General features: G+C 41.2%; 15 protein-coding genes across 23 annotated transcripts in view; 11 read left to right on the top strand and 4 right to left on the bottom strand.

Annotated features, from left to right (window-relative positions):
• LOC139629042 (phospholipid hydroperoxide glutathione peroxidase-like) overlaps positions 1 to 4,448 on the bottom strand; it is a 4,596-nt gene extending 148 nt beyond the window's left edge. Inside the window, exons 1-7 of the mRNA XM_071491378.1 lie at positions 4,290 to 4,448; positions 3,286 to 3,380; positions 2,961 to 3,105; positions 2,565 to 2,716; positions 965 to 989; positions 772 to 831; positions 1 to 392 (exon numbers count right to left, since the gene is read on the bottom strand). The exon at positions 1 to 392 is cut by the window's left edge and continues 148 nt beyond it. Of these exons, the coding sequence (XP_071347479.1) occupies positions 360 to 392; positions 772 to 831; positions 965 to 989; positions 2,565 to 2,716; positions 2,961 to 3,105; positions 3,286 to 3,380; positions 4,290 to 4,382 (603 nt within the window). The 5' untranslated portion in view covers positions 4,383 to 4,448 and the 3' untranslated portion in view covers positions 1 to 359. The remainder of the gene's footprint in view (positions 393 to 771; positions 832 to 964; positions 990 to 2,564; positions 2,717 to 2,960; positions 3,106 to 3,285; positions 3,381 to 4,289) is intronic.
• Positions 4,449 to 28,830: 24,382 nt separating this feature from the next.
• LOC139629745 (C2 calcium-dependent domain-containing protein 4C-like) lies at positions 28,831 to 32,282 on the top strand. The gene is made up of 3 exons (XM_071492544.1): positions 28,831 to 29,602; positions 30,170 to 30,929; positions 31,091 to 32,282. Exons 2-3 carry the CDS (start codon positions 30,201 to 30,203, stop codon positions 31,640 to 31,642), a joined length of 1,281 nt encoding a protein of 426 aa, XP_071348645.1. The 5' UTR covers positions 28,831 to 29,602; positions 30,170 to 30,200; the 3' UTR covers positions 31,643 to 32,282.
• A 3,008-nt stretch (positions 32,283 to 35,290) lies between these two features.
• On the top strand, positions 35,291 to 38,983 carry fem1a (fem-1 homolog a). The gene has a single exon (XM_071491618.1). The coding sequence runs from the start codon at positions 35,484 to 35,486 to the stop codon at positions 37,335 to 37,337; it is 1,854 nt and encodes a 617-aa protein (XP_071347719.1). The 5' UTR covers positions 35,291 to 35,483; the 3' UTR covers positions 37,338 to 38,983.
• Positions 38,984 to 41,760: 2,777 nt separating this feature from the next.
• On the top strand, positions 41,761 to 108,815 carry LOC139629877 (receptor-type tyrosine-protein phosphatase S-like). The gene is made up of 36 exons (XM_071492808.1): positions 41,761 to 42,112; positions 56,417 to 56,634; positions 62,045 to 62,193; positions 63,412 to 63,553; positions 70,383 to 70,571; positions 78,187 to 78,297; positions 82,590 to 82,604; positions 83,972 to 84,241; positions 84,449 to 84,828; positions 86,543 to 86,744; positions 88,105 to 88,241; positions 88,479 to 88,623; positions 90,691 to 91,008; positions 91,130 to 91,323; positions 91,477 to 91,503; positions 91,769 to 91,886; positions 92,098 to 92,754; positions 93,519 to 93,613; positions 94,546 to 94,799; positions 95,037 to 95,124; positions 95,389 to 95,607; positions 96,509 to 96,666; positions 97,745 to 97,759; positions 97,976 to 98,088; positions 99,813 to 99,910; positions 100,181 to 100,304; positions 100,793 to 100,968; positions 101,107 to 101,226; positions 101,978 to 102,132; positions 102,639 to 102,924; positions 103,358 to 103,536; positions 103,916 to 104,042; positions 104,136 to 104,261; positions 104,999 to 105,153; positions 105,310 to 105,445; positions 106,154 to 108,815. Exons 2-36 carry the CDS (start codon positions 56,490 to 56,492, stop codon positions 106,220 to 106,222), a joined length of 5,892 nt encoding a protein of 1,963 aa, XP_071348909.1. The 5' UTR covers positions 41,761 to 42,112; positions 56,417 to 56,489; the 3' UTR covers positions 106,223 to 108,815.
• LOC139629875 (alpha/beta hydrolase domain-containing protein 17A-like) lies at positions 63,574 to 130,415 on the bottom strand. Of its 2 annotated transcripts, XR_011693066.1 has the most exons (7): positions 130,215 to 130,415; positions 129,326 to 129,410; positions 128,425 to 128,954; positions 127,987 to 128,181; positions 126,974 to 127,153; positions 124,996 to 125,298; positions 63,574 to 63,598 (listed from the first exon to the last, which is right to left on the bottom strand). XR_011693066.1 is itself a non-coding variant. In XM_071492805.1 (6 exons), the coding sequence occupies exons 3-6, from the start codon at positions 128,949 to 128,951 to the stop codon at positions 125,073 to 125,075; spliced, it is 1,128 nt and encodes a 375-aa protein (XP_071348906.1). In that variant the 5' UTR covers positions 128,952 to 128,954; positions 129,326 to 129,410; positions 130,215 to 130,415; the 3' UTR covers positions 124,201 to 125,072. The 2 variants fall into 2 exon arrangements, 1 of the variants encoding a protein (XP_071348906.1); XM_071492805.1 differs by lacking the exon at positions 63,574 to 63,598 and having other exon boundaries at positions 124,201 to 125,298.
• On the top strand, positions 112,223 to 121,485 carry LOC139629876 (GRAM domain-containing protein 2B-like). Its single transcript, XM_071492806.1, has 13 exons — positions 112,223 to 112,399; positions 113,159 to 113,293; positions 113,403 to 113,466; positions 113,821 to 113,893; positions 114,204 to 114,307; positions 115,051 to 115,140; positions 116,024 to 116,095; positions 116,218 to 116,280; positions 116,374 to 116,473; positions 116,714 to 116,770; positions 116,891 to 116,990; positions 118,127 to 118,237; positions 120,106 to 121,485. Exons 1-13 carry the CDS (start codon positions 112,329 to 112,331, stop codon positions 120,119 to 120,121), a joined length of 1,056 nt encoding a protein of 351 aa, XP_071348907.1. The 5' UTR covers positions 112,223 to 112,328; the 3' UTR covers positions 120,122 to 121,485.
• A 1,589-nt stretch (positions 130,416 to 132,004) lies between the features above and the next one.
• LOC139629691 (semaphorin-6B-like) lies at positions 132,005 to 161,209 on the top strand. The gene is made up of 17 exons (XM_071492465.1): positions 132,005 to 132,619; positions 146,369 to 146,492; positions 147,361 to 147,472; positions 148,344 to 148,404; positions 148,510 to 148,572; positions 150,287 to 150,385; positions 150,475 to 150,565; positions 150,825 to 150,944; positions 151,569 to 151,657; positions 151,741 to 151,958; positions 152,045 to 152,176; positions 152,461 to 152,610; positions 152,754 to 152,930; positions 153,631 to 153,771; positions 154,547 to 154,624; positions 155,683 to 155,744; positions 157,184 to 161,209. Exons 2-17 carry the CDS (start codon positions 146,372 to 146,374, stop codon positions 158,167 to 158,169), a joined length of 2,700 nt encoding a protein of 899 aa, XP_071348566.1. The 5' UTR covers positions 132,005 to 132,619; positions 146,369 to 146,371; the 3' UTR covers positions 158,170 to 161,209.
• A 122-nt stretch (positions 161,210 to 161,331) lies between these two features.
• On the bottom strand, positions 161,332 to 182,207 carry LOC139629693 (G-protein coupled receptor 35-like). Of its 4 annotated transcripts, XM_071492468.1 has the most exons (4): positions 182,072 to 182,207; positions 181,213 to 181,323; positions 163,268 to 163,321; positions 161,376 to 163,148 (listed from the first exon to the last, which is right to left on the bottom strand). In XM_071492468.1, exon 4 carries the CDS (start codon positions 163,131 to 163,133, stop codon positions 162,285 to 162,287), a length of 849 nt encoding a protein of 282 aa, XP_071348569.1. In that variant the 5' UTR covers positions 163,134 to 163,148; positions 163,268 to 163,321; positions 181,213 to 181,323; positions 182,072 to 182,207; the 3' UTR covers positions 161,376 to 162,284. The 4 variants fall into 4 exon arrangements, with proteins under 4 accessions (XP_071348568.1, XP_071348569.1, XP_071348571.1 ...); XM_071492470.1 differs by lacking the exon at positions 163,268 to 163,321; XM_071492471.1 differs by lacking the exons at positions 181,213 to 181,323; positions 182,072 to 182,207 and adding an exon at positions 163,964 to 164,057.
• Positions 173,673 to 189,345, top strand: LOC139629692 (nuclear receptor ROR-beta-like). Its single transcript, XM_071492466.1, has 10 exons — positions 173,673 to 174,404; positions 181,245 to 181,330; positions 181,448 to 181,589; positions 181,949 to 182,485; positions 183,739 to 183,860; positions 184,227 to 184,359; positions 184,912 to 185,019; positions 185,792 to 185,902; positions 186,554 to 186,666; positions 186,759 to 189,345. The coding sequence occupies exons 1-10, from the start codon at positions 174,398 to 174,400 to the stop codon at positions 186,918 to 186,920; spliced, it is 1,521 nt and encodes a 506-aa protein (XP_071348567.1). The 5' UTR covers positions 173,673 to 174,397; the 3' UTR covers positions 186,921 to 189,345.
• A 903-nt stretch (positions 189,346 to 190,248) lies between these two features.
• Positions 190,249 to 200,734, top strand: LOC139629696 (endophilin-A2-like). Of its 2 annotated transcripts, XM_071492474.1 has the most exons (9): positions 190,249 to 190,440; positions 193,718 to 193,786; positions 193,944 to 194,160; positions 194,406 to 194,539; positions 194,834 to 194,992; positions 196,316 to 196,419; positions 196,824 to 196,957; positions 197,109 to 197,165; positions 198,007 to 200,734. In XM_071492474.1, the coding sequence occupies exons 1-9, from the start codon at positions 190,396 to 190,398 to the stop codon at positions 198,192 to 198,194; spliced, it is 1,107 nt and encodes a 368-aa protein (XP_071348575.1). In that variant the 5' UTR covers positions 190,249 to 190,395; the 3' UTR covers positions 198,195 to 200,734. The 2 variants fall into 2 exon arrangements, with proteins under 2 accessions (XP_071348575.1, XP_071348576.1); XM_071492475.1 differs by lacking the exon at positions 197,109 to 197,165.
• Positions 200,735 to 200,809: 75 nt separating this feature from the next.
• Positions 200,810 to 206,181, top strand: stap2a (signal transducing adaptor family member 2a). 2 transcript variants are annotated; one of them, XM_071492473.1, is made up of 12 exons: positions 200,810 to 201,219; positions 202,106 to 202,177; positions 202,274 to 202,393; positions 202,482 to 202,538; positions 202,645 to 202,796; positions 202,907 to 203,038; positions 203,130 to 203,199; positions 203,827 to 203,929; positions 204,025 to 204,120; positions 204,197 to 204,325; positions 204,410 to 204,473; positions 204,563 to 204,681. In XM_071492473.1, exons 1-11 carry the CDS (start codon positions 200,956 to 200,958, stop codon positions 204,463 to 204,465), a joined length of 1,251 nt encoding a protein of 416 aa, XP_071348574.1. In that variant the 5' UTR covers positions 200,810 to 200,955; the 3' UTR covers positions 204,466 to 204,473; positions 204,563 to 204,681. The 2 variants fall into 2 exon arrangements, with proteins under 2 accessions (XP_071348574.1, XP_071348573.1); XM_071492472.1 differs by having other exon boundaries at positions 204,410 to 206,181.
• A 781-nt stretch (positions 206,182 to 206,962) lies between these two features.
• Positions 206,963 to 213,991, top strand: sema4e (semaphorin 4e). Its single transcript, XM_071490844.1, has 16 exons — positions 206,963 to 207,503; positions 208,559 to 208,871; positions 209,023 to 209,168; positions 209,725 to 209,787; positions 209,870 to 209,968; positions 210,081 to 210,180; positions 210,282 to 210,392; positions 210,546 to 210,697; positions 211,076 to 211,254; positions 211,381 to 211,537; positions 211,767 to 211,989; positions 212,104 to 212,219; positions 212,364 to 212,521; positions 212,610 to 212,662; positions 212,856 to 213,552; positions 213,632 to 213,991. Exons 2-15 carry the CDS (start codon positions 208,763 to 208,765, stop codon positions 213,527 to 213,529), a joined length of 2,340 nt encoding a protein of 779 aa, XP_071346945.1. The 5' UTR covers positions 206,963 to 207,503; positions 208,559 to 208,762; the 3' UTR covers positions 213,530 to 213,552; positions 213,632 to 213,991.
• A 163-nt stretch (positions 213,992 to 214,154) lies between these two features.
• On the bottom strand, positions 214,155 to 219,369 carry cactin. Of its 2 annotated transcripts, none has more exons than XM_071490843.1 (10): positions 219,019 to 219,369; positions 217,830 to 218,451; positions 217,596 to 217,691; positions 217,351 to 217,496; positions 216,991 to 217,153; positions 216,301 to 216,415; positions 215,945 to 216,137; positions 215,654 to 215,776; positions 215,053 to 215,432; positions 214,155 to 214,842 (listed from the first exon to the last, which is right to left on the bottom strand). In XM_071490843.1, exons 1-10 carry the CDS (start codon positions 219,321 to 219,323, stop codon positions 214,352 to 214,354), a joined length of 2,634 nt encoding a protein of 877 aa, XP_071346944.1. In that variant the 5' UTR covers positions 219,324 to 219,369; the 3' UTR covers positions 214,155 to 214,351. The 2 variants fall into 2 exon arrangements, with proteins under 2 accessions (XP_071346944.1, XP_071346943.1); XM_071490842.1 differs by having other exon boundaries at positions 215,053 to 215,435.
• Positions 219,370 to 219,883: 514 nt separating this feature from the next.
• Positions 219,884 to 225,183, top strand: cdc34b (cell division cycle 34 homolog (S. cerevisiae) b). 2 transcript variants are annotated; one of them, XR_011692860.1, is made up of 6 exons: positions 219,884 to 220,756; positions 221,317 to 221,403; positions 221,558 to 221,655; positions 223,072 to 223,206; positions 223,312 to 223,575; positions 223,633 to 225,183. XR_011692860.1 is itself a non-coding variant. In XM_071490845.1 (5 exons), exons 1-5 carry the CDS (start codon positions 220,571 to 220,573, stop codon positions 223,520 to 223,522), a joined length of 717 nt encoding a protein of 238 aa, XP_071346946.1. In that variant the 5' UTR covers positions 219,887 to 220,570; the 3' UTR covers positions 223,523 to 225,183. The 2 variants fall into 2 exon arrangements, 1 of the variants encoding a protein (XP_071346946.1); XM_071490845.1 differs by having other exon boundaries at positions 219,887 to 220,756; positions 223,312 to 225,183.
• Positions 225,184 to 225,911: 728 nt separating this feature from the next.
• On the top strand, positions 225,912 to 233,872 carry sirt6 (sirtuin 6). The gene is made up of 8 exons (XM_071491959.1): positions 225,912 to 226,099; positions 227,390 to 227,517; positions 229,084 to 229,266; positions 230,661 to 230,720; positions 232,176 to 232,271; positions 232,350 to 232,430; positions 232,809 to 232,932; positions 233,106 to 233,872. The coding sequence occupies exons 1-8, from the start codon at positions 226,034 to 226,036 to the stop codon at positions 233,421 to 233,423; spliced, it is 1,056 nt and encodes a 351-aa protein (XP_071348060.1). The 5' UTR covers positions 225,912 to 226,033; the 3' UTR covers positions 233,424 to 233,872.
• The last annotated feature ends 9,231 nt before the right edge of the window (positions 233,873 to 243,103 follow it).

Below are 243,103 nucleotides of genomic sequence, written 5' to 3' on the forward strand. Positions count from 1 at the left end.
AAAACTGACACTGACACATGCAAAAACTTGTCACTTAACATTCAGAAAGGACTAAATGGTATTTGTATTAGAAAAGGGAATGGCTACAGTTTTATTGGCTGGAGTAAGTTTTATTGGCTGGAGTAAGATGTGAAGTGTCTCTACTTTGGAGAATTAGTGAATGTCCTCTCACACGGTCTTCTGGAGTTTTGTGTGCATGTGCTCTGGTGGTTAGTTGCACGCTGGGAATCATCAGGCTTGTCCTCCCCAGTGTTGGGTTTACAGACAGGCCGTCACTGGTCCAGAAACACACACACACAGATACTCTGAAGTCCATACGAGAGGTCAGGAGTCACACTGACACAAAGGAGACAGTTGTATTAGAGGTAAGTGGGCAGGTCCTTCTCCACCACCTGCAAAGAGAAAAAGCAGAAATTTTACTATGACAGAGATAGTGAATGGTGAATGACTCCATTGCAGCACCATGGACAGAGATGAATTGTTCAATCATACAACAGATACATTTTTTGATAAATAGATTATTGATTATCAGTTCATCTAACCTTTTAATCCTCCTTTTCTTACAGTTGTCTTTTATTATAAATAAACAATATACTATGACAAACCTAATGCAACAAATTGCATGAACGAACTCTTACAGGCTAAAATTAAAGTTTTAACTGAATCAAAATAGCAGGGAAACGTATTATATACACCAACATTACATGAAAGTTTTCCTAATTCACAGCATGCACAAAAATATTATTAAAAACTACAGTGAATGTCACTTACCCTGGGATCATCTGTTGGGCCGAATCGCTTCACCACTTGTCCTTCTCTATTTATAAGAAACTGTTGAGAAATTAGATATTAAAATATTACCACAAACAGGGATTTTCATGCAACTGTGGCAAGAAAAATACAGCTAAATTTGATCAAGGATGCTTCTTTAACAGGGATTGTGGCAACAATATAACCAAATTACCTTAGTGAAGTTCCATTTGATGTTACTGTGGAGAGACAGGGCGAGAAAAAAAAAAATATTTACAGCACAGCTTTCACCTTTAACACCAAGACTGTGGTTTCATCCCTCATGGAGCACAGAGTGTATAAGTGTACTTGAATTCAAGTAGGTTCCAACAACAGTGAGCAGTTTGTACTTTTCTCCCTTAAGTCCTCTTTCCTCATTTTGTAGGTCTCACTCACACTGCAAGAGTTCAGATCATAACAACCTCACACTGTTAAATCCACTTACAGGCAAGTATGAGTGAAGGCAAGACACACATTAAAATAGTTAGGTAAGGACATGTGACATCTAGGTTATATATGCCCCGCTGGACAAGACATCCTCATAAATTAGTGTGGCACTACTCTAATTCACATGCTGGCTTTGAACGGCCCATCTCCTTGATGCAAGTCTGCCTGAGGCTTCTGAACTCATGGTGATCCTCTTTTTCTTCAGCTCACAAGACTTCAAACACAGCACTGGAGAACTGGAGAACTTAAGCCTTAAGCCTAACCCCTCTCAACCCACTCCTGCAGCATAATCTACCTTTCACTATCCATTTGTATACAACACTCATTTTCACCAAAGTATCGCTATTATCAGGATATCAAATTATATATTGTGATATAAAACACTGATAATGATTAATATGATAAATACTATTCTGATCATAATTTTTGCAATATTGGCCAGCCCTAATTTTACGCCTTCACTAATCACTTAAAACCTAAGGATGATTTGTGTTACATGTATTCATGAAAACAAGTGTTGCTAAATGTTGAACAGTAATAAAATTAATAAAAATTATCAATATATTTTTAAAGAATCGTCATAAAGAATTTTCATAATTAATGTCTCCACTAGTTTTCACTTTCTTATAACAACATTTTGATTCTGTGTAATATTAATATGGTTCCATCACATCTAAAAGTTATTAGTCCTGCATAAAGAACAGAGCGCCACAGACCTTGCTAAAAAATAGCTTCAGAACTGTAAAACCCACTTTTGAAGATATTTTGACTGTATATTTTCCCAAGAGGGCCTCATAATCTCCTTGAACTTCATGGGGAAGTGCTAATATCCATTGCAAATACATAAAATATGTTATATTACACCATCATTTAATAATTTTTTTTCAAAACTTTTATGAACTAATTTCTGACTTTTCCAGTAGTGTGGTGTCTTGTGACAGTGGTCTTCTTCTTCTAGGCTTTTTCCAATAGACCAGAGCTCCATGAGTTCACCATCACTGCTTAATGAGGTTATGAATAATGACTGCACTCTTTTATATGCTTCTGGGTATGTTGCAATCCATTTTGCAATAATCTGCCCAAACCTGTTTCAGGTGTGATTAGCCCAGCCTTTGTTATGTTTATGCTGTCTTCTTATGCTACTTGTTGATGATGTCAGAAATTAGTTCAGAAAAGTTTAAATTTGAAATTGAAAAGTCATGAAATTCTGAAGTCTGTATGAGTTAGTACGAAATGACCCCAAAGAAAAATTGTTACTCATTTTGTGTATGTATTGTCGTCAAACTTTTTTTAAGTAAACAAAAAGTAAAGCTAGGACAAGAACTCACTTTCCCAGGGTTCCTTTGCCTTTGGGCTGTGCCTTCATCCACTTCCACAGAGGGTGAGCATTGTCTCCATTCACCTCAATCTTACTGAAGAGGTCAAACTCAGCATTGTAACCTTTAGCAAACTCTTTAATCTCTGCATCAGTCCCAGGCTCCTGGATAACAAGCAGACACACACACACACACACAAATATTAGTAATTTAAGATTTGCAACTGAGCCAATACAGCTGTACACGGTATAAATACACCTATATTGAATGTATCTAAAAATGAAAATTCTGAAAATCCATCTTACATGCTTGTTTGAACTGAATGGAAATGTAAAGATGAATAATCATTTCAATGAAAGAAATTAAAAACCAAAAGAAACTGTATTGTCATCAGGTTATGACTGTTACCTGTCCTCCAAACTGGTTGCATGGGAAGCCCATAATGCGTAAACCTTTCTCAGCGTAGGAGGCGTGCATTTCCGCTAGCTGAGTGTAGTTTACTTTGGTCTTTCCTCATTTAGAGGCTACATTTACAATGATGCAAACATAACCTCTGGCAGGAAAAACAGAAAAAACAAGAAGCTAAATTGAGAAAATAATTCTGCAAAGAACTGTCAAATGTAATATTTAATTCCACTGTAATATTCAACTTTATTCATGCAAGTTATGAATTCCTTAGCCTGTGATTGAGCATACAGATTCAAGATATTAGGTTTCTAAATATAAATATTACCTGTATTTGTCAAGAGACACCTCATTGCCATCAATATCCTTGGCAGAGAACTCGTAGATGGACTTGGCACTCTGCCAGTCTCCCACCTGAGCGCACTGCAGACAGGTGAGGACAGAAAACTGTATATAGATGACTGTGGCTGATTGAGGAACACAGCTAAAGGGTTTTTCGGGGCTAAAGTCCGTTAAGCAAACCAAAGGGCAAACTTGAGCTCAAGCCTAATAAATACGCAAGATGAATCACATATGGGAGGAAGAGCAAGGAAGTGAATCACTACTCTTTGCACTCAGTGCACTTTGGCCCACCTGTGTCATAATTCATATCCCTACTCTTGAATTTGGATACAGAATAGATTTAGGGTGGAAAGCCCAGTAATGTGGACTACATGTCTGTCTGTACAAGAGCTGGAAGTATCAATAAACAATAAAATAAAATAAAAAAAACCCAAAGATTTGACGGATCTAACAGCGTACACGTTAAATCACGAGTTAACAGCGGCATTGAGTAGAAATGAGGAAATACAGGGATTACACCGACAGTGGATCCCCCCTGGTTTGACGTTAGGTTACATCAGCTCTTGTAGATTATCATCAAGGATTATTAGCAACTTTAACGGCATCTTTAACCCTCATATCAACGTTAGCGTTACAGCACAACAAGCTAACAACACTACTCATCTTATCAGGAAATAGGATCAATTTGAGTTGAATTTGAGAGACTCGGCAGCTGAGTCTAGCTAAAGGGGTAAACTGTTAATTAAACTCCGTCGTTGGACCAAATGAATGACGGCCAAATGCTGACATTATGCTAAGAGCTAGCGGTGGCTGCTGCGTCAACACCGGACCTATTTGTCCGTTGCACCACATTTAAAAATAGATGCCCTAAAACTGCCTTAGCGTTACATATTTTCCAGCACGCAGTCAGCGGCCGACACATTAATGTTTAGACCACAGCAGACAGAAAAAAACCGGGGAAACGAGTACTGAAGTGTCCTGTGTGCTTACCATGGTCCTCTGTACTCCTCTGCTCCCCACCACTCCTAACAACACCGCTCGTCTCAGGAGCCGCATGGCGGCAATGATGACGCCCCTTGTCATGTGACCTGTGGCAACGCCCACTGAGGGATACTGCGTACCTGCCTACTTGACACTTGCTAAGTGGCAGCCCTCCCTCTTCAGTTTTCATAAATATGTCTGATGTTTTTTAATTTGGGGTTTCGCGATCGATCTTTTCATTTGGACACTTACATTTAAACCTGCAAAGGTAATTTCTGAAGAAAATGCTGTGGGACTGCTGCCTATTGCATAAGATCAATCTAAACTGCGTCGCTAGCTTTGATTTGTATGAAGAAGCAGATGAAGTAGTATTAAGAGATGGGAAAAAAAAAGTGAAAAGGGATGAAGAATGCTAATTGTAGTGGAAGCAGTGAAGTAAGTTTAGATGTGATTCATATTGTTTAAGTGAGTTGAAAAACAGGATTATAATACAATGTCCCATCGTCAAAGCATTTGGTGCAGAAAAATAACAGACTTATAAACGTCAAGGTCACTATAGAAGCCTACCATGGATTTTTTTCAAATGATCATGTGAACTTGAAAATGAAAGTGTAATTCCATGATAGCTCTGTAATTTTTCACACGTGTACAGTGCATCCGGAAAGTATTCACAGCGCTTCACTTTTCCCACCTTTGGTTAGGTTACAGCCTTATTCCAGATTAAATGGATTAAATTCATTTTTCACCTCAAAATTCTACACACAATACCCCATAATGACAAAGTGAAAACTATTTGCTTGAAATTTTTGCAAATATATTAAAAATAAAAAACAACAACAACAAAAAAAAACACATGTACATAAGTATTCACAGCCTTTGCCGTGACAGTCAAAGTTGAGCTCAGGTGCGTCCTGTTTCCACTGATCATCCTTCAGATGTTTCTACAACTTGACTGGAGTCCACCTGTGGTAAATTCAGTTGATTGGACATGATTTGGAGAGGCACACACCTGTCTATATAAGGTCCCATAGTTGACAGTGCATGTCAGAGCACAAAGCCATGAAGTCCAAGGAATTGTCTGTAGACCTCCAAGACAGGATTGTAACAAGGCACAGATCTGGGGAAGGGTACAGAAAAATTTCTGCGGCATTGAAGGTCCCAATGAGCACAGTGGCCTCCGTCATCCGTAAATGGAAGAAGTTTGGAACCACCAGGACTCTACCTAGAACTTGGCACCTGGCCAATGTGAGCGATTCGGGCAGAAGGGCCTTAGTCAGGGAGGTGACCAAGACCTGACAGTGCTCCAGCGTTGCTCTGTGGAGAGAGGAGAACCTTCCAGAAGGACAACCATGTCTGCAGCACTCCACCAATCAGGCCTGTATGGTAGAGTGGCCAGACGGAAGCCACTCCTCAGTAAAAGGCACATGACAGCCACCTGGAGTTTGTCAAAAGGCACCTGAAGGACTCTCAGACCATGAGAAACAAAATTCTTTGGTCTGATGGAACAAAGATTGAACTCTTTGGCCTGAATGCCAAGCGTCATGTCTGGAGGAAACCCGGCACCGCTCATCACCTGGCCAATACCATCCCTACAGTGAAGCATGGCGGCGGCAGCATCATGCTGTGGGGATGTTTTTCAGCAGCAGGAACTGGGAGACTAGTCAGGGTCGAGGGAAAGATGAATGCAGCAATGTACAGAGACATCCCTGATGATAACCTGCTCCAGAGAGCTCTGGACCTCGGACTGGGGCGAAGGTTCATCTTCCAACAGGACAACGACCCTAAGCACACAGCCAAGATAACAAAGGAGTGGCTTCGGGACAACTCTGTGAATGTCCCTGAGTGGCCCAGCCAGAGCCCAGACTGAACATCTCTGGAGAGATGTGAAAATGGCTGTGCACCGACGCTCCCCATCCAACCTGATGGAGCTGGAGAGGTTCTGCAAAGAAGAATGGGAGAAACTGGCCAAAAATAGGTGTTCCAAGCTTGTAGCATCATACTCAAAAAGACTTGAGGCTGTCATTGCTGCCAAAGGTGCTTCAACAAGAAGAGCGTTGTCCACTGGTCAGGATGAACTCAAGGCCAATTCTTTGAGGCAATTTTCCTCATTCTTGGATAAGATATGGAATGTTCTATACAAAGAGGCTAACACACCTCTGTATTCTTCAAAATAAAGAACAGTACAGGAGGGTTAACAGTCGGTGCAAAAAGGATGAAACTCTGAACTAGCAGCAGAAAAGGAGAGAGTATAGGTACCAACATGTATGAGAGGAATAAGCTATCACACTGCTACTAAAAGCCCTGTGCCTATGACAGAGACAGACTTTCTTCCTTTTACAGCAGACTGGTGAGGTGAGGTGAGGTTTCTGCTCACCTGCTCACTAGACGATTAGAAAGATTACTTTGGGGAATATGACGTTTGACTTCTTGTCTAAACATGTTCCTGCAATGGAAAAGTGTTTGCTACCTTGGAGACACAGGACAGCAACATAGAGCAGGTGTTATACATACACTCATATTTAGGTGTAAGTGAGTTTTGCCCTGCACTATATCTAAAAATGGAAATGAAACAGAAATGGTCAGTAAAGTACTAAAATACAGACGGTGAGAAACTATAATTTACTTTGGCATGTATGAAACAAATCAAACTATCTGCTGGAACTGAGTTATCAAAGTTGTAGTGTCATTGTTTTTCCAACAGAGGGCACTATCTAACTGTAATAAAGATTCCTGTGTATCGTTCACAACTGTCATTGTTTTGCATGATGAGATTGAGATTACAGAAAGATGCTTCTGAGATTCTGTAAAGACTGAAGGTAGATTTATTGATGCTATTCACTCATTGTTATAATTCTTCCTTAATGTTTATATATGTGTGTGTGTAACACATGTGTTATGGTTAAGTTTTCATAGAGAGCTGATTTGAAGAGATGACAGTACAGATGTCTGAGGATTTAGACATGCTTTCCTATTGAACACAAGTTCATTCAAAACCATAGCATCTCTTTCCTTTAACTGTACTCAAATTAGGCCAAGGACTTACTCTGTTTCACGTCCTTCTTCTGGGACATTACTTTGAAATAGACTCAAGTGGTCTGACATCAGACTGGTGCCACAGTTAAAGTCCCCATGAAACAGCATTTTGCTTCTTTAATTGGATGTATTCCCTGTTGAAACTGGATATTGGAGTGGGACATAACACACAAAGGAGTCACTGAGGTGTGTAAACCAACAGGTTATCAGTTAGAGAAAGAGGCTGATGTTCATTTATTGGTTTGGAGTTTTCCTTTGTAATACTGGTGCGTTCTCAGTTCAGGTAAGGTTGGGTGTTAGTGGAACAAACTGGTATTCACAGAATGTCACATTTCATTTCATTTCATCAGTCTTAAATTTATCATTCAGTGTTTATCATAGTTTTTCTGATGGTTGTGTCGTTATTGCTGATTTTACGACAAATTGCCCCTTAGGTATGATCCTTCAAAGCTAAGCGCACATTTCTGTTTTGCTGACAACATTATTACATTTCGTAGATAGATTTTATCAGGGATAGAACTATAAAATCCTAAACTTACTCCCATTGTTGTCCCTACATTTTCACTATTAAAGAAACTTTTTCATGACTGAGACAGGATTTAATCGTATATGAAGAAACAGTAGAATATAGGAACTAAAAAGAAGCAGAGGGTTAACAGCCGGTACCAAAAGGCTGAAACTCTGAACTAGCATCAAAAAAAGAGAAAGTACAGGTACCGACATAAATGCTATCACACTGCTACTAAAAGCCCTGTGCCTGTGACAGTGACAGACTTCCGGCCTTTTATAGCAGTCTGGTGAGGTGAGGTTTGCGGTCACACGCTCATTAGGGAGAAACCATGTGATAAGATTACTCTGGGGAATATGACATTTGACTTCTTGTCTAAACATGTTTCTGCTATGGAAAGGTCTTCTTGTAAAAAGAAAAAAACTAAAAATGAATCTGAATCGTATGAACAATGTACAATGGTAGAAATTATCCTAGACACCAAAAAAAAGAGAGAACAATTTTATTTATTGTTTATTTATTATATTAATTATTAGTGTCTAAACTGCCACATCCCAGTCTGACACGTCATCTATTGCTATTACACTGAGGACACATGAGTGGATGTACGTCCACCTACATTTTCTATCTAAAGATTTTTTTCCTTTTTTTATAAATTACGAAATGACGCTAGCCTTGTGATTCACATGGGTTTGTTCCGTACCATCTTACATGTCATTAGACACCCTCATCACTGGCTCAGGTTAATAAAAAGTGTTTTGACCAAACTGGCATGTGCTGTGCTGCGCTGCACTGTTGGGATCATGAGGGCAAAGGCTGCCTGGGATAATTGAAGGGATGCTGCATGTGAACTCACTGTTAGTGGTACCAGTGGGTTGTCAGACCTCTGACACACACACATGCTTAGTGACATGCACAGTAAGTGTATTTGGGTGACGTGGGGGGTTATGTCTTCTGTGGAAGAGGCTTTTAATTAGGGTTTGACAAAACACAGGATCTTCCACAGGTTTCCACCTGAAACATCCAGTTCAAAGCTGCTAATTAAGCACCTCACAGATAGCCAATTAAAACTCACATCAAAGAGGTTCTACTGTACAAGACATCAGTACAATCAGTGCAGTGTGTGTATGTGTGGAGGAGTAGGGGGTAGATGGTAGATGGTAATTAGTTGTTGCTCTGCCTGTACTGTCAGAGTCTGTGTCTCTGAAATCATACAGTAGGTTTGCTGCGCATTGCTGTATTTTTTTCTACGTAGCTGTATTAAAATTAATTATTGTGCGATAACCTCACATGAACTGTACAGAACGACTCCTCACTTATTACTCATACATTGTGTTACTAAGAACATTTATGTAAAATGCATCATGTGAGGAAGGACGTTAAAATGTATCAGCACCTGCTGCACACACACACACACAGATGCACACACAGATGCACACACAGACACTGCGTGTACAGACTCACAAATGAAGCTTCAATTAAAATGATGACGCTAATAAGGTCACAAGATGGCATTTCAAACTGCTGCATGACACATGTATGTCATCCCAACAACTGCACAACAGGCTCAGTGTCACTTGAAAACTTGATTAAAAAAAATAAAAAAGATTATCTGTTGTCTGTTCATCAAAGCTTACAGGCAGCAATCAAGCGAAGTGCTCCCATCTGATCCAGAGCTGGGCAGCATGCCAACAGCTACCATAGGTCAAATATTCAAACACCACTTCATGCAAGCTGCAGGCATGTGTATGGAAAAGGTGGATGTGGGTGAACAAAATCAGGACATTTTGAAATAATTATCACACACTTTCAGCATAAGCTTATGACAAAAATATGAGAAGGCAGAACACAAGACAACATATTTTTCCCTATGTTGACTAAGTAGGCACATTAACACAAACAGCAATGTAAAAATCTGGGGTTGAGCGACTGCATATTTTTATTTCATCCTTCAGAGGACATGGTTATCTCTGATCTATATAACTGAAAAATAACTGCACGTATATCATGCTTTAATGAATGTTTGGGATCTTTTCCAAACAGCACAAAGCAGTGTGGTTGCTGTCATTTGTTTTTCATTGTAAATTATGCTGGGTCATACGCTAGAGAGGCAGTTAACCCTGCCTAAATGATCAGATAGTCTATTTGCGGAAAAGCAGGCCATAATGAATTGGGAGAGACGGAGAACACAGAAAAACAAACAAGTTTCATATGAAAAGAAAAAAAACAGTTGCCTAGAAACAACCTCTGCTAAACCTGACTCCCCTAATCACCACCCCCACCCCCCATCACACACACACACACACACACACACACACACACACACACACGTACAGAGCTATGCGCACCATGGGAAATAAGATCAGATGCCTCAAGAAAAGTTAGGGTTATTTCTCACTGTTCCTAAGCAACAACTTTGCTGTTTTCTTGCCTTTGCCATATCTCTGTCGGCTCCACTGGAGATTAATAGTCAGAGACAGAAATTAAGTTGACCGCAAAACTTTAGCAGTTTCTCAGAAGTTTCAGAGTTAAAATTGGCATCAAGCGAGCTGGACAGCAGTAAGTTAGTAAAAAAAAAAAAAAAAAAAAAAAAAAAAATAGTGACATGATATTGTTTTGTTTCATTTCAAGATTACTATGCTTTTTAATACACATGATTTGAATTGTTCATTACTTGTATACAGATAATTCATTTTATATTAAATGTTTAGGTATTTACTGTAGAGTCGTTGAAAGTGCAACAATAATGAGTGCAAGCTAATGTTGCTACATCGACATTAAACACATTTAATAAACTGTCAACACATGTTTTATCATACCTGCTGTGATGTCAGTAAAAGATGTGCTACATGAGGAGCCTACACATGCTTGCTACCATATCCCTGCACCTTGAGAGGCATATGGATTGTCTTGTGATTAACTGCCCAGGTATGTGTATTGCGCTCACATCAAAAATCAAATGAAGATCATGCTGAAAAGGACCACTGATCTGAACACCTACACCTACACAATGCCACATTCTTGCATATTTTAAAATATGTAACAAAAGGAGTGTAATGAAAACAGATGGCAACCTATATTTGCATTGGCAGAGAATCTTTTACATTTAACCCTCACACTCCAAGGGGCTTGGTTGGCAAGGCAACAGATTCTGCAGTCTGTTTCCCATGACTGCATCTCAATAGTCCAGATCAGCCGCCTTATCCCTCCATCTTCCTTGGAAGAACACAAGTAAGACCAGGCAGGCGTGCCGCGCGTCAAAACCTTCAGTGTTATGCTGACAGGCAATTGGCAGCTCACTACAGCCTATAACCATACCTCTCAAATCCATCTACAGGCTCAATTTAATACCTACAGCTTTAGCTGCCACTGCTGAACCTGCTTGTAACCATCAGAGCCTTAAATAAATCAAATATTTTGTTTGAGATTAGTTAGAAATCACACCTGACCATCCAAGTATCCAATTATATTTCCAAAGATGTTGTTTTCTAAACCCTTACTTGAAATAATCAGTGGGATGAAAATATATTTATTGCAAGGCTCCCTTACACATGAAATGTTTAAAAAAAAAAAAAACAGTCATATATCATAGGTGATTATGAATTTTTTAAATCGAAAATAAATCAAATTATCAAGTACTTCTTTATGGGTTTGTAAAACTTCTCTGTTTACTGAGCTAAATAACAATTTAAAAACCCATTGGACCATCTGAAAAATGCATTGCTATAAAGCTGAGAACTGGACTGGTTATTCATTCTGAAGATATATGTGATTCAATCTATGTAATGTATGAGACATAATGTATTTATATCAGGGGAAGAAATACCAAATAGAAGTTACCAGAATGCAATATACAAACAGAGTTAAGAATATACAGCACGTTATGTAATGTCTCTTGATCATCTTTGAGATGTTCCTACACCTTGGCTGTGTCTGAAATCACTAATTACTCCCTCCATGCTCCACTATATAGTCCACTTGAGTGTAGATTCATTGAGGAAATAATGAATTTAAACAATTTTAGCATAAGGATGCAACATGTGAAAAAAGTCAACAAGTCTGTTTGTTTTCTGAATGAACTGAATGACTTTTATACTCTTGAGTTGTTATCTGGCAACAGGTGAGATGGTGTTGTACATAACACATTACCATCAAATTTGTAAAACAAACAGGATAAAAAATGCAACAAGTATAAAACTGCTAGGACATCTAGAAATAATCATTAGACCAAACAGGTCAGAAATGCCAAAAAGCTAAAAACTATTGAACAGTCACTTGGTTGTGATGGCAGATTTTTGTGAAAGAACAAAGGTTGGTGAATAACTTTGTAGATCTGTGCTGGATGGCAGAATGGCAATAACAAAAGACACTCAGCAACAGCATGCCTGGAGTTGGTGCAAAGACAGTAAAAAACTCTTAAGTGACAGAAAAAAGATTCTGTGGCCCGATGAAAGAAGAACTGAACTCTCAGCTGTAATTGAAAGTGCCGTGTCTGGAAGAAAGCAAGCACAGCTCATTAACCATTTTACATGATCCCTGCTGCGAGGCAATGAGGTGGCAGCATCATGCTGGGAAAGAGCTGGTGTTGAGCGGCAGGGATTGGGACACTTGAATAAGAGGTAAAAAACAAAAGAAATATAAGAAAAATCTTAAGGAGAATCTAAATCAGAGCACAAAAGACTTGACTGGTTCAGCACTTTGCTGTCCGTCAGGACTTGATCCTGAGAACAGCTAACTCTATGTCACATTAATACGTTTCAAAGTTGCATTGTTACTGTGTAATAATGCAGTTGTTGCTTATTGTACCAAAATGGTAAATCAGCAGTATAGTCCAATGGGGCCCTGAACAGGAGCAGTTCAACAATTTCGAAAACATGTTGTTTGTTTTTCTTTTTGTCTAGACAGAATTGATCCAAAACTCATGTCCCCCCCCCAAAAAAAAAAAAATTGGGGGTTTGGATGTTTGGATTTTACAGTTAGTTACCTTCTGAAACTTCTTCTTGGCCACCAGCAGCCAGGTGCAGTGACGTCCTGCAGTGACTTCCTGCTGGTTGCCTGGCATCTTCACAGGGACAACAAGGCATGAGGAATTCATTATGTCCAACCCAGGAATAGTTCCAGGTTCGTACACGGATTAATCAGATGAGATACAGCATGTTGATCAGAAAGTTTCAGAGGTGTTGGTAGGCATTTTGTTGTCCTCTCATCTAACTCTCAGCAAGAAAAGTGTATTTTTCAAAATGTTGAACAATTTCTGTGAATCCTTTGAAAATACAGGAATTGAGTGAAAACTCAGTATCAGTAATGGGGAGGTGTAGATTTTGACATGGGTGTAAAAGTGTGGGGATATAAAAGAGAGATACAAAGAACAGGATAAAACCACCCAAATGGAAAACACAGGAATGTATTTGGAAAAAGTCAAACTAACAATGACAGATGTGACACTTTGATATTTTATCATTAGTTCATTTGCAGATATTTTGCAATACATTCTTTTCAGCGTGGGTTTTAATTTCTGGAAATGCTGATGACAAGTAGCAAAGTTAAGATGCTTGAGGAGTCACTCTACTTGTACCTGAGTGACAGGTATGGCATTTCTAGAAGGCCATGGTGAAACAGATAACATTTCACCAGGCCCATGGCCACTTTTTAACTGTTATGTAATGACACGGAGCCATGTGACAGGACAGTAATGTCAAAGTGTTTTCCTTTTCTTTACAAACATAAAAGGTTCCTTTTTGTCAGCCTGATGAGGTTTTTGACAAAATGTCGAGCAGGGACCAACTGTACTGTTTTGGAAAAAGACAAATGAGTGAGGTTCCATTATGGAAAAAAAACTCTTTCCATTGATTCTCATTATTATCTTTGCCAAAGGTGAAGGCAGGCTTGACACTAATTTTGAATCCCATTTGTTTGGCAGATCAGTCTGCAGGCTCTGCTCCTCACATTTACACAATGACACCAATACGGCTGGAACAAACTCCGGCAGAACTGTAGCTCTGCTACAGCTTGTTATAGAAAATTGACTTCAAGGAGCAAAGGCTGCATCTATTTCCAAAAAGTAAGTGAACAGATAAATATAGCTACTCAACAAAGGTTTTATAGTCTGAAGAGATGCAGTATTACTGGTTCAAAAAGAGGACATGAGTCATGTCAGATAAACAATGTGCCTCAGTTGGAAATGCACTTCTTTGGATTCATGTCATTTTAGACTATTAAGACATGTGATGTGCTGCTGGCTATCGCAGCACCGCACCTCTGCTCTAAATGTGCTTTCAAAAGAGGGATAAGTGCATCAGCAATATCACAAAGGGGAGGGTAATAGACTTGTGTTCACCTGCTGCCTCACAGCAAGACTGACCTCCACCGCTGCTTTTAAAAGAGGTCTTTCTCTTTCCTGTACATTTATTATTTTACTTTTGCTTTCCTTATTATTGCCCCTTGTCTTTTTTTTAATCTCCCCCCCTGCATCTGTCTTTTCTTCTCCCTGCTCCTTCCCGCTTTCTGTCTTTGCAGTCCACACCCTGCAGTGTTTCCCTCAACCTCTCGTACAAGTGCAAAAACACATGTACAGAGAAATGCTTAATTAGCCTTTGTGCAAGGTACTGTCGCCACAACCCTGGTGTGTGTGTGTGTGTGTGTGTGTGTGTGTGTGTGTGTGTGTGTGTGTTTATCTCACCCTGTAAGGCTGTGATATAACACTGTGAGATCCTCTTATGTCTTCATCTCTTTAATGTATTCAGAAAAACTTGGATGTTTGGTTTGGATATTTATAAGAAGCATATAAGACATTTGTGCTTCCTGTTTGTTTTGTTTTGTTGCTCTCTTCCACCGAGCCAGCAGACATAACAAAGCATGAATATGGTTTTCAGACGATTGAGCTGATGAAAGTTAGAACAGAAGATCCCCATAGTCTAACTAGATAGGCAGATACTGACACATTAGGATAGAGGGAGAAAATAATCGCAGTAAATCTCACCTTTGCTCATCCACTCTGCAATCTTCCAAGACCTTTCTAGATATTTCTACAGGAATTAATTCAGTAAATGTCAAAAAGCCATTAAAGCCCTTTCAGCACATAGGAAACTGCGACTTTTATCATTTTGTGGCTTATAGCTCCTCAACCTCCTTTAAGCCAATAAGTCTTCCAACCTGACAGTCTCCTCTATGCAGAACAGACTTCTCCACTGTGTTGGCAAGGCAGAAAACAAGCTAGAAACTTGATAGCAACAGTGTCATATAATATCACCATGTATTGTACTGAAGTGGTGGACTGTATAATTATGAAGGTATCTAATTACAAAATCTATTTGCTGTGCATTAACAAAAATGTTCGCTAGTTTTGTGCTTAAAATTAAAAGCTTTTTAAATCTTCTCATTGTGTGTTAATCTAAACTACACAAGGTATCACTCTATGGGTCAAATGTGGACTAAATATTAACAGTTCTTACTGATGCCTGTGATACTCTTATATGGGACATTATTTTTTTTTATTCAAAGATAAAATAACTGCAGTACGTCTAGTTGAGTAGCGCAAGCTTTTTTTTAAAAAATTTTGTTAGTTTTAAGTGGTGTTGTTAAGTGACCAAAATCCAACATCTTCCAAATGTCTCATGTCAAGGTGATCTTGACACAAAAATATCGACATTCTAGTCGTGAGCAAAACTTAACCTCTACTAAACGTCAGCTAAACATCAGTCCGTGAATGTTGGGTTTTGACGTCAACACGATTTTCATTTCCAACCAAAATTTGACGTCGGTCAGATGTGAGAGTGGTTTGAATCAAACATCTTTCTGACGTTATATTGACATCCAGTGCCAGGATGGATACCACCATGACCACATGTGTAAATACACACTCCTGTGTTTATGAAGCATAATCAAGTAAAGAAGGCATATATTTGCCATGTTATAAAAAAAAAATGATCATGGGGTAATTGTTTGGCAGAGAGTGAACAAATATAAAGTTAAGTGCAATTAAATAGGCCTTCCACTGCATTTTCAAACAAAATGTTAAGAGAAGAGTGATTTAATAATCAAATCAATTTTAAGTTTGCATCCTTTTTCCCTTTCTGTAACTGTCCACGGCTGACATGGTATAAAAGACTTGTGAGTACAGGCGTGGCTCTTTGACAGGCGGAGCTGTCTGATTTGAACAGACACAAGATATGGCTGAAGGTAATGTGATCTTCTTCTCTTTTTCCCTCAGTTTCAGTTCAGTAGGCTGCATGTGGGCATGACATTTCCTTGTTGCTTTAGCAACAGAGAAAGAAAGCATCTCCTACCTCTCTACTCTGGGTTAAATACCCCTACTTTTCCCTTTTTGGTTATTCTCCATGTACTCAAAGGCATGTGAAAAAAATAGCATGCACTATATACAGTATATACTAACATGTATATTTGATTGAGTATCTTTTTGTGGTTAGTACTGAGGAAGCTATGTGGGTGGTTGACACCAGTTAAGTCCATTCTTTATTGGCTCATACCACTAATCGTTTGTATAACAACAAGAGTGAAACAGTAACAGGTCCTTTGAATCACACTTTTGAATTTCTCTGCTTTCTTACCTACTTTCAATACGTAACAAAGAGTTCATTGTATTTTTTATTGATACTAAAGAGCGTATAGAAAGGCACACAATGTGCAGTTTTCTCTGCTGGTAAATGATTCTGGCTGAACATTACGTACAATGTAATCCATTAAAATCATAACAATGGCTTCCTAATGACATCCAAGTGTGCTGGCACCTGTATCCAGCTAACTGGAGGCTGATAAGTCTCCAACTGTAGTTTGTGGGAGTGTTAACAGTATAAATAAACACTCAGGCTCTGGGGTGTTAAGTGTGGCCTGTTATTGTCTCACCACCTTGGGTCCTCCTCCATTTCGAACACCATCACCACTGGGTTGCCATTGTAAGCCACTTTGGGATGGGCCAAGAAATATAATTGGCAAAGACAACAGGGACGCTGAACTTTTATATGAAACAGGATTAACAGAATAGCAGGGGCCATGCTGGTCATGTTTACCAAGTGTGTGGGCTTGTTTTAAGTAGCAAATAATGGTTTTCTGATGGTGAGTCATGTACAACTAAGAAAACTAACAAATTTAATATGAATGAGTCAGTGCATATAACAAGCCAGAGAGCCAATCAAACAATCGAAGCCCAGACCTTTGGTTAAGATTTGTCAAGTATGTGTAGGTTTTTCTTTGTTCTACAGAGCTTTTCATCTCAGTGCGTATCTTATAATAAGACAGGTGTCACATTTCTCTTAGTTACATCACATACCTGTAACAAGACGACCACTTGTGTTTTGACATGACCTGTCAAGTGAAATGGTTCAGAGCGTTTTCACATTTGGGCTTTTCCACATCAAACAAAATGTAACTTTCTGTGCAACGATTCCCGATGGGAAGACGATGAAATGATGTTTCAACTTCAGTACTTGGAAAGTAAACCAGCTAACAAAAAATGAAATGACCAAACTTTTGCTTGATGCAGAAATACAAAGTATGTGTGGCTTTTTTAGGCAAGGCAGGACAAATGTATTTGTATAGCACATACACATACATATCATACACAGATGTCATTCAGTGTAATTAACAGAAATAAGAGAAGCATAAAAAATAAATAATTCAATGTGCTTAACATGAATAAAAGAATCATAAAAATAGAAGCAAAAAGCATAATTAGAAAACTATTTTAAAAAAAACTGTAGAAAGCAGATTATAAAACAGTTAATATCTAATTAAAGAGCAAGATTAAAAGATTAAATGAAGACAGAGCAGAACAGAACAGTTCTTAGCTTCTTTTTAAAGGCACTTAGCAGCAGTGGGCAGCATAGTGGCTGCTATGTCACCCTGCTTAGTTTTATTTCTAGGTGCCACTAACTGAGCAGCTCCTGCAGATCTTGAAAACCTATTAGGCTCATACACATCAAACATTTCAGAAATGGGTTCCAGATCATTTAGTGACTTGTAGACAACAAGTAAAACTTTGAATTTAATTCTGTATCTGACTGGAAGCCAGTGGAAAGACCTGAGAACTGGAGTATTATGATCTCTTTTCTTAGTTTTAGTCAGATCCCTAGCAGCAGCATTCTGAATAAGCTGTAGCTGTCTTATGGTCTTGTTAGGTGAACCAGTTTTAAAAGGCAAACATGACAGGTGTGACATGACAAGTCAACTGACTCTTCAGTAAGCCTTGGTCCCCTTACTTGCTGTTACTACACCTCTCCTTCCCTGCTCTTCACATACGTTCGCAGTTTTGCTGGTAAAAGATTTACTTCTCCAAATTTATAGTCATTTTTGAATCAATGGGTCATTGATTTTAGATGGAGGTAGTCAAAGTGGCTTCTTTTCTCTAGCTGGCAACTATCACCTAAATAGCTGTGGCTACCTTGCTAATTAAGCCAATGTTAACCCTCAGTGAACGTTTGAAACACTGTCTCTAGATGATGCTTTGATGTTTCAAGCCGACTTACTTTTAAATGAGAATCCTGTAAAGTGCTGTTATAATTCTTTGGAAAATTATGACATGATAATTTCCATCCACAGCCATCAGTTTGCTCCTCCATCAGCTGTCAGCGAGTCCCAAACTGAGACTCTAAATACATTTCAAACACCGAGCCTCGGCAATATTTGTGTAACAGCCTTAAACACACAGCAACAGTGTGAGCTGTCTGTCTGACCTTAAAAGTGGCATTCATTGCTGCAGTTTCAGCTATAACTGGGATCTATTCCTGCATTGTTTATGTAAAACCAGAGACTTCATAAAATCCAGAGCTCTGGCCAGATCACTGTAACTAGGTTTCTGTCTTGAATCATGAACTGTTTCCACTCATTATTTTTGAAATTCTATGCAGTTTTATGCATAAGAACAACTTTTCATGTTGATGATAAGCTCTCAGTCATTTTGGGTCCTTCTCTGGCTCTTGCCTGCGCAAGCATCTCACTGATGATGTTACTCTGAAACCCTTCCACAGAAAAAGAAGTGTTCCTGAGTTGCAAGAGCAGAGAAGAGAAGAGAATTAATCAATGGATTATGAATAATAATCAGAAGTAATAAGTAGGATGAGACTGTTAATTCATTTATAACCCTGTTTGGCTGCTTAGTTTACAAAATTGACAAGCAAGACACAATTTCAATTTCTGCTTTATTTCTAAACAGAATCTTTCACTAATGCTATGAGGGAGAAAAGCCTTTAGGATTAGGACTAACCAATATGTTGGGCAATCTTAATACTGTTTTGGGTAATGGTGGCCAGAGTTGCCAGAGTGTAAACTTCACTAACTCCAACAGCAGGTCCGAGCTGTGATAGCGTCCAGGACCATCCTGCTCACAGTGAGAAAATAATACACAGTGGAGATGGTAGCTGTGAAGTTTTTGTTTTTTTATATAGCTAATGATGTGCTTCTTGGCCTGGTAAAAACATGTCATTACGACTGTAGGTAGTGAGCCAGTTAGCCAGGTATGCTAATGAATGCAGCTGGTGTTAGAGCAGATAAACAAACTTGTTTTTTTTACATCTTTGTTTGTTTTTTGGGTTTTGAGGCTTAATGAAAAGCAGTGGTGGAAAGCACATTCACCCAGTTACTGCTATAAATACACTAGTGAGGCTCTTGTACTTAAGGTATTTTCTTTTTCTGCAAGTACTGCACTGTATATCAGTATTTCACAGTTTGAATTACTCCTCATTTTACATACAAAAACATTGTGTTAGGGATCATACTAGTGGCTTATTTCACAAACGAAACATGTGAGGCCCCTTATTACATAAGACAGGGGGCACTTATGGTTACCAAGCTGTTCAGGGAAGGTTTGATGAATGGTCAGTTGGGAAATACAATATTCCACCACACAGGTGTTTAAAGTAATGATATTCTCCTATGAACTGGACCAATAGAATCATAACGGGGGGGTTATTGCTGTATATGCACGAAAAAGTAACTTGTACGTAACTAGTAAAAATATGAAATGGCTGAAAATAAAACTCAGACTATGAATAACAGCATGTCATTACAGTGTCATCTTAACCAAACAGCAGCCATGGTCATGACTCTTTTCTCCAACCTCCAATTATGGATTTTAAGTGTTCTAGAGGGCAGCACTGTGTGTCTCCAGCCCGGCTCTTACCTTTTACCTTTCACTTATTTCTGTGCCGTACAATAAATACCAGCAATCATTCACAATTACGTGGTGAAGCAGGGCAATGAGTCATCCACATGTTGCCCTTATAAAAGGAGACTATATAAGGAACCCTAAAGGGTCCTCGTTTCATTTAATTTCTCCTGTTAGCTGAGTACTTTGCTCCCACCATTTCCTCCTTCTCCCCTCGGGCTTTGTGTTGACACTGAGATACCAATACAGAGACAGCAGGATGTTTTTCTTCTGCTGCAGAGAGAGAATTAAAAATAGGCTATATAAACAGCAAAATATTTTCCAGTGAAAAACAACAGGAAAGAAAACTGTGCAGAGCCATAGAGGGCCTGCTGTTCAAAGGTAGTGTGTTACCAGAGGTGTCAAAATCAAGTCACAGTCCTACAGTACCACTGTTTTTCTTTTCCTTTGATGTCCTGACTTAACTCTGTTATGACTCACATGTGTTTTACTCAGTAGAGAGACAAGCCAAACTTTCTTTGTGTTTTTCGCTGCTTACAGGAGATGGTATGACACCAGGAAGAAAGAACAGGGCAGTTTCAACAAGTATCGACATCTGTTGATTGTGGAACCAATCAAGCTTCTCGTGTCCCTGAGCCAATCAGCATCCCTCATGATTCATTCATCGATTTATTTGTATTGGTGATGAACCCATGCCGTCGTGTTTATCTTCTTGTCAAAAAAAATATACTGTGTACCATTTGGTTGTCCCTTCTTCTTTTTTTTTCTCTGTCTGTTTGAGAGACACTGTTCATTGCCAGCATATTGTGTAAGGATGCATCATGTTGCCGTTGTTGACAGATTTGACTGCCACACACTTGTCAAAATGCCAAGCTGTCACAAGGGAGGGTGAGAACACACTTGCAAACGCACTCACAAGCATAAATGCAGGGGGAGGAGATCTGAAGTAGCCAAGTAACTGAAGGATTTCATCTTGTCTGTCAAATAGAAGTTCTTGAAGGAAAGCAGCAAACATCGAATAAAAATCCTTTTTGACATTTAAAAACATACATGCACCTTTCACTGTGATTTTACAGATTTCCCTCCAGTGTGACTCAATTATATTATAGAAGTTTTTTCTGTAAAATAGTCAACTTCGAATGACTGCATTAATCGGATATGCACTGTAATGAACTGTTTACAAGAATGTCATATTAATAACATAAGTTATGTTGGTGCTACTGGTCATTTGATAGACTAATATACATTCATTTTATCCCGAATTATGCGTCTAGTTTTGGTCGATGCTTACACTTTTACTTTAATTCACATTTGACCTGCAATATACAACAATAAATTCAGATTTCATCCACATTTTAAAAGGTTCTTAGAATTTAAAAACTATAGTTGAATGTTATGTTTAACATTCATTGTATCTTGTACTTCATATGAGTGATCTGATGTAGGGTCTGGGCATACAGTGGTGGTTAAATCAGTATAAATAGAGTTGTAGAGGTGTAATATATTTGCTGGAGAGTTAAGTAATTCCCTGCACATTGGCTGAGTAGAGTTCTCTGTTCTCTGTTTGTCAGCAGGTGCACTGCTGTGTGATTGAATGGTTATCATAAGAATAAATGAAAAGGAAGCAAATGCATCTTAGCTATGCATACTTTATGTTCATTGTGATTGACTGGGCGCAGTCAAAACTGTGGTTGAAGGGAAGCTGTATGTATGAAGTTGTCCCACACACAGGATGTACACTCAGGCTATGTTATTTCACTATTATTTTCATTGACTAGTACAACTAATACAACTACTATACCACTATCTGCTGTTCAGGCCTACTGTATAAAATATTTTTTCTGAGGTGCAAGAAGCCGTTCACACATGTATCTTAGATACAAGAGACCTGTTTGCACACTACATTTATTATTTACTCCTTTTCCAAATTTAGGTAAAATATGTATGGAACAAATCACTCGAAGAGGTAAAAGGAAACTGAATATGATCCTTAAAAAAATAAAGATGTTTTTCAGTCAGTTCCAACACTAATGATTAAGATCTTTAACAAATAACTTTAAAGTTTATTTAAGAAGCCTGTCCCCTCATCTGGAAAATTAAATGTATTTTTTAAACCATTTCTACAATTTTGAACCTTTTTAGTATTTCATGTTTGTCTGTTAGAGATGTAGACTTGGCATTTTTTCTTTCCATAAATTCATCTGTATTTCTGCTTTATCGTGCGGATTGAAGGTCTGCAGTCATGCCAGGTAAATGTGTTTAAGATTTTAAAAGCACTGTTCCAGTTATCTTTTGTGTATAGTCTTGCGCACTCCTTTAAAAGGTCAGAGAAGGTGCACTTGCAGCAGTTGTTCTTTCTACATTTTATGAGCAATTTCATTGAAATTAGGGGAATAAGATGTTGCTGGAAGCTGTGTCTGAAGATGATGTTAATGACTTTAAACAGAGATGAGATGTTTTTTTTATTCATTGCTCCATAGAGTACAGAGAACATCTGCGTTATGTCTTCACTGTGCTCAAGTAATACATAAAATTAAATGGCTTAGACCTTTTTGTGACTTTTCCTTGTTTCCCTCTCTGCTAAAGGCTATTCTCCCAACTGTTTTACAGATGGTACAGGTCCACTCTTCACTTTGTACATACTTCATCTTGGACTGTCTTCACCCCCTCTCCATCTGTCTCCTTTTTTTCTGTTTGTCATGTTTACTTCTATGTACACTCATGGCTTCTGGTCCATTGGTCTGTATATGTGATAATCATCAAACAAATATCTCAAAATAACTAAGATCAATGCTGAGCAACACAGAAAACACTCTGTCTTTAACTGTGTGTGTTTGGTGTTTGTTTACCTTGGTGCCTGGCGGCCCCTGACCAGATGGGTCGGTTGTCTCAGAGCCATAAAGAGGATATCAGTACAGCAGCAGAATGAGCCAAACCACAGTTATCGACAGTGGGTATTCTCTGCTCACTGAAATACTTACAAATAGGTCTACAAGCGAGATCCTCTGCATGTGCAGCACAAAGTAATTTTACATTACCAGAGGCAGAAAGTAAACAAAAGCATGTTACATATTAATATTCATTTCACAACATAACATTAATTTTTTTAATATACTAGGTTCATCATATTGATGCTGTAATGCTGCCGCAGTAAAACAAAGCTGTTGATCTCTGTGGTTTTACAGACGCTGATGCAGACACATCTGTAGCCAACAGAGCATACGCATTCACTTGAAACAGCTTATAGTCTAAACATAATTCATTTCCTCTGTGAAGTGCAGTTTGGGTATATATAGTGTAAAATAAAATCCATAACGATATTCTTCATTTCTACATACATGTACTGAATATTGTTCTGCAGAAAAGGGAAGTGCTTGGATTCTTTCCAGACTCAATCTGATCCTCCTGTATCAACATGACTCAACTCACTACCATCCTCTCATTACAGCCCTAGTGGGGGCCATGACTCACACTGAAAGCTTTTGACTTTATTATGGGCTATTATCTGTTCTTATATATAATACATTATATATCATAGACCATGATTACTGTACTGCAGCAATGTAATGATCCTAGTTTCCACCTGGTCGAGAAGTAAAATGTGGTAGGTTTTAGTTGAAACATCTACAATACAGGTACAGACTACAAATACATCAAAATACATTGAATAACAATTGCTGAATATGATAATAAAGACTCAGCAACTATACAGTGTCAGACAAAAGATTTATTGACAAAGAAAAAGAAAATGTGAAAAAATGACCACAGAAATTAGCGGAGTAACTAGCTACAGCTGAGAACAACAAATCGCTCTAATGTTGAAAGAGTGCTGCACTGATTTAGCATTGCACTCCTGGAGCCAGTGTTGGGAAAGCTACTTTGTAAACATATCTTTGAAAGCTACCAGTTACTTCACACTGGAAGAAGCTGAACTAAAGCCAATCTTATATAAGGAGAAATCTTGTTTGATTAACTACAGTTACTACTACTACTACAAAAAAAAAAAAGATCAAATTGACAATGCACATGTGACACAAAACTTTTGTATCAAGGTGTAGCCCTCCGTAGCTGCCATAGACCGCGAAGGCCAATATCTCGGACGAGCAAAATATTGAAAGTGTCTTTAATTGGCTCATAACAATCTGAAGTGTTCTAAAATACCTGACAGGCGAATAGCGGTGTTGTGGCAGGAACCCTTGTGACATTTCATCTGACAATTACTTTAAGTTTTCAGTGCTGTTTCTCAGAGAAGAATACCAACATTAACTATAACGAGTTCTGAAATCGATAGCTTCTTTGTACTCTGTGATGTGGAATCTATTTTTGACAATAGGGCCATAACAATGACAGCCAAAGAACATCCAGTGGTGAATACACTCTAATGAAGGCACTGCTACTGAAATGCGTGGGTGGACCTCACTTTTCTGTCCAGTGTCTTGTTTTTAGGCTCCTTTTGTTCTAATGTGACAAAACAGCAAAAAAACAAAAAAAACGCAGTTTGACTTCATAGATCACGTGAAGAGTTCCTAGAATTTTCTCTCTCGGTTTTCATATTTCCATCAGTAATGTAAGAGGACAGGTAATACAGCCACAGTGCTGTTTTTTGAGGTAAAGAGTTTTTTTAGATGTAGAATGGAACAGAGATCATAGCAATACTATTCGGCCGTTTATGTAAGTCATATGTAATAAAACTAAAATGCATGGAGACAGAGAGTTTTATCTGAATCTCCCAGGTGGAGGAAATATAGTAATACAGTAACTATATATATATATATATATATATATATATATATATATATATATATATTCTTCTCAGATTACAATAAATGTTTTGAATGTTAATTATAGGACACTAGACCATTTCTTCAAGAAGAAACGCACTCTCTTTGCTTCAACCAGCTTATACAGTATCATGGCCAATGCTTTGACTTCTCTGGATCAATTTGCTCAATCACAGAACCTTTTAAAGCAAAAGGAGCGAGAGGCTGCAAGAGCAGGAGCTGCAGGGCAATCATGAACAAAACATTACAGATATGTAGATTTAAATTAGACCCTGTGTCGATCGCCATGCTAGCAGCTCTGTGAGGCTGTACTTTTCACTAAAGTAGAGCTGAGGATGATGAGAATATCATTAGTTTGGCAGGGATCTGGTCATAAACCAAAATATTGGAGAAAGTTACATTTGAAAAGAAACATTTCAATTAAAAACCACAAATGTTTAACTTCACGGTGGTGCAGGAGGAAAAGTCATTAGGATTCATCCTCTGTGCAACATGGATGTCTGCACCACATCTCATGGCAGTCTATCCAAAGGTTGTGGAGCTATTCCAATCTAGAGCAAAGCTGTTGCCTAAAAAAAAAAATCTTTCATCTAGATCAGTCATAAACATAAAACGGGCCAAACCCATGGATGAAACAGTCAGAAACAGGTTGCAGCAGGTAGAAGTGAAAAGCAAAGCCAGTCAACGAGGACGTTCAGCTGGTAGGAACGGCAGAGAAGAATGACACACTTGCAGCAGAAATAGCCCACACTTTTCCCACTGTCACACACGATTGGTGATCATTTGGATCAGCTGGTGATCAGCCGAAGTGACGTGCATGGTTATGTGTGTGGATACAGATAGTTACCGTAGGTCCTGAAAATAGCCTACAGCACACACTTAATTGGAGCAAGAAATGGTGTGTTTGATCCCGTAGGTTGGGTTTGGAGAGGTTGTGGGAAGAATCAATTGAGTGTGGAAGGCCTCGTTAAAACAGAAGCATGCCAGCCTTGGTCCAATTAAAACGGACAGAGTCACATTACCTTGCTGTCATGTGTGACACATCCACATGTTCATACACTACATATGGTAGGTTTATTCTGTTTATGCTCGTGTTAGAGAGAATATTACATGAGGGAAATCATGATATAGAAATTAATTTATTTATTATCAATTTCTCACACCATCACAGAATAAGGTGTGACTCATACTGTGTGGAATTTCCTATATGTGACGATTGGATGTGCAAACTATGAATAAAGTAACAAATAAACAGTGACTAGCGCTGAACTCTGCTGGCATAGTTTTTTCACTCACTCTGGAATCCATCACACTGACTGCACAAATGTGTGGTGATACTATCACTGGTATTGATTCAGTACACATAACTGGATTGTTGTATTTATTTAATTTATGAAGAAATGAACGTGGTTCATGTGAAGCCTTCAGTCAGGTCAGGTCTACAGTGACCACGTGATACTGGCGAGGTCAGAGTTTAAGTATACCACCATTAGGTGTTGAATCTGCTTTGTTAATTTCTATATAAATGTTATTAGTTGTGGCAATTTTTTTTAATGCTTTTAGTGAGACTGTAGATGTGTCAATACAATTAGCATATTGTGTGGACGTGTTAACTAGTTCTTATAAATTAATTCCCCCTTGTGCATTTTCTCCAGGTTTACAATAAAAATAATAAAAAAAAAAATAATAATAATAATAAAAAAAAAAAATATATATATATATATATATATATATATATATATATATATTACTGCCAACAGAACCTAGATGTAGCTGATGCTGGCAAAAATACATCTGAGGCTGAGGAGTTGAGTCTGACAAGCTGAGTCTGAAATGTCCCCTCATCATGCAAGGGATACGCTCTTTCAATTTAGAAACTAGAAACTCTTTTCCTCTCCTAATAGACTTTCAGTGTTGTTTTTAGTGTAGTGTATTTTTACCCAGTTGGTTTGGGGGCAACAGAAGTAAACATTTCTCTGTAGCAACAGCAGAGAGTTGACTGGTCGAATGTCTAAATGAGCAGCTAGACCAGTGGATGAATCATACCCCTGATGTTTTAATCTAATGGTTCATCACTAATCTATAATTCACCACAGTCTATTATCAGAAAAATAGCATGAATGGATACCATTTGCATACGTAACAACCTTTATTCTTTCTTGGCAGCACTTAGAGCTGAGATTCTTTCAGGCTCAAACACCTGTGTTTCAGCCACTCAAGCTCAATTAGGTTGGTGCGTCAGTGAAGTAGTATCTTCAGGTTTCTTCCCTCACATGTATATTTTTGGTCGCTATCTTGTATAGCAAATAGCAAATGTAAATTAAAAGGTGGATTATGAGGCAAGTGAGTGGAGTCTTGTCTTTGTTTGCTGTAAACACAGGATCTACTTCTATTTTTTTTTTTTTCAGCAACATCTTCCTCAGTTCTAAGGATACGCGTTTTCAATAGTTTTGCTGAACTAAGAACTGCTCTTTGACCAGTAACTCAGACGACAGGTGAACTGGTAGATGCCTGTGCTACTGAACTGAATCGAGAGAACCACCTTTTAACAAAAGGGAAAGAAAACGGGAACAACATTGTAAGATAGACAGATGACTTTTTCAAGACTAAGACACTGCACGGTGTAAAAATTGCTGCTGTTATAGGCAGAAGGATTGCACACATTCATAGAGAGCTTGTGTGCACCAAGCAAAGCAGTTCACACTCTAATCGCAAGGAGTAATAAGCATGAGAATTAATTATGAGCCAAACAAAAAGTAGCCAGCGCATGGGGAACAGCAGTGTGTGAAAATAAACAACGAGAGTTTTAATGATCCTGTCATATAATATAGGCTTACAATAACAAACAAAAATAAACTAGTAGGACATCTGCTTTTTGCAAATATGTGCTGGGTTTCATAAACATATACTATAGATGTCAAGGGAAAAAAATAAAAGCGTGGAGGGATCATGTTTCCAACTGGTCCAGTAAAATGGCCTCACATTTGTTGGCCGTTTTAAAAACCCTGCAGAACATTGACTGGTCCAAATGACTCCTACGAGATGGCTGCTCATACCATGACAGATCCACCTCCATGTTTAACACCTGGCAAAAGACACTGTGGGTTGAATGCATTTTTGGCTTTCTCCAAACAGAAACTGGTCCAGACAGAAAACAAAGATAATTCATCAGTGCATATTACTTTTACTTTGCTCAGGTTGTTCGTCCGCACACAACATTATGCATCATTTTAAGCAGGCCTTGTACAGAAATTAATGGAAAGAATGTTTTGATATAGTATCATGGATTTGTTGGGGTTTTCATTTTTTTTTAGACTTCATCCATTTTTTTGTGATCAGATCTGCTGTCCAGCCATGACAGATTTGGGCTGCCTTATGTTGTTTTGAAAAATCCCATAAATAGTGACTGTCAGGCCTTATTTCACACGAAAGATGCAGCTCAAAGTGATTAATAACAAGGACAACAACTTAAAATAACTAGTACCACTTTACTGTAAATCCAAAATTAAGTGTTTGTCAGTGTTCAATTAATCATTCAATTAATCGTTTGGTCTATAAAACATAAGAAATATAAAACTGACTTCTATTTTCTGGAGCTGATGTCTTCAGCTTGTTTATTTTGTCAAAGCAACAGTCTAAACTCCAAAGATACTCAGTTTGCTGTCATGTAAGATCAAGAAAAAAAAACGAAAAATCCTCACAGTTAAGAGGCTGGAACAAAGAAATGTTGGATTTTTTATCTGAGAAATGGGTTTAATGGATAATACATTATCAAAATAGTTCACTATTGATTTATCGTTAATCAACTGATCAATTAAGCAGTTTCTGTTTTAGTGTTTCAGCTCTAAACAACACATTAAAGATAAAAGTTTTCAGTGGGGTCTTAAAAAGCTCATTTGATGTTGCTGTTCTCAGATGAGCAGGAAAACTCCTCCAGAGTTTGAGTCCAAAACTGAAGCTGGTAGCTTCACCGTAGGTCTTTGTCAGAGCTTCTGGCACTGTGGGGGAAACATCCTGGCAGTACATCACAGTCAGAACCACGTCCATGAGAAGATTTATGGACACACACTGGGATTTGAAGAAACTATCCAAAGACAACTTATTTGGGAGAGCTGCCAACAACAGATGCATAATATTCGTTCAACCTAACATAGCCTAACTAACCGCAGCTTGATTTTAGATTGTAATGACAATTCATTTTGCAGTTTTATTTGTCATTGTGTTTATTCCAGTAAGTCCACTTTCTGTGCAGCCTAAAGACAAAAGCTTTGTCTTTCATTGTTAACTGGCAAACGAGTTCAGACGGTGGATGTGAACACAGCACATTCTCACCTCATATCTTCATCAGTTTGCCACCAGGAAGTCCAATTAAGGTGCCTGTTTGCAGCGTGTAAACAGGCAGAGATGCGCTTTCTGGCAACAGTGCGCAGGAGAACAGACCTCACGTTAGCGCCAAATGAAACCACAGCGATGCTCTCTTTAAAAATCAATGAGGCGTTAGATATGAAACCCACATAATTTGAAGCACACTGTGGGTGATGAAACAACAGCTTTTAAATGAGATCCCCCCCACCACCACCACCACCACCACCCCGCCCCCCACTCCCTCTCGTGCCTGCTCAGGGAATAGTTTTATGGTAAATATCATGGGAAGGTTTCATAACCTTCTCATTGGCTCAGAAGTCACAGATCCCATCATATAAAGCGAGAGTGCCCGATCTAGCAGCCTTTTTCCCCGCTGGCAAGCGTTTTGGATCACACTTGGACTTCGCCTAACGGGGAAACACCTTTTACGCACAGAGTGCTTGGAGAGGTTGCAGGCGAGCGCACGCCGGCGATCAGCTCCTCGGAGGGAAAGGAGAAAGAGTCACACAGCCAACAGGTAGGTATGTTTGGCGTTAGATCTGCTTCGCGACGGTAGTTTCTGTGGCTTTGTTCGAGGCAACAAAGTTATTTGGACTCACTTTTGTTAATGGTTTCATTGCGTAACTAAAATTCCAGCGAGTGAAAGTCGTTTTAATTTGAAAAAAAAAAACAAAACCAAAAAACAGTAGAAGTTTCATTTGCTAAAAACGCTGAATTTCAATAGCGGCTCGTTTAAATGGTTCAGAGGAGAATTGCCCGGTGATTTTAATCTCACTGTGGTTGCGCAATAATTTTTCATAGATTTGAAGTGCTCCTTGGAGGCACCATCAGTGTGTGAATTGTGAAAGAAATATGTGCTTCTTGTCTGCTTACTCTCCATTCCTTTACTTCACTGAACTGGTTCAAGAGGATGTTTTTGCTACTGAGGAGTAAAAGGCACATTTAGACTAAGGGTTATTTAAGTACATTAAAGGTTATTTCTTATGGGGAGAAATGTGAATCTCAACAAACAGACGTTGACTGTTTCTGTTTTTAATCATTGGATGTGATGTCTCCTCTTCATGCATCACTTTTCTGTTCGCAGAGGAACTGTGAGCTGAGGCTTCTGAGTGGGCATGTGGCTACTGGAGAAGCTCCGTAGCTCTGTGGAGAGCAGTGGGACCCACTCCCAGCCCCCGCAGACGACAGAGGCCATTCCTGTCTCTGTTTACGCCAATGTCCTCACTCCAGAGAAGATTCCCGATTTCTTCATCCCCCCTAAACTTATCTGTTGTCCACCAGAAGAGTCTCTTGCTTCAGAGCCTCAGCCCTGCGCCACCTTGCGACCCTCCTCCTCTGATCATGCCATCTGCAGCCAGAGCCCCAGAGCCCGGAGCAGCAAGAACCCCTGCAGCCCTCGCCTCTTTTCCCGCCTCCAGAAGTCAGCCAACCGTCACATCATCCAAATAGAGAGCGCTGATGAGCCAGGTGCTGGATCTGTGGACAGGGTCAGTGTTGACGTCAACACTAATGCAGACCCCCAGTCACAGACTGCAATGTCTCTGCCATATGTCCCCAAGGCTCAAACCTCCTACGGCTTTTCAACCTTGGTGGAGTCTCCTCACACTCGGCGCAAGGAGAGCCTGTTCCACAGCGACCCCAGCAGCCCCCTCACCTCCCCGAACTCACAGAGGCGCTCCCAGGGGGGAACTTTACTGGCCCCAGCTGACCCCAACCCATACCGCTACTTCAGTGGTGGGGAGAGTGACACCTGCTCCTCAGCAGAGTCATCCCCTTTTAACTCCCCGCTCCTGTCCCGCTCTGCCTCTCTCCTACGCTCCATTACCCAGGAGACACAGGCCAAGGTGAGGATTTGTGTTTCTACATGACCATATGGATTAGCTGTGAGAGAGTATCAGTAAATTATAAAGTATCAGTGCAGGTAATACAAACATGTTGTCCCTTTCGATTCACTGTGAGCCTTCTCTCTGTATGTTTACTGGTTGCTTTTTCTCTCTGCCTCCAGGTGTCTCGTGCCAAGCGCTCCCTGGCGCGCCACAGCTCTCTCTCCACTGATGAATGCAGCTCAGCAGACAACAGCCCCAACATGCAGCGCCGCCGCATGCGCTGCCCTCCCTCTCCTGCCTTCCGTGGATGTAAAAGCGGCGGCTCGAGGGGCGCTGCAACGCACCTCCTGCAGCGCGAGCACACTGTCAACCTCCACAAGGGGGGGACACTGAGGCTGAGCACCCACTACGACCCAGAGGCAGCTCGGCTGAGGGTGCGTGTGCTCGCTGCTGAGGCCCTTTATGACAGGCAGACAGATCTTAAAAGCATTAACTGCTGTGTAGCACTCTACCTGAACCCTGGCAAGCAGCAGAAACAGAGGAGCACCATCATCAAGAACAGCAGGAATCCGGTGTTCAACGAGGACTTCTTTTTTGACGCGCTGCCCCAGGCACAAATAAAGAGTCTGGCCATGAAGATAAAGGTCGTGAACAAAGGAACCAGTCTGAAGAGAGACGTGCTTCTAGGAGAAAGGGAGGTGCTGCTCAGTGAGCTGCTGGAAGGCCTCTAGGGAGCTCCTGTCAAGACTTCAGGGAAAACAAGCAGCTCCACATCTTGAGGGCCCTTTCTTCTCTGGCTACCTTTTTATCCCTCTCCACAGATCTGATAAATACTGGACAGGCGAGAGCATGCTGATGACAAGGGAATTATATCTTGCACACTGTGTTATGTGCATAAGTGGACACAAAACCCAGGACTGTAGAATTAAAAGTCCCACTTTATCAAGTTGCCATCACTAGCTTTTTTTTTGCAGAAGTCAGTCCAGGTCAAATAAACCACGGTTATTTACGTGCTTACCAGTAAATTAGCGATGTAAACAGTGGATCTGTGGTCCATGTCTGTGTATTTTTGTTTACGTATTGAGTTACAAAAGGTGTTGCCTTCTCTGATCAGCATTGTAATGTGGCACAATAACATATCAACTGTGACGCACTTATGATCCTGTTTAAGCTAGAGTTGTATTTTTGTAATGATGCCGTAAGATTACATGTGAGTTTTTGCACGTTCCTGTGGAAATTAATAATGCCTCTGTGTACTTGAAAGAATTTATATTTGGGAATTAGATTTTAATTGCTACTGGATGTAATGTTCATAAGACTGCCATTATGTGATATGCATTTGAATTCACAAATAAAAACTCTAAACTCACACTAGTGCTTTTTTTTTTTTTTTTTCTTTTTACTCTGCAGCTTTGTCTCAGTGATTTTGCCCTCTAATAATTCCTTGGGATCAAGAGCAAGCTCCAGGAAATGATTATAAACCCTCTTTGGCTCGCTTTGAGTGCTCCATTTTTGCAAACAAGTCTGAGGCAGGCTCCTCTGAGACAGGCACAGGCTGGGTGTCATTTGTGAGGCTTTTAATCCTGGTTCTCTGCACGCAATATTGTCTCTGTGTGCATTCAAACTCCCTGTTTAATTTTAAAAACACGTTTCCGATTCAGGCTGTCCTCCAGTGACTTTCAAATAGTTACCGAGGTTGGCAGGAGGTAGAATCATGGCTCAGTCTCTCCGGCTCTACATGCAATGAGGTTATATCTTGATTTACGTGTTCAGTCGTTGGCTTGATAAATGGATATTTGTACTGAGAGTATGGAAGTAGGGAGATGCACAAAAAATACAAAACCTACCTTGTAGTCAACACTTAATACATTTATCAGGCGTGCAGGCATGGCCCCTTTAATTAATACAGAGCAAGATCTAAGTGTGGATCTTATGCCTCCTCTACTGGTGAAACATCAGAATGACACTTCACTAAAGTAAAAAAAAAATAGCCACTCTACCTCTTTTTTTTTTTTTTTTGGCGTATTTTAATCGACTTGTGAGCTGCCCTGGGTGTCTCCATTCTTAGCTGTGCCCGTATACCCCAGGACATGTGCTCCCATGACCCTGAAAAATACATTTCATTAAAAAATGCAAACACTCTGAGAATACTCTCAGGCTTATAAGCCCTTGGCTGATCTGCAGCCAGCTCCATTTGCTTATAAAGTATTGAAATAAGTCACAACAAGCCCCCACATGGGACACATTCATCTGTGAGCTTAAAGAAGATTAATTTCCCACTGACTTGAGAGCAAAGAGATAAAACTGGTGAGGGAAAGTTAAGTAATTATTTTTGTCTCTGTAGACTTGGTGAGGCAAATTATTCAAGAAGTGACTGTCTAATAATCATTGAATTAAGCAAACCATTAACTAAAATATCAGCCTATAGTCATAATCAGCAGACTCAGTTGAAAGTGACTTTTCTTTTCTTGTATTCTTTGTCTTCTATAGATCCTTAAAGGGCCTGAAAACACACTTTTAAACTAAAATTTCTGCCAAACCTAGCGTGGTTTTGGTTACTTCACCACATGAGAGATTTCTGTCTGTGCTGTTTCATCTGTGTTGTTCTCAGGGATTTGTTATCGCGTATTTTTGGACACCAGTCAGGATCTAGCATTGATTATAATCAAAATCTAATGGCACCTGGTGGTTGTTTGTTTACGTCAATCAAATCTGATAAAACCACATCCTCACGGGTGCTTTTGAGCACAGAACGTTTTCTTTTTCTAAACTTGAACTTTGATTGTCGCAAATCTTGTCATGAATGTTTGATTATTATAGATACACTGCTGATCCTGAGGTGAGGCGTCCTGCAGATTACACCTGGAGATGCCATCCAGGGATTAACAAATTGCCCAATCATTATATGTAACAACTACATCATCTTTTATACAAAAATAAATAAATTAAAAAAAAAAAAAAAAGCAATATCCCAATTCTGACACAGTCGTTTGGCATGTCCTGAAATGATAGGAATATAATGTATATTCATACATAAGTGGACTTTATATAAAATGTAAATTCATTCCATGTTCATTTTTGTTTCCAGGCCATTCTTTATAGAGAGGAATGACCAATATCTCATTCTGTGATGACTTCCATCATGATCTTTGTGATTCTGTTGGCAAGGAGAGGTGTCATTTCATTACACCAGTATTCAAGAAATTAACTTATTCTATGAATTTATAAAATATTCTAATCCTTCACTGCTGCGCTCTCATCAACAGCTTCAATGCTGCATGACACACTGAATTTACAAAAGCAAGTAGATGACTTTTCACATTGTGGAAAGATGTAGAAAAGTAAAGTAATGTTCTACGTTTCAGTGAATGTAAGGTCTGGGTGTTCATGTACAGCATCGAGCATGACGATGTTCAAGTCAATATTCTGACTTCTGTCTTCATGTAGGAGGATAGAGTCATGTGATCCCCTCAAGACTCTTTGAGTTGTTCACATCAGTCATGTGTGTTTCCATCTTAATTCCTGGTTGCAAAAATATTCTGTAACAAACACATGATCACCTAAATGATGTTATCCTCCTAACATTTAAAGTTAATCTGCCAAAGAAAATGCTTGCAAAGAGCAGGACCACTACTGCTGCAATGGTTGTGTATGGTTTACCTTTGCCATTCATTTATTCATATTTGACTGTATTGTTTTAGCTTTCTGCAGCCTGTATATTATAATATAAAAGACTGACTGAAAATGATGATCTGAAATAAGACCTCACTGGGTTTGTGAGGAGTTTATAAAATATGGCTTTAAATATATTGCAAACATTCACTTCTTTGGTAATTTGTGAATAAATTGTACACTGTAAAATGAGCATACATCTAAATCTGGACTGGACAACTGGACATAGAAGACTTAAGCTGTTTATCTCTGTCTGAAGCTCTTTCTGACACATTCTCAGTGTGTCCACCAAAAGAATAAATAATGTGTTCACCATCATTGGGATAAAAAAAAAAAAAAAAAATTAAATGTAATAAAAAAAATAGGTTTGCTTTCATTTCTAAGTAACCATACATCATTGTGGGATTATATCATTATATATTTCTTATGGACAGTTTTACATATTCACAGTGATGAGAATCAACTTACAATTTAAACTGAGCACTCTTTGAAACGGTGTACTTGGTTTGTGAGCCGGGCACCAACCGGCTCTCTGTGTCTCCACTGCCTGTGGTCCGAACAACCATAACAAACGAACCCATCAGCTGGCATGCCAATTCAATTCACATGCATCTTGGGAAATGTAGTTTTTTAATCAAGTGAAACGCGGCCCGCTCTTCAAACTGGGAATTCCATCAAAACTACGTCACCCACAATGCCTCGCCGACATCGTAAACATAGACCTGTCAAACAACACACGCCATCTTGACAGCACCCTCAAAATGGCAGAAAGATGTGAGCCAGAAACCGGGTCCAGACTAAGACTCCTGCTCTCTGTCTTTTAAAACCAGACCAGCCAGTTTTTCCAGAAACGAGGGGTTATGGGGTTGGTGTCCAGCGCGGCAGAACAGAGCCTGTAAAATGGAAATTACGACGGCGGTTTTCAACGCGGCCAGAGATGGTAAGCTGAAACTTATCCAGAAGTTGCTGAGCAACAAAACTCCTGAGGAGCTGGAGGCTTTAGCCGAGGAGAAAACACAGGGAAGCACTCCTCTGTTGATAGCCTCCCGATACGGACATTTAGAGGTTGTAGATTACCTCCTCGAACACTGTAAAGCAAATGTTGAACTCGGGGGCTCAGTTAACTTTGACGGCGAGACCATCGAGGGGGCTCCGCCGCTGTGGGCGGCTTCGGCAGCCGGTCACCTCCCTGTGGTCAAGACGCTACTGAAACATGGTGCCTCAGTGAACAACGCAACACTAACTAACTCAACACCGCTGCGAGCCGCCTGCTTTGACGGCCACCTGGAGATCGTCCGGTACCTGGTGGAGCACAGTGCCGACATGGAGGTCGCCAACCGCCACGGCCACACCTGCCTCATGATCTCCTGCTACAAGGGCCACAAGGAGATAGCCAAGTTCCTTCTGGACCGCGGTGCTGATGTCAACCGCAAGAGTGTGAAAGGAAACACCGCCCTCCACGACTGTGCTGAGTCAGGTAGTCTGGACATCATGAAGATGCTGCTGAAGTGCAATGCCCGCATGGAGAGAGATGGATATGGAATGACCCCACTCCTTGCTGCCAGTGTAACAGGTCACACCAACATTGTGGAGTACCTCGCTCACCAGCCTCGCACCTCCAGAGAGGAACGCATTGATGCACTTGAACTTCTTGGGGCTACTTTTGTGGACAAAAAGCGAGACCTTTTGGGGGCAATGAGGTACTGGAGAAGGGCTATGGAGCTGAGGCAACCAGGGGACAAAGCTGGATCCCTGGCCAAGCCTCCACCTGGTCCACCAATCCCTGCCTATGGCTGTGCACAGGAGGTGAGCACAGCAGAGGAACTGGAAGCGCTGATCACAGACCCAGATGAAATGAGGATGCAGGCTCTGTTGGTTCGAGAGCGCATCCTGGGGCCATCCCACCCAGACACCTCTTATTACATCCGTTACAGGGGAGCTGTGTATGCTGACTCAGGCAACTTTGAGCGCTGCATCAGTCTGTGGAAATATGCCTTAGACATGCAGCAGAGCAACCTGGACCCTCTCAGTCCCATGACAGCCTCCAGTTTCCTGTCCTTTGCAGAGCTCTTCTCTTTTGTTCTTCAAGACCGGGCCAAAGGCACCTTGTCAACGCGCATCACCTTCCATGATCTGATGACCGTGCTGGGGAAAAGTGTGAGGGAGGTAGAGAGAGCTGTGGCGCAGAAGGACAACCCTCCCGAAGCCCCTCAGTTCACCAAGGCTCTTTCCATCATCCTACACCTAATCTTCCTGCTAGAGAAGCTTGAGTGCAACCCGGAGCAGGAGCACCAGAAGAAGCACACAGTTTACCGTCTGCTAAAGCTGAACCCACGAGGTCGGAGCAGCTTCACACCTCTCCACATGGCTGTAGATAAGGAAACCACATCTGTGGGCCGCTACCCGGTGGGCCGCTTCCCCTCCCAGGCGGTGGCAGCGCTGCTCCTAGAGTGCGGTGCAGACGTCGATTCACGTGACTGTGAAAACAACACGCCACTGCACATTGCTGCTAACAACGGTTGTCCAGAGATTATGGCACTACTTATGAAGGCTGGGGCTCACTTTGATGCTACAAATGCACAGAGGAAGACAGCCTACGAGCTGTTGGATGAGCAGAGCAGCGGGCACCCGGCCCTTTACCCACTGAACTACGTCACCCTTCAGTGCCTGGCGGCGCGTGCAATTGAAAAGCACAGACTGCCCTACAGGGGACTCATCTCTGAGGAGATGGAGGCTTTCATTGAGCTGCACTGACTTCCACTACTCTCCCCTGATGAGGAACCCCTGCACTACTCTTCCTGTTGTCTGTCACTTTGCCTGCCACAAAATTCATCCTCCATGTCTTTCTCTTCATCTTTGTCTCTTTTGACATTGACTGCTTTGCTCCTGGCCCCACCAGCCTTGTGTCAGACCAAACCATAGCAATAAACATCCAGCCTCTGGGCTTAAAACTCTGGCTGAGACCTGGTCAGTTATCGCTTTATTCCAACGTTAAGTCACATAGACTTTTAAAGTGATTGCTATTTAAATCTGGGTGAAACATCAACTTGATACAGGTTTGAATGCATTTTTTTCCAATGTTTCTCCCACTAAAAAGGAGAATTACAGTATGATGGTGCTTGTGCGTGTTTGATGGCGGCTGTACTGATTGAACGATGGGCTTTAGTGTTACTGAGAGGAAGCATCTGATCAAACTAGCCAGATAACATGCATGAAAATGAAGAGCTCAGGTGTTGTTTTTGCAAATTCATTCGGAAAAGGATGTGTTTGAACAAACTCACAACCCAAACTTGCTTGCAGAAATTTTTGCCTGGTTCTATGTGTTCACGTATACCATCTGCCATGCTTCTTTGGTATGAGAAGGTGTTGAATTTACTGTGCCAAATGTCAGCCATGGAGCTATGCTCTGTTACAGACTGTAAACGGATGGCAAAATGAAAAGCAACTAACTTATCTTCCAAATGATTAGTAGATGTAATAACCTGAAGAGGGGACATTCATGAAAAACCTCTCTCCAGAAGATCAGCAACTCGGGTTGTCTGATATTTCAGACTGTGACATGATTTGACAGAGCCATCACTTGAAAGACTTTGACTGAGGATGAGTGAATGAGTGATAAAATTGTTTTGCTAACACTCCCTGGTCTCCACACAGACGTTTATAACCTATGCAGTTCGTGAATCCTCCAATCAGAGGCAACATTTTTCAAGCAAAAATTCACTGCATAAACAGATTTTACATGTGATGATTATTCAGTTTTACATGCATATCTTAACATCATAATGAGCCAAATCTGGGGCTGCCTCACTGACAATGAAGTCGTATCTTCTGAATTTATGAACTAAGAATGTTTTCTTAAAATTTCTGCCTATGTCCAAATGAACAAGAAAGAGCCTAAACTGTGCCTACAGCCCTTTACTTCTGGGTAATGTCACCATTAACAAAGATATTCAATTCATTGTCAAAGAAGCAGCTTCAGAAGTTTTAGTGGCGGTAACAACAGAGCTCACACTCTGCTGTTTGTATCCACGGAGAAAGTTAAATGTCCAAAAATCATGTTTTAATTCTGTTTTGAAGTGGATTTTCCCTTTAACCTCGGATGCAGTTCGCAGAAATGGAACAGATGGCTCTCCAGCCATTCCTGCATCTTAGTCTTATTTTTAATAGTCTCTCTTTTGTTTATCTTGTGTTATCATGAATGTTTTATTTGTCTGTCTGTGCTAAGCACCACCAAGTTGAATGCACACTGAGAGGCTCTATAAATCCTAAATAGACAACTTACATTCAGGCTATGAATTGTTGCTGCCTTTATCTTTCTCAACTGATTCGTTTAACTGATGATAACTCAAGAACAAAAGTGTTTTGGAGATACTTGAATAAAATTCAGTATCACAACAGGATCTGTGTGTGTGGCTGATCTCAGTTCTGTTGGCATGTGCACATTCTTACTTGAAATTGATTTTTTTTAAAAAGCTTTAAAGAGCTTTAAAAATGAGTCTCTTTCTGTGCTCTGATTCGTCACTAGTTCTTTAGCTTGAGTACTGATGCTTACAAATGCAGCATTTGCATTAAGAGCTTCATTACACATATTTAGATGGATTGAAATGGTTGCAATAGTGGGACATAAAAACTCTGCAGGCTCATCAGGACAGCCAGGTCCATAAAATGGTTTTATTTAGAGAGTGGAAGACACATTATTTCCGTGTGTATACTAAGTGTTACGTTAACACATTATTAAAAATAATCAGCGCCCACTTAATTCAGCTCTTTACTCCCAACAGGCCTTCCACTGCTCCACTCACATAAACTTTAGGACACAGAAATAAAGCATAACAGAAACTTGATCTTTCTGAGTCCTGGACTCTTCAAGTATAAATAGAGTGCAATTAACGTCACTGCTGCAGGGCAGTGGTAGAGACAGGGCACTTACTCTGCTAATTTTAGGGGTCTTTTGCCCTAGCTTCAACTCTGAAAATGGGAATACTGTAATGCTATACAGTCAGGCAGGTCACAGGGTGACTGGCAGAGACGGTGCACCGACAACAGAGACTGCATTATTCAGACAGGAAACAGAAACAATCTGAGCTAATTATTTTTAAAGATGACAGTTGCTGGAACGTCATCCCAACCTCAAAAAAATATTTATCTGCTTTTGTTACTGTTCATTGTTTCTGTGAAAGTGACAGGAGTCATGTTGACAGTTAGTTGAGAAACTCCAGCTAGTAAATGCGGGTTGAAGTGCTCATGACATCATGTATCCAACCTTTTACGTGTCATTAGACAAAACAGCTGATGTGAGCTCTGACGTCTCTGGAGGAGGAGCCTAGTGGTTTGTTCAGACTTAAAATATTAATGCAAGAACTACAATTGTTGATGTTGGGACAAAAAGAGAATGGGTCTCATGTATTCCATATAGGCAAGAAGTGCATCCCTTCACCTTTGAAAATGTTCTTACTATTTTTAAATATAGTTCAAATGATTTATGGAGCATTTCCTCTGCCAACAAAAGGGACATACAACAGACATACTGGTATCGCTCACCCTGGATTCATGAACCTTTTGTGCTAATTCTCCCCACCTCAAATAAATGCAACGTCACATAATATTCACTTCCCACTAGATGTCACTAGCAACAAAGAAAATCAATCAGACTGCCTTTGTCTCTTGAGGAGCATGTGATAGACTCAAAAACTGTAGCTTCCAATTACCATCAGAAGTGATGGCAGTTGGTTAATTTTCCTCTCTCTTTCCCACACTCTGTCAAGCAGCCTTTGTGTCAGAGAGCAGTAGAGAAAGAGAGAATGAGCTGTTACGAATGACTTTTACCAAGCCATCAGGCAGGGCTGAATATGCATTTGTAATGTATCTGGATAAAAAAAGAAAAAAAAAAATATATTGCCAGTGTTGAATCTGTTTGCAGGGAGCTGCACGAGGGTCAGCAGAGAGGTCAGAATAAAGCCTCCTTCATACAGTCCTGAAGCATCACGCCAACCTCAAACACCTTAGCCTACTCCAACACCTCAGACTTTTCCCTGGTGGTGGCTGTTTTTGTCATGTTGTGTGACCTAAATATGACCAAATCCGTAAAAACAAAGGCCAGTGTTAGTCTATGTAGCATCTTTAAGGATCAAAGGCATGAGGCTGTGTTATCATTTTCACAGGTTTTTTTCCCCCAGTTTCATTATTATCGATATTTTTAAGGCAGAATTAGCCTGTTAACATCGGCAACACTATAACTGCACTGGAACACAATCTTTTACATATGCCCATATATATGGTTACACACTGTTCATATTGTAAGGGTATGCCTGAAGCTATTTCCATTTGATACTTTTCAAATTATTTAAAATAGATGCTCATCCTTTATCAGGGATTTAATGGATTAAAATTAAATGAAGCATTTTTTAAAAACACATTTTTGGAAAAAGGAAGAGCTTGGTACAAAGGTTCAGTTTATCTCATTGATATGAATGACTGATTTACAACATTGAGTTTAAAATAATTTACCAGTTTCAACAAAATCTGAGCATTATCACCTTCATTAAGGCAGCTTTAATTGCAGGGCTGCTGTGCATCAGCTTTGATAGGTGAATGATAAACTGAATGTAGGTTTCCAACAGAACAAATAAGACTTGCCTCCTGTGGTGTTATTAATATTTTCCCATAATACCCCACAGGGAGTTATGTTTAACCTTCCATACTTTAGAGTGTCCAGCTATAATTATTGAGGGAGTTCTGCTCTGTAGGACCTGATATGGGGTCGGACTCTGTATTCATGCCAGCAGCTATGATTAGACACTATATTATGGGCATCTACGGGGTTTCAAGGTGGTTATCTTCATTTTAGCCCCTGGGGAGTAGAGTGGAAAAATCAGTCACCAATACACAAGACCGACCTTCCTCAGCAGCCACCTCTTTTGCACCGCTCAGCGATCCAGCCAGAGGTGGAGGAAGTGGTGGTGGTGGTGGTGGTGGTGGGGTATGTGGGCTGGTAATGGGGGTAATAGAGGTGATGGGGGATACGGTTGCTATTGGAGATCTTGCCTGCATCACGTCATGTATGTGAGGGGGGAGGGACGGAGCACCGGTGGGTGTTTGAGAGAAAGAGAAAGAGAGAGAGAGAGAGAGAGAGAGAGAGAGAGAGAGATAAAGCGAGGAGGGGGAGGAGAGGAGAGAAGAGGGAGGGAAGGAAGGAGGAGGGCATTGAGGAAGAAGGCAGGGAGTATCAATGACATCAACCAGCAGTATCTGAGGCCGCCCGACCAGCAATGCTCTCCCGACAAAAGGGCTGAGGAGCAGCCGTGACCCGCTGCGCTCCCGAGAGGTCGGTCGACATCCAGGACATTGGAGGGGGGGGGGGCACCGGCGATGTGTGCATGCATCCTCCACAAAGACAGACCTTTCTCTGAGTGGAGCTCTGCTGCCACTGGATTACATTTATCCTTGCTGTTTCCGGGGAAGCTTCCAGCTGCAAATCCACCCACATGAATCTACCAGACAGAAAAGAAGACGGAGCACTTCCTACCAAGGTAACTAGCATCCTGCATCCCCGTACAGTTAGTGTTTGCAGCCGTGCACCCCACCCAGACGGCTTATTTTCACTTGTCGAATAGCCTTTCGGGAAACTAATGAGGTAAGAGTATATCCCGGCCCGGGTGAAATTTCACCGTTTATCCTTTCTCAAGGGCCGGGTGTCTTCTTTGCATTTTTCTCTTTCACCCCAGCATCACTTGAGAGTTTGTTTCTAACGCTGGGGTGAAAAGCAGACCGCGGGGCTGTGCAGATCAGGATGGTTGGCAACAGCGCTGTGAGTGCGCGTCCCCCCCCCTCCTCATTGTTGGCTGGGCAGCATGAGGGACCCGGGCAGACTGGCAAAGCCTTTGTTCCTCATCCACTCTCACGTAAAGTGGCTTCTTTCTGATGGCCCTTTAAAGCACTCTAAAGGTAAAACGAGTTGAGTCCGATTTTTTTTTTAAGTCTTTAAAAAAAAAAAAAAAAAAAAAAGAGGGAGAGGTAAAAATAGAGAGGATAACATTGTTGAATTAAATGAAAAAAAAAAAATAGAGCACACGAATCCAATAGATTTGTCAAGGATATTTGAAAAGAAGTCAGAGGACGCTCTAAGTCTGAGTGATATTTCAATGATGCCACAGAAAAGTAGAAATCCCTTTATGATAATGTCATCCTGATCACTTCTCTAGGAAGCTCTCACAGACATGGAATAAATAATCCATGTGAGCTATTATACTAATATTAGAGTTATTTTCTTTTGGTATGGAAGGCACCAGGTGTTAAGACAGATTGACTTATTTAGGAAGACTGTTTTCTAGACAATAGAGTGTCGACTGCATCTGCTACTCACAAGCATTACTTAAAACAAGCCCATCTGCACATATAGGCAGTGTTTTGTAGTCCATAGACCTCTCATATGACTATAATTATACGCAGCAGGATTTGCTGTTAATGCAGCCACTCACGCGTTCAGGCACAGTGTAATTTAATGATACATCGATTCATCCTGACACATTTTCCGAGGGCTATTGCTTGTTTGGGATTTAATCATGTACACTTCAAATGCCTGTTTAGGTTTTCTGTATTTCCGCTGTGTGGCCTGTGTAAACTGGAAAATTGCACTGTTGTGGTGAATCCGAGGGAGGTCTTCCTCCTCACACACAGATGGGAAATTTTCCCCGGGGCACCGTGCGTTTGCTGGTTATTGTTCCAGACCATTTCCACGTCCCTAATTATTTTAATCAGTCATTTTCACACATGGATTCCTCTCTTTAGTAGACCCCCAGATTTTTTTCTTTCCTGTCTTTTCGGCTCCACCCCCTGCCCAACAGAAGAATACACAAGGCACCTCAGTTGCATGAAAGGGACAGGGATCCAGATATTTGCATTATTTTGACAGGGAAAAGTCATTATGTGGAAGCAGAATAATTCAACGGACAAATTTTCTCTGTCTGTCTCTGGGAAACAGATCAAATATTCTCCTCCATGAACCGAGAGATGCTCGGCCCCACAGGTATTCATCTAGGCACTGTTCAGAGCAGCAGCTTATGAAATCAGTGATGGCATGTACTCCCTTAAATAGCATTTCACAGGGTTCAACCATGGGTCTCAATGGTTTCCTGCTCCCTTCCAAGTAGATACCACTGAAAGACTTGATCCAGACTTGAATATGCCAGATGACGTGTGCTCTCAGTGGTGCAGCTTTGGTTTCACGTCAAAGACCTCATTGAAGTCTTATTCCCACATTCTCACGGCAGCTTCACCCTACCTGCATCGCTCTCTGCTTTCCCTCTTTGTGTAACATGTTATGCCCATCCATGGATTTTGTCAGAATCTCTGTGAACACTCTGCATTAGCTTTGCTGCGCCTGTCAGCTGGAAGGAGGGAGAACATCAAGGCATGCAACTTTGATGCTGGGAGCGTAGCCACCTGTATTACAAGCAGACAGAAACTTTGTTGTTGTCTAGGCATTGATATTAATTGACCTTTTCAAAGCCTACCAAACAGAGAGCTTCTGCTTCTCTTCTTGTTTATTCAGAGGCTGCTGAAAACAGTGCATACAGCATGCAGAATGAAGCCATTAGGGCTGGGAATGGTTGAAATTATCAACAGTGTTAGGAGTAATACTTGCGCTTATTTCTCGACAACAATTAAAATATTTAAACTGACGTCAAGTAAGACAATATTAACTATATAGACCAAAATTAAAAAAAAATTCTTAAAGAGCTTTAGAATCTGTACAACATATGATACCAACAGTTGAAGTAAGGAAAACCCCCCCAGAAAGAAACCCTCTATAGGAAAACCTCAGGAAAATTTCTCTTCCTGGACTACATTTGCAGGATGCACAATAAAATTATATATTTTTATTTATTAATCTAACCCTTATTAACCAGAGAGTCTCTTTAGATATATTATCTTTAGTAGGGCTTTGTTTATGGGCTTTAGGTGGAATTGTATTATGATATATGATCACACTGTTTTATTGTTTTACAAAATTCTGGTGGCCAGTGTATAATTCTGAGCAGTTTTTAATTTATTAATTTTAAAAATGAGGAACTGAAAATTTTGTCATCATGCACTGTTGAGCACGATTCATTGCACGTGATTCCAACTATATCAGTCAGCCCTAAACTCAGATATTCGGCTGTATGGAATATTGTGCCACAAGTAAGAATGAATGTGTGCATCATCAAATATCAGTTGCATTAGATAAAGTTTTGCACACAACTGTGTAAAACAATAATTGTCCTTTCCATTTAAACAATGTGGACAACAGACTTTTAAGAACAGAGAACTATATGGTCATATCTCATGATCACTGAATGATTATCTAGTTCAATTCAATAAAACTTTTACCGTTATTGTCATTTCAATATCATGCAACTTACTAAAATAGATTTTAAAGTATATAATAAATAATTGTAAAAAGTCATGTTCAAAATTATTAAAGAGATCTGATCACTCAGATCTGGCACCGATGGTTATGGTTTGCCTTTAAGCCTTATTTCAACTCTTTCATACTGTATTGTAGTGTTGGATCATGGCTGTGCTACTTGGCTGTAGGTGAACTACTACAGTATATTACTTACATAGATAATTGACAGGTCATTTACATGCACATAAACAAGTACTGGACAAGTGCCTGTACCTGATAGAAACTCCACTACAGCCTGCTGGTGCAGACCCAGCTCAGTCTGTTGTTGAGGATCTCTATAGTGAGCCAGACCCATAATTATCCTTTTTTCAGCGAGGAGGTCATTCGCAATTATGTGTGTGTGTGTTCATCATGTGTCTGTGTCTCTGTGTGTGCATATGAGTGAAGGCTAAGAGATAGGTTGTGACTTGACTGATGCCCTTCTCCAGATGAATCAGAGATTCTGATGTGTCAGCAGGGATGAATAATGCACACTCCTCCACTACCTCTCTTCTCTTCCTCTCTTCTCCACCTCTTGTCTTCAGTCATTCGCTTCTCTTTTCATCACAACTGCCACATCTGAAGACATCTTCACCTTCCCTCTCACCCCTCCCCCTCTCCCACTCCTCCCTCACGCAAAAGAGGGCATCATTTCCCCGCCGCTGTCCTCTGGTCAACCCTCTCTGCTTCAACAACTCAACTCATTCTTCTCCTCGTGAATGAGGTTTTGCCATTGTCTTTTTTTTCAGACGAAGTTTTAAATAATCTCTCCTCTGCAGAGGACTCTGCATATTGCATGACGAGAAACATGTTTACGGAGGGTTTCCTTCTGCTGACATTTGCACTGAAAATGGTTAAATGTGTTGATGTACACAGCTCATTATCCAATCATGGGAGGAGGAAGTGCAGCTATTGACTGCGTTCGACAGTTACATCCCTGACTGACAGGAGTCATTAGGAGGGTATGGGCTGACTGACAAGATGGCTGACAAAGCAGAAGACAAACTACCTAATCAGAACGTGGAGGAAGTGTGGGCACCATCCACTTTGAAGTGTAAAGTTAGCTGCCAATAAATGTTCAAACACCAGAATATTCTGTGCACCTTCCTTTCAGCTCTTGACAATGTCTCAAGAGTATTTTCGATTCTTGGAGTGAAAAATTCCTCCTTGGTGCGTACATAGAGAGTTGGATGAATTCATTTGGGCTGGATCGGTGCCAAAATAGTATTGAGACCTTGCAAGACATGAAATGAAAAGATTTTTACTCTGCATTTCTTTTATTTGTGAGGTGAAATCATGTGAATGCTAATGTGGATAGTTGTATCTAGGTGCCTCTTTGTGAACCTTTTCTTACTAACTCTTATCATCAGTGCAGGGTCATTATATCACTGTGTTATACACTGTGTGTCAAAGAACAGCATATAATTAGCTTAACTTAGGTTTCCATCGCCCTGTGTGTGTACACGTCTTACTTTTTAGCCATGCTAGCGGCCTGGCTGCAGGGATGGCAGTGTCGGTCGGTCATTCCACCTCTTTGGTCCATATTGAAATGTCTCAACAGCTCTTAAACTGTTGAATCCCAGTGACTTCGGTGATTCTCTGACATTAATGTAGAACCATTATCACATCAACATTTCAATTTGTCCAGTACTCTGAAATATGGTGAAATACCTACAGAACTAGCAACATTTGCAGAAACTGTATTTGTGTTTCATGCTAATTAGTATATGTTAGCGTGCAAGCACACTAAAGTAAGGTGGTAAACTAAGATGGTAAGAACACGTCCTCCAACCGGAACAAACACGCCCCATGGCAGCAGGCATACAAGACCTTGGTTGTCATCGTTACAATTAAAAACGCACAGACTATAACGAGGTTTAGGCACTAAAAGGACTTGGTTAGGAAAAGATTGTGATTTGGGTTAAAATAAGTAGCCCTACTTTCTCAACATTAGACGACCTTTGTTGTCATGGTTACAGTAATAACAATTTGGTTAACTTTGGTGAATGATGAACGGAGAACAGACACAATATAAACTACTACTTACACATAGGAATTGAACACTGTTCTCCTGTATCAAGGCCCTGGGTTTTGTTTACCCATCCATCCACCGCAACAGATTTTTTGCTACGTCGCCTCACTTTTCCATAATTACTTTTAGCCGCTAGTTTCCTAACAACCAAACGCACAGAAAAGAATGACAAAAAAGAAACACAACTTCACAGATTCTTGGTCAGATTACAAACAGGTAAACTTAAGTACAATAACTCCAACTGCAAAGTCCTGTTTTACTCTTTATGTCATTTGTCAGGACAAGAGACATCTTAATTAGGCTCCAGATAGGCGTCCCAAACTGTCATTAGTAAATATTAAAATAGTATCGAAACAGTTTACAGAATGACTCATAATAAATAATGAGGATATAATATTAAACACTGCTAACGGAAACACTGAGCAAACAAACACCATTATTTCCATTTTTAATTGTCAATTTGCTTTTGCTGTGTAAACAGCAAAGCTTATAATGATAATAATGAATGCATTTTATGTTAAATTCCACGTGTCCTCTTTATTTTGCATTTTCACTTCACTGTATCTAACTTGGCGCGCTCTAAAAAACCATATGTGCGCATGGTCAAAAGAGTGAGTGAGGTGAGCACCGCACACTCTGTGTTTATAAAATCCAATTCATGCGCGAGAAATGGTGTATGCATGGTTTTTGTGTGTACACATCATTTATGAATCTGGCCCGTGGTGCCTTTAATTGCTACCTTTCAAAAACAGCTGTGCCCCGTTACAGTCAGCTCTGCGCACCCAAGAAAAGAAATGGTTTTGGCGCGCCTCTATATGCCAGTTAGTGAAAGAGCGTCTTTCTTGCATCAGTGAAACAGCTCTGCTCCACCAAAAGACCTTAACTGTGCAGGATGGAAAAATGACAACTTCCAGGAAACTTACAGCTCTGTTTCATCATCACAGCTCAACAGATAGAAAACTTTAAAGCTAGAACATTGGAGTCTCTGCGGGGTCAGCGGGAATATTGCGTACACACACAAACATGTGTATGTGAGTGTGTAGATGCAGGTACATAGCTCTCAAACACAGCCCCACGGTTTTTGTGGCAGTTCAGAATAACTCTGTCTCCAAAGCACACAGGATGCCAGGTTAGATGAAGTATTTGTTTGACGGAGGTGAGAGTAATGGCTAGTCACTGGTGGGAAGCATCCGTGCACAAGTCTGTTACCCCTGACAAGCATTTCATCTCTTCACTTACTGAGACACACACTCTCTGTCTGATTTCAGCAATGAGACGGAGGACAAATGCATTTTTTCTCCCCCATTACTCCTGTTTTCAATTCTATTCACAACTTTATCGTCCCTCAAGGAGAAATTCATTTGGCGTCACAAATCTCATCTCCATCAGGAAGTCATGCAATGGCTGGTTAGAGAGAGAGCTGCAAAGACTGGTCGCCTGTGTAGCACGTAAATAAGATTTGTTCACCAGCATACAGAGCCTCAGAGATCAGTCCTGCTATTGAATGGTGAATAACTTAGATCAAAGGCCATGCAAGTTGTCAGTGATCAGCATATTTGGCCATATTTTTGTGCTATAAATTTACCTTAACTAAATGCCAAACACTAAGATTGTGAAAGAGCGTGAAATGTGTGTTTCTATAGATGATCTCACAGTTGTTGCAGAACGATGTTGCATTTGTGAGATAATGAGCTCTCAGTGGACGACATGTCATGTGACCAAGGTAGACAGGTGATACCATAGCAGCGCAAATACACAGGAGAGAGTTGGATCCTTGGTAAACACAACAGTGTGTCTCCAGAAAATTCACAAGCACTTCCCAAAGGGACGGGAGATATTTTACATCAGCAAAGAATTAATAAAGTTTGGCTTCAAGATTACAGTGAATGAGCAGCACTGATCAGTGCTTGTAGAACTGTGTAGATTTGTGCCAGGTGTGTGTTTGTAATGTATGCTGAGTTCTCACAAAGGATAATATTCCCTCTATAAATCAATATAAAGATGAATCCATTTAAAGACGTCTATGGAGCTTACATTAATGACATCCCCATTGGATAATTGCATATGAATGATCTATCAATATGAGGTTATTAAAACAGCACTGTGTTTCTCTAGGCTACTGTTATCACTCTCATGATAAGCTTATCAACAAGCCCTCAAATCTGCTTTACACAACATGACTCTGTCTGCTGACTGGTGTGTAGGTTGTCCTAAACAGCTGAAACAGGGGGGGAAATGGCTGGCATGTTTCATTAATGAAGCACAATTGAAATATGATGATGGCCAGGCTGATGACAGTGACGTCCAGGAAGATGAAGGTGTTCTCTGTTGTCAGGGAGCCTTAGTCCTGCTGCAGGAGAAGCTCACTAATTGGCTGCGGTGTGTCTTGGCTGGCAATGTCTCTCTTCTGTGTGTGTGTGTGTGTGTGTGTGTGTGTGTGTATGTGTGCACACTTTTAATCATTCATTTTATTAAGAAATGATGGTATAGATGGATAGATAAAAACTGAGCCAGTGATAATTTATTCAGAATACATTTATTAACAGTGTTTTAGATTTATGAAAAGAGGCAACTGTATGTCTTAGACTGTGATTAGGGGTTGGCCCTATAATCGAATGATTTACATAATACTTCTCCTCTCATATGTCAGAGCTGTTTAACAATTAGGGATGTACATGTAAGTGCATAACTATGTGGACATCAGTATGTATATACAGTTCTCTCTCCTGCTAGGATAAGAGTCTGTGCCAGCCTTAGATATGCTAATTGGACAGTGAGTTGACAAGGACTCAACCATCAGCCTGCGTAATGAGCCGCTGCACAGAAGATCGGCTCCCTCTGAAGAGCAAGCAACAGAGAGCGAGGGAGAGGTCGCTGGAAGAAATTACGAAATATTTTTGGGTGTTTGGGAGCTCTGTGTTTTGTCGTTACAGTTGAGTGAGGACGGTGTAGGTGTGTGTGTGGACGTGCATGTCTCTTGTTCCTCTGCTGTTGTTAGGTGAAAACCTTCACCTGTCGGATGAGGCTCTATCTGTAAAATGTCAGTTTTGTTTGCAAGAAAAAAAAAACAGCAATGTTTTAGCTGGATGACAACGCATTTTTGGCATTACCCTAAGGGCTTTGAAAGAGGTTTATGAGCCTAAGGGGTTGAAAAATTGACTCAGCTCACGGAGGAGGAAGTAATCCTTCAACTTATTTGAAAGCATGAAAATTGTCGAAATTGAAGCTGCAAGGTTTTCACCCAACATTGTTACGCATAGATCCCTTTTTAAACTAAATTTGGGACACGTCAAAGCATCTAAATTGTGGGCACATTTCCAGTGGCTCTTATGCCATGACTCTATTAACCACTATATGTTAAAAAATGATAAAACGTACACAACATTCTGCTGTTATTGTGGCTGAAAAGCAGGTCTATTTGGCCCTGTGTTTTCAAAGTAATATATTAGAGATTTGTAATGCTTTTCTATCCTATCACAATTTATTCCACAAATCTTTCTTTTTTTTGTACAATTGGACCCTCGTCTAATCATTTGAAAAGAAACGTACCTCATTTTGTTAAAGTGAGCGTGGGTGAAAGTAGCACAGCAGAAAACAGGTGGCACTACATTAGCAACTGATTAATAGACCATTAGTTTTTGAAATAAAGGTTAAAGAATAATGTTCTGATATTTAATGTACTGTAAACTAATATTGAACAACATAGTTGTATTTAACAGATGTACGATATTATTCCTATTCATCTATTTAAAGGAAATGTTAGATGTACTGAGGCTGACTCTTAATTCCAGCAGCACTAACTCTTAACTTCCTGTTACCAAACCAGCTTAACTCAGCCTATAAACATATTTACTGTATTCCCTCTCTTCTGACTTCCTCCAATAATCTGCCCTATATATACTTTTGGTAATACATTTCCTGCTTAACGAGATCCAGTCCATCTGTTGTGGGGCTCCTCTGAAGCTGATGCATCCATTACTGGATGCCTCTTTCGAGTTGTGTTGGTTTGTCTGACCTTGGAGCCCCTTTAAAATGCGTGGGTGTACATTTGTGGCGCCATGGTTGGACTGCTGCAGCTTTGGTATGTCCTAGACATGCAGAGATTGAGGTCAAAGGGAAACTTAGTTTGGTTATTTTAGCATATTAGTATTGGAGCTGGAGAGAGTTTGAGTCACGCTTCTCTCTCCACGCCTCCCTTTGTTCCTCATCACGAATCCATGTGTTGTCCTGGATATGAAATGGATGTGATGAACAAAAACTGATGCACATCCAGAATTTTAAAATGGGGAAGGGTGATCTAACAGCTGAAGTAGTCATAAGTAAAAGTTATGCTGGTGTGTAAGTTTATTGACATGCAGATGTTGTGCAGTGTGAAAGGCTGATAGCCTCTTCACTTGAAGGAAAGTGTAGAGCTGTGAAAATCATGCACTCTTACATAACCAGGAGTTTGTCGTTCTAGTATCTTCGCCCCTGTTAGCTGCAGGTGATCAGTTAATTAAATTATGACCTCGAGCAAAACTCATGCTGCCTGCCTAGAGAAAACCATGCAGAGAGAAGATGTGGGTGGATAAAGTTTTTAAAATTCTGTTTTTTCACGATCCCAAGAAAGCTATTATTATGAGTCGGATATCATTATTTCATGATAATGAGAAAATCATGCTGGTTTTCTGAAGATCATTTGATAAATGAGTATAAAAGGAAACTTGCCACTGGAGATACGTAAAAGAGAGATTTGAAAGTGCTCATACAGAGAACACACTCTCCACGACTGAATACCTGCACACACTTCGATCAAAAGGAGAGACAGAAAATATGAAACATATGTCAAACATACATCTTTACAATATGGAAATTAAAAATCTTCAGATTGTCACGTACTGTAGCTTGTAACACAGAGGCTGACAGATGGAATAAATTGAAAAAAAATAAAAGATATTTTGTGAACTCTGCATGATTGATATTCATTTTAGTAACCTTTATTTAACCAGGTAAGTCCTGCTGAGGCTGGAAACCACTTTTGGTTGTAATGATTTATGATTTCACGAGAAAAGACTTTGTTCAAATAATTTCATTATCAATTAAGCTATTTTTTTAATGAATGATTTGAAATGCAATTAGTAATTTAAACCATAATTTAGTTTGGTTATAAATACTTTAATACTGAAAAATGCAAATCACAATCAACCAGAACTCAGAGTGCTGTTTTCAGATTGCCTTTTTTGTCTAACAAACAGACAACCCTACACAACATTATATTTAAAGTAACATGAACTGAAAAAATAAAAACAGTCTGGATAAATAATTGAATGGATGATTTAATATAATACTCTACTATTATTTATTTCTATGATTTTTATTACTCTCTAATAAAAATCTATGTCAGTGACTAAATTTTCAGATCAAATATTTGATGAATGAGTATTTATTTCAGCAGTACACTGCTTGAAAAAAAACCAAAACACATAATAAATTATTACATATATGGGTTTTCCCTCTGTGCCTACAGGTTTGGTGTGATTTTACTGCTCCGTGAGTCATATTTACTCGCAGCAGTGCGATTTGAGACTCCGCTGGAAACCTTGTGGCTTTATACCAGGAATGAAAATTGTAGCCTCTGGTTGGAAATGTTATTGGTATTTGTCAATATTTCCCATCATTTCCCACTGTTTGGATGTGTGTTGTATGGGGCATCCACAGTCAGCATCCTGCAGCATTAAGCGAGTCTCCTAGAGATTTAGTTGAGGCACCCAAGTCTCCGGATTCATTTATATTCAGGGCAAAGAATCGTTGTATTTGAGTGACAGGTGTGTTTTCTTGTTAGAGAGGAGCTTCAGATATTTTATTTCCACTGCTAAAAATGTAACCAGGGCGGTGCAGCTCATGCCTGCAGTAAGCCGTGCTTCATCCTGTGCCTCTGATCCTCAACGTGTGTGCGTATGTGTGTTCATGCATGTGTGTGTGTGTGTGTGTGCCTGTATGTTTGTGTGTCTGTGGGCTGTGTGTTTAAGAGAGAGAGAAGGGAAGTGTGAGAGAGTGAGTGCCAATCTCCCCCATGATGCTTTGCCATCTGTAATTTTTTTCTGTGTGTGTGTTTGTTTGTGTGTGTCTCTGTGCTTTTGTGTGTGCATGGCCCTGTGGGTGTGCAAGCATTTGTGAGTGTCATCTGCCTACAGGGTCCAGGGTCATAGGAAACATGAGGCAATATCAGCCCAATCCCCTCCTTGTATCTGACTAATACACAGTTCCTACTCCAAACTTTTCCACTCCAAGCTGGCACACAAAGCTATGCATTATTCAAGATAAGGTTATTTTTGTGCTGAAAAAAATCCTAAGTGTCAGAATCGCTGGTAAAAATATGAATGAGGACAAATGACAGTGGATACAATCTTATCATTCAACTCTAAAAAAGTTTTGTGGAGCATTGCACATCTGTATTTTTTATTTTTTTTTCCTCCCATCATGTTCCCCTAAAATATAACGAAAAAAGAAAGTTGAAGTGAATCCTCCACGCTAAAAGAAATAAATGAAGAAAAAGAACACTTCCCATCAGGTGCGCTATCTCACGGCTAGCACGCTGCTGCAGGAAACATATCTGGATTCCCTATGAGCGCTCCTGGCTCGTTGTCATGGAGACAGGCCTTGTGAGACCATCTCAACCCACTTGTCACAAAAGGCATCATGGGTAAAAGTGGGGGAGGGTAGGTGGAGGTAAGGGTGGTGGGGGGGTTAGAGGGTGGGAGACGAGGTGAGAAAAACAAAACATGTCATCTTCCGAGGGGCCCCAGCGGAGCGGGTGCAGGTTGGATGCCACCTAAACAATGTTATTTCATCAGCCTGATGGAGCACAATAACCGGTGTACATTTCACCACCTGAGCTGTGGTGTCATTATCTGCTTCCCTGCAATAAATAGCACATGTATCCCCATCAATCTATCTGTCTGGCTGACCATCTGTGTTGTCACGCTGAAAAGGTAATAAGACCATCCCCTGCTGTCTTCTCTCTGGATGCTGAGCCAGATGATTAGGAAGAGCAGGTTGTGATATCTGTGAGGGGGCTGCAGAGACTGTAGGTAAGCCTGAGTCATGAGAATATTCATGCTCACAGTGGTCACACCTTTTAATTCTGCTTCTCCCTCAAAAGCCAAGCGCATGGCTGGTCTCAGTCTTACATGTGAGGAGAGGAAGAGTGTCGTGTACCAATATCGCACAAGCACAAACATGCTCAGACTGGCGTGGTGTGCCGCTGCGTCTGCGTTACAGTTTTGGCTTACTCCCTCAACATCCACAGCTGTAGGATGCTCTAAGCTCTTTTGTTTGAATTGTGTCAATGGACCAGCAACAGCTGGAGCAGCCGGTGCAGGGCAGCTGGGGAGAGGAAGAGGATTTGGATACAAGCAGGGTTTAGAGTGTGTATAGAAGGGGAAGGAGATGAATGATTGGGTACCACGGAGGAGATGGCATCAAGAGAGGAGAGGTTAACAGGGGAGGCGAGGAGGAAAGTGGAGAGGAGATGGGAGGAAGGACATGAAAGGAGTTGGGAGAAGAGGAGATTTCAGGAATACAGAGACTCATACAGGAGTGAGATGAGGGTAAGATTAAGGATTAGGGAGAGGGACTATAATGGAGGTGGAGCAGAGGGAGCTCTGTCAGCAAGTGAAAACAACAGGTAGCGCTGGATAAGCTGAGAATGATAGATAGGGTTAGACTGAGGTCACAGACAGATGTAAAGGCCTCGGCAAATCCAGCTCACAGGACAGAGGAAGCAGACGCTGCAACATACGAGGAGTACCTAATGTTTCAGTGGCCATGTGGCTCCACGCAGAGCAGTAGCTCTAGTTAGATTAACGGTGGCAAATTGAGTTTCCGTAAGAGGAGAATTTACTTAACATGCTGCCAATGGTGCTTGAATGAGCTCTGATCTGATTTTTCTTATCACATTGTTCAATTGAAAAGGGGACGCTGAAAGCTTTTCTATTCAACGTCTATTACGCAGCGTTAGATAAGACGAGGGCAGAGCGGCGAGAAAAAGAGCCTGGATCAGATAGACAGCCATGTTTTCAGATGAGCTATTTTTAGTGTAGGGACTGGCAGACAGTAATGTGTTTGAGCAGGTCATTAGCTCAATAAGTGGTTGGAGGAGTCTTTGAATATGTAGCTCACCAGAAATGCCTCTTTCATTTAGTAAAAGCGAGTAAGGGTTGGCCTAATCTCTGCTACTCCATTTCTGCCAGTGTATAAGGCATGTCAGGGTGAAAGTGCGCTTATGGGTGTTTGCGCATATTTATGTGCCGATCACAACGTGGCCTGTCACCTGTGAATACATACCGTGTCTCCCTGAGAGCATATATGTTATCCCGTAATGGTACTTGAAGGGAGACGTGTGTGTGTGTGTGTGTGTGTGTGTGTGTGTGTGTGTGTGTGTGTGTGTGTGTGTGGGACAGGTTAACAAAGGCTCCCTTCTCATTTGGCCTCCCCACCTGCGTTCTGACACATCGGGCAGAGGGGTGGGGGTCGGGAGAGCTCGATAGGACTGAGGAGTTATTGACTCCCAGACAGGGAGCTTCTGCACAGCTTGTCTAAATCTCTGTAAGAAGACAGAGCTGAATTATGTTCAGACTTAAAGATGTGTGCGACTGCATGTGTTTACTTGAGGAAAGAGAGCAAAAACACCGATGGAGAGACACCCCCCCCCCAAGGTGAGGGATTAACTAGAGGGAAAAAAATATATATTAAAGCAGCAGTTTCTGATACATTTACTGTTATTGAATTTTGCTGCATTCTTACTGACCCCTCAATCCTCTTTGTTTCAGTGTATTTCATTACTGTGGCACACTCCAAATGTATTATTGCATTAACACTTTTATGTGCCACCAGAACAGTAAAATACTGAACGCTAAGAAGGAATTAGGCCAGAGCTGAAATGAAATTATTAGGATGTCTGAGGGAAAAAAAACCCTTAAAAATGTATCATTGCAGCTCATTTCACGGCTCACTAGAAAAGGGGACTTATTAATACAGAAGCAGTACGCTGAAAACTATTTTGGTCTGTTTCTTGTCTTAGTTGTTAAGCAGTGACTCTATTGTTCTGGTATTAGTTCAGTCAGAGCTGGCCTGCTTGCGCTGTTAATCCCAAATCAGAAGTGCTCTTGCTAGATCAAAAGACCTAATCCTGCATTAGCATGAATTTTTCTCTAACTTTTTACATGAGGACGTTTTCTCTACGTCTGTATGAATTATTGTATGTTTTCCATTTCCCCATCTGGTGCATTGACATTTCACTAAAAGCAGAACGATGAATCAGAGGTGGGGGAAATATGCCTTTCGTTTGTAACAGCTGACCTTCATATTCTTTTTTTCTTCATGTGTCTGCAGAGTGCCTATCCCTGTTGAGTGAAGCTCTACCCGTTTCTCTGTCGTCTCCAACCAGCCCACGGTGGTGCCTGCCATGCCTCTGCCCAGGACAGGTGGAGTTCTAGCCCGGTCCAGGAGGCCTTTCCTGGGGCTCAGCCTTAGCCCCTCTTCCCTTTGTATGCTGCTACCATTGATTATCCTGCTAACCAGCCCTTCGAGCAGTGTGTGTGGAGCGTTAGGTATGACTATCTACTGTATCTATCTACAATCTGTCTGTCTTTCTCTGTCTAGCTGTGTAACTAGCTACACACACAAAAAACATATTTTGTACATTCTGTGCAGTGATGATATATTTTTCAATATATTTGTACTGGCTATACATTTGTTTTCTTTCTTTGTGTCTCTTTCTCAGCTGGTTTATTGTCAGCAGTAAATCTGATATACAAAGGTGTGAATATATGTCAGTGTGTGAGCATGATGCACATCCTTGTGTGTGTGTGTGTGTGTGTGTTTGTGTGTGTGTTTATGTGTCTGTGTGTGTATGTGTGCCAGAGAAGTGAACCCAGGCTCATCACTACATCAGCTCTGGACTCTGGCATTGTGAATGTGTTTCGATAAGCCGGGAGGTCCCATCGGCATGTTTGTCATCATCTCTTTGATAACAACATTTCCACAGATTTCCTGCCTCGACGGTCCACACACATGCACGCAGACGCCCACACACACACATGCTCAGACACACTCAGCTGTCACTTCTGAAAATATTTTTGAAAGCTGATACAGGCTAAAGATGGAGATAGCACTTCTCCCGGTTAGGAATGGGAATTGTCTAATGTATTTTTCATTTTCCATTTATGTAACCAATTTGAGGCCACGAGCCTTCGAGAAGACTGACGTCATATTTAAAATATTTTTATATTCAGTGAAGAGGTAGAATTACACAACAACTTTCAGTTGAAATGTTGTGGGATTGACGATCTCTGCCTCTGGACCACCTACAGTGCATCTCTGCAGAACAGTTGGTACTTCTCTCCTGTGCCTCTCTAGCTCCTTTAGCAAAAAAAAAAAAATAAAGATAAACATCAAACTGAGTTGTTGCTTTTTCTTCCATTAACAAAATGCAGAACTTGTAAACTGTGGAGTGAGGACTTGTAGGAGAAAGTTTTCAGATCTAATCCAAAAACTACTAATTGGCAACAGGGAACTTTGTGCTTTACTCAAGAATCCACTGAAATGCGATGCTTGGAATCCAAATTTTCTTCCACTCAAGATGAATACATTATAGTAATTTTTGCCTTAATAGTAGATGTGTCATTTTGATGTTTTTTTTTTTTTTTTTTTTTTTTTCCTTAATGATTTTTGCATACAGCAAATGGACACCCTGGGTTGCAGGTGTGTGTAGACAGCTCTGTCTGGTTGTTGTGTAGAGATGAAGTTGACTGCAAAGTCACACAAAGATGGAATTCCTAATATGAGGGAAAAAACCTCTCTTCACTTATCTACGTTACCAAAGAAAAGAAGTCTTAGCCCATCAGGTGAAAGCTCTTTAATATCAGGTTTTATGTCACACACAAGCTCTCAAGTCAAATGTGCAAAGCGCTCCCCCTAATACAGGCCAGATCTCCTCTCTTATGTTCAGTCAACGCCTTTTGGCAAAGATGCTTAACACAAAACAGGCAGTTTCTCAATAGGACCAGCTGGACCCCTTTACTGGAACACTCTTATCCAAATACTTCCCGATAATGTTGTTTCAACACCATCAATGTTTTCGTCGCCCGTGACCCAACCAGGACCTTGTCCTTGATTGCACAAATATCAGATTGATGATACTCCAAGATGAACAACAAGTCAAGTCCAGTGAACTCCACACATGACAAAACCACATCTGCTCTCTCATGATTCTTATTTCCCCTCATACTCATTACATAAAGGTATCACAGCATTCTATATAATTATCTGCACATCAGAGGGGTCCCATTAGTGCCTAACAAGAAATACCAGCCATTGTTAAAAACTGCTGCATATTTGACTCAGTTGCCACTAAATTCTTAATGACTGACCTCTGTACTTCATGTCTTTTTGACAGATTTTAGACTTTTATTCATTTGCGCTGAATAAAGAATAAACTCACAGTGAGGATCCATTGCTAGACAATCAAGTGTTCTTTCTACAATAAATGCTTCGTGTCAGAGTCTGTTTTGGCAAATTGTTTTTAAATCACTTTTTAGTCAGGCAAAAAAGATGAATAATTTGGTTATACTGGGATGTTACAACAGACTGCAAATACTCCCTAAAGGTTAGCTCTACACTCAACGTTCAAACACAGACAATGGCAGAAGCATGCAAATGAAGTTATGTTGCTTATGTGTCCGGATTTCACAATCTTGTTTGGGAAGGGCCCACAACATCTTTACAATACCACTTCTCTTTGTGCAACTACACAGCACACCCCAACTGTCTCATTATCTTTGTATAACAGATTTTTTTGTTTTTTTTTGTTGCACATATTTGGCTTCAAGACGTAAACAGATTTGACAGCAGAGACACACAAACAGGAAGAGATGCATTATTAAAAGTGGCTTAAAGGCTTGTCAGACCACAGCTGGTTGCACTTAATACCTTTGCCCTAAGTAAAGTCTTTTAAGGCAGAATGTAATGCAGCTTTTTCACCAGCAGTTACACTAATTTCCCCAAAAGAACTTTTCTAAAATGACAAATTAAACTTGTGTTTCATTAGTCTGACCCGAGACAAACTCAGACTTCCAAATCTTTTTCTGTCACATGGCATGCTAACTACCTTATTATACTCTACCTGCTGGTTCTTGTCATATCTGAGCACAGCAGTGGTCAGTCAGTCAGTCAGTCAGTTGGAAGATTACAGGTTACAAAGGTGTTTCATTAAAAACAGACCAGTGGTGGATCAATGGTAGACCTGCCTGGTCCTGTGCGACAGAGTGAAACCTACTATTAAAGAGACAGAGCTCCTCATTAGTGCCTCGTTTTCCAGCAGCTTTCTAGAGTCCTTCAGTCATTACAAGTTTCTGTTCAGAGCGAATCCAGAGTCCAGAGTTAGTGCCTCGCAGGGCTTTCCCCTGGCTTTCAGAAGAGGCTTAAGTGGTAACAGTGCCAGTGGGGTCAGTTTTGCACGAGGATTGGTGCTGAAGTGCATTTAATATACCACAGAAAACATTTTAGACTCGACATAAAGCCACTGAAACCCATGTTCAAGCCCTAAGAAGCACATGAAATGCATTCATAATCCCATAGCCAGAAGAAGACAGTTTTCTGCCATGACATTTTTTTGGATTTGTGATAGTTCACTCCCTTATATTGTCGCTGGGGGGAAAGGGCTATTTGCTCAATAGTCTATATGCCTTTCTAAGAGTCCAGCTGGCAGGAAATATGCTGCTCTTGAACCTCGAATGGCGGCCATAAATTTGTTCTGATTGACTATACTGTACCAGCTTTTTGCTTCTTCTTGTTGAGGATTATGACAAGCATAAAATGAAACTACTTTTTTTCTGACTGTCTTTAAGAAATGCACCACAGCGCAGCAGGCACAGGAACAGTCGCGGTGACATGGTGTTATCCCAGGTACTGTTAAGGCATGGTAGAGAAATTGGAAAATGGTCTGTGTGGCTGTTCGCCAGTGAAGTGAGCAGTGATGGGAAGATGTGTAAGCAGGTTTTAAACAGGTTTTTATTTTCTTGGTTTTGGTCTTTTTTTTAGTTTCTGTTCTGTCTTCAGAGTAGAAGTGAATCAACACAGCAGGACCTCACTCACCCAGACATAGGGGAAGTGGGAGGAGGGATCCAGGTTGCCATGGTAAGGGTCATCCTGACTTCACCCTGATGGATAGCAGTGCTTCTGTAGCTGAGGAGGAGTTAAGATGGGCACCATGGCAACAGGCCACAGACAGATAGCAAGGGTGGGTGCATGAAGTTGTTTGATTGATCTGACTCAGCCACTGTGAAAAATATAGGTTCAGTGCTGTTGGCTCAATATCGGACTTGGAAATTGCTATTTTCTTACAGAGGGCAACTGCTGTACTTGTGCATCCTGCATCAGATGCTTCATAACACTCTGAACTGTTCTCCTCACATTGTCCCCTGAGGTAAACATGGAAATTAACACAATGTTGGCATAATAATCTTAAATAAAATATCTTCTTATCTTCTATGCAGCAGTGTGCTGGGGCAGCACGGTGAAGGCAGTTGATGCCAACAGACTTAACAAGCTCATTAAGAAGGCTGGTTCTGTTCTGGGAGAGACTCTGGTTAATGTGTCTAAGAGGAGGATGGTACAGAAAGCTCTCAGCATCATGGACAACCCCTCTCACCCGCCTCCCTAGAAAAACATCAGAGCACACGCAGCAGGAGACTTATTGTCCCTCGGTGCAGGACAGGATGTGCTGCTGGAGAGACTCTACAACTTCTCCCTTTGCAATGCGATCAACTAAAAACCCTTTCAGTGATGACAATAACATAACATTTCTTCATGTGTCATTCTAAGGGCTTGAGCCAGATATGAAATAATAATCTACTGCAATATCTGTAGAGGGTGCAGTATCTTCACTTCATCTCTTTTGCTTCTGCTATTAGTACTGTGGTCATCATTTCATTATTTCAATGTTAATTTTATCGTCACTTTCAACCCATCACTGACAATGTCTCTAACTGCACTGTGTAAATATTTTTATGCCTCAGGAGGCGTTATGTTTTCGGGTTGTCCATCAAACCGTCCGTCCCATTCTCATGAACACGATATTTCCATAACGCCTTTCTTCAGATTTGGTTCAAACATTCACTTGGACTCAAGGATGAACTGATTAGATTTTGGTGGTCAAAGGTCAAGGTCAGTGTGACCACACAAAACACTTTTTAGCCATAACTTAAGACTTGACACAGCAATTAAAAATTCCACATAAATGGTTAATATTTCACGTGAGTCTGGATAAACAGGGATGTAAACTGAAACTAGCCTTAGTGGCAGAGGCAAACAGAGCCAAGGCAGTAAGTCCATTTTTTTCTTATTTTCTTTCTCATCTTATTCTTGTCTTCTTACATGAGTTGTAGTCGATGCAAAGATCATCAGAATTTGCAAGTGCAAATCCCCCTATAGGTGTTAGAAAATGCAGGCAGAAAATAACACCTCTGATATTAATACATTTAAACCAATTATATGCTGTGAATTTGCAGCCAACACTTCTCCTACCTGTGAAACACTCATGTGTCATGACAGTCTGTGCTGTATGCAATAGCTGCAAGGGTAGCCTGCCCCAAAGGAAGCAGAGAGAGAAAGAGAAGGAGTGAGATGGACAGACAGAGAGAGAGAGAGAGGGAGAGAGATGTTCCTCTGAAGCCCAACCCCATCTTTTATTTATGACCCACAGGAAGTCCTTCAGCATGTCCTCTAGATGATACCCAGGAAGTAAGCACAACACGCAGCCATCAGAACACAAGTCAGCCTGACCAGTCACTGACAGTGAAATGGGGTGTGGTCAGCAGGGGGTCGTTGCTGGTTATGGAGTTCGTTTGATGTATTCTGGGTGTAAGGATATCCGTTTTCATGCTTCTGTTTTGATTTTTTTTGGCATTTTTTTCTCCATCCTTCTCCCTCTTCCTCTCCCTCTCTCTCTCTGTCTCTCAGCTCCCCCAAAGTTCACCAAGATTCCCACAGACCAGATCGGAGTGTCAGGGGGCGTGGCATCATTTGTGTGCCAGGCCACTGGAAATCCCAAGCCTGCCGTCTACTGGAACAAGAAGGGCAAGAAGGTCAACTCCCAGCGTATCGAGGTGGTTGTCACAGTGCACAATGGTCGACTCATACTGTAGCAGCATGACAAATACAGATATGTATAACCAGTAATACATATTTGTATTATAGTGATTATTATATCTATGCCTCTTGCAATATTTAATCTTGCTAGATTATATATATATATATATATATATATATATATATATATATATATAGATTCTCCTCTTTATTCTAGTTTATTCTAGATATGCTACAAACTTCTAATTAAACATTTGATTTTTTTTTTTTTTTGCAAAATACATGTGAAAATTGGCTAAGAAGATTGATACTCCTTTCATGTCTGTCAGTTAAAAATGAAGCTAAATCCATGAGCTTTGCTTAGAATAAAGAGTAACAACTAGATAAACAAAAAGCATCTGTCTTCCAACACATCTAAAGATCACTAATTAACACCATGCATTAGATAAATGGGGTAAAACGTGTTAATAATTTTAAAATTTAAAGTTTTAAAGTTTTAAAAATGCGTGGTGGATTTTCTTAAAACTCTGGACGAAGCTAGTTCTATAGTTTAAGTGGAGAGATGAAAGATATCAATCTTTTCAGTTCTTGGCAAGCAAGCGAATGAGTGTTATGTCCCACAAATTTCTGAAAGATATTGATTTGACAATACATTTCAAACATGGATTGTATAATGTATCAAATGTAATCACTCAAGATAAAAGAATTTTGCAGCATTTTTCAAAACTGACGTATCAAAACTATTATTACCTTGTACTTTATTTTCTATTAAATGTACATATCACTGTCCAAAAGCTAAATGCTATCAAGCAGGGTATTGCACAGAGTTGTTAACTCCTACAGCTCAGTAAAGCCTGACTCTATATTGATGCAGTAATGTGACCTAATGCTTAGAGATACTGCATTTCAACCAGAGGATCCAGATCCAGCCCCAGTGTAGGTAAGTTTCTACCCTGCTGAAGTGTCTTTGTGACAGACACTGACTTCCTGCCAGCTCCAGGATCGTGTGTACAGGTACATGTTCTGTATCTGTGCCTGACCTCTAACATTTCCGTAGAGGAGATCAAGTGAAACAGGCATTTTCTTAAAGAGGTCAATAAAGTATTTCACTGTAATTATTGTTATATAATCGCAGTAAAAGTGACATGCAGCACTTTAGTTTACTGTTCTCATAGTGATCCATGTGTTTACTCTGCTGTGACTGATGGGTATTTTCCTGCTGTTCTGTGGCTGTCCAGACCATAGAGTTTGATGAGGGTGCAGGTGCTGTGCTGAGGATCCAACCACTCAGAGCACCCCGAGATGAGAACATCTACGAGTGTGTGGCACGCAACAGTGAAGGAGAGGTGTCTGTCACTGCAAAACTAGCCATTATCAGAGGTGAGGCACAAAATCACACACACACACACACACCCCACCTCCATCCTTTTCCACTCTAGTGGTGCTTTCTTTTCACGTGCACGCTCACCTGGCTTCAGACGTCATCCCCGGTTCCCTGGGCTGTCAGTTGTAGATGTGACAATAGAGCCGCGCCACACCCTGCCGCCACAGCAGGCTGCAGCGAACTGTTCTTTTTATAGTCCCTCTGAGTGCAACAGAGCGTGATCTGGCCACAGAGAGGGCTAGCTCGCGTGCTAGCTATTGGGTATTTCAGCGACCAGGCTTGCTGTAATCACTGCGCTTCCTGGCCAGAGTGAGGGTGTTAATCTAATGTACACGGTCTCCACGAAGGGAAACGTATCTAATGTATTGCTACAACATGCTATCAGCTAAAGTTGCAGCGTGTGGCTGCAAGCCTGGGATCTGGGCGCTGGCCATTCGCCCAGCACAGCAGGAGAGGACGAAGAAATAGAGGGATGGCTGTTCGGGCTGTTACTACATGAAGAAAAATCAGGGGATTAGGCCGGCGTTTGGCAGACAACGCTTTTCTGCTAGGGAAAAGTGAGGAGGGGAAGGAGAGAGGGAGGAAAAGGTCGAGGAGAGGTGAGAAGGGGTATGATGGACGGTGAGGCGGTGGGGGTAAGTTGAGTAACACAACAGGATGGCGTGAAACAATAGAGATGAAATGGGATGTCGGAGGAGTGGTGGAGGGGGTGTAAAAGTGCAGGAGATGGATGAGGACTGTGGAGTTGGCAGAGCTGTGTGGTAAGCAGAAGGCTGGTAGCCCAGGGAATAGACTCCTGTCCATCTGTTACCCGGCCCATCATCTCTGCACACACAGCCCCAATCTAAAGCACATTACCACATAAACTACACCTCGAGGGCGAGCCTCTCAGTGTGTGTGGCTGTGCCTGCCTGTTCATGTTTGTGTAAACTTTTCTCCTACTGAGATCTGTGTACCGTGACGCCCCAGTCCCCTCGGTGACAATAGAATCAGCTGTGTCTGATTCTTCCTAATCAGCTGATGTAGTCTGTGCAGTAAACAGAGTACTGGGCTGCCATGAATGACAGCAATATCTGACCCAAAGAATCAGCCACATTCAGAGCATTACAAGCAGTAATAGTTTAATGTGTCAGACTCTGGATAAGGATGCCCAGGCAGGCTGCAGACAGCTGGCAGCAGAGGCAGATGTTTCTCCCACTGATGTGTAGGCTACTGGTTTCATGAGAGGAATTTGTCAACCATCACATTTTGCCATATGATGTTAACTTTCCCTTTAATCTCTCTGGGTTTATTATGCTGTTGTAGACAAGGTTGCAAAAAAAAAGGGGGCATGACTGTTGATTGTATGATTTTTACATCATTCTAATAAAATACCTTTCATGTTTACATGCCTATATTTTACAGTATTCCCCCTGCAGTCTTAGTGATATACAGTATGATACATCATACCATCCAAGACTCTTGTTACATGAACAAAAGTCTGCAAAAATGGTGTTCGGTCAGTCTTTTCAAAGCATGGTTCATCAGAGAAAAGGTCCACCGACCTCTGACGCAGAAAGCAGAAAGGAGGCTTTCCATTACTGACCAAACCCCTCCACTGAAAAGTCTTTTCATCCTCTGATGTGTTCCATCTCATCATTGTGTATAATGGTAGACCGACACTAATAGCAGTGTGAGGGGCTTGTGGTTGGCCACAGGATATGGGCTGCTGCTCTATAGGCAGCCTAATGGATGGAGCATTGGTAGGTTATGGTCAGGGAGATCTTTCTTTTTTTTGTGCCCTCACCATCATCATCACACATCACCTTTCCCATCCCATTACCTACTCCTACTTCCTCCTTCCTCTTTTCCTCACTATCTCTTTCTGTCGTTGACTCTGACAGCCCCCTCTTTGGCCCACAGCGATGTCCGTTTCTAATTTCTTCTCTCTTGTTTTATTCATTCTTTCATTTTCTCAGCCATCTATTTTCCCTGACCCTCGCTGTCTATCCGGACTCTCTCCTCTCCCCCTTTTGCATTTTCACAGGCTCTGGGCTGCTCCACCCCACCTCCAAACCCACCCCATCCCCCTGTCCACCCAAACTGCTCTTTTCTATGGACACTGCAGTTGTGTTGTTCCGCCTTCAGGAGACGTGAATATCTGCAGTTCTGCATGTTTGAAAACCTCTGGTGGGCGAGAGATTCTCATCACTGCAGTAGTGTGTATGTATGTGTGTGTGTGTGTGTCTGTGTTTGTGCGGAATAATCGTGTGCACGTGGATTTCTTCGTTTAAGGGTGTGTGCGCATTTGTGCATATCTGTATGTGTGTGTGTGTGTGGCTGGTTTGTGCGGAATAATCCTGATTATACTCACCTCCCAGTGTCCCATTTTAGGAGAAAGGGAGGCGATGGATGGGGGAGGAAGAGAGTGAGAGAGAGAAAGGGGAGGAGAGATGTTCTGCCACCATGGCAAACACCCTTCATATGAACAACAGAGTCAGATCAGTGATTCCCCCCAGGCGTCTGCTGCATTGGCAGACCGGCCAATATCAACTCAGCCTGCAAGAGGATTACACTCCTTGAGTGGAGAACCGGCTCTTTCATCACATATACCCCCTCATCTTCACTGTTTTTATTCCCTCCTTTCTTTTTTTTCCTTTTCCTTACAGCTCATTCTTCATGCATGTTTTAATGTAATAGAGTGTTTTATGTAGGATTATCATGTTTTGTGTGTTTGATCTCCAGCTGCTGGATTTGTGAGGAGAGGCAAAAATCGGGCTCAGGATGTTGGGGACTCGTGGGTTTCTGGTGGGATTGATCTACGATGCAAAGTCTGATTCTGCATTGTATTGTGATCTATTATCATAAAGGGCCATTAGCATTTAAAGTGCTCCCCCTCAGCCCTCCTGCAGTCTATAGGAGTCAAAGCATTACAGCCTCTGAAGAGTGCTGAGCGCCAGCAGATTAATCCTGAATCAGGCTCCCTGAGATCACCTTTTATTCAGGCTTCTTTCCTGCACATGGGCCATTCCCCGCTGAAATGAACTGAAAGATGAATAGGCAACCTGTTTCTTAACCAGGACAGATGACGGTTTTCTGTGTGGAAGGGAGCGTGTGAGTGCGTGTGAGTGCATCCGTGTGAGAGGGAAATACAAAGGACAGGGAGAGAAAACCTGGATTCATGTTTGTTTGTTTGCATCATATGCATTATGTGTTTGACTGTGTGTGTGCCTTTCTGTTTGTATTTGTGTGTGCACGCGGACGCATGAATTGTATATTTGCCCAGATCTGGTTGGCTCCACTGACTGGTTTTGGGCACCAGGCCTGATTGCCCTTCTGCAAACATAACCAGGCCAAAATGTACGAGCTCAACCTCTTGATACACACAAATACGCAGAAACACAAAGCTCCAGGGAACAATGCTGCTTGGTCTTTGCCAATGTTCCCCCAAACGCTGTTGACACACACAGTGTTTACACATACACATGGTGCATTTTTCCATAGGCTGTCTTATCAATTTAACCAGGAGATGAAAAATAAGCGATGCTCTTGCCCAGCAGTGTGTGTTTTTGATAAATGATTCATTTTGTGAAAAGTGTGATCAAGGCCATGCCCACAGTATCTATTTCAAGCAGCCGCTGACTCATCCTCAAGCCTGACTGAATACCTGTAGCCCCATATTCTCCCCTCCAGTGAACTGTACTTCACCGTCCAGTACCACGATCTGTCTGCAGGGCACATATCTATCTATCTATCTGTCTATCTATCTATCTATCTATCTATCTATCTATCTATCTATCTATCTATCTATCTGTCTATCTGTCTGTCTGTCTGTCTATCTGTATTTCTATCTATCTATCTATCTATCTATCTATCTATCTATCTATCTATCTATCTATCTATCTATCTATCTATCTATCTATCTATCTATCCTTGTTTCTCTTACCTCTCCCTAATGATTCAGTTCAAGGTCCACCTACACTCTATATTTGCGGCATTGATAAAGACCTGACTGGAATACAGAGCCAGACCCCCTACACGTACACACACACACACACAAACACACACACACACACACACCTATACACAGAGGCACATACACACATGCATGCACACGCCCGGAGCCCGCTGCAGTGCCGTGCTGTAATTAACAGCCAGGGAGTCCGTGTAGCGGTAGCCAGCGGTGTGATAAAAAGACCATCTGAACCCTCTCAGGAGAGGGGTGGGGTTGGGGGAGGGCAGAGGGGAGCAGATGTAGGCCTAGCATATTCTTCCCCCCAGGGGAGCTTGCCTCCTGACCTGCCTATCGATCTCCCCCCTCCTCCTTCCTTTCTCTTCGTCCTTGTTTCATCAATGGTCGTACCACTGGCCTCCATTCAAGCAGCTCATTAGCACTGATCAGTTGGGAATGGTGTGAGGGAGGAGGGAAGAGGCAGGAAGGATGGAGGAGGGGTCAAGGTGGTCCCCTCCCTCAACCTGGGTCTCCGTTGGCTGATGTCAGAAGATGGTATGAGGCCTGATCGCCACCTGAGCTCTAACCACACTCTCCTCTGAGCTTTGATTCCTCATTTTCCCGTCGTGGTATTTCTATCTCCTTCCTCCTCTTAGCCACGCCGTCAGGAGCAGCTTGACATTCCTATCTGACGGGGTCTCTCAGAAAGTTGATGACTGTGGAATGAGAGAAAGAGAGCAATAGATCCCATCTCCACTCAGCCTCTCATCCCCATCGCAGAGAGTGCGGAAACAGATGGTGCACGTCTGTCATGTGGTTAGGTAGCAGGGGGGCTCGGAGGAGGAGAGGAGCAGAGGAAAAACACACAGACAGTTGACGGGGCCGCATTCTGCATCTCGGACTGTGTTTGGCTCCAGATTTGTCAGTGATGCCGGACTCAAGCAAGCAAACTTTCAGCGGGTTCTGTTTTGCTTGACAATCAAGATGCTCCTGTGGGTTTGATTTATTAGCCAAGCAAATTGCCATCTTGGTAATTGCTTCGCTGCTGTAGGAAAGTGGAATATATAATTATAGTTCCAGGTATGGGGGAGGTGTCTGTGTGTATGCAGAGAGAGATAGAGTGGTTAAAAGGGTAAGGAGAGCAGGAAGCAGGAGGGCTGATGGATGCTTGATTACGTGTCTGGCCATCTGGACCGTTGTCACCGAGATGCTTAATCCCATTCACCAGAGAAAGTGCATGTGAATGTGTTTGTGTGTGTTTTTCCTGGATATGTGTGAAGGTGTCTCCGTACATTATTCCACACATTGCACAAAATCTGCAAAGATGCTAATAAGAGCCTAGATAGAGAGACAAGTATGTACACGCACAGGCAACACACACGCTCTCATCCACTGCCCCCCATCGTAATCAGACATATCCAGACGCATCCAGACACATCCCAGATCGGCCTCTCTAATCATTGGTACATTTTAACAATTACTGCTAACAAGTCCTTATTACCCCCAGTGCCCTGCCCCTCCTCTTGATCCCAGCTCCTAATTGCTGCTGCTGTTTCTGAGTAGCTCTCTGCATAGTTATTAGACAGGAATCATTACCAGCTCATAACACAGAGCCACACCATGGAGGAAAACTCACAGTTCACTGCCACTGTCACCAAACACCTGTGGTTCCAGGTTAAAAATGTACTGTGAGTGTGTGTGTGAGTGTGAATGACCTGGTTTTCTGCATTAATTGGTCATAAAGTGTGATCTGAGTCACAAGTGTAAACAAACACAGTGTCCCTTAGCTAATATCACACAAACAATTACAATCTTCTGTGTCTTTATTAAACACAGCCATTAAACATTCACAGTGCTGGTGGAAAAAGTAAGTGAACCCTCAGATTTAATAACTGGTCAAACATCCTTTGGCAGCAATAACCCCAAACAAGCTCTTCCAGTGGCTGCTCCCAGACCTGCACAATGTTTTGGACCATTCTTACTACAGGGCTGCTTCAGCAACAGATGTATAGATGTCTGCTGTGAGCTGCTCTCTTCAGGTCATTCCACTGCATCTCTGCTGGGTTAAGGTCTGAGTTTGACTAGGCCCCTCCAAAAGCTGGATCGTCTAAAGTCAGTCTGTAGTCGAAGATTTACTTTGATAGTTAGGGTCATTGTCCTGCTGCATCACCCAGCTTCTACAAGTCACAGTATCACCATTACTATTACCATACCATTAGTGGAGGGGTTCACGTACTTTTTCTAACCTACAGTGAATTTTTTTATGGTGTTTTCGATATGGACAGGAACAATGTGATGATTTGTGTGTTATGAGTTCACATATATGGTGTTTGTTCATAATTGTATCTTAGATGAAGACCATATTCAAAGACAAATTTATACACAAATGCAGGTGAATTCATCTGGTTTTCTTTTTTTTTCCCTCGCCACTTTAACTCCTGCTGATTGGGCGGTATGTTTATACTCCTCTAGAAACGGCTTGTCACACACACTCACACTAAAAGCTAACTGTGTTGCAGCCCGCCTACTAGATCACCTAATGACTAGCTGTAGGAAGGGCACGCTGCTTTGATGCAGAAGGATAAAGTGGCTCCAATGTCCTCGCCAGTATCTCCACTTCCCACGGGTCTGCAGATGTTAATGGGCGGGGGGCTCGTACATCACTGTGTTTGCCAGCGAGTCTTATGTTTCACCAGAGAAGAAGGAAAGGAAGGATTCGGCGCATGACAGGGCTGATCCTGGCACTGTGCACAAACATAAACTAGCCATTTGTGTTGAGACCAACTGTCCCAAAAATAAGGAGTAAAAACATTTATTCATGACTGTCATTGGCTCCAAAATAAAGTTTGAGCAATTCCTTTCATTCTCTATATATATTGTCTCTGTCTTTCCAGAGGACCTGCTGCCATTCGGCTTCCCCAGTATAGACATGGGTCCCCAGCTGAAGGTGGTGGAGCGGACGAAGACGGCCACTATGCTGTGCGCTGCCAGCGGCATCCCCGACCCAGAGATCTCCTGGTTCAAAGACTACCTGCCTGTTGACCCCAGCACCAGCCAGGGTCGCATCAAACAGCTCCGATCGGGTGAGATAGCTCAGGGTCAGATTATTTCATTTCCCAATAAGTAAGCAAATGGTGCGTATACGGTTTAGCATTGCTATCAGGTAAAATCTCTGTTGCTCTAAATTTGGTGATTAACATGTTTTAATTATGATTGAGGGATTACATGCTCCTCTCTGTGTTTATCTACATCCTTTGGGGGTGTAAAACCTTTTTAAAGCCAATTTCATAAAAGGATAATTGCGCCGTTCTTAAGCCAAGAAAAAAAATAAATGCTTTCTATTAACATTTGGGAGAAAAGATTATAAAAAGATGACACTTTAAAGGCACAAATCTATTTTTATTGTTGATCATAAATATCGAAAAACACGGCCGCATGTAATTAAAAAAGAAAATGTCAAGTCTCATATACATTTATTAAAAGTGATTTGAAAAAGTTTGCACATAGTTATGAAGTAAATCCATTTCTAAATAAATGTTTAATATAAAAATCAATCTACCTCAAAGGAACCATGATTCGCTTTTCGAAGATCTCAAAATCAATAGAAACAGAGACAGGAGTTTCTTCACATTAGGCATTTAACTGATGCTCCTCTTATCTTCTGACCCGCCCAGCCTGAAATTGTGTGAAATGAGCTCAGTGTCTTAGACTGTGAATGTAAAATCACATTGCCAGAGACAGTAAGAGGAGAGGAGGGAGGGAAGCTTTTGGCTGCTAGAGAGAGGAGGAAACGTGTGTCTGTGCAAACAGACAGATCGAGGGATGAATACAGAAGAATCACATCTTGCGCTTAAGACAGTTTGTTCAGCTTTGTTTATGCTCTTCTGTATAGATGATATAGTGTCTCCTGGAGTAGGCAGACACGTATTTTCTCAGCCATTCTCACTCAGCCCACCTCAGGGGGAATGAAAGTGATGGTGAGGCGAAACCATTTTCTTGTCGCTTCATCCATATTCTCTGTGCTCCTCTGTCCTGCCAGCTCTGATATCTCCCCGCTGTCAGCCAATATCCTTCACTGATCACTACTGCCCTCTGTCAACATTGTGTCTGTTTCTCCATATGCAGAGTTTGCCATTACGCTGTTTAAACACAATTATTCATATATTTGTACGCGTTCAAATTTTACCATCTTCGAGATCAGCCATTTCACTAAGGCTCGCCTCGTAGTTGCAGTTGTTACGCCTGTCAGGCTTCCCATTCTCGCACAGCACATGTGCGGTTTGCAGAGGTAACAGTGGCAGATTTATCATATCAAACGCTTGGTCATTTCTGGAAGAATGGGTCTCTGATTTCACACAGGGGTAGACAAAAGCAACTTCTCCTTTCTAGCCAGCCGCTGATTTTGCCAGCTGAAACGACAACTGCAGATTTCAGCAACTGCTGCTAGCTTGCTAATTAACACAAACACTGTCTTCAGCCAACTCACAACCAGAAAGAACTGAGACTGAGGGTGTTAAATCTGCAACTGATGGCTAAGTATCATATGTTATGCAAAGCTATGTGTCCCAGGCAAGAAGGAAAACACAGAGCTCATGAAAGTTTATCCAGGTTTGTTGTGGTGCTAAACCTTCCCAAACCTGGTGGGAGTTTTTTTTATGTAACCTGTAACCCTGACAAAATAATGTAATGTTAGCTAATGATGTGCTTTGTAGCTTTGGAAGTGACACTGCATGTGTGTTATTGTAGGTGGCAAGCTAGTTAGCCAGACATGCTAACATTTACAGCTTAGAGTTGATAACAGATAAACACACATTCCTTACATTTTTGCTATTGTATTTGGCTTTGGATAGGGGATTAAAAAAAAACACACACAAACCTATGGGCTCAAATTAGGGTCAAAAAGATTTTCACAGGTAATTCCGAAGTTTCAGTAGTTAGCAAACCAGCCTTTCTAAATCTGTAAAATAAATCTGCATGAGAAATTTGAGTTTGTGCATGTAGAAGAGATTTGTATATATTTAGATTTGTATATATAGATTTGTACATATAAAAATAAACTGTGTGAATAAAATCTGTAAACAAATGATATCAGTCATGAGGTTAGACAAAGACACTGTGAAAGAAGTGCTTTTGTGAACATGTGCACAGATACATAGCGGAAAACTGCGTGTCAGTCTGTGTGTGACGCTGACGTTACAACTGCAAAGTTTGGCCTTGCCTTTACGAAACTGATGGGACTGTCATTGTAGTGCACCTTTCACTTACCTTTACAAATACAAATCTTTTCTACCACATGTACACACTTGAATTTCTCAAGCAGATTTATTTTACAGGTTTACTAATTATGATTTACAACAACAAACTTTGGAGTTCATAGGGAAGATCACTTTAGAAGCTCAAAATCTTTTTGACCCACATTTGAGATCATAAAAACCCTTCAAACTCTTGAGATCTTGGGTATCACTCTTACTACAGCCACGTACTCACACAGGCAAGTGGAAAATGCAGTGCTTAACAGGCCTGCCATTTGCACATAGTTGTAGCCCTCTTTCTCTGCAGAGACCTGTTCCAGATCCCACACCCATTCCTAGTATGATTCCCAATAACCTCTTGTTGTGTAAAAATGTGTACTTTGCACTGTGATATACAGAATAGCTAATGTGAAAATGCCTCTGTGTAAAACACTCTGCAGTGGCCGTGGGTGGAATTTGGTGGAGGACCAACTTTGCTGCTGCAAACAATAAAAACACATACAGAAAAGAAAATGTGATGTGTATGTCCTAAAGTTTCAAAGCTCAGAAACACGACCAAGGGAGCAGTGTAGTGATTGTAGATACATAATTACAATAAATTTTATGCAAATGTTTTACCATTTTCTACTGATAATTTATGCCTTGGAACCGCAGAGTAAAAAAGAGCTACTGTCCAACCTTTGCATGGATGTTGAAACAATATTTTTTTTTTACTGTTTTGCCTCTTAGTAAGTATATTTTCAATGATAAACAGCAAAGTGAAAAGTTATCTTTGTAGCCCTAAAATAGGTTTTTCTTAGTCTGCTCTGTAGGGTGTCTCTCTCTCTCTCTCTCACACACACACACACACACACATGACACTGATTCACCGGTACAGTATGTTTGTCCACATATCACATCAATGAAACAGCAGCAAGACAAATGTTCTCAGTGAGATTCCCCGCAGGGATTAATAGGATTTTGAGTCACAAAAAGCATCACGAAGCTGAACAACAAAATGCACTTTATAATGAACCAAACACTGCAGTGAAATGACTTGGAGGAAATCAATTACAAGTGAGCTGGGCACAAAATAGCACCGAGATGTGTTATGGATGAAACACTCCTTTAAGATCTCTTTAATGGGGGCACCTTCCAAGCAATGCCTCTGATTTAGTGGACGTCTTCCAGCTCTCCTTGGACCACAGCCAGTGAGCCACAAAGACTGTTTTCTCTATGTCTCTTCTTTTCTTTCTGTGTTGGGTGTTGGAAATATTTTTATGGCCCATGTGGGTCACAATGAAAAACGATATTGAGAAAGACTGCGCTCAGATCCCACGAAAGATGACTCTTAGCCATTTCACAGCCCTTGAGTATCTATCATCTGTAGTGTCTTCCCACTGCAGGTAACTGGCCGTCAACAGTCGTGAGCGCCATGTGTATACACCTACATAAAACCTGCACACGCACGCCATCAGTTTCCTGAGGGTGGAAACATATGGTGCCGTATAGAGTTGAACTTTTCCTGACATCTTCGTACCTCCACCAAGGCATCCATCTATTTTTCCATGCCATCTGCTGCGCCAGTTTAGATGTGCATGAGGCGAACTGTGACAAGTTATCTGTCTATCTCTGACATTTGGGACTAAGATCTGGAGAGTTTACCTAAGCACATAGCAGCCTCCCTAGACCCACACTCTAACAGATGGCATGCAATATGGACCCCGGGGTGGACTACTGGGTTATGGATGGACCTGTCTTGGCAAAGAACAGTGGTGTGATCAAAGGTTGTAGTTATGGTGATGCCCACAGTTAAGGTCACTTTTATCTAAAGCAAAACAGGGAAATAATTATAAGATAAAGACATAGTTTAGTTTCAGCTGTAAAGATGCAGGCGATATTTGGAAAAAACACACAAATACACAAGATTTCTGTCAAAATGTTTGACGATTTATACTTTTTCACTTAACAGGCATCACTCAAAATTAGTTCTGACTGTGTTTTTTTATTGAAGACTCTCATCAGGTCTAACTCAAAGTGTTGCTTGCGCATCATTAATTGTCTGTTTGTCTTTTAGACAGCGGGATATCTCAAAAATAGATTTCAGTGAAATTTGGTGGGAAAATTAGGACACGATGGGCCAAAAAAAAAAAAACAAAAAACAATGATTTGTGTTTGAAGGGCATTTTTGTTAAAAAAATGATTTAAATGATAATTAGATTTCCAACAAGTGAATGACAGATTCACACTTTATACTCAAGACCTAACTTGCTTTAAAAGTCTTGTCTTGTCATGCCTTTAATATTTTTGGCTCTTCATTTTAGGAAAATATAGAAATGTTTGAGTTATAACATGGGTGCAAATGAAGCCACTTCATACTTAGAGTTTATTTGATCCTATAAGTCTATTTTTAACTCTGTTACGTTAATGTCTTGTGATAAAAACAGAAACCATTTGTCTTGATTGTTGGTAATGTTACAAGTTAATGTCTCACCTCGTGGGAGACTGGAGTCCAGGTGATCTGTTTGACCTAGAAGTTCTGGCCCAGCTATCGGGTTAGCAGTATCTGTTGTCATCTGATCGGCTGAGTCTCAGCCCAGCAGACACAATACACCGTCCGCGATTTCACAGTGGTTCAATTTACTGAAGTCACATCTCAGTCTGGGGCTGTCAGCAGCTTCCAGGCGCACTAACAAACTGCTCTTCCTCTCCTTCTTCTTCTCTGTTATCTTTCACTTTCCCTTCCCACTGCTTTTTATCCTGCTTTTCCACACTGACTTTCATTGTGTTTGTTCATTCCCAATTATCTGTCTACCTTGTGTTTTTATGTATGTGTGTCCTGACCTTTCTTTGTGCATGCATACAGAGCACCTGTCTTTCTCCATGTATGGTAACGCCATGTTTTGCATAAGAGGAGACTTCAGTTGCCGACTTCAAATTTGTGCTGATGGTTAGCCATATGAGCTGCTTCCAGCTGTCAGATGAGTTCTTGTTTGCAGAGCTCCACCTGTCCAGCTCCATCTCTCTTCAGCTCTGTCTTTCTCCCACTTCTCCTTCTGCCTCCACCTCCTTGTGGAGGAGAGGAGAGGCTTGTAGAGCAGATAATTTATTCCTGTTTATCTCTCAACTCTGCCCTGTACTGCGGGGAAATGAGAGATGGAAAAACAGAGAGACAGAGGAGGGCACGAGCTGTTTTCCTTTCACGTAACTGCAGAGGACAGAAGCAAATGGATGACAGCCTCAGCTCGCTGGGCCTCCTCATCTCACTAAACACACTCAAAAACACAAAACACATACTGTGCCTCAGCTCGCTGTAACAAGTCAAACTTTACCTCCTCTGAGCCTGCAAAAACATGGTGTTTAAACTTCAGTATTTACTGATCAGCGATTGCAGAGTGTGGAGAATCACACAAATACACATACACAAAGTATCTGTCTCTGTGGAGCCTTTAGAGCTTAACTGGTCGTGTTTTTAAGCTTTAATACGCAAAAGCTTCCTTTGCCATCAGGATAAGACAGCATGCGTATGTGTATGGAAAGTGGTGGAAAGTCATTTTTGAGTACATTAACTCAGGTATCAGGTTTAATTTTGTGGTACATCTGCTCTCTTGAGTGGAGGGCTGCAACTAGTGATTATGTTAAATTTTGATTATTCTGCCCATTCTTTTGTTGACTAATCAATATAAATGTTCGGTCTTCGAAATAATAGAGATTTTTCTGTTTCATTGGAAACTGTTATTTGGGCTCATGTGGAGGCTTATTATTTGTTTTCTTTCACTGAGCTGAAACTAACGTAGTCCAATACAACAATAGATCATAACATCAAAATGTTCAGTTCAACTTTATGATCATTTTGGTGAGATAGTTTGTGGTGTTGCGGTGTTTTTGTCCTTTAGCCTACCCTTATTGACATAAATGGGGTGGACAAAATAATAGAAACAATAATGCAATATAATTCAATCCCACCACAAACTACATCCTCCAAAATGACCACACAGTTGAATCAACCCCTTTCTGATCAGTGCCAACAAAAACTGAACATTACGACCGTCATAAATGTGGGATTTATTACAGGAGTGTTGTATTAGAGTGCAATAGCTTTAACTAAGTGTACCTAATAAACTGGCAACCACATGTATGTGACTGGAATTTTGTTGTCAGTGCTTACAGCAATGATACCCATGTTTTTTGTGTAATTTGGGCAAAATGACCCTTTAAATTTGGCACCTTCATCAACCAGCTACTAGCGACTAGCATGTTAATGCATCATTAATAATAATGTAGTTATATAATATATATATAATAATTTCACTCTTTTAAAGGGAGCGTTCTTCATTATCATGTTAGGTAAATTCTACCAACATTTTATGCAGTTTTGAGCAGGACTTTTTTTTTTTTTGCAAGTATTTTTACTTTTACTTGTGTAAATATTCTGAACACCACAAGTGCAGAGCATAGTATATCCTCTGTTTGTCTACATATCTCCATGCATCTCTGACAAGCCAGATGCCTCTTATCAGTCTCAAAGAAGATATGATACAAAACAGGCTTAAACAAGCTGTGTGTGTGCGTGAATGTGGCTTGTGTGTGTTTTGCATTGTGTCTTTTTCCTCTCTGTGCAATACAGCAGAGTGTAATCCATAGTTTTCTGCTTCTTCCTCAGGCATCATGTCAAAGTCAGTTTCAGATGAGATGAATGTGACAGAGCAGGCTGAAAGAGCAAAAAAAAAAACCTCACTGCTGGTAATTCAAAAGGCTGTTAGCAAAAAAATAAAAACAGTAAGAATAGCACCGTGTGAAACAAAAGAATACCTGACGTGCGCTGTGTGTAATTATAGCACGTTTAGGGAGACACTGTTTATCACAGTGAGATCAGGGTAGCAAGATAAAAATTGAGGGAGCAAAAGATACAAGTAGAGGAGTTAAAGAGCATTGTCGGGTCGTTGCTGTGGGGTAGAGCTGTGTAGCTGCTGCCAGTTAACTGCCAAGACAGAAACAGGCTTTCTTCATGGCAGCATCGAGTCTGCTGCAGGAGAGGAATCGCTAGCTCGCACAGAGCTACGCAACAAAAGGCCCCTGAAGTGTCATCTAAGTTTATAAAAAGTCATTTTTAAGACTCGTTTTTGACTTAAAAACTTTTTGGAAGGAATTTCTGAATTTTGACTGCGCTGCAGTTTATGTTCACTTTTCAGGAGGAGGGAAGAGGGAGGAGAGTGGAGAAAACACCGTTCTTTAAAAACAAACCATAAAATAAAACACATCTACTGGTATATGAAAGCGTGGGCCTTTCAGAGGGTGCCTCACAGAAATAACAACAAAGCTGACTTTATCGGATGTTTCAGTAATAGTGTAACAGAAAAATACCAACAGGCAAATATCTCAGGATAAAAAGCAGAGGATGTAAAGGAATGCTTAAATGTTTTTGCTACAAACCGGACTGAACATCTGTCTCTGTTTTCTTCTGCAGGAGCATTACAGATTGAGAACAGCGAGGAAACAGACCAAGGGAAGTACGAGTGCGTGGCCACCAATTCTCAAGGCGTGCGCTACTCCTCCCCCGCAAACCTTTACGTGCGAGGTAGGACCTGAACACAGAACACACGTGCACATGCACACACATGCACAGAGACAACACACAAGAAATCACTACTGTTAAGGTGCTCTTGGGATTAATGAAGTTATTTCTTCTCCGTAACTGTGCTCTTAAACAAGTTTTACTAACCCATCCATTGTCTACAATATATGTTGACCCTGTTGTTTGGTATTCTCACAATCACCTTTAACAAGTCCACCTTAAACCTTGGTGCGAGCTCCTACAGCAGAATCGAACTAAACATAAAGTTGGAGACACACCTCGGTTTAACTGCATGGAAACATCACTGATCTGTCTACTAAAATGGTTTCTGTACTAGAGGCAGATTAAGAGGAAAATGTTGCACAAAAGATGCACAGATTTGATTTACAATTTGAATGAAATTAATGAGACTTTCAGATCAGAATCAGGATATAATTCATTCTTAAATATGTTAACTTTAATGGCATCTGTGCACCCACATGGTCCCTGTTTAAGTGATTCTAGCCTCTGGACTGTGGGTGCTGGTGTGTCACTGGCTTACTGCTGGAAGACCACCCCCGATTTTCTGATTTACAAGTTGTAGTTTCTATGTTAAGTGGGATATCGGAGAAGTGTGTATGTGATGTGAGAGGGTTGGTACGGTTGTTGTGTGTGTGTGTGTGTGTGTGTGTGTATGTGTGTATGTGTGTGTGCGTGTGTGTGTGTGTGTGTGTTTCAGTGGAGCGGGTGGCTTTGCGCTGGCCGTTTTTATTCTCTCTGTGTTTCCCCGTTCTCTCTCTCCCCCCTCACGTCATTGTGTTCTGCATCAACCCCCTTCCATCCCTCAGAGCTTCGAGAAGGTTGGTGTGCTCTTTCTTTTCTTTTGTTACTCCTTTGTTTCAGAAAGCTTCACTTATTGAAACAGAGAGAAACAAAAAAGAAAAAAAAAAAAAAACATTTAAAGGACACCGGAGTAGATTTAAAGTGAAATGGTTTTGTCTCCAAAATAAAGAGAGTTGATTTCTCTAAAGCTGCTACGATGATGAAGTGGTGTGCCTACGCAGCAGAGTGCATTGACTGCATTGTGAGGCCTTGTGTGCAGAACCCTTGGTATTGCCTTCACTCCCCGATCAATGTTTTCTGCATGGTATGATCTTGTTGTCATGGAGACCCACGAATTGGAAGATTAAAAAGAGGCGATGTTTGCATGGAAGGAGTGAGAGAGAAAGAGAAAGGAGCACCGCTTGCATGTCTGTTGACTGACGGACTGACACAAGAGCATGGCACAGTGTGTGTTCACGCCTGTTGATATGCTCGGATTGTGATATTATTGAATTTGCTGTCTTGTCATGTCTTGCTACTGTTATCTTTTGTTTTGTTTTTTTTTTCTCCTTTTGTATCATCGTGTGCAACGTTGTGTCCCAGCGCCCATGTCATCACATCTGCTCCAAATCCGCACTTGTTTCATTGAGTGGAAATCTTGCACTCGGAGTCACGCCTGTACATGTCGTTCTCATCTGAAGTTACACGTGCTGTGCGGGTTTGTAGGAGAGGCATCAGTTATTTGGCCAAATTCATAACAAAAACTCAGGATGGCAAGAAATCCATAACATCACATGTGATGTAAAGGCAAGAAGTACATTTACTCAAGTGCTCTATTTAAGTAGAAATTTGACTTGTATTTTACTTAGGGATTTAGGATTTATCTACTTATTCTTCTGTTTCACTGCATTTTTGCTCCACTACATTTATCTGACAGCTGTAGTTAGTAGTTACTTTACAAATTAGGATTTTACATAAAAAGTATAGGAAGATGTTATTTATAGTTAGAGATTAAGATACACAACAGTGCGAAAATCCTCAAAAATTAAATATTTAAAATTAGCTACGTCCAACCAACTGCAAGAGTGAAATAACATCTACACATGAATGATTATCAAATAACACATAACAATCACAGATGCCATTTTTCAGCATTGAATGCTTTTCCCTTTGTTACTTTAAAGCTGTAATATGTACAACATGTCACTCACTTCCTTTTAGAAATTAAAAGAGCAACTAATATGCAATAAAGTCCATCCATCCATCCTTGCTCAATTCAATATTCTCAGATTTTACTGCTACAGCTCTGTTCGTTCTGGTAAGACTAGTAGTTTATAGCTTTTAAGCTAATGTTAGCTGTTAGCACACTTTAGCAAAAATAATAACCTACTATGTAATTCACATTACTGAGTCAGTTCAACAATTGTATGACTCTTTTATGCCTGTGCTAATGTTATGCTTTGTTTTAGCCTTTAGTATTATCATAATTGCCACTTAAGGTTTAGTCATATATTTGCTAGTATGTATTCAGTGCAGGACCTCTGTTTGTAATGGGATATTTTTGACTTTATGATATTGCAAAGGAAAGTATCTGAATACTTCTTCCAACACAGCGCGTTCCCAATACTCATAACAACACTAACACTAACACCACCAATTTATTTTCAGGTATAGCTAGATGCTTATTCTACTGTAACGGAGCCTGTGCTGCGTCATATTACTCCAGGCAGTTGCTATCTCCACTAAACACTCCCATCCACCTCTGCTGACTGACACATAAAATTAATCACATCCTTTCACATTTTTGGATATCGAGGAGATATTAATGATTCCCCCTTATTACAGTGGTTTATGAAAGCCGTGTCCTTGAGACTGACAGGATGGTGCTGTGTAAATGTCAGCTCAGTGACGGGGCCTGGACGGGTATTTAGCTGTGCTGAGATACAGTGGTAATCCTTATGGCTGTGCCAAGGTTTCCCCAGTCTGTAGCCTCCAGACTCCCTGCAGAGGACGGGACTAATGATAGCTCCGCTAATAAAGATTGAAGCTCATGGCTCTCCCAAACTGTATAGAAAATGGAGGGGAATCATGCAGCCTGGCTCGATTAACTTTAAGCTGGAGGCTCTGTGAGCATCTGAAGGATTATCCCTTGTTATGAGCTCACTTTATTGTAAAGTCCTCGGTTCTGTCTCAATGGCGGATTCTTCGGTCTTTTGTCTCCGGTCCTGACTGATCGCTCATGTTTCAGATCACGTAACCATCCATCTTGAGGTTTCATCTTCATCTTGTTGTTGCTCATATTACCAGACTAATCCATATGCTTAATTAACTCTTTTTTTTTTTATTTTGGTTTGTTCTGTTGTATTGATAGGTCTAAAATAACTAATGACTGACTGAATTAAACTGATACTTTTGTCATGCTGCATTGCACCTGCAGTGTCTGTCTTCTGCATGAAGCTGTCATGGATGCAGTCTGTCTGTCTGTCTGTCTGTCTCCAGCATGCTCAGACAAGGAGATGCCTGCATAATCATGTCTGTTTCTAACAGATCTACCTGTTTTTGTCTCTTTGTCTCTTTCTTGTCTTCAACTTCTGTATCCAATTCTGGGTATCTTCCGGCTTTTTTTTTTTTTTTTTTTTCTACAAGTATTCCAAATGCTTTGCACTTTATCTGTTCATGAAATGATAGTCACATCACGGCAACTTTTTTTTTTTTTTTTTATTTGTTGAAATCATGCAAAAATGTTAACTTCTATCCAACTGTCTCTAGATTCTTTGAGTAGGGGGATGAGGCCCATGAAGATTCCAAGTAATGATGTTACACATTAAGGAGTGGAGGTTATGCAGCAAATCTATCAATATTTATTTTATTTCATTTTTCTTTTTATTTCATCTATTATATATTAGAATTACTGCTGGATTTGCAAATTATCCAAATAAGCCTTGCACTTTCATTGTTTTGCTACTGTAGGGTTTGACAGTAACTTTTTATTTTTATCTATTTTCAGAACATTTGCTATATTTCACACGTATGAGCTTCCTAGTGTTGAGTTTAGTTTGAGTTGAGTTTTTCGACAATGTTTCTGCTTTCTGTCTGCCTTCCCTTTCATTCTCTCCTGTCATCCAGAGATGTCTGTCCGTTACTCTCTCTGTCTCTTTCTGTTTCCTGTGTTGTGACCCTGGGGTATCCTCTTTTTCTCTGTTCCTTCAACATACGATCTCTGCTAGTCTGTTTTTTTTTTGTTTTGTTTTTTTCTTCTCTTACTTTTAAGCACCTACTTTCTGAATGGGCCTGACTCTGGTTTATAGCCGTGTTTTTAAATAGATCCATGTGTTTTCTTCTTCCTCGCTCCTCTTTTCTTCCCCCTTTTCCCTCCTTCCCCCGAAACCCTCTTCTAATCCTCTCTTTATCTCCACTTCCCTGTCTTTTCCCCTCCTGTCCCTTCCCCTTTTTTCTCTTCTTCTTCTGCATTCTGTCTGCACCCTGATGTGTAGGAGCGACAGACACATGTACATAAGTTTATTAACTTATAAACATGCACATACTACCTCACATATCTCTCTTTTTGCTCGCACTCGTTCTTTCCCGTTCTGCCTCTGTCATGCTGTCTTGGTGTTCTTTACTTACTGTGTCCAATGATCACTCTGTAATTGCCACAACACCTTATTAGAACCCTCGAATCACTCCTGTCCACATTTCCAATTCATTTGACTACACGCTGTATCAGTTATGAATCCTATGTATTGTACAGTATCTTGATGTACAATGTGGCTGTCCTTTGCTACATTGCCTGTCATTGTCTGGAAGAGAAGCAGAGCTGCCTCTCTCTCTTTCTCTCTTTCTCTCTGTCTCTATCTTTTCTCTCTTTAACACTTCCTCTATCCCTCTATCTGTCTCTCCAGAGTCTCTGCTCTTGTCTTGCTTCTCTCTGTCTCCCTCTCAGTCTTCAGTTCTTCGTTCTCTTCTTTGTGTTTTCTCCACCATTTTATCCCTCTTGAGTCGCCCAGGCATGCAAGTGACCTATGAGTTCAGTCTCTCGATGCATCTCTCCCTAATAGATAGTCAACCAAGCTCCAACAAATGCAGAATTGGATATAACTTGCCAGGCTACTTGTACTTCTCGTGAAGACACAGCAGGCTGGGTTTATTGATCGGCCCCCGTGATGCACATATACTCTCTAAAACAAAATCTACTGCAGAAACACCTCAAGGCACATACATCTCAACAAAGTAAAGTTTCTCACTCAAGTTTCTGGTAAAGTTTGCATTTTCAGTCATTGCTTAGAGGAAATATGATAAAAAATACAATTATAATCCAAAACCTGAATCACAAAGTCTGATTTTTTTGGCCTAAATGGATGATAACCAATAAGAAAAGTGTTTTTACAAAGAGAAACTGACTATAGGTGTCATGTCCTGGTTGAAATGGTACTCAAGAGTTTGTCACTCTTATTTTGAGTAGGCAGCTCACTCTGATTGGTTGAGCTCAACACAAGATTTTTGTCTTTCTGTTTGAATCATCAGTACCATAAAGTAATTGGGACTAAACTTGAAATATCCCTTTGTAATTTTCTGTAAAAACCCTGAAGTTCATTCTCCCCCTTCCTGTTACCTCTCCTCTCTTTCTCTCTCTTTTTCTTTCTTTTTGTCTTTCTTGCCCTCACTTTCTCTCCCTCAATCTCTATCTTGCTTTGTCTTGCTCTCTCTCTCTCTTTCTCTCTGATTCTCTCCCCCTTACTCCCTTCCCTCCTCTCTCTCTTTCTCTCCGCCTTTCTTCTCCTCACTCCCTTCCCCACTTTTCTCCTCTCCCACCCTACCCCTTAACCCCCTCCCCACAACCCCCTCCTTTTCTACCCCAACTCTCCTCCTTTCCCAGTGCGCCGTGTGCCCCCTCGTTTCTCCATCTTCCCCTCCAACCACGAGATCATGCCGGGAGGGAGCGTCAACATCACCTGTGTGGCTGTGGGTTCGCCCATGCCCTACGTCAAGTGGATGCTGGGCAGCGAGGACTTGACCCCCGAGGATGAAATGCCAATTGGCCGCAACGTGTTGGAACTCAACAGTGTCCGGGAGTCTGCAAACTACACCTGTGTGGCCATGAGTAGCCTGGGTATCATTGAGGCCACCGCTCAGGTCTTAGTCAAGAGTAAGGGATGTTCTAATAACATGATTTAGCATTTTGGCTCTTAAACAGAGAAGAATGTGGAAAAATCCCTCAGTTGTTGCTTCATTAATGAATAGATACAGTTTTTATTTGTATTTGTTGTGCATGTCAGGAGAATTAGACGCTCAAATAGCCAGTGGAGTTACATTTGACTGCTTTGTCTCTTCATCTCCCCTCTCTAATTCGTAGCTTTGCCAAAGCCCCCCGGCACACCCATTGTCACGGAGACCACCGCCACCAGTGTGACCATCACCTGGGACTCCGGCAACCCCGACCCTGTCTCCTACTACATCATCCAGTACCGAGCCAAAGGGCCGGACAGCAAGTATGAGACGGTGGACAGCATCACCACCACCCGCTACAGCATCGGGGGACTGTATCCCAACACTGAGTATGAAATCAGAGTGTCGGCCTTCAACAGCATCGGCCAGGGGCCCCCCTCTACTCGTGTGGAGGCTCGGACTGGAGAGCAGGCCCCGGCCAGCCCTCCCCGAAACGTCCAGGCTCACATCATTTCTCAGAACACTGTGATGGTCCGCTGGGAAGAGCCGGAGGAACCCAATGGACAGGTGACACAAGGACAGAAACAGCTGTTTATGATCTGTTGCCACTAGAAGAAGTAACACATATACATTTTCCTACATTGTCTTTTATCTGTTGGTATTCTTCTTTTCCTGTCAAACAGAAGAACATTATAAATAGGGTGCTCAATTTCCACAGTAAAGGCACTTGTGTTCAACAGAAAAGCCTTGTCTCTTCTGCACAACCAACAATTGATAAATAGTCCATTTAGCTCCAATGAACTGACAGCTCCCATCCCCTGAATCCAGAGTTTCTGATTTTGTCTTCTGTCTCCCTTTTCAGCCAAAACTAGCAGATATAAAAACTGTTTCATATTGTACCCTCTGTCATCTCCCAACTTAAAAGGCAACGTGAGCACACAAACCCATTCACTACCCAAATTCTAAATATCTTGTCTGATATTTTACCCATAATCTGAATTAATTAATTAAATAGTTCTAATTTCTATTTATAAGTGTTTGTATGCTTTTATCTTTTGTTTTCTGTTTCACCGGTCAGTAAGTTGCACTTTGGGGATACATAAAATGATGGAATAGATTAAAAGTAGCATATTAAATAATTAAAAAGTCATAAATGAAAAAACTGTGTAGAACTTGTGCTGACCACCAAGACAGAGCATGCATATTCCTCACAGTTGAGGTTTTGGCAACACTTTACTGTTTATCATTTATATGCACTAATGGTTTCTAATGCAAGATAAGGTAGTTTTGAGCAAATACAAGCAATTATTAATGTATTTGTCAACAACTATAAGGCAGTGTTATAATTGCTAACAAATACTGTAAATCAATCTGCCTACAGTTTGTTACACACCATTTATTAAATGTATTTCTTATTAATGCTTAATACGTAAAGTGTGACTGAAATTGCTTTTGCCATCACTAACTACAGACTGACAACATTTCAAAATTGCACAAAGACCCACATGAGGTTAAAATGATAAAGCCTCCATAAAAGTCACCACTGGGAGCTTTATTCCACCATGCAGGTTCATGTCCTTTGCAGGGATTGTGTCTTGCCAGAGATTTCCGTTCAGTAATTCCCTTGCTACTTTCCCCACTCGCTAAAGAAAGAAAAGGTAATTGGACTGTCCGCTCTAAGTTAAGAGCACTCCCATGAGACCTATTTCCTTTTTTTCTAGTCTACCTGACTGTACAGTAGGTTCATAAAAGTGCAAGAGTGAATTGAGAGCATATGGGGATTATAGATATTAAAGAGTAATAACAGGAGAGGTGGTAGAGGTGGAGGGCAAGGGCAATGGCATAGCAGCAGGATTACATACACTCTGAACGTCCCATAAACAAATCCCACAGGAGAGGATGTAGTGATTATATCTTACGCACCACAATCTGAGGGCACTCAGATTGTATGAGAACTGGTACTGTCAACCTTAAAGTGAGGTTTGTTTATCGGGGTCAAATGCATAACAGCCCCAGAGATTTGAGGACGTGAATTTGTAACAGTGACCTCTAACAAACACTAAACCAACAAATCCACAGGGCCATCTGGACTAAAGTAAAACAATAATTCATTGCTGATGAAAGTGTTGGAATAAGGTATTATGGCTGGCGTGCATGCAGGACAGTGAGATTAGATGGAAGATCACTTCATACAGACCTATCAACGATGACTTTAAAATTCAGAACACCCTCTGACTCCCTCTATCTAACAGCCCTTCTGTCACTCTCTGCCTCTCTGTAGGTTAAAGGCTACCGTGTGTACTACACCATGGACCCGTCGCGGCCTATGAATGAGTGGCAGATTCATAACGTCCAGGACAGCGTGATCACCACCATTCAGAACCTCGTAACCTCAGAAACATACACCATCCAAGTCCTAGCCTTCACCTCTGTGGGGGACGGACCCTTCTCAGACCCTGTCCATGTTAAAGTGATGCCTGGAGGTCAGTGTGTGTGTGTGTGTGTGTGTGTGTGTGTGTGTGTGTGTGTGTGTGTGTGTGCATCTGACTGTAAAAGTGTATGTGTGTTTTTACAGTATAAACAAAATCATTGTTAGATGTAAATTTATCTTGCATGCCCAGTGAATAGATAACAGCTAAGTAGTGTTCTTCAGTTGTGTAGGAGATCACTGGTTGTTTTTTGTGAGTCAGTGTGTGTGTGCGTGTCCGTGAGTGTCTGTGAGCGTACAAACTGTTAAGTAGCTTAAATTCGAGTGACTTATGTAAAGTTTTAGAAGTAGTCTGCAGTGAAATGCCTTGCGAATAAGCTTGACCTGTCAGAAAATATGGCTTCTTCAGAATGAATAAATTCTACCTGCTGGGACAGAAGTGTGGAGATTTCAGGAAAAGGAAACGGGGATTAACAGCCAAAAATGTCCCTCGTGCCTCGGTGCGTCTCTTATCGCTGTGACAACTGCGGAGAAGTTGTGGGTTTTATGTAGTACAAAGAGATGATTACTCAAAAATCTGTGATGGCATTAATGGTTTAAATTTCTGTGTAGGTTGAGCTACGCCATGTGATGTCTCGAAAAAGTCGGCCATTTTCCAGTACATAAAGGAATGAGATCACAGTATTTATGAAATACTAGAAAATACAAGGGTTTTAGGGATTTATGGGTTAGTAGGTGTAAATTATGAGGCTGATGTTTACTAGAATTACATGGAAAAAGTAATGTTTGATTCCAGTACGACTTTAAACAACCTGAAAACTTAGGTTACAATAATATTACATTAATATTATATTAATGATGTGAAAGACTCAAAAACAAAACTCTGCTTCAGCAGGACTGTGTGGGTGTGGTTTGATCAGATTTGATGGGCAGTGGCATTTCCCTGACAACATTATTCCCACCCTGCTATTAATAATATTAATAATAATGCAGTTGATTTATATAAAATAATGAGTTTGTAATGATTTTATAATAATGAGGTAGCCAGACATGGGAATACTACTAATACAATTAAAAAAATATATTAAATGGAATAAATGTAAAGAGAAAAATAAAAACATAGTGTGTGTTAAAATGGACATGGTGTAAAGGGATGGTAAAAATTAGAGGCCCTCTGTTAAAAGATGTATTGTTGCTAATTTCTGATCAGTTGATACAAATTATTTCAGTTCGTGGAATAACCAGTGTCATTCAAACTTTAGCTGATGCTGTAATAGTTTGTTCATGTGTCAAAGGATCCCATCACTTACAGTAAGAAAAACAGAAATGTGAAAAACTGAAGAAAAATATTGTAGATGTTTTCTTATGGATAAGACAGAGTCCTGACTGACTGTGTGTTGTCCTGTCTCCCTCAGTCCCGGGCCAGCCAGGGAAGTTTAAAGTCGGTAGGGTGACAGACACCAGCATAGAGCTGACCTGGGAACCTGCTTACACCAAGGAGGGAATAGTCAACTATGAGCTGCTCTACAAACCTGTCAAGTTTGGCAGTTTGGTAAGACCTCTCATTCTCTTTTTATAAATCTGTCTGCAGAGTGGATTTCTTAACAAGACAGAGGGATAAGAGGACAGATAAAAGAAGAAGTTTAAAAGATTAACCTCAGTGTCCTGAACTACTGTGTCTGGTGGAGACGGTCTCATCTCTTTCTCTCTCCAACTCTTCTTTAATGTTTCCTTTTTTTTTCCTGCCCTCATCCCGCCTTTCATCCTGTCCTCCGCTTCTCTCTCGTAGGAGAAGCTGACCTTCGGGCCGAGGAATTCTTACACAGTGGAGGGTCTGAAAGCGAACACCGAGTACTCCTTCTCCCTGGCCGCCATCTCAAGCAAAGGCATCGGGGCTTTCACTAATGAACTGGTGCAGAGGACGTCACAAGCCAGTACGTCTCCATTAGACTGGGTTCACACAGTGCAGCTGCAGACACACACACACACAAATTTTAATAGTATTATGTCTCAGTCTTGTACACAAATTTCATGCAAACACACACACAGCTCAAAGTGCATTGTCCTCCTGACCTGGTACAACCAGGAACCATCTCCGCATCTCTCCATCTATCTCGTTTATCAACCCATCTGTCCAACCCCCCCTCCCACCCATCCATCTATGTTTGACTGTGCCTTTCTTCCTCCGCTCAGCCTCTCGCTTTCTTACACAGCCAAAACATCATGACAGATGGAGATGGAGCACCGATTAATGTTTCACTCTTACTTTTCTTCACCCTCCTTTCACTTTTTCCGCTCTATCGGTGTCTAATGTCTTTGAAAGGGCGAAACTGTCTGCCACTTTTTGGCTAGCAGCCAGTGGTGAGGAGCATTAAAGGATGGTGGCTGGCCTACTATGTTGACAGGTAAGTGCTGGCCAGTCTGTATTTTATCCATGCTTGAACTTGGATTCTCTTCCTTGTCTCCTTTTTCTCTCTTTTTTTTCCTGCACAATCACTGATAGCCGATAAGAGTCAAATAAGTTCCACTCTTTTGCTCTGGCATATCAAGTCATTTCGCATCTCCTCTCAAGAAGAAAATGCAGAGATAACAGAGAAAATGGAGCAAGGAAAAGAATTAATAAAGCAGTTCTAGTCGGGGAAAAAAAGGCCTCAAGTCCTGCGGTTGGAGTTGCTGTATCTCTTCGGTGGTAAGTTTTTGTTTACAATCACTCACCAGACACGAAGATTCATTCTGTGTATTTACAATCAGATTATTTTTAGACCTGAGCTCAGAATGTGCTTAACGCTTTTAGTCGGTCTCATTTCACTCTCTACTTCCAAAAAGAAATGTGAGACCAAGGTGGTACATCGGAGGAGGTGGCAAAGGGGAGGGGTTCAGGAAAAGGAAGGTGCCAGATAAGCAGACTATTTCATGCAGCAGAATTCATTTCCCAGGGAGGTTATGTGCGCTTTGTTATCGCCAAGCTTTGGTGCACATCTAGATTGTCCCCCGAGGCCAACAGAACAGTGGCTGTACGGCTGAGTGGATAGATACTTGAACCTGTCAGCTATGACTATTACACTCGCACACGTATACACATGCAATACACTCCTGAACTCGCACACAAGCCCCGGACGCCGCAGCCATGCTCGCCGTTGAGTGTGTGTGCGCTCTTTACGGAACATTATATAGGGTGAGTGATACCCAGGCTTCAGAAATCATCTGTGGTGGTTAAGGTGTGTGAGTTTGAATCTGTGTTTGTGTCTGTGCTCATGTTTGTTACAGTAAATATCCCAGCCTACTTCAGATTCAGTTCTTGTCTACAATTCATCTTTCTAGCCTGACTTTCAATATCCATCTGAGTGCCTTCCCCCCCCTTTTTTTTAACCTGCCTCCTAAATCCTTTCGACACTGTGTGAGATCTGTTTTAGTTTGTTTTTTTCCTCCCTCTGTGAAGCCCAAGACCTTCTCCTAGTCAGCAGTGGAAAGTCTCAGACCACTCTATTATCCCAAGGACTCAAGGATTATGCCACCATGGGGCCTGGTGTTGTGAAATGTGTATATTTGTCTGTGCTCCTGTGCAGTGAGCTGTGCATGCCTGCGTTAGAAGGAAAGACGTTATCTGTTTTTCATTCAAAAGCCTGGATCCCTTCATGCCACTAGCTACGGCCAAAGGATAAAATATAATCATTGTGTATCAGATGCACATTATCCTTGGGTATAATTAAGTTGTCCACTCAGGGTCGATACTCTTGTCTCTGGTTAATTTCATTAGGCTCTAAGCCTAACATTATGCTTTTACATTATGTGGTTGCTTCCCTTTGTTTGCCTGAGTCATGTTTGTCCTGGTGTTATCTCTTTCAGTTCAGTTTACCGTGGTCTCTTATTGTTTCCTTTTTTATCCTTATCTCCTATCCTTTTACTTGTATTTTTCCCCCTTCTTGCTTTTTCAACCCCATTCTCTTGGGTCTCTTCCTTAACTCTTTGCCAATTGCCCTCCTTGCTCCTTGTCCAATCAGAGCCCTCAGCTGCACCCGAGGGTGTGTCCTGCGAGAGTGCCAGCTCCACCTCACTGAAAGTAAGTTGGAAGCCACCTCCAATGGAGGGCCAGAATGGCGAGTTGGCAGGTTATGAGCTCAGATACCAGAAAGTTTCTGGGGCAGGAGGAGGAAGTCAGGGCCAGGAGGTGAAGGGGCTTCCTATCCCAGCCCAGCAGGGGCAGACAGTGCTAGAGGGGCTGGAGAAGTGGAGCTGGTACAACATCACCATGACAGCCTCCACCACAGAGGGGACTGGACCCAGCAGCCTGGCTGTGCTGTGCAGAACTGATGAGGATGGTAAGAATGAGCGCTGTAGATCAGACCTAAACAGTATTGAATGTTAAGTTGATTATTTACTGGCTAGACTGCTGGTCACTTAATTAATTCTGCATTTGTGTGTGTGTGTGTGTGTGTGCAGTTCCTGGTGCAGCCCCTCGTCTGGTGGATGTCCAGCCGCTCAACTCCTCAGCACTTAGGGTCACCTGGCGGTCGGTGTTGCCACGGTTACGGCAAGGCCAGATCCGAGGCTACCAAGTGCATTTCAGCCGCGTAGAGAGCGGTGAATCCCGCAACCTTCCCCGCATCAAAGATCTCTTATTGGATGAGTCACAGGTGACATCATAACTGAATATTTAAATGATATAAATAATGTTCATTTATTTTAGCATTAAACTTCCTCCCTCTCCTCTTTTTGATTCACTGATTCACTCCTTTTCTCTTCTGTCACGTCTGCCTGCGGGGGGTGCGACATGTCTGTGGCATAAGATGGAGGAGGATGACTCGACTCAGTATGTGAGTGCAAACCACCAATCCTCTTCTCATTATAAATGGAGTCACTATTAATACTTACAGTGTAATGCAGCCCATACTTTACACAGAGTTATGAAGTCCTTACTGTCTAAATACCATAGATTTGATTAGCTGCTGTTATGTAACGTTTTGATCATTTTTACAGATGCACAACAGTAAAGAAAGAGAATGAAGAGACCCATGTGTTGTCCAGAATGGAAAGGAATGAGTTTGCAGTATTTGCCATTGTTATGTGTTTCCCCCACAGGAGCTGATTCTGGGAGGTCTGAAAGCAGAGACGTTGTACTCTGTCTCAGTGGCAGCATACACCACCAAAGGGGATGGGGCACACAGCAAAGCCAAGCTGGTGCAGACCCCAGGGATAGGTAAGCACATGCCAAGTATACAATTCAGTTCACTGGATTTAGTAACATACTCAAGCATTGATCTTACAGTAAGCTGCACCAGGAGCCAGCAGTAAATAAACTGCCAAATCAATTCTAATTCTTCTACAAGATTTCCATTATATATGTTTTTATGTATACATATATATATATATTTCAATTGATTTTCTCCTGCCCACTCTGTCGTTTGCAGTGCCTGGCCCCCCCTCCTTGTGGGTGCGTCCAGGAGTGGGTCCATCAGTGGTGGTGCGGTGGGCTCCTCCGCTGGAGTGCTTTGAGTCAGGCTCTGGTAGCTGGGGGGCCCCAGTGGAAATCCAGGGCTACCGCCTACAGTTTGGCCTGAAGAATACCACTTTAGACACCACAGTGGATTTCACAAGTCGGGAGAAAAACTTCACCGTCAGAAACCTCTCCCCAGGCTCCTCCTACGTCTTTGTCCTCTCTGCAAAGAGCCAAGCAGGCTATGGCGATGTAGTGCAGCAGGAAATAACAGTTCCCATGTTCCCACCCTTGGGATACCCCAAAATATCTGACTTTGTTAATGCCACTTGCTGCTCCCTCCAGTTCTCCTGGCTGCCCCTTGCCCCAGAGGAGACCAACGGTGTCATTATAGAGTACACTATAGTTTACAAAGAGGCTGCAGGCCCCAAACCCTCTGTTGGCCCTAGCCCCTCACCAGCCCTCTCTGCTCCCCCATGGCTAATCACGCTGCCGGCAAGTGATTCAAGCTACACCATCCTTGGCCTCAATCACAGCACAGCCTACGAGTTGCAGCTCAGAGCCCACAACAAGGCAGGGCCAGGCCCCTTCAGCCCACCTCTGGTGTGCCAAACCCTGGCCCTCGAAACAGGTAGGGCTGGCCTCAGGCCTCGGGAACACCCTTCACCTTCTAAGCACTGGTTCAGCTTCACATCTCCGCTCCCCTTACTGTGGATTTCACTCCAAAACACTAAATTAAATGAAGTCTGGGCCAGTTCTTACAGGTCAGCCTTTCAACCATGCACCTCAGAGAAGTTGCGAAACTGCAAAGTCCAGGGGAACACGACTATTCCCCTCAATCTCCTCCACTCACTCACTTATACCTTCATCACCTACCCTTCACCAACAGTGGAAGCAGGCTGAATGTTAATAGATGTTTGCTTCAAGAGCACAGCTTATCACAAACCCTCAGGTAAAAGTCAATAAAGGGCTTGGATATACAGTATCCAATACAGAAGGTAAGTGTTCAGTCTGAATTCAAGTAAAAACCGACATCTGGTGCTGTATCTGCAGGTAAGCTTTTTTTATCTGATAGACCTCCACTGCCACCTTTTCCAAAGCCTTTGCTGACATGCTGAATTCTGAGTCTAACAAACACAACCTTACACTCTGTGAATGTGGCATGTCACATTCCTGCAGCCGGTCTGTCTGTTATTTGTACTTATTACTCTTGCCATCCACTCTCCTCATCACCTGCCCATCCTCATAACCATCATGTATTCTCCCCCCGTAACAGATCTGACTGACATTCCCTCCATTTTTACAGGTTTGCATTTGGAAACCAGAGGAGGCTGTGATGTGAATAAAATGCTTCATCACAAGTGACCCTGTTTTTTTTATTTGTTTGCTTCCCAGATGTGCCGAGGAATTTTTCAGTTAATCTGGCCACTAAGACCAGTGTTCTTCTGACCTGGGAGTTTCCAGAGAGCAGCAATCCCTATCGCTTCAGTGTATGTCCATCAGCTGGTGCATGTACATGTGTGGTGACATTTGCAATAATGCGTAATACAATTCAACATATTTAGCGAGTGTTTTTAATTCTAGTACTTTACATTACCATAGATTTCTTTATTTTAAGTATGTATGGCCCTAGGATCAATTACACTCCCAACTGTGGAAGAGTTAACCTACTATTTCACCCACAGGATTTTAGCATCATGTACAATTTCATGAACTTGTGCCATGAAAAGTTTCATGAAAAAAAAAAAAAATAGTATGTTACAAAACATGCCTACCAGCAGCTCTAAAGCCCACTAATTAACATGTTGTATCTAGTTTGTTTATTGCAGACAACGTTTCACAGGGGATTTATCTACCCTACTATTTCTTGGCCTGTAGTCTCCACTGGTTGCCTGGCAACTGGTCCTGGCCAAGAAATAGTTTAACACTTAATCCATGGTGAAACCACGATTTGTTATTTTTACACTTTGCTATTTTTCTTTTTTTATGGATTTAACAAAGGAGGTGTATGTTTTTTTAATTAGGGAGTTTTAGAGTTTCTGGTATGCGGATTTTGTGCACATAGCCAGAATAACTTTTTCCAGTCTTTATGCTAAGCTAACTAAGCCAGCTGCTGGTGGTAGCTTCATAGATTTATCATACAGACATGAGAGTGGTATCAATCTTCTCATCTAAGTCCTGGCAAGAAAGCAAATAACCACACGTCCTAAAATGTTGAACGTTTTCTTTCAAATGTAGCATAAATTGGGGAGGTGTGGCTGTCAAACAGTGTAATAAACCATGAAAAATAATAATTTGATGTTTTCATGGAGGTTGCAGGGTACTAGGTGTTAAAGTACAATAGAATATCATCAGCATACAGTATATGAATAAGCATCTTGACCTATTTTTGTAACTTCACCATCCCTATTCCATGCTCCAGGTGGAGTATAACCGCCAGAAGATGGAGGTGGACGCTCGCCTGAGAAAGGCAGTCATTCCAAACCTTCAGCCCGACACCAGCTACGACTTTAAGATCACCGCTCCTGAGGGCAACATGGGAGGCCTTCGCCACCGCATCACCGCCAAGACCTCCCCGCCAATCACCGTCCGCCGCCCCGAGATTGACCACAGCCGTGACACTGAGACCACTGTCACCATAATTCTGCCATCGCTGGAGAATCGCACTCCTGTCAAGTAAGACTGAAAGATGCAGTTGTAGGTATTGTTATGGTTTTTGAAATAGTCGTGATGGCTTTCATAGACAGCGGGAATTACTGCACTCAGGTCAGATCAGACCTGCCCACCAAAATGTCTAAGATACGGTCTCTAGGGCAACTAGTTGGCAAGAAAACATGAAATTAGTTTGAGACATGTTTGCTATTGCACAAGTGCAGCTGGTGTTATGCTGTTTGTCCTCCTCTGCTCCAACAGGAATGTTTATGTTGTTGTGGTTCCACTGAGAAGAGCCCGCGGCGTCATCAGACACCTCAAGAGCCCAGATGAAATGGACCTAGAGGAGGTGAGAACCACAACAATGACAGCACCCACTGATGTCTGTGCCTGGAAGGAGGAAAGGACCTATAAACACACACACACACACACACACACACACACACACACAAACACACACACAATCCTATCACTAACTCCTGGCAGCACTTAATTTTTAATTCAATATCAGTGTTTAAACATTAGTCATAGCTACTGGAACGTCTCGTTTTTCTTATCTGTGTGTCTTCCCTCTCTCTTTTTTTTAAATTTGTCTTCTCTCTCCATCTCTCAGCTGTTAAAAGACATTAGTCAAAGGCAGAGGGATTCTCGGCAGCAGAAGCAGGTGGACTTGCGCCGGGCTTACATCACAGCCCGTTTCACACCTGCCACCCTGCCAGCCTTCTTTACCCTGGGGGACCAGCTGGACTACGGAGGTTTTGAGAATCGAGCTCTAGAGCCGGGGCAGGAGTACGTCTTCTTCATCCTGGCTGAGCTCAACTCCACTACCGGGGTATGGAAGCCACCGTGTCACATCTCTTTCCTCTCTGCGTTTATAACCACTACCTCTGCCTGTGTTTCTCTCCTGCAGGCTGTCACTATATATTGTAATCAATATGGCCTCGCTGCTAAAACAATAAAATTCACGTCAGTCAAAGTGTTGTAAGCAAAAGGCAATAACCTTCACGTACTTCCATCACCACTGCTAATAAAGAGTGAGTGTAGCTACTGTGGCAGTAGAAGAGATATTGCCTTGTGCACTGCTGGTATATGTATGTGCATTTGAATTGAAGGAGACGTAAATACACAGGTTGAATTAGGATAGATTTTATTTTCTATTAGAGGTTTTTTTTTTTTTTTTTTTTTTTATTAGGAGCACTTTCAGCCCTGGGGACGCTCTTCAAAGGTCCCTCAGAACTAATAAAAAGGAACTTCAGTTCACTTCAGTTTACATTAATTATGAAAACACTACAAACAACAATAAGGTTAGGTGCTTTTTTCAACTTTAATCTCAAACTCATATGCACATAAAATCAGTCAAGAGCAGCTTGGTCACAATTACAGAAACGCCTGTTCAGTCTAATGAAATTCAGTGCAACAGCTCTGTAATACCACAAATACTACCTTTGTGCTTTGTACTTTTTTCCTATAGAGAGCAGCGGATTCTCCTCTGTTGTTATTTTTGGCCTCACTGTTTGTAGAATGACTGTACTGAATTGGATATAAGTGTCAGGTGTCCATGTTATTTCATCCACTGAGACAAAAAAAAAAAATACTGAGATAAATGTAAAATACTAAGTAACACTTTTATCATGATCACCCTACATTGTCATACTGCTAAAATAGGCAAACAAAAACAACAACACTTCCAATGCACAGTTTTGCTGACTGTCTGTCTGTATATTTGTCTCTAGAAAATGTACGTGGCCAGTCCTTACACGGATCCAGTAATTGCCCCAGATTCAGACCCTCAGCCCTTTGACGCAGGTGATGGTCTGATCTGGGTGGTGGGACCAGTCCTGGCTGTAGTCTTCATCATCTGCATCGTCATCGCTATCCTCCTTTACAAAAAGTGAGTTGGGTGAATTCCAAAAAACAAAATGTCAAATTTACAGCCATGAGACAAACTCAGACTGTTGGTCAGACCAGGCAAATGCCAGAGGAGCTTAGATTATTACTCTCAAAGGATAAAGCTGGCTTTGCGCTATATTTTTCTTAATGTCAACAAATTCCATCAAAAGGTCTATCACTATCAGTCTGTCTTTCAGTAAGTTTCAACAAGTGTGTTGGGGGGGACACGTTCATTCTTACAGGTTATTTAAATCTTTGAAGATGCTTTACAAATGTATAGTTTAATTTTTAAAAAGGCTCAGTAATTTCCTAAAATGGTTGGATGTTGTAGTTTGTAGCAAACATTAGTCAAACAGGAGTAAAATGTGCGTTTGTTTGGGACCATTTTAGTAGTGGAATATACTGTATATTTGCTACTGTAGTGAGTGTCTACAGAATTATTTGTTCATTTATTTGTTTATTGGATAAGGACAATGTTAGTTAGTGAACATCCGTATAAAATACACATTGTAAACGTGACAGATTATAGCAGAAATGCTAATTTACATCCGTAGTCCCTAGGCGGGTAAAAAACTACACTGCCCATGTTAGAGCATCAGCCTGTGCAACGGTGTGGCTCAGTGATGTGTTTTTATTAGTTTTTGTCAGCAATGGTATGTGGTACATATCAGGCTTTGGTTAACCAGACAGTATTTCTTAATACACATGACAATAAGAAAAACTTTTACCAGCCTTATTCTTTAAGGATACATTAAGTTTGTGTCTATCAGGCTCTCTGCTTATACTCTGCTGGCAGCTCCAGATGATATTCCCTCAACCAGAATTTGTTTAATGTCCAGCAGTCCTCACAAAAAACATTTGACTTTCAGGCTGATATTCATCAAATTTGTTCAAATTTAGAAGTTTGTTCTCCCCTCAGGCATCTATCAGACAGCCTGTGTAGGCCTGTGATATCTGCTGCAAGCCATCAAGCTTTTGAATACTAATGCAAACTATTGATTTTCCTTTCTAACAATCTGTCTGTTTCCTTCCTTTTCTTCCTCTAATTATTCCCTCCCTTGCTCTTGTTTCACTGGAAGCAGCAAACCTGACAGGTAAGATTAAACCAATGTCAAGCTCTTTGTTCATTTTAACCCACAGCAATTACATTGTACCAGAGAACTTGTACAAAGCAGTAAAACACCATATCTGTTAATGCACTATTTACTTGAATCAAGTATGCTAATGATGAGTCAGTACTGAGTCTGCTACTCTCTCCCTGGTTGTTTGCATGTGCTAATTGCTCTTTTGACTCACTGGTATCTGAGCAGCAAGCGCAAGGACTCTGAACCCGGAACCAAGAGCCTTTTGAGTAACGCAGAGATGATGGCCCATCACCCAACAGACCCTGTGGAGATGAGACGCATCAACTTCCAGACTCCGGGTATGAAGCGCGTGCCCACACAGGCACCCAAACACACGCTTTGTATCTGCATAATAAAGTATACTTCTGATTGCTCATCATTTGATAATGAAATATTCATGCAGCTAATTTTAACCTCGGTTAGATTATGCAGACAAGATTGTGAAAGTGCTCCTCCGCATCACAACCAACATGTACCTGGCAGCTTCCAGTCGTTTCTGTGATCAAAATGGCCGCGGCCCAAGTAGTACAGTCAGTGCTTAGTCACCGTTGAGTCACAACGGTGTGACAAAATTTGATCATCTCCGCTCGCCCACGTTCCACATGCCACGCTGCAGTTATCACATCAGAACAGACTGATTTACAGCAATCAGTCTTATCACCCTTACATGTCTCTGAGTCAGTCTCAGTGGTGACAATGATATATCAAACGTTGTGTTGCGGGTGATAATTTGTCGAGGAATTGACTTTGGTCTCGCCAGCATAACCAAGAAAAACCCCACTGTGAAGTAACTACATGGATTTTGCCGCTCCCCACCCCCTGCTGAGTAAGATCTAATAACACAGCTGCTTTGGCTGTGGCATCAGGCCAATGATGCTTCGCATTCACTTCTTCTATTCAATTAACAGCATCCAAAAAAAACACATGGCCTGCAGGAATTTAATCACTGTTTTCACTCTACTTCTGTGGTTGCAGTTTATAGAAGCTTCCTTGTTGAAAAGGTGGCAAGATGTGTCACCTTTTCAACACTGTGGTAAGATGTGGCTGAGTAAAAAGGTTTAGACTCTACTTGCCAGGATATATAAAGTCAAATGATGCAGTTTTTTATTTAATCCGTAGATGAAGGTCTTTTTTTAACATGTTCCTGGGAAGCAAGGTAAAACCCACAGAATAAAGCACTTCAGCTCTTCTTTTCTAACATTAGATTTTTTTTTTTTTTACTCTCTTGTGGCAACAACACTCAGGCTCCCTCCTCACCCACTTCTCCCCTGAGAGTTTTGCCTTTGAGATGCTCGGCAAAGATGAAATTTGTTTCCAACAAAACCAGCTGATGCTATTTGAGGTCATTTTGGTCGTGACAGGAGCGTTTTCTCGTGATTACCTGTGGGTGCTGCAGCACCAGACTGTAGAAGAAAATAACCATTGATATGAGCCATGTTTTTCATAGCTGTAGCAGCAGAACGACATAAATGCTTTTCGTAGTGCATCGAGATGCAATCCAAGAGACATCGAGAATGCATTCTGACACTGGTGTTAAATGGATTGTGTTTATAGTATGCACAGTAGTGTTACTTTGATTTATTGTTGTCACGATTTGCTTTTTGAATGGAGAATGGAACTCTGTAGCCGCTCTTCTCTTGCTCCAGCTGTGAAAACAAACGACTGCAGGAGGCATAGGTTGCTTCCTTTGTGTGTGTGCAAGTATGGGCGTGTGTGCGTGTGTGCTCAACCCTTCTAATTAGTGTTCTGTCTGTGTTTGTTTTCTCTGAGTCGTTGCTCCTCTGATCACATAGAAAGCAATTTATCAAAGAAAAACAATTTACAAACAAACAAGACTCGCCTCACTTTGTCCTCGCACATGGATCAAAATTGATTTTCTGCCTCAGTGTGTTCCTTAATGATATGTGATGTTCTGTGATTGTATAATTATCTTCACATCTTTGCATATGAGTGATGTCAGCCTGCAGTAATTTCAGTTATTCAGCCGGAGTTTGCCTCACCTCTGACCGTTGTTGTCGCGCAGGAATGATGAGCCATCCTCCCATCCCCATCAGCGAGCTGGCAGAGCACATAGAGCTGCTGAAGGCAAACGACAACCTCAGACTCTCCCAGGAGTACGAGGTGAGAAATAACTTATTATTCCATATGAATAAATAGACAACGTCCTTATTGTTCGGAGATGTTGAGCCTGTTAAGCCTCCGCTTCATAAAGCAAACCTTATTTAACATTTGCATCTCCTTGCACAGACTATATGTTCATCATTTATTCAGCAGTGCAATTGATTACTGTAACTTGTCAGCGTTACAGTGCACTCTCTCTCCATTATCCTCAAATACACCACTAAATATGCCACCACTGCTAATGTGTATCTATTTGCTGCTTCTTCCCAGTCCATCGACCCTAGTCAGCAGTTCACCTGGGAGCATTCAAACCTGGAGGTCAACAAGCCCAAAAACCGCTACGCTAATGTCATAGCATACGACCACACCAGAGTCATCCTGGCTCCCATAGAAGGTAAAGGAAGAGCAAATAAGGGAAGATGTTTAGAGAGTCTAATGGGAGAGTCTAAGTGTATTTGTGCTCAGGGGGGTAAACACAAAAGAGGGGAGACGGGGAGAGCAAGAGAGAGAGAGAGAGAGAGAGAGAGGTGGGGGGGGCTGCATGATGAATGAAATCTGAAATTGCAAACTGTGCTCAAGACGGGGCTGTGTGCAGTGGCATGAGACTGACAAACAGCGCGAGTGCATTCAAGTGCAGCCAGCAGTCCTCCAGAACAAGAAGGGGGAGAATGGATTTGATCTGGAGCTCATGAATTCACGCCGACAGAGTCTTGTTTGTTTGTTGTCGTCCGCTAGTCATCCAGCAGCCGTCTGTTGGAAGCTGCGGCTGCCAGAAACAAACAGTTCGTTAGGCTGTTTGATGTCATACATGGAGGTTAATTTATTGTGTCTCTTATGAAGATTGCAGTTTATCAAGAGCCTCACAAGTGTCTCATTTTGCAGGTATCCTGGGGAGCGACTACATCAACGCCAACTACATTGATGGTTACAGGAAGCAGAATGCCTACATTGCTACTCAGGGGCCACTGGCAGAGACGTTTGGGGACTTCTGGAGGATGGTGTGGGAGCAGCGGGCCGCCTCTGTCGTCATGATGACGCGCCTGGAGGAAAAGTCACGGGTAAGAAACCAGGTCTTTACCTACTTACCCATATGCAGAATATTCATTATGACAATTGCAATGTATAGTTGTAGGGGCTGTATGGTTTGCAAATCCAAGTCCAGTCAGAAAGCGGTATTTTTATCTCTGTCTGTGCAGATAAAGTGTGATCAGTACTGGCCGAGCCGCGGCACAGAGACATACGGGATGATCCAGGTCACCCTGCTGGACACAATGGAGCTGGCCACTTTCTGTGTTCGCACCCTCTCCCTGCATAAGGTGAATTATTTCACTCCTTTCCTCCTGTGTTCACCCTTGACTCCCCGCTCTGCCCTCACCTCCATTAAATTTACTGTCACACCCAATGATAACTGCTTTGATCTCTGGAGTTTACACTTTGGAACCAGGAGCAACTGGAGTAATCATGAATTTCTGCCATCACTGCAGGAGTTAGTGGACGCACACGCTCGGAGGGTAATAGATTAGTCTGGGCTTCATGGAGTGTCCAAACCAGGCCAGCCTCCCTCTGTCAGGCACTGAGATTTGATCACTGTTGGAGGCAGAGCACTTTCTTATAGCACAGGGCTAATCTAGGACCGTCAGACTGGCGTGTCTCTGTGGCCTACTTACAAACACAGAAACTAGGCCAACTGTAGTTTCCAAGTGTTGCACTGGCTCTTTAAATTTTGGTTTGTGAAACGTCAATTTGGGAGATACATCTCACAGTAGGGAATAATGCACATGAAATATTCAGCGATGCTAGTGTTATTCCTGTTTTTTTGTGTTCATTTTGTAGCAGATGTATAATGTAGGAATATTTATGATATATACTGTGCGTACAGTGAGTTCTTACTTCCACGAACCCATTTAAAAGCTGTACTGATCAAAGGACACTGGAGATCTTCGAGAATATAATAATGAAAATATTCAATAATGCAATGAGGATGAAGCTTTCACATGTACATGCACAGACAATTATGATTTCAGGGATAGTGAAGACAGTCTCTTCTCTGCCTGTTTCTAATGTCAGAGTGGCAACAGTGAGCGCAGAGAGGTGCGTCAGTTCCAGTTTACAGCCTGGCCAGATCACGGTGTGCCAGAGTATCCCACACCCTTCCTCAACTTCCTCCGCAGGGTCAAAGCCTGCAACCCTCCTGATGCTGGACCTATCATCGCTCACTGCAGGTACTCACACACACACACACACACACACACACACACACACATTTAGTTTATTACAAAGAAATAGTTTGACATTTGGGGAAAACTTTACTTTTCAAATTTTCTTTCTTTCAAAGATTTAGATGAGATGTTTAAATGTATGATGTTAATCCGAATTGCTAAAGCCAATAATTTTTCTGTCAACCAACGGTCATTAAGGGTACAACAACAAGGGCCCCCAAGACGGTTAGTTCAGCTCTAAGAGTTATATACTCTAACCTTCTCGTATGGCTTTGTGGGATCGTTAGCAGAAAGAAGTGTGCATCCTGGGAACTCGATTTTCAGACACTCAAATAAAACGGCAGAGAGCAGAAATAGTGCACAACATAAATCTTATCTTTCTCATCTAGCTCAGAAAAGTGAGTAAGTGCGTTTCAAAAAATGACAAACTATTCCTTTAAATCAAATGCCAGAAACAAAATCGTGCCTATCAGTCATCTCACATTGCGCTCACCCCCCTCCTCCATCAGTGCTGGGGTTGGCCGCACTGGGTGTTTCATCGTCATCGATGCCATGCTGGAGCGCATTCGACACGAGCGCACCGTGGACATCTACGGTCACGTGACCCTGATGCGCTCACAGAGGAACTACATGGTGCAGACGGAGGACCAGTACAGCTTCATCCACGAGGCCCTGCTGGAGGCCGTGGCCTGCGGGAACACGGAGGTGGCCGCCAGGAGTCTGTACTCCTACATGCAGAAGCTGTCCAAGGTGGAGACTGGAGAGCACGTCACCGGCATGGAGCTGGAGTTTAAGGTGAGGGAGAGTCCGGGGGGATTTTAATTTAAGTGTTTAAATTAAAGCCCATGCAAATTTGCTGCATGGTGTACACCACTGAATTATGAGATTTTGTCTGGAAAGAAGAATAGAAAGTGTTGTTCCAAAAAGTTTTTGCTATGTCTATCTCCAGTTCCTCATTGTAGGCTGCATGTGTCTGTCAGCTGTGGGCAGTTCAACATGGGGTTGATTTTAATTCCAAAAATGTGTTTGACCTGAATCGTTTATAGAGACCTGAGGAAGTAAAACTGCTGCGGATATATCAAGAAAGGAGAATAGATTAAAGAAAGTCTATAACAATATTTTGTGCATCTCCCAAGTTTAAAAACCTCTGTAGTCACACAAGCACCTTTCCTCTCTCTCTCTCTCTCTCTCTCTCTCTCTCTCTCTATCTCTCTCTCTCTCTGTCCAGCGACTTGCTAACACCAAAGCCCACACGTCCCGGTTCGTCACAGCCAACCTGCCTTGCAACAAATTCAAGAACCGACTGGTCAACATCATGCCCTATGAAACCACCCGCGTCTGCCTCCAGCCAATCAGAGGCCTGGAGGGCTCCGACTACATCAATGCCAGTTACATAGATGGATACAGGTGTGTTTTCCTCCCTGCAAACACTAATATGACCTGACCCCCTCGTCCTCGTATGATGGCTTGATGAGTGAGTGGATTGGATAGGTTTTCACCACAGAGCTCTCACCTGTCATGTCCTGTCACATCTGTCATTACTATATCCATGTTCCCCCCATTTGTCTCGCTGCGCCGCACTCGCTTCAGTGCCACTGAAGGGGGACGCACGCTGATGAGCTTCTGATGATTCAGGCATTCAGAGTGGTTGCACACACATGTTTTGACTGTTCCTCTTCTTGCCTGAAGCCTGACCCCCTTTTCAGTCTGATGCTTGACAGAGGAAGAAACAAGGAAAATGAAAGGAGGAGGTGGCTTTATATTGTGTGTGTGTTTGTGTTTGTAGGCAGCAGAGAGGCTACATCGCTACCCAGGGTCCGCTGGCTGAGACTACAGAGGACTTCTGGAGGATGCTGTGGGAACACAACTCCACTATAGTGGTCATGCTCACGAAACTGAGAGAAATGGGGCGGGTAGGGACAAAATATGTATCCACACAAATCACAGCCTATTTCAGCCGTGTACACCACATCATGACTACGCTTTATTCTGTTCTGCTCTCTCAGGAGAAGTGTCACCAGTACTGGCCTGCCGAGCGCTCAGCCAGGTACCAATACTTTGTAGTGGATCCCATGGCAGAGTACAACATGCCTCAGTACATCCTGCGGGAGTTCAAAGTTACGGATGCCAGGGTGGGTTCATGTCTGTGTTGTTTAAAGATTTGTCCTCCTGTTGTATGTTGTATTCAGACGGCAGTGTAACATCACACTCTTTGACTTTTCTGTTCTATTCCCAATCCATCAGTGCTGTCAGTGAACAGTGGCGCCAAGCATGTCCTATCGATCTGTAGTGTGTGTTGGTTAGTGTGTGTTTTTTATGTGAATGAGCGCTATCGACAAGCAGCCCTGGATTACTCATTCAACCATGCTGTCTCCAGATTATCTTGACAGCATATGTGTGTGTGTGAGAGAGAGAGAGACTATGTGTGTGTGTGTGTGTGTGTGTGTGTGTGTGTGTGTGTGTGTATATACATCCGCTCGTGCACACATGCCAGTCATAGATAACTCCAGTTAAGCCTGTCCTGCACTGACGCCACATCGACAGATGCTCTATTGATCTCCATTAAAGGGGAGTCAGAGAGGCTGAGCAGAGGAGAAAAGATGTAATTGCGTACTGAGTGGCTGACAATAGCAGACGCACTGACGTTACAGCTTAGAGTTAACCACAGCCACTGATCCAGGGTCAGATAACAGTAATCATTAGAAGGTAAAAAGGATATTGCTTTGCAGAGTCTCAGTCCTCAGTCTTCAAAAAAAAAAACATCTTGATAGTGGTGAAAAGAAAACAGACACTTTCAGGTCAGCTCACCCTGCAGGTTTTCAGTAAATATTTATGTGCCATTGTTCTGACGACTTCCTCACTCCTTCAGGACGGCCAGTCTCGGACAGTGCGTCAGTTCCAGTTCACTGATTGGCCAGAGCAAGGCGTGCCCAAATCTGGGGAGGGCTTCATCGATTTCATTGGCCAAGTGCACAAAACCAAGGAGCAGTTTGGTCAAGATGGACCCATCAGCGTTCACTGCAGGTATGCAGCGGGGTTGGTCATGGTGAAATTATTCATGTAATGTAAAAATACATTTTGATTACATAATTACTGCTCTAGGCCTGTCAGGATACAGCACACTGATGTCAGCACTCTGCCCTGTAAACTATAGTAAAATGTTTTCCTGTATGCCTGTAGTGCTGGCGTGGGGCGGACAGGTGTCTTCATCACTCTGAGTATTGTCCTGGAGAGGATGCGTTACGAAGGGGCAGTGGACATCTTCCAAACTGTCAAAATGCTGCGGACACAGAGACCAGCCATGGTGCAGACTGAGGTAAACACTGATTCATTAAGCATGGCAGAGATACAAGATTTATTAAGCATGGCAGAGACACGAGCAGGGAGAGCACTGGTACTGCACACTGTTAGTATCGGTTAAAGCAACATTGATATCAATCCAACATTACATCCAGTATTATTTTTACTGTTATTTCAGTCTGTTATTTACTGATTTCCAGCCATTTGTTTTTAACTATTTAATCTCCTTAAAGCAGGCCATTTTATTATGCATTCCTGTATATTATTATTACCTAAATCCTACAACACATTTTTTGTAAGTTTGATTCAGGTATACAAATACAAATTTGCTCTTTGTCGCTGTCCATCAGCTTTTCATTAGTTATTCATCAATTGGGCTTTTAAATGGTTTGTTTATATGAGTTTATTATTATATTTATATAGTTTATATATATTTATTTTATTTTATTATTTATGTTTATAGAGTTTTATCAACTCACAATTCAATTCCAATTCAACAAATCCAATTTAAAAACCAGAAAATACATGTTTGCAATTACATATTTTTAGATATGACAGCATTCCCAACATGCAGTGCAGTCAGATTTTAGTAAAGTCCCTTTTACAATACATTTGTCATGATATTAGCTACCAGACTGGATAAGTGTTGTGGGCAGCCAGCTAAACATAGTACATTCATGCCCATTTAAAAAAATCAATATTTTTCTGTCTGTTTCCCACCCAGGATGAGTACCAGTTCTGTTACCAGGCTGCTCTGGAGTACCTGGGTAGCTTTGACCACTATGCAACGTAAGCGAAGAGTAAATCTATCCATCCATCTTTCTGCTTCGAGGTCCACAAACAAACCAACAAGTGAAACAAGAGAACGACAGCCTGAAATTACATGAACATTGAACCTTTTCCAGGAGAGAGATTCTACACCAACAAGGACAAAAACAGCAACAAGAAATCTGTGTCTAACAGCACCCACACTCATCAGGACCTCCCCTGAGGAGCTGGTGGGTGTGGAGATTATCCATGTGTAATCCATATACTTACCTCAGTGTTCCAGTGTGAAGGACGTATAATACATGTGTGTTGTGGTCAGCTATCTCCAATATGAACCAGTGAAATACAAATGGCTTCTGAACAGGAATTATGATACTATATGTGTATAAAATATAAAAAGATTTAAAAAAAAAAAAAAAAAAAAAACATTTAAAAACACAAAGAGCCTGGATATTTGCTGCACCCTAAATGGGCTTTTTATCCTCAACTTTGTATCTATTGGTTTGGTGTACTAAGGGGTTACAAAGTGCAAAGGTGAACATTTCTATGTGTCTGTGAGTCTAAGCTGTCCACTGCTACCACAGGTAGTTCTGATTATAGTTTAAAGCAGATGACTAGGTTATGCCTCAGCAGAAGCCTACAGTTCGGACTCACCACCCTGAGGACTGTTGGAGAAGCATGTGGATGCTCATTTACCCAACGCACAGTGCCAAGAGAAACCATGCAGCGTGAACATGAACTGTGGCCTACAGGGAGAGACGGCTCCGTCTTTCATCCAGCATTAACATGAAGTCAGACTGGAGACCGCTCTTAAGCGATGGCCAAGGATCTGTTCACACTCCCCAGTTGTGTCCTCACTGCGTAACAGCTGGCCTCAGAACAGTGATTAGAGTCCATCATAGCCTCAACTGGGCTTAGATTTGTAGTCCAGTGCATTCTTCATTCAACAAAGCTTGCTTGCTATTTGCTGTAGTTCTTGTTCATCCTCTAGCTCAGATTCTCTTGATGTCAGTCCCATTGTGTCAGTTCAACAGTGGCTTATTGAAGGAGATGTTAATGAAAGAGTTTCAGTCCCTTTCTTTCTTGAATTCTCCATTTTTGAAGATTTTTCTGTGTTTTTACTGTATGTCTTTGCCTTATGCTGACTTATTTCTTGTGTTTTAACATGCTGCCTAATACTCATGCGTTGTGTGCTAAACTTTTATTGTCATACAGTATCTTAACTTGAGGATGAAAATTGTTTCCTGATCATCTTCCTCCGAAGCTTACCTACTTGAATTGCACCACTTCGCGGTTAAATCCCTCTGATATTTTACTATTTCAGGCAATGGAAGATAATGAGAGAAATCCAAAAAACATTCAACGCAAGTGGTGAATTGGTCACGTTCACCAATCCTCTCCCCTTCCCCACCTCTATATAAACTACATGAAAACTCTCTCACACTGTACAGAACATCCCAACCTAACCGATTGATGTTTTCCCCTCAGTCTAACTCCAGTACAACTGCACAAGTCCTTGATATCAATATATATCTTTTCTTGATTTGACATATAATCATAATTGGTCCCACGTGGTGATTGAAGAGCACAGCGACATCTTGGGCGATTTCACAGTTTTGTACATACAGTCTTAACACTCGAGTCCTACAGTACAGTTACATACGTCTGAGCACAAGATATAACATGGGATTGGATGTGATGTAGTTCTTAATGTCGCAAAAAAAGCCTTATTGTTATTGTTCACTTTGTCATATTAATTTCATATGATTTTTAAAAATATTTATTATTCTATTTTGTTACTTTTTACGTTTGTTTTTATTTATTTATTTGGGATATCTAGCAACTATAACCTATAAGATGTTGTTTACTTGTTTCTTTGGCGAGCCAATGTTAAAGTATGATATTGTCACTGTTTGTTTTTTATTTTTAATGGTCAGTTTTGGTGCTTTTTTATTTGCTTTATTATTATAAAGTATGCCCTCTGTGTAGGGTGCTATTTGATACTGATTACTGATGTCCGACTATAGTTAGCTAGAGATGTACATTAGAGGCAGACATAGTTTAAGTTTACAGTGATGCCCTTATAATGCCCTCCCCCACTTGACATCCATAGCGACAGCAGCAGTGTGATCATAGCAACAGAGGTATGATCCACCCCACCGTGATGGGTTTAAGGGCATCAGAGAAATTAGATTTATAGAGCAAACTTATTGGTGAAAACCTCTGACAAGCTGTTGGTATTTAGTTTGCTGGAGAGCACATGGTAGCAAGTGTATTTTTGACAGAGAATGGGTTAGAGTCACCCAGCTACACACCCCCTTAAAGTTATTGTTAAAATCTGAAATTATTCTGATATGAACTTTATGTGTGGTCCAGAAGTCTTGATGATGTGTGACATATATGAAATATGTTATTCCTTCGATTTCTAATGATTATTGTGTCAAGAGAAATGTAAAAGGCACACACATGAAGCATAATATGAAACGTGTTGAGGGCCAGCTCTGATGATGCCATCCCCCTCACTTATGTACCTGTTCTTTCCTTTCAAACCATGGATGTAGATATTGTATCTTGACTTTGTATTAAAAGCAGGATGATTGGATATACAGCACAATGAACTGCTTGATTCCTGTCGGTTTTTTGTCCTCTTGTGTTATTCACTTCCTGTCCACTAGATGGGGCCAAAATAACCTTAAAGTAAAAGACACTCCTGTCACTGCACCCAGTTTTTACAAGATGCACACAAAATTACACCTACTTGAAATGTTATGGAGCCACAAAATTGTATGGCATGAAGTTCTGCTGTAACTTCAGCTGTTGCATTACAGTTATATATGATTAAATACTGTGGATTTACTATATAATACTATATACATTAAAGGTGGGTTTGATTACACTGAACTGATATATTTGGCTTATGTAAAATGTACATATTTGTTTGGTATTCACACACTTTCATATTATTAAGTGCCAAGTCGGATATATTAGACTTGGAAAAATCATGTGTCCTTATAGCGTTCATGACATGAACATGGCATTACAACACAATTTACAATTGCACATTAAGACATAACTTGGGGGGAAAAACATGCTGTGTACCTAAGCATGACACTTCATTTTGTAGTTTGACTAAAAATGAATAATAAAGCTATAAATGATAAATAGTTTGACATTTGACAAACAAGAAGATCGATGCTCTGATTAGATCAGCTCAGCACAATTTGTCCAAAGGCAACAATATATGCCACAATCTGTTCACTTGAGACCACTAGTCATTTTTTCATATACATGTTTTTTTTTTTTTAATATATAGATAAAAAGATATTACATGTCAATTAGTGAGTTTGAGAGGTGCTGCTAGGCAGATTTTGTTACCTTTGGAAAGCTAGCCAGTTCCCCCTGTTTCCAGAATAGACAGAGATAGAGTGCTATCAATCTCATCTAACTTTTATCAAAAAACCAAATTAGCAATCTGTAATTTCAAACTATTCTAGTGTCAAACTAACTATTTTTGTGCATAAGAGAGTCTGCTTTCCTTTAATCAATGAATGATGAAAAGTACATTTAAAATCTCTGAATCTTAGATTTTCCATTTCTCTGCCTTTTAACAGCAACCCAGTAGTCACCCAGTGACATTCTTGATTTATGCAGGAATGTTAGTAGTGTGTGTTTTTCGATACAACAGGACACACACCCATGCATGAGAAGATGCAATCTGCTGTAATTCACAAATTATGAAGCTCACACTGGACGCATCTAATCTCCGCATAGTTTTACACATTTTTGACTTTTCAGTGCCACATGCAAGTTATAGAGGAGCCCTTTGTGTGTGTAAAGTTCACATACAACAGCATCATCCTCATTTTTTCTGACTATCTGTCTGTTGATCTGCTGCACCTGAAAAATAAGTACTATGTGTTCCTTATCACAGTGACTAATCCTTTAACCTAATGCTTCCTCGAAATCCCTCGGAAACCTAGATTCTCAATTTTCTGAGATGCCTTCAAGCAATACGAGGGAAAAGAAAAGTGAAAAAAAAAGACAGTGCATGTCTGTGTGTGTGTGTATTGTTCTGTCCGTCACAAGATTATTCATGCATGATCAATTGAATGCCTTTGTGACATTAACTTATAATATTTCCTCCTTGAGATGTGTTGAGATAGGCTTGCTAATGTTATACCTTCAGTTGCAGTTTATTATAAATCAACCCATTCAACTCTAACAGGAAGCTTCAGCTTTTATGGAGGTAGCGAGCTTTCTTTCCCTCAGCTTGACGTGGTGATAATTCAGCACACACACCCACACATACACACAAGTTACCTTATGTAACCTTGCTTCAAACAAACACTTCCTGAATTATTTGAAAATGCTGCATCGCTGTGATTATTTTACACAGTACGTGCATTATGTTAAATCCATCCATCCATGCGCTTCAATGAAAATTTTTTAAAAAGCAAGAGAAGCCGGAGAACTGAAAATAATTCTGAAGGGGCACTTTCCCAAAGGTTACAATTTACATCTTACATTTATCACCCTCAGTTCCATTTCAGAAGGACAAATAAAAATTTCCCTCACTAACCACAACCTCCTTCTTATGCACAATCTATGAACACACATTGAGTGACTGTACGCTTTTGAAATGTGGAAAGAACCAACATTACCAACCAAAATCATTTGTCAACACAGACTACTCAGTAGTTTCAAAGATTAGGACAAAGATTAGCGCAGCAGTCTGAGCTGCAAACAGAGACAAAGGTGGAGGAAGGGCGAGACTCAAAGGAGGAGGGAGAGTGAAGAGAGCCAACATTTGGAAGGAAATCATGTGACACCTACAATCACCTGCAGTATGACAGAGCAGGTATCTGGACACATCAAACTGCCCCGACCTGACGCTGCGTACTCCAAAGTGAAAATAACCTTCTGTCTCAGTAGCGTGTGACTTTGTTGTGCTTGGCTGTGTACTCTGTATGCACATACAGGGATTGAGGGCAATGCGTTTATTCCACAGATCATATAATTTGTAGTTTAGTACACATGTTTTCATTTCACTGGGCCTCACGACACACTATAAATTCATATAAGCCAGGACCAGAGTGTTGCATATACATTTTCAAGCAAAAAAAAAAAAAAAAAAAAAACTTTCACATTCAAATCTTCAAACCATCATCTGTAGAAAAATCATCAGCAAAATTTATAAATGAATGACAGGGGCAGTCACTATATGGTACTGAGACAAATTTTGCAAATTTACAGGCATCATAATGAAATGACCATTCCAAATTTTGATCGTCTGAACACCAAGCCCTTTTCAAGCCATTTCATGGGAAATGCAGGAAGTCTGAGCTCATGTCTCACAAACCAAACACAACGGGATTTGCTAAATTTACTGCATGTCTGTTATTGTGTCTTTGTTTGGCAAGTTGCACTACTGTAAATTCACAAGAGCTAAATATGTAAGAATGAAAGACGACATATATTTCTATTTTTCTGTATTGTAAATTTTGTATTTTCTTATGCCTTCAAGAAAAGGAAATGCTAGATTTTGAATCAATGTATGTAGTGTTTGTGGATTTATGGAGCTTTGCACTTTATGTCTGTTCTTTTATATGGCGAGGAGCAATGATGAAACACCTGTGTAAACCAGTTCTTTACATAACTGTTGTGTGGAGTCATTTTTAATCTGGGCTGTAGGCCATCAGCCGTTTGTTGATGTCTATCAGTGCAGGCTGAGCAGGTTGCAGGGCAGCAGACATCCCGTGACCGTCATTTCTCGACCACATGACATATTTCCAAATAACTGAGTCACGTTAACTGAGTCTGTGTGTGTGAAAAGTTCAGGAAAGGTCGTGCCACCCATAGCAACTGTTGCCATGAGGAGAAGAAGCTGAGCAGTGGTGTGGCTTTTACACCTGCTGTCACTGATTGGTTTAGTTCCACTGAAAACTCCCACCTCTCGCAGCTGATTGGTTGACTGAACCATAAGGAGCCAATCCTAAAAGTGGGCTGTAACTGCCTTAGTTTCTTACCTGCCACTTGCTACTTCAGAGCAATTTCCAGGAAAGGAAACTAAAATTTCAGAAAACTAAAGAGCTACAGGTTTGTGTTGCATGCATCTAAGTGTGTGCATGTGAATGACTTGGAAGATTTCATTTTTCATCATGACTCTCAAACCTGGCAGGAGATTCTCACTGGACAGCTCAGTGTGAGTATGAATATTTCCCTGTTTCAGTCACTTTTATTTTCTTTACACCATTTTTAAAAAAATACATCTCTTCTAGTCTGTCACAGCTGACTGACAATTCAAATAAGCACCACTCTAAGCGCCAGGCGTGTAGTGTATTCTCTTTTGCGGCCAGTGTTTATGGCTGCTGGTTTACAATAGTGAAACCAATCTCCAGAGATCCCTGCTGTTGCCCAGAGACTGCAGACTAACCAGAGGTCTAATGGGCTGACGGTTAGCTCAGGGAATGAGCCAACACAGCTGGTGTTCAAAGAGGTTTTTCAAGGACTTTGGAGCTGGGCTTACTTTTGCTCTCACAAAAAGAAACTATTTAGACCAGCCGAGATGTTAGATTGGGTTCACAAACAACAGCAGTATATTCACTTCTTCAGTCAACAACAGTGATGCTACACCTGATAAGGTCTCTTTGTTGATTCTTTTTGTCAGAAATTCTGCTCCTATAAATGATCTACGTGCATTTGTGGAAAATCAGCCTTCACCTGACGTAATGAAAGTGAAGATAATGAAAGGTTTACCATAGGCATGCAGCAGTTGTTTTCATCCACTCTGTGAACTCTGAAGTCCAACACGTTTACTCACGAGAAAACTCTACTACTTTATTTGCATTTGTATTTTTGTAGGATTTCTTTGCTTAATGCCATTATTTCTGTCTCAGCTGTGTGCGTCATTTAAAAGCTGCATCATCAGTGTTGACATTTCTCTCCTCCTCTCTTGGGACAGCTCTGCTGATGGACTTGGGGGTCTTCATATAAGAAGAGGCAGCGGCAGGTTCAGCAGTAAGAAAGGTCGTCAGAGTCTGGAAGAAGCCCGACTGGAGATCCAGGAGCTTAATCACAGCGTCAACTCCATCGTCAGGTAGACTCCAACGCTACACACCGTTCAGCGAGTGGGATATAGCTTAAAATGTAAAACATCCTCATCTGATTTGTGTTAGCAGTGCATTTGAACTCTTGTGTGTCCTCAGGGAGCAGACCATAACAGAGGAGAGCTTTGAGCGATCAAATGAACTTCATCAAATCAACAATCAGGTAAGTCTGCATCACCTCATCGGGCTCTTTCCTGCATGAAATATATATATATTAATATATATAAATATATATATATATAAATATATATTTCAACACATTTCTTTGCAGCACAGGGGGAATTAAAGTGGTTGTGATCAATATTTTTATTCAAATGGAAATGTGAAAGTGGTCACTCGTGGTGACAAACCAACAGTCAATTATCACCTGAACCTGGTGCTCCACTTGGCTTTACAGAGCTTCACAACACATTTCAGCTCATTGTTTATCTGTCCAACTCGCTGCTTCACTGTTTTTGTTCTCTCATCACTCTCACTGTGTTTTTAATCATTAACACTTCACTATTTTTCCCCACAGAGCTTCCTGAAGCACAATAAAAGCTTCCACAAGCTGTTCCAAGAGATTCCTGAGGGAGAAAACCTGACACATGGTAAGTTGAGCTGAGCTCCATTTACTCATTTGTTGATATTGGTTATGGATTTCACATCACATTTTGTCCTTTTTTCACTTCTGTCTGTGGTGAATAAGGAGCTGAAACACTTTACTACTTTTCTAAATGATTCAGCAGGCATGTCTTTGTGGTATAGGTGACACTGCAGAGTTTTCGATTGAAGAAACAACCACTGACACCTGTGTGTGTGTGTGTGTGTGTGTGTGTGTGTGTGTGTGTGTGTGTGTATGTGTGTGTGTGTGTGTGTGTGTGTGTGTGTGTGTGTGTGTGCGCGCGTGTGTGTATCTAGTGTTCATCTGTGCCTTGCAGAAGGAGGTGCTGTATCATGGCAAACTCTTTGTTTCTGAGCACCATGTGTGCTTCCACTCGTCTGTGCTGCTCAAAGACACCAAGGTAACACACTCAGACGCATTACAATGCAGCCCAAACCACACTGGTGAAATTAATTAACACTGAAAGAAGATTTAAATCACAATTCAGGCCAATTAAACTAATGTGTTTTTAATCTTATAGTAACAGTTTGGTTCGGCAGAGCAGTCCTTTGAGCACTCATGTCCCTGAAGCTGTAAAAGAGCCGACAACATTAACATTAACTCTCCTGCTGCCTTCAGGCTGCAGCAATTGACTTGATAATTATAAATAATTTTACTTTGACACAGCCCATAGAGAAATGTCATGTATGGCATATTTCCATATATCAAGAGTGATGTTGTCATACATGTCATACATGTCATGTACATCCTCTGGATATATGAAGATATAAGTTTAACATATATGAAATATGTATAATTTGTATACATATACGTTTTATTTGGTACAACATGTTGCAAACATATATGTTAATGATATATTCAATAATTTTAATAATAATAATTTAATAATATATATATATATAATTTCTAAATGCACATTTATTAAAACAACATGTATATAAAAATTTGATATGCTTATATTTGTTTTTCTTATTAATTTCTCATTAATTTTAAACATATCTATCTTCCCATTCTAGGAAAGTGGTCTCAGACTTTCAGACCCCACTGTATATAATATTAACATAACATGTGTACAGTTATGTTAATATTATGGTTCCAATTTCTAATATTTCATATATTATATCACATTATAACCCATTGCAGGTGGTGATTCCTGCATCCAGTGTCAAGGAAGTGAAGAAACATAACTCAGCTTTGTCTGTGTTGTCGATCCAAACTGCTGATGGAGACAAGGTCTTTAATATGTATTTTATTCTTTGATTTTTTTTTTATTTCATTATCTCTTTTTTTCTACTATTTTTGCTGCATTTTCAATACAGAGCACTCTGGGCAACACAGTATGTTGTACAGACTGTGGTAAGTCTTCTAAGAAAAACTAATGACGTGTGCTATTTATACAGTCATTACATACATTGTTGCATTAAATTGTGGATTGGAAGCTTGTTATTAAACTTGAACGCCTGCGTAATCAGGCTCTGAAGGTGCTCAGAGACATTGTGGAGCCTCTTGAGGCTCCTGGCTCAGAAACACAGAGAGCATCTACAGGGAATTATAATCATAAAACCTCCTTTAAACAGACATCCTCTCTGTTGTTGAACTCCTTACCCACAGACCTCAAAATAGATTGTTAATGGGAGCTTTTTAAGCTCAAGCTCAAACACTTTCAAAGAGCGATCAGACATGTAGGCATGAATGATCAGGTACTTGTTTTGTAGGTGTTTTGCTGTATTTTGAATAGTTTTACAATGACTCATTTAGTACAAAGTAGCTTAAACTATAAACCCTGTGCTACAGTATGTGGCAATGGCTCATGCTATGTACATGGCCCTTTTTAATTAATAGTAGTTTCTTAATTAATCAGGTTTATAAACTAATTAATAATAATAGTTTACTCAGCATGAGACAAATGGGTCTGTTGGTTTTTGTGTTGGCTACCACTCAATAAAAGGGAAGGCGGAAACTAGGCTGAGAAGACGGGAAAGTGTTTTTCAAATGCCTGCGGTGAAACTGACAGCTTGTCAAGCAGACTTCAAATTAACTTGCTTAACACAGAATTCACGTCGTTTGCTTTTGTTCCAGGCTTAACCCTTTCCCTTGCCTCTTTTTTCTTTTTCAGTACTCATTCGTGTCCTTGAGGAACCGGGAGATGTGCCATAAACTCCTCCAAAGTATCTGCTCATACGCACAGGTACTGTAGGTGCTCCCCTCAATCTGCATGCACATAACAGCAATCATTTCCTGAACAAAGGCCTTTTTTTTTTTTTTTTTTTTTTTCTTTTTCAATTAATGTTTGTGTGTCTATCTAAATAGGAGGGGAGTCTAAACGGCAGCCCTCATCTCTCCTCTGCAGAGAACGAAGCTGATCATGATGTGGTGAGATGCGGGATCTTGTAATAGCTAAACAAATATGAGTGATTGGTGCATAAAAACTGATTTAACCGCTTTCCGTCCCTGTCCTTGTCACAGGTCTCCGGTCAGTCCAGTTTTGAGGACAGCATAGATCATGACCTGACCAGACAAAATAGCATTTGTCTTGATAATGACTTTCCTCAGTTGCCCAGTGAAGGTGAGAGAAAGATGGAGGAGACAGATGAGAAAGTGTGGAACTGAGTAATCACTGCTGGTTAATGTTTTTTTTTATTGGTTTGTGCACCAAGGGAATAATGTTTATCTTTTTTCAATAATGATGTTAGCTCTTAAATTGCACTTTTCTATTTGAGATAATGATACTGAGAATGTTATTTCTTAAGCTGAAATATCTAAGTACCACTGAATGTAACAAGTATATACATTTGTATTTTTTTAGGTCCCACAAGATGCAGCTCCACTCGTCAGAGCAGCTCAATAGATGAAGATGACAGAGGTGTGTGTAGGCCCTCACAAACAGTCACACCAGTACTGTAACATCTACTCAACTTACCCATAAGTCATAGAGTAAATTGTCATTATAGAATAACGAGTTGCTGATTTTTGTCCTGACCAGCTGACTCATGGGTTGGGAGGGTCACTGAGAGGGTCACACCGTCCTCCTTCTTCAGAGAAATAAGAAATTTCAGCCCTCTCTTCTACATCTACATGATGCTGTGAGTATAATCATCTCCCACAGGCTGTGCTCCATCTCCAGTGGTTCAATGTGACAAAACTACACTGATATAAGTACTACACATAAGGCACTTCACTGTTTTCATTTTATGTTACTATATATATCTCTTTCACTGTAATTCAGGGATAAATACACCACTTTTTCCCCACTAGATTTGTTTATTAATTACCTAGTAATTAGTGACTTTACATCCATATAAAGCAAATGCTCACTTTATATATTATAGATTATAAATTAGCTGAAATTAGCTCTACCTCAATCTGCCCTTATAACAACATGTTGTATACACTTTAATGCATCAGTAATAATAATGTAGGGATAATACATTACAATATAAGAATGAAGGGCATATTTTTCTGCATAATGAGTTGTTTACTTTTGATACATGAGGATTTTGAATGCCAGGCTTTTACTTGCAATCCAGGTATTTTTATGTTGTGGTATTGCTGCTTTTACTGAAGTAAAGAACCTGATTACTTCTTCCTCCACTGTCCATCTCCCTGCTGCTTGGTATGCAGGTGTACACTTGACTACTTTTGCCGTGTTAAACCTGGAAAACTGGTGAAAGGAGACCCTGTAGGAATGTAAACATAGATGCTGAAAATAGGTGTGTGAGACTTATACCTTGAGCGACGACTTTCAGGCATCCATCCCCTCAGTATAGGCCTCTAGCTCTATGACCTGTAGGATTTCATTAGCACAGGCTGGGAGGCTGAAATGATGGAACGCGGACATTCTGTATATTTCAAAATGCTGCATCTAAAAAAAGGGTTTTGTTCTATGTAGAATTCTTTGCAGACCCAGCATAACTTTTTTGAAATGTCTGTGAAACACAGTCACATACACATAGGTGACACGCTGACTTTTTTGGCTTGGCTAGAAGCTCTCAAAGAAAGAAAAATATGTAATCCTTGAAACAACTCAGGTATAGAAATGTTTTCACACAATGTTCACTCAGGCTCCACACAGATAGATTTTACTGATATCTATTGTTAGGACTGAACAGTATGTACCCATCTAAGATTGTGCGCTCAGCTTGCGCTTTCACTTTTTGAGTGAAAACGCATTGTTGTGTGAAATCCAAGGTATTCAGGACATTATTGTGTGTGTCTGTAGAATTGTGTTCCTGCTGCTGGCGTCTGGGTACATCGGGCTAAAAATCACAGCACTGGAGGAGCAGCTGAACTCTTTGGGAGCCCTGACTGAGTTGTCTTTTCACCACAGAGAGTGAGTAGTCACATAAAGAAAAGGGAAGACTGTCAAGAGAAAGACACAGAAGGAAGTCTGTTGAGGAGAATATGTCAGATGGCTTAAACCGGTTTTGGTGTCTTTTATAACCATTACTTACTGATCAGATTAGACTCTAACAGAGTGGTTCCACAGGTTCACAACAGGAATGTGCAGAAAAGATAACTGAATACATTCCAGAGTCACACCCACTGGGAAGTATGTGTTTAAACTGCACAGACAGGTGATAAAATAAAGGAGAAACCAAAATGAAGCTTCATAGTAAAGTGTTGGGCCACCAAGTGCTGCCAGAACAGCTTCAGTGCTCCTTGGTATTGATTTCACAAGTGTCTGAACTCTACAGGAGAGACGAACGCCATTCTTCCAAAAGATATTCCTTCATTTGGTGTTTTGATGATGGTGGTGGAGAGCGTTGTCTAACTCATCAATCCAGAATCTCCCGTAGGTGTTCAGTTGATGATATGATTCACATCATTGTCATACTCATCAAACCATTCAGTGACCCCTCCTGCCCTGTAGATGGGGTCATTTCATCCTGGAAGAGAGCATTCCCATCGGGATAGAAATGTTTCATCACAGGATGAAGGTGATTACTCAGAACAAATCTGTATTGATTTGAGGTGACCCGTCCCTCTAAGGGGACAAGTGGACCCAAACCATGCCAGCAAAATGTCCCCCACAGCATAACAGAGCCCCTGGATCCCCTCACTGTAGAGGTCAATCATCCAGGCCTGCGCTGTTCTCTTGGTGTACGCCACACATGCACTGACCCACTGAGGGATGACTCAGCTGACCATGTCACTTTTTTCCACATCTCTGTAGAGCATTGACTCTGGTATTTGCACCACTGAGCACTCAAATGTGCATTCATCTTTGTAATGAGGGCTTTATTCACTGCAGCCCTACTATAATATCCCTCTCTGTGTAATTGTAGACGGACTGGTCACATCCTGCACTGACATTCTCAGTCACCTGAGGAAGAGTTGCTCTTCTGTTTTTCCTTACATTTCTCACTAATGCATGAGCATCACAGTCATCAAAGGTGTGCTGTCGACCACCGTCTCCAACCCTATTTACTGACGTCTTTCCCTCAGCTCTAAATGCAGATGTCACTTTAGTCCCTGTTCCTATTGAAACACCAGCCAGCTGAACAGTCTTTGTTTGAAGCTCCTGCCATCCCTGCCCCAACAGTGAACCCTCTTTCAAAGTCACTCAGATCTTTTCCTCTTGCCATCTTGACACAAAATCAGAATCAGCTGCTCAGTATTTTTATACATGATGCCACAGAGCATGACTGGCTGTAAACTGCTTAATGTTATCACGCAGTACAGCTGTGAGGAAGCATCTGCATTTGTGATGTTTCTCTGCTCGTTTATTCAGGTTTTTCTTTTCATTTGTCACCTGTCTGTATATGTTTACATATGCTTTTACAACCTGAATTTAAATTCTTTAAAGTTTAAAGTTATATGGATATTTTTTATCAATGACAATGAATTTAGTGTGTATGAATGAAATAATGCAACAAAGTACACTTATATAAGCTCTGCACTTAAATACAATTTTAAGTACTTGTCTTTTTATTTACTTGATCTAGAGTAGATGGACCACACAAACCTGCACGATGTAAAGTGGTAAGAAAGAACTAAAATGCTGCCACTCTAAATATTTTAGTACACATAGGTGATAATTCTCTGCAGGTTCATCACTAAGTAAACCATACATAATTTCACGTGACGAAATGCAGACTCTAATAGGTACTGTGTGGTCTTGCTTCTTTTAGTAATGTAAAGGATGTGAGTAGTTCCACCACTGTCCTCTCCTCATGCCTGTGGCTTCTTCTTTTGCAGGTACCAAGAATCATAGCCAGTGACAGAGGATTGTGGAAAAAAAAACTTCTAGGAAGTCATGCAATGTACCACTCTCTTAAGATCCTACACTGAACCCTGTCTAGACTGACTCCCAAAAGCATCTTACCACTGAGACTCTGTCCATTTGACATGTAGTACATCTTGTCCAAAGAAATTTTACAATATCTTAAACATATTAGTTCCCTCACAGTAGCAAGTTCCTGTATTAGTGCCATGTCATGCATGTGATGCAAGTCAGCAGTAAGATGCTTTTGGGATGTCTGAACCCGGCCACACGTGGTGAACTACATGGATGACTGACTGTGCTGGCGGACTGTTAGGCATGCACTGATTCTTTGCTGACAGATCCAAAACTGAAGTGAGGCTCTCCTGTGCTGAGCCATATGGAGGCATCCTGCTGAAACCATGTTTATTTCCTGGCCAGTAAACAGCTGAGCTCAGCTTGCAGAGGTTGCTGGAGCCTTGACCGTCAGTTTCCTGGATCAACACAACCTATAGCACTGAGAACACACCAGAGACAATCTCAACAAGGAGGACACTTTCTTACTGGTTGATTTGGAATTGATTGTATATTTTGAATTTGAGGTTTAATCCTGTGTTATTTAACTGCTGGGGTCTAGTGTTCGAGACAGACTGTCAATGACAGACATCAGCCAGCAGAGGGCAGTCACTTCCATTAAAACTGATTGATACATAAGATACCAAGACAGGATTTCACACTTGAATAAGTGCAGGAACTGAAATTCCCTTTGAATGTACATGTTATAAAACTTTAGCCACTGACCTTTTGGTACATCAATCCTGTTAATAAATGCTGAATAATTAATTTCATGCACATTTTGGCCAATAGATTTCCATACCTTTTAATTAATTTTCATGAGCAAACATTTATATTATTATACTTGAAAAGCACGTATATGTTATGTCAAAATACCTGTGAATGTGTAAAAGTGATTATATGTCAGCTCTAACATTGCATGAATTTAAAAAATACACAGGTTATTTTTAAAACTGATATTCATCCAAGGGCATTAAACTATTTATGAAATTATTTTCCAAAACTTTTCCAGGCCTGGGAAATCCCTAGTTTCAAATGATTTTGCAGGATTTTTACAACTGTATGAGCACTGTACCATATCGACATTGATTCCAGCCAATGGGAAGAGACTTTGTATGATTTTTATGTATTATTCAAAACCCAGTGTCACAGGTGTATAACTCATGTTATCAAGTCACTATGTACACAAAAAATGTTGCTTTTATTTTTTTATCACTGACTATATGACCTTGTACACAGTCATATTAACTTATGCTGTGTTTAAAAATATGACTGTTTTAAAATAAATATTATCAAGCTCATATTTTTGTACATAAGTGATCTTTTTATTATTTTGTAGTCCATAAAAAGGTCAAGATTCAGTCCCATGAATTAATTTCATTACATCATATTCTCAGTTCAAAAAAGCAACATAAAATTACAAATCATAATACAAAGAATAGAATAGGTAAGTACAGTAACCATATAAACAGCCCACTAATATGGTCTAGCCCCCCCAACCACCCACCCACCCACCACCGTCCCACTCAAACTCTAGCACAAAACTCAGAACAATACATCAGTTAGTATCAGCAATAAAAAAAAAAATTCAAATAAACGTCCCGTTTTTTTTTTTGTTTGTTTTTTTTAAAGCGCTTCATTGTTCCAATGCCATGAGTTCAGCTTTATCCTCACACAGAATACATAATAGAGATAACGTCCCACCCCATCATTTGCTCGGCAAAACACAATAGACATGCATACAGTTTTCACTGTTCCACCCCCCCACCCCCATCAATAAACATTCAGGGCCAGAGGATACAATGTACGTCAACCATAGTGGTGCATCAATAAAACGGCAAATTTCCAACCCGTTTCTTGAACCAAACCCCATGAATGAAAAGTGGATCCAGTGGTTTCCCTGATAATACGACCTGTCCAGGAAAATCTGAGGCCTACTTCTATTTTTAGAGAAAAGCAATAACTTTCTCTAATTCTTCTGACAGCTCAGATCCCTGGTTCAAGATGGTAACAGATTTCCATTATTTACATAATCAGAAACACGAAGCACAGGATGAGATTAGAGAAATTCCCTGTTCGAAATGATGACAGCAAGCAAGTGGTGTTTGGTAACCTTTCCACCACTTACTTAGACCCACTCGCACTCCCAAAAATGGAGCAATCAGATCAGTGCTAGTTCAGTACATGTTCCCTTTAACAAATTGCAGCTACTTTCACTGAAACTGATGGGTCTCCTGTGCTGCAGACACCTTGTGTAGATCTGAAATGTGGCGCTAGCCTGCGACTACAAAACCAATTCTTGTACTTTTTCAGGTCTACACACAGGGCCTATTAGTACATATTCAAACGGGACGCTAGTATCCTTTATGCTGGCCTGTAGAAGACAGTCAATAATAATGAAGACACACAAACTTACATTTTATACCCTTATTACACTTTGGATGCTTTGTACAATAGTGCTGAACTTAAGACCTGCTTTTGTCATGCTTGATCTGATATATATAAATGTGTAAATATACTGTATACTACAGTATGTGTGTGTGCATGTTGTGTTTGAACGTGTATATGTGTATGTGTGTGTGTGTGTGTGTGTGTGTATATGTGTGTGTTGATGTGCAAAGGTTTGTGTGGTGGAACCTGCACCACACCAACAGTGAGAGGCTCAAATATGGCTTGTGTCAGACATGAAGCGTGCTGCCACCCATAAGAGAGCTCCTACATTTTAGGGCCACAGAGGTTAAAACAGAGCTATAGTAGACATGATGTCCCGTCCTAGTGCCCGATCTGAATCACATTGTTAGTCATAACATCAACACGCATGGTTCTGAAACAAACAGTCCATGGCCCTACACTACGACAAACACGTTTGGATTAACTACATCAAGACAAAAACGTTACAAGAAAATGTGCTGAGGGTGAAGATGAACGGGAGGCTGTCTAACTCTGGTGATGAGTGTTACTGGAACAAGACTTGGAAAACAAACTGTGCAGTAAGACTACAAGTTAATCAGTATGGCTCTGACGAAGCATGATTATTCTGAACGGACATAATCCTCATTAGTTTGGTGAACTGAGCAGCTACTCTGTCTTGTTATACCCTCAAAGCCTCCAAAAAGGGTATGTTCACCAAATTTTTAAAGGAATAGTTTGACATTGGAAAATATGCTTGGTTTGCTTTCTTGCAGAGGGTTAGATGATTAGATCAATAAATCTCTCATGTCTGTACGGTAACTATGAAGCTAGAAACAGCAGCCAGTTAGCTTAGCTTAGCGTTAACACTGGAAAGTGGAAACAGGTGGAAACGTCGTGCCTAAAGGTACCAAAAAACTAGCCTATCATGCCTATTAGCACCTCTGTGGTTTTATGGCAGGTTATGTGCACAGTCACTTCCTGGAAGAGAGCGGCATAAATCTTCTAATTTAGCTCTTAACACAAAAGTCAATAGGTGCCTTTCCCAGAATGTCAAGCTATTCCTTTAAATCTGACTTACGTCTGCTGTCACTAAGTCGGCCCAGCCTTAAAACGTCACACATCAGTAATCAGTGAAGGGCTACAGCCTTCTGTTTAGAGCAAACCCATCTAATGTGACATGAAAATTACTGACTTAACCTTCACTTCTATAGCCGTTTCACTAATTCCTAAGAAATATCCACATAACCAGAGATGATATCAGTGTGGCTCTCGGAGACCTGTTTCCATTTCAACCACACAATCATTCTTGTTCAGAATATGTAGGACTCGGTGGGAAAAGCAATACGGGGAAATCAAAATAATTCCCTGCAAGTTGCTGCTGCAAGTCTGTGGACAGTAAAAAGCTAAAGTTACAGCACAGCCAGGAAATTAAATGGAAGCTGGCCATCCTGTGATCTTTTGAGTCAGAAATGAGGGAGAGGAAAGTATGAGACACCCAACAGCCATACAAGCTATGACAGTATTCCAGACTAGTCCATGTGTATCCACCGTAGCTGACAAAGGAAAGATGGACCCCCAAACCACACAAAAAGAGTAGGTTAGTGTTAGCTGGATAACAACTTGGGAAATGCCCTGGCAGTCAGACGGATGTCCATTAACAGGTAAACAGAGAGTGGAGGGGGAGGAAGGGGGGGGCACATGCTTGACCAGAGTTTGTCCACTGTCCACTGGAGAGAGAACTGGTCAAGCTGTGGAGGTATTCTTCATACATACACTTGCAAAAAAGGAGAAAAAAAAAATCATTATTGATAAGTCTCCATGATCCTCCTCCACTTGCAGTTGTCCAAGTTATCAGGATGACCATTTCTTTCAGCACTGCCTCACTCACACACATACATACATACACACACACACACACACAAACTCATACACCTGCACACATTATTCAGGTGTCACAGGTCCATGGAGATATGAATATACACTCGACATACACATCCATGATTTATTCATTCACTAACATGTCACACTCAAAGATAACATCTGTGTGCCTTTTTGGACAAAGCACATTGTTCTTCCTTCTTAATTCATGTGAGTAAACACATTTTAAAGCTGCAATTCACAATTTTTCCAACATTAAAAACTTTGTTTCATCTTAGTTCTTGTTTTTAACATTTTCATCACACTCCACCATACAGATGGATATGGCTAATGAGAGATTATAAAATGTTCTCACCTTTAAAACAGGGAACAAAAGATAGGTTGCGTTGAAAATTAACCTTAAGGTGTGCTGCTTCAAAGACACACAGATGTGGCAAAAATCACACATCCTTTTTAGGTCTATTTCTCACCCATACTTTGCAAACATACTGACATACTCTTTCTCTCTCAGTCTCATTCACACTCGTGCACACACACACACACAAACACACACACACAGTCTCATTCATACAAACGCAGAGAGGCTGTAGTTTGTTTCTCAGGCATGCTGTGCAGCCAGGTCCTGGTTGATGAAGCGTCGTAACCTCTCCAGGTACTGGCTGTAAAGCTCAATGTCGTTGTGACCGGCTCCCTCAACCCAGAGGGGCTCCACGGCCTTGGGACAGCGCTCAAACAGGGCAAGACCATGAGAGAAGTCGATCACCTCGTCCTCTGTACCGTGGATGATGAGCACTGGAGATGGGATCTTTGACACTTTCTCGATACTGGTGGAAAAATTTAAATAATGGAGGCAATTAACGCACTAACAACACAGACTGCATTTTAGTCAACATGCCTGAGATGCATTTAAGTGACATTACATCTAAAATCTTTCTTTAAAGCATCAAACATTCAGCCCTGTTGACTTGAGATTCTTCTTTGACAAAGAAAAAACAAGCAGATGTAGTCAGCTTGTTGAATTACAATAGATTCCAATAATGACAGGTTTTCATTGCCGTTCCTACAAATGCTTATTATGTTACCAACTATCACTGTTAAATCAAAATAAGGTTAAGTACACTACATCACATTATGGTAGTACATGGTGATAAACTTAACAATACAACTTTAACTTTTCAGAAATTTCACTGTGAATCTGTTTGTACATAAAACACCAAGATGGGAAGTTGTGTTTCTGACTAATCCAGAGAATGTAACGCCTGACAAATCAAGATAATTTATAACATTTACAGCAACACAATATGGACCCCAGGAACAGTAGCTACTGCAAAGCTAATATCCAACAGGGATAAAAAAAATTTAAAAAAAAAAATTAACAAATCCTTTTAAGTATGTATTTGCACTCTTGCTCAATGATATGCAACATTGCCCACAGTGGTCTAATGTAAGCAGAGATAAGGGGTGACTAAATTGATATAAATGATATGGAAATAGCTTAACATTGTGAGGCAGCTGGATTTCTCTGAGTCCATCTTGCCAGGCTCAAAACTATTCACTTGTGGCTGAACTACGGTGGTCCAGATCAATCAGCATCCTATGAGGAAGGAATCATACTGGCAGCTATAGGTGCGTCTTAGGTGTGACAACAGCAGAGGCAACTGCTCATTAACTATGGTGACTCCTACAGAGGTTAGTGTAGATGCTGCTATAGCATCCATTATATCAGAACTGGGGAGTATTTCTTCATTAAAAGAGGAGCAAAGAACAGAACAGAAGGATTTTTTTGATGGAAGAGATATTTTCATTCTTCTCCAGAGTCGCTATGGCAAGAGTTTGATTAACCAACAGGCTCTCCTGATAGTGAAAAAAATGGGAAGGATGCAGAATCTGATTGGCTGAGGGTAGCACGTGATAGATGGTTCATCCAATCACCTGCCAAGTATTTTTTTGAAAGCACCTGCCTTTTTCCAAGCAGTTTCTAACGAAGCCTTCTCAGATGGTTCTGTGTAACAAACTATCTGGCACATGAGGTTAGAAAGATCTCGGACAGGAAACACATTTCTATTGTGTCACAGTATATACTGTGTGTGTATGTATATATATATATATCCCAAGCTCATTCATTTACCTGACACTTTTGTTCAAAGTGACTTATGAGTGTGCTCATCACTGCTTTATGTTGCACTATAATGCTCTGATGATTACCAGCATTTTAACAGAAGCTGTGCATTTAAAAATGAAATATTTTGGCTTTGGAACAGAGTGGGCAACTGCACATAAGCTGGTTACACCACGGGACATTTAATTAACATTTTCATAATTCTTTTACCACAGTGATGAATTTTCATCAATTCATTTGAGCTTCCTATAAATATCTTATGAGCATTTGATATGAAAAGACACATTTTGAGTGAAATGTCATTTTTTTCTAAGATTATATTTAAAACATTGACAACACAGAAAATAAAACTGAAATATGTTCTTAGTCGAGAGACTTACTTAGGGAAAGCATCGAAGCAGTATGTTTTCTTGGTGTCAGGGAAGGCCACTCTCATACCAGAGGTGAGAGGGGAGTGCAGGACCACAGCAGCACACTCAAAACGTGATGCCAAGTCTACAGTGGGCACTGTGCCAATGCTCTGTCCGTACAGGATGATATTCTCAGGGCTGATGCCATACCTGAGGTCACACACACAGATTTCAGTATAAAATGTCAGAAAAAGAGTCACTTATATTCTGTAAATACCTGTATGTCAAGTACAAAACAACTGATGTGCAAGGGTGTAAATTTTCATATGCATGGATCATTAAGCCCATCAGTCCAACACATGGGAACAAAAATCTGTGTGTTTCATGTTAATAATAACACACAGATTTGAAAGAGAACATAATCAGCAAAGAGTGGGAAGGCTCACTTGCCAAGGACTGCAAAGCCATGAACAAACAAAAAATGAAATGTAATAATAATTACCAGCCATTTTGACATAAATACATTTTACCCCACCTGTTTAAATATTATCTTAAGTACATAATAAGGTGCTGTGTGAGTGAATTCACATTCACATAAATGTTTGTTGTATTTAAATCTTAACTTTACAGTGGCCTCAAATCACCTCTATGCTGTCATCTGGGAATGTTTCTACTAACATAAGGCTCATTAACCATACTGGCAACAGATAAACAAGAGGAAGTTTTAATTTTCAGAATTTTAGATGCTGCCGCTTCATGTAGAGCTCAGCATGTGGTGCCCAATCATCAATCTCTTTGAGCGAGAGCCATTATTTAGCTTTGATTTGACTGGCTGATGGTCGGAAAGGATACCATGGTCAGCGGGGAATAAATCTGTATAAAACTCAGTCAACCAAATGTTATTTTCACAAAGTGTTACTGGCCAGTGATGTGAGTGACCCTTACTGATTTATCTACTAAAGACACTGACACTGGCATTTGGTGCTTGTTGGCTGTTAATTTAGGACCCTGGGTGGATGGGAACAGAGTTTCTGCCAGCTTACCGGGAGCGCAGGGCATGCCAGGCGGCATCAATGTCAGCATAAAGGTTCTTCTCAGAGGGCTTGCCAGTACTAACACCGTAGCCTGAGTAGTCATAGGAGAAGATGTTGCAGTTGATGCGTGTGCCTAAGCCAATGTAGAAGCTGCTCATCTGGCCCAGGTCTACTGCATTACCATGAGAAAACAACACTGTAAACCTGAGAGACAAAGGAGGAAGAGGCAAGAAAGAAAGAAGGAAGTTAGGCAGCAGGCTGAGGTTAAGCAGGAACACTGCTGAACTGGAAAGCCCAGAGTTGACGGAAAATTGTGGGATATATCTGTATGACTGAGAATACTATATGTGTAGAAAGGCACAAGCACAAGCAAAACACAGTCATACAGTGTTGTTGTGTGTATGGAGGCACATTCAGTCTCGTGTTCAGGGGTGGTGTGTGTCTCACCTGGCATTGGGGGCACAGCGAATGTACATGCATCCAACCCTGTTCCCTCGGCTGGACCTGGTCAGGAATACATCTGTCACATCCAGCTCTCTCTGTGAATACTGAAACTCTGCTCTCTCTGTGAGGTGCAGCTTCCACCTGCCTTCACTTCCACCTCCACTTCCACCGCCACTGCCGCCACTGCTGCTGCCACCTCCACCGCCGCCGCCACCACCACCTCCTCCTCCTCCTCCTCCTCCTCCTCCTCCTCCTCCACCAGCACCAGCACCAGCACCAGCACCTCCTCCTCCTCTGTCACCTCCACTACCAGTGGCCAATCGGGAACGCAGTCCTGGGGCTCCAAGTGATGGCAGGGCAGCTCCAGAGCTGGATCCAGATGCAGTTCCAGCTCCAGAACCTGGATCTGGGTCAGGGAGGAGGGCATAGGTGGGCTCTGGAGGGAGGAAAGCCAATTTGGCTGCAATGCGACTGGGGCAAGGGGGGCAGCAGAACAGGCAGCATAGCTCTCGTATGGACAGACCGTTCATCTTCTGGTAGAAAAATAAACATGGGCAACAAAGTAATTAGGTTGCAGAAAAACAGAATAAGAACAGGACTTGCATCTTTATTTCACAGCAGGGCTTTCCACTGTGCTTTTTCCACTCTAGTCAGAGGGGATTATTACATTTTAAATATAATATAAGGCTTATTCATTATAAGACAAAACAAGCAGTGGAACAATTACTTGAGGCAAATGTTTTAACAGTCATCTAATAAATACATGGAAAAAGAGATGAAATGCATCAGGGTCTGCGAATTCAGTTCAGGTGACTGACTGTTCAATCAAATCTTATGTTCGCTTCACTTCCCCTAACCAGTCTCCTGAGAGAAGTCCTGGACAGAAATTCTGTTTTGAACATACCTGGATTCAGAAATCCCTGGGTCTTGGAATGAACCGGCACACAATGGTGCCAAAGCCTTCTGGTCTAGTCACTGAGCTGCTGGATCTGAGTTACAAAAGAAAAGATAACACATTAAAATGGCTTGTCGTCATGTGACAACAAGCTGTATATGGCAACATGCAGTCACACTGGTATGACCACTTAGCTGGCCTGGTCTTTTGATATTACTCTTTCTGGAGCTGTTGTGTGCTGATATTAAATGACAGATGATAAATATTCAGAGGTGCATGTCCTGATTCTTGCTTTATAACATATGGCATTTGAGACTAAACAAAAATTAAACATTGACCAAAATGTAAACAGTAACCTGGCTTCACAGCAATGAGGAAGAGATAACCTTGATTCAAAGATTACACACAACACGTACTCATTAAAAGGGTTGAACGCCAGATGCTAGAGTCATCACTGTACACCTCCTGTTACCAAAGAGCATTTCTTATGGTAAAAGTTATATACATACACCATGTACTGAGGCTGCTATACTCTCACTGCAGGATTAAAGTGATTCAGATGCCCTGATGTGATCGCGGACACTGGTGACTAATTACAACACCCCCTCAACACAGAGACAGCGACTGATGTGCTAATGTAGCTACATGGTTAACAACGATATTAACCTCTAATGTTAGCCAGGGATGATGGGGATATAACGCCAGCGGTATGTTGACTTAGCATACCGACACCTGGAAATGTAGATAAGCCACGTATAACAGCGACTGATAGACATTAGCCACTGTGCAGGTTAATGGCATTTAACAGTCAAAATATCATCACTTATCGTTAGCAAGGCAACCAGCTAGCGGCGGCGGCTAGCTCGCTAGCACGATAGCCTCAAAGCTAGCTACTTACCAATTCACAGTATGTCGGCAACCAGGCTGGTGTGCCCCTATATGTACACAGAAGCAGCACACGACTTCGACAATCCTTCTTGTGTCTTGACATGGATGGTTTTACTCAAGTGTACTGACAGTTGTCGGTGGCTAGCTAGCTGAAATTCATGGCAACCAGATATTTTTTTTATACTACTGTCCGACTATAGCCGGAAGTGACGTAAGGCCGTATTCCTTTTTCAAAACTTCAAAAAATGTACCAGAGAATAATTTAGTATCATCACATTTATATCGCACATATACACGGCTATGAAACTAATGGGGGAAATAACTTACAGGGTTGTGTATGTATTCATTTACCATTTTTATACTTCACAACATTTCAGTTATTTATTTCTCCACTAAATTAACTTGATAATACCCTGTCTTAAAACATCATACATATAACAACAACACACTCAATTGTGATAAAGAAAATAATAAAATAAAACAAGAACAAAAGAAAAAGAAAAACAAAACAACAACAAAAGCACACATTCAATCCAACATGGAAAGTGGATTAAATATTAAAGCTATAGAGCATGTAACACAAACAAGGTGTTTGTGGTTTATGTTCATTCCAGTCTGAATGTTTAAAAACTCCTTTACCACAGTTTTACAATTTCCAATTATAAATAAAGGTCCTGCATTTAAAATATGAATTAAAAGTAGATTTGTATTACAAGCAAAATGTTCTTGTATCAACAATGAAGTTACTCATTATGCAGCAGCATGAGCTATTTTGGTGTTGTACACATTATGAAAGATTAGATTATCTGATTAATTAATTAACAACACCTTCATGTTGCAGCTGCTCCAGTGGGAGCCAGTTTTAATAGCTTTGTTTGCTGTTGGGCAGTTTATTCTATAATAATGCATCATATTTTAGAGACTGTCTGTAAAAATCATCTGCCTGCCCTCCACTTATCTCTGAGACATGAAAGACAGATCCATCACACACCTTTAACTCACAACAGCAAATGACACTGATCACCCCCTCGATCCACTCATCACATTACTGCTGTCTGGTCGTAGATGCAGGACTTTAACATGAAGAAGAGCTCACTTTGGCAAAACTTTTGTCTCCTCAGCCACTGCGGCCCTAAACAAACTGCCTCACTGACTCTGTGTGTATGGATCCAGACATGTCCAGATAAATCTCACTCTGGGACAATACTATTTATCGATTTCACTATAACTGTGAAATACAAATAAATCTGGTGGCGTAAGAAATACAATATTTCCTCTTGAAATATAGTAAAAGTATGAAATATTTAGCTAAATGAATTGGCCTAGTGTTACTCTACCTGAAGACTATACTTAAGCACAGTGCTTGAGAGATGTTTGTACCTTTCAACTACAGTCCAGAATTATTTGGCATCAAATCATTATGCAAAAAAAAAATCCAGATACATATTTCCATCTATACATTTTGCAAGCTACAAAAAAACAGTATTTTTAGTAATGTTCAAAACCTCTAAATGGGTGCAGGTGCATTTCTTTATCTTAAAGATACCTTTGTACTCATTGTAAGATAAAAAAAAAACTATATCATTATTCTATACTATTGCCATGATTAAGTCTATTGTGTTATAATAAATGTTATATTCTTCAATTAAGCTTTTATGTTTTTTTATGTTTTTGTAAGTCACAACTTTCCTGAACATTATCAAACACAAGGTGTGTGTGTGTCTGTGTGTGTGTGTGTGTGTGTGTGTGTATGTGTATGTGTGTGCGAGAGAGAGAGAGAGAGAGAGAGAGAGAGAGAGGTTCTCCATTCATCATTGATCCACTGCAGGACTGTGTTTCAGGGGGTGTGAATTATGGGCCCCTGCCGTCACTGTGCCTGCTCTACGTTGGACATTTCACCTCGCCACTGTAAATTTAAAAAGAGGATTACGTTTTGCTGACTGTGGCTTTGAAAGCCGTAGCTTGACCAAGTGCGGACAACCGGCCGGTCCCCCCTGGCAGAAGACTTAATACAGTCCGCAGTTGCAGGATCTGGGATTTTGCAAGGGTCTGAACAAGGCTTTCGGGAAAGAGAACGTAATCTGGATCACAGAAAACCCTAACAGGTTCCTGTATAAACCTTAAGACTACGGACTTTTTCTCTCCAAGGGGGGAAAAAAAAAACGTTTTGTAGTTGACTGGGCGTTTTGGACGCGCTCGGTAAACGGTGATGCTACGGCGACGCGCAGGAACCGTAGAGGGAAGAGACAGGTGAGGTGCGGCTGGGGAGCTGCTGTTATTTCAGGGAGGCTTTGGACACGGAGAGCCGTGGTATCCATCACCCTTTTCTCCACAGAGAGGAAGAAAAGCGACCGGAGAGGGCGAGTTGGCGACTGGCACCTGCCACAGTCTCCCTATACCTGGCCATCTGGTGCGGTGAGTGTGCCAAATGGTGGGATTGAGAGATGGATAGGGTTTGTGTGAGGGAGACGGGGGTGGGGGGTGGATAGGATGGGATGGGGTGAACAGGTATATACAGCATGTGCGCAATTGTGTTACTGCCATCAAACGCGATGCTGCATTATCACTCCTCCGGGTTAACCAATAGATGTCTGCCTGGCATCGTCTGGACCTTTGTGGACATGAACTGCTCTTTGTGTCTGCTGCAAGTTGGATGTTTTATTTCCATATCATGTGCAAATCTTTCTTGCATATCGTCGTTCTTTCACGTGTTGCATAGGATCTTACATTGTTTCTGTCACGTAGGTTTGAAGTGATGTCTCAGCAAAAAAAAAAAAAAAAAAAAAAAAAAAAAAAGAGATCACAATACTTAAACATTATAACGCTGCATTGCAAAGACGAGCACAAAGCCTGATTGAAATTCTTATTGAGATCACGACCCGGATCATAGGTCGTGATCTAATTGCTTTCAAATGCTATATTTAATTGTTCCCCTGTGTAAATTAATAAGGTGTTATTAAATGTTTGCTTCAGGTTTTCTTTTAACAAGAGTAAAGGTCAGATCTGATGATTTGGAAGCCATAATGCCAATTGATTATGTCATTAATCACTCACAGTGGAGTAACAGGAGTGGCATGATACACGCACACAGCAGGCTATTAGTCTACTGGTATGTAAAGAAAAGTCCAAATAAAGACAAAGAAATATAGTTATTAGTTAATTAGAAGACTGACTTACTTTGGACAACTGGAGACTGCACAGATGAATATCTAAAATACAAAAAAAAAAACCTTTTGTCCGACATGTGTCCTGTAGGCTGCACTTAAAATTGCTTGCCACCTAAATTGCCCATAACTATAGTGCACACTCTCAACCTCTATGGCCCGAGTTAAATGCTCACTCACTGCTGTCTTAGCTCTTGCTGAGATGATTTAGTAGTTATTTGTTATTTATTGTTTACACCTTCATCCTTCACACTAAAAGCCATCCAGTTCCACAGAAGGACTATAACAGCTCCCAGCTGCTGCTGTTTATGTTTGTGTTTCTGCGTGAGTTGAAAAGCAAAAAAAAAAAAAAAAAAAAAAAGAGAGAGAGATGGTTGGAGACCCAAAAAAATAAAAGGAGGAGATGGAGAGACAGAAACACAGACAGACAGATTGGGAGATACAAAGGATAAAGTGTGGCAGATAGCAATCTGGCATATAGGCTACAGGGTGATAGGCAGAGGATGTAAATGACAGAAAAAGAAATGATGGAGCAGAAAGCACAGAGTGAAGGAGCGTTGAGGGAGAGGGGCTGCAGACAGCAGTCTGAGCGGGTGTGAATGGTCTCCCTGTTATCCCCGCTGCCCACACAGACAGCCACACAGCAGCCGTGTGAGCAGGTGCTGACCCCACCACACAGCAACCGCAGGGAACAACAGGTGCAGCCACTGTTTCCTTCAGCTTCCCTTTGGAAGGCAGTCTAACACCCGCCCATCCCAAACATACAGCTATACCAAAGCACCCTCAGCTCATAAAGAAGGCAACCAAATGGATGCTTAAGTGTACATTTAGGAAAATAGCATGCAAATCTCAGGCTTGAGTAATTCCGTTATAAAATCAATTACGCTGCAAACAAAGTTGGAACCACTTGAAGCAATAAGGCAAAGCAGACTGCAGGTAAAAGCAATCTGAGAGAGGGCCTCAGGGTGACACAACTGCCCACAGGGACATTTAATGAGCTCTATTGATCTCATAGGAGCGTATTCAATCACACATGCTAAGCTGCAAACAGAGCAGCTCAAGCATGAAAAAAAATGAGACTGGATTGCAGCATAATACAGCCTACCCATAAAGAGAGTAAATCAACAGCACATGAGTGTGTTGAGGTTGCTAAGGAGCACGTTTCTAGAAATGTGTTGAATGACAGTCAGAGATCAGGTGTGTGTGTGTGTGTGTGTGTGTGTGTGTGCGTGTGTGTCTTTGTGTTTGTTTCACTGTGAGATGAAACAGACAGAAGATGTTGGAAGGAGAGAGATGTTACCTAACAGCTTCTCCGCTCCTATATCACCAGGAGAATACATCAGGCAATCGGCGACAAATTGCTTCTCTTTACCTCTGGTACACAGAGAGGAACACTGACAGACTCAAACTCCCCTTATTCTAACTGTGCTGGGCTCGGATCTGCTTATAAACCTGCACGTTTCTATTCCTACTTTATATGAGCCAACAGGAATGACTTGTTTCTTTTCACCAAACCTGAGCTGATTTTAAACGCAGGACTCTGTGTCGAAGCTAGCAAAAGATTTTTTAAAAATATATTTTAAAAGATTTACAAAATGTTTCTTGTAATTTTTAACCTATACTCAGTGTAGATTTCCATGTTTTCACTTAGTCTGGAGATACCTCCCAGAGACTGCTCTGCCTATACATAAGGGAATTTATGCTCTTATAGTGTTTAGATTAACTTTAATTAACTTCCCAAACTTGCTGTATCAACTCCCATCTGCCCTAACAGTAACCACCCCTGTCTGTGCCAGAAAGTAGACAGGATTATTCACTAATCCAATCATAAAGTAAAGCAGAGTCATGACTAGGAATGCTTATTTTCCTCAAAAGCAGCCAGATACAGTAGCTTTTGAGGTTCCAGTTTCACACAGAGCGCAGCGTTTATCTGGTGGTAGGGTTTGGTGGGATTCTTTAGAACAAAATCAACACTTGAAAGGGGTGTTGGAGCCCACAGACCCCAGGGCGATAAGATCAGACGGACCAAGCTGCTCAGGCATCTGCTGGGTGACCTCTTTCCAATGGGGTCCTATGAGTGTGGACCTTAGGGAGTCATTCTGCAGGATTAAGGAGGCCAGAGGTTCAGGAGTCCCGCAGGCATTCTTTCTTTACTTGTCAGAAATTAGCTCATATCCCAAGACAGGTATTTAAAATGAACCCCCTCATGCAGAACATTTAATGTTGATGTGTGAGGCTTTCAGGAGCCTTTTGGACAAGTCCTTCCAGATGTTTAAAAAGGAGAGAATCAACATGATTGGTACCACACAAGCCGAGGAGCTTTACCTGTAGCAAACTCTGCTGTAAATTGTCCACGGTACTATAAACTGGACACCACAACACAAATGATGTTCAGAAGACCGAAATAGCTTGTTGCTTTATAAGCCATATATGCCTGTAATAATGCCTTGCAGTTGTTTTCAATGTAAACACCCCTCATATACTTTACAGTAGCCATGTATCTTCAGTTTTATGGCTCTCTGTCTACGTTGGTTTCTCCCCAGAGGCGCAAGCTCTTTTTCATACATGTGCTGTGCAAATTGTGTGGTCTTTGCACTTGTTATAACATGCTGACATGTGTGCTCATTTTGCAGACTATTGTTCTGTCAACTGTATCACTTTACAACACCTCCAATTATCCCGCATCCAGGGGTCATGGAGATAATTGCATACACGTGATGGCATGAATGTTTATGGCACACATGTTCGTATTTTATTTGTGTCTACCATTTGTTTGTCTGTGGGTGTTGTTGTGTACAGTATGTGAGGGCCATAGAAGGTATGAGCTAGTTTGTCTCTCAAATGAACTCATCTCTTTGCATATGCAGCTGGTCATCCCGTCTAACTGCCTGGCATTTGGGTTGTGAGTGATAGCACAGCAACTTCGAAGGATAGCAGTAGTCTCATCTCTTACCTTCTGAGATCCCATTTGCATCACAAAATTGCAAAGTGAGAAAATGACCATCCACTTCATGCTTTCACCAAGGCATTCACCCACGTCTACGCACGCACAAACAAAATAAGCAAATAACCAGGTAACCTTTTCTCAAATGCCACAGCTGAGGCGCTTGACTTTTTACTTCTTTGCACAAAATGAATGGAGGTATATATATTTCTCAGGAGCCTGGTTTATCTTCACATATTTTTCTGCTTTTGTTGTCCAACAAATTCAGCAAGCACCTTACCCAAAGGCAGGCTTTAGTTATGGCAGCTTAGCCGGAGGGATTGGAAGGGTTTTTTATTGGGAGATAAAGGCACATCCGAGTCCTTTGTCTCCCAGCTACTCGAGATGGTTTTGTAGCCTGATGAAGCTTTGTTGTGGCTAATCTTTCTCTCTCCTTCATCCTGTCCTCTCCCATATCCATCCCTACTCCGCAACAAACACAACTTTTCTCTTTTAATTATGGCTTTTCATCTGAGGCCCAGTCACAACTGAGAGGAGAGGAGCAAAGTATAGCTGAAACACAATTATACCTGCAAGGTGGAGAGAAGGCTCTCAGGGGAGGTGTCGGCTCTGCGCATGTTGTGTGTATGCCGTAGGTGTGCGCATCTGTGCGTGCATGCAGCACGTGCATGTGTGCACACGTCAGTCCACAAGCAGGTTGTTTGGCATTTTGATATCTGTTGTGTGGCGACCACCTATTGTGAGCTGTGATCCTCTTAGCAGACTTCTGCCAGAAGAGCTATATTTACCCTTAGTGGTGATCACAGCACACAGAACGACATGACGACAATATGAGCTACCTCTCAGCCTGCACCTCCTTTTACAGCAGCATAAGAGAAGGCGCTAACAGGGCATGAGATATATGGTAATGGCTGCCACGTTGAGGCATTAGCACAGCCTATTTAGCATAGTCTTTGTTGAAGTGGAAAAATGAAAGGCAGGGAAATCTTGGGCTGTGGTCAATGAAACAGAAACAAACAAACCAAAAGAACATAACAAAAAAATGATATTGATGGCTGGTTTCATTGTTTACTTTCATGAAAAGAAAAACACCAATTTTCAGACAATAAGACTAGTCTTCATTGTACTGCATATTAGATAATCACAAAGGTTACCTTAAGACATGGTTAAGAAGAAGAAAAGATGCTCCCTAGAGACAGATGTCCTGGACTACCTTGTAGAGTATAAAGTGCACCATTAATACTGTCACGAAATAGAATAATAACAACATTAAAATTAGATCAAATTCATAGATTAAAAACCCTTGTCACTGTTGTGTAATTAGACTGCTTGTGTTCGACTGTGTGCTCATAGCGTGTGTCTGAGTGTGTGCACTGCATACTCATGTGCTCGCTCTGGGCTGTGCAGTGAATGTATATGTGCTTACTGCAGTCAAACTCTGGTTAGTAACGTTTGCCCTTGCTGCAGCTTTCTACAGCACCATAAATGTGTGTGCCTGTGTGTGTGTTTGTGAGTGTGTGTGTGTGTGTGTGTGTGTGTGTGTGTGTGTGCCTATTGTTTTACTGTATTCATGGGGTCCAAAAACCAGGAGCCCACTACACAGTACTTGTGGGGTCCAACAGTTTTGTGGGGACCAGAATGCTGTTTCATGATTAAGACTTGGTCTTCAGGTTAGGGCCAGAATTAAGGCTGGCTCATGGTTGTGATTGTGATGATTGATGTTAGGGTGAGGGGCTAGGGAATGCATTATGTCAGTGACCACGAACATAGTAAACTAAAAGGATTCTGTGCGTTTGTGTGTGTGTTTGTGTGTGTGTTGTTTTCATGCGAGTTTTTGTGCATTTCTGTCACAGTGCAGTACCAGAAATACATGCATTGCATGTTTCGTCGCCTAAATTTTGCTATTTGTGCAACACAACATTTAATTGCTTTTTAGTTGCATTTCTGAGCAGTATGTTTATCCTACTGTATGTACATGTCTATTATCCATAAACTGATAACTCACTGCATCCGTAGACTACTATGTGTCTGACATTAGCAGCAATTTGGCTTAGGGCAGAGGCCTGATTGGGGAAGAAGTCTGAGGGGAGATGGAGCTCTCTCTGGCTAGACTCCAGCTCTGTCCATCCTATTTTAATTACCTATGGCATTCACCCAAGGGAATATCTCTCTCTTCCTCTCTGTCTCTGTGTCCTCTCTCCTCTCTTTTCCCTCATCTCCCTTCTCTACCATCTCCTCTTTTCATCTTCTTTCATTACTCATTCATTCTCACTATCTCTCTCTTCCTGCTATCTTTTTTCTTTCTCACACATAACCTAATAGCACACAGCTGCATCAAAGGCCTATGCAGAGGTAACCTTTGCATTAGCATATAAATGACCCTGTAGATTGAATAGTATTTTAGGATATTTAACAGCCAAAGACAGATTCCCTTAACTCTGATTAGACCTGCGCTGAGGAGACAGGCAGCCTCTTGAGGGAATATCGCGTCTAACTTGATAAGATAAAGACTTGACACAGTGATTCCACCATTGACGAGAGCAGGATTGTGCGTGTCTTTGTGCACATTTGCTTCTCCCTGTGTTTGTGTATGACTGCATGTGAACAAGTCTGTGAATCTGAAAAAATATCCAGCCTGTTTGCTTTGACACCATGTGGTTCGACTGGTTTTTCCACCTGTTATTAGGGATACAACAAATAATTATTCCCACTGCAGCCATTTTAAACTTACATCAAAATCTTAAGCCCCAACATGTGGAATGAACAAATTTAGCTAGTAATCTTTAATAAGCACCATAACATGAATATGTAAAATTAAGAGCATGTTGACATTTTGGGAAATATGTTCATTTGCTTTTTTTGAGAGTTAAATGAAAAGAATGATACCTCTATCATACTTGTACATTAACATGAGCCGCCTGTTAGCTTAGTTCCAAGACTGTCAAAAGATACAAAACAAAAATCATATATGGGGCAGACACCACAAACTCACCACTCCCAGCCAAGAAACTTGTTTTTACACTCTGGCTTTCTTGAAAAAGTGCTGGTAAGCAGATATTTTCTCTCTTCCAAACTTTGTGCTCAGCTAGGCTAACCGACCGCTGGCTGAAGCTTTATATTTAACAGACAGATATTTGAGTGGTATTGATCTCCTCATCTAACGCTCCACCAGAAAGCAAATAAGAGTTGTTTCAAGATGTGAAACTATTTGCTTAACAGGGAAGTTTAGTGTGAGTTATGAGCTACCTACTGTATACAGTGAAGGCTACATAGTGGTAGGCTTGTGGGCCAGCTGTAACATGTAAGTTATAATTTGGGCATTTACCCTTCCAGATTCTTTAGAGCTATGTGTTTGCTGTACATTTATCTTCCAAGCTGAATTTAAAAGTGCTTCAATATATAGATTCACAATTCATCTTCAGAGAAGTGTATGAGAGAATTCTCAACTTCTATCTTCAAACATAAAGTCAGCACATTTAAATAAATAAATTATAATATAACATGTTTTAGATTCAGTTGCTAATCTGCTTTTTCTGTAGAGGTTAAGAGGTTCATCAGCAAGTAGCAATTTCAAATCCAAGCTTGAAAACATTCCTCAGAAACCTTTGGTTAAAGTTAGAGATGCTCCTTCAATCTTACAGTAATTCTGTGCTTGCCAGCTGTGACAGCATGTGCCTGGTATGTGTGTGTGTGTGTATGTGTGTGTGTGTGTGTGTGTGTGTGTGTGTGTGTGTGTGTGTGTGTCATCATGGAAAAATGGGGTCATGGAGACACCTACTGTTTTGGGAACTACCATGGAGGTGGTTTTGAGTACACTGGCAGGTGTTTATACGTCTATGGACAGATTTTGTCAGCGTGATAGCACCACAACTCTGCAAGATACAGTCACAAAACGTTACAAGTGTGTAGTTGAGATCAAAAAGAAGGCAGAGTTCGAAGATGGATGTGGTCGGCCCCATGAGTGCTGTGTACTCATGAAATAATGTAATAATCAAACACTGGCCCGCGAGTACTCGTGTCAACATGTTGATACCATCACAAGATCGTCTCTAGTTTAAGTATAGAATCCATGAAATGTGTGACAATATCAGTGTTATTTGTTACTATTTAGTGTGAAATGCATCTTGGTACATCAAAGACTATAGCTGGACTGTTTCACAACCTGATGGGTATCATGTAAATCCAATTCTTTAATTTGGGAACTTCTAAAACTTTAACCTGAGATACACACTTGAAAGTAACATCTGATAAGTAATAATGATGCACATGTTGGTGGACAACTATGGGAGATTTATTTTGTGAAGTCTTACAAAGTTTCTTTGACCCACAACATTAATACTTCTGTATTAATGCATTAATGTTGTCTTGAATCACTGTACCACAGTAAGAAAACCATTCTGAAATTTCTCAGAGTTACATTTTGTTCACCCCTTTTCCATTTTCAGTGAAAATCTGTTTTAAGTCTATTAATGAAGCTATAGTGCTTGCAGGGTGGAGTACTGAAGTGTGAAGGTGACCCACTTCTCCCAGTTTAGCCCTTGTCTGTGTCTCTACCCTCAGGCCATTTTGCTTTATTCCGGGCTTTAACCTGCATACTGTCCTCAAGGAGCAAGTGTGTTACAAATGAGAAGAGGGTGTAAAGGATTCTATTTCAGTCAAGTCTTGATGTTGATATCTTTTTTAACAGTTTATACTATTGAATCCATCTTTCCTGATTTTTTTTTATTTATTTTTTAATTTTTTTGTAAATTAACAGTCATAATAATCCAACAGAGGAAGTCTAAGAGCTGCACTGGACAAACGCAAAAAGAAAGTTTTCTTCACATGTTCAAAATCAAGCTTGTGACATCACATCTTGCCTTATGTCCAGTAAAGTTGATATCTTTAATGAGTCTTAATGCTTTTACGTAAACATGGAACAATGATACAATGATCAACCACCTTCTCCAGTCAGACTGAACATTATATTGTTGAAGCGTCAAAGAGGCTTAGCAGTAACCTAGTCAGTGTATAATAAATGTATTGTCGTGTTTTCAAATGATATTTTCCACTGTTGACCTATTGATTTCAAATGAGCTGTACTGTCTTGCCAGGGTGTGGATAATGTGGAGACAAAATGCTTGCAGCTCCCCCATCCCCCTCCTTGCTGTGAGAGAGGGGACCCCCACCTCCTTATATTTGTGTCCATGTATGTGTTCATGTACACTCATATGAATGTACATAGATCTGGGTTAATGCTGTAGTGAATGCATCAGTGTGTGAGTGTGTGTTTGCGCGTGTGTGTGTGTGTGTGTATATGTGTGTGCGTGCATGTATGCTCACACGTATGTACTGTATGTGTTAGAGGGCGAACCCGCCCTCCTCGCTTTTACATCTACTGCAACAGAACATCTCTGCCTGGCTTTGCTATTGGTTGCTACGGTAACAAAGGCACAGAGTGGAGTGGCTGCAGCAGCTAAACAGAGGGCGAGAGACAGAGGGAAAGACAGAGGGAAAGAGACAGAGAGAGAGAGAGAGAGACAGCGATTTTGCCTGTAGACCTAATCACAAAGACATTCAACACAAAGCTTCAGAAAACAGTTCAGATACAGCGATGAGTGAAATGTCAACGTCACAGAAAGATGGTTTTAGATTTTTACTTGTCCAATTTCTGTCACACACATGGAAACACAAATATGAAAGGATTAATTAACTGGGTGCAGCACAGGTCACGGCTCGAGCATCTCGACAAGAGAGGCTTGCATTGCGCAGCAGTGGCAGTGGGTTTGGTTAGTTGTGTGTCCATGCCTTCAGACAGACTGCTCAGGCAGTTTGTATTTATGTCTCAGTGTTTTCTCAGGGTCAGTAAATGCTCCTCAGTGTGAATAGAGATGGTGCTCTTTATTCTGTCCCTGTTTAGTAGGATGAGAGTGTATTGATCTTGCTGAGCAGCTTTAATAGTTGAGATGCATAGTGCAAATATGTGCATGTCCAATATACACAAAAGGCCACTTAAGCATTTTTGGATGGGGTCATGGCTACACATAAAATAGATAATCATTTAATAGATGTCTTTCATATGGCTTGTTGACGTACTGGGGGTTGTATAGAAATCTCCAGCTTGCTGCTCACCCCGTGTCATTCCAGTCAGATCAGGTTTGGCAGGTGAACAACAGCACACTGGAGAAAAAGACTATGAAACAGAGCTAGGTCATGGCCAATGAGGACAAAACATATGGACAAACTGATAAGAGGTGAGAGCAGGTGATTATGCTTCTTCAGATGTCCTGCTGATTGGTTAATGATGTGAGTGTTAGCAGGTGATTTGCTAATGGGCTGGTTGATGAGTCTAGATTACACTGTGTGCCTGTCGTCGTCATTACATGTATCCCATGATAACCGTGTCAGTGTCACACAGTTTAATTCTATCTCACCAACATGATTTGACACAAGTAGCATAACACCCTTTCTTCTTTCCACTCACTTGTCTCTCCTCCCTCAATTTCCTGATACTCATTCTGTCACCAGCGGCCTGTTTTTTATAGCTTGATGAGCTGGAGGTCTGTAGCAGGCGGTGTCTCTCTTCCTGTTTTTTTTTTTTTTTCTCTTTTATTCAAACCACCTTTTATCGTCTCTCTTCTGTCTTTTCAGCACAGCAGGGAAAACTTGAAATCTTGATAACCAAATGTCAAAGCACTGCACTGAACCTCTTTTTATAGCCCAGAGCGTTAAAAAATATTGCTTTTGTCATGGCACTGGCCAGCAGCAGAGCTCTAATTTGCTGGCCTTGGCCCAGATCTGATGGTTTATCTTATGGATCAATAACCTTGATCAATATGCACTCTAATGAGAAGGCTTCATCAATGATTGGCTGCAGGGTTTTAGTATGTTACAGTTTGCTTCGTGTGTGTGTGTGTGTGTGTGCATGTATTAGTGTGTGTGTGTGTGTGTGTGTGTGTGTGTGTGTGTGTGTGTATTAGTGTGTGTGTGTTTGAGAGAGAGCGAGAGAGAGAGAGAGAGAGAGAGAACAGTTTGAGAAAGAAAGAGATGTCCAGCTTTGAACAGGAGACCTTTTCTTTTTTTTTGCTCAGTTTTCTCTGTCTTTATTTACAAGCTTTTAGCAGATTAACTACATGTAATAATCAGACATACAGTATACCTTATATTGTTATTTTCACAATACATTGGGCAGTTTGCATGTGAGCTGTGCTATAAATATTAATATAATATCTGTATATGAATAAATAAAGTGTCAATGTTTCAGGTATATAAGAACCATATTGATGACAATTTTCTGAGTCAAAAATATTTAGAAAAGTTCATATTGATGGATTTTGACACTCATGTTATTAGTTTTTGTCTTACTTGACTAAGTGATTGTTTACGTAAGTATAATTTTGCCATAGATTCAGTGAAATATGCTGTGAGCGACAACTTCTTTTATTTTTTTGTCTACAAGTATATTTGTTTCCGTTTTGGCTACTTGGCAGTACTAAACATATGCTGAATTGGCTTTTAGCAGTTCCTTTGTGCAGTGAACCCATGCATGTACACACAACCCTCAGTGGATTACTTTGACACTGAAGAAAACTTGAAAAGATGATGATTCACAGGCAATTACTGGAGTTTATTTATTTAGTTTATTTTATTGTCTTTTTTCTCTTTTCTAAGCAGATCTATGGCCGTTTATTCAAGTATATAGACAATGATATCCTCAGAAAGCGTATGACACACTGAATGTAAAAATATGTGTATTATGTCTGTGTGTTCAGATTTGACTGAGTTATCATCTCTGAGAAGGACTACAATTTTTTTGACGCAAACTGTGTGACTGTGTGAAAAGCAATTAATGTGACAAAGCTAGTCTGTAACCAAATGATGGCTAATCTCACATGAAACACGCTTTATTTAATTCCATCCATCCTCTCCATGAACACAATGAAACAGCATTTCATTTTGAGCATCAAATTTGGGTCCCTCTCACGAAATGGCCATAATGAAATGAGGCTGACCCTAAACCTGACTCAGTCTTCTCCAGGGAATCCCAACAGAGAATCAGATGAAACAAACCCCTCCCTCACTACCCCACCCCACACTATCCCCCACCTCAGGGCTCCTCCAATGCTACTGATGAGGAGAAGGCTTAGAGATGTCAAACCCGCAATCTCTGGGCTAGAATTTCATTTGAAGTGGCCCCCAGTGTATAGTCTGCAGCCCGCATTGCCTCACTGATGTCTTCAAACAGCTTGTCACTCCAACTCATGCACAGTCTGAAGTGTTGGCAACACAGGTGAATGTGCTTATGTATATGTGCATGTGTGCGTCTTACATCTGGGAGCATTGGTGTGCTTCAAATAGCGAATGTCATCACCTTAGCAACTAACACATCTACATCTACCTCTGGCGTTCTATCTCCAAAAACAGGCGTAAGGATTTTCTCCTGGAACAGACAAGCTGAGAGATAGAAAGAAAGAGAAATGAAGGGAGGAGGTGGGTGATGGAGGTAGAGAGTTTTGGGGATGAAAGGAAATAGGTGTGGATTGGGGGAAACATGGAACATGGCATTCAGGTTCATTTGACAGGAGCGGCTTTCTTCTTGCTTACATCTTTTTCCTTCAATTTCTAACCTTTGCTCCATCCTTTTTTTGTGCTTTCCTCATTTGTCTTATCTTCTCTGTTCTTCTCTTTATGTCTCCTCTTCCCTTTCTAAGTATTCTCACATCAAAGACAGTTCGTTTCTGCCACGCAAACGATGTAGCTAAGCCACAGGCGTTCTGAGTGAATGCATAGAAAAGCTTCAACAGTTAAACATGTGTTTCGTGGTGTGGCTGCCACAATTTATGTCTGGCAGTAACTTATGTGCAGCAGTGTTATTCCTCTGCTTTGGTTTTATAGGTGCAAGAGATGCTGATGTATAGCATAAGGGCTTTTTTTGACTGTTTGACCCCTTTTAGCCTCACTAGCAGCATGGCTCTATGGATAGCAATGTCTGTTGGCCCGTCAACCACCTTCATTGTCCTCAAATTTCTGTTGGTCCAAAACTTTGGTTAATGGCCAAATACATTCAAAACTAATGACATTCCCATCAGCCATAGCTGTAGTTTGTGTTTAGTGCTAATTCGCAAATGATAGCATTCTAACAGCCTACATAACATAATGTCTACAATACCTGTTAAACATCAGCACATTAGCACTGTCTTTGTAAGCATGTTAGCATGCTGATGTTAGCGTTTATCTTTGGCTGAGTAGAGCCTCACAGATCTGCTAGCATGACTGTAGAGTCTTGTTTTGTTCATGTGTTTACATGTGTGTGTGTGTGTGTGTGTGTGTGCACATATCTCACACAGCATGACCCTTCGGTGGCCTCCTAACATTTTAAAGACCAAAGTCTGTTTCCACCCCCTTTTTTCTTGCTCTTGATTTAGGGCATTCTTGACTTTTGACCTTTACACAGACATTGTCCAGCTTACCCGAATCACTCGCTTCATCTCTCCTTTTCCACTCTCACTCTCTGATCTATAAAGACCAGCTCCTTCCTCTTTTGTGGCTAATTACCAGTAATATAGCCTCCATATGTCCATATAAATACACAATTAGTGAAAGAAACATTACCACCCAAAGTGGCTTTGTCATCCTGTGAATGTTTTGTCTCCTGTTGTGTTATATGGTTGTGAGATTGCCCTTCAGTTCAAACCTTTAGACAATGGAATGACATTTCTGACAATAGACCCCCATTACATCACTAAAGCAGACAATAGAAACACATTAGCTCCCTGCTGAAGCCAGGTTGGTGGCAGCAGTCACCCTGCTGCCCTACTGACCCTGTCCTCACTCGCACTCACTCACACACACACACACACACACACACACACACACACACCTGTTGGAATTCGTCTTTGCTGAGAAAAATTTATCAAAATGTTAAAACACACACTCACGTGTCAAAAGATACACATATGTACCCTCACACACACACACACACACACACACACACGCACACACACACACACACACACACACACACACACATACAGTGTGCAACAATGACATTTCTCTCCCATCTCTCTTTGTTAACAGTGCATGTGTGCTGCTGCCATGGCGACTGTGGCTCCTCCCCTCACATTTCTTCTCCTGCTGCTTCAACTGGCTGATGGCTCATTCCCAGAGGAGCCTAGTCCACTAAGCTACGTCCCCGTAGAGGGTATGTGTCCTTCCCACTGTGTGTGTGTGTGTGTGTGTGCTTGAGTGTATGTGTGCAGCAGTGATGAATGGCTCCATGGTAGGTGTGGAAATCAGGGGGTTAAGGGTCAGAGCCTTGGTGTGCAACTGCTTTTGTGGGTTTTTACCATGCTAGCTGCATGGCTTTCTGCCTTAGAGAGACTTTACTCCATCTCTCTATGGCAGTTTACTAGATTAATAAATATGAGAGAGAAAGCTATAGAGAAAGAAAGAAAGATTGTTCTAGATGTTGAGAGGTGCAGGAAGATTAAAAAGTGGGAGACAGTTTGGATGGGGCGATACAGACGACAAGGGGGAAGGCTGAGGAGTGGAAGAGAGAAGGGGAGGAGACAGGTGGAGATGAATTGCAATGTCCTCTCTCCCTCCCCTGCAGTCAAGGACAATGAAACATTTTCCCAATCTGTCTCCTGATGATGAGGGCTCCCTGTGGAGACTGTTGTCCTCCTCTTCAAAACTTTATCATAGTCTAATATTGCCATTTTCTCCCCCCCTCCTCATCTGTACTCTGTTATCTGAAAAGCAATAAAATAACGTTAGTAATTACATAGTTTTTCTCTCTATAGAGCTGCATGCATAAGCAGCAGCAAAAACACTAAGAGAGTAAAAGTCTGCTGTAACTGCTAGACCATTCGTCTCTGCCCATTATCTTTATTTTCCTAAACAAAAGCATCAAGAATGAGTGAAGACACCATTAAAGTGAAGGTTAAGGTGGCTGTTTTATGTCCTATGCTCTCTCTGTCCTCAGCTGTCAAAGTATCCTTGGGCAAGACACTTAATTTCTGGACCTTTTAGCCCTTCATTCTTTCTGTCTGTCTGTGTGTTGATGTCAGTGGTGAGGAGGTATCCGGTGTTCCTGGGCAGAGCTCATCGTTCAGCTCAGAGACAGGAGCTGCACATCCAGACGGTCCTGCAAGTCAACCGTACTCTCTACATTGGAGCCAGGTAACCAACGGCAACCACCTCCAACTGTGTGTTACTGACGTGTTCACATTAATATCCTTTTGCTTTCATTTGATGCCACGGCCTCCATCTGCTGTCACTCTGCGGAGTACATTTTCAGTTTGTTCTGCTGAGGTTGTGTTCAATCTTGTTTGTTAAATGTCAAGCGAAAGCTGTGTGTTCGCATTACTCTTATACATGATGGAAAATAAGAATGGCCTCATACCAGTGGTAGGCAATCAGCGGCTCGTGGGCCAACTCTGGCCCTTCAGCAAAAATCTATTTTTAGAAGTAAAAACTTTCACTTTCGTAGTTTACGTGAAAACTTTTACATGGAATGATGTAAATAAAATGCTCATTTAGATCCCAATAAATATCACATGTTATATCTAATAATACTGCCAGATGCATGCAAAACTAGTACCTCATGCTGAAATGAAGACTAATAAACAATATATAATAAAATCCACCTCATATGAAAGAACCATTTCATAGTTTTATTGTTGTGGCTTTAGCTTGTTTGTCCGGAACAGATATGCGTCACAAAAAAAAAATTCTGACGTTCTGACAGAAATGGCATGCTAAAAGAAAATTAAAATATTACAGCAATACTTCTATTTAGCAATAAATAAAATGAGTTTTAAAATTACTTTGTTACTCATCACAACAAAGAGGTTAAAAATCAGTTTTATTCTGAAATGAATTAAAAGAAATAAAGACAGAAAATATATTAAAACCCCCTTTGAACAATGCTGAAAAAATTGTCCAAGTGTTGACACCTTATCCATTCTTTATATTATATTACTTATCCTACCCTATTGATATATTAGCAATATATTGGAACTGATTTGTTGTGTGTTTTTGTGCTTTGTAGAGATGATTTGTACAGAGTAGAGCTGGATAACATGGCAGGAGATGAGATGTTCTACAGCAAGGTAAGACTCTTCCACACACACAAACCCAAGCATGCACCAATAGCTGACAATACACATGTGCACACATAAAAAACATATCCTGACTGTGGTTCATTCCTTTGGCAGAAACGGACATGGGAATCTAATAAAAATGACATTCGAGTTTGCCGGATGAAGGGCAAACATGAGGTATAGTGCTCATACACCACAACACTCTGACTTTGAGAGCCACTCATTCATGCATCAACACTATCTAGATTATCACATGCATGGACAGACACAACAGCTGTTCAAGAAACCTTATTTCCTTTGGGTGCACCTGCATACGGTATTTACACAAATTTGATCTTGTTGATACAGAATCAGCACATCACCTAATCAGGCTAACTCAGTCAAACGTTACCCCAGGCCAAAAGCCTGCCCATGAAGCCTGAAAGCTATTTTCTCACACACACGCGATGTGCCAGTTTTCTTCACATATCTCATTCATATCCTGTGGACAAGATGACAATTGTGCTTGTCTATGAAATGATGGTTGATGGTGTTCTGAGATATGAAGGGAACGTGGTCAACTCTAAAAAAAGAGGAAGATCTGATGGGATGGTAGCCACGCTGACAGGGTTTAACCTAAAATATAAGCTTCGTTGTGTAAATGTAGCAGTGCCACCGGCAAAATCCAATTTGGGCAGAAAAAGGGAAGAAAAAGAAAAAGAGGCAACAGGAAACATTATAGAGCAAACTGAGCAGAGAGTGACACAGCCTCAGGGAGGGAACAGTAATTGAAATCAGTTGAGGAAGGGAGGTAAAGGTGGGGATGTGTGTGTGTGTGTGTGTGTGTGTGTGTGTGTGTGTGTGTGTGTGTGTGTGTACGCAGAGGAAAACTGGGGATGGAACACATAAGGAGGATAACACAGCTACCAGGTAGTAAGAGAGAGCTAGAGAGACAACAAAAGGAAAAGATGTGTTGCTGCAAAAAAAAAAAAAAACAGTAGAGGAAAGAAGAAAAGATTGCAGAAAGGAAATGGATTTAAAGCTGTGATGAAATAAAGGAACAAAGACAGGAGGAGAATGACTGGCCAAAGGTGGAAATAAAGGCTTGAGAGGATGAGAAGACAAAAGATGGAAAGGTGAACGATATTAGCTCTAACTCGGATGAAGAGATCAAATCACAAAGCTTGAGGTGAACGACGCTGTGAATCATTTGACATTCAGTATTGCCGTTATTAAACCAGTCCTGTACCTTTTAAAGTCTTATTTAAACTAAAATTTTGGTCAGAAATAATGGGAACACTGAATACTATTAATGCTATAGTTGATTAGCACGTGCAGTTCAATGCAGAGTAAGAACACAGTTTGTTAGCATTTTAGCAAACAATAAAATGATCTACAAACTACTCTACTGTCTACAGGAATTACTGAAATACCCTCCTAGAAAACATAAATTTGTCTCACTTAGTGTAAGAAAATAGCACTGAATGTAGCCCCTGAGAAGAAATCTGGAGCTCATCTACCTACTCAGGTGTTTTATTGGTTCGAACCTCATATAAAAGTGTTGTTAAATGCTATCACAGGGGGGCTAAAGGGATAACAGTGTCACTGAGTTTCAGATTCACTGGTAGCAGCTTTAAACTTGAGTTCAATCAGCAGCCTCCACTTTGAGGACTGCTATAAAGTCCCTGTCCTATTGTTCCTCCAGATGGAGTGTGGTTGATGCTGTTTTTCCCTCTAAGGATTGTTTAAAGCTGCAATCTTCTTACTTCACACTGGCAATCTTGCCCTGGTAGTTTTTAGTGTAGCTTTGGTTCAAAACCTAATTTTTCATTTTGCCCTTTAACTTTTGATCTTCTCATCTTCTTTAATGCTTTCTTTCTGTGTTTTTTTTTTTTTTTTTTTTTCCCTACAGGGAGAGTGTCGTAATTTCATCAAGGTTCTGCTCAGCCAGCATGGTGGCCTGTTTGTGTGCGGTACAAACGCCTTCAACCCACTGTGTGCCAACTACACTGTTAGTATCCATCTATCTGTCAGCTGTTCATTCTCTGTGAATCTGCCAGTTTGTTTTTCTATATCATTTTTTTTTTTGTCCTGTTGCAGAAAGACACTCTGGAAATGGTGGGAGAGCCTGTCAGTGGGATGGCACGGTGCCCATATGATCCACGACATGCCAATGTGGCTTTATTTGCAGGTAGCGTCTTGAATTTGCACAGTGAAGCTGAAGAATTCAGGCTTTCTAGCAGACATCAGACATCAGACTCAGTTTTCCAGCTCCAGACATTGAAACGTCTGTGCACTTGTGTTTACCTTTACAAATGATTTACCGTCAGACCTCTCACTGCATTGCTTGTTTGGTTTTAATCTTCCTGACCTTGCGCTGTCTCGTCATCGGTATTTTCTTCTTCCTAATCTTCTCCTTTCCTCTCCGTGTGCGTTTCTCTTGCTCTCAGATGGAAGCCTCTTTACCGGCACCGTGACAGACTTCCTAGCCATCGATGCAGTGATCTATCGAAGCCTCGGCGACAGCCCCGCCCTCCGCACAGTCAAACACGATTCCAAATGGTTCAGAGGTACTTTTAGAAGCAGACACATTAAAAATGACCTTTGAGAGACAGACACCTTCTATAGACAATCACGAGTCAATAACAGAAACGATCACCATTATCTTCAGTAGTTAACGAAAAGAAAATTGTACTGCTGTGGCTCTTTTCACGAGTGACTCACAGGAGGATGAGATGATTTTTAGAAGGACTAAATAATCAGCTACATTCAGCAAAATCAGACAGGATTAGGCCTACATTTCAGAGATTCATAATAAGTGGAGCACACTCAGACAGAGTGATGTATTGAGGTTAGTCGGACTCTACAGATTCAGGGTTTGAGACGATTCAATTCAACAGTCGAGCCTGTTCTCCATGGAGGAAAAAACAAGCCGGGCAGGTCAAAGCTGGAACTGAGCTGGAGGAATAAATGATAAATAATGTGTATCCTCTCGTCCATGATAATAAATGAAACAGGACATGAATATTTAATGAGCGGGGCTGGTGGACAGCAGTGGTCCATGTTGATGTGACTGTTATTACAGCACCATGTCAGGGAATGTGAAGCGTTACGTTTGGCCTCAGGCACTGCATCACTCCTGCTCTATAGTGTGAGAGTGTGTGCTTAACTGTTTTTCTCCTGTTATTTTTCAGAGCCTTATTTTGTGAGCGCCATGGAGTGGGGGCCTCATATTTATTTCTTCTTCAGGGAGATGGCCATGGAGTTTCATCATCTAGAGAAGGTGCTCTCCCCCGTTCTCTCCCTCTCTTCTTCTTTTATTCTATTATTCCCCCATTCTGCTAAATCTTTCGTGCTGTATTCTAGGTGATGGTGTCCCGTGTGGCTCGTGTGTGTAAGGCAGACCTGGGTGGCTCTCAGCGTGTCCTTGAGAAGCAGTGGACCACATTTTTAAAGGCACGGCTCAACTGCTCCGTCCCAGGAGACTCGCACTTCTACTTCAACCTCTTACACGCCACAAGTGGCATTATCCACATGCAGGGACGAGATGTCATCCTCGGCCTCTTTTCCACGCCACCAAACAGGTACACAGACTCACACAACATCAACACAAACAAGCAAAAACACTATTTATGTCTCATGGCTGTCTTCTTTCCTTTGTCTCTGGTAGCATCCCCGGCTCTGCGGTGTGTGTGTTTGATATGCAGCAGCTCGCTCATGTCTTTGAGGGACGGTTTAAAGAGCAGAAATCCCCGGAGTCTATTTGGACTCCCGTACCAGATGAAGCAGTGCCTAAACCGAGGTATGCAACGCTAAGTCCAGAACTTCAGCAGAATACTGCAGTGCTGCTATCCTGAGCATCTGTCTCATATATAGTTACTTACTCGCCTGCTATAAGCTCCAACTGCCAATCACACTGCAACTTCACTACTATTCAGCAAATATTCTAATACAGCCTCCAGCAGCCAATAAAAAAAGAACTCCTCTGGCTCTTTTCTTCTTGCTCCCCATGGACTTTTATCTCTGCCTTCCCTATCTATATGTTCTGCAGCCCTCACTTTCTCTTTTTTCTCTCTCTGTCTGCAGACCAGGGGGATGTGCAGTGCAGGGATCCAGATTTAGCTCCTCTAACACGCTGCCAGATGAGGTGCTGAACTTTGTGAAGACCCACCCTCTGATGGACGAGACCGTTCCACTGCTGGGACATAGACCCTGGGTGGTCAAGACTATGGGACGGTATGCAGAATGACTCAGTTGCTTGACAGCACCCATGCAGAGTTTTTTTTTTATGAGATGAAAATGGAAGCATAAATATGAATCATAACCTACAGGTTGGGAAATGTATTTTATTGACTTACTCTATTGATCTATACATCTAGGTACCAGCTGACAGCAATGGTGGTAGACACAGAAGCCGGTCCCCATAGGAACCGCACAGTCTTGTTCCTGGGCTCAACCAGAGGAACCATCCTCAAGTTCCTAATGGTTCCCAGTGGAGACTCTGTCTCCCACAGCAGCGTGTTTCTGGAGGAGGTGGAGGGATTTAACCCAGAGAAGTGAGTAGGAGTCAAGAGATCTTTGTCCTTTATCTCCAAATTATGAATTATAGATTTCGGTATATTGCTTCAGGTAGATCAGGTCTCCTGCTGCCCACCTCAAGTTGATAACTGGAGAGCAGCAGTGCTTTTCACCTTCGAGCTGTCTTCAATTGCGCATTTATGATTACGATTGTGAGTTTGAATAATTGATTTTCACATTTTTGCAGTGCAGCTCAGAATTGAAGCCTCTTCAGTTATTTTTTAACCATATGTAACATTTACATTCACATATATAATTAAGGGGGTTGTTTTTAAGGTTGTATTTAACAATTCATTTCATTATCGATTATTCTGCTGATTATCTTCTGAATCTTTGCAACTTGGATTTAATTATTGTCTTGTCAATCAAAACTGTCTTGACAATTAAAAAATGGTAGCAGACAAATAGGGACAGCGGCTTCATCCACTGGCAGCTAACTCAGAGGAGTATTTATAGCTTTCCACACAGCTCTGGCTCTGTGCAGACTCTGTGCAGGACTGGATAAAAATGCCGGTCTGCTGATGTTGTGACTGTTGTGTGAGGGTTAGGACATGGGGCTGTCTGTCTGGAAGCTCCAACAGATGAGGCCTTTGACCCTGTCACAGATTTATTGGAGGCCAAAAAGAGGACACTGACCTCCCCCTGCTGGCTCTTTACCCTCTGTCTCTCTGTCTCCAGGTGTGGTGAGGACTCTCCTCAGGCCCGTCAGCTCTTGTCTCTGTCGTTGGACCGGTCCAGTCACACTCTGCTGCTGGCCTTCCCCTCCTGTCTGGTCCGAGTGCCCACGTCTCGCTGCCACCTGCACTCCCGCTGTATGAAGTGAGTGACACATTTGTCTTTGAGAGTATTTTCGATTCCCTCAATGGTGTCCTCAGCTGATAATTATGTCAGTTTAAATCTAGCAGTGGCCATTGGCCAAGGCAGTGCTTAGTGGTCAACTTTTGTTTTGTCATCCCAATAAAATCTGCAGTTCAGTTTTGTTACAGTCAGTTGGAGGTGAATGGCATGTGTTCTTGTCAATTCACAGCTAGCTTGCTTGGTTTCATATTTAATTTGGGAGAATTTGTTTTCCTCTGCAATAGTTTAAATTTGACACAAGAGGCTTCAAGATTGTGATTCATTATGAAGACCAATTTGTTTATTGATGCACACACGGGGAAGATATTCTCAGTAGAAAACACCACTGTGAACCTGATTATGAGCTGCTGTATATCACACTACTGGATACAGGAAACTGTGAACTGTGAAGTAGAAGCCAGCTGAGGATTTATCAGTTCTCAGACTCTCCATGTATTACAGAGCATATGATTAAAAAAATCTGATGAGGGACAAACAGTATTTCATACATTAGGGCTCTGACGCTCCACTGTACTTAGCTATGTACCTTGTTAGCCAGCTAGCCATTAAGCTAGCCAACCTCCCTAAATGCTAAATTCAGAGTTGTAGCTCTCGTTTCCCTGATAGATTTTCCCTCCAAACGGTCAAATAAGGGCAGCATTCAGCATTTCTTAATCTTGTGTGTGTGTGTGTGTGTGTGTGTGTGTGTGTGTGTGTGTGTGTGTGTGTGTGTGTGTGTGTGTGTGTGTGTGTGCAGGAGCTGTCTAGCCTCCAGGGATCCTTACTGTGGCTGGACCAGAGGCAGCACCTGCTCCTTCCTGAGACCAGGCACAAGGTGACGACAACACAACACGCACACACATACACACACACGCGTATACCAGTGAAGAGGTTTCTACCTCGTCGCTACAAATTCTGTGGAGTGAGCTTTATTGGCAAAGTTGTAGCATTCCTGTATGTTGTACACGGAAATGTCAGACAACTAAACTAATCCCATTAACTGGAAAATGAAGGCTATGAAACAATGAGTGTTCTTGTTGTTCAATCCCCCTTTAACTTTTATTTTGACAAAAAAAAAGATTAGTTAACTTGGATACGCTCTATACTTTTTTCATGAGCAATACATTTAATCCACTACTTATAAAGTGTCCTTGCTTATTAAACAATATGAATAAGTTAAAGTTTATATTTCTACTCATTAATGCCCAACACAGCTAATTCTGGTCTATCTGCATTCTGGTCTATCATTTGTACCAATGAACTATGAAGAAGCCACTGAACCCACATCACTTTCTTCTCTCTCAGTGCTTTATTTTATGATAATTTCCGTTGGGGAGTTTAAGTGATGCTGCAAAATAGTGGTGTTAATGTATTCTGTAGATTAAAAAAATATTTCAATCTTATTATTGACTTTTTTTATTTCATGAGCTTAGTAAGCCTTAAGTCCTTTCTGTGTTCAGCGTCTGTATCAAATACGAACATTAATATTGAACGTTTATCATTGCAATCTCTACTTCCAGCTCCCATCACCACCTGTACAGCTGACCCCAACCTCTGACTAACAATCAGGCAAAAAGAGAAAATCAATCATGGGATCAGCAGTGTATCCCATTACACTGGATGACACATCAATATGTGCCATATCAGTTTTATTGATTAATACCAACAAATGTCCCCATTCGTGTATATATGCAAAAAAGAGCATGTTCTTATAAAATAAAATCCATTTTTACATTGATGAGTAAATTTCAACCAGGTGTAACTTCATTTCTGAGTGTATACTGAGTTAAGAGCTGTAATGATAGGAGAGGCATAATGATATACACTGTTTGATTATGAAGGGGAATATTGAAGTCTCTAATGTGTTAAGCAGTGATCTCTTTGTGGCTGCAGGCTGCCTTTTCAACAAGACGTGGAATATGGAAACACAACCTCCCATCTAGGAGACTGTGACGGTAGGTTGCAGCACTATGACATGGATGCTTCTGGTTGTGCACAATGGACTGAGGGGAGGCTCCGCCTAGTGGCTCAATCCCTCATTACACCTGGCAACTTGTCACTGAACACTTTGTTCTGAAAAAAAACCCTCCCACTCTACCAAGTGGGAGAATATTTGTGATGAATTCTGTGATGTAGCACATTTTAATTATCTGAGGTGTGATGTGATTCCCCCCCCCCCCCCCCCCCCCCCCGCTCATGTTGATCCATTTAGCCCTGATGTTTGCAACGTGGAGTGTTTTGGTGTCTTTGTCAGAGCTGAAAACAAGTGGGAGTGGGACTGGGATTTTGGTTTCAGCCTCACTTCCTTCAGGTCAAAACACTCTCAGTGTGAGACAGTTTAATTAGGGAGGATGTGAAAGAGGTGTAACTGCTGGTAGACAATACGAAACTGCAGGATGGAAAATGCAACATCCTCCTGCATGTAAGGCTCTGTTTTTTCAAAGCTGAACATCTGAGAGGGGAATGACCAAGGGTAGCAGCGAGCAAGCTGGAAATATCTTAGCAGAAAATACTGATGTCACTTCTGTCAAGAGGCTCAGATGTCACTGCAGCAGTGTCACAGAGGGCGTCTTTGAACCTCACTCTGAAATTCACAAAGTCAGTCGAAACCAAAAAAAAAAAAAAGTCCCTTCCAGCAGATTCTTTCTGAACTGTTCCATCTGTTTGAGCCCAGTTTCAAAGTCATAAAATCCATTTAGCTGGATCTTAATTTCCAAAAAGACCTTAAAAAAGAGCACGTAGCTCATTCCAAGCCTTCATCGCACACATTTGTTTCAAACTGATATATGGGCTTCTAGTTTTTATCCCACTCTGTGAAACCGATAACACTAGACATCAGTGATGCCAGGCTGCAGACCTGACAGACTCTAATCCGAGCGGTGAAAGCGCAGGAAAGGCCGAGCCAGAGTCAGGCATGTGCTGCTGTGTCTGCAGATGGGAGTGATTAGAGCTGGGTGGAAACACTGAGGTAATGGTATGCTGCGAGGAGAGACTCTCTGACCAGGCTGCAGGATGGAAACTGTGAGAAGAGGAGAGTCAGCTGCTGTGGTCTGAGCTGCGCTGATGACAAGTGCAGGCCTCTCTGAACCTGGAGCCTGTGGAGCCTCAAGGCCAGACTGGAGAGAGGCTCCTTTTAAACATAATCACCAGAGAAAATAATCGTATAATGCTGAACATGATGATCACCAATTATGAGTGTTATTGTAGTTATTGATTTATTATAATACCGAATGTCTTGTGAGGGGAACAGCAGTAAGTAGAAGCTGCAGAATAGCCCTATATGTAATAATGATAGTAATTTTAAACTGCACCCTGCGGACAGACATTGAGAGAGGATGTCCATTGTACTGTTCTATTAAATGTCATCTTCATAATTGTGTCTCTTCATCTTCAGGAATTCTGCAGCAGAGTTTACTGATTGAACCAGAGAGCCTCGTTTCCCTCAACTTGCTTGTGGCGTCTGCAGTCTCTGCATTCACCATCGGGGCGGCGCTCTCCGGCCTTGCCGTGTGCTGGATCATGGCCCACAAGCCTGCCAATCGCCGCCATGGCAACACCTCCCAGTCCTCAATCCAGCGGCGTGAAAGAGGCCTGCTCAGTAACGGCGCTGGGATGGGAGGCTCGGTGCTGAGCGTAACACGGCAGGGAGGTGGGGAGCGCCCCTGCTCTCAGGGCGGGGAAACCCTCTTCGTCATGCCCAATGGCTGGGTGAAGTCAGGAGAGCTCGACCCCGGTTTCCTCCCCACCCCGGAGCACACGCCCCAGCAGAAACGTAGAGGCCTGCGACTGTCTGACTCCAACTCTGGAGGGTGGGACACCAGCCAGACGTACCTGGGGGGAGGCTCTGTGGGTCTGGGCTCACCCTGCCGCATGCCCCCCTCTGTCTACCTGACCACCAGACTCTTCCAGCAAGGCGGGGGTGGGAGACACGGTGGTGAGGGCCGAGGGAATGACACGCCACGCCAGCACTATGTCTGCCTGAGCAAACAAGAAAAAGGAGTGAAAGGGACGCCCAAAGCCCCGTTCAGGAAGTCTGCAGGAGAATATGTGTACCCCATGACCCCCCAGGACTCGCCTGAGCGTCGGAGGGTGGTCTCCGCACCCAGCGCCCCCGTGGAGTACGGCGAACCGCTGCCTTTGCGCTGGCCAGCCCAGGAAGGATACATTCTCAGCAGCCATGGCATGGTCCCCGTCCCCCTGCCTCCCCCCTCCATGCCCGCTCCCAGTAGCCAGGCGTATGTGTCCCAGCAACACACCCCAGGTCTGAGCAGGGCTCTGCTGAGAGGGGCCCTGGAGCGAGGGGAGCTGGGCGAGCTGGTGGATCTCAGCCAACTGATGAGTAAGAAGAACTGCAGTGACAGGACTCAGGCGGGCCAGTGACTGTTGAGGGAATGAAGGGGACGGGAGTCTTCCATGTCCGGAGCTCTCTGTTTTATTTACATAGATCTCTCTTTCCTCCTGATTCTGTCTATCCCTCTGTCCCTTCCCTCTATGTTCAATTCTTTGTCATTCGGCCCTTCTGATCTCCTCTGTCAGTCGCTCAGGCACCCCCACCCCACCATTTCACCCCTTGATGAGTCGCTTCTTATGACTGGCTGCTGGGTCTGCCACTCATATCCTGGCTCACACTAATTGGTCAGATGGACTGAGGTTGTTGCTGTGTCTGCATTGCAGAGTTGCCTCTCTCTCTCCTGCTACTCGTCAGCAGCAGGAGGAGCGAGGAGAGAGGATGGAGAGAGGATGGAGAGGGAAGATAGAAAGCAGAACGGGGGGCAGAGAGGATGTGGTCAAAGATGGACATGGCACTTAGGAGCTGCTGTCTCTGTGCAGATTAACTGAAGCTGCAGAGCCAGTCAAGTACTGCTACAGGAGTCGGATGCCTTTCCCCTCCTGGATAACATTAACAAGACTGCTGCCCATCTGCTCCCCACTAAAGTACCTGTTGGTCTGATTGCTAACCAGATACTTGAAGTGAAATTGTACATTTTGATCATTGCAAATGGACCTTCCTGAATACCCAAGGCTGTAGGTGACTCATCAGACAAAAACTGAGGTCATTCTGACTGTAAACCAATCTAATGGATGATGAGGCAACACCGATTCCTTCTCTATGTTTCTTCTTCTCTCTCGTTCTCCGTGCTGCACACATACAGCAGATGCGTACATGTATTCGTACAGGTGGGTAATTAGTATTCCATGTATACAAGAGGAAAGATGTGTGTGCCAAATGCCGCTATCCTGACTCACGGGGATTTGGGACCATAACTCATGTCTTTGGAGAGCAGAGTGCTGGACCGAAATGTCAGCACTCTTTCTGCCAACCGCATGTTCTCCGTAATGACGGCATCTCAGCCATCCAATGCTCAATTTGTTTGCCTCCCTCCACTCCATGTACTCTTTAAGGACTAATGATTCCACGGGGACGTTGGGAGCGAAAACACTGAACTGACAGAAATGTCAGAGCAGGACAGACACATGGAAAGGAAGGAAGAGAGAGGTGCTGAAGGGAATTTTAAGTAAATGCGCTGCAATATATGAACACCTTGTCTTTCACTGTCATTTTTCCACACATATACACACGTTCATCAAGGCTCTATTGTAGAACACAGTCTGGTTTTATTGGGCAATATTTCCCCTTAAGCCCACAGTGGGTCAAGGTGACGTGATGCAGACTAAAGAGACAGTTACAGTGGTGATGATTGAAACCTCGGGCTTATCGCCGAGCCGATGGGGAGAATGGAAATGTCCCCAACAGGTAAAAGGAACTATATATTCAGCCTGTTAAAGTGTCCAGTTCCATGAAGTGGTCGTTGTTTAGATCAACACAACATGGCTTGAGTGTGTCAGCAAGGAGATCGAAGTCATAAAAACAGCAAAGATAAAAAAAGACAAAAGCAGAAACAAAAGGCAACTTGATGAAATGAGGTACAGCAACAACAACAACAACCGTAATGAAAATATGGTTTGTTATAGCTGACCACATGACCTGATTTTCACTCTCAGTCCCACTCAGAGTGAACGCTGGTTCGTGCTGACCTTGTAGTGAGCAGCAATATATGGTATATCTGTACATAGTAAACTTTAATTTAGATAAAATTATAATGTAAGACAAACAGTAACTTCAAAAAATGATATCAGGCATTAGCTTGCAAACAAAAATAAACATTTGCCATGTCATTATAACTAAATAATGTATGAAAACCTGTTTTTCATGTTAAGTTTCATATCAACCTGCTCCAAGATTGAAATCGCTGACACTGATTGTTTCCAGTGTCTTTTTTATTACATCTGTATGCCAAACCCAAACCTATGAATGATTTACTGTCGCCTGATTACTGAAGCAAAAAAGAGAGACTTGTTTTAAAGTGCCATGAAGAAGACCATTTCAGTCAGCAGTGCACACCTGTCTCTTGTACTGTGGTGTCAGAGAACTCAGTTATTGCAGTATACTTGTGATATGTATGCCTTTGACCTTACATGCTGAATGTTTCTGTTTTTTGTTTTTTTTTTTCATTTCGATGTTGGCTTGTACTGTTCAAATCATTTCTTTGGCTCCCTCTGTCAGGTGCTGCTGACGCTGAGCACCAGCAACAGTGTTTGAGGGTCTGTTTATAAACTACTAAACCTATGTACTGTAAATATATGAGAATGAATACCGACACTTTGTCATGCCCTTTATTATTATACTGTAATGTATTCACTTAAACAATGACATGAACTGTGTTTATTCCAGAATAGCTGATATGTAATAATAATGACTCATAAGTAGTTCATAAGCAAACCTTCAAATGGAATGAAATGCTGTGAGGGAACACTGTGTATCTCATTTTTGTCTTTGTCTATAGTCTAGTGACTCTCTCTCTCTCTCTCTCTCTCTGTCATTGCCAAACAACTGCCATGCTGGAGGATCCTGAAAATACTTATCAGCATCCTGAGTGAATGAATGTACTCTTTTTTTGTTTGTTTGTTTGTTCGTTTATGTCATTCTACTGTGCAGTAATAAGGAAAAGCACATTTTTGCATTCTGAAAAGGAGCTGTCCTGTATCATTTGTAAATAGTGTAAATAGTCATGCTGATGGTATAGTGTATCAGTTTGATTTTGGGGAGGATCATTCAAGCTCTTCTAAGACTGGACTGTGTTTAAAGTGTGAGGTTTTTTTCTTTCTTTCTTTCTTTTTGGGTGAAAATGCTGTGAATAAGATGTATGTACAGTCTTTATGTGACTTTGGCTGACTGCTGAGTTCAGCTGTTTCCTTCCTGTTATTAGAGTAGAGTCGCAGGCCTGATCTCAGCCAGAAGTGAGCCGTTTCATTTGACTGATGCCTGCCGAGTTTTTGCAGTTGCTAAGATACTGCTGTTATAATAACCATCAATCTTTGGAGTACTGCTATTAAATGGCATTATACAATTGACTGCTAATGATGTCACGTGTGGTTTTGAATGCACCCATTGAAACAAACGCATATCATTATACACATGCCCACCTATACACGCACACATTTACAAATGCAACTGGAGTAATGTGTATATCATTACTGCAGTTTATTTTCTTAAAATGAAATTTATTTCTCATCAAATTGGCAGATTGAAGCTTAACAGCAGGCAGCTCCAGAGCAGAGAGGGAGCGGAAAATCTTTCAAACATTTACTTTTCTCACCACAAGAGGGAGCTGGACACTGGCCTTCATTCATCTGGCCTCTGTAAGAGATTGAAAAGCATGAACTCTCATGGGTGCCTGTGCATTGACTGGACATTGTCTGTCTGTGCACACAGACTGTTGTCTTGTTGAGAGGTCTGGATATGAGAATACCCCTTGTTTCCTGCTTTGATATAACGCTCAACATCATACAGACAGAAATAAGGACGATTAAAGGTTGAGTGAGTTAGATAACAAGTATTTACAGCCCAAGGACACACTTACATGCTCATGCATATCCCTTAAGCAGCTGAGGAATTCATAAGGCCTCCTGATGATTTAGGCCAAGCCAGATGTATATATTGCTTGGAACCGAGGAGTCACATGAAACTAGATGAATAGTTAATTTTTACATTAGCATTATACATAGCGTACATTTTCATTTATAAAAAAGAATCATAAAACATTAGTCAAAAGTGCCATCACAATCAGTCAGATAATAAGCATGCTGCTAATTTAAAAGGGTACTCTGAAAATTGAGGGATCTCACAAAAGAGAGAATGATAGAAAATTTAAAAAATGGTCAAAACCTGGATCCTACAACTCCTATAATTCATCTCAACGGCATTTTTTATTAGACATTCCCTGTCTCCAAAATGCCCTCTTCTTTTGAACCACACATAAATAATCTGCGACTCAGATTTATGCTAGCCTCCACCCCAAATCGAGATTACCTTGATGACACCATCTGGTATCCCATAAAATTAATATAATTTATTTTATTTTGTGCATACTAAGAAAGATGATGTAAAAATGCTATTTTTAAGAGACCAGGGATTTTTTTATAGTCCCACTGACTTATGAATAAAACCGTTTCAATAAGAACCAATAGCTTATAGAATCAAAGCAGCAGTTTGTGGCAGCAATCCATTCAGACACTTGTAAATATATATGTGCTTGTGTGCGTACGTCACAGTGCCAGTTAGGAGGTGGATGAAGGTTGACCAGAAAGCCAACATGGATTGGTGTGTAGCAGACGATGAACACAATCATGTTTGCCTTTACTATACCAACAATGCTTTTCTTTTCCTCTAATTTGCTCTCCACTTTTGACAGAATACAGATGATCTGACTGGAGCAAAACACAATGATCAGCAGAGGAATGAGGAAGCCTGGGATGACCAGAGTCACAGCATTCTCTAGTTTAAGTGGTTTATCTTTACGTCTTTCATAGCATGTCCAGAGATTTCCGGGGATGTTCTCCTTTTGGAATACAGCAGATACTGTCCCCAGAAGTGTCCAAATAACCAAACACACAGCACAAGCTGCCTCCTTCTTCTTCCTCCAGGTTCTGGCCTGCAGAGGGAACCTTATAACCAGGTAGCGCTGGACACTGATGGCAGTTGTGGTCATGATGCTGGCATACAAGTTGATGAAATGTATAGTCTTGAGGAAAGTACAGAAGGTATTCTTAGGCAGGCAGTGGAAGGCATCATAAATCCGAAAGGGGAGGAAGAAGATGAGGGCCGAATCAGCTATGGCCAGGTTGAACATGTAGATGTGGGTGTCTGTCCAGGAATCTCGTTTTGCAATGAAGGCATACAAAGCCGCAGCGTTGACAAGGAAACCCAGGAGAAACAAAAGACTGTAAGCCACACCTTGAAGGATGTCCACATTGCAACTAGAGTTGGTGGTGTTGTTGACCATACTTATCTGTAAGAACTAAAAAAAAAACATTAGTATGTTAATACAGAGAAAAGTATAATTATTGAGATACAACTCAAAAAAGCTGGAAAAAACATACAAACAACTATTTAATAATATAGCTTGGAGGATCTCACTTTGTTAAAGTGACACAGGGCGAGGGCGGGGTCCACCCTGGACAGCTGGACAGTCTATCAAAGGGCCAACATATAGAGACAAACAGAATCACCAATCAATAAAAGTGCATGTCTTTGGACTGTGGGAGGAAGCCGGAGTACACGGAGGGAACCCACACAGACTTAGGGAGAACATGCAAACTCCACACAGAAAGACCCCGGGCGACAGCGCTAACTACTGCGACACCATGCCGCCCAACAAGGGACTTTGGTAATAAAAAAAACTTTAACTTCAGAAGATACCCACTTGAATTTACTGAATAAGACATATCAGGTCTCATACAAGCTTTAGACAAAAGTTTGAATGCATTTTTGTACACAAGGAAGATCGTAGCGTTTGTCTCCACAAATTTGAATAATGTAATCCTTTTCATATTATATGATATGTTCCAAATTCACTGTAGCTCTGATTTTATTACATGTATAATATCATAGCAGAACTTAGTACAAACTTAGTGTTATATAAGAACTAATAACCTCCTTTTACTAAAATGAGAACTTGATGACTCTTCTTGTCTGCGTTTTGTTATTGTGTATACCAGAAATCAGTCCCCCTCTTCGACTCATCATTTCTATTTCATGCAGCAAAGTTTAGTGGAAGGCAGAAAAGCAGTTATGTTGCTGGTCAAAATTAACCCGTAAAAAATAAAAACTTACCAAGTGAGTTGAACTTCCTGAACAAGTGAAAAGCCAGCTCCACCAGCAGTTGTTAAGTCTGTCTTTTAGATACAAGACTATTCGGTACACTTCTGCCTCATTTCACCATTTCCTCTCTTCTGTGGTTATGTGAGTTTCAGTGGTTAAAAGTGTAACAAGTGGCAATGGTGACATGGCTCAACAGAGGTATAGGTACTAGCTAATAGAATAATAGATTGTATTATTGTCCCACCCCCCATCACTCTACACTATCCAACTGTAAAGGTGTAAAATGCCTAAAAAATAACTTTTAATAATAATAATAATAATGATGATAATAATAGATCATGGAACAGTAGCCATAGAAATGTTCAACATTCATATGATGGAAATGATTGTATCAATGTAGCCCACATATGTGGATAATATGAAACTGATGGAAATAGCTGTACGGAAGTTGTGTCTTTGCAGTACTAGGTCAGCAGCATAATGAAAGATGCAGCACTTTTCTTCTCACACCATATAGTTTCCCGTTTGCCATTTTGAGGCACTGCTATTGTATTTACATTTTTGAATCGAAATCTTTACCACCCGAGTGGTAATTTCCACCAGCAGTGTGAAAGGGGAAGTAAAACAAGGTCACACTTCAACAGTGGTGAAAATGTGAGGTCAATAGCTGCACTGAGGAGGAAATTACAAAATAAATCTTGTCCTTGTGCAAGAGAAATGATTGTGAACACAACCTCTCCCATCTTTAACATCTAATAAAGAGAAATGGGTCAGCGTTTTGTTCTGTTGGCTGAAAAGAGGTGACAAGAAATCTAAGCAAAAACCAACATGATGGTAAAGGGCTTTTGCCTGGAAAATGTGTGTCAGTGTGTCAGCAGTGACTGGGAAAATGTTTGTCTCACACAATATTTTCCATTGTTATACATGAACTGATGAGCAAAAAAAAAAAAAAAAAAAAAAGTTCTCTAATTTCTCATGAGGTTGTCAGCAACAGACAGTCACAGGGGAGCAGCCACAGGCCCCTGGATTAAACCGCTGTTTATGAAAACCTTTGTAAATAAGTTCCTGGATTCAATAAGAAACAGATAATTAAAAAGATCACGAAGTCATCAAGGCACATCTGCAGGCCTGTCTCTGCCTTCATGCAGCTCTGGCCAACCTGCTTCACATTTGTGAGTTATTTTGTCAACATGTCCTCATCAAACTGTTTCTGTCCGATCGGACAGACGGTGGGGTGTGTGTGGGCGAGAGCTTGGACGCAGGCCGGTCTGGCTGCCACCACATACACAAGCCAGACGCTGCACAATGATATCTCGCTTAATGGGCACTTAATTAGAAATGGAGCTACACAGTGACTTAGTGAGGCACTGTTTGTGTGCATTTGACTGATGTTTCTTTGTGTGCGTGCATGCATTTCTCTTGTTGTTATGTTTCGCTTTGTCTTTGCTCACAGTAACTATGTGCTTGTTTGTATTCTGAGGTCTGATTCACTTGTTTGTTACCTTGTTGTGACAGAGGGTGTGCATTCACTGGGGTGACTAAGCCTCTGAGTGCTTCGTGACACAAACCCTGCGTGTTGACTGAGCATTATGCCAATGTCAGAGTCAGTCTATTGTAAACTTTCGTTTGTGTCGTGTTTATGTGATTGACAACATTTGAATGTGTCAGGAGCAGAGGACATTACTGTCAGAATAAAGCACAAAAATTGATCAGGAAACACTGGAATCACTTGAGCTGTGACAAGATTTTGAAGTTTGCACAGATGAATCACTGTCTGCATCATAGTCTTTTTGTACTGTGCTGACAAAAATGAGCAAAGGAGTACTAGTTTGTAGCCTGCAAGCCTTCAACTTGGGAAGATGAGGTCATGGTTGCAAAAAAAGAAAAATTGCTGAGAAAATGAAAAAGTATTAATGATTCAGACTCCTGGCAACATTGCATACAATGGTTGTCTTTGTGCCACTGGCCTTCAATGTTTAGAAGAACAGCTTTGTTTGAGAGTAAAAGGAGGACTGTTTTGATGAGGGAGGACAAAGATTTGCATCACAGGTTTAGAGCTTATCCTTTCTGTGTATGATTCATCACTGATGAAGGTTAAAACTGGAATAAAAGTGTCAAATGACAAGGCAAGTTCTGTAAAACCAAAACCAAGTCTGGATTTTCTCAATGACTAAAGTGGACCCTAACTGCACAAGTGTTTTCAAGAAACGTTGAGTCAAGAGTTCACTGAGGTGAGCAAAGCGCTAAGATGGGAAAGATTTCAGGCTGAGTCTCCACTGAAGATGAAGACTTCACCATCAAAATGCGGGGCTGAAAGTTCATCCAGCAAGCAGAGGAAAGGATTGACGGAAAGACACTTAGAGAGAACAACTGAGGGCCTTTAAAGAAAAAACGAAAAAGAGAGAGAGGATGGAAATCTGAAAACCTGAGCTGGAAAACATTTTGGACGGACTGCACGGAACAGTTGAGAATACATACCACAAAAACAGATGACGGAGCAGAAAGGTTTGGAGTATGAAGTTGCCCTTTAACTTGTTGTTTTATGTAGTTAAACCTATTTTTAGTTGATGCAGTTTGGTTTCAGGAAAGTTTTGGCGTGCCCTTTCAAGACGAAAGAGTCAGCTTTCTCCATTAGTCTGTGGCCTCTGAACTGTAATGTGGACTATATGAAGCCAGAGGGGGAAACCATAAACCTGTTAGAGAACTGACTGCAGGTTATGTGTAGCTGGCTGGTTCTGGGAATAGATTGGTTTATAAATTTTAATTACACTGTAATTGTAATTAATGCACTAATACATGTTTACATTTTAATCCTAACACATTTTACACTGTTGTGACTTTCACAATTAGGATTTCTACAACAAGATCCCTGAAAGGCATAAGAAATGTTTGATTAGATCCTGTTTATTAGTAATTACAGCTTGTATATTTACAGTTATTGCATTTTTTTAGGGATGTTCTGATTTTATTAAAAGCTGCTTCAAAGATATCATTCTCTGAAAATAAAGGCATAAATCTAATATTGCACAGGATATGAAGGAGTTCAATATTTCGGATGCAGTCTGTTGTTATCATTAATTTGTTTCAAATCCCGTTAGGCTTATCCTGTTTTCACAGAGATATTTCCCAGATCTACCCGGATCTGGTATATCATTGCAGATATATTTGTCTGCTAGTCTCAGTCAATCTCATTTTTCTTGACTCACGTCTGCCTGTCTGCTGGTCAGTCTGCCCCCCCACCCCTTGCCTGCCTGTCTCTCTAACCACTTGGCTATCTCTCTTTCTTGCCTCCCTGCATTCATTCCTGTCTGTCTGGTACTGTTTGAAAGTGCCCTTTACACGTCAGTAGTGAGGCGGGGTGGTGGGTAGAGGAGGGAGGTGGGGGGGGGGGGGGGGGGGGGGGTTTCCATCGCTCTAACTAGGTCAGTGAAGACACACCCCTCTCTCCCCTTGCTGTGCCCCTGCTTTCCCCCCCTTCTGTCTCCTTTCTCTCCCTTCTTCCTCTGCTCCCTGCTGTGACGCAATGCAGACTTTCTGCACAGGCCTCCTGTTTTCCCCTTTATTACCTCCTGAATCTGAAAAACACAGTGGAGCCTACCACTCCATTAATGACAGTGACACATCCTCCAAATCAGCATAAAGCAAACAAGCATCAGCCGCCAAACAAAGACAACTTGCACTTTGGTAAACGCCAGTCAGATTAGATGAATCAGTGGCACCATATGGATCCGCTAATCAGCCAGAGTTCAAATGATTTAGTCCAGCTTCTTGTTGTGATGACGGATTACATAATGCTTAGGCGTTGCATAATGTTTGCAGGGGTTGTCAATCTGTGATCAGGCACTTCCACATTTGGATGGGGTACTCAAGTGGAGCCACTGGAAAGTGTGTCACTGTTACTGTGCATTTGCTTTGGCAATTCACTTTTATAGAGACTCCTCCGGTGAGCTGATGTGTGTGCGTGTATGTGTGTGTGTCCAACATGATGAAGAACAATCACTGCATTCATCTGCGGTTTTCAAAGCCCTTTAAATACTTCACTTATGACTTATCAAGTGTCTGTGCAGTCTTTTGACAATATGGACTGAAAATCAGGAAATATGCATGCTAAAGAGCAAATTCCAAGTATTACATAAGGCCAGCATGTTATACCACAATCCCAACACTGGGTGTCTCTGTTTCTGTGGGCTGTGTTGCGATGAGTCATCTAGGCGGTTATAGATCAACTGAAATCTGAATTACCAAGTCTCACCATTGCTTGGTCCTCAAACCCAAAGTGTTTATCTCAGTAAACATCGCTGCATAGAGATATGTGGGTAAATGTGTTTTGTATGTGCTGAACAGAGCGCAAGAATCTGGGTGGTGAATATGATAAACATGTTCAGAAATTAAACCAGAGCTGCACAAATGTGCAATTGATTTTTAGCTGATCTATTATGTACGGATCATTAGCATAGGATCATTCTGCAAATATGCTCTTCTCTTATTAGGCCATTTGAGGCAGATAAAGGATTGAACAAAAGGAAATTTGCTCTGGTGTTGCATGGAAATGAAAGAGAATGGAGGATCTGAGGTAATATGGGAGGATAAAAGAAAACGGGAGGATGAAAGAAGAGTGAGATAAGGAGAGTACGGGTGTCCAGCGGCACCCTGCGGATGGCACACAACAAATGTAGGTCATCAGGCCAAAGATGGAGGAAGCAAGAAATGCGAGGCGGAAGTGAGAATAGTTACTGTTGAGGAAAATGTGCAGGATACTGGAATAACTTTTTACGCCTCGTTTATTTTGCTGGCCTTATTTACTGTTGATAGAAATATCACAGTGTCCTCGGCATCCATGTGCGATTGCATGTGTACGTGGCACATGTATCCCAGTGCGTATGAGTGTGCATTCACGCTCCCGTGGGTGTAACTGGGTCAGGTTCACATGGCAAAACACGTTGATTCACACCGGAGATAAACACAGCCCAGTTGCCACGGCAACCTCTTTTTACTCTTACCGCATCTTTGCATGGCGCATATTTATATTTGCATCAGATTTCTGAGTAAGACAAAAGCAGCACAGTTTGTCCACGCATAGGAAAACGTATTTTAAAGCCCAGCGCTGTCATTTATGATTATGAACAGGTTCCAACTTTGAATCATGACTGTCTTTCGTTTTGAAAATGTATTGTTACCTAAGAGTAACAGGTTCAGTTCTATGAATGTGTCAATACCTGAGTCCTCCCTGTATTCAAACGTTTGTGGGTGTGGACGCTGAACCTGCTTTGTGAGGAACAAAGAAGGAGAGATGTGGAAGGGAGGGGGGAAAAGGAGACAGTCAGTGACACATAGAGAGACTCACTGCTGATTGTGTTTGTCAAGACAAGTCTGGACATACTGTAGAAATCTAAGCATGGGTGTAACTCTGTGCGTTTGGGTCAGTATGTCTCTCATCTAGTGTGAAGGATATTTCCATGAAGACCTGCAGCCAGAATTTAGCAACAAGCAAGAAGGATACGTCCTGTTTTTGTAGACACACTAAAGTGCGTGGTGGATGTTTAGAGAAGTGGGATTGTGTTAAGTGGGTTGCTAGTTTGATTCATGTGACTATTTGTGCAGGGGAAATAGAGAAGAACCAATCTTCTGCTGTGGGCTGGAGCGGGCATTACATGTTCAGGTGCTTTAATAATAGAACGCTGTGGTTCAACTATGAAAATCTGCAGAATCAATGTCAGTGATTGTGTTTGCAGAAAGCAGACACAAATATACACTTTACAATTAAAATCTTAAGTCTGTGAACATTTTTTACGTTGTCAGATTCTGTGCAGTTAGTTTGGCTTCATCTATTTAGAGTCAAACTTAAAGACACTGAAAACTTGATTTCAAAAAATATATAGGTAGGCATTAGGTATTAGTTAGGAACTGTGTTTGTAGGTGTTTTTTTTCACATTTGACCAAACAACACACCAACCATGATTAGCTCCTGATTGACATGTTGTTAATTCCTGATTGATGCACAGAGGTACATGAGTTCACACATCACTGAGTCCAGCACACTTGAAACCATCCAGTATTTATTTTTAATGTTTATGTCGAGGTTTATGTTGGACTGCAACATTATTTAGAATATCATGGCCTTTAATGGCCAAAAAAATTATAATTTCATAACCGTGAAGTGGTCAGGTCTTTCATGAAAAATAATTATTAATTTATTATTTTCATTAATTTATTATGAAATTAAATTTATTAGCATTTTTAGGCAGTGGTCAGGTTTTGACTCTTCCTCCATAGATGACCTTCAGGTATTGCTTGAAATGTTGCACATTCAGCGCAGGCTGTGCAGAGGGTCTCAAACACCTGTTGAACGTTCAAATGTTGTGTGATAATTTTTACAAGAGCTTCACATTAGCTAATTTTCAGCAGTGTAATTAAGTGTAAACCAGGCCAAGGACACTACAAGAATATACGTTTGAGCTCTTCCTGTAAGGCATGTGAGCTGAGGGAGCAAATGTGCTCACTGAGATAAATCTATACCTAATGACCTGTGATTGAACTCATGCATAATTTATTCTGCAGAATTATCAAACTCAAAAGCCGTAGAGTGTATGAAAAACTGAACTGATAAGGAGAAACTGAGCGCAAAGAAGAAACAGATGTGCTCGAGTGTAGAGAGGCAACAGGAGCTGGAAAGATAAAAAAGGGCCAGGAGTGAAATATTGAGAATATGGAGATAGGACAGGGATGTAAAGTGGAGTTGAGTGGAGGAGGATGAGTAGATCGTGACAGGAGGGAACAGTGTTTGTACTCTATCTGACACACTGACCTAGTGACGCAGCAAAGCTCACAGCTCCAGATTATAGAGCCATGGCTGCAGGGAGGGGGCGAGAGGGATTAATGGTGCCTCCAGAGAGGAGAAAACAGGGAGATTAACTGAATGAGGGAAGAGGGAGTGGGGGATTACAGCTCTGTGGATGGCAGGAACCTGAAATAATCTCAGCAAACTGACTGGCACAGTCCCGTACATGTGTATGTGTGTGTTTGTTTCTGCCTCTTTGAAGCACAAATGATGATGTACAGATTAGTACAATTTAGGAAATGAAAGAACATGAGGTGGTGAACATTATCTGTGTTCAATGTGCTTTAAATAACCCCTGTTCACATAGAAATGCATCTGAACGTTTTACAGTATGCCGTGTGAGAAGTTAGACTGGAATGTAAGGAGTTGATGCTGCTAAGGCAGAGAGATTGGCTACAGGGCCCCACTGAAACCATGTGCGGCCAATCAGTTACAGTTGGTCCCTCATCCCTACAAAGACTCTTTGATGTGAGCGAGGCCTTTAAATTCAACCCTGAGGAGTCACAAGGCTACACCGGCTTTGATCTGAGTCAGGAGAAACTTTATGCCATTCCTAACAACAAGAGCTTCTGCACAACAACAAAATGCCTGTTTTCCTGACATTCAAAGAGTCAGTGACAAGCACAGATTCACTGTTGAGTGGGAATATCTGAAAAGCTTTGTGCCATACTAAAAACAGATATACTGTATGTGATTGGTTCTAGATGATGTTGATTTGTCTGTACAATGTAACACTGGTCTAGTAACACTTTTAACCTATAGCTCCCATCACATAGGCTGCCCTATAGAAAAAGACATCTTCTGCAGTGTATTATATCCCAGTGGGTGTGACCTGGGAAGGTATCCTTATGCTTCTCTGCAGAGAGATCATTTCGCTCCATCACTGGCTCCACAGACCTGTCACTTTAAATGTCTGTGTTGCTTTGGCAACCTTTTTCTATACTTGAGAGGAGTCAAGGCAAAGTGGACATGGGCCATTTCACCTCCTCGTGTGTGCAGCAGCTCTGCTTGTTGTCACACACCCTATGATGTAAATATCCGTCCATTTATGTATCATTTCTGCCGGCCTCCCCCATCTGCTCCCTCATCCTGTTATGCTGCTGGTGGCGGCCTTCCAAAAAATCCTCCAGCTTCTCTGAGCTCTCCTTCTTCCTTGCCTCTTCTTTTACCTCTTACTTGATCATAGGGCAACAAAATGTCTGCCATATATGAAGCCATGCTGAAGACCTCCTCCTCCCACTCCCTCTCTCTCTCTCTCCCTCTCTCTCTCTCCTTTCTCTGCTGTCTAACCGAGTTGCACAGCGGTTACGTAAGAGCTAAGGTCAAAGTGTCACTGCCGTTGTCAAGGGAGACATAGAACAGAGGGGCTTTAGAGGAGATGTGCACAGGGCGAGAGAGAGAGAGAGAGAGAGAGAGAGAGAGAGAGAGAGAGAGAGAGAGAGAGGGAAAAACAGCAGACACAAACAGCAGAGAACAGAAAAATGTACAGGAAAGGCCAGAGAAAAAAATACGGATTTAAACACGCGTGCATGAATAAAAACATCAACCTCTTAGGATATGGTTCATTTTGTCTGACATAAAGGAGACAAGGAAGTGTAAAAAATAAAAGGAGATTAGCGATTACGTATGAAAAACAAGGAAGAGGCAGAGGAAAAGGGCTTGGAGAGGAAAAAACAAAGGAATGTGAGCGCCTGTGTGTTTCTGTGTGGGTGAATGTGTGTGTGTGTGAGAAACAGAAAAAGAATCTGTGACTGTAGGTGCTCTGTGCTCGGCTGCTCCACTAACCTAGTTTGAGTAATCTCTGCCTTCATGCTGTTTCATAACATCGCTGCCAGAACATTGCATCATAAGGCCACCCGCTACAGCACCCCCCACCATCCAGCACCCACCCACCCACCTCCCAATCAGCACCGACATTCACACACTGTCCCAAGTATACATTTACATCAGAATCTGAATCATTTTTTTCTTTCATTGATTAAACCAATGAAGAAGAGCTGTAAATTTACTTTTTGGTTTTTTTTAAAAAAGCACAACATATCCAAAAAAAGAGATGATTCATATAAGCAAAAAAAAACCACATTTTGTACATTAGCTGGAAAAAAAAAAAGTGTGCCCAAAATGCAAATACATCGATACATATAAGTTATATAAGATGCAACTACTGCAGCAACTATCCAGTGATATGTTCCTGCAGGCCCTGGACAGAAACAGGAACCAGACAGCTGTGAATTAAACTTTGTGAGGTCACTGGGTGTAAACTCTGGAGCAACTCTGCTCCACAGAGAATGAGTTGAAAGATGGTGAGCAATCACTGGGAAAGCAGCCTATTCTTCCCAGCGGAGACGAGCATACTGAGGAATAAAGCTCATTTGAGTGCACAAGCTCATATAAAATATTTTACAGGTCCACAAGGTCACTGCAGTAACTCCATATTATACATTTATTGCCTATAAAATTAAACTCACTTTTTTCTTTTCTCTGTTTTTTTTTTTTTTTTGAAAACAGGTGTTCCTCTTTGTTAACAGCACAAGGACTATTCAAGTCACAAGTGACAAACACAATTTCACTAAAGAAATAAGGTCTTTTTTATTGTGCTATAGGGCTACAACTGGCAGTTATTGTCTTTATGATCAAGTGATTAATCGATCATCAGATGCTGATGTTTTTCAAAGATTTCTATCACTTTAAAGCTACATTTCTGGAAGCTCGCTCAGGTCAGATGATTACATAAAGTCATCCGAGTCAACAACATCAAGGCAAATACAGAAAAAAAAAAAAAACACTCATTGAATAAGGTGTCAGCTTTCAGGTAAACAAAGAACCTTCCTGGAGCTTCTGGTTGCCTGTTTTTAACCTAATCAGACAAGTATGAACCTCAGTGAGAGGTTCACAGGCTGCATTCCGCACTGTTACAGTAACTGCTGTCAAATCAGGGGAAGTGGCAGAGAGCAGTACACGGTCCTGTCTGTTTGAAAGAAGAACTGATCGCCTTCCTATCACCTCCTGGAAGCGGCAATATTCATTTCTCACTACTGATCATCACTGTAAGTAAATAAGAAGTGAACACTAGTCAATCCTTTGCCCATCCACCTTAAACTCGCTCCCGACGGCGCGCCCCCGCGACTGCTGTGAGAGGAGCTGACGGCAGTGAGATCATGTGAGAGTCCACGCTTGGAGAAAGTAGGTTAGCAGGGTAGACTGAGAGGAGAGCAGGCGGAGAGTCACAGCGCGAAGGGGGGGCCGCCGACACACCGCTCGTCCACCGTGGGACTATTCTGTCAAAAAAGTTGAGCCAAATCTATTCGCCAGTGCGCCGAGACGGTTACGATGCGATCCAAAGCGACTTTCTCCACTCTTTCATTTTGCTTGGACTTGACCGAGCGATAAAGGAGAAGAGTTTCGGGTAGTCCCCCCCCCCCCCCCCCCCTCCCACCCCCTTTTCTTTGGTCGTGCTTTACGAGAACTGTCTGCAGTCGGGACGAAGTTAATATTGACAGAGCCAGTGCGCCCTGGCTCCAGCGCCTTATTCTCCTCTATCCTGTCACCTACAGTTGCCACATGTAGTCGAGTTTTCATCGTCCTGCCTAGAGAAAGAAAACATCAAAATGAGAGGTAAGTTGCTTTTATGTCATAATAAACCCCTGCATCCTTTAGTTGAACTTGGGAAACGTCGCAGTGTGTGTGTGTTTGTTTTTTTTTGACCGGGCTGGAACAACCACATGTGTGCGCACAGGGACCGGAGTGCGCCTGTTTTCCTCCCAGTGCGCATTAATCCCTCATGACGGGATTATCGCTGCACAGGGCTCAAGGCTGCATGCTCCACACTCAAGTTCAGCATGCAGTGAGAAAGAGGTGGGGGCATGGTGTTCATGATAATTAACTTGACCAGTCTGCAGTGCCGTTTAAAAAAAAAAAAAAACAACAAAACATCTATTAATTCCGCTTATACTGAAATCAGACCAAGACTTCAATTGTGCACATGCGTAGTTGTGCTTTATATTTCATCTCAGGGCTAAATCTGTGTGTTTCTGAACAAATGTGTGTCCTATCGCACCTGGGAGCCCTTCTGCAAATTTCGCCAGAGGATCCATGTTAGAGTTATGCAATAAGGAGAGGGAGGGGCATGAGGAGAGGTTGTTGTTAACCAAAACTAGAATTATGTAATCGAGATGCTATTCGATCTTATCAGGTTTCTGATTACCTGAATTAAAAACAAATATAGTGTTTTACTCCATTCGTTTAAAAAGAATAATAAATTCTCTTCTAGTAGCCTATTTATTGGCGCATAAGCGTCTGATTTTGTGTTATTTTATATTTTGAAAAATCAAAACAGTCCCGAAGATGCTTGCAAACTTTTTATTTGTAGCGGTGATTTTACAAGATGAATCTGAGCGGTGCTGGTGTAGTTGTGGTGTTGTTGTGATGTGATGACTGTGCCAGCATGGTCGACTGTGTGAGTGTACAGAGGGAGATGGACCTGGCTGTTCCACTGACCTAGTTATGTCACCCAACATTATACAGCACTGGGAGCGGAGGGAGGGGGGAGCGGCTCTGGGAAGCGCCGTGCCGCCGGACGTGTTACGCCATGTGCGGTTACAGGCGCTCGGTGACGGGCGTCCGACAACGTGTCGCTCCCTGACACAGGCTGAGCTTGAACTTGGGGAGTGGGGCAGCAGATGGCAGTTACTGACAAGGCAGGCTGTTTGTGGCTATAAGCTACTGTGAGATTCAAAAATGAATCAAGAATTCAAGTAATTAGAAAATAGGCTTCAAATGTAATGTAGGCAACGTGCAAATCATGATGAAATCTATTTTTTTTATATTATAGAAAGACATTTTTTCATGTGCATGTGTCACATTCACAACATAGCTACTGTAACCTCTGGAAATATTAATTGAAACTAATCTACCTGCAGCAATTTCTCCTTAACACGTACAGACTTTTAAACAAGCCAATTCATACTGTTTGGCTCTGTTCTCCTGCTGAATGTCTGGGTTTGTGGTCTGAACAAGGCCAGCATTACAATCTTTTATTGCACAGGACAGGAGATTAGGTGCTTGTAATCTTTTTTCTTTTTCTGTAGTCGGGGAGGAAAGAGATGAATTTTTGCAGTAAAAAGGGGGAGGGAGGGCGAAGCAGAGGGGGCCTCTAGTGGAGGGAGGTTCCCCTTCTGGCAGGATATCCAAATGTAAACAAACCGTGTCCCTTTCTTAGCCCACTGCACTGAAAATGTAGGTTAGTCACTCAGCCTTTGGTCTCCTCACCAGAAAAGCATGTCAGCATTTTTATTCCAGTTTGAACATGCTCATGCATATTTGTAATCACAATCATTTTAGTCTTTTAGAAGCCTGCTGTGTTGTCTTGACCTCTGACAATACCTCTGTTTTTTTTTTTTTTTTTTGCACAGGATAGAAGAGTGCACTTTATATAGTACATGTGAACATAGCAAGAGATCATGAGACTCATGTCATACACTGACACCCACTAGAGAGGGCCTATGAAATTCTTAGCTCTGTTCTAATCCCCCCACTGTGGGCCTCAGCTTGGCCTCCACTGGTATTTGCATCTTTTAAAATAGAGCCTATTGATTTGAATGCACCGGCAATCTGAGAGCCAGAGTATATATATATATATATATATATATATATATATATATATATATATATATATATATATATATATATATATATATATGTATTTAGTGTATGTTGATGCTCAGCACCATTGTTCTGTTGCAAATAGGACCACTCATAGAAAGTAAAATGAAAGTATTTTGTGAGAGCTGTGTATTCAAGTGTGTGCTACAAGGTATGACAGTAAGATCAGTAAGACATGTACCTTCTTGGATCCAACCATAAGGTGTGAAAGCAAACAAGCTTTTTTTACATATGTGAGGATATAATAGAGTTGACATACGAGTTGATCACATAATATGGAAATTAAAATAATTCAAATAATATGGAAAAACAATCCCATACTTGAACAGGGAAGACCACAGTGGGTTGTCGTGATATAGCTCTCTGCTGCACTGTAAGCCTACGCCCAACTGTGAGGCATGACACAACAAGTGCCTCAGCACTGCTAATATGTCTAGAGCTCAAGCACAAGGCCCCCCACCTCCTAATGAGCGCGTCCTCTCATGCTGTCAGTCATTCATATGAACAGGTGATGAAAAAAAATGAAGTCACCCAGAGCCAATCTATGCTCAAGAGCAGTTTACACATGTCTGCACATTATTGTTACGTGTGTAATAACCACACACAAACAAACTGTACTTGTTTTAAAAACTAAAATCGAGAAGTGGTGCGTGAGTGGTTGGTTTCTACATGTATTTGGCTGTGCACACATGGAGGGTCAAAATTCGTCTTCCTTTGTCACGCTACTGACACATTGACACACTGACTGTTTGGCAGGAGGCTCCAGTTGGAGAATTATTGGCTGTTTGTTCCACATTAGATACAGAGTACTGAACTATTGGAAGCACAAAGTCAGTGATTTTTCTCTGCCTCTCCCTGCCCCGCCCCTACTGAATTAGGCTTTAGCAGAGATAACACAGTTACACATTTAGCTGGCTGATAAACACACTGGGGCCAACGTGTTTGTAGCCGAGCAGTTAAAAATGTTTATTTGGTGAAAAGGCTTGGGTGTGCCACACAAAGTATCTGTCCTACTGCTCAAACACCTTTCTTTGTTTGCCATATGCGTAATTTCACCTCATTTACTGCATCCCCTGCTAACATTTTGTCAGTTACTGTGTCAGTGGGTGATAAATGTGAAGTGCTACATGTAGTGTCCATGCAACATGTTAGTGAAAAGCAGAATTGGTATTGATAGTCTTGGAATGCTGATGCTCTCTATGGAGTGCTAAAGGTCAGATGCCTCAGACTGGTGTTTTAGCAAAGGTCAACAATGATATTCAGGGTTAAAGGTAAATGTTGCTTTAACATTAGCATTGTTTTGCCAATTCGCCAATTAGCCAATCAGTCGATTCGTGGATACCTTGAATAATAACTGGAAACTTTTTTGATAATATTTTGGAGCAAACATACATAAAATACACTGGTTCCACCTTCTCACATGTGCATATAAGGTGCTTTTCTTAGCTTTACATGATAGTAAACAGGTTACTTTTGGTTTGTAAACAAGGTTGGTCCAAAGTCTAAGCCTGTAAGCCATAAGTTTTATGTTTATTAAAGCAAATAATTAATCAATCAAGAAAATAGTGGGCAAGAAATAACAATTACTAATAATTGTTTGTTGCAGCTCTAGGTTTTTTTGTTTCTATTGGTTCAGTGAGGCATCCAAGATATCCCTGTTCATTTTCTGCACCTATTAATTCTTTGCATGTAGGTAATTAGTTTAACTGCACAGTCATTTTTCATTTACCAGGTTATAAATGAGAAAATCACATTAGATAAGGGAACATTAGGGAGATGAATCTGGGTTTACTGTCTCTGGATTGTGTCTGGATATCTGCAGAGAGTCAGAGAAGAGGAGTGAGGAAGCATGTAGCCTATGAGTGCTTGTAGCAACAGGGGTGGGTGGCTGGGCATCTGTGTAATTCTGGCTCTCAGCACAGGACAAGAATAGAACGGGTTGAAGCAGAAGCTCAATATCGAAGACTGGGCAGAGGGGTGGGGGCTGAATAGCTGACATTCAAGTTCAGAGTTTGTCTGCTTTGAGTGGACTGTAGCCAGGTACAGTAGGGGCTGTTACAGGCAAATCAAATGTGGTTTCTCACTAATAACACAGCACAGTGTTTGATCATTTCATAGAAATCACTCCATACAGAACTAGTCTTATGAGAAATCGTTGAAGATCTGTGTTGCGTAGTAACTGAACTGGTAAGTGCAGTTTTTCTAGACTTATCATCATTGCCTCTCTTCGTTAATTTTGCTGTTATGTAACAGCCAATTTTATAATGCAAGTTATGAGCCTCCAGGGAAATATTTTATGGGGAAGTGCGAGCATTGTTCGGTTCCACCTTAAAACTGGTCTGCGGAGAGCCGGGATCGCGCCTGCCTCCCTCCCTCCCTCCTTCCCTCTCCCCTTGCAGTGGGAAAGTGTGTCAGTAGGACAGAATGTCCACATGGGCTGACAGGCTACAGCGCCCGAGTGACAGATGACTCAGCCAATACCAAGGAGGCTGGAACGCCACTCAGCCAGTGGGAAAGAGAGAGTCTGAGGAGGGCGGGGTCTCAGTGTTGCTAGAGTGAGCCCGCTGAATGAGTGTTGTGAGGAATGCTCACAGACAGGAGTTATATAATCGAGAGATGAGGGAGGGGTGGAGGAGAACCTGAGAGAAAGAGAGAGAGGGAGGGGGATATTTTTCCATTGCATGCCTGCAGCTGCCCTGATCAGTTGGAGTATTTTTGTAACAGTTTTAGAGGGGAGACAGCCGACTGTGTCATTAAAGGGGTGGAAAGTTGTGTTTTCCAGTACCTAAGAGTGCAACAATTCCTCCTCAATCACTAAGTGGTTTTCCGCACATCGTCCCAACACAAGCAGTACAAATACTAATTTTGTAAACGGGTCTAAAGTTTGCACAGACAGCAAAGCTGAACAGCAACTATCTTATGATATAGTTGTTGTTGTTTTTTGCTCGGGCAAGATAGAAGGAGTCTTTGTGTGTGTCATATGTGCAAGTGTCATGTGATTCCATGTCTGTTTGTGTACTCTGTTCCCTCATGGGGGCCACATGCAGGGTGCAGACAAACACAGTTCATGGCAAGTTAACTTCCCTTGTACTGTGCGTACTTGCTGTGGGACAGTTTGTCTTCAAGGTTTGTTGCCATCAATAAAAAAAAAAAAAAGAAAAAGAATTATGTGACTTAATTAATGCTACGCTCTTACATTCTGTACTTTGCACCACACGCCGGTGCAAAGTAGAGAATCTGACTCATGCAGTGATCTGTTTAATCTTCTAAAATGCGTTAATGATTATCTAATAAGAACAATTAAAATAGGAGTTACAAAGTATTTTCAATAAAACATGTGTTCTACCAAACAGCGAATTCAGAGGTCATAAGGCATCATAAAAGGAAGGACAAAATATCCCGACAAATAGTTAAAGGTCAGTGAAATAGGTTATGTCAAAGGCCTTCCGATGAAAGTAAGTACTGCTCTTGGCTAGCGTGGGATTTACAGAAAAGGAGTTTCAAAGACATGATCGCCCCTGGTAATGCTGCATATTTTAACCAGGACTGACCTCAGGATCACAGACTGCACTCACACTCAAAGACAACTGACATAAAATGTAACTTTGTGTCTAAAGCCTGTAACAATGTCAGTGAAATGGTGAATTCAAATGTGTATCTTACTAGCTCCCAGAGAAGGGAGGCAAGGATAGGTGTACCATAACAACTGATTGAAATAGAAATTGTCAAAGCCTTGCAGCTGCATTTTGTATCAGCAGGAGACAGAAGATGGCCTTCTTATTGAGCCCTGAGTACACACAGAAACAGCGGTCTGACTGTGATGAGATAAAAGCATGAGCAACCTTTTCAAGGAATACAGGAGATACAAAGAACCTAATTTTGGCCAAGGTTTATAGCTGCAGAAAAGTTGATAGAACAACATAAATGGCCAGCAAATGAGAGAGCCAAAAAATCATGCCCTAAATATGGTTGGTTTGTGTTACTGTAAAAAGCTGATTGTACTTTGGGGCAGCAAAATAAAAGCATCTCAGATTTTATGCATTTAAGCAAGAAGAAATTCTGGTCCATCTTGTTCTTAAAATCAAAGACCACAAATTTGTAATTTGGCTATGTTGTCAGGTTTAGGTGGTACTTACTATATTCTAGCTGATATGTTTACGGACATTATGTATAAAACACTACAAATAAATGGAAGGGACACTAAAATGACTACTGGGTAACACTAGTTGAGATACAGGCTAAAGAGGAAGAGGCCCTTCCAAAAGTACATGTCATAGCCTTTACTCAACAAGACTGATAAATATAACACAATGAGCTGTATCAAAAGCATGCAGGGCTCAGATAGAGGAGGATTTTAATCTCCACAATTATTAGTTGTCAGTGTAAGTTGATAACAGGTTTTGCGCTGTATAGAACAAAAACTTTCAAAGTTTTAAAATAAAAATAAAATAAAGTTTTACAAATCTTGGATAAAGTCAATAGTTCAGACAAGACCCACTAACTCCAGTTACAGTGAAGCAGGCACTCAATATATGCTAAGTATGGGTTTCTGTGAACACGTGTTATGTCTGAATGAATGTATCATGTTCCTAAATGTTGTGTTAGTGTTTAGTTATTAACTATTTTTGGCAACCTTCCACAGTATGACAGTGTTGTCGAACAAGCCAAAGATGTCACTGCAGCACCTTACTCAGCAGATGTTGACCATTGACTTTCTGCTTTCTATGTAAATTTGAGACACATTATGCAGCGGATTTCTGACCTCTCTTATCACCGTTGTTTTTGGTCCTGCAGCTCAGATCGAGGTCATCCCCTGTAAGATCTGTGGGGACAAGTCCTCAGGGATCCACTATGGAGTCATCACTTGCGAAGGCTGCAAGGTGAGGAGAAAACACAGAGATTCAACAAGGTTACCAAACTTCACTTTAATCATCCTGTTTTAGTTAACATGCACAGTCATTTACAGTGTTTGTATGTGTGTGTTTGTGCGTGTCTAGGGTTTCTTTCGTCGCAGCCAGCAGAACAATGCCATGTACTCGTGTTCCCGCCAGAGGAACTGCCTGATCGACCGTACAAATCGTAACCGCTGCCAACACTGTCGCCTACAGAAGTGTCTGGCTTTGGGCATGAGCAGAGATGGTAAACACACGAAGAACACACTGTACCCTCTATACTTACTTCCTTAAGTGTCATCATGCAAACTGGATATAGGGACTGGAACATACAGTACTTGTAGATAAGGTGGCAAAGGCAATCTATGTATCTTACAATTAGATTGAGGTAACAGCTATAGATGTGAAATTTTTAGTTTGGCAACAAATAAATGAAACATTTTTGCACAAATGCTTATATAATAAAATAAATAACTATAATTAAATATATATTTAATTTATTGTTATCACAGTAAATGTGACGACATATCCTACCCGTGCAGAAAGCCATTACTTGTAAGATGAGTCTGTTTATCTACTATAATTAAATGTATTTTCTCCCTGTAGCTGTGAAGTTCGGTCGTATGTCAAAGAAGCAGCGTGATAGCCTCTACGCTGAAGTTCAGAAGCACCAGAAGTCCCAGGAGTGTGTGGGCTCTGGAGGCGGGGGCTCTACAGCTCTGTCCTTACCCAGGGAGGATGGAGTCTGTGGAGGTAGCGGGGAGGATGGTGAAGAGGGTCTGAGCCGCTCCTACAGCAGCGGGGGCTCCAGCTCCACCCTCAGCGACCTGGATGACATCGCAGCGCTGCCTGACCTGTTCGATCTGCCGCTGACCCCCGAGGAGGCCAGCGAGTACTGCAGCCTGGAGCTGCTCGGAGGAGGTGGAGGAGCCAGCACTGGAAACACCTCCAACTCATCGTCCTCTTCTTCTTCTTCCTCCTCATCCTTGTCCAATCAGAATTCCCCACAGCAGACTATACTGGATGGGGCAGACAGCAATGGGATACAGCTCCTGCATACACACTCTCACACACATCCGCTGCTGGGACACACACATGCACTGCTGGACCATCTGCCTGATGACTGCTCAATAACGGACCTTGGTGAGTACTAACAATGAAGTATCACGAATAATTTCTTTTTTTAATGACACTTTACTTAAACAGACATTGTGTCACAAAGTGGATTACTCTACTTGTTACAAGGTATTTTGAGAGAAAGGCATTTCTTTTATATATTGTCATATTTCTCCCATCTTTCATTTCCTGCTGCATGCTGGTCTTATGGTTCATGGTCTTAGCAGTCCAGGGACCATGAACCCTTTCATTGTATAACTGGGAGTGTTGAGTTTTATAACAGCAGTTTGCATCATTAAACCAAGGCAAAGCAGAATAGATTATAACTAATAAATCAATGGGTAAAAACAGCAGAGTGGCATGGGTTTGCTGTGCTGTTAAAAAAAATTGCTATATAAATGTCATAGAGGTAGTGGTTATTTTGTTTCTTTTTTCCACCTGACCCTTATCTGACTACTTCCTTTTGTTAGAGAGTTTACAGTAAATTGTTAGCACTGCTTGACTGGGAAAGAGCAAAACAAAATCAAATAATAAATTAAATGAAAATATATTTTGAAAAAGCAAAATGAATTCAATGACAAACAAAGATAAAGCACAAGGACATGTCTCATGAACAGATTGGAAAAGAAAAAAATAATACATGGCAGATAGAACAGCAAAACAGGACATGGACTAGATTAAATGGGCAAAACAAACAAGCAGGAAACAAGCAGAAGATGTTCACCAATACCAGCCCATCCACAAACAGGGGCAGATAAAGGGATGGGGGTGTAGTGGTATTTACAGAGGTAAAGAAGCAAAGGCATTTATAGAGATGGTGTCTCTAGAGACCTTGAGGAGAAATGCATTTGTATTTTATTTTACATCTTTATGGTTGCTGGCAACAACAAACTGGACGGAGGCTTTGAAAGGGGCTCTGGGGACTTACAAAAGAAGCAGTGAATAAATATTGTGTCTGTTGGATTATAAAAGGTGCAGGAGATGGAGACCTAACTTCTGCAGACATAAGATGAGCAGATGAGGCAGTAGCACTCAGCCTCTTTGGGGGCAGATGTTACAGCATAGTGTTGCAAAGCATTGAGTTTGTAATTCAAGGTCACACTGCAGTGATCTGCGGAAATGTAAACAACATCACCAACATCACTGTTACACTCCACTGCTCTCTCTCTCTCTGTCTCTCTCCCTCTCTGCCTCTCTGATGCACAAACCTGCTACTGCCACAAATAACGTGAGTGAGGCAGCACTGATGTATGTGTGTATGTGCTTATTTTCTTTCGCAGAGCGCATCACTCAGAGTATTGTTAAGTCTCACTTAGAGACGTGTCAGTACAGCGCTGAAGACATGAAGAGATTCACCTGGGTGCAATACACACCTGAGGAAACACGTGTTTTTCAGAACAAGGTACAGAATGAAGCCCATACTATAGGTTCTGTTGTCACTATCTTTTATAGCATTTTCACTTCAAATTTATCAGTATGAGATCAAAATGACTCAGTAGCTTTCAGCCTAAACAAGGCTGTCTGCTTCAGATAATTTTTATCAGTACTAAAATAAATTTAAAAAAAAAAAAACTCAATGAGCCTACTTTGTAGGCCTATATATTTCAGTGATGTTCAGTGAGTAGGTAGAAGTTGGATTTCTATATTTAAAAAAAAAATCAGTTTAGTCAGTGCAAGTGCTGAATGTGATTTGAACTTGAACAACTAATTTGAAGTGATGTTAATGGGTTTGTAATACTCACAATTTATTTCTGTGTCCCTCTTTCAGTCAGCTGAGTGGATGTGGCAGCAGTGTGCACACCACATCACCAACGCCATTCAGTACGTGGTGGAGTTTGCCAAACGCATTGCTGGCTTCATGGACCTGTGCCAGAATGATCAGATTATATTGCTGAAAGCAGGTCAGTGCACAGTCGAACAATTCTCAAATCTCAGATCCTTCACTAACTGTTAATTCTTCCAAAGTAAACTGAGTCTGAAACTTGCTAACTTCAGTTCCTTCCTGTTTTTTTTGTCTCCAACCTTCTACCTTTGCCTTTTTTTTTAACCATCCATTTATTTTTATTAAATTACATACACCTTGTTCAAACACTGGGGGGAACTACACAATTCTGGAAACAAAATTTGCAATTATTTTCTGCCATCTGCTCAACACATATCTGTGACATAAAATGCATATATTTGACAAATGGTTTACTCTGTAAATGTTTTGAACTTTTTAAAAAAAATCTTGGGGGATATCCATCTTATCCTGTTGATTTTTAAATGGTTCAAAAATTTCTCATATATGCTGTGCACCAATCTGGATCAAAATTATTTACATTTTGTTGTGTGTTTGTTTTGTGCATGTTGGAGTATCTTGGACCTTCTCTCTCCCTCCCTCCTCTTTTCTCTCCTCTCTACATCTCCCCATATCTCTATGTCTTTGCCTCTATCTGTGGGTACCATTTCAGGCTGCCTGGAGGTCCTGCTGATACGTATGTGCCGAGCTTTCAACGTCAACAACAGCACCATTTTCTTCAATGGGAAGTTTGCTTCGGCTCAGTTCTTCAAAGCACTTGGTGAGGATCAGATGGGAATGTAGTTGTAGTTTAAGCTCTAAAACCTTCAGATAATTGAAAGTGACCCGTTAAAACATCTTGTGTTTCTTATGTCTTATGTAAGTTTCACTCGTGCTGTGCAATAATTACCTTTGGTGTGTAGGAAAATGCCAGGGCTCCCACTGTTCTCAATCCATTATTAACAGCTCACAGAGAGGCCTCAATTCATTATTTTAAATTAAATAACTGAGGAAATTCTTCTTAGAATGAATCTTTAAGAAAGTTTTCAGTTTCAGTCTTGTTAACAGCAGTTTGTTAAAGCTGGAACTGACTTTGAGGAGACATAATGGAAAGCCTCCATCTAGATTTCTGAAGTACTGCCTTGCCTCTTTAGTACCACCAACTGTGTAACAATACATCCAAATGCAGAAAGTGAAAAAAAAATCCCATTAAATGTGAATAGTGTGTTAAACTCATTGAAGGAATCATTAGCCAAGTTGTCTCATTTCAAATGATGGATAATGTCAGTCAGCACAGCAGGATTTCTCTGTAAGATGTTTTTAATTGATTTTTAAAAACACTGATAATCTGTCATTTCTGAGAGGCCAGACACGGCATTATGAAAAACTGGTACAATTTTATTGTGGAATTTTCACTGTAGGTCTCCGTAGATCAGTCTTTTCACACTGTCAACCCTCTTGGGTATCTCGTGCATCAGTGGTCTAATGAAGCAGAACTACTGAAGTCTTCAATCTGTTGTGTCATTTTATTAAACAACAACGTGTTTGTGCAGGTTGTGATGATCTGGTCAGTGCAGTGTTTGACCTTGGAAAAGGACTCTGCCGTCTACAGCTATCTGACGAAGAGATGGCTCTGTTTAGTGCTGCCGTCCTTCTATCCCCTGGTGATTATCCTTTTTCTATTACTCTTTCTCACTGACATACACATTCATAAACACAAACATGTTCAAGAGGAAGAGCTTATTATACTGCAGAACAATAGAGTTGTATTCAGTGCTGCTCTGTCTTTTGTAAAGAAAGCTGCGCTGACATAAAAGAGTGAGTGGATACCAATATTCAACATAAACATATGACACAATTAAGTTTTTGTAGATGTCTCACACATGAAGGTTTCGGTTTATTATGAGATTTCTTTTTAAAGTGATATTGCATTATAAAACTGGTCATTTTCCACCATGTGTCATATCAGCAGTATATATCAGCCTGTGCATCACATCTGTGAACTACCAGTTTTAGTGGCAAAGTGTGCTGTCAAATCTTTTTCATACTCACAAAACGTTATTTTAAAGTTTTGAGGAGATTCCAAAATTTCCAAACATACCAAATACTTCATCCAATATATTTCCATTTGACTGAATGAGAGAAATGTCTCAGGTCTGAATATTTCACATTATATTGCATCAATCAAGAGCTTATACAGAATAGATTCTGTCAAACAGCATGAAGTAAAATGATTTTACCAACACTAAAGCCACTAAAGGAAAAATAAACTGAGCAAACTGTATGTTAAGGGGTTAATATTTTCTTTCCTGTAGATCGACCCTGGCTGACAGAAGGCCAGAAGGTTCAGAAACTCCAAGAGAAAGTCTACTTGGCTCTGCAGCACAGTCTACATAAGAGTGGTGCTTCTGACGAGAAACTGGACAAGGTAAAGACAAACAGTCACAACTAATCTTGAGCACATACAATTGTGTAAACGAACACAAAAATTTTACCTTTGTATCTCCTCTGTCCCCACAGATGGTATCCAAGCTGCCCATAATGAAGTCTATCTGTAACCTCCACATTGATAAACTGGAGTTTTTCCGTTTGGTCCACCCAGAGACCGCCTACAGTTTCCCACCACTGTACCGGGAAGTGTTTGGCAGCGAGATGTCTCTGCCGGACTCCACCAACAGCTAGACACACAGACAAACAAACAAGAGAGATGGAGAGTGTATTAAGAGGTAGGGAAGCAAGAGGAGAGACAAAGAAGGATAGAGATGTTGAAGCTCAACAACCAGCAGTTAAGAGACAATCCAGGACTTTTAATACTCCGTCTCCCATGATCCCAAAGTAGTCCTCCACTTTCCCAGCAGGCAAAGCACCTTACACTACAGACCACACATGCTTATGGTCCTGTGCAAATTGTAGCATTAACAACCAGAGGATGGGCACCATAACTAACACAGCAGCCCACTTAGCATGTAACAGCTCCAAGCTCTAACACTTGTTTAAGATCAGATCCACTGTGGATCAGCCAACCAGTTATGAATGTACCTCATAGATAAGCACCAGTGCACACGCCAGAACCCAACAACAGTGAATGTACAACCCTGCCACTCTGAGACAGAGTTTTACAAATAGTATTAGAATAAAGTTGTGATCAACAGGTCTCACTGTTAATACAACTCTCAGTCAATATATCTCTCGATATTAATACATCTCAGTATGGTACAGATTTGTATTCATACAGACAATATGCTTGTACTGACCATCACTTAGGGACCAAGATCATGAGTCATTTTCTCTGACATAGACGGACACACACAGATATGATATGACTCATGGCTTAGCCTGACCTCCTTCATCAGCTGAGAACCAGTTTCACACAAATTTAGACGGTGCTCGGTGCTGCCTTTTTGTAGGCTCTTGTAATGCAATGAGAAACCTCAGTCCCACACACCCCTTTCCTTGTAAATGCCACTTAGAGACAGGACAAGATGAAATTATCTTTAATTTATATACACATTTATAAACAAATATTTTAAATAAGAATGTAAATAGATGACTATATAAGTATATGGAGAGAGATAGAATGTGTGTTCAGTTCAGTTCAGAGAGAAAGGGAGAGAAAAGTGGATAGTAAGATGTAGAGGACAAAAAAAGATGGATGCGTGAGGATAGCTGATTTTTGGACTCAAATGTTTTTCTGGACTATTTTTCCTCTCTTGACAGTACTCTCAGGTTTCCGTGGCAACAACCCCCTCTTGCCATGACGGCAAACCCAGCTGGGTTAGGCGCGGTCAAAGCGCAAGTGATGGGGTGGACACTTGTTGCAGATACGACACAGAAGGGGAGGCAGTGTACCCAAACAAAGGCGAAAAAACTTTGCCATTGTCTTGCATTTAAACTGAGAGCTTTCAGTCTGCACTGTCGCTGCTGTCCCCCTGCATAAAGAGACAAGAGGACAAACAGGACACTAAGGAAAAGAGAAAGCAAGGCAAAAGATGACTTCATGAACTGTAAAATAAAAGGGGACACGCACAGGGTCTCCCCCCCTGTTTCGAACCAGCAGTCAGAGGAGTAGGTGTAGTATAACTGTCTTTCACTCATGTTTCAGTTGGTTAAAGGCCGGGATGATGATGGTCCATAATATGTATCATAAACCCTCCCTGCTGGTTGGAGCAACTGTATTATTTTGTACATTTGCTGTTCCCCTCTCCTTTAGTCCTAAACCCAACACTTGTCTGAATACCAAGCACTTATACTTTCCTCTTTCTCACTGGACACTAGTCTAAGGCCAGACAGAGCTACCAGCTGCCCCCCTGAGTTGGGCCTCAATGCCAGTAAGACTTAACTGTTTTCAGTCTATCTGTTTTATTATTGTAGTTTTTTATTCCACATCTGTCACACAATGTCATCCCTAACTGTTTACATTTTTCATGTGCATAAATAACATGCTTTCTAAAGGTTGTAATAGCATTGAGATGATAATGTCTTACTAGGGGTGCTGTGAAGTTCTCGAGCAGAGTCTGAGGACCTGCTGTTTGCCGCTCAGGGAGCTAGCTGTGATCTCTTGTCCCTTTATTACCAGTGTCGTCTTTTAGCCTTGTACTCCTCACACCTTTGCACCTAAGATGAGACCCATAACCATAATCACTGTGGACGTAAGTTCTATTTTTGTGAATGTTACTCACAAAGTGTCAAAGCCCTTCCCGTTTGTCCTAATATTGTAACATTAAATTTAAGAGACATAGGAATTTTAAAAAATGAATAAATAAATCAGTTAGATTTAAAAATGGATTTCATTATTGGGGTTTAATGTTTCTTTTGCTGTGATTTTCATTTATTTGTCAGTCTTTTATCCACCTTTTTCTTTACATCTCCACTTTTGTCTTGTAAAGTCAGTGATCTATTTTTTTTAATTGAAGAAAGATTAGGAAAAATACAAACAAAAAAACAATAGTTTGTCTCCCTATTCTTTCCCTGTATGACAAAATGTACAAGAGGTATATTACTAGTCCAAGAGTAACTGAGTCACACAGCTTGATATATATTGTTGTCCAATGGGATACCTTATATGTGGTTTTAAGAATGTAATAAATTGTTTCTTTTTCTTTTGAAATGTTTCAGAGTTTTATTTAAAATTGAATTTTGCTTTCATGTCAATGAACATATATGTGTCTTTTCATATTGTACCAATAGATGACCTCTAAAACTGTCTGATTGGATATTATTCTGTGCATACTGTATTCCTTTCATACCATTAATTTAACTGTAACAATAATTATATTAATCCACTAACAAAATATTAAGTGGCAGCATTGTAAACAAACAATCATTCAAGTTATTTATCGATCAAGATGCAGCCTCTCCAATATGAGGATTTGCTGCTTTTGTGTTTTATATCATCAGTTAAATATCTTTATCAACATTTAAAGTTAAGCGTGAAAGCTCCACCTTCATCTTGGCAAGAGGACTTGACAAAAAGAAAAAAAATCATAATATAAGGTTTATTTAAAAGCTTTTTCTGGCTTCCTAAATGGATGGAGTGTGTTCAGACCTGGACTTAATTTCTTAATTAATTTTTTTTTTTTTTTTTGCTTAAATAAATAAAGACTTCACCTGTGGCTCCAGGGAATCGTGAGGGACATTTTCTAACAATTTCATTCATTAATTGCTAATTTATGATAAGCAATTAATTGAGAAAATTATTCGATATTGAATGATTAGTTAATTTTAAAAAACAATTCGTGCAAATGGAGAATTAAGCATATTTAAAACATCATTTTGCTATTCATTTGCTATCCACCAAAATTAGGCGACAGCAACATAGAATAAAGTAATGAAACATGGAGGTTAAAGGAAGCAAAGCCAGAAATGTTGTCTGTCTGCAGAGAAAGGAGGATGTTTGGATGCATGATTTATTTGTTTGTGTATGTGTGTGTGTGTGTGTATGTATGTGTGTTTTGACCCACTTTATCCACCAGGCTGGAGCCTCCCATATGAAGTTGAGGCCAGGAAATTGTGGTTGCCTAGCAAGTTTCACATCCACGGTGCGAAGTTTTAATACGCGTTGCTCGGCTGCTGTTTGCGCTTCCTACAGACTTACAGCAACTATTTTAAAACATACATTTCCCCGTCGAGGTCCAGGTGGCAATACTGACGGTGCAAGATGTCCGTCGCAGGATTTAAGAAGCAATTTTACAAAGCAAGCCAGGTAAACGCGCTACTTTTTTATCATTAGCCGGTAGCTTAGCTAGCTAGCTAACATTATCGTCACTTTTATTGCGCTAGCTTCAAGCTAGCTGGAAAACGTCATGAATAACGATAAAACATGTTTTCGTGGTTAAATATTATGAAACACTTTAACTTGTTGAAAGGTATACGACTAGCTATGTTGTTATTAAACTCTTCATCAACTGTCAAATGTGTTGACGCTCATAGGTAACGTCAACGTTAACCCTTTAGCTAAAGCTAATCTAGAGAGTTAGCAAGTTAACGTCAAGTTAAACCAAACTAACGTTAAAGTTGGCTATTTCCGTTAGCTTCCAGAGTGGATTTTTATAGCCTTTTGTATTTAGGTACTTACTTTCCCTTAGGTTAACTGAAGATAATTGTTGGCAGGATAGTTTAAGTTAGTTTGCAGCCAGGTTTGTGACCAGCTCCGCAGCTTTCATCCCTGCATTTTTATTGAAATAACAGTCATGTTCAAGATCAACGCTAACCTTCTGAGGTTTCTGTTGATGCATGAAGTCAGGCATAGAAAGATAGGGGTTTTTGGATTAATGGAGACACTGTATGTGATGACAGTTTGAGAGTTTGGTTTCGTTGTGTTTTGCTGTCATGTAAAACAGCAGGTAGATACATAATTCAAGTAATAAAATGGTGTTCGTGTTTGTTATCTCTAAGATTACACAACGTTTTCATAACACTTGTATGACGACAAATGTGTTGTGGTGAGGTCGCAGTTGTAGTCGTATAGTACACGTTTGAGCGATTCCTAAAATGCTGTCATCTCTAAGCTGCCACTATGTCCTGTGTTTGCAAGTGTTGCTGAACTGATCTTTGATCACCCCTAGCTAGCTGGATAATATTGTGTCATGCAATTTCAAGATATTTGTATGTAAATATATGTATGTCCACATCTCTATATTTCAGTTTATCTAAGAAAAGTCACTATCTGAACTCAGTTTTCCATCTCTAATATGTAAAGAATCTACAATGTCAATTGATATCTTGTTTTTCTAGTCCTAAACATCTCATTTTTAAAAAAAAATTTCTTACTACATTTTCAGTGCAACAGTGCATGTAACACTAGATGGATCTGGGAGATTAAAAAAAGCAAGTCATACTGACTGCCAGATTGTATGCAGACATACACTGTATTCTGTGTATCAATATCACAGCCCTACATTTGGTGCTTTTAAAAATCTTGGACCTAGAGAACCAGGTGTGTCCCGTGCTTCCAAATTTCATGAAAGAAATGAGACTCTTGGCTCTTGAGGCAGTTAAGAGTTAAATCTGCCACCACAAACATTAAACTCAACAAGACAGGGCCTGTAAAACCAGTGGCCAGTGTTTTGATGACACTTGTCATGCAGCAGGTCCTTGCTTTGGCCTGACATTAGTGATATGCAAGAGACAGGTCCTTGTTCAGTGGGTGTGTCATTAGTGAGGGTAATGGAATCCTAGTTATGTGTATATTCTGCCCAAACCAGCTTCTAGTTCCTAAGTAACGAGAAGACACAGATTAAGTCAGTACGTCAAGAATACAGCAAGAATAACAATGAATTCACACTAGTCTTATAATCCATACAATGTTTTTGGAAGACTTGGGTAGGCAGGTTAATTGTTAGCACAACAGTACAGTTGTACTGGTCAACTCCCACTGTGAATGCCTCAACTATTGGGACATACAGTAGAGCTGTAAACATAGGACCTATGCTGAACATCCTGCCATCCGTTAGAACAGGTCTGTTCAACAAGTACTGCACTTGTCATTCAGGCTATGAAATGAAAGAAAATGGTGTGGAAGAAGATAATCAGTTGTGTTGGTTCACAGCGTTCATGTCATACCACCATAAAAATATACTTAATTTAATCAATGATTAAACATAATAATTGTGATAACCTACGTTTCTAAGCATGCATATAAGGCTTGCATTATTGTGTTTATCATTGTGCTCCTTTAGTCCAAATCATGTTATATACCAAATCTAAATCCTGTGTCAAATCTTATGAACCAGTATCTTTTCATTATCTGGTTATGGCTTTCAACAATTTAAAGTAACAAATGGCAAAAATACTTTTGGGTTTAGTGCTATATTACTGGAACCAAAACTCAAGTTTTCCACAGATTACATACCCTGGTCTGACTGCAATAGACAGGTTTATTAGTTGTGTTGGACTAAAAACAAATTTTGTTGGCAATTATGAAGCCAGATCGGGCGCTGAAAGTGTTTTTGTGTTTGGATTTCACACATCTGCATGCCACAACTTCACATCTGTTACCAAGAGATTCATTAATTGCAATTAAACTCCTGTATATTAGACTTCATAATTAGAGAACGTATGGGGCTGAGGTATATCCCATGAGCCAGTTGGCAGTGGGTGCTTTGGGCATTTTCAGAGCCACTGAGTGTTTCACACAAAATAACGTTTCCCGGCCTGTGTATTATATGAACTAGAGGGATTGATTGATCCATCTGGTCACACAGGTTTATATGCAGCGTGGTGCTGACAGCTGCACCGTGTTGAACCAAATAGCAAAGCATGCACACACACATACACACATACAATAGGTCTTTGTATGGCCTGCCAGCCAACTGCACAGGAGGGTTTGTTTCTCTGATGAGAAATTGAAGATGTATGTGCCATGTGGGAGTGAGGATATGCATTGGTGAATGAGAGCAAGATGAAGTTAGCATGTGTGTTTAGTTAAAGTATCTGTGAATGTGGTTGTAGTTTAGGAAACTGTAATGTGAGTGCTGACCTGTTGGAAAAAGGAAAACCCTTCAGCATAATTCCTTATGAATCAAAGCTCTCAGTACAGTGGAAAGTCTAGTTTGCAGAACTCATTCCTTCATGCAGACTTCAATAGGTCCCTCCTGACGGAAAACATGGACATGTCTTGGACTTTGAGGATTGTGTTAGTCATTCCTGGAAAAAAGAAAATAGTGGAAGATGTTAAATATCCATTAATGTTTGGAGACGGACAACAGGGAGATCCTCTGCTCCATGAATTCAATTCCGTAGTTGACCTCCCTCAGGAGGTGGAAAAGTGTAAAATGGCAAATAACAAAAAATATATTTATAATAACATCAATACAAATTGACCAAGTGCGGAATGTCAAGTTTGTCATGGTGGAGCATAGATATAAGAGCATAATTCAGACAAATGTATGTAATCTTAGTTACTTAGTAATCCTCCATGAGGACCAGTAAATATGCTAAATTCAGTAAACCTCATTGCTCTATTTGCTCTGTGGTCACAGCTGATGAGTGAGAAGGTTGGAGGTGCAGAGGGAACCAAACTGGATGAAGACTTCAAGGACCTCGAAAGGGTACTTCATACATTTAAAAATTAAACTCATAGTTCATGTGTTGAGTAACAATATTATGTCCGCCAGTATTGTTCTCATATTAATAGCGTTAAAGGAATACAACTAAGCATATGCACTCAGGTGTCAAATAATGTCTTTCCCTAACTTGTATCACCAGAAAGCAGATATTACCAGCAAAGCAGTGGTGGAAGTCATCAATAAAACATCAGAGTACCTCCAACCCAACCCAGCAACAAGAGCTAAGCTTTCCATGCTCAACACAGTGTCCAAAATCCGCGGACAGGTGAATAGTCCGGGCTACCCCCAGCCTGAGGGCCTCCTGGGGGAGTGCATGACTAAGTATGGACGGGATATGGGCGAGGACACCAACTTTGGTAAGAACAATGGAGTCAGTGAGAAAATGAGACACATGGTTTCCCAACATATATTCTATGTAATGGTGTATGTTTTGATATGGTGGGGGGATGTATTTTAATATAGGCTAAAAAGGGTCTTCTTAATTGCTTGTATTTTTTTCTTGTTTTCACTTTCTTTATAGAAACAATAATTATTGTTAACACACCTCACAATGTCCTACACTCCCTAATGCTGGTGTTTTGCATGTGTATGTGTACTGCAGGTGGGGCTCTAGTAGACATAGGGGATTCAATGAAGAGGATGGCTGAGGTCAAGGACTCTCTGGATATTGATGTGAAGCAGAACTTTATTGACCCTCTGCTGGCAGTCGCTGACAAGGATATCAAAGACATTCAGGTATAATCAAACTTAATCAAATTCTGCACTTACAAGCCAGACATTGACTAATGAGCTCTATAAAATCTGTGTGTCAGCTGGAATAGTATGAAGAAATTATTAACAGTGCAGATGCATAACAGCCGAACTGTATGCAGATGTTTGGATCACACTAATGGCATAGCGAATCTCTCAAAATGATCCTGAATAAGTGAAAAAAATATGTATGTACATATATTTATATATTTATATATATATTTACTGTATGAGCTGCAAAACCTCACCCTCCCATTCCCAACTCTTTCATGCACTCAGCACCACCTGAAGAAACTGGAGAGTCGCCGTCTGGACTATGATTATAAAAAGAAACGTCAAGGTAAAATCCAAGATGAAGAGATCAGACAGGCCCTGGAGAAGTTCCATGAGTCCAAAGAGATGGCTGAGAGATCTATGCACAATTTGCTGGAAACAGATGTGAGTAGCCTGTAGACAAAACTTGATTCACCTAGCATTGCAGAAGGCCGTGAAATTAGTTTTTGTAATGCTCTAAATTAATAGAAACGATGTACCTTCATTAAATTGGCTACTGTTTGTGAACCTGTAATTGTTATTAATGAGACTGAACTAACAAAAATATTCAGGTGATTTATGTAACTTTTGCATAAGAGATGCATCTGCAGTAAAGCTAGTGAGCCTGTCCTTGTTATTCTGCAAGGTGAAAAATACAGACAGCAGCACATTTGCTTAACTTTTTAATCTAGCAACTTTTCTTCTTCTTCCAATTAATCCTCAGTGAAGAAGGCTTAATGATGTTATGCTAAAAGTCAACAAACATTTCTTTTGTACAATATAATCATCTATAACAGGCTTAAAGAAATAAATAAGCCATCTGATTCAATCAGTGCCAGTGGAATTGCTGCAACACTTTAATAGGTGGTTGGATAGATGAGTAGAGTTCACGCAAGGCAGAAGCTTGATAAGGATATCTAGTTTTCCTTGGGTAGATAAATGTGTCATTGCTTCAGTCTTTTAAGATTTTGGAGGAGCTGTGAAAATCTCATGGTTGCCAAGACATCTCTTGTGTGCCAAGACTGTGAGATGCAAGTGGAGTTTCATAATGTTTGCAGTCTGGTGAAGGAAAAAATGCATTTAATACAATGTGATGCTATTACTCGGATTTAATTAAAAGCATTTGTGGCTGAAGCAGAGGGTCGCATTGGCATATTCTGTAAGGCTACATTTATGCAATGAATGTATTTTATTCCCCCTAAGAACTAGTTTGACACTCAAAACAGAGGGGCAAATAAAGAAACCCTGTATAAACAACATTAGAGTTGTATGTAACTAACTCAAACTTACTCACAAATGTTGAATTCTTGTTAATGTCCCTATTTGTGAGTATGTAATAATTATTCTGGATAGTATATCTGTGATTACCTCATTAGGAAATGCATGTTTCTTGCTGCTCACAGCTTCTCACTTAGCATGACACATTTTGTCTTTAAAAACAGTATGTGTGAGCTGACATGCCCTTTTTTTCCACAGTGACTTGCAGTTGCCTGAGCCAGTTAAACCTGTTTTGTTTGGTATTTACCATTTTCATGTCATGATGAGGTGTTTCAGAGGGGGTTTTTTTTAGAGATGTTATTGTGATGAACAATACTGATATAGAGATAAACAAATGAAACAGATGAGAAACAGGAATGTAAACGGTTAACCAGAAGTATGCACTAAAGGACCAGAGCGTTTTGTGTTTTGTCTCATATTAAAATAGTTTTTGTGTGCATATGCATGTAGGTGGAGCAGGTGAGTCAGCTATCCTCTTTTGTGGAGTCCATGCTGCAGTACCACAGACAGGCTACCCAGATCCTTGAGGAGCTTTCTGACAAACTAAGAGAAAGGTCAGTGCCATGACTATTTGTCGAAGATGGCATGCCTTTTGTGTGTTGAGGCTGTGTCCTCTGGCTCGTGACTAGGGATGATTCAGTCATACCATCTTTTCTTTTACCCATCTGATGTAATAACTGTCAAGCAGCAGTTGATGCTGAGCCAAAAACACTTATTTTTACTGAATATAGATTTAGATAACTGTCTTTGTTCATAAAAACTGTCTGAGTTATAAAAATATCAATTTGAATTTGGAATTACATGAAATGAAGTAGATATGTTTTGCTTGTAACAGTTAACTTGTAGTTACAGTAATTGGATTACAGCCTGCAAGAAACTGGAATTATTTCTCTCCTGTGTTGGTATATCTCTTACTCAGAGCTCAGAGAGGTGATGTTTTTTCTTCTTTTGTATGCAGGGTGATTGATGCTCAGAACCGTCCAAGGCGTGAATACACACCCAAACCCAGACCCGCCATTGACTTCGGAGAGATGGAGCAGTCCAACGGAGGATACACACCCGCTGCAACAAGCCCTCCAGCTTACTCTCCCGGTAAACTTACTTTTGTATATTTTGTGAGGTCTGTGTGAATATGCTTGAGCCTCCATGTGTGTATGTGTGCGAGATCTACACAGAGGAAGGCATACATGCAAGTCAATCTCATTCTCAAGACTGATGTGTTTCCTTCTGTGACATTAACCAGCCCCAGTACAAAATCGAGGTCGATCCTTCCAAAGAAACTCCATCAAGAGCAGGCCGTGTGAGTGGACAGTTGAAGATGTCACTTACACAGAACTACAAAGTTTCTCTTCTTTGACTCACTCTGTTGCAGATCTGTGTGGCAGAGAATTGGATGCATGTCTTTGTGATGATCAATTATTTCACTAACATTGTTGAATGGTGTCTGTTGGGTCCGCTGTGTCCCAGAACAATGAGGGGCTTGTCAGAGTGTGACATTACTGTCAGTGACCAAGGCTGCAGAGACTTACAAACTTCAGCAAACCATTCTCTAGTTTTGTTTTAAATGATCGATGACTGTGGTATTTTAATAAATGTTGCCAACCAAATCAAAAATGTTCAAAAAAAATGTTTCACTTGCAGTCCTGCTTTTGCTGAATTGTTTGTATCTTTCAGCCTGTGGACTAAAACTTCTGAACCTCAAGAAAAATCCCTGAATGCTGCGTGGTTTATTTTACAGATGTCAGGGAGTGAATCTAATGTTATTCACATCCCAAGTCCAACACAAGAAAGTAAATTTGAAAAGTGGCCTAAAACTTTAACATGGTCTTTATGGTTGAAATGAAATAGTTTTGCTATGTAACATTTCCGTAAATTGATTTTGATCTTGAGCTTCAGAAGAATACTCCGTTACGACACTGATGACTAACTTGTAAACCTGTCCTGATTTAATGTCTTTTGTGGTCTGTCCCAGAGTTCCTTTGGAAAATGTACTAGTGACACACTGCTTCTAATGAAATACCTTTCAAAGAGAATATACTAATCTTGTTACAGGGAAACTGACATATTCTTCTTTTCACACAGTGACTGCATTTGTTCTTTCTCTCTCCTTGCATCTCTCTATATTGTATCCCTTTCTATAGCTGAGCCCTGCTGTAAAGCCCTGTATGATTTTGAGCCAGAGAACGACGGTGAGCTGGGTTTCCATGAGGGTGACGTCATCACCTTGGTCAGTCAAATCGATGAGAACTGGTTCGAGGGAAGTCTTCGCGGACGATCAGGATACTTCCCCAACAACTATGTTGAAGTGGTGGTGCCTCTACCACACTGAAAACAGCAAGGCAAGAGGGAGACAGCAGAAGATGGAGAGGGGGGGGGTGATGGAGGATTGTCAACTCTCACCCAAAAGATTTTTTGTAATGTAATTAAAGGGTAAACATCTCAAGGCAGGGACCTAATTTGGTATCTAGGCGTTATTTGAGCAAAGCTTTCCTCAGTCTAACAAAATTTAATGGATTTTTAAAAACAGTGGGGATGTTCATTCAGAAAAATGATGGCGTAATGCCTGGGTGCATTTACCATATCCTGAGACTTTATATTCATTCTCTATGCACCTGTGCACTTTGTACACTACACTTCTATCACCAGGACTGAAGAAGAAAGATCAAGAGAGAATTGACATCTGTAATTATATGTCCAGCAGTATCCACAAACGCTAAAAAGTGCAACTACTTTATACTTATACTCGTATCCTGGTTTATATTCACAATATGACATCTCTTGTTCTATGTATTGTTCATTTTGGTACTACACAAATGCATTTATACACATGCATTTTACTAAGCTCTGTTTTTACACTCCCAGTTTTCACCTCTGTGCCTTTCAGCCTTAGTCCTGTAGTAGTTATTGACTCATTGGAGTCAACATGGAGGACTAGCTGCCTTTTCTTGATGTAACACTATCCTCTGCTGCCATCTGGTGGTGCTACAGATGATCCTTCGCTATTTGGTTTGAGTGCCACAGACTGACAGACTGCTGTTTTTAACTGTAATTGCAGTTACAAACATTAGCTAGTTTATTTAAGACCAAATGGTTTGTTGAATTTATTTCTTAAGTGCTGTAGGTGTCCATAACCACACTTCTTCTTATATTACATTTATCGCACTAATTGTTGCTAAGTTCTAAGTTAATTTACCAACAGCTCTACCATCATTTTTCAATGCATGCCACACTCTTGTCTGTTGTCTGAGTTGATGCCAAAGAAACGTTGCACAAATTCTCAAATGGCCCCAGGCTGCTGTTTGTCAATGAAAAGACATATACTTCATACAGCCTAATGTGCACAGTTCTGCAAGATTAATAATATTTAATAATTGAGATGATAATATGCAAACATGTTGTTTTCTCTTTTAGTGACATCACAGAAGCAGACATTTGTTTCCATCACAGCGTAGCACACAATAATGCAACATGACTTTCACCCACCACCAATAATTTACGGCATTACACCAAAGCCATAAGCACACATCCCTCAGTTCCTCTACTTTCTCAGGCTCCAGTGATACTGCTGGCAGTGTCACTCACAATGTTTTGTGGGCTTATACCCAAATGTTTGTCGATGAATTTTCAGTCTTTGATTTGTTTTCCTCCTCAGTGCTGAGAGAAGCTTGGCTTTAGTATTCTAACTTATAATTTGGAGCATGGAAATTAATTTGATGTGTTTTGGGTGTTTTTGTACCTGCCTCAGTTTTCATGCTGAAACTGTGCACCAGATCCGACAGAAAATGCTAGCTCCCAACTATTGTGTTCAGAACTTACTAATAATGAGGAAGGTCTTCTCACAATGGCTGGTTTCAGTTTCATTTAAGCCTATTACAAGTAGACTATGAACTGTGAGGGTTTGTGCTGTTCACTAAAATGCCAATGTCTCCTCTTGTCATGATCCCCTTGTTAGACCGCCCCCGCCCCACTCATCTCTCCCATCTCTATTTAAACTGGGAGCGGAACAGACAGGTCTTTTCAGCAGGGAAGGGCACACAGCAGTATGCCCTCCCTCCCCCACTAGTCTTTATACACCACCTGCCCCTGTACCCCTACCCCCTTTCTCATTATCTGCCCCATCCCACTCCCATGGTGCCTCTGGAGCTTGGCCTCCTGGTCCAACCCTGGAATAATCTCATTGTTGTCCTAGTATGTGCCTCTTAATGTTTTGTTTGCACGTCTCCTGTGTTATTCATGTTATGTATAGGGCCAAGGGGTTTGGCTGTGCTGAGTAATAACTGTGGTTCAGGTGTGGGTTTACAGGCCTCATTACATTGAATCAAAAGCCCAGAGTTAGAGGGGAACAGAGGGTCAGGGGCTCAGGTTGAGCCATTATGCAGCCTGTATAATGATGATGATTAATGTCGAGGAACAAAGGGCTAAGATCAATTTTTGTGTGCTGCTGCTGTCACAGTTGAAATAGTTGTCTGACTGCTGCAGCTGACATTTATTGCAGCGCCACATTCTGTGATGGTTTGTTTTGGATCCATACCCAGAAGTGTCCCAACTCTATAATATTAATGAATGAAGTATTATCAGCCTTAAAAGCTTTATTTTATTATAAATATCTTAATGGAATTTTCTGTGTTTAAAATATAACCGCTTTGCATGTGTCTTCATTACAACCTCTGTCTTAGGCAATGCCTTATTTTTGTAACTGTGACACTGTGGGGAGACTAAAAGTGGGATTATCCTGGATTATCTTTAGGATATATGGTTTACCTCTATACTAAATGTAATCTTATGTGTATTGTATAGTTTTGTTATTATGTAAAGGGGAAGGGGTGCTGTTCATTTGCTTGTTCAAATAAATGTTAATGTGGCTCCAAATGTGTCTCAGAAAATTGCAGCCCTTCCACTGAACTGGTCTTTTAAATATTCTAAAACTTTGATATATGTACACTGATGCAGAAAATAAGAGACATAGGATTTTCTGTTTTTACATTTCACCTGATTCTTGGTTCGACCTATTTTTATTCGCACAGTTGCTCATTTTTGCTCAGTAAAACATCTCTATTTTAGACATTTATCCCTCAATCATCCAATTTTTAATGTGCGCTACCACCCGTCTGCATGACCCCCAGACACAGCAGGCTACACCAGCCAGCTGTTGGATTATTGCCACAGCACTATCTCATCGGCGAAGGCGTGTCACTCCCCGAATTACTCAGATCCCCTTTGTCCTCGGTGCCCAGCCAGCGACACTCATGGCGGCTGCACCCGTCAGACAGCGCTCCGGGCCAGGGGGACCCCGGGCGCAGCTCCCACCCTGCTACTACGAAGGATACCTGGAGAAGCGGGGACCGAAAGAAAAGGTGGGTCCGCCCGGTGCAGATGAAGTGCCATGTTGTTTCAGTGCATGTTGTAGAGAGCCGTGGTCGGCGTGTGCGTGTGTGTATGAATCTGTGCACCGCACACCGGCTGATCCCCCCCCCCAGTCCCAAGGAGCTGTCAACTTCCTTATTGTCGTGGAATGGGCGAGGCGAGAGACTGCACTGGGGCTGGCGGGGATTTTTCCACATAGCGGGTCACAGATTTTGTTGCGCTTTTAAGTCTGGTTTTGTTAGACCGATAGGGAATGATTGCTACAATACACGAAAAGAGGAAATCCGCCTGCTGTCAAACTGCATGCCATTTCAATTATTTCATGTTAACAAATTGTGGCCGTGTCTCTTACCTCAATAATAAGTCCGATACTGCATGTCACAAACAGTAGGTCTGCCAAGCATTTTCCTCGTCCAGAATCAATGCTGGTTCAGAAAAGACCTTTTGACACATTGTTCTGACAGCCTGGTGTCGGGGCTGCGTTTCCAGTATCTCAAATACAATGTTTCACACGGTCAAATGGATAATATTACACAAGGTCCTTTTCAATATTGTTTTTAATTATAAGGTGATAAAGAATGGGACCCCCCCCCCACCACCACCACCCACCACCCCTTCTTTCTCATTAGGCTCATTTCAATTCAATACAGACATGTAATGTGAGCCTGGCTCAGGTGCAGGATATTTCAGTGATCCATGGTCACAGACTGACAGCAGCTGAGCCTCACTCCCCATCCATTAGCGACTTGGGACAGGAAATGTGAGGGTGATAAAAAGGGAAATATCCATTACACAGATGTTAAAAACCGGCACAATAGTTGTCACAGCTTTCTCTCCTTTTTTCCCCCCACATCTGATCATTTCTTCATGTGACAGGCATCCAGACGACTGTGGACCAGTCTGTGCGGGAATTCTTTGTATTTCTTCAATAATGCCAAGGACACTCATGTAAGTTTCAGATTGTATACATTATGTTTGCTGTGCATCATGTCACGTTAACATTGGAACATATTTGCGAGTGTGTGTGCGTTGCATGTGTTACAGTATGTGGAGAAGCTGGACCTCAGTGGGTTCGTGTCCCTGAAGGATGACTGCAGCCGGGACAGAAACCTGGAGGCAGCCAGACTCATCCTGCGCATGAAGGATGGGGAAATCAAGCTGACAGTAATGCCACTCCACACTAACACACACACACACAAACATTAAAAGGAACACTTTTTGCAAGGTGTAAAAGTGCTGTTGTCTTTTCCAGGCACCTAACCTAGAATCAAGGGAGCTGTGGAAAGGTTTCCTCTACTCAGTCATAGATGTAAATATGCATCTTCTGCACACATGCCACACCTGCATCCTTCCACCAGTTTTTTTTTTTCTCTTGTGCTGTTTAATAAGAAGTTCTGCCTTCTATCCCATCACAGCTCAATGTCCCGTCCTGTCTGACGTTGCTGCCGGGCCAGCTGCAGATGCTGAAGGAGGTGGTGGACAAAGAAAGGTCCAGGCGGAGAACCCGCACTCCCACACGTGCTCCTCCTTCACCGCTGTCTGTGCCTTTAGTAGGAGAGATCCCGCCGTGAGTTTTCCTCTGTGTTTAGAGCAAAAACTATAGCTGTTTCAGTGCGTGTGAACATATGTGTATGCGTTATCATTTCTAATCTGTGTGTGTGTGTGTTTGGCATGCAGGTGCTTTCGACCAGTGTCCCGAACAGAAGCTGAAGTCCTTCTAGAGAGACACCCAGACTGCGGCAACATGTTGCTCCGTCCAGGCCGAGATGGCTGCTCGCTTGCTGTTACTACTCGACAAGACCTCAATGGGTAAAAACCTGCTGAACATCTGGACAGCACAGCTGCAAATATCATGGACACACACAACCTTCACTGCTGTTTGTCTTTTTTTTTTATCTAGGTCAGTGTTCAGACATTACCGTGTGACTCAGAGGGACCAAGGCGGTTATGTCATTGATGTAGAAAATCCTGTAAGTCTATAATACTTGCAGATACAATTCACATTTTAATTGACTTACTTATATAGCCACTATATGTGATGTTCTATCAAAATTGTGTTTTTATTGGAGAAACATTGGGTTAGAGAGGCATCAATCCAACTTCTTCTCTCCTCACAACAGTTATGATATTTCAATTCAGGGTATCTGATGATTTTTTCCTAATTTAAAATCTGCGTGTGGTGCTTCACAGACCCTGACACCAATCTGGCACATGGGATGGATGCATCTGTACCATTTAAATATTTGAAAAGATAAACACACACTATAACAGATTTGTTAAGTGGGAAGTAAAAATATATTTCATGCTGCAAATTTCTTTCTGTCTTTCTGTCTTGTTTGCTGTCAGGTTAAAGTTTCAAAAGTGACAACTTGTCAGAACTAAATATAGCTCTATAATTGTACAGTACTGTACAATTGTACTGTCTTAGGACAGTGCAACAGTTCAACCCACAGAAGCTCTTGTAAACACTGACTGAAAAAGAAATGCAAAACTGGCCATTTTGATTTATGCTTTGAGATTACGACAGTCGATAATGTCTGCATGTAAACACCATTAAGAAACCAGCAGAATATAATGCAACAGGTTTCCTCTTACAGATTCCATGTGCTACACTTCATGAGGTCATTGACGCCCTGGTAGAGAAGACAGCAGGAACTCTACAACCTTTCCTATTGGAGGAGCCGTATGAGGAGAATATCAGTGAGGCAGACTTTTTTTTCTTTACCTATAAACTTTTTGTGTACGTCTTACAACTAATCTATGAGTCCAACTATGAACGTTTTTTGTGTCATCAGCATATGTTTCCGCCAATGATGAAAATGGAGAAAAGATCCTCCACACTGCCCCCTCCAGCCCACTGCCAAAGGCTCCTGCCCTTCCTCCAAAACAAGGTTTCTCTCTTGAACATGCAGCACATGCAGATAGTCACAGGCAGAAATAATGATTACTACTTTCATTCTGGTGCAGACCGTTGGTGCAGTAGTCCCCTGTCCAGATCCCCTGCCCCAGACCGCCGTATCCTGACTTCATCCGTGCCGGCCTCGCCCACCAACCCAATGAGACGACTCATTCTCTCCCCTTCGCCTCTTGCACACAGTGAGTAAATAATGGGCCAACGTCGCCCGCAACAGTTGATCTGAAGTTGTCCCAGTTCAAAGCGCGTCTTCTGTCCTTCCACAGCACTCAATGAGGAACTCAAAGTGAAGCTGGAGAAGAGACGAGCCAGTCAGGAGTGACTTAACTCGTAAGGAACAGCTTCCTGTCACAGCATACCCAATCTTCAGTGCCAAACCCCTTCTCACCGCAGCTATGTACTCATCCTGTGCCTTCTAGGTGGAAGACAAGGGACAACAAATACCACCACTTTCTCTCAGTGCTTTGTCCGCATGCATGAAACTGTTTACAAACCGCCTCTGAGCAAAAAATAGTACAACAACAAATGATTTTCCTTCAGAATACAATCCACAAAAACTCAGAATCAATATGACTGGCAGCTAAAACCTATCAGAGAAGCACTGACACATGCGGGACCACCAACTGAGCCTGATGTTTTCCTGCCCGAGCCCATGTCTGTGTGCTGATCTGCCGAAGTTACTGCTGCACCTGAGACACTTAATCTGCTCTGAAAGTCAAATAAGCCAGAAATGCTCAGGTCCCAGCTCAGTAATTCTTGTTCACCTCATTCCACGTACCATGACTGAGAAAAAAATCATATGAAAAGAGTGGAGCTGGTTAAAAACTGAAACCTGCACAATCTCTGCCTGCTGCTCTGAGTGCTATTCGTGACTGATAAGCAACCATTAATATGTTGTCGATTCAATGGCACGGCTGTGGTTCATCTAAAACCCAACTCTAACTGTATTGTTGGTGCTCATTTTAAAGTGTCTCGTTGTTCCCTGCTACTGCTTGTGTGCTACTGTATGGTGCTATGACTCACCAGTGCTCAGACCTGCCTGGAGACTGCAGGTGACTCCTGTTCCTCTTCAAGAAAATCAATCTATTGTATGTGAGGGTGCCCTCCAGTGGAACGGCTGTCGCCTACAGGGGCAGAATCCACTCAGTCTTTGGGTGTTAACACAAGTACCAGACACTTGGCGTGGACCAACCCTTTTATGTTGCAGACCGAACCTGGCAAAGGCTTTTAGCTTTATCACAGTATTACACCACGCCCTACCTCTTTACCTCTAATGACAAAATAATTATTTATTACAGATCTGTAGGTGTTTCAACAATAACAATTGATATTTCTAGACCATTTTTCTTTTTGACATTTCCATGAATTGGCCAGTCCTGCAGATTATAAGTGTCTGAGTACTAGTGGCGAACTGTGATCAACTGACTCGTAAATGTCAATGAACAGTTTCTTGTATGTTTGTACAATATGTGATGTGTCTACCTGATCACTATCAAAGAATAGTGTTTGTTAGATATCGAGGGCATTAAATTGTTTTGCATGGATCTTAATCGTTCCTCGTTGTGAACTGATAGCTTTCATAAAAATAAACCATTTAGTTTTTTTTTAAGTGGCCAGTTTAAAAAAAAAAAAAAACTGGCCAAGTCTTCATTTGAAAGTACGACCTTCTTGTGAGAACGGGAGAATGAGGAAATTAGGTGATATTGGAATAAATCAATACCATGAGTAGATGATTACAGAAAATGCTGGACAATCTGTCCTGTTTTAATTAAAGATAATCGATAATCAGTGGTAATTTATACCACAGATAGATAGGAGTAAAGAGAAAATATGTTTGCAAAAGTTTACAAAGGGCCAAGTTATTTATTTATTTATTTATTTTACAGGTTCAGCAGCATGGAGGGGAGAGTATTTTTAGTTTTCCATATTCCCTCATTTTGGATTACCTTCCATGATTCCACACACTTAATACATACATTTATACTGGAAGTTAACTGTTCATGTTGTAAATAACATAAATAAAGTGTCCTTTCCTCTACATCTTTGTGGAAACCTGAATCCAATCTGAAACACTTGTAACATATTCCTCTTTTATTTGTTGTTTTCCATGCACATTTTTTCTGTTTTAAAGTGAGTTTAAGTTCATTTTACTGAAAATGATCAACTGAAAATAATATTTAAAAAAGAAACAGTAAATATCTGGCCTGTCAAAAGTATATGGGAGGGAGACAACAGTGTAACCTGTGTAATTCAGACTGTTCCTTTGTAATAAATACTCGTGAGGAGCTCACAACACTGGCTCCTTGCTGATATTGGATATTGGATGACACTGGATTTTATTTTATTTGTTGGTCATTTTTGGTGAAGCACTTCTTATATTGTATTTGGCTCTGGCCTGCCAACAGTAGAGCTGCCTATTCAACATATTTGTCTGGTGTTTACTTTGGCTTGGTTAAAAAGATAAGCTGTCATTTCCGTGCATGTGTGCGCAGCCTAGGAAACCATCGTTACAATAGCATCCTGTGGGCAACATAAGACATCTGTGGACTTTCTGCATGAAGTTATGTTGCACCAACCACTTACAACACCTGAAAGATCTTATATCTCCACTACATGTAATAAGTATTGTGAATTAGCCTATGGTTATAATATTTTTTTTTTCCTGTGCAGGTGCAAGATTATTTTAACAAATATGATAATATCACAACAACTTACTGTAAATAAGTGTAGCTCTCAAACACAACCACATTAACATTACTCCATCACTCCTGTTTGGACATGTTTGCTGTGGTTTAAAAAAAAAAAAAAAAAAAACATAAAACGTAAAACACCAGCCTTTCATCTTCTGCCTCCCCCGTCTTGAATCAGCTGTGCCAGCTCATAAAAGTGTGAGCGGACGATGCAAACTTAATCAGGCCAGAGAGAGGAGCGCCTTCCGCCGCCTGAAGGAGGCTTTAAGGTCCTGCGGGGCAAACCGGAGCAGCAGCCGCCATTCAGACCCCTCTCACCGCGGGGTGTGAGCGCCGAGGGGCTCTCTTCAATGACGGGTGACCGCTGTGTTTTTGAGAGGACCGACAGAGACGGAGAGGCGCTTTGGGGTTTTTAAGAGCAATGCACTTGCGTTGTCTCTCTCTACCACCTTGAAGGAAGTTACAGGCTCGCCCACATCCACGTTTGACGCTTGCGTCGGTTTTTATCGCGCTGCACAACGATTTTAAAAAAAAAACAAAACAGTGTGGCTTAGTTTTACCACCGACCTGCTGGTTAATGAAGAGGTAATGGTTTAGAAATTGCGCGTAAACAGGTGTTGGGACTACTTTTAATGGAGGTCTTCGCGGTCTTGGGCGTGTCAGTGCGCAGGTAAGTGATTAACATTGGCAGGACTGTGTTTGTTGTTTGTGAACCTGCTGCACTTTGTGCTCTTTGCTGGTAGCTCTTCGCCAGCTTTTGGACTAATCTTTCAGCCTGATTACATGAAATGAAATAACAAAAAAGGCAAAAAAAAAAACAACTCACTAGTTTATTATTAAATTCCTCAATGCCGCTTTATCAGCTCAACAGTGACTCCAAACTAACTTAAATGCTTCAAACCGAACTTACCTGTAATATATTGCCAGAGGACGTTTGGCACATAGATGCCAAAGTGCAATAGGTGTTGTGTATATATGTGTGTGTGTGTGTGTGTGTGTGTGTGTGTGTGTGTGAATGGGTGTTGAGTGAAGCTGGCTATGGCCCCGGGGCCAAAAATGTGAGCCATCTTATCAGGGCTGCATTCTCTGACATGCCGGAGCTCATCCGTGAAACACAGCTCATGTCCTTGAGACAGAAGCAGCTAAAGCGCACACCCACCGAGCAGGTTGGAGTGACACTGCTGGACACAGTCATTGAAAACAACAGCTGTCATTGTTGCAGCACGCTAATTCAAGGAGAAGCAAGTGCAGACTTTTTTTTTTTTTTTTTTAAGACTGACTCAAACCCCAGTATTTCCTGTCTGTGTCTGTAAAACATCGCTTGCAACACACTTGGTGCGTCTTGCTCATCAGCGCCAGACTTTGGCACTCTCTCTGCTCTCTGTGAATCTCTGTGAATCTCTCATTGTGCGCTTGTGTTTGGTGCTGCAGGAGAGCTGAGGTTGACATCCCTGCACCCTGCTGAATGCCTTTCATGGCCCTGCATTAACATCACTATGGCACTGACAGAATTACTGCCGTGCTGACTTTAGCTCACTCTGCCCTTTCTGGCCATTCCTCTATTTTTTTAATTTATTTTTTGCTGTTGCTTTGTTTCTTTCACTTTGTTTTTAACACATCATATTCCCTTTGTGTTTTGTGTTTTGTTATACATAACCTAAGCTTCTGTCAGGTCTCGCGTTTGGTGAATTGATTATGATATCCGTCCAACCTTGTCTCTTTCAGCCCTCCTTGGCTTTGTTTCTTTGGTCTGTGCCATCTATCTCACCATGGACAGCCTGCTGAGCGGGGCCAGTAAAAGGGCCAGGGCTCTTCAGTCAGCACAGACCTCATCACGTCATAGATGCCACTCGCTGTCTTTACCCATGTGTGACTGACTGTTAGGGAAACAATAAAGCTTAAATTCCTCTTAGCCTGAACAAAGGAACCATGCATCCGCTGCTGTCCCTCAGTGTCTTTTGGCTGCTTCCCCTGGCCTTGACGTTGGAAGAAGACTCACCGCTGGACTGTGTTCCCCGCAAATCTGTTCCTTATCACAGTGAGTGTTGCTACCTGCCTTGTGTAACCTTGGCATACAATGTGTCAGCTCATGTTGGCACAATTTAAGATTGGACAGACACATTGGGAAACACAGATTAGTAACTGGTGGTTGCTAAATGACAAGTGAATCAGTCATATTACGTTTCTAGGGGTCAACGCTCGCCTGTTTCATGAGGAGGGTGTGTTCAACTACTCCACCATGTTGTTGAGAGAAGACCTGAATCTGTTGGTTCTTGGTGCCAGGGAGGCATTGTATGCTCTTGACCTCAACGACATCTCCAAGAAACATGCTTCAGTAAGAACACCTTTGTTAACAATGCAGTTAGGGCCGATTCTGTCTTGGAGCGGCGCCCATGAATTGTTAGCATTAGTCAACTTTAGAAATTCCTTATCAACGTTTAGGATTAGGGCTGCATCAAGTGCCATATTCTTGGCCCTGAATCCGGTCTTTCAGGTAGCACTTGCTTGCAGGTTTTAACCTGATCGAAACAAGACGGGAAAAGTGCTGTCTGAGAGGCTCAGTTCAGGCCAACAAAGACCCTGAATACCCCTTTAATACATTCAGTCAAATTATGCTGAACTCTTCTGGAAAAATTTCTCCAGCTTTTAATTTAAAAAAAAACAAAAAAACCCCAAGCCTTAACATTGTTGTATTGTTATGTGACCACTCACAGTTTTCAGCTATATTGAAAGTTACCTCACTGATTTCAACTGCTATGCCTCCACTTCAGTCACATTTACAAATTTTAACTGCTTCCTTAGCTGCTAGTGTTGCATTCACACATTTATGCAATTGAAAAAAAGAAAAAATGTGGAGAATTGTGTTACTAAAATTGTTGTCACTCTTTTAGGTGAAATGGGAAGTGACAGAAGAGCAAAAAACTGAGTGTAAAAACAAAGGAAAAGATCCTGAGGTGGGTCCCTTTAGTCTTTGCTGATGAAAACTGATTATGTATTGAGCAGATTTGGTCATTCCTTCTTTAAATGCATTTACAGACGGAGTGCAAGAACTATATAAGGATATTACATACGATGGAGGATAACAGGATGTATGTGTGTGGAACCAATGCTTTTGATCCAGAGTGTGATTACATGGTGAGACACATTCAGAGCCATATCTCATACTGTACACATTGACTGAATAAATTGCTGTATAGGTTTCTCCATCAAATCATTCCAGGATTAAACACTGTGTGTGTCTGTGCAGTCCTATGCAGATGGGAAGCTGATACTTGAGAAGAAAGGAGAGGATGGCAAAGGGAAGTGTCCATTCGATCCTTTCCAGAGATATGCATCCATCATGGTTGGTGAGTAGCTAAAAAACAACAGAACAGAAAATTGCAAAGATGATTAAGTACAGCAAAATGTTCTCATTTGTATCTCTGTGTTCGCTGTCTTGTTTCACCAGATAACAACCTATACTCAGCCACTTCGATGAACTTCCTGGGCTCTGAACCCATCCTGATGCGCAGCTCTCCTGTCTCCATACGCACTGAGTTCAAGAGTTCCTGGCTTAATGGTAAGATGAGATAGCTTGTAATGTTTTTTGATTGTTGTTCATTTTGATTTCATAAGTAAGATGACGGGTAGGACCTTGTTGTCTCCAAACTGAACTCTTTCAACTACATTGTTTGCTTAATAGCTGAGTCAGAATTCTTTCTTTCTCCATCAGAGCCCAATTTTGTTTCCATGGCTCAGATGCCAGAGGGTGAGAACAGCGAGCAGGGAGATGATGACAAGGTTTACCTGTTCTTCACTGAGACAGCTGTGGAGTGCGACTGCTACAACAAACTGGTGGTCTCCCGTGTGGCCCGTGTCTGCAAGGTGACAAAGAGTTTATGATGCATGCACTAATTTTTCAGAATCAGAATCAGTTTTATTGCCAAGTATGTTTCCACATACAAGGAATTTGTGCTGGTGATTGGTGCAAACAGTAGCATAAACAGACTTAGAGTAAAATCAAAGGTAGAATTACAAGTTAAAAATTAAAATAAAATTAAGATGAAATATTTACAACAAAGATTTGAGATATTTAGAATAATAATAAAGGGAATGTAGTGCAAAAAATATAGAAACTGAAGCTCCATTTCCAAACACAGCAAAGGCATAATGGTTAAACGGTGCTTCCTTCCCTCCACTCTTTCTGTCGTCTGATTCAGCATCCCGTTTGTCTGGCATCATGGTGTCTATCTGTGCTCACAGGGGGATCTTGGAGGTAAGCGGACTTTGCAGAGGAAGTGGACATCCTTCCTAAAGGCCAGACTGGACTGTCCAGTGCTGGAGTCCCAGCTGCCATACATTATCCAGGACACTTACCGCTGGTGTGATCCCCAGCAGCACTGGAAGAACTGTTTGTTCTTCGCCATCTTCACACCACAGTCGTACGTTTGAATTAACAAACATGTTTGTGTGTTTTTCTTAGTGGGGGGAGGGCTGCTTTTTCTTTAATGGTCTTTGGCACACTGTCTGGCTCACATTTTTTGTGTGTGTTTGGATGTGTGTTTCAGGGACACATCAGACCTGTCTGCAGTGTGTGTGTACCAGGTGTCTGACATCAGCAGAGTGTTTGCAGAGGGGAAGTACAAGACTCCAGTCCCCGTAGAAACCTCTTTTGTTAAGTGGGTGATGTACAGCGGAGATGTCCCCGTCCCTCGGCCTGGAGCTGTAAGTCTGCCCACTATTCTGTGTGTGTGTGTGTGTGTGTGTGTGTGTGTGTGTGTGTGTGTGTGTGTGTGTGTGTGTGTGTGTGTGTGTGTGTGTTATAAACAAAGCATCTCAAAAGGCAACTCCTTTTTTTTTTTTTTTACAAGTGGCCCAGCAGGAAACTGATTTCTTTTGTACTTTGACTCTGTTGTTCTCCCTTTTCTCTTTCCTTTCCCTCTTCTTTTGCCAGTGTATAAACAATGAGGCTCGTCAAGCAGGTATAAATCAGAGTCTGGACCTCCCAGACCGCACACTGCAATTTATCAAGGATAAGCCCCTCATGGACCAGGCTATCCAGCCAGTAGGAGAGAAGCCTCTGCTGGTGCGAAGGGGAGCTACATTTACACGCATCGTAGTCAACCGAGTGCAGGCTGCAGATGGCGAGAAATATCACGTGATGTTTATAGGCACGGGTGTGTGTTAAGGGTCGTACCAGTGCAGCACACTGCTGCTGCTTTTGATAACTTTGCATAAAGCCATATTTGTCAACATATAAATATGGCATCTTTCTGTTTTTACATGAAAAGATGAAGGCACCATGCTGAAAGCAGTGAACTACGATGGAGAGATGTTCATCATAGAGGAAATACAACTATTCCAGCCCCCAGAGCCAATCAAGATTCTGAAATTTTCTAATGTCACGGTAATTTAAAACCCAACCATAGTCAAATTAATGGTGTATTACTTGATTAATTACTGAAATCATTACTCAAGTGTACCTGCGTTGTATATTACTGTAAAGCACCAACATCAGTGTCATTGTTCTGTGTCTGTGTGATGTGTACAGGAGCATCTCTATGCAGGCTCAGAAAACGGAGCAGCACAGATACCACTGGCCAGCTGTGAGAGGTCCTTATCCTGTATGGACTGTGTCCTAGCCAGAGACCCATACTGTGGCTGGGACAAAGTTGTTGGGAAATGTGTTGCCCTTTCTAATTCAAAAAGGTAGGCAACTGTCCCATCACGCAGAGCAAGCAGTGCCCATACCAGTTCTATCCAAACTAAATTTCAGTTATTGTATCTCCTGCTTTAGCGAGCTGATCCAAAGTGTGAAAGACGGAGATGCTTCTCTTTGCCCAAATGCTGGTGAGCTAGTGCACACTTTAACCAATGCAGTATGATCAGAACATAGTTTTTTTTTGCTATTCTGAATAAAAACTGAGCCTTGCAGGGCTTTTCTATTTTCATGTTTTTTCTATTCTTCAAATGTAAAAGAATCATAAACTGAGGCCAATTGTGTGTTGAAAATGCTTACGCAAAGGATCTGTTTTATTTTCAGATCCTATTAAGCCCATGAATCGGTCCATCTGGCCAGGTGGCAACCTGAAGCTCAGTTGCCCTTCGCCTTCTAACGTGGCAAAAACTAGCTGGGAGCGGAACAGCCGCCCTCTGACCCCTTCAGCTCGGCTTCAGCTGCTTCAAGACGGACTGCTTATCCTCAACGCTTCAGACAGTGATGGTGGTCAGTACCGCTGTGTGTCTGTGGAGCGCTCCAAAACAGACGAATACACAGCCACTGTGGCTGAGTACCAGGTCAGAATAGAAGGCTCAGACAGGGGTGGTCATATACTGTTTCCACAGGCTCAGAGAGATGGCCCCTCTGTGGCTGGACTGCAGGCCGTAGTCGGGCTCCTAGTGGTTTCTCTTCTTGTCCTTTTGGCTTGGAACTTTTACAAAGGCCACCTTCCTGTTCCCTGGAACTGTGGAAAGAAGAGCGAACAAACCCCAGAGTCCCATGAGGAGGGGGCCGTGCACTCCAGTGTGTCCCACCAAGAGCCACCGAGACCTGCACTGACAGAGGACAAGCCCCTGATGTCTGGAAGAGACAACGGCAGCAGTAATAACAACCACACCAGAGGAGAGGCAGCATTTAGTGCTGCAGGGGATGTGAATGACGCCCCAGAAGTTAACCTAACTTCTCTGCAGTACATCGATGATGAGTCAGAAATTTGAAAACGATGAGCACCATTTAAAGTGTAAAAGATGAATGGGAATGACACAAACCATTTGTTTCTAACCTCAGCTGGATTCATCCGTTCAGCTGTAATATTTGAGAACTGAAATGCCGACTTTTGCAGCATTAAAAGTAAGTTGGAATATAAGAACATTCCAAGTGTTCGAAACTTTCTTGAGAGACGACTATTAACTTTTGAGACTGAAAACACCAAAAGATTCTATAAGTTTTTGTATGAGATGCTTGAATTTCTGCTTTTTCTTTTAATACAATTGTATGTACATTTAAAAATGTGTTTTTAGTGTCTTACTAATTGTTGAAAATTCTGTTATAGAATGAAATACCTTTTATGACTGGTATGATTTTCACAGGGAATGTACAATAACTGAAATTGAGCCATTTAATTTCTAACCACAAGCTGCCAAGATTTAGTTTTATTGTATTAAACCTTTTCTACCTGCTCCATGTGTTGTTTCAGTGCATCCAAATATAACCAACAGGATTTACAAGTTTTCCACAAGTCAGGACTTGCCAAGAATGTGAAGAACAGATGTAGAAATGACTTAGTTATTAATCATCGTTGTACTTTTGTGTAGGACACAAGTAATGACAGCTTGCACAGAGTAAAAAGAGGAAAAAATCTTTAATGTGTAATTTTCAAACATTACAATTTTAGACAACAGTACAGATTTGTTACAAACTGCTTTTCTGTGATAGTAGCTGAAACAATACAACAATGCAAATTTACTTTATCTAAATAATACACTGTGTATGGTTAAAACCCAGTGACTGGGCTCTTGGTCCATCCTGGTATGTGGTCTCTATCTCCTGTAGCGGTACCTCTTGAAGTGGAACCACAGCTGGAAGATCCCGTTGGCAAACTGACAGCGGAAGCCGTGTCGGTGCGAGTACTCCCATTCCCTGTTCACAATCTTGAAAGCAATGTCCTCGTAAGGCGGGCCCGCATGGAACCTTAAAATCCCAAAGTCCTTGTTGTCGGGACTGGGCTCGAGGAAGTACTGCGGGGTGGAGCGTTTGTCGATCAGGTCTGGGTAGAAGATGTTGAACTTGTATCCCTGGACGATCTTGGGAGGAGGGTTGTCGAAGTCGTAATGCGTCTGGTTGTATTTGTTCCACTCGAAGCCTGTGTGGACCCGGTTGAAGAAGCGGGGTTTCCTGGGGCGGTATTTGTCCGCCCACAGGTACATCTTCCCTGTGACTGGGAACTCCACACTGAACTGGGCCTCATCGTTGCCCATGCCCTCTCTTGCACGACGTACAAAGGCGTCCTCGGCGCTCTCACTGGCGTCACCTGACAGAGAAAGAAGTCAAAGAGACAACAATGAATGAAACAATACATCTGCATCACATATTTAGAAATCAACAAATTTTGTACATTGAAAGTTGGTAACTTAACCGTTACCAAATGCCTGAAATGCACTCCTTTACAGTTGGGTTAGTACTATATCTTTTGTGATTTTTTATTTTTTATTTTTCTGTGTGTGTGTACATGTTCCCATACCGGTAACCTGAAGCTGTCTGCGGGCCAGCTGCAGCCTGTGTGTGTCCTCCTCTGGGGTGATGCTGTGTGTGTCCAGCGGCAGCTCAGAAGGCGTGAGCAGCGTAGGGCTGTAGCGCCCTGAGTCGTACTCCGCCTGGCTCTGCTGGATCAAGTCCTCCTCTGTCAACACGGCCTCCACCACCTCGTCTTTCTCCTCTTCATCCTTCCTGTCACCCTTTTCACCTCCCTCCTCATCTTGGCTTCCTGCTGTGGATGTGGACGGCCCTGCCTCTGCCTCCTCATACTCGGCTTCTCTGTTCCTACTTTTTGTGAAGGACGAAGATGATGACCGTCCAGGTTCTTCGGTTGCAGTCTCTCTGGTTTGTTCTCCCACCCTTTCCCTGCTGTTAAAAAAACATCTGGGGTTATTTTTTGAGTGAGGAGTCGATGCATCCACAAGTATTTTCTTTTACATGTATTTCAGGTTATAACATCCTTAAAAGAAACACAGAATTAATGTCATGTGAAGTGAACTTTTGACTGCAGGTCACAGCAATCGACAGAACTACTGGGTCTCTTCCATTTCCGGATGTGTGGAGCTTGTGGTTTCCACGTAACTTACTCATCTTCCTCACTCTGTGGTTCCTCTTTGATGATGGGGAACAATGGTTCACTTTCCACTCCCTGTTCCTGTTTCAGCTTGAAGAGCTTCTGACGCAGCACATCTTGGTGTCGCTCTCTCAACCTGGCACATAAAATTTAAAGTTTTAAACCCACAAACTTCCTAACTGGGCAGTTCACAATCTGTATAACTTCTTGCCATATATTTAGATTATGTAAAATGCTAAAGTGGCATTTCAATTAGGAATTTCAATTATTTGCAGAAGAATAGTGGGCCTTCCAACATGCTTACCTGGCTCTGGCCATGTAGACTCTGACTTGCTGCAGCAGACTCTCCCAATAACCGATATCAAGATTGGATCCTCCAGCCCGAATCTTTGTCTCGATGTTCAGGTGCAGCGCCTGCAGCTGGCTGTACGTCTTTCCTTTGAACACTGTCTGGACGTCAGTGCTCACAGCTGTGTTGATGCCCTCACGACGATCACCTGAGGTTTCAAGAAGAGAAAAAAAAGAAAGATGCGGTTTGTCGCATTCACCCCAGTAACTAAATAGGAGTTGAGTACAGACACAGGTGCAGAAACACAGCAGAAGACAAAGAGAACCTAAGAGTAAAACCAGTGATTGATGATGCTATGGAAAATTACATACCTGGTCCTTTCCCAGAGGCCTCCATTTTTTTCAGTTTGCTGATCTCGTCTTCCGTGATGGTCGTCATATCTCTCCAGAAGTCGACATTCTTGCCTTGCTCCAACTCCATATACACCTACCAGTGTAACAACACTCTTACAGTGAACCGTATACAGATACCAACATCATGGTTGACAGAATTCATGTCTAAATGAATTAAGTTACTTTAACCAAAATCTGTCAGAGCTCGACATCTCAAATATGCTAGGACCATTTTTTTTTTTATATGGGGATTTGGTTCCCCCCAGTGGCAGTTAAAAGAAAAAACACTGACTGACATAAGAGACACACAGGTGATTCTGAGACATAGACTACACCAACTATCAGTGGGATTGTCCAGTTTTTCTACAAATAAAAACTTGTACCATCAGAATAATTTGAAAGATGCTATAATCACATAAAAAGTCTACACAAAACATCTTTACTTTGCACAATTAATGTTGACGTGTTCTTTCAAATCTTATTCAGACCAATGATATGATGTGTTTTATGCATATTCAAATTTATTGGGCAGTTAAAAGTGCATTTACTCACAGTATTCTAGTTCATTACATTACCACAGCTCCCCTATAAAAGATATCCTGTGTGATTAGAGCTAGTCTAAGCTACAGCTACACAACATTTCCCCTTGAATGTAACTTAACAACCCACCTTAATGTCCTCCAGCAGGTCATCCATGTCAGTGACTGTGAGCCCGTTGAGGAAGGTATAAGGTTCGTGCATCTCCACGGCAAGATCGTCATCCTCTGCACTGATGTACTTCGCCAAAAGATCAATGGGTTTTGCGCGGCCATCACGAATTCGGATCTTGGACCTAAACACACAACGCACAAGAATGTTGAGACAATGCATGTATGTATTGTTGTAAGAACCTCTGGAAGTCAACTGGAACTGTGCAAACAAACGGATCACATACACATGAGGTAAATAATACCATAACAGAAATCCCCTGCCACATGAAAAGGGGAGGTTGCCAGTGTGGATATGCATTAACTGATGCCGCAAACTAACCGTAGTTTGGCCTGGTGCAAATGGAAGTTGTCTTCCTGTTCAGCCCAGGTCTTGAAATGCTCTGCCTCTTTCTCTCTCTGCAGCATCTCCAGCTCCGTCTCTCTCATGGCTTTCTCCCGCTCCCGCTCCAGACGAAGCTGCTTTACCTACATTAACAGCGGCAGTTCGATTGATCAAAGGACTGTTTCTCATTACTCGGTAGCATTATAGTGCCACAAAAAAAAATACTACGCTTCCGCTCATACCTTCTGCAGCTCTCTGCGGTTCTCCTCCTGAATACATTTGTTCCTTTCTTTAAGCTCTTTTTCTCCAAGGTGGCCGATGCCTTTCTTATCTAACGCCTAAAAAACACACATCCACACAAAAACAACAAGAATCTTGAATGACATACAATATTCAAGCCAAGTCTTGATAGGAAACTTTACAAACTTCTGTGATTTAGCTGATCAATAATCATAGGGAGCTGCTCTCCAACTCACCTTCTGCCATTTGAATGTGCCTAATAAGTTGTTGTCACCAAAAGGATTGTCTGCATTGGTGTATCCCATGTACTCCTCACTCCAGCCCATCTTCTCTCTCCTTTTCTTCTCCTTTGCTTCCTTCTTTGCCAGTCTTCTGGCTCTCTTCTCCTCTGGTGTCTCCAGAGCTTTCAACATTTCCCTCTGTTTTTTCTTCTCCTCCTTTTCTTTAACTGTGTGTGTCATGTGATCAGACCCTGAGCTATCAGACGACTCGGCTGAACTGGAGCGCTGCCTCCCTCTGTCTCTGTCAGCTCTCTCTCTGCTTCTTTCACTCCTCCCTCGCTCCCTATCTTCACTCCTCTTCTTCTTTTCTTGGCTTTTGTCTCGCTCTCTTTTTCTTTCACTTTCTCTGCTGCTGCCCTTCCACCTGTCTCTGTCTCTGTCCCGCTCCCTCCTTTGTCTGTCTCTGACCGGACTCCCTCTGTCAGGACTTCTCCGTCGTCTTCTTTCTCTATCACTGCTTCCATTACGGGAGTCAGAGCTGGACGGGGACCTTCCCCTTCTCCTCTCTTGAGATGTTCCTCTCCGGATCTCCAATTCTTTTCTCTTCCTCCTCGTTTTAGGATCATCTGAATCAGAACTGAGAAAGAAAAAGTATTTAAGTAAATTTGTGCTCACTGATGAGCTAGAACTGGCACAGATAATCTTCAGAACAAGCCACACAAAAGTTGTCATGTGGATCAAGAATTGAGGACATATCTCAGCAATGCTTTCATGTATGAAAACTAAACAGGGTACATTAACCCATTTCGAGGAGGCTCAAAATGAGTAGTGTCAATTGGCTTCTAGCAGGGTGCTGCAAGAAGTAAAAATTAGTTTTGAATAATCACCACTGATGTGTTTGCCTTAAAAACAAAAGTCTTGTTTCTGGGAATACTGTCACAGATCATGACACAGCAGCTTGTCATGTCATCCTAATTGATGCAGCTGCTATTTTTGAAATTTAACACGAAAGTCTTTTTTTGCTGCTCCTTGGACAACCTTTATCCAATCTTAAACAAGGCTGGCACAAATGCTCTCCGAAACAAGACTCACAAAAGTTATCACATGGATTTCTAATTTGCGGAAGCACACAACCATAACAACTAATCGAAAGACATTGTACACCCATGCTAACCAACTAGCATCGGACAGCGGGGACAGTTACCTGGAGGACCGACCCCTCGACTTGCTTCTGGGGCGGTGTGGTCCTCGCCTCCTGTCGCTCTCGGAGCTGCTTCTCGAGCCTGGACCGTCCCTGTGCTGAGGCCGACGTCTGGCCGGGGAGCCATCGCTGGAGTCCCCGCTGACTGACCGTACCCGACCACGGGCGGTTCTTCTCGTGTCCGCGGACCGACTGCGACCTCTCCTTTCCTCGGGGGACCGGGACCTGCTCACCCTGGCCCTGTTCCGCCGATCCCGGCTCCTGCTCCTGGACCTTGAGCGGGACCGACGTCGTGATTTCGAGCTCATCGCGAACTTCGATGCGGGGTCCGACTGGCAGCCTGTCGCGTAAATAAGAGGTAACAAAGAAAAATAGTTTTCCTTACTATTTGTCCTCACAGTGGAATTAATTAAAACGTATGCATTTGTGAAACATTTAATGAAGTAAGTAAACATTCATGTCAGCCTCTATTATTCTCAACAAAACAATACTGTGAATTATCCGGCCACAAAATTGTCTACGCAGGCAGTAGAAAGCCATCTAAAAGGGGCTTTTTATAATGTGGCGCAGAATAGAGACATCAGGTGGACCGATTTAAAAAAAAAAACAAATAAACACCATTTAATTTTAACAGCAGTTTTTTTACAGCACATTAAACATTCAAAGTCAAATTGCCATCGCTGAGATCTGACGTTATGTTAAAATAATTTGAGGGAGAAAATAGGTCAGAGCAGCTTCTCAAACAAACAACGCTGGCGTTTTCGTGACGCCGTGTGACTGGCAAATGTAGTTCCCGGAAATCACTTTTAAATAAAATATTCAGGAAATAGCGGTCACAACTAAATGAATTCCGCTTGGTTAAATTAGACTTTATATAAACACGTCATTTTGTACGACATTGTGCGGCTTCTTGGTTGCTTTCAGGGGGAAAAGTAATGTTTTGATTTAATTGAACTACAAATACCAGAAGGCACAGGGCGCCTTTGCCTGTTATGAGGGAGAGGGGACTCCTTTCAACAACATTATTCTTTACCCAGTCCTGTGTTGGGACATTATCAACTACATTTCTAACTTTGACCGGATTCATTAGTTGTGTTTTCTTTTCAACTCGGATCCTCGGGAGGAAGCGGAAACTGTTGGCGCCACGGTAAACTCGGCTCCAGCTGCTCGGTAAAGTAGAGCTTGTCAGCTAGCCTTCATTAGCCAGGAGCTACCAGTAGATTTACGGCTTATACCCGTGGCTGCCCTGCCAGGTAGATCAACTGAAGCTCGGGACGCCGGTCAGCCACGATGGTTTGGCCTGTTCAACAAATTATAAATATTGACATAGGTGAATAATTCGTCTGGTTTGGGAACAAATCAGTGCAAGCTTTTTCTCGGCTTGTGCGCAGCCCGGCTGGTTTGGCCTGTCTCATTGTCTCCGACCATCGAAAACACAAGTTGTTTTTCAGTGTCGGCAGGTTGTTTACCTAGTTAGGCTAACTTAGCCGTGTTCGTGTAAACGAGACCCGTCAGCTGTCGACTCCAGATAATCTTGAAAGCCAACCAGACCAATATGGCGCAACACGACCCCTCTCATGTAGCCAGTTCACAGAAAGCACTCATGTTGGAAATGAAGAGCCTTCAGGAGGAACCTGTCGAGGGATTCAAAATAACACTGGTGGACGAGGCTGATTTGTACAACTGGGAAGTGGCCATTTTCGGACCCCCAAACACTCATTATGAAGGGGGGTACTTTAAGGTAAGAATAGCATAGGATACCAGTTTATTGAATGTTGTCTTTGGGGCATCTGGCAGTTCATTAAAACGCAGAGCACACAATAACGCCACTGACAGTATGATGTCTCCAAGTGGCAAAATACAATATACACATTTAAGAAAACACCTTTGGAAGTTTGTAAGACTTGAGCAAGCCAGTTTCCTGCAGGAAGGTGTGAGAGCTCCCCCGGGATACACGCAGCCTTCCTCCTCACCCTCTGTTCCCCAAAAGCAACAATTATTAGTTTGTTTGGACCTTTATTCACTTTCCAGGTTGCCATATTGTACCATGCAGTGGTATGAAAGATTTATGTTTAATTTTTAAAAAATTCAGGCTTGCTCCAAAGCTATTCAGTGGTTTGAGCAGATAGAATACATGCATTTCTTAAAAATATAATCAGCATTTACAGAGAATCGTTTACAGATGAGAGCACCACTCATATGACAACACCATCGGTAGCAATCAAGCCTGTTAGTAAAAATTGCCTGATATTGTAGCAATACAGTGTACAGCTACATGTACAGGTCTGTTTTGTGTCTTAGGCTCGGATCAAGTTCCCTATAGACTACCCATACTCCCCACCTGCCTTCCGGTTCCTCACCAAGATGTGGCACCCCAACATCTATGAGGTGTAGTATCACAGCCCGGCTCACTTTTATAATCGATTATCTAATCTCTTATATAATCTACATTATCTAACGTCTTTGTCATGCTTGTGTGTTTTCTTATTAATTGCTACATGATGCATCAAATAGTGAAAAGAGTTGATTGCCTCTCTTTTAGAATGGAGATGTGTGTATTTCTATATTGCACCCTCCAGTGGACGACCCGCAGAGTGGAGAGCTGCCTTCAGAGAGATGGAATCCCACCCAGAATGTCCGGTTAGCTCACTCCCTCATTATCTCTCCTCAAATGTCTCGCTTTTCTCTGTAGGCTACCTCCCTGCTTTGTCCTCTCTCAGCCACTTCAATAATTTACCTGACTCATACCCTTATCACATGACATTTGTCTTCAGTGGAGTCTCTTCAGAAGTTCCCAGAAACAAACATTGAATCTATATTTGGGTAATCAGCACCACACGTGTAATGCGATCTGTTTTTGGACATATCTGTCAATGGACATCTTCCTTTTGTTTGCTTGTTGTTCGTTATTTGTAGAGCTGCAAAATGTGTAGGCATTCCAGCTCAGCTTTAATCATAAAATGTTCTGATATTTTCTTCCTTGAAATGGCCATCACATCAATGAATTCTCCATCTCTGATAACAATTTTCTTTTTGAAAAACTTGTATACTTGTATCCAATACTCAGTCACAAACAAGGAGTTAATTTTAATGTTTTTTTTTTTTTTACTTTATTTATTTATTTTTGGAATTGCACTGCATTCATATAAAGCAGCTCATCATTTTTATTTAACCAAAATTTTAAAGTATTTCTGTGTTGATCTATTAACACAGAAATACCGTAAAATTAATTGGAAATTAAATGTACAGTTTATACTGTCTACCTAAATAAGACAGACAAGTGAAGATATTTCCTTACTAGTTCTTCCAGCACGAAAAAGTTGCTTCATTGAGTTTGTTAATGACACCCGTGCTTTTTCCTGCTACTACAAGTCAAAATGTCTGTTGTGAAAAAAAGATTTTTAAGTGACTTTACTTTAAACCCTGTATTTAACATTCGTAAGCAGTATATACACATTTAATAAATAGTTTATAACACACTGTAAGCAGATATTTGTTTATTAATTTATTTGTCAACAATTATAACTCCTGTTGGCACCCATAAGTGGAGGGTAGTGTATAAACAGATAATGAATGACAATATAGTGAAACACAGTTGTAGTCATACACAGTGCTTTCAAAGGGAGAAGTTATAATTGCTGATCAATACTGTATATCAGTTGACATTAAAAATGCCCTTATAGCTGCGTACAACTACATTATAGGGTGTTATAACATTTATTAAATGTTTGTGTACTGATTATAAATGCTAAATCAGGGGCACTTAAAGTGTAACCAATAAGTTTATAGACAGAAAATTAAACCGCAAAACTTTGATAATGGATTAATGAACTGCTGGTCAGACAGATTAAAGAATTTAAATGTGTCAGCTTGGATTAGGGAAATTTTGATCTGCATTTTTCTCAATTTTAACAACAAACTTATTAATCAAGAAAATTATTGGTTGATAAATCCTGTTTAAAAGGGCCATATCTCTAATTTCAGGGGTATATTTCAGTGACAGTTTTATAGGTTTAACAATCTCCCTTTCCACTCATCTTTTGTGTTTTCTTCCAGGACTATTTTACTGAGTGTGATCTCGCTGCTGAATGAACCCAACACCTTTTCTCCTGCTAATGTGGACGCCTCAGTCATGTACCGTAAATGGAGGGACAGCAAGGGCAAGGACCGGGAATATGTAGAAATCATCAGGTAAAATGTCAAACAATATTATCATAGCACACCACAGCTGAAGAAGCAGTTTCTGAAGAGTCAGTGTTGTCCAACCACTGTGTATGTTCTTTATATCTCCCTCAGGAAACAGGTTTTGGCCACTAAGGGAGAAGCTGAGCGTGACGGCGTGAAAGTCCCCACCACACTAGCCGAGTACTGCGTCCGTACACGCATCCCGCCCCCTGATGAAGGCTCTGACCTCTTCTATGACTATTACTACGATGACAACGACGTGGAGGGCGGGGATGGCGACTGCTGCTATGATGAAGACGATTCAGGCAATGAGGAGTCGTGACATGCTTTCTGACAGCAACGCAATCTAGCTGACATATGCTACCCCCTTTTTTTCTGCCCGGGTTGCCAGATCAGGTCAACTACAACCAAGAAAGATTTGAAGCTTCACACTTTTAAACCAATGAAAAGAGCTGTTTTTTCCTAAATCTCTGAATTATTCTCAGAGATTTAAATCGATGCATCGTTGTGGAAGGTCAGACCTGGTAAAATTTGCACCAGCACAAAAGCCACCAGTTATTCCAACAGTTTTCATCACCACTTAAAACCTTACTTTGAGAGAATACCGTAAACTATTGCTTAATTTCAGTTCAGTCCCCTGTATAGTATAAGGTGTTGTAGGATTAATACCACTGTCAACAATAGCAACATTTGCACTGGTGCAAACGCTTCCAAACTTTTCTCAGCCTCTCTCTTGCATATCGTTATTTCCCTAATTGTAACTGGGCGTTGCTCACCAGTAGTTGGTCTAAGTGACTGATGAATGAAGAGGACTTCAAGCAACCTGCTTTGTGTTGAGCAGTGTACTGCAAACACACTTAATCTGACATTTTGTCTCGCTTCAATAGGACAGGGCATGAACTGACACAGGACAGTGTTTTCAAAGTTCCTGTGCATGCCACGATATCCTTGGAAGCCTTGTGTCTCTTTTACCGGTGGACAGTTTATCTACATCATGATCTGGTTTCAGCTCCGTGATAACAAGCACTTGTGACGATGGGGGACTCTGTCTGGAGGAACGTCTGAGTCAGTGGGTCGAACTCCTCGTGAACATTTTTGCTAACATGAAATTGATCTTTGCTGTGTTTCTTCTGGTTACTGTTGGATGTGTTTCTCTGTCATTTTGAGTGTTGAGTTATGTTATTTGAAGTAGCTCAGATGTAAGAGTCGCGTGGGATGACCATGTTTTTCAAGGGGGGTGTGGGGCTGGGAGTTGGAGGGCAGAAGTAATTAGTGATCAGAACTGTATTTCTCCTCAGGTTTGCTCTCAGCAACCTGAAGGAGCCAAAGACTTAAACCAGTGTAAAAGTAAGCCCAAAATATTTTATGACTGTTGTATTCTTGTGTTTGTTTGCTCTCTTGCAAGCTTTGTAATTTTAGTCTCTTTCTTTGGGTAGACATTATGCCTGCAGTCTCTTCTTGAGAAGATTTTTGTGGCGAGATTATTAGGTTTAATTGGCAAAAAAGCTTCTGTAGGAAAAGTGTCAGTTAAAAGGTGTTGTTGCAGTATCAGTCAGGATTATCTAAGTTTTTCAGCTCTGGAAGTGAAGAAGAAGAAGAAGGCCACCATGTTTCATTTTCAATTATTTGTGTTAGTTGAGAGTGGATGGGTTTTGATATAATTTTTAGAGTGGATGGGTGTCCTTGTGTATGTGTGTATTTTTGCATCAGCAATATTGATTGTTTCATTTTCTTAAATTGGGACTTCATACTGAATTTCTCAGGATAATAAATTACATATGACAAAACAATTAAAACAAGCAAATATTTTCCTCTTTAGGTGGTCTTCAGCGTTGGTTTACAGCTTCAACAAGAACCATAACTGATATGCACATGTAGCTGTATGGATGATCACCATGTGGTTTTATTCACCTGGGTTCATTTTTTTTTTTTTTTTTTTCGGCTATTTAAAACTGAAAAATAAAAATGTATTGGAAAAAGATATGCACAGTCTTAAAGTGTTTTAATTAACTGTTGTGATCATTTCAGTCTGTTTAATTAATATTCACTGTTACAATCAGGAGATGTATCCAAAAAATATTTTTTAAATATGCACCACTGGTACATCTATAAGTGAGCTTCACCATAAAAACTCTGCTACATGAATGTAATTTGGCTGTGTTGCACAGGATTATATTGTACTCATATAATACATCCTTGATTGTACCGTGCATACTATCCACTGATAAAAGTATTCATTCAGGGTTGTAGAGTGTGCTGCATTCAAGTCGCACAGGAATATCGGGAATTGTATATACAACTCGAAGCAACAGTGCTCTTGGTGTACACTAGTTTAGCGCACAGAAGATGTCATGATGATTTTTTAAGAATAGATTTTGGTTGTTTGCCAAGTATAAGCCTAAATATAAACCGTAGGCACTGAAGCTTCATAGTGTTTAATAGAGTTCACCAACAGAGTGAAAAAGCACCGTCTACAGTGCTAATAAGGTCTGTAAATGAAGCGAAAATAGCGTTAATGTGGGATATTTTATAAGACAATGTTTTAAAAGAAAAAAGCATGCCCCAGTTTTCTGGGCACCTTTACCTTTTCGTTATAAGCCTACAGCTATGTGAAAACGAGACATTAACTTTCCCTGACAAAGAATATCCGGGTGGATTTCCCAGTGGAGCAGGAGCTGCGTTTTTTGTAATTTCCCCCATTTTAGTGAATGCAGCATACGTCGTCGCACGGGTATGACGTTTACCAAACAACAGAGTTAAGAACCCGCTTTACAGAAAATAAAGGAACTGCTTTAAAGACAAAAACAACAAAGACACGATACCTACAACAGTCATGTCGGTGAATTATGCTGCTGGGCTCTCGCCGTACGCAGACAAAGGTGTTTGCGGACTTCCCGAGGTAAAAAAAAATAGCTGCTATGGGTTCGCTACTTGTCTCTCCAAACAGCTAACTTAGCTAGCAGGTTAGCCGAGGATGGCTGGTTCACCTGGTTCGGTCTTTAGGATGTGGAAGTGGGAGATCCTAAAATGTAAAGAGACTCCTTTAAAGAGAAAGGACCTATATTCCAGATTTTACTTAAGAACAACTATGGAGGTATTAGCTTGCAGCAGATAATTCAAGCATTAAAAGTGCTCTTTAGATTTACGTTATGAATTATTTACCTTAAGGGGATTCCTGGGAGACTATTTTGTTCATGGGTTTCAAACACTTCCTGTAATGAAACATCTTAAAGCAAAAATCTTATCAGATGGGGGTCTGTGTCAGTTAAGGGGTCGTCGATGTGAAAAGGTTTGAGCACCACTGATTCAGACAATGACAACAACAAGAACAACAGACATCTACCATGAGGATGAAGACTGAGTTTGGCCTTTCACACATGTAACATTTAAATGAGCTAGTTACTTGGATAAAACCGGAGAGAAAGAAGCTCTTTATTAGGCTAAATTGTAGATATGTAGTAGTTGACCCTAAGATGACCCTACTATTTTATAACCACTTAAATAATTTAGATTTAGGAGGCCTAATGTCATCATGGTTTCATTTAAAAATGTATTATCCTTTTGAAAGTTCCCTTTGTATCTGTAGGAATTGTCAGACAAATACATAGAGTACAAAAGACAATGCCTTTAACCTCAAACAGCGTAAACTTGCATCACTGAATACGGATACAAACTGAGACAAAAACAGCAACTTCAGTCATCAGGTAGAGGAGGTGATTAGAAGGCTCATATATGCATAATTTTACTTCAAATAGCAGACATATGAAGTTGCACAATATAGAAAAGTGCCAGCATCAGGTAACATAATAGTACATCAAAATTGGTGGAGTTTCAGTTCTATTACCAAGTTATGTTGTACAAAACAGTTGAACCATTTCTTGAAACCACATTTTCTTTCATACCATACATTTGCTTTTGAGAGCATTTGTCCTCGAACATATGGATAGATTGTAAACTTTCAACTATTTCTTATTTGCTGTCATAAGACACTATGTTTTGATCTTAGTTTATTTTTCAAGTTGTGTGAAATATACAATTAATGTCTCTACTCGCTTGGGCAATATCATGTTACGGTTCTTTCTCAGATGCCATATGGACTCATCCCTAAATTAGGTTAAACAATGTATGAAGGCATGTATTGTAGCTCTTAGTCATATCCAAACACCTGCTGTATTTTATTCTTTGGTAGGTGTTTGATAGTCCTGAAGAGCTGAAGGTGAAGGTTGAGACTCTCGCCCAGTTGATTAAAGAATCTCAGTACTTTGTTGTCCACTCTGGAGCAGGAATCAGCACCTCAGCAGGAATCCCTGACTTCAGGTGAGGCACAAGCAAAGTCGCTACTGCCTTTTTTTTCCTCTCTTAATGCAATTTAAATTCTTAGTTTTGTATAGCTCTAAAATCTGAAATATGTTTGGTTGTCTTGGTTTTGGTGAATCAACAGGGCAATATGATAAAATAGACTGTTTCCAAAAGTGTATCTGACGCAGCACTTCAGAAGCAGGGAAATGTGGACTATGATCATGTAAATAACATAGTGAAGACCTTTTTTTTCCTGTTTTGAATTTCAAAGAGTTACTTTCTACCTGTCCTAAGCATTAATCTGCTTTTTTAGCACTTGTTTGTACCTGATCTACAGTGGTCGAATGAATGTTTTGATACATGTGTCATTAAAGTGATTTGGCTCATACTCTTACTATTGGATAATTAAAGAAATGTCAAAAATAATGACAACATCTTTAGACCAGGATACTGCAGATATCTTCACTTGGTATGCAAAATCAAATTCCTTATTCCATAGTATGTTTCTATTGGGCTGTAACTAATAATCATTCTAAAATTATTAAAATTTGGTTTCTCTTGTAGTACCACTGTTTGAACAGATGAGGGTGGTACTTGCTTATTATTTGTAAAATCAAAACAATAACGCACAGAAATACATTACAACTCCTTTGTTTTCTTCCCATTGTAGTGCAGGAATTTCCTGTGTAAATTATTTTACCCAACAAGACATTAATTCATTCATTTTCATCACAGTTCATCTTGTATAAATGATAGATGTTTGCCTATGTGCATTCAGACACACATGCTTAGAGATATGGAGACTTGGTTAATTAATATTTGAATGGTCTGCCTGTCAGTCAGGTAGGGTCGACCTTGGATGGCAAGATCATTAAAGCCAAGGTTTCTATATACACATCAGGCCTACTAGAGCAAATTGTAGTCCCATAGCTACCACATACACACAAAAACACACACACAGGCTCCTGCTGAGAAAAAAAAATCAGCCCCCTAAATTAATATTATTGAACACTAAAACATGTGTATTTACCAGCTTTACAGATATTCCGTGGCTTTCATGTCCTGCAGCATCTTTCTCATGGTGATAAGCGTGTAATAAATGACGCACATGCCTCTCCGTTAAAGCTGGCACGTCTTTGAACTGGTATTGGCTGAGCAGGCAGTGAATCACATTTGTGATGAGATATGCAGCTGTTCAGATTCACGTAGAGAGCGAGGGCTCGAGGATGCATTCCCTTGTTTGATGCATAAAGTTAAATTGTGTGTCCTTGAAGTAACTTGGCAATTGTCATGTTGTGAGACGGCACTAGCACTGACAGCAGCACTGCATTTATCCTCCATCCGGACTCCCAAAACTGACTGGTTAATTAAAGAAGCATGAAAAGAATGGTGGCAAATTGGAGATTTAATAGATTTCATATTTCATATTTCTCATCTGAAAACTTGTAGCTGCATGCTAGTAGAAATGTTCTTGTCATATTCAGTTGTTGATATTTTTGTGAAATGCTTACCCACAGCATTACAACCTCTCCAATCCCAATTCATACCTACTCTCAGTCTATTCATCACTATATTGTGTTTCAGGGGTCCAAAGGGGGTGTGGACGCTAGAAGAAAAGGGTGAGTCACCTCACTTTGACACCACATTTGAAGATGCCCGGCCCAGCGTGACTCACATGGCCCTCTTGGGCCTTCAGAGGGCTGGATATCTCAAATATCTCATCAGCCAGAATGTGGACGGCCTGCATGTCCGATCAGGCTTCCCCAGGTAACTCTGCTGTACCTCCCATCCTGTAGCATTATATACACACATCAAGCATTTTACGCACTTACTAGCTAACTCAAATCTTACAATATCTCACAGATAGGCCACAAAACATTGTAATTATTTTTTATATAATTCATTAAACTTGTGATAGTTTTTTCAAGTAACTGATTAATCATTTGGTTTACAAAATTTTAGAAAACTGTGAAATTGCCTGTCACAGGCCCAGAGAATGCAAGCAAATGTCATCATGACTCACGTCCCGATGACGTCTTGTTTTGTCTGGAAAACAATCCAAAGTCTAAAGATAAACAGTTAACCATTATGTTAAGACAAGGAAAAGCACCAATTTGGCAAAGATTCGATAATTGCAACAATTCTCAGTGGGTTCCTGGCTATAAGTGACCAGTTTCACATTACATGTAGTCATTTGACATTGTTAATATAAAAATATTCATTAATGCAGCTTTAGAGATGTGTCATCCTAGCTGATAGTCTATAACAAGCTATTGCAGATTACCTCATTTTCACCATATGCAAATATATGATATATTTTAGGAATGTCACTAAGTGTGTTATACAGAGTGATTTGGAGTTTGGGCAGGGTGAGTGGACAGGGGAGGGGATGAATACATGAGAAGTGGACGTGAGGTACTTACTCAGGAGAGATGTTCTCAGCATAACATAAATGCAGCAACTTCCTTATTGAGAAGAAAAGAATCTTGTTATACTTTTTTATTTTAAGTCTAATATTTTGCAACCACAGATGTACTGTATACAGCATTATAAGTTATGTGATATAACCTAATTGTTTCATGCCATTGTTGGACTCATTGTTTTGAATGTAAAGCTACTGCTTTGTGAAAACAGCTGTAACAGTACCAGAAATGAGTAGCTCTGTAAACACTGCTCAAATATCATCAAAAAATGCTCAATAAAATAAAAAACTGTTTGGTCTGATTTTGGATTATCCAGGCTTGTTGGATTAACCCGAGGCAAGCAATCCAATTTTTCATTTAGTACGTAGATCCATCCTTTACGCTTATTAGAAGACTTACTTTCCCTGGAAGCCATTTCTTGGCTCTCCCTCTACCCTCAATCAGTCAGGTTTTTCTTTAAAAGAGACTTGACAGTGAAGTGATCGCTCTCTGAGGAAATCAGTGAAACAGCAGATCAACAGGTAAAGCAAGCTGTTTGGAATTTCTATGTGCAGGTGCCAGGACGTAAATCCAAGTGCTCAGAATATTTATCAGAGTACGAGTTGCAGAGAAGGACTGAGAAAAAGTTGTGTTCAAAAACCTCGGCATTGACTTTAACTTTGGAGACAATGATCTAAGTGAATATCATCTTTGTGATCTTCTTGCCTTTGTGGACTTCTCTCACTCTTGCTCAATTAGGGATATGCTATCAGAGCTTCATGGAAACATGTTTGTGGAGGAGTGTGAGAAATGTGGCAGGTATGTGTGCGCACACACGTACATCAAACACATATTTTGATTGTTGAGACCTTTTGATAATTCTCATCTTAACAGTCACTGTCTTTCACTGTATTTCACTTTGGGGCCATTTTATTAGGTAGACCTGTTTGGTAATACACACAACAAGATGTTCAGTTCCTCTTCACCTCACATTAAAATGCACAGTTTTCTAGCATCTCAGAGACTGGCACCCTCCTGAGATTTTCACACATTGCAGGTATCTACAGAAAGTGACGTGTTAAGCAAAAAAAAAAAAAAAAAAATGCAGTCAGTGGCAGCTCTGAAAACATCTTGGCTATATGAGACATAATAGAGGTCAGAGGAGAAAAGCCAGAGCTGTTAAAGATCAAAGGAAGGCCACAAATATAAGTATTCCTGAATACACAGTTGTCTGAAGCAGATACTCTCCAGCAGCAGAAAAATCATGCAGGGTTCCACTCCTCTCAGATAAGAACAGGGAGATTAGGCTGCAGTACATATGTGATCAATAAAACCAGAGAAAATGTTACAAAGCCCAGTCAATCTTGATTTCTTTCACAACAGTCAAAATTTGAACAGTATAAAATAAGAATATCATACTAATAATGAAATAAGAAGTGTTAATAAACACTGTGGTGGATTTATCAGGAAGTAAGAAAGAATTCTTCTCTTTAGAGCCTCATTTATGGCCAAGAGATATCCAGGACACATACTGTTATGCAGCACACAATATCCCACAAATAATTCTCCGACCTTCTGAGGCTGTGTTGTCATGTTCCACCTGATCCAAACATCTGAAGTGCATTTTCAGCACACTCTGCTTGTGCTTAACAGAGAATACGCGCATTGTGCACCCGGCTACATAGACACATATTTCTTAGATATTACGCCTTTAATTTAACAATGAAATACCACGCCATTGACTCCAGAGCAGGATTCTGTTGGTCAATTACACATCGCTTTCTGTTGCCTCAAGATAGCAATGTGCCAACAAACACTTGATCACACCTCACTTTAAGACAAACACACAGCATAGGCGCAGCACAGCAAAATGATAACTAGCAAAGTCGCTTGCGTTTGGCTTTACGACACTTTGCGCTGGGTATAAGATAGGGTCCATCAAGTCAAAGTGATTCCGGGGACATAACAGTGACTTCGTTTTGCTCTAGTGACCTGCACAGGCTTAAGATCTCAAACAAGTAGGTAACCTTTGGGTAAAAGTAAAGTAGAACAGGAGGGTTCAAGAACAACTCAGCAGCAGCTACATGATGCTGTCTACTCCCTAAAATCCCTAAAGAGCATTTCCAGAATCTTCTTGAGTCCACAGTTTGAAAAAATCAGCCTGTGTCAGGAGGGAAAATCTATCTGGTTTATCTAATAAAACGGCCACTGTTTAAATTGGCCTTGGCAGGGTGCCTGTGACCATCTTTGTCTTCCTGTCTGGTTAAACTGTAGGCAGTATGTCAGAGAAAAGGTGATCGGTGTGATGGGGCTGAAACCGACAGGACGCTACTGTGACGTGGTTCGCTCCAGAGGACTCAGAGCCTGCAGGTAACACCTGTGAGATTGTCCCATTTTGAAATCACATTTGTCATCAAAGATTTATTAGTGCATTCTTTACTACAACAGAGGGAAGCTTATCAGTACGATACTTGACTGGGAGGATGCTCTTCCTGACAGAGACCTGAACAAAGCAGACGAAGCCAGCAGGTGAGACAGATCATACTGTAGCAGAAGCCATAGTTCAAACATGCCCTGTAAACTGAAAATTTGAAACGTGATATGTCGTAGTAATGTATTTTCTGTAGTGGTCTATGTGGTTTTGCTGTCATTTTCATTCAATCCTTCAACCACTAAAATGTTAATTTAATTGTTTGTTTACAAAACAGCAAGGTGAATTTGTTTGTTCCTCATCTTCATGTATTGTCTGTAAATTATTATAATTTGAATTTAAATTACAAAGAGGAGATTTGGAGCCCTGACCAGAATTAAAATATTGTACCTTAATAACAGGCAAATGAACAGAATGTCAGAAGCAGTCGCACTTGCTGTTTATGTGTGATATATGTCTCTACTCTTGGCACGCAGACGAGCGGACCTGGCCCTGACGCTCGGCACGTCCATGCAGATCAAACCTAGTGGAGACCTTCCGCTCCTCACCAAGCGCAAAGGAGGCAAAGTGGTCATTGTCAATCTGCAGCCTACTAAGCATGTGAGTCTTGTTAATGCTCCATCATCCACACACATATTTATGGAAACACAGAATGCCACTTGAAATAAGGCACACAAATCAAAAACAAAATCATGGTTAAAAAATGCTGCTCTGATGCTCTGTCCAGCATCTTCATGTTTTTCACTTCACAGTTGTAATTTTCTGTCTTACAGGACAAGCATGCACACCTGCGTATCCACAGTTACGTGGACGAGGTCATGAAACAGCTCATGGAGCTGCTGGGATTGGAGATCCCAAAGTGGGAGGGACCGACTGTATGCGAAAGCTCCACAGCCACCTCTGAGTCCGCCACGGATGTGAAACCACCACATGCAGTTACTGCAAAGAAGAAGGTGAAAAAGGACCCCGTCAAGGAGGAGAGGAAAAGAGAAGCAACACAGCTAATGGACGATGGGAGTGTTAAGGAGGAGACGGTTTCAGTAAAGAGAGAGAGAGTAGACTCCCCAGTGGCAATAAATGAAGAAAAGTAGCCTCAGGTATTTTTTTTCTCTGAACAACTTCACAACACAAGCCCATCCACAAACAAATGTTACAACTAAGGGTGCTCAGTTTCATCAGTTTCACAGGATGGAGGTTCTTCTCATCTAACAGTCTCTGGGGCAAAGACTTTTATAGTACTGTAGTGGTTTTGCCATTCCCCGATTTCTTCAACTTAGAGCCACAATGAATGGCAATGTGAAAACTGGCTCTTCAGCTGAAGGATACTAATACCCAGCCTGCAATATAAATGTCCTGCCTTCTATATTAAGAACATGCATTATCCAAGTTTACTTTATTTTAGGACAACACAATGACATCTGGAACACAGTTAAAAATAAAGTCTGTAATAAGGTGTGGAAGGTTGCTGCACCTTATTAAAAGTGTTATTTATAACCATGTGCTCCAGATCTCATCTCTACAGACCTTTAAAGACATTTTGGTTGAATATTCAACAAGTGGGGATATCAAGTGAGCATCTCCAAGTCTCCTTTACTGACTAAATCCAGCGAGGGAAATTTTAGTGTGTTACCTAAACAAACAATTCTCTCTGGCATTTCAAAACTGAGAGAAAAGATATAGAAACATTTCAATACAGAGCATTTTTGTTTTTATTCCCAATCTTTCCAGTTGCAAATTGTCACCAGAATCAACAAACTGCTTCTCTCATTGTATGAAAGATTTCTCTTCCTGTGGTGAGATGTATAATTTCACCCGCTGCTGATTGGCTGTAAGTGGACAATAATCACACTGGAGGTTTCTAGGAAAATGTTTTTATCTCAGGAAAAAAGCATTGTACTTCGACAGAGAAAATCGTTTTACTGTTTTTTTATACATACATATGTTTTGACATTAAAAAATATTTGTTCCTGGTAGACCTCCTGTGTGTATGTGCTGTATGTGTGTTGTGTACTGTCGGTCAGCAGTGGCCTAGTTGCCGGTGTAAACCAGTGTTTCAAAGGAAATAGAGAAAGCCTGTACTCTGTTTATCTGAGATAATGGTAGGATTCTTTAAATCTCTACACTCTGGTAGCTGCAGAGTAGTTTTCTGTTTTTTAAAACAAGAACGTTCATACCAGATGCTATGGCTGTGGCGGGCCACAGGTGTTTGTATAAGAAGATGATTACTGGCGCGAACATGTTGCTGCATGTCTGATGTTGAATATGCTTCATTCTATTAAGGCACTTTGTCCTTCCAGACATGTAAGCAACAGTTGTAACAGCCAATACAAACTGGCTGCCCTGTGAGTGGGTTATTACACAGTCATTACTGCTCTTACCCTCTCTATCCGTTTATTAACTTTGTCTCAGTTGTCTCTACACTATCATTCTAATGAACTAAATGATCTCACTTTGTCCATAGAAAGTACTCAGCTTCTTTTTGCAATGTGGCAAGTGTTGGGTGATATATACCGTAAATAACTTTCTCATGGATTTTGACATAAAATTTTACACAGGCTGTTATCTTGTAAATATTTAATCTCTCAAGCCAGCGGGTCCCAACATTTTTGGCTTGTGTTGTCTTAAAATTTTATAGGCCTTAAGAGATGGAAGTATCCAGAATTTCACAAGAAGAAAGGCAAAAATTAGAAAACCTTGATTTTGTGTAACACAGGTTTGTTTTTTGTATCCGTTAGATAACCCCTCACATATATCTTGAAACCTCTTGGGGAGTCCTGATCCTGTCATATTGTGATTGTGCATAAAATTACATATACCATGATTTAGGATTTTATCCATATCTGCTTTCTCTAACTGGACCCTTCATTATAATACCCACAAATTGTTAATAATCTAAAACAAGAACCTTTAACACTTCATGTTTGTATGCATTAAAAGTGAAAAACAGAAATGATCTTGGTGAAGTATGCCACACTTTTCTGTGACACTCGACTACATCTGCTACTGTTTTGATAAACAATTAATATTTTATCAAGCAAAATGCCAGAGACTTGTTATTTCCAGGTTCTCAAATGTGAGAAACTGGTGCAGCTCTGAGACTTGCATTATGATAAATTATTGGAAAAACTGAAGAAAAAAGAAAAAAAAAAAACAATATTGTAGGGTCCTACAATATTGTGATGGGCATTTTTTTTCATTGTTTCCAAATGCTGTACAGATTAGTCAGTAATGAAAATAATCGTTCAGCTGGACAATCAACCTGCATCCAAATCCTTGATTTCTGTCCACCTGGTCACTTAAATGCTTAAAATACTTATTGTAAGTTTCTCAAGTCCAGGAGGTGACAGTGCAGGTCAGAGCCATGAACTCTTAGCCTCCGAGTAAGAGTCACAGCCAGAATGGTGAGGAGGCGTAGAAATGAGGAACAGCATGAAATGATTTAAACTGGAAACCTTATATAGCAGCAGACAGACTCTATCTACAGCTCATCATCCTAAAGCCAGCAAGAAGGACGCTGGTCAACATCAGAGCCCTGTTGGCTGTGGAGGCAGATCTCCCTGGAAGGACAACAGTCAGTGCAGCACTTAATAAGTCTGTCCTACATGGCAGAATGGCCATAAGGAGCCAGTCAGCGACAGCATGCCTGGAGTTGGTACAAAGAGACTGAAGGACTCTGCATCAAAGATTTTGTGGTCTGATGAAGCCTGAATCAAACTCTTCAGTTGTAATTCAAAGTGGTACGTCTGGTGGAAAGTAGTCACAGCTCATTAAGAATTTAACACACACTCTGCTGTGAAGCACTGGGGTGGTAGCTTCATGCTGCTTGAGAGAGTTGCACTGGCAGTTCCTGGGATGCTTTTAAGGAAAGTGAGAACAGTGGAGCCAACGAGGTCAGACTAACCTGCTACAGTGTTAATGACGTCCTAGACTGAGTTTATGCAGCAGCATGGCTGTCACACCAAAGCATACAAGGAAAACATTCAGTAAATCAGGAAGCACAGTGTGGAGTTGTTGAACCTCATTAAAGTGACATGAATATGGCTGTTTACATTCTGTTTACAGATGCTCCCCATTCAACATTAGTGAGCCTGAGCAAGTCCCTGAGGAAGAAATTCTGAAGTTGTTATCACTGTCAGAGGCGTGGTACAGCAAATGCGATGAAGATGGAGAGGGGAAGAGAGTGAAAAAAGAACATGAACATGACAAATGATGTGATGGGAGAGATACTTCAAGTGGAATACACTTTAAAATACTTTTAAACCTAAAAACAGTATTCATTTTGTATAGTTTCTACAGTTTCAATTTCACTGAACTGGCCTTTAATTTCCCTTCAGGGATTAAAATAGTGTCATCCTTTCTGATGAATCCAATAAGCCTGAAAACCAACACTTGAAGTCCCAACTCCAGAGAACATAGATAAGTCTCCTTCAGAAGGACGCGGCAGCAGATTCGTAGAATTACATTTTGCTTTCATGTCAAACTGAATGAACTGCTGTGAAATTGGAAAGAGTGTAGCCTTGAGTTCAGAAAGTTAGTACGAGCCTTTAGAGACAATTTTGGCGAGCTTGCGCTCATAAAACCCGTATTCTAGCTGGGAAAGGTTTGGTTACCATAAAAAATGATTAGCTGTAATTTTGTTCAAAAAGACTTAATTGCGCTTTTACTGCTAAGTGGAGCAGATTTTGTCAAAAGCTTGTTCTTTGTCCTGGTTGATAATTTATTACAATTGGCAGCAGTTAGTTGAGGCTTTCCATCTTCATATAGGAACAATTTCAATGGCAATCACTGAAAATTATCTCAGAAATTTTAGACGCTCTTTGGCCTTCGTGAGAGAGCAACAAGACATTGTCTACCCTTTTGTCTACACTTTTAAGACACATGCTTTTTAATTGTAATATGACTGAGTTGTGTGAAGCAGCACTAACAACTGCATTCAGGTTCACCACCACAGTTCTTGAGAGAGAGGGACATGTTTTAATTCTCCTTGCTTGTGCAGAGAACAGTGTGCACTTAAGCGTAGTTTGAATGCTCAAAACATTGACCTTAAATTGCTGCCAGTAAATGTTTTTGTCTGAAACTTAATATCATAGGTCAGTCATAACATTAATATCATAGGTCAGTGCATTTCATTTCCACATTTTTATTACCCAAAGATCTGGACTCTGATAACACTTATTATATTACAAAACAAATTAATAAAGACAGCACTTTAAATTAAACCAGTACCAATCTGTGGGGAGACAATTAAAGCACAATGCCCCCTATTACTACAGCTGAGGTGCCCTTGAGCAGTGGAGCTCAGAGAAATCAGACTGGTTGTACTGAGAAGCTTCTCAGTTTGAATATTTGTTACTGTGTATGCAGTGCTGTTGCTGCCATTAAAGACACCAAGGTCATGTCCTTGGGCTTCTTCAGAATTTATTGGTGATGAAGAAAACCAGCAGACCCCTATGAAAGCTTTTCATGATGATGAATACCATGAGAATTGGTTGAGAACTCCTTATTAAGAAGAGGGTGAGCTCTTCATCATGAAGGCAGTACTTGCAAGAAAAAGCTTATAAGTAAGAGAGACCATGAGGTGAAGTTTAGCTTTCAACCAGAGCTTTCAACCACATCATGGACTTCATTATGATGCAGTAGAAAAGTCTTTATGATGATGACCATGACAGGTTTCAAACAGCTTTACATTGAAATGTTCAAATGTCATGATTAAGGCTGTGAGATGCAGTTGAAAGTTCTAGAAAAAGCCAGTAAGTTGATCTTTAGTTCAGAGTAAGTTCAGCGTCCAGCAGATACTTTCAACTTCTCATGAGAAGTGGTCGAAACCTCTTTAAGTGAAAGACCATACAAAGCAGTTGTGCTTTCAACAGGAGTGTTTATCTCAAACCCAGGGTCTTTGTGAAGAAAACTGAGATGCAGTTGAAAGAGGTGCAAAGAGGCTGGAATTTCCTCAGGATGAAAAAAAGCTAGTGTTCAAAGCTTTCAGGTGCAACTCATGGCCTTCATGATGATGATGTGAGCTGTGGTTCCACCAGTAAGTGGAGCTTGGATTATAATTGACCATGAGATTCAATTGAGTTTTCAGCTGGAGCTTTCAGCTACAATCTCATAGCTTTTATCTTGAAGACCATGCAGCTGAAACTCTTTATGATTAACAGCATGAGAATCAGTTGAGCGCTCTTCACAGTGAAGACCATTTTGAGCTTTTAGCCTTGTCTTTCAGCTGCAACTCGTGGCATTCACCTATTTCAAATTTGGCTGACAGCTGTTTAAGTTTCCTCATGATGAAAACTGAGAAGCATGTTTCAAATCTTCAACTGCAACTCTTGTACTTCATGCTGTGAACTATGAGAAGAGGATGAACTTTTAAGCAGAGCTTTCAACCACAACCTGTGGTCTTCATGATGAAGACTGTGAGATGTGGCTGGAAGCACTAGAAAACACTGGTAAGCTGAGTTTTTAGGTAAGATTGACCATGAGATGATCTCATGACCTTCCTTATAAAAATACTTTGCTCTGAAAAAAGCTAGAAACTTTTGATTCTTGACATCATTGTGAAGATGGAAGACCAACCTTAACCAAAACAAGTGTGTCTCTTTGGCATAGAAAATATCTGTCATATAAGCTCCCTGTTTTGCTTCTGACGAAATCACATTACTGCACAGATCAGGTACAATGTCTTCTGGCCAAATCTGGTTCCTTTTGTGAAATGGTCAGAGAGGGAGAAGGCCCTTAAAGTCCGTTTCCTAAATAGTCATCCTTTTGAAGGTCGGCCCCTCAAACATAAGATTTTTCACCAAAAGAAGTTGCACTTTGAGAGTTTTGTCTTGTGTTGCCTGTATGTTTCCCTTTGAAGCCTTGCAAAGCCTTCCATCATGAGGATGAAAAAATCTCTGTTCTTTTCTATTGTTGGTGTGTCTTGCACCACAACCAGCAATATCAAAAATGCAGATGTTTGCAAAGCTTAGAAGGCTGTCTGCGTGGTCCCTCGCACTTTCTTGTCAGAAAAGTGGGGAACAGTAATATATAGAGTGAGTGCGGCTCATGTGCTTTATGGAGACAACTGATGATTACTGATGTTACCAATACAGAAACAGCTATTTTAAGTTGCAAAACACTTTATTGAAATGAAATAACACTGCTATGTGTTCAAATACCCAGTTCTCTTCAGCTTGGGAAAAATGTTGAGATAAACGTCCTTGTCCGTTTATCAAGTGTGTCTCGGATGCCTCTATTGAAACACCCAGATCTGAGCAAGCTTTAATAATCTCATCCTTGCCAGCCTCAAGGTAGCATAATGAAAACAAGTGAATCACATCTGTAGTAGCACAAACGTAAATCTATGTGTAACAGGGAAACTGCAAAAGTAATGAATACTGCACTTTGAATAATTTAAATTCAGTTTAAATTATTTCAATTAAATTTTTGGATTCCATCAAAGTTCTTTGTGATACAAGCATGGGCCTTTATGTGGTTAAGGCTCAGTAGTTGGCCAGTTGATGAGACCTTTCAGGATCCACAATTCTTGATGCAGGTCCAATCCATGGCACAACAGTGGAATGGTACAGTTCTAAAGAGTATGGGTTGTTGATTTCAACTCTTGAACAGAAGAAAAGTTTTATACATTGTCATTGTCATCAGTTCTGCGTCCTTTGATATTAAACAATGGACATTCCTTGCATCCCAGCAGATTACCAAAGAAAAGGTTTTTTCTGCATGGAAAATAATGTTTTAACTGAAATGAACTGAACACTGTCTAAAACAGTGGCCCATATATTCCATTTCAAAGCAGGAAAGGTCACAAGAGTGTCAAGACAAACTATTCACATACCAGGCACATGAAAGGACAACTTCCAGTTTGCTTCTGTCAATTCATGTTGGCAGGTTGTCCATTGAAAAAGATCTGATATTACCTTAAGTAAATTTGCCATCCAGAGTTTGAGCTTAGTTGTTTTGTTTGCACGGTATAGCATTCACCATCTCCCACCCAACATCCAGCCACAAAACATACTTAAATACCTGTGAGACTGCCTTTGTGCTTAGTGCCTCCTCTTGCTGTCGGATCTCATTTACCACCAACTTTCCTCTCTGGGAAGATGTTGCTGTCTGGAGTCCAAACCCATCTCTCCCCTGCTGCACCAGACCTACAATGTCTCCATGCCTGAGAGCAGATTTTGGTTATTGTACAGCTTCAGACAGGGCCCACTTACTCTCAGTCGCCAGTGTCATGTTTAGCATCACCTTCGTGCATTTAGACTCCTCAGCGAGGCTGGAGACAGGCAGTTACAGAGGACCTTTCCCAAGCCAATACTATACTGTCGATACACGAGTGCCAAAGCCATTTCTCGATAAATGAACTGACTGTTCTCTCCAGCTTCCCAGGTTTGGTGATAGGGATTTCATAGACCATTAGAGGCCACATCAGGTGGGGGATCAGACCAAACTGCAGGAACCACAGTTTCAACTTCACAGCAAGAGAAGTCTTGTCTATGCTAACAAGACCTTTGGGGGTTTGTTGCCTGAGCTGATCAATCTGAGCTGAGTTATACATTATGTCACCGCCCCAAACTCTTGATTGGCAGTTCAGACATCATTTGAATGGGTGTTCCAATGATGTGGCACATATGACCCATGAGTTTCCCTTGGGTTTGGAAATTTTGGGTTTGAACTTCATTCCTGCCCTCGTTACATTTCCAGCAGTCTCTTTGTGCATGCAGTGGAAAGTGGTCATGTCATCCATGTAGGCACAAATAAGTGGCACCAGCTGTCCCAACTGCTGCTGTTTACCTCCGACCTCCCATCGGGATACACATTTCATCAGTTCCATTGCCATGGTGAAGGCAAAGGCGGAGATGGATGGATTCTGTTATTCTGCCATGCTGGAGTGTACTCTGGTATTATTTGGCAGAAGTGCAGATCTTGGAAGCAGTTTCTGAACAGATTTGTGATGGTCACTGGCGGAGGAGGGAATGTGGGACCGATCCAAAAGCATTTGCTACATAAGTCCAGGAGTAAGACATGCAGATCTGCTCCTTCCATTTGTGCAAAAAGGTATGGGCAATAGATGTGGCTGTTTATCCATTCACTTTAAAACATTTTGTTTTACAGAGACCACTCTATGTAAACAACCACGTAGATGCAACATACTGATAACTGAAGCGAAAAATTAAAAAGATTATTGAAAATGATTTTTAAGGTGATTTTTGAAAGAGTGCTTCCTCTGTATCATGGATTTGCACTCGGAACAGTACCAGTGACTTCTGCCAAACAAAACCAGCTGGCCCTGACATTGTATGCAAAAAGTTTCTATGGGAAAAATTAAAACAAATGTGACAAAATAAACATATTAGGATATGAATACAGGCTACTCTGACACTGAAATTTGCCACAATTTTAACAAAGATGAACATGTGGTGGCCTAATTCTGCATACCAACTCGCTAAAGCACACAGAATACTGTCAGTGGACTTTGACTATATTGTCTCTGGCTGCCACTCCGGAAACTTTGCAGTATTGGCAATCGCTGTCTTCCGCTCCAGAATTGTGGAAGCAGCATTGACCTCCAAATAACAGTACAACTTGATTTTATCTATCTATCTGTCCAAAAATTGAAGGCTATTTTGTTAAACAGGGTACGTTACTGATCATATCTTGTAGAACATTAACACATAGTGGAGTAGAATTTACAGTACAGTCTGTAAATCCTTGCACATAAAGTTTTGCTTTGTTTTGTTTTTTACTTGTTATTACAGCGGTAGCATGCATGCTGGGTGCTGGTTTATCTAAATATCTTTTCTTGCTGAGATGTAAAGGTGTATTATGTCTTTATGGCATGCTTGACATATAATCTTGTAGCATGGTTGACTTTGACTTATTTCTATGCACATCATAATTGAATATCTCCTCTTAGAGAATAAACATTTAGAGCCTTTAGCTTCTTCAAACCAGTGACCCTTACATAGCCCCACAAGTACATATAGGGATGACACTCACCTACTAATTTCCTCAAGTGGTTTTCATCAGTGGGGCTCTGTGAAAAAGCTCCCTGTACTTGAAGATGAATAGCTGAGGACAAATAAGATTGCAAAGCTTGTACCTGTCAGACGTTGCTTCTCTTTTTGTGACGTAGCTCTGAAGTAGAAAATGGCATCTGGGTGTGAGAGGATGTAGTGCCACTGCCCCACCCATTGTTTTGAGCTAGATGAGAACAGTCACGTTATGAAATGAGTTTGATAACAGATGTCAGCGACAGCAAAGTGTAGAGCAGTTATCTAAGCAGAAGTACTGGTTTTTCATTTCAGACAAATGGTGGCTCTGAAATGACACTCTTGATTGTTTTCCATTTGCAGCTGGAAGATGCAGGCTCCTTTAGGGGCTTGCTGGCTTTGCAGCGGCATCAGAGCCTCCCACACAGAGACCTGCTGAATAAATCTTTGATTCTGATCGTTGTGGTAATTACTGGCTGAGTGGTACACAAAGCAGGGCCTGTGACGTGGTGGTGTATGTGTGTGGTATGTGCATATCAGCCCTTATCAGTGGGCAGCTGAAGATAGTTATCCGTGTACAGACTTTAAAGGTTGCAAAAGGGCAAAACCGTGGAGCAGCTTTTGTTCAGTGGACTCATTTCCCTCATCTTCACAGCAGGAGCAGAGATTAACTTTCCCAAGACGTCACTAAAATCTTTTGTCCTCTCGTTTTATTTAATGTCACAGACCACACGTGTACTCACAAAACAACTCACAGCGGTACAGCAAAGCAAACACAGAGGGAC

This window comes from Trachinotus anak, unplaced genomic scaffold, assembly GCF_046630095.1.
Source record: "Trachinotus anak isolate AG129_WGS33_773 ecotype Australia unplaced genomic scaffold, CSIRO_AGI_Tana_v1 ptg000012l, whole genome shotgun sequence".
In the NCBI taxonomy this organism is placed as follows: Eukaryota; Metazoa; Chordata; class Actinopteri; order Carangiformes; family Carangidae; genus Trachinotus; species Trachinotus anak.

What these genes read in the sequence shown, in the direction of transcription:
- LOC139629877 (XM_071492808.1), top strand. Translation starts at nt 56,490, where the DNA reads ATGCCTCTGCCCAGGACAGGTGGAGTTCTAGCCCGGTCCAGGAGGCCT. An exon ending in TGTTAAAGTGATGCCTGGAG is followed by an intron (nt 86,745 to 88,104) that starts GTCAGTGTGTGT and finishes TGTCTCCCTCAG; the next exon opens with TCCCGGGCCAGCCAGGGAAG. An exon ending in ATGAAATGGACCTAGAGGAG is followed by an intron (nt 95,125 to 95,388) that starts GTGAGAACCACA and finishes TCCATCTCTCAG; the next exon opens with CTGTTAAAAGACATTAGTCA.
- fem1a (XM_071491618.1), top strand. Translation starts at nt 35,484, where the DNA reads ATGGAAATTACGACGGCGGTTTTCAACGCGGCCAGAGATGGTAAGCTG.
- LOC139629692 (XM_071492466.1), top strand. An exon ending in TCACTTGCGAAGGCTGCAAG is followed by an intron (nt 181,331 to 181,447) that starts GTGAGGAGAAAA and finishes GTGCGTGTCTAG; the next exon opens with GGTTTCTTTCGTCGCAGCCA. An exon ending in CTGCTCAATAACGGACCTTG is followed by an intron (nt 182,486 to 183,738) that starts GTGAGTACTAAC and finishes TTTCTTTCGCAG; the next exon opens with AGCGCATCACTCAGAGTATT.
- LOC139629745 (XM_071492544.1), top strand. Translation starts at nt 30,201, where the DNA reads ATGTGGCTACTGGAGAAGCTCCGTAGCTCTGTGGAGAGCAGTGGGACC. An exon ending in CCCAGGAGACACAGGCCAAG is followed by an intron (nt 30,930 to 31,090) that starts GTGAGGATTTGT and finishes CTCTGCCTCCAG; the next exon opens with GTGTCTCGTGCCAAGCGCTC.
- cactin (XM_071490842.1), bottom strand. Translation starts at nt 219,323, where the DNA reads ATGAGCTCGAAATCACGACGTCGGTCCCGCTCAAGGTCCAGGAGCAGG. An exon ending in ACCGCAGAGAGCTGCAGAAG is followed by an intron (nt 217,497 to 217,595) that starts GTATGAGCGGAA and finishes CTGTTAATGTAG; the next exon opens with GTAAAGCAGCTTCGTCTGGA. An exon ending in GGCCTCTGGGAAAGGACCAG is followed by an intron (nt 216,138 to 216,300) that starts GTATGTAATTTT and finishes TTGAAACCTCAG; the next exon opens with GTGATCGTCGTGAGGGCATC.
- cdc34b (XM_071490845.1), top strand. Translation starts at nt 220,571, where the DNA reads ATGGCGCAACACGACCCCTCTCATGTAGCCAGTTCACAGAAAGCACTC. An exon ending in ATGAAGGGGGGTACTTTAAG is followed by an intron (nt 220,757 to 221,316) that starts GTAAGAATAGCA and finishes TTTGTGTCTTAG; the next exon opens with GCTCGGATCAAGTTCCCTAT. An exon ending in GGCACCCCAACATCTATGAG is followed by an intron (nt 221,404 to 221,557) that starts GTGTAGTATCAC and finishes CCTCTCTTTTAG; the next exon opens with AATGGAGATGTGTGTATTTC.
- sema4e (XM_071490844.1), top strand. Translation starts at nt 208,763, where the DNA reads ATGCATCCGCTGCTGTCCCTCAGTGTCTTTTGGCTGCTTCCCCTGGCC. An exon ending in TCTCCAAGAAACATGCTTCA is followed by an intron (nt 209,169 to 209,724) that starts GTAAGAACACCT and finishes TCACTCTTTTAG; the next exon opens with GTGAAATGGGAAGTGACAGA. An exon ending in CAAGAGTTCCTGGCTTAATG is followed by an intron (nt 210,393 to 210,545) that starts GTAAGATGAGAT and finishes TTTCTCCATCAG; the next exon opens with AGCCCAATTTTGTTTCCATG.
- LOC139629691 (XM_071492465.1), top strand. Translation starts at nt 146,372, where the DNA reads ATGTGTGCTGCTGCCATGGCGACTGTGGCTCCTCCCCTCACATTTCTT. An exon ending in CAATGTGGCTTTATTTGCAG is followed by an intron (nt 150,566 to 150,824) that starts GTAGCGTCTTGA and finishes TCTTGCTCTCAG; the next exon opens with ATGGAAGCCTCTTTACCGGC. An exon ending in GAGGGATTTAACCCAGAGAA is followed by an intron (nt 152,931 to 153,630) that starts GTGAGTAGGAGT and finishes CTCTGTCTCCAG; the next exon opens with GTGTGGTGAGGACTCTCCTC.
- LOC139629696 (XM_071492474.1), top strand. Translation starts at nt 190,396, where the DNA reads ATGTCCGTCGCAGGATTTAAGAAGCAATTTTACAAAGCAAGCCAG. An exon ending in TCTGACAAACTAAGAGAAAG is followed by an intron (nt 196,420 to 196,823) that starts GTCAGTGCCATG and finishes TTTTGTATGCAG; the next exon opens with GGTGATTGATGCTCAGAACC. An exon ending in CCCTCCAGCTTACTCTCCCG is followed by an intron (nt 196,958 to 197,108) that starts GTAAACTTACTT and finishes GACATTAACCAG; the next exon opens with CCCCAGTACAAAATCGAGGT.
- LOC139629693 (XM_071492467.1), bottom strand. Translation starts at nt 163,133, where the DNA reads ATGGTCAACAACACCACCAACTCTAGTTGCAATGTGGACATCCTTCAA.
- sirt6 (XM_071491959.1), top strand. Translation starts at nt 226,034, where the DNA reads ATGTCGGTGAATTATGCTGCTGGGCTCTCGCCGTACGCAGACAAAGGT. An exon ending in GTGTTTGCGGACTTCCCGAG is followed by an intron (nt 226,100 to 227,389) that starts GTAAAAAAAAAT and finishes ATTCTTTGGTAG; the next exon opens with GTGTTTGATAGTCCTGAAGA. An exon ending in ATCTGCAGCCTACTAAGCAT is followed by an intron (nt 232,933 to 233,105) that starts GTGAGTCTTGTT and finishes TCTGTCTTACAG; the next exon opens with GACAAGCATGCACACCTGCG.
- LOC139629876 (XM_071492806.1), top strand. Translation starts at nt 112,329, where the DNA reads ATGACTTGGAAGATTTCATTTTTCATCATGACTCTCAAACCTGGCAGG. An exon ending in TTCTCACTGGACAGCTCAGT is followed by an intron (nt 112,400 to 113,158) that starts GTGAGTATGAAT and finishes CTCTTGGGACAG; the next exon opens with CTCTGCTGATGGACTTGGGG. An exon ending in TCCTCAGTTGCCCAGTGAAG is followed by an intron (nt 116,474 to 116,713) that starts GTGAGAGAAAGA and finishes GTATTTTTTTAG; the next exon opens with GTCCCACAAGATGCAGCTCC.
- stap2a (XM_071492472.1), top strand. Translation starts at nt 200,956, where the DNA reads ATGTGCGCTACCACCCGTCTGCATGACCCCCAGACACAGCAGGCTACA. An exon ending in ATAATGCCAAGGACACTCAT is followed by an intron (nt 202,178 to 202,273) that starts GTAAGTTTCAGA and finishes CATGTGTTACAG; the next exon opens with TATGTGGAGAAGCTGGACCT. An exon ending in TCCTCTACTCAGTCATAGAT is followed by an intron (nt 202,539 to 202,644) that starts GTAAATATGCAT and finishes ATCCCATCACAG; the next exon opens with CTCAATGTCCCGTCCTGTCT.
- LOC139629875 (XM_071492805.1), bottom strand. Translation starts at nt 128,951, where the DNA reads ATGAACGGTCTGTCCATACGAGAGCTATGCTGCCTGTTCTGCTGCCCC. An exon ending in CGCTGTGCCCCCAATGCCAG is followed by an intron (nt 128,182 to 128,424) that starts GTGAGACACACA and finishes TTTGTCTCTCAG; the next exon opens with GTTTACAGTGTTGTTTTCTC. An exon ending in TGGCATGCCCTGCGCTCCCG is followed by an intron (nt 127,154 to 127,986) that starts GTAAGCTGGCAG and finishes GTGTGACCTCAG; the next exon opens with GTATGGCATCAGCCCTGAGA.